At 48.7% G+C, this 270,880-nt stretch overlaps 39 protein-coding genes, 2 long non-coding RNA genes, 2 other non-coding genes and 5 pseudogenes across 69 annotated transcripts in view; 21 read left to right on the top strand and 27 right to left on the bottom strand.

Moving 5' to 3' along the window:
• Positions 1–2,221: 2,221 nt before the first annotated feature.
• LOC112897061 (WD repeat-containing protein DWA2) lies at positions 2,222–6,088 on the bottom strand. 3 transcript variants are annotated; one of them, XM_025965252.1, is made up of 14 exons: positions 5,934–6,088; positions 5,769–5,852; positions 5,500–5,632; positions 5,265–5,376; positions 4,982–5,081; positions 4,537–4,664; positions 4,359–4,428; positions 3,819–3,907; positions 3,419–3,464; positions 3,257–3,327; positions 3,108–3,178; positions 2,974–3,032; positions 2,802–2,867; positions 2,222–2,685 (listed from the first exon to the last, which is right to left on the bottom strand). In XM_025965252.1, the coding sequence occupies exons 1-13, from the start codon at positions 5,979–5,981 to the stop codon at positions 2,826–2,828; spliced, it is 1,053 nt and encodes a 350-aa protein (XP_025821037.1). In that variant the 5' UTR covers positions 5,982–6,088; the 3' UTR covers positions 2,222–2,685; positions 2,802–2,825. The 3 variants fall into 3 exon arrangements, with proteins under 3 accessions (XP_025821037.1, XP_025821036.1, XP_025821034.1); XM_025965251.1 differs by having other exon boundaries at positions 2,222–2,618; positions 5,934–6,087; XM_025965249.1 differs by having other exon boundaries at positions 2,224–2,867; positions 5,934–6,087.
• Positions 6,089–6,275: 187 nt separating this feature from the next.
• Positions 6,276–8,724, top strand: LOC112897060 (uncharacterized protein ycf39). Its single transcript, XM_025965248.1, has 8 exons — positions 6,276–6,465; positions 6,566–6,801; positions 6,927–7,025; positions 7,190–7,384; positions 7,644–7,736; positions 7,834–7,929; positions 8,110–8,250; positions 8,339–8,724. The coding sequence occupies exons 1-8, from the start codon at positions 6,336–6,338 to the stop codon at positions 8,513–8,515; spliced, it is 1,167 nt and encodes a 388-aa protein (XP_025821033.1). The 5' UTR covers positions 6,276–6,335; the 3' UTR covers positions 8,516–8,724.
• Positions 8,725–9,728: 1,004 nt separating this feature from the next.
• On the bottom strand, positions 9,729–11,099 carry LOC112897062 (annotated as a pseudogene).
• Positions 11,100–11,307: 208 nt separating this feature from the next.
• LOC112897676 lies at positions 11,308–12,755 on the bottom strand. The gene has a single exon (XM_025966028.1). The coding sequence runs from the start codon at positions 12,251–12,253 to the stop codon at positions 11,408–11,410; it is 846 nt and encodes a 281-aa protein (XP_025821813.1). The 5' UTR covers positions 12,254–12,755; the 3' UTR covers positions 11,308–11,407.
• Positions 12,756–13,801: 1,046 nt separating this feature from the next.
• Positions 13,802–24,585, bottom strand: LOC112898008. 4 transcript variants are annotated; one of them, XM_025966418.1, is made up of 4 exons: positions 19,519–19,850; positions 15,218–15,317; positions 15,013–15,127; positions 13,802–14,927 (listed from the first exon to the last, which is right to left on the bottom strand). In XM_025966418.1, the coding sequence occupies exon 4, from the start codon at positions 14,659–14,661 to the stop codon at positions 13,948–13,950; it is 714 nt and encodes a 237-aa protein (XP_025822203.1). In that variant the 5' UTR covers positions 14,662–14,927; positions 15,013–15,127; positions 15,218–15,317; positions 19,519–19,850; the 3' UTR covers positions 13,802–13,947. The 4 variants fall into 4 exon arrangements, with proteins under 4 accessions (XP_025822203.1, XP_025822201.1, XP_025822202.1 ...); XM_025966416.1 differs by lacking the exon at positions 19,519–19,850 and adding an exon at positions 15,728–15,843; XM_025966417.1 differs by adding an exon at positions 15,728–15,928 and having other exon boundaries at positions 13,802–15,317.
• Positions 16,320–17,077, top strand: LOC112898007 (annotated as a pseudogene).
• On the top strand, positions 17,906–18,670 carry LOC112898010. Its single transcript, XM_025966419.1, has one exon. It carries the CDS (start codon positions 17,935–17,937, stop codon positions 18,646–18,648), a length of 714 nt encoding a protein of 237 aa, XP_025822204.1. The 5' UTR covers positions 17,906–17,934; the 3' UTR covers positions 18,649–18,670.
• Positions 21,240–23,204, top strand: LOC112898009 (annotated as a pseudogene).
• Positions 24,586–29,109: 4,524 nt separating the features above from the next.
• Positions 29,110–29,970, bottom strand: LOC112896187. Its single transcript, XM_025964106.1, has one exon. It carries the CDS (start codon positions 29,922–29,924, stop codon positions 29,217–29,219), a length of 708 nt encoding a protein of 235 aa, XP_025819891.1. The 5' UTR covers positions 29,925–29,970; the 3' UTR covers positions 29,110–29,216.
• A 1,279-nt stretch (positions 29,971–31,249) lies between these two features.
• Positions 31,250–32,011, bottom strand: LOC112898397. Its single transcript, XM_025966720.1, has one exon. The coding sequence runs from the start codon at positions 32,009–32,011 to the stop codon at positions 31,250–31,252; it is 762 nt and encodes a 253-aa protein (XP_025822505.1).
• A 1,885-nt stretch (positions 32,012–33,896) lies between these two features.
• Positions 33,897–40,133, bottom strand: LOC112898396 (trithorax group protein osa-like). The gene is made up of 6 exons (XM_025966719.1): positions 38,600–40,133; positions 38,341–38,486; positions 37,139–37,362; positions 36,557–36,976; positions 35,290–35,429; positions 33,897–34,105 (listed from the first exon to the last, which is right to left on the bottom strand). Exons 1-6 carry the CDS (start codon positions 40,131–40,133, stop codon positions 33,897–33,899), a joined length of 2,673 nt encoding a protein of 890 aa, XP_025822504.1.
• A 2,903-nt stretch (positions 40,134–43,036) lies between these two features.
• On the bottom strand, positions 43,037–55,210 carry LOC112897607. 3 transcript variants are annotated; one of them, XR_003229685.1, is made up of 5 exons: positions 53,572–55,210; positions 48,579–48,635; positions 46,900–46,981; positions 44,859–44,978; positions 43,037–43,337 (listed from the first exon to the last, which is right to left on the bottom strand). It is a non-coding gene; the product is annotated as an uncharacterized LOC112897607 (long non-coding RNA). The 3 variants fall into 3 exon arrangements; XR_003229686.1 differs by lacking the exon at positions 53,572–55,210 and adding an exon at positions 50,244–51,485; XR_003229684.1 differs by lacking the exons at positions 46,900–46,981; positions 48,579–48,635.
• On the top strand, positions 45,608–46,833 carry LOC112897605 (auxin-responsive protein SAUR36-like). The gene has a single exon (XM_025965952.1). It carries the CDS (start codon positions 45,818–45,820, stop codon positions 46,253–46,255), a length of 438 nt encoding a protein of 145 aa, XP_025821737.1. The 5' UTR covers positions 45,608–45,817; the 3' UTR covers positions 46,256–46,833.
• Positions 48,722–49,988, top strand: LOC112897604 (auxin-responsive protein SAUR36-like). Its single transcript, XM_025965951.1, has one exon. The coding sequence runs from the start codon at positions 49,336–49,338 to the stop codon at positions 49,771–49,773; it is 438 nt and encodes a 145-aa protein (XP_025821736.1). The 5' UTR covers positions 48,722–49,335; the 3' UTR covers positions 49,774–49,988.
• LOC112897606 lies at positions 51,939–53,278 on the top strand. The gene is made up of 2 exons (XR_003229683.1): positions 51,939–52,473; positions 52,557–53,278. It is a non-coding gene; the product is annotated as an uncharacterized LOC112897606 (long non-coding RNA).
• Positions 55,211–55,231: 21 nt separating the features above from the next.
• On the bottom strand, positions 55,232–58,020 carry LOC112898395 (cation/H(+) antiporter 2-like). The gene is made up of 3 exons (XM_025966717.1): positions 57,838–58,020; positions 56,724–57,737; positions 55,232–56,630 (listed from the first exon to the last, which is right to left on the bottom strand). Exons 1-3 carry the CDS (start codon positions 58,018–58,020, stop codon positions 55,389–55,391), a joined length of 2,439 nt encoding a protein of 812 aa, XP_025822502.1. The 3' UTR covers positions 55,232–55,388.
• Positions 58,021–65,608: 7,588 nt separating this feature from the next.
• On the top strand, positions 65,609–67,454 carry LOC112897147 (NEP1-interacting protein-like 1). The gene is made up of 4 exons (XM_025965360.1): positions 65,609–66,270; positions 66,369–66,547; positions 66,645–66,728; positions 66,817–67,454. Exons 1-4 carry the CDS (start codon positions 66,075–66,077, stop codon positions 67,183–67,185), a joined length of 828 nt encoding a protein of 275 aa, XP_025821145.1. The 5' UTR covers positions 65,609–66,074; the 3' UTR covers positions 67,186–67,454.
• A 20,605-nt stretch (positions 67,455–88,059) lies between these two features.
• Positions 88,060–90,560, top strand: LOC112897191 (protein DETOXIFICATION 33-like). The gene is made up of 4 exons (XM_025965436.1): positions 88,060–88,534; positions 88,876–89,417; positions 89,522–89,608; positions 89,733–90,560. Exons 1-4 carry the CDS (start codon positions 88,199–88,201, stop codon positions 90,301–90,303), a joined length of 1,536 nt encoding a protein of 511 aa, XP_025821221.1. The 5' UTR covers positions 88,060–88,198; the 3' UTR covers positions 90,304–90,560.
• A 579-nt stretch (positions 90,561–91,139) lies between these two features.
• Positions 91,140–94,505, top strand: LOC112897192 (probable 26S proteasome non-ATPase regulatory subunit 3). The gene is made up of 8 exons (XM_025965437.1): positions 91,140–91,344; positions 91,443–91,633; positions 92,465–92,602; positions 92,679–92,815; positions 92,946–93,000; positions 93,092–93,202; positions 93,418–93,657; positions 93,734–94,505. The coding sequence occupies exons 1-8, from the start codon at positions 91,242–91,244 to the stop codon at positions 94,244–94,246; spliced, it is 1,488 nt and encodes a 495-aa protein (XP_025821222.1). The 5' UTR covers positions 91,140–91,241; the 3' UTR covers positions 94,247–94,505.
• Positions 94,506–94,845: 340 nt separating this feature from the next.
• On the top strand, positions 94,846–94,918 carry TRNAA-AGC. The gene has a single exon. It is a non-coding gene; the product is annotated as a tRNA-Ala (tRNA).
• Positions 94,919–97,346: 2,428 nt separating this feature from the next.
• LOC112897758 (atherin-like) lies at positions 97,347–98,189 on the bottom strand. The gene has a single exon (XM_025966147.1). The coding sequence runs from the start codon at positions 98,058–98,060 to the stop codon at positions 97,584–97,586; it is 477 nt and encodes a 158-aa protein (XP_025821932.1). The 5' UTR covers positions 98,061–98,189; the 3' UTR covers positions 97,347–97,583.
• Positions 98,190–99,930: 1,741 nt separating this feature from the next.
• LOC112897678 lies at positions 99,931–100,630 on the bottom strand. Its single transcript, XM_025966031.1, has one exon. The coding sequence runs from the start codon at positions 100,509–100,511 to the stop codon at positions 100,095–100,097; it is 417 nt and encodes a 138-aa protein (XP_025821816.1). The 5' UTR covers positions 100,512–100,630; the 3' UTR covers positions 99,931–100,094.
• Positions 100,631–105,277: 4,647 nt separating this feature from the next.
• Positions 105,278–106,279, bottom strand: LOC112896535 (protein FD-like). 2 transcript variants are annotated; one of them, XM_025964547.1, is made up of 2 exons: positions 105,824–106,279; positions 105,278–105,764 (listed from the first exon to the last, which is right to left on the bottom strand). In XM_025964547.1, the coding sequence occupies exons 1-2, from the start codon at positions 106,190–106,192 to the stop codon at positions 105,687–105,689; spliced, it is 447 nt and encodes a 148-aa protein (XP_025820332.1). In that variant the 5' UTR covers positions 106,193–106,279; the 3' UTR covers positions 105,278–105,686. The 2 variants fall into 2 exon arrangements, with proteins under 2 accessions (XP_025820332.1, XP_025820333.1); XM_025964548.1 differs by having other exon boundaries at positions 105,860–106,276.
• A 3,136-nt stretch (positions 106,280–109,415) lies between these two features.
• Positions 109,416–111,659, top strand: LOC112896536 (acyl carrier protein 3, chloroplastic-like). Its single transcript, XM_025964549.1, has 4 exons — positions 109,416–109,573; positions 110,304–110,402; positions 110,729–110,851; positions 111,251–111,659. Exons 1-4 carry the CDS (start codon positions 109,526–109,528, stop codon positions 111,377–111,379), a joined length of 399 nt encoding a protein of 132 aa, XP_025820334.1. The 5' UTR covers positions 109,416–109,525; the 3' UTR covers positions 111,380–111,659.
• Positions 111,660–112,288: 629 nt separating this feature from the next.
• TRNAP-UGG lies at positions 112,289–112,360 on the top strand. The gene has a single exon. It is a non-coding gene; the product is annotated as a tRNA-Pro (tRNA).
• A 456-nt stretch (positions 112,361–112,816) lies between these two features.
• Positions 112,817–117,423, bottom strand: LOC112896533 (beta-galactosidase 11-like). The gene is made up of 15 exons (XM_025964544.1): positions 117,139–117,423; positions 116,943–117,055; positions 116,746–116,812; positions 116,500–116,592; positions 116,250–116,393; positions 115,982–116,076; positions 115,747–115,852; positions 115,515–115,599; positions 115,076–115,362; positions 114,782–114,966; positions 114,575–114,684; positions 114,348–114,457; positions 114,015–114,224; positions 113,777–113,922; positions 112,817–113,669 (listed from the first exon to the last, which is right to left on the bottom strand). Exons 1-15 carry the CDS (start codon positions 117,421–117,423, stop codon positions 113,156–113,158), a joined length of 2,550 nt encoding a protein of 849 aa, XP_025820329.1. The 3' UTR covers positions 112,817–113,155.
• A 468-nt stretch (positions 117,424–117,891) lies between these two features.
• Positions 117,892–121,791, top strand: LOC112896534 (probable L-ascorbate peroxidase 4, peroxisomal). The gene is made up of 9 exons (XM_025964545.1): positions 117,892–118,110; positions 118,973–119,097; positions 119,837–119,886; positions 120,000–120,065; positions 120,151–120,199; positions 120,812–120,894; positions 120,970–121,049; positions 121,140–121,242; positions 121,366–121,791. The coding sequence occupies exons 1-9, from the start codon at positions 117,998–118,000 to the stop codon at positions 121,564–121,566; spliced, it is 870 nt and encodes a 289-aa protein (XP_025820330.1). The 5' UTR covers positions 117,892–117,997; the 3' UTR covers positions 121,567–121,791.
• A 2,766-nt stretch (positions 121,792–124,557) lies between these two features.
• On the top strand, positions 124,558–125,689 carry LOC112897860 (myb-related protein Zm38-like). Its single transcript, XM_025966250.1, has 2 exons — positions 124,558–124,960; positions 125,068–125,689. The coding sequence occupies exons 1-2, from the start codon at positions 124,698–124,700 to the stop codon at positions 125,543–125,545; spliced, it is 741 nt and encodes a 246-aa protein (XP_025822035.1). The 5' UTR covers positions 124,558–124,697; the 3' UTR covers positions 125,546–125,689.
• A 4,824-nt stretch (positions 125,690–130,513) lies between these two features.
• LOC112898563 (proteasome subunit alpha type-7-A) lies at positions 130,514–133,165 on the bottom strand. The gene is made up of 3 exons (XM_025966901.1): positions 132,858–133,165; positions 132,332–132,746; positions 130,514–130,957 (listed from the first exon to the last, which is right to left on the bottom strand). Exons 1-3 carry the CDS (start codon positions 133,028–133,030, stop codon positions 130,796–130,798), a joined length of 750 nt encoding a protein of 249 aa, XP_025822686.1. The 5' UTR covers positions 133,031–133,165; the 3' UTR covers positions 130,514–130,795.
• Positions 133,166–135,966: 2,801 nt separating this feature from the next.
• Positions 135,967–137,380, bottom strand: LOC112898394 (putative F-box protein At4g10190). Its single transcript, XM_025966716.1, has 2 exons — positions 136,326–137,380; positions 135,967–136,192 (listed from the first exon to the last, which is right to left on the bottom strand). The coding sequence occupies exons 1-2, from the start codon at positions 137,378–137,380 to the stop codon at positions 135,967–135,969; spliced, it is 1,281 nt and encodes a 426-aa protein (XP_025822501.1).
• Positions 137,381–141,167: 3,787 nt separating this feature from the next.
• Positions 141,168–142,845, bottom strand: LOC112898393 (F-box/LRR-repeat protein At3g03360-like). The gene is made up of 4 exons (XM_025966715.1): positions 142,479–142,845; positions 141,760–142,382; positions 141,451–141,588; positions 141,168–141,176 (listed from the first exon to the last, which is right to left on the bottom strand). The coding sequence occupies exons 1-4, from the start codon at positions 142,843–142,845 to the stop codon at positions 141,168–141,170; spliced, it is 1,137 nt and encodes a 378-aa protein (XP_025822500.1).
• A 3,308-nt stretch (positions 142,846–146,153) lies between these two features.
• On the bottom strand, positions 146,154–147,194 carry LOC112898391. Its single transcript, XM_025966714.1, has one exon. The coding sequence runs from the start codon at positions 147,192–147,194 to the stop codon at positions 146,664–146,666; it is 531 nt and encodes a 176-aa protein (XP_025822499.1). The 3' UTR covers positions 146,154–146,663.
• Positions 147,195–163,659: 16,465 nt separating this feature from the next.
• LOC112897627 lies at positions 163,660–164,656 on the bottom strand. Its single transcript, XM_025965975.1, has one exon. It carries the CDS (start codon positions 164,605–164,607, stop codon positions 164,071–164,073), a length of 537 nt encoding a protein of 178 aa, XP_025821760.1. The 5' UTR covers positions 164,608–164,656; the 3' UTR covers positions 163,660–164,070.
• A 4,678-nt stretch (positions 164,657–169,334) lies between these two features.
• LOC112898507 (thaumatin-like protein 1) lies at positions 169,335–171,547 on the bottom strand. Of its 2 annotated transcripts, none has more exons than XM_025966844.1 (3): positions 171,036–171,535; positions 170,217–170,892; positions 169,335–169,751 (listed from the first exon to the last, which is right to left on the bottom strand). In XM_025966844.1, the coding sequence occupies exons 1-3, from the start codon at positions 171,106–171,108 to the stop codon at positions 169,550–169,552; spliced, it is 951 nt and encodes a 316-aa protein (XP_025822629.1). In that variant the 5' UTR covers positions 171,109–171,535; the 3' UTR covers positions 169,335–169,549. The 2 variants fall into 2 exon arrangements, with proteins under 2 accessions (XP_025822629.1, XP_025822630.1); XM_025966845.1 differs by having other exon boundaries at positions 169,366–169,751; positions 170,095–170,892; positions 171,036–171,547.
• Positions 171,548–179,590: 8,043 nt separating this feature from the next.
• On the bottom strand, positions 179,591–182,551 carry LOC112897639. The gene is made up of 2 exons (XM_025965990.1): positions 180,050–182,551; positions 179,591–179,928 (listed from the first exon to the last, which is right to left on the bottom strand). Exon 1 carries the CDS (start codon positions 182,035–182,037, stop codon positions 180,148–180,150), a length of 1,890 nt encoding a protein of 629 aa, XP_025821775.1. The 5' UTR covers positions 182,038–182,551; the 3' UTR covers positions 179,591–179,928; positions 180,050–180,147.
• Positions 182,552–183,730: 1,179 nt separating this feature from the next.
• Positions 183,731–184,790, bottom strand: LOC112897386 (chaperone protein dnaJ 11, chloroplastic-like). The gene has a single exon (XM_025965674.1). It carries the CDS (start codon positions 184,477–184,479, stop codon positions 184,027–184,029), a length of 453 nt encoding a protein of 150 aa, XP_025821459.1. The 5' UTR covers positions 184,480–184,790; the 3' UTR covers positions 183,731–184,026.
• An 835-nt stretch (positions 184,791–185,625) lies between these two features.
• Positions 185,626–188,488, bottom strand: LOC112897019 (E3 ubiquitin ligase BIG BROTHER-related-like). 2 transcript variants are annotated; one of them, XM_025965181.1, is made up of 7 exons: positions 188,082–188,485; positions 187,653–187,941; positions 187,505–187,569; positions 186,938–186,979; positions 186,696–186,817; positions 186,494–186,602; positions 185,626–186,007 (listed from the first exon to the last, which is right to left on the bottom strand). In XM_025965181.1, the coding sequence occupies exons 1-7, from the start codon at positions 188,298–188,300 to the stop codon at positions 185,954–185,956; spliced, it is 900 nt and encodes a 299-aa protein (XP_025820966.1). In that variant the 5' UTR covers positions 188,301–188,485; the 3' UTR covers positions 185,626–185,953. The 2 variants fall into 2 exon arrangements, with proteins under 2 accessions (XP_025820966.1, XP_025820967.1); XM_025965182.1 differs by having other exon boundaries at positions 185,997–186,138; positions 188,082–188,488.
• An 848-nt stretch (positions 188,489–189,336) lies between these two features.
• LOC112897956 (putative ER lumen protein-retaining receptor C28H8.4) lies at positions 189,337–193,094 on the bottom strand. The gene is made up of 6 exons (XM_025966362.1): positions 192,745–193,094; positions 191,292–191,491; positions 190,783–190,923; positions 190,617–190,697; positions 189,826–189,950; positions 189,337–189,736 (listed from the first exon to the last, which is right to left on the bottom strand). Exons 1-6 carry the CDS (start codon positions 192,968–192,970, stop codon positions 189,688–189,690), a joined length of 822 nt encoding a protein of 273 aa, XP_025822147.1. The 5' UTR covers positions 192,971–193,094; the 3' UTR covers positions 189,337–189,687.
• A 3,448-nt stretch (positions 193,095–196,542) lies between these two features.
• LOC112896671 (protein ODORANT1-like) lies at positions 196,543–203,335 on the top strand. Of its 13 annotated transcripts, none has more exons than XM_025964732.1 (5): positions 196,544–196,750; positions 199,655–199,747; positions 199,895–199,945; positions 200,024–201,291; positions 202,534–203,335. In XM_025964732.1, exons 4-5 carry the CDS (start codon positions 201,029–201,031, stop codon positions 203,054–203,056), a joined length of 786 nt encoding a protein of 261 aa, XP_025820517.1. In that variant the 5' UTR covers positions 196,544–196,750; positions 199,655–199,747; positions 199,895–199,945; positions 200,024–201,028; the 3' UTR covers positions 203,057–203,335. The 13 variants fall into 13 exon arrangements, with proteins under 13 accessions (XP_025820523.1, XP_025820517.1, XP_025820519.1 ...); XM_025964736.1 differs by lacking the exon at positions 196,544–196,750 and having other exon boundaries at positions 196,765–199,945; positions 200,024–200,242; positions 200,315–200,367; positions 201,011–201,291; XM_025964734.1 differs by lacking the exon at positions 199,655–199,747.
• Positions 203,336–205,732: 2,397 nt separating this feature from the next.
• LOC112897857 (geraniol 8-hydroxylase-like) lies at positions 205,733–207,633 on the top strand. Its single transcript, XM_025966247.1, has one exon. The coding sequence runs from the start codon at positions 205,864–205,866 to the stop codon at positions 207,409–207,411; it is 1,548 nt and encodes a 515-aa protein (XP_025822032.1). The 5' UTR covers positions 205,733–205,863; the 3' UTR covers positions 207,412–207,633.
• Positions 207,634–209,351: 1,718 nt separating this feature from the next.
• Positions 209,352–210,397, top strand: LOC112897596 (annotated as a pseudogene).
• Positions 210,398–211,617: 1,220 nt separating this feature from the next.
• On the top strand, positions 211,618–212,962 carry LOC112897195 (probable carboxylesterase 8). Its single transcript, XM_025965440.1, has one exon. It carries the CDS (start codon positions 211,707–211,709, stop codon positions 212,685–212,687), a length of 981 nt encoding a protein of 326 aa, XP_025821225.1. The 5' UTR covers positions 211,618–211,706; the 3' UTR covers positions 212,688–212,962.
• A 6,888-nt stretch (positions 212,963–219,850) lies between these two features.
• Positions 219,851–221,627, top strand: LOC112897808 (protein SHI RELATED SEQUENCE 1-like). The gene is made up of 2 exons (XM_025966199.1): positions 219,851–220,659; positions 220,784–221,627. The coding sequence occupies exons 1-2, from the start codon at positions 220,095–220,097 to the stop codon at positions 221,146–221,148; spliced, it is 930 nt and encodes a 309-aa protein (XP_025821984.1). The 5' UTR covers positions 219,851–220,094; the 3' UTR covers positions 221,149–221,627.
• A 15,096-nt stretch (positions 221,628–236,723) lies between these two features.
• On the top strand, positions 236,724–242,555 carry LOC112897029 (kinesin-like protein KIN-7H). 3 transcript variants are annotated; one of them, XM_025965196.1, is made up of 14 exons: positions 236,724–236,897; positions 237,554–237,765; positions 237,960–238,049; positions 238,139–238,239; positions 238,346–238,459; positions 238,559–238,640; positions 238,730–238,797; positions 238,875–238,940; positions 239,023–239,147; positions 239,365–239,698; positions 239,800–239,916; positions 240,000–241,211; positions 241,487–241,800; positions 241,932–242,555. In XM_025965196.1, the coding sequence occupies exons 2-14, from the start codon at positions 237,576–237,578 to the stop codon at positions 242,248–242,250; spliced, it is 3,132 nt and encodes a 1,043-aa protein (XP_025820981.1). In that variant the 5' UTR covers positions 236,724–236,897; positions 237,554–237,575; the 3' UTR covers positions 242,251–242,555. The 3 variants fall into 3 exon arrangements, with proteins under 3 accessions (XP_025820981.1, XP_025820980.1, XP_025820982.1); XM_025965195.1 differs by lacking the exon at positions 236,724–236,897 and having other exon boundaries at positions 237,454–237,765; XM_025965197.1 differs by lacking the exon at positions 236,724–236,897 and having other exon boundaries at positions 237,457–237,765; positions 241,490–241,800.
• A 518-nt stretch (positions 242,556–243,073) lies between these two features.
• On the bottom strand, positions 243,074–246,812 carry LOC112897127 (angio-associated migratory cell protein). The gene is made up of 11 exons (XM_025965331.1): positions 246,529–246,812; positions 246,404–246,451; positions 245,519–245,569; positions 245,147–245,266; positions 244,564–244,709; positions 244,299–244,446; positions 244,113–244,196; positions 243,896–244,011; positions 243,751–243,809; positions 243,598–243,688; positions 243,074–243,504 (listed from the first exon to the last, which is right to left on the bottom strand). The coding sequence occupies exons 1-11, from the start codon at positions 246,629–246,631 to the stop codon at positions 243,277–243,279; spliced, it is 1,194 nt and encodes a 397-aa protein (XP_025821116.1). The 5' UTR covers positions 246,632–246,812; the 3' UTR covers positions 243,074–243,276.
• A 226-nt stretch (positions 246,813–247,038) lies between these two features.
• Positions 247,039–251,195, bottom strand: LOC112897126. Of its 3 annotated transcripts, none has more exons than XM_025965329.1 (10): positions 251,038–251,195; positions 250,693–250,912; positions 250,458–250,583; positions 250,223–250,378; positions 249,889–250,018; positions 249,741–249,782; positions 248,589–248,927; positions 248,405–248,456; positions 248,181–248,258; positions 247,039–247,423 (listed from the first exon to the last, which is right to left on the bottom strand). In XM_025965329.1, the coding sequence occupies exons 1-10, from the start codon at positions 251,103–251,105 to the stop codon at positions 247,327–247,329; spliced, it is 1,308 nt and encodes a 435-aa protein (XP_025821114.1). In that variant the 5' UTR covers positions 251,106–251,195; the 3' UTR covers positions 247,039–247,326. The 3 variants fall into 3 exon arrangements, with proteins under 3 accessions (XP_025821114.1, XP_025821115.1, XP_025821113.1); XM_025965330.1 differs by having other exon boundaries at positions 248,580–248,927; positions 250,693–250,950; positions 251,038–251,174; XM_025965328.1 differs by having other exon boundaries at positions 248,580–248,927; positions 251,038–251,105.
• Positions 251,196–253,441: 2,246 nt separating this feature from the next.
• LOC112897504 lies at positions 253,442–257,916 on the bottom strand (annotated as a pseudogene).
• Positions 257,917–264,257: 6,341 nt separating this feature from the next.
• Positions 264,258–270,880, bottom strand: part of LOC112898390 (calcium-dependent protein kinase 27-like) — a 9,179-nt gene continuing 2,556 nt past the window's right edge. The window contains exon 3 of the mRNA XM_025966713.1: positions 264,258–264,393. Within this exon, the coding sequence (XP_025822498.1) occupies positions 264,258–264,393 (136 nt within the window). The remainder of the gene's footprint in view (positions 264,394–270,880) is intronic.

Genomic DNA, 270,880 nt, shown 5'->3' with positions numbered 1-270,880 from the left:
TGATGCCAAAGGGGGAGAGGGAGTCAGGGGGAGGGGAGCTTTAGAGAGAGCTCGATCTGACTTTTGATGTTTCTTATTGTATTATATTTGATGTTAGTTCATGGATATGTACATTTGTCATTTGAGCATGCTGAGCTTTTGAGACATATCTATGGATTTCGTTTGGTTCCTTTCTTTTCGAGTTTGCTTGTGTTTATTCGTGCCTTATCTTTCTCGCTCTCTCGATATCTATGTTTATGTTGTCATCAATCACCAAAAAGGGGGAGATTGTAAGCATCTAGGCCCTTAAGGTATGTTTCGGTGATTAATGACAACCATTATTGTAACTAATGAGTTTGTGCAGCTTTATAAATCATTATTGCTCATTTGGTTATATGTCAAAAGAGGTCCCTAACTTTCATTATTCAAAAAGGCGATCTCGGCATTCAACTCTATAACATGTCAAGACTAAGGATCTTTCTAGTCCTAAGTATCATAAGGTTGAGAAGGACACTTAGGTTAGTATAGGTTTTATAGTTTTGTAGTGATCGCACTATTAAGAGGGGTTTAGGCTTAGTAACTTGAGCATGGACATGGTCATTTGAAAATGGATGCACACAATGGTCACTCAGGTTTCTAGAAGCTCAAATAAGTGGTTCTCAACTTATATCTCAAAAATATTTGGATTTCATTCAAGACTCAAGTCAGAAAAGACAAAACCAGAAAAATCCTTATCACCGGATTAACCGACGCCTCAAGTTTTCTATACGTCGGTTAAACGAGGTCAGCTGGTCTGGACAAGTCAATACACCGGTTAAACCGACGTTATTTGAAATTGGACGTCGGTGCAGTTGTCCAGAGACTCGGTTTTCAGTTGATCATTGGACAAATAGACTCACCGGTTAAACCGACGCTATTTGAAATTTGACGTCGGTGCAGTTGTCCAGTGACTTGGTATTTCTGTTGATCAATGGATGATTACACTCACCGGTTAAACCGATGCAACGACGGTTAATCTTCCCAAACAGTAACGGCTAGTTTTTCAAAAGGGGAGTTTTACATTCACCGGTTAAACCGACGATGACTATTGGAGGGACGTCGGATTAACCGGCGCTACGCAGTTTTTCTGGCAGCTTTTTCTCCAACGGCTCTATTCGTGTGAGCTGCCTATATATACCCCTCCAATGGGTCATTCTACTACTCTTGACACTAGGCAACATCCAAACACACATACTATAGTCAAGAGCCACCTTGAGCTTCAACATTTCATACACTTGTTCATTCAATCATTCAAGAAGCAAGATTAAGGACTTGAGTAGAGAGAAGCTTGTGTGCATCCATTCTTGGTGATTGGGTTCTTGCTCAAGTGAAGGCCTTAGCTTGTTACTCTTGATGATTGGCATCACCTAGGCGATCTTGGTGATCGAGGTGATTCTCGCGGAGCTTGCCAAGGATTGTGGAAGCCCGGAGATAAGATTTGTACGTGGCTTGATCTCCACCACACCGGGATGGTGAACGGAGACTCTTAGTGAGCGCCCTCGTCTTGGTGACTTGGGAGGTGACAATACTCTTTGAGAGTGTCACAACGTGGATTAGGGGTGTGTGCCAACACATCGATACCACGGGAAAAATCCGGTTGTCCCTTGTCCACTTTACCTTTTCAAGCATTATCTTTCATGCAATTCGTTCATGTGCTTGATTTAGGGATCACTAGTTAGCTCTACCTTGCTAGGCTTTATCTCTTTTCATCTTATCTAGCTTGTGTAGGTTGTTTAGTTATCCGGTTGGTGAATTGGTGCCTTTCTAGTTTTGCATAGGTTAAGATTGCTTTATCTTGTTTTAGAAATTGAAAAAGGCCCAATTCACCCCCCCCTCTTGGTCCATCGATCCTTTCACTTGTGCAAATGACATTCCCGACGTGTGGATAAATGACTCAAAATCAATTTCAACACGTGCTCATGCCTCAATGTACGCACACGAAATTAACACCCGTTGGAAAGAATAAATTTTGGTAAAACGATTCAGGAGGGAACCAAACGGTTTCAACTTTCATGCGAATCGTGCCAAAATTTCTTGAAATTTTGCATGAACTTTTTTGCATTCGAAATATGACCTATTCTCATTGCTGGCTTGTAGCCTGCAAGGATCAATACATACAGCTCCCAATAATATCTTTTTCTTATATACAGGAAATATTACGATTATAAGATATCTAAGCTTGAGGCAAAAATGGAACATGAAATAGAAGAGTTAATAGAATAGCTGACTCTGTTCATCTCAATGATTTTACAAAGTCAGTTCACCTCTACTTCATTGCATAAAGCAGCATTCCTATAATGGGCTTTTTTTCAAATATACAAAATCCAAAGAATCAACATTCTGGCAAACTGAAAATCATTACTAACGTAACTGATCAGATCTTCACAGCCAAGTTTCTAGCAACTGAAAAGGAAATCCCAGGACAAAACTTGAAGATACACGAAAGAAATGCTGATAATCAAGACCATGCTGTACTCTTTCCAACTGAAGCTACATCAGACATTTTTGCAACCACTGCTTGCATCACCCGAGAGGGAGAGAACAGATATCAGCCAAGATGATTTCTGCAACATTCTTGGCTATCAATTGTACCAGCGTTGCTGCAGTCAATACAAATGGATCATCACATCAATGCTTGTTAACAGCGCACAGAATGGCAAGGCAAAGCTCCGTGCAGCACCAATTATACAAACAACAAACAAGTTTGCCAGGGGAAAAACAGTTTATTAGATCACGAGGTAATTTTAATCATAAGGATGATATAAGGAGGAGCCAGTTTTTACAATGCAGAAGAGGACCGGCAAGCTTCATTTTCTCTGCAAGTAGGGCTTGACTGATTCCAAAACAACCTGACCATCAGATAATCTCATGAATGGTTAAGAGGAGATTCACTCATAAATGTTTAGGACGCATAGAGCAAAGTTCCATGAAGCAACAAGTGGTGCATGTACTTACCCTTCCATCGTAAGACAAAGAAGCGAATAATGATGGGTCATGGGAGCTCCATGCAATACCTACAATTTTAGTTAACTCTCTGATGTCATATTGAAATTCTAACGTATAAAAGATATCTAAAGATTCAAGATTACCATAGATGCTATCTTCATAGTCAGTATATGAATTGAGTAATGATTCTTCTTGCCTCTTCGTTGAACCAGGGCTGAGAAAACAAGATTCAGACATCAATATAACAAATTTAAACAAAGCAACCTAATTAGAACCGATTAAGAATAGAGACCTGTCAGGTCCAGAATCATTGCTGCTAACTTGAGCCAACCATAAATTTACGGTTGAATCTGTTCCAGCACTCTACAAAAGCATAAATGTAATAAGTACTCAATGAAATTAATATATCATGAAATTACAAAACATTTGCATGTGGATGGATGTTGAGACAGACCAGAAGCAGCTCGTCATACTCAAGATTGTGCCGAACAGTCCATGTCCTGTAAAAATAATTAGATCATGTAAAAATCCTGGATATTAGCTGGTAAATAAAGGCAAAAGGAGGTTGGTACAATCACAAATATTAGAGATTGAACCACATTTACTGTCAGAAAAAGAGACTGAACCACATCTCCCATAAAGGGGCAGGTACTACTCTACTAGACTAACAAAAATAGAAACCCAACTTATAGCTGAATGAAAATTGCACTTGTTTGAAGGAAGTGAAGAATCAAACAGTATACATTCAAAGCACATAAATATACTGCATAGAATAAATTGAGACAAATGATGTTCACGATGGAAAGATTAAAGATATGGTCTGACCGTATTACACTATATTACACAGTACATACCAATGCGAGTGTCCAGGGAGATCTTTCAGAGGATGTTTCAGCATTCTGAGATCCCACAAGCGAATTCCAAATTCATCTTCTGCTGTTGCCTACAATGTATAAAATATTGAGAATCAGAAAAATAGATGACCTTTCTTGGGGAAAAGCTGTATTAATAAGTATATAATTTAATGAATCAGTAGTATATATCACTATTACTGGGCGTCCAATTGGCACACTACAAAACTTGATTGGAGATCCAGCTATATTGAATTATATTTATAAAACAGTAAAATTTCAAATTTGTAGCCACAACATAATCAAGAGTTCTGACCATTTATTTAGCAATAATGAATCATGTCAGACCCTGAGTGAACATGAACTATGATACTTAACTACTAATGCAAGAACATAGACAAAATAAAATTGAAAGGTAACAAAGAAAAATAAAGTACTACAGAATTGTCCTATTCAATGTTACTGCAAAAAGGTGATCTTTGTGTAAAAATATAAGAACATATGAGCTACCACTTGAGACAAGAAAATATGTATCATACTCACAATTATGTTTTGCTTCTTGGGGTTATAATCCACATCCCGTATATGTGCATGTTCAATTGCAGTTGATTTGCTGAGAATAATGCGTTCACAAATAAAGATAAATATACAATGGAAACATTTCAGCAACTGAATTACAGATAGAAGCATATAAAATCAAAGGTCAAGGTAAAGTATTAACTCCATAGAGCGGAGATCCCATAAGTTAAGTGATGAATCAGATATTGCAGCAATTGAATTGTGATTGTGTGGATCCCAAGCTCCACCACGTAAATTTGGAAGCATGTCAGCTGACCCCTGTGATATCACCTGTAATATACGAAGTCAAATTAGGACCATGGTGAAGTATCTAAACAGATTTGGCATTTTGATATTTCAAAACCTAGTACTAAAGTTAACATTTGAAAAGAATGAAATCAATAGGGTGTATCTGAAATTCTAAACAGTAGGCTCACATATACATATACTAAAGTTAACACTTCACTTGTTGGCTGAATTTTTCTGTATATATTCTCTCTTTTCTTAGCCCATCTTTCGGCTGTCGTAAGGCTTTTTAAACGCGATGAAAACAAAACAATGTAAGTATGCTGATGACATATTGGTAAACAAAAGGATAGTGGTCACACCTTAGCTGATTTATTTGACGTGTCTATGTTCCAAAGAAAAATATTTCTGTCATCAATGCTAATTAGCTTATCATGCTTTCCAACTGGCCACCAGAGCACACTGCAAGAATAACAAACTTATAGGTGTCAAGAACCAATGAAGATGATAGGTGCCTATGCTTAATGGCCAATACACCAAAGTTGGACATATGACTGAAATTCAAAGCATAGGCAAACAAACTTGTGCATTGGGAAGAACAAACAGCTGTAGCGCAACCAAATATCAGCAGAAACAGAAGCGCACCGTCTGATCTTGCCCGTATGCCCAGTGAGCTCGAAGAGCTGCTCAAGCTGCGGCGAGTTTGACTGCCCATGCTGCTCTGGGATCTTCCAGACAGCAGCGCCATAACCCTCACCTGTCGTTCACGTCACAACACTACCATTAACAAAAAAATTCACATGACAACACAAATACATGCTTCGGATTTGCAAATTGGAATGCTCACGGACAAAGAGAGGCGATTTTATCTATTCATTACCAGAGGTGTAGACGGTGGAGAAGACCCTGTGATCGAAGGGGCACGATTTGAGGTCCCAGATCTCGTTGGGGTGGTAGAAGAGACCGTCGCACACCAGCTCGCTCTCCGCCGGCGACAGCCGGATCAGGTGCACCTACTTGGACACAAACAGACAGTTCGAGATCCAAATCAAATCTCACGCCATTTCCTCTGACATGGAAAAAAAAGGACTACTCGAATCGCGATCCCCGCAATAGCGGCGCGCCCCCATGGACGCGCAAGAGACGCACCTCGTTCTCCTCCTTGAGACTGAGGGTCCCGGCGAGGAAGGTGGTGGAGCCGGCGTCCGCGCGCACGTCCGCGATGCACCGCGCCTGCAACGACGACAGGGGACGAAGGGGGTTAAGGGAGGCTGTTCTAGAAGGTTCCAGAAGGCACCGCCAGCTGCTGCTTGCCTGGTACTTGAGGCCGCCGTAGACGATGCCGCTGGATCCGCCCTGCATTCTCGCGCGCTTCGGCGGATCCCCCTCCCCCACGGCTGATCGCTCGCTCGGAGTCGGAGACGGAAGAGACCGCAAGCAGCCAGCCGCCTTCCACACTCCTTTAGGCCAGTAAAATTTACGCTTTGGTGGCCGGAAAACGTATTCCACAGGAGGCGTCTTCCGAGCGGCAGGTGGCGTAACGGCGGAGGAAGAAGAAGCGGACGGTGACGTGGCCCGGGGAAGGAAACGGATGACGGGGCGGCGGTGGACGTGGCGCGACGGGCATCGGCGGCTCGGCATCCCCTCTCCACCACTCCTCCCCACGCCAAAACCCCCGCGGCGAGCCGCGCCACCAACCCGCCCCCCGCCCACACCATGGCGTCGACCAGCCTCGCCGCGCTGCCCTCGCAGCTCGCCTCCCCGGGCCGCCTCCGCCTCCGCCGCGGCCGCGCCGGGCTCCCCTCCACCTCCCGCCCGCAGTCTCTCCTCCACCGCGCGCCGAAAGGTACCCGCCCCGGCCTTCTCGATCGCATGCCGCGAGTAAGCTTGTCGCGCTGCGTCCCAAGTGACTGACAGGGCGCGTCGCGTGCGTGCTGCTGCTGCAGGCGGATCGCGGTGCCGGCTGGCGGTGACCTGCAACGCGCAGGCGGTGGCGCCCACCAGCATTGCGCAGGGGACGCCCGTCCGGCCGACGAGCATACTGGTGGTCGGCGCCACGGGGACACTGGGGCGGCAGGTGGTCCGCAGGGCGCTGGACGAGGGCTACGACGTCAGGTGCCTCGTCAGGCCACGCCCCGCGCCGGCCGATTTCCTCCGGGACTGGGGCGCCACCGTTGTCAATGTAGGGTTACGTTGCGCTGCCGTTGCCACTGCACCGTTCAATTCACACTTGCTTATGCAATTGATGTGCCACATTGCGAATTCTTGGGGTGGTAATTTTGTGTGCTTTGGATTGGAACCTTTTAGGCTGATCTCAGCAAGCCAGAGACCATACCTGCGACGCTTGTTGGTATTCATACAGTCATTGACTGTGCGACAGGACGGCCAGAAGAGCCAATCCGGACGGTATGTTATGACCATCTCTGTGAATACATTACAAATGACTGTCCTCCGCTGTTGTCCTGAATGTTATTGTTGAAGCTTGTCATAAGGATGACGTACCATTGTATTGTACTAATATATATTCCATAAATCATTCAATCAGTTGTGCTGATGGTTATTCCATTTAGGTAGATTGGGAAGGAAAAGTTGCTCTAATACAGTGTGCAAAGGCTATGGGAATTCAAAAGTACGTGTTTTATTCCATCCACAACTGTGACAAGCATCCCGAGGTTCCCTTGATGGAAATCAAGCATTGTACAGAGAAGTTTATTCAGGACAGTGGTCTGGATTATATCATCATCCGTTTGTGTGGTTTCATGCAGGTAGATTTGATCCTCTCTCTGTGATTAAGTGTTTGGTCAGAAAGCTGCTTTTAGTGATTCTAGTGAAGTATAATGATGTTAGATTATGAAAGACAGTTCCTTGTTAGTGTAACTGACTAACTGTTCTATTAATAAATCACAATAATATACCTAATCGAGTAAAAGATCAAGCGGTGATATGACTTGGTGTTGATACATCCTGTTCTAGTAATGTTTGCCTATCCAGAAATGAATTCCAGTCTAACGTTAGTTGCAATAGGGCCTTATTGGGCAATATGCTGTGCCTATACTAGAAGAGAAGTCTGTCTGGGGAACTGATGCTCCAACTCGGATTGCTTACATGGATACCCAGGTTTATCTTTCCTCGTCCAAATAAACTTGAGACTATTTATCTCTCTATGCTTGTCCTTCAGCTTTCAATTGACACATTCTTAATGGTAAAATTATAGGACGTAGCTCGACTGACATTTATAGCAATGCGGAACGAGAAGGCTGCTAAGAAACTCTTGACATTTGCTGGACCACGTGCTTGGACAACTCAAGAGGTAATGAACTGGTTCCTACTACCTTTTTGAAGGAAATTAATTACATACGATGTTCAGAAAGTCTGTAGATCAATTAAATCTATCTCCATTGGGTATGCATCGTTGCTGCGTTTCAATCTATGATACAGTTCATTACTTCATTCTGATGTTGGATATTTTAAATGTTTATTTATCCTTCAGGTAATTACGTTGTGTGAGAGGTTGGCAGGGCAAGATGCCAATGTAACAACTGTCCCTGTTGCAGTCTTGAGATTTACTCGTCAGTTGACACGGTTTTTCCAATGGACAAATGATGTGGCTGACAGACTGGCATTTTCAGAGGTTACCAGCTTGTCCTTTCTGTTTAGTCTACATACTGGTAACTTGTATCAGACCTTGTGAAACCTAATAGAACATTTCTGTAAAACAGGTGCTGTCAAGCGACACAGTTTTCTCTGCTCCAATGAACGAGACCTACCAGCTTCTTGGGGTGGATGCAAATGACATCCTCAGCTTAGAGAAGTATTTACAAGATTATTTCACCAACATATTGAAGAAATTGAAGGATATCAAGGCGCAATCCAAGCAAACTGATATATTCTTTTGACAAGATGGATTTCATTGAACCTATGGAAATAATTTACAAATCTTGCCTCAAAAGATAGATGAGTGAGCATAATTTTTCCCTGTATATTTGCATTTGGAATGTGCAAGAATGCTGTGTTATTAGGTTATGTGTATAGAATCTCAACATTTTGGGCTATCAAAGTTCCGAAGTTTGTGCAAAATGCACAAAGCCTATGATTTCATTGTCAACTTAAATTATTCTAAAACCATGGGTCATAGCCTCATGGGTTATAGAATGACTAATCAACGGAAAAAGAGATTAATTTAGAAGCGGTTGAAGAAGAATAAAATTCTTATCAATGGTTACGTTATTGACTGAAACAAGAATAAATTTCTTACTAATGGTTATTTATTAAAAAATCAACCAAAAACCTACTATAAATAAGAATGAAAGAAGCAACTTTTGTTGGGCCATTGAGAAGGCCTACCTATGATGAAATATGCCTGGGGTGTGTATGTGATATTGTACATCTGCGTACTGTACTCCTTTCTTCTTTAATAAAATGACACACAGCTCTTTCTACGCGTTCGAGGAAAAAAAAGAATGAGGCTTTCATAGCAAGTTTCCTATGGCAAAAGAATCTTGCTATTTTGATTTCCCATATTTTGCCTCTTCAGGTCCCAGATGGTGTTGCAACTGATTAATTGAAATATTGAAACAAGCCATGAGCTCCATATGTTTCTTCGTTTTCTTCTCTCCATTTTTGGAGTTTAAGTTTGTTAATCACTCTTGTCATGGTCCAATTATTTGTAGCAACAATCCTAATAATTATTTTGCTTATTGTTTGGGGAGATTTTTATTGAATCTTTTTTCCTTTGTGATACAGATCAAGTATGCAGATATTCTTTTCATGAATACAGATATTCTGATACATGTGATTGAAAAAAATGGCATACTTGATCTGTATTCATGAAAAGAATATCTGCATACTAACCATTCTGAATGACATGCCTGGAAAAAAAATCGAACAATTGGCCAAGAAGTTTGATTGTGACTGAAATATATGCATCCACTTCATGTCTGTATATCAGCATGTTCAAATTTATGAATAATCATTGTATTATCTGGAAGGTGTTAGCCATGAAACATATAGAACCACATTGTTATGATATTGCTAATATTGAAAGTATGCCAGAAGAACCAGATGGACACCATGAAGTGAATCTAAAGTTTTTTCTTTTCCCATTGGGCAACTATCTGTACAACTGTACTATACATATGTTGAAGTATACAGCGATTGATGGATCCTATAAAAGGCGGATGTCAATCGCAGGTGTCAACAGTAACAAATCTAGAGGAGTATCTATTGGCTAAGAATGTTCAGGAGAGTAACCCTGCTCTGGACCAATCTCCTGAACAGATGCCCTGCTCCAACCTCCAGATCTCTGATGTTGCACTCTAACACCTGCAACTGTTCCTCCTTGCAAACAACTGAAGTTTTCTTCTGGAATGCCTTCAAGATGTTGGACGACTTGGGCATCGCAATTTGCTTCGCCAGGAGCTGCACTGTTGACTCAAGAAGAGAGGTAGTGATCGCTCTAGCCTCGCTCAACAGTCTCAGGATCCTGCAATCCTCCTTGTCTGAGATAACCTTCTTTGAAGCCTTCTTGAAGTTTTTCTTCGCCTTCTTAACCAAGCGGAAGTAAGACTGGATCTTGGCTTGAACCGCTGCATCGTCTCCTTTTCTGAGAGACACTTGCAGATCTTGGACGATGGCCTTCAACTCGGCGAAGTCCTCATGCATGGCGTTGCAGAGATCCAACAGCTCAAGAGAGCATTCCATCTCTGCATCCAGCATTTTTCTTTGCTGGGAGGAGCAACCTTGGTTGCTAGGCAGGCACATGACCTCCTCGATGGAGCTGTAGATGTCTCCAAGCCGCCTCAGACCATCGCAGGTTGTCTGGATGGTCATCGAGGGGGAAGAGGTACATGCCTCAAGGATTTGCAGCTCCTCCTCAACTTTGGAGGCAGGCCTAGAAGGCAGACTGATCGATCTTTGGTGGTAAGCCATGACTTTGGTTGAGGAGATGAGTAGCTGAGAGAGCAGATGTTGGTTTGAATGTGGCTGGCCTTCAGGAGGGGCCTATTTATACTGATGGCACCATGTTGATGGTGGACAGCGGACACATCACACACAGAGTTCTGCCAGTTCAATTGCCCAGCATATGGAATCTGTTCCTTCTTCTCTCATGTGTCGTTCAATTTTATTAGTGCATCATCTATCCTACCAATGAGCTACCACATTGTCATGTTCCTGCTACTGCAGCAAGAATCAACACGTTAGTTCACTCCACTGGTGGATCCTTACATGATTGCATGCTCTAAAGGTTATTTTAGTGGATTGCTAACCAATTATTTTTGGTGAAAAGCGTGTTATCGTGCTGCAGCGCTATTCTTAATTTGAATAGAACCCCTGTTAAGCGCAATTGGTGCTAGTTCCACGTTCAACCTCGTGTGTTGGAGCTGACTTGTTTTAGATATGGGAAGCAAGATCCACTGCACGAGGATTGTTTGCTTGTTGCTGGGGAACACATGGCATCTGCATACACATGCCTATCTGACAGTGAAGCATTTCAAAGGTCAACTTCAACAATGAACTGCTCCTTTGAACATAAATAATGATGAGCATTTTTAGGCATTATTTGGTTAAAAAATCAAGATAACTTTTCTGTCAAAAATTCTCAACATAACAACGGGAGATAAACAGTGAAGTTGACTGAAGGAAATTGACCAAAAACTCTTGATTTTCTTTTCAGTAATTTTCTGTACAATTGCTCATTTACTGCTACACTACAAAATTGTATGTTGATCAGCAGATCCTCTAAAAGGCGGATGCCAATCTCAAGGAATCGGGGTTGGTGCACCGTCTATCTACAAACTGAGAGTGTTGAGGAGAGAAACTCTGCTCTGGATCAATTTCCTGAACAAAGTCTCAACTCCGCTCTCAAGATCAACAATGACCAACTCCATCTGCTGCAATTGCTCCTCCTCGCATGTTAATCTTCTTTTGTGGAAAGTCTTGGAGACAATGGACCATCTGCTAGAGCTTGGTGTCGCAATTTGCTTCGATAGGAGAAGCGTCAAGGATTCAAGCATGGAGATTGCAATCTCTCTGGCTTCAGCCAATTGCTTGACAACCCTGCAGCTGCTCAGGTCAACTGAAGTAGGCTTCTTGCTGATCTTCTTGAACTGTTTCTGCACCTTCTTAGCCAAGCGGATGTAAGATTGGAACTTGGCTTGAAGAGCGGAGTCACCTCCTCTCTTGATGACCAGCTGCATCTCTTGGATGCTTGTCTTGAGCTCGGAAATGTTCTCTTGGATGGCTTTGCAGAGGTCAAGCAAGATGAGGGACTTCTCAAGCTCTTGCTCCACCGATTTCCTCAGCTTCGGCTGGCAAAGGCTGAGTTGGCCACTTGGTGAGCACATCATCTCCTCGATGGTGGTGTACACTCCTCCAAGCCTCGTGATACCATTGGTAATTGTCTCAATGGTAGCGGAGGAGATGGTTGCCTTGAGGCTCTGCAGATGTTCTTCGATGTTGATTTTGTCAGAGCGAAGGCTGGAAGGCAAACTTTCAGATCTGAGAATGGAAGCCATGGCTGGAACTGGAGATGACAAGAATACTGGAGGGAAACTGAGATGCAATGGTGTCGACCAGGCTATGGTTTGCCTGGTATATATAACCAAATAAGCTGAAGCAATGGCGTCGCTGACCATCCCGACAAGAAGAATCTCGCTGACAACGAAGCGCTCTACTATTGCGACATAGCCTCGGATCTCCACGGGAAGATGATGCTTTCTGTATGTTCGTCCAGAGCAAGAGGAATCTCTGAATGTGGCCTGATGAAGCTTGCATAATGCTATGTCCCGGCTATCAGCAGCAACTCGTCTGCACGAGTGTGTTGTTTATGTTGAGATCTAGATCGTGAGATCAGTGAGCTTGCATTGAGACAAGGGAAAGAGACGTGGCTTCGTCGGAAGGAACGGTTGACTTGCTTCGCCCTCAGACTGGCAAAGCTGCCTTGTCTGGTTGTTTCTCATGTTGGCAGCAGGAGTCGGCAAGGCAGCTTACTCTAGTGCTGGACCTTGCCCTGTAGTATTAGCCTTAACCTACTAGTTATGTGTGTTAGCAATTGGCTGGAGCTGGCATGCATGCTAGTGGTTTTGGAGAGCAGGATCAACTCTGCAAGCATCCTTTGCTCGTTGTTCAGCAGGCACATCTCATGTGATTATACCGTCCTTGTGCGTTGCAAAGAGAAACTATATTGTGCCTGCTTTTGAGCTACATCTCCTGTGCAGTTCTTAACCGTGATGGAACCATTGACAATTCTTTGGTGACATAAGAAAAAATGAAGTTTAGCGTCTTTTTTTGGGACAAGAAAAAGGAAACAACAGAAAAAATGACAGCATAAAGTGGACCAAAACTTACGCCTTTTCTCAACGCGTATATTACGTACATTTTCCATCAAAATTTTGTTTAGATGCTTAGCGAATCCTCTAAGAGGCGGACGCTAATCATGAGGAACCTTCTGAGTTGGTGTATGATCTACAAGGTAAGAGCACTCGGAAGAGAAATCCTGCTCGATGATGAGGTGCTAATGCTGCAGCGACAAAGCCAGCTACCCCCCCCCCCCCCTTTTTTTTTTCTTTGTTCAGCTTTAGAGGCATCTCTAACCCTACTTGAGACCTTGCACAGGGTGGGATGTTTCGATAACCGATAGCACAATCATCTGCACGGGTGCCTGGTTTTATGTTAGAAGAGGTACCTCCTGTCGAATACTAGTCGACTTCAGCGTTCATGATTCTTCATGTCGCAGTGTGCTGCCTGCTGTGCTTCCAGCATTTAGAATCAGAAATTTGCAATTCCGAGGTGATCCACATGCCGTCCAAATTTCTTGACCTTGGATCTACCGGCAGAAAGAATCAGTATGGCAGCTTACTTTAGATCTAATCATCAATTGTGAGCTCAAATCTCGTGGCTGGAGCTGGCATGGTAGCAGTTAAGCAGAGCAAGATCCACTTTGCAAGGATCTTGTGCCTGTTGTTGAGCCACATCACATGTGAATATTAACAGTGGCCATCTCATCAAACAACTAATTATTTCTATTATAATAAGGAATTAGGATAATTATAGGGCATTTTTTTCAATACAAATTCATCAGAAGCTCCTGATTTCAGGTTATTCCCTTTAGCAATTTAACTGTATTCCGTGTCAAATTTGGATGACAAAATGAAACGATAAGACAAAATTGATAACAAGAAATGGTCAAAACTTTGCTCTTTCATCGAGTATTTTTTTTTCTGTACACTTTGTCTCATATATACATCAAAATCGTTTTGATGATCAGCCAATCCTCTAAAAGGCGGGATGCTAATCACAGGGAATCAGAGTTGGTTGGTGTATGATCTTTCTACAGGCTAAGAGTATTCAGAATGGAGACCCTGCATTGGATCAGTCTCCTAAAAACAATCTGAACTTGGCTTTCAAGGTCAACAATCTCCAACTCCAACACCTGCAATTGCCCCTCCTCGCATGTAACTCGCTTCTTCTGGAATGCCTTGGAGACAAGAGACCACTTGCTAGCACTCGGCATCGTGATCTCCTTTGAGAGGAGGTCCAATGTCGATTCCAGCATCGATAGAGCGATCTCTCTTGCTTCAGACAACAACTTGATCATCCTGCAGCTTTCATTGTCAAGAGCAACCTTCTTGTTGATCTTCTTGATTTGCTTCTGCGCCTTCTTGGCCAAGCGGGAGTAAGACTTAGCCTTGGCCTGAACAGCCACATCGTCTCCTCTCTTGAGAGCCAAATGAATCTCTTGGATGCTCGCCCTGAGCTCCGCAAAGCTCTCTTGCATGGCACTGCAGAGGTCAAGCACGATGAGAGAGCACTCAAGCTCTTCCTCCACTACCTTCCTCTGCTGAGGCTGGCTGCTGGGAAAGCATATGAGCTCATCAATGCAGCTGTAGATGCTCCCGAGCTTGGATAGACCATCAACTATTGTTTCGATGGTTGAAGAGGGCGCAGAGATGGTTGCCTTCAGGTTCTGGAGCTGCTCCTCAACATCGGTTTGGTTGGAGCGAGGGCTTGAGGGCACACTCGCGGATCTCAGATGGCAGGCCATGATTCGAATGGAAAAGAAGCTATGAAGCCTCTTTCGCTGGAGATGAAAGAGAAGTGAAGCTGCTGAAACTGTCTTCCCAGCCCTGGCTTCCCTGTTTATATAGCGAAAGAGGTTGAAGCAACTGCACTGCTGAACCAGCAGACAACAAGAATCATTCTCATGTGCAATCGTGGTTAGTTGCAACAGAAGCCACTCAACCCAAGAGGCATCGCTAGTAGAGCTTGATTAAGAGGCTGTCATGTCTGCATTGTGGGTGGCAAACTGGCCTGCACGGATGAAGTGCTGTCGAGTTTAGTATCAGATTCAGATCGTGTGATCCATTAATTAACATGCAAGTTGACTTCACCTCACCTCCAGACTCCCAGACACGTTTAACCATCTGATCATAGCATTACCCAACGGATCAATGATAACCCCTGTCCTCATGTTTGAGCTCTCCATTGTCTGCTTGTTCACAACATATTGCCTGCACGGTTGAAGGGCGGTGAGATGAGCATCTGATCCAGATCATGAGATGATTGATTAAGAGGCAAGTTGTCGTTAGAGGAAGGAACACCTAGTTGACTTTGCTCACCCCAGCTCCAGGTTCCCAAGCATTGGAAATCACACTGCATCTTGTGCCCAGCGAATTTGGATATCAAGTACTGGAAAGTGGCCTGTCGGATTTGAACAAAATTATTGCTTCCTCTGGGAAGATCAATAAGGTGGACAATAGTTGTATGGAACAATAGGAAACTACAGTTTAGAGCGTGGTGTCGAAAGCCTATTCAGAAAATTGAGATCCAGAATAGACTCTCTTCTACCCATCGCTGCCTTTATGTGGTCCACATCCACATTTTAAAGGATTCACTGATCATCCAAATAGATTTCGACACGCAGAAAAAGGAAATGTGTATCAAATACAACTACTTTAGATGTCCACAGAAGTTCATGTGTATTACCCATACCATAGTTTTTCTTTTCCTGCATGTGTCAGTGTGTGCCATTACAGTTGTCTTGATTTTCTGGGACAATCCATTCACTCATGGAACAAGAAAAGATGATTCAGCAAGAGTTTGAAATGGACCTTGGTGGAAACACAGCAACAGAGGGACAATAACAGATGGGACACTATTTTCTTCACATCTCATTCTCTTCATTTCAAGCATAGGGCCTGGACAGTGCTTGCACCTTGTCCTCCTGTCAGGCCAAGTCATGTTGTGAAATGCCAATGTTGGTCCAACATTAGCTCGACATAAAATATGCCCCGGCCTACTGAAAGATGCAGCTGAAACATGACAACAAAATTGCCTGAGGAGGTTGGTTAGTCATCCTGTAATGTTGAAGTACCATGTGCATGATCTAGATCTTAACACAAAACTAGATTCTTGTGTACATGTTTGCCTCAAACAATTGAGACATGACAGGCTCATACACTTATTTAGTTGCCTGAGTTAATAAATTATCTAAAAGAAAAGCATCAACCTGCCTTAGAGATGGGCGACAAACTCACAAGCAACTCAATTGGAACGATTCTTCTTGTCTGCTGATTCGAGTGTGTGATGCTTCTACTTCTTTCATTATATATAGAGAACCGCAAGGAGGATAGAAACCATTAGAGCACCATTCCTCTTCCCTTCTCTAGAGAGCAAGATAGCGCTGCAGTTTTGACTTCAAGCATGGCTTGCCATTGCAGATCCCTGAGTGCGCCTTCTAGCCCTCGCTCCAACAAAACCAGCGTTGAGGATTAGTTGCAGATCGTTAAGGAAACCATCTCTTCAGCCTCTGCATCCATTGAAACAATGTCTGGTGTTTTGAGGAGGCTTGGAAGTGTGTACAACGTCATCGAGGAGATCATGTGCATGCCTAGAAACCAAGTCAGCCTGTGTCAGCCTAAGCAGAGGAAAGCAGTGGAGGATGAGCTCGAGGGCTCTCTTCTGGTGCTTGATCTCTGCAGTGCCATGCAAGAGAGTTTCTCAGATATTAAGGCGAGAGTTCAGGAGATGCAATTGATTACCAAAAGAGACGTTGCAGCAGTTGAAGGCAAGATTCAGTTTCAGTCCTATATCTGCTTTGCAAAGAAGGCCCAGAAGCAGTTCAAGAAAATCAACGAGTCTACTTCAGCTAACCAGGAGAGCTGCAGGGTGGTGAAGCTGTTGTCTGAAGCTAGAGATATTGCTGTCTCGATTCTTGGGTCCTTGTTGCACATCATGTCGAAGCGGATTGCAACGCAAAGTTCTAGCAAGTGGTCTCTCATTCACAAGACATTCCAGAAGAGAAGAGTTGTCTGCGAACTGGAGCAATTACAAATCTTGGAGTTGGAGATTGCTGATATAGAGGGCGGAGTCGAGACTCTGTTCAAAAAATTGATCCAAAGCAGAGTTTCCCTTCTCAACACTCTCAGCTTGTAGATAGATGTACCAGAGATCCCCTATGATTAGCGTCCGCCTTTTAGAGGCTCAGCTGATCACTGTATATGATAAGAATTGTACAGTAAATTACCCAGTTGAAAATAAAACACAATTTTGGTTCACTTCATTGTTTTACTGTTATAAATCATATGATACAATGACCCAAGTTTGGAGCATCCGTTCAAAAGACTTTTTCTGTTAATATTGATGATTGTTTTTTGAAGTAGTTAGAGCACATTGTTCAAGATTTTTTAGGAAAAGAAAATCTTTGCATGACTTTATTATGAGATGGCCATGTTGCTCAGATGCAATATGTTGCATCAGCAACAAGCAGCAGATCCTTTTTCAGTGGATCTTGTTATCTACATCTAAGGCAAGCCAGCTCCAACACACGAGGTAGAGCGTGTAAGTTGCATGAGTTGTGCAGAGAATAAAATAGCTACTGACATTGACAACTGTGCAACTACTACATAACACGCATTTCACCAATAGTACTTGGTTAATGATCACTAAACAAATCTCTTAAGCATGCAATTATGTCAAGATCGGCCAGTAGAGTAACTAAAATGTTGATTCTTGTTGGCAATAATTGGAACACGAAATGTGATAGGTCATTGGGAAATGCACTAAAAAATTAAAAAAACACGTGATGAAGGGGAACAGATTCCATATGCTGCTGCCAGATCTCAAACCTTGATAGACAACATTGAGGAGATGAAATGGCAAGATTCTGTTTGCCTACCTTCAAATGATGCTATCTCATACCCTTCCTGCGTATAAATAGGCCTCAGCAGAGGACTTGACTCATCAAAAAAACTTCGTTCTTTGCTTCTCATCTCTTCCACCTCAATACAGAAAGAAGTTTCAGCTACATCTTACAGATATGGCTTGCCATCTAAGATCGATAAGCTTGCCATCCAGGCCTCACTCCAGCGAAGCTGAAGTACAACAAGAGCTGGACATTCTAGAGGCAATCATCTCCTCACCATCCACATGTATTGTCACAATGTGTGATGGTTTGAGGAGGCTTGGAGACATCTACAGCAGTGTCGAGGAGATGATTCACTTGCCAAGCAACCAAGTTTGCTTTTCCCAGCAAAGGAAGATGTTGGATGGAGAAATCGAGTCTTCTCTTGAGCTGCTGGATCTCTGCAACACCATGCAAGAGATCTTTGTTGAGTTGAAGGCCATCATCCAGGAGCTTCAAATGGCTCTGAGAAAAGGAGATGATGCAACTGTTCAATCCAGGATCCACTCCTATAGCCGCCTGGTGAAGAAGGCTAAACAACATTTCAAGAAGGCAAGCAAGGTCACTTCTGACAAGACAGATTGCGCGATGATCATGCTGCTGACCAAGGCTAGGGAGATCACCATCTCTTTACTTGAGTCTACAATGCAGCTCTTGTCGAAGCAAATCGAAATGCCTAAGCAGTCTCTTGTCTCAAAGGCATTTTACAAGAGAAAAGCAGTTGTTTGCGAGGAGGACCAATTGCAGGCGTTGGAGTGCAACATTGGAGATCTTGAGAGCGGAGCAGGACATCTGTTCAGGATATTGGTCCAGAGCAGAGTTTCTCTCCTAAACATCCTTAGCTCATAGATACTCCTTGCGCTCTCGACATCCTGTGATTGGCATCCGCATATTTGAGGATTTGCCGACCTCTATACAATTTTCCATATGTATATATATAGTACAAATGTACAGAAAGTTTCAGAGAGGAAAAGAAGGCAAAGTTTTGATCCATTTCTTGTTTCATGATGTGATTGTGTGCAGTCAGAATAAGATCCACATTTAGCGGATCTTGCTATGTGTACACTAAACATGCCAGATCAAAGCCACATGGGTTAAGCTGTGGTTAGCATGATAAGTTAATCAGCCAGATTCCCCCTAGCATGTTTGTGCAGTACATCACTACCATTAAATATTACCTGTACAGAATGGATATAAATTTCCATGCCATGTATTGCAAAACTAAAAGCTTTAGCATCTGCAACATTTTGTTAGCATTTTACTGTGTAAAGTACTTTATGCTTCCTTCTCAAATCTCAAGGTTAAAGCACTGGATGCATTCTATTGTGCGACTAGCAAAATATCTAGATGATTAGTCAATTACAATAAGCCTTGAGCTCCCAAGAAAAACCAAAATCATGCCTTTACATTGTTACAAGAGGATTCCTACCAAAATTGCAGTGGGGCATGAAAACTTTTCTGGGGCTTTGGGCTGCAAATCGGTTCCTTTTTACATTCTTAACAAACGAGCACCAATACAATCAAACAAAATTACTTTATTTTTGCAACTGCTAAGCATCCTATCTAATCTAGAATCATAGCTAATGTATGCCGGTTGCTGCAATGTTCCAAACAACTAACAACTGAATCATTTCACATCCGGATCCAAGCAATTTCAGGCGTCCTACACCAACGGGATTGGCCAAATCGAATGCAAATGAAGGTCAATGTACCCCTTACTGTTGATCATGGAGGAGCTCCATGGCGTAGTCCCCGACGGCGGCACTTTGGGGTCGGAGACAGTTCCCGCCCTCTTCCTCGTCGTCGTCAACCTCGCCCTCTTCTTTCGAGATGGCGGCGGACTGGGGCCTCACGTTGGCTCAGGCCTTCTCCTCCTCCCAGTCGAGGTCGTGGATCCGGCTACTCAGCACTTGTGGCGGAGTCCACTGGACTCTGGCTTGGAGCTCCATCTCCATCCGCCGGAGCGGACCTTTTCTTCGCGGAGCTCGGCGTCGCCGGCCGCCCGTCAGACGCGCACCGCACAGTCTGGTCTAACTAGGAATCAGGGAGGTTTTCTGAAAATAGATAGGAGTGTTTTTGCAAAATATTGGATTGTGATTAATAATCGCGATCCAATTTAGGGTGTTTTATGCAATATTGTGGATCCCGATTAATAGTCTCCATTCTATGGAGGGGTTTTATGAAAAATTTTGGATCGCGATTAATAATAGCGATCCAAATGAGGGGGTTATGTGCAAAATAGATTGTCCACAGCCAGCTCCGCCTTCGTTCGTACGCGCGGGGGGAGAGAAGACGGCGGCGGCGGCCATGGATTCCGGGCACGCGCGGAGCTCCTAGGCACTGAGAAGCGCAACGGATTTCGTGTTGAGACTCTCCATTTTCTCCCCTTGGTGATCGGGATCGACGAGATCGTGAGGACCCCGAGCTTGGCGCCGGCGTCTGAGATGAAGGGCGGAGCAAAAGCACAGAGGAGGTGTGTCCACCGGCGAGGAGGTCCCGTCCGTGAGGCCTTGCCAACCATGGCCATGGAGGAGGTGAGCGAAATTCTGCAGAGAGGTTGAAGATCTCTCTCAGAAGATGGCTTCACTGACTGAAGAAAGTGATATCTCTCACCTCCAAATTTTTTGAAGGAAATCTCTCGCCTCCAATCAATCTCATCTCTTCCACCACATCTTGGCGATGGAGCCATGGAGGAGAAATTCAGGTATGCTAAAACTGAGAGCAACAGGCCCCCAATCTCTGGAACTAGTATTCTGCTGCTTAAACTGAAGCTTGTCAGTTGTCTGGACGAAGCATTGTCAGCTGACAAGCTGGCTGTGCTTAGTAGTCCTGAGATTCAGTTGTGCAACTATTCAGCTTGGCTCCACTTGCTAGTGATCCCAATTGTACGGGATTATCCTGCAAAGTTCAGGTTTGGATAAAGCCAACAAGCGTCCACTATATAGTCTAGATTTATTTGTAGTTTGGGATGGAACGAATTTTTACAGTCAAGTTGCCCCGCTGTATTGAAATGCTAAGACGTTTCAGCGAGTCCTGGTATTCAAAACTTCTAACCTACGGATTGAAGGTTAATTGTTGCAGGCAAGAGGGGAGGACATAGCCAAGCTGGCAAAATCAACTACAACACCTGATTATCATTACTTAGTGCAAGTCTCAGTTCTCAGTTCCCACATTATTTCAATTTCAGATATTAAGATGCTGCTCGAAAGCTCTCACTGGTTTCTGAATATTTTTGGCAGGAAGTGGTTTCTGAATATTAAGTTATTAACTCATGGGCTATTGAGCTTGCAGTTGCAGAGAGCAATGACCCATTTGTACGAGACACAGAACGCAGCGAGTCCTTGTGATCTGATAGACAATTCCATGGCATAGTCAACATCTGACTTTCACAGGCTTGCAACGCGTGCACGTACAACATGTTGCACGCTCGAGCGGATTCTCTGCTGTCAGTTATCAGAGCATGACAGCTTGTCAGCTCGATGGAATGCTGTTCATTCAGGAGCTGCGTCTAATGCCATCTAGAAATTTGCTGGTACACGTGCATCCTCTAAACAGATGAGGAGATTACACTGATGATAAGAAGCAGCCAATGCAGAGCTGAAACATGGTGCGAGGACTATCATTAACCCACCGTGTAATGCCGTGATCAGATCGGCCAGATAACTGAACGCGCCTTGGGAGCCTGGAGCTAGCCCTGGAGGTGAGCAAAGTCAACCAGCCGCTTGTTCCTCCACCGGCAACTTGCTAGCTAATTAGTCCATCTCAAGATCTCGACCTGAGGCTAGCTGATCTCACCGCCCTTCACCCGTGCAGGCGAGTTTGTCATCCATAATGCAGACATGACAGCCTCGTCATTAAGCTTAACTAGCGATGCCTCTTGATTACACATGGCAATGATTCTTTCTGTCTGCTGGTTCAGGGTTCAGACTTACAGTTGCTTCATCATCCTTCGGTATATAAAGAGGGAAGCCAGTGCTGGGTGCAGACACCATTGCAGCAGCTTTCCATCTCTTCCATTTCCACTGGAAAGAGGATTCCCAGCTTCCATTACGGTCCAACTTCCAAGCATGGCTTGCCACCTGAGATCCACGAGCGTGCCCTCAAGCCCTCGCTCCAACAAAGCCAGCGTCGAGGAACAGCTGCAGAGCCTGAAGGCGACAGTCTCCTCACCTTCGGCCACCGTTGAGACCATGGTTGGTGGTCTGGCCAAGCTCGGGAGCATCTACGGCCTCATCGATGAGCTCACTTGCTTGCCCAGCAGCCAGCGTCAGCAGAGGGAGGCAGTAGAGGAGGAGCTGGAGCGCTGTCTCGTCTTGCTTGACCTCTGCAACGCCATGCAAGAGAGCTTCTTGGAGCTCAAGGCCACTGTCTAGGAGACGCAGCTGGTTCTCAGGAGAGGAGACAATGCAGCTGTTCAGGCCAAGGTTCAGTCCTATGCCCGCTCAGCTAAGAAGGCTCAGAAGCAGTTCAAGAAGATCAACAGCAAAGCTGCCTCTGACATGGAAGGGTGCAGGGTGGTCAAGCTTTTGGTTGAAGCAAGAGAGATCGCCATGTATATGCTCGAGTCGACATTGCATCTCCTGTCATAGCAGATCACGACGCCGAGTGGCAGCAAGTGGTCTCTTGTCTCCAAGGCGTTCCAGAAGAAGAAAGTCGTGTGCGAGGAGGAGCAGTTGCAGATGTTGGAGTCTGACATTTCTGATCTCGAGAACATAGTTGAGACTTTGTTCAGGACACTGATCCAGAGCAGAGTTTCTCTTCTGAACACTCTCACCTTGTAGACAGATCACACGACTCTGACTCCCTGCGAAGTTCATCACAGTACTTGGCATAATCTTCATCAGTTTCATAGTCACTCAAAATTAAGCGGTACTGATCCCAATTCTTGTAATCAGAAGTATGCTGCCACCCAAAAAAGAGACACATTACATTACATGACTAGAGAAATAAGACTAGAACCACACTATTTGTGGTAGTGCTTAAACGCACATATAAGAAAGTAAACATTGAAGGTCCATTTGGATGTCGATATTGAAGGGCTTGGCATTAAATTGGGTTCGATACCAAATCAGACTAGCTTTGGAAATGGATAATAACACCAAAGCTATTGTTTGGAGGTAGATGAAATTGATCAATGGAATTCAACTGGTAGGCAAATACCAATTCGCGTTTGGATGTGCATACCTTAAAATTGGAATTCAAAGCTATTGTTTGGCTCACGCCTACACAATACTTAAAGAGATGTTAAGATATGTACAATCTCGCTTTCTAGGTCCACCTACACGATATGTGTCGCCTGTATGGAATTGTGTCCCTGTGTTTCCATACATTACAGTTTCCGTTTCCTATTTTTAGCAATGGACTAGCATGACGGGATTGTACGCACTATGTTGCCTGATATATGGCTAAATATACATTTCGCATAAACTCTAGAACCAGATATAAGGCATACTAGTATCAGCAAAATCATTCAGAAATCACAGCCAGCGCCTCTATAAAGAAACACTCCATCCTACATATGAACACTACAGGGATGGGAAAAAAGAAAGAAAATTATTGTCCATTGCTGAAACATTTTTCTTCAAAAGAAAGCTTTTGTCCTGTCTATTAAAATAATTGAGAAGATAAGGCTGCCGGTTGCTTGACAACTTGTAAGGGCAGGCACAACTACATGCGGAGGCATTCTAGCGAAGTGACTTTTGAGCTTGCCTAAACGGCATGCATTTCAGAATTTTGAGCCACTATTTTTCTCTCCTAGAAAGGGCAAGTGTTGTAGACTTGTCAGCAATTTGTTTTTGAACCTGAAACCTTATGGAGTATGCAATGCTGTTGTCTAAGGAAAATCAATTAATAAGGAGCCATCCTTTCAGAAGAAAAGTTAACAAAAAAAACAAATTAAGAAAAGGTACCAAAGGACCACCAGATTAAGGAGAACATCATAGAACTATACCAATTGACGGAAGGCATAAATGTGCACATAAGACTGTTAGCGATGATGCAGTTACATGGTTGTAAGAAAATTTTGGAGAAAGCATTGTTAACATGATCAAATGTTAAAGCAAGGCAAAATCACACACCGATGTTATAGGGATTATGCGCTGATAGTCACTCAATCCAGCGACGTTGAAGATTTCATCGTTCATGGCCCAACCAATGAAGGGAGAGTGACACCAATGGTGAAAGTGATCAAGAGGGTAGATGCCTGCTGTTGGTGCATTGGTGTCAGCCAAGTTTTTGAACTGCAGAAAAGGCAAGAGGACATAAGTGGAATCGAGTTAGATACAATTGAGTGATGATGGTGGTGTGATCCATGGATATGCAGTTAGTTTGAGGCAGCAGGAATAATTACTGTAACCCAGGCCAGCACATAATACCTTGGAATACTCTTCCATGCGAAGCTGATGGAAGCGCTGATGCAGCTCTTCTATCTTTCGCAGATTGTTTATCATAGTAGCGGTTGGAAGAAAGATAGTTGGTTTGCGCGATTTGACCTTGCGCAAGCAGAGATTTAGCTCCTCGTCACCGATCTCGTTGTCCTCCGGTGGATGGCGTTGGCCTCCCCCCCTGCCGCCGCCTTGCCCCTCCTGGAGTTGGATGTCCATCATGTCCGTGGCATCGTCGGGTGAGCCAAGAGGAGATGGGCAGGTGGTCTTGCGCCTTTTCTCTCCCGTCCACGCCGTCGCGCTTTCACACTCGCCGGAGCCGCCGGCCGGAACTGATCGGACGGCGGGCAGCATCTCGACGAAGGAAACGCTAGTTTGGTACAGTACGTGAGGAGGAAGCCGACTCTTTCCAAAGTCCGCTGTCTACACACTACACCATCAACAGGTAGATAGCTAAACTCGAGCTCATCATACCTGAGCATTCAGGGACACCGAGAGGGGTCCACGAAGCAGTGCCTAGGTGGATCCCTCCACCAGCGAACATGCAACGCCACTGGATGTTGCTTGGGGTTGGGGCCGACCTTCGCTGGCGGCCTCCCAGCCGTCCCTATCTTGCGGCGGCGCGAAATTATTACCCGGAGCCGAAGCACACGAATCTAGCTAAAGAAAGGCTGTTACTATTTGGACTCGCTTTCAATTTATGTGTTGCGAGGGGTGTGAATTCATTGATTAAACTGAATCTAGCTAGATCCTGCTTGCTCACGCTCTTAGTTTAATTTGCTGACTCTACGAACGTTTGGATTCATTTGCATACGATCGAGTGCTTCTTAATTGATTATGTTTCCTTCTCTTAAATGAAGGCCCTGTTCATAGGATTCACCAATTCCGAGATTCTGCAAGTGCCGAATTAAACAGACAGAATTGTATTGATGCTACTCCCTTGGGTGTGCCATCGTTCTACTTTCAGTTTTTCCTTTTTATGGAACAATTACAACACGACAGTTGTCTATTTGGTACTCCCTCCATTCTAAATCGTAGATCGTTTTGATAAATTTAGATGCGTAATTTTTGCTATGTATCTAGACATAATATCTATCTAGCTGCATAACAAAAGCTATGTATCTAGATTTGCCAAAATGACCTACAATTTGAAACGGAGGGAGCAGCACATTTCTATTGAAAGATGCACAACTAATTCGGTTAAAGAATCTGCAGTTGGATTTATTTTAAGGCATCATATACCATGTTTTCCTCCTCTCTCTTTCGCTTTATGTTGAGCCAATATTATACAATCCAAAGATTGACCACTTCTGTTTAGTTTTTACAACTGCAAGAATATATTGTCTCAACAAGTCCCAATATTTATTTTTAAGAGAATTATGCTTTGAATTGCCATGGCAGATATGGACAACAAAATATACCATGAATCTTTCCAAAAGTTGGACAAAGGATGCAGCTGTGAAGCTTTGCTTCTCGAACAAGCTCACATGCTTACTGATTTTGATGGTTCTAAACTGGACTTGCGCCCTCACTTCTATCAGATGGGCGACCTCCCTCCTCTTCCAGTGTTGGTTAAAAGGGGTGTCAAAGAAGGTTTAATTTCTCCTACCGCATATAAGTTGCTTCGTTCTTTTAGATACCCCAACATACTTCCAGCAGAGAATTACTACCCGAAGGGTTATGGTTGGATGGTTGTGCTTCTCGTGGATGGAACTTTTTTTGGGATGGATGAGGAGTGCTCGCTGCGGTTCAATGTTCCAAGGAGATGGCGTAGAGCGAGGGATGGCGCCACAATTCCGGACCATGATTATGTGAGTATCTATCTACCTGTTCCCTTTTGTTTCATTTGTGTTTACGTTCTGCACATTGTATGTTTGCCACCTTATTGACTACTCTTCCTTTAAAATATGCATCATTTTAGTAGAGTTGTCATAAAGCAAGAGTTTAGTTATTGCTACTTTACTATGCACTACCCCTACTTTGATTATGTGAAAAGAGTTAGGCGATTATAACGTGGTAGCTCATACTCTTGTAAAATTCGTACATTGTAAATGAGAGGGACCACGCAGCCTTATTTATTTGTATTCTGCATCTCCCCCCCCCCCCTCTAAAAAAAAATCTCACATATCTATCTCTTTTGCAATTATATTTCTAACTTTTTTACATTTATAGTGATATGTGCAGCCTTTTGGATAAATTATCTGCCAAAAAGATATTTCCTAGAAAATTTGGAATTGAGGACATCTTTATCAAGCTTGAGAATGACGTGCCAAAAATTAAGCTGCTACTTGACCAAGGTATGTTAGAAAACCAAATTACTGTCACTCTTAGCTAGTAATTTACACTAATGTATGATATGTTTGCTACAGTTGAAAGCAGGAACTTTTCTCCATTTACTGCAGGTTTCGGGGGAAGATACGGGATATAATCAGGCAGTGCTGCCGGGTTCAAGGTGTCCAGCTTAATCATCCGTCAGCATCATTCATGAGCTTCATTTACCAGTCCCCTAACCACCTTAGGCCTAACAAGCATCATGCAACGCTGAAAAGCTATCCAGACATCTGGACAACTAGCGACAAAGAGTGCTATTTGATCAATATTGTCTCAGGTGGACACCTGCCTTGGCACGCTGTTCGCTCAAGGATCAACGGCAGCGGAGTGATTGATTGGCCTCGCAACAGTGATAAGACTGTTATTCCAGCAATGCAGAACATAGTTTCACTAGGGGGCAAATGGTGGAAAGACACAAGTTATAGCTTTGACTATATTCATGAGTGCCGAAACTGCTACAAACATTTTTATGAGTTACCAATTGAGGTTTAGGTAACTCAACCATTCACTCCACCTTCCACTCAACTGGCATTAACTCGATCTACCTTCTACTTAAATTACCATCTTAATTGGTTTGGTTTTTAATTCGACTTGCACATATCATAATTATATATATCCCATTCAATGCATTCAGGGAGACATTGGGGGAAGCCTCAGGGATTGATAAAAAAGATGGAAGAATGGATGTCTTACATGTTGCCAATGTTCAACTTGCAGGTCCATTAGTTTCCACATAAGTTCAAGAAGCGGACACTCAATTTGTTATCCTGCGGGTGCTACAACGAGTTAACTTCAATCTGCAGGTCCTTTTTTTGGGTTGGGAAATTTTGGGACCTGGGTTGCTGAAAAGTAAACCATTTCATTTCTTGTCTTTATTTATGGCCGGAAGGCTATGCAAGCCTGTAAGGTCAAGGGGGCAGCTTTCACGCTGATCCGTTGCTTGAACTTTGACATAGATTAACAGTGCACTCCAGCGTTCATGATTCTTCATGTGGGCATTGCTGCCATGTTCCAGCGTGAATAATCTGAATTTTGCAGCTTGAGGATGATGAAACACACGCTGTACAAACTTTTTGCACACTGGACTAAATCATATATCACCAGCTGCTTCTCTTGTGTTTCCTCTAAAATGTTGCTGAAGATCCTGTAATGAGCATTCTCCATGAATGAAAATTCTGGTGGAGGAGTATGTCCAGAAGATTAAAAACTGTGCTTGATCAACATTCCTGATCAGCTGCAGTGGACTCTTGCTGATTTTCTTGAACCATTTTTGCATCATCTTTCTTTATCTTTGACAGAATTTTTGCATCTTACTGACGACGTGGATATAGGACTGGATCTTGGCTTGGACAGCTGTATGATTCCTCTCCTGGGGATCAACTGTGCGCCGAGTCTTTGAGCTTGCAGGAGCTCTCTTACATTTTTTTTTTGTGGAACAATGGCTGGTGTTATGCCTGTTCATTTAGGAAGGAGCAAATAATTACAGTACTGGAAAAATGCCTGTTAAGAGTGCAGGCAAGTCGAACAAAACAACCACAGCAAAATATGTACAACGGCCGCAAGGCTCATCTTTTTGCTAATACTGTGGCTGATCTCTGGCTGATAGGAGCAACGTGGTAATTTGTAAGGTCCTGCTGAATCTGTGATAGGACATTTTCAGTCATAGTTTCGTTGCCAGACACACGCCTGTTTCTTTCCTTCCAGAAATTCCACGCAGTTTAGACTAATATAATCTCACCGTTTCCTTTTTCTCTTCTGCTCTTGCCGATTGTAACGTTACCTTCCTCCAAATTTCGTTTGCAAAGGAGCAATTTGTGGTGATGTGAAGTGTGGACTCCTCCCTGTCACACAGTCTGCAGATGGGACTGGTGTCCATTCCTCGCGCGATTAACTTGTCTGCTGAGTAAACGATGTTCTAGTGTTAACCACATGTGAACTTGCATTTCATTTCTATTTTTGCCTGCCATAGTGAGATCCAGTTCAAAGTCGCAAAGGACCCCACAGATTGAGCTTCATAAGCACTCTTGGTTGAGTACGGACCATCTGCCGCCCGTTTCCAGATTAATTCATCCAGTTGCTGTGAAAGTTGGATTTCTTATGAATGCAGCAGAAATGTAAATGAGATGAAGTGGTAACTCTGACAGTGAACTTCTACAGCAGTAGCATATGAATGCAGAGAGTTGCAAGATATTTGAACTGTTAAGGTCCACGAATATATATGGTTTCACTACTAAGGTAAATTTATTTGGTGGTTTCAGTTTGGATATGTTATGATTGTACATATTACATAGAGACAGAACTGGTTTTTCCAAATGGGGCCACTAGTACGCATACAAGCAGATACCCAATGGATAGTTGTGGGCCATTCCCTTCATTCATTTTTGTTACACTTTTCTTGCTTTGAATTCCAGATTTGTTTCTTTGGTTGAGTTTTGGGTCGCTGCAGTGACCTAGAGAAGACCAAACTTGCGTCCCTAGACGCTAGGCTAATTAATATTAAAAACGAAGTCCATTAAACCGATTGGCAGCAAAAGTGAGTGATAGATAACACATGAACTATGCGATTTCTATTTCCAGATAATAGAACCATGTTTAATCTACTGCTGTATCTTTAGAGCTGTATACATTTGATGTACAAAATTTCATGCCGATTGACAGGTCCTTTAAAATTCGGATGCCAATCGCAGTGCACCAGTGGAGAATCTACGAGCTGAGAGTGTTCAGAAGAGAGACCCTGGTTTGGATCAAATTTCTGAAAAGGTTCTCAACTGATCTCTCAAGGCCTACAATACCCAACTCTAGTGCCTGCAATTGCACCTCCTCGCATGAAACTCTCCTCTTTTGGATTGATTTGGTGATAAGAGACCACTTGCTCGCGCTGCAGGTAGCCATTTGCTTCGACAAGAGCTCCACTGCAGATTTGAGGGCCGAGACAGCAATTCCTCTTGCTGTGGTCAATAAACTGACCAACCACGCATCATCATCGGAGGTAGACTTGCTGACAGCTTTCTTCAGGTGACGCTTGGCCTTCTTCACCAACCGGGCGTAGGATTGAGCCTTAACTTGAGCTACTGGGAGGTCTCCTCTGTTGAGAACCATTTGCAGCTCCTGGATGGTCATCTTCAGGTCAGTGAAGCTTTCTTGCATGGTGTTACAGAGATCCAGCACCTGAAGCGACCTCTCCATTTCTTCCTCCAGCCTCTTCCCATGTACCTGGTTGCTATGCAAGCATATGGCCTCGTTGATGCTGCTGTAGACATCTCCAAGCCTCCTCAGACCATCGCATACCCCTTCGATGGTGGACGATGGCGCAGAGATGAGCAAGCTTATGCTGTGCAGAGCTTCTTGAATCTCAATCTTGTTGGGATGAGCCATAGACGGCCAGCTTGTTGATCGTTGATGGCCGGCCATGTTTGGGATGAAGTGCTGTGCAATCTTTCAGTGTTGAGATGGGAGATAAGATAGGCAAAGGGAGCAAACGATGAACTGATCATGTTGGTATTCGTAGTCCCCTACTTATAATCAGGAGGTTGAGAAGATGTGGGTACACTGGAAGGACAGCAGGAACCTCCATGACCACCACCCCATCTACTCCTGATTGCAGGGCACAGACAAGTTGATGCCCTTCACTTGTTGTCTAACCCACCACGTACCGCTGACTAACATGGCTGGGCTGTCATGTTGGATGCGTTGCCAGCAGAGTACAGTGCACGCGCGAGGGCTTGATGTGCTGTTTGGCCGTTCGGGTTCAGTGGACGGCCTGGAGTCTGAAAGGAACAGGAACAGCAGAGGTTCACGGAAGGTTCATCAGTGCTGGCGCATGTTTGCGCAATCCGAAGCAGGATCTGCCTTTTGTACTCACCTGGTAAAGGGCGTGTTCCAGGAATGTCTGGGTTTCTTGCTCGTCGTTCAGCAGGCAGCATCAAAATCAGTAGCCGTGAAAGTACCTGCATGAACATGATTCCCTGGTGATTAATTCCTTGTACCGTAAATGATAGCTAAATTTTCTAGTAACCTCCATGGGTGCAGTGGCATCAAGGGTGAACCGGTGAAGAACTGAAGATATTACAGGAAGCTCCATGCTCCAGTTTGATTCAATTTCAGCCAAACATGCTGCTGTGCATTTTGTCTGGTAAAGGGGGAAAATAACCGAGCTGGAATGATGTCTGCAGGAATGCCTCTAGTCTGTTCAATATACTTTCACCCTCTTTAGTTCGTCTCGTATCAATGCAGATAGGGTTTTTTTTTTCATATTGATGCACATCTTTATCTTGCTTGGTGTCATGGTGACCGAAGCATGAGTTGTGTGTTTCTTCAGTTAGAATTTCTTTCGATTGAAGTTTGAAGTCTCTCACACCATATCAAGTGTGAAAATGCATAAAAAACGCATGCATGCATCAGCAGCATATATGAAGGCAGAAAAGACATGAAAAGAGAAGCTAAATTCCGTCCAGTGGCATGTTGTCATGTACAGGTTTGAATTTTGATTTTGTTTTTGTTTTTGAAAAAAAATAATTCTTTGCCTGCGCCGTTGTGGTATATGTTCCATGATGCATCGGAGATTGAGCTGTTTAAGCAATAGCATTCTGAAGAACGCATCAATGCATCGACTTTCTAATAGTGCTAATTTTATCCCTGATGGAGCACTCAAGGGTCAAAATTTTACATGCAGATCATGTGTCCTATCTGATCTACAGGCACAGCTATGCTACGTTTTAACCTCTGATGAAATGAAACTAACAGCTGCGCATGTTGAGCAAGAACACCCTGCACTGCACCAGCCGCCTGAACAGCAGCTCCAGTCCGTCCTCCAGCTGCTGGATCGTGTCGCCCAGTGCCCGAAGCTCTCGCTGCACCCGAAGCGCCGCCTCGCCATCGTGCGGGTCCTTGGACGGCAAGGAGGCGGTGGTCTCGTCGGCGTCCTCGCACGCCACCCGGGCGCTCTTCCGGAACGCCCTCGCCACGCACGTGGACCAGCTGTTCGCCGGCCGACGGGGCCCTGCCGCGGCCACACGCCGGGACAGCGCCGTCACGACGCGCTCCAGCACGGCCACGGTGAGCTGCCGCGCCTCCAGCAGCGCGTGGACGCCGTCCCCCGCAGCCCGCTCGGACGGCCTCAAGCCGGCCCGGCGGCGCTGCCTCCTGGCGTCCGCGCACGCCCGCTCCGCCAGGCGCGCGTACGCGCGCGCGGCGCGGTCGGCCGCCGCGCCGTCCCGGCGCCGCACGGCCGCCTCGACCTCGAGCGCGCACCCGCGCATGACGCCGAGCGCGTCCCGCGCCGCGGCGCACGCGTCGAGCAGCGCCACGGAGGCCTCCAGCTCGCCCTCCACCTGGTCGGCGCGCGCGGACCGCGCGAGCTGCTCGGCGTGCTCGTACACGCGCGCCACGCCCTCCAGGGCGCCGGCCATCGCCGCCGGCGAGGCGCAGGGCGCGACCAGGACGTGCTGCCTAAGCCTGCACAGCTGCTGCTCCGCCGCCGCGCAGTACTCCATGTCCATGACGCGCCGACCGATCACTTCACTGCCGGCGTAGTCCGTACGTTCGTGATGGATTCGCAGCACACTTGTCAAGCTGCTCGATCCATCGCCGGCCTGGCCGTGCGATCGCATATATACCCTGGACACGCACGCAGCTAAACACGGCAGGTTTCCCGTGCGCTGTCATGTCGGCGGCGGAGGGCCGGCCGGCAACGGCCTGGCTGGCATGCCACCCGAGGCCGGAGCAGCCCAAGACGCACGACGGAGGCACGTACTAGGAAGCAGCGTCGCCCGAGTACGCGGCGGTTGAAGTGGTTGGGCGTGCATGAACGTACGCGCAGGGTACGTGGCGTCTCCATGGCCGGCCCGAAGCTGCCGCGGCGTTGCGCCAAGCACAGGCGCAAATCATTGGCGGCGCGCCAGACTACCGGATCACGTACGGGATTATCCGTAGGAGATCGACCGGGCCCGTACAAGCCTGCGATTCTGCCGGGAGGTTTCAGGGTTTCAGATGGACAGATGGACATGCTTGGATTGTTAAATGGAGGAGGAGATCCTTGGGATCCTCTGCAGGGTCTAAAGGAGGACGACGACGAGATCAGTCTTGTACTCTTGTGCTGGCCTGATACGGTGATCAGCCCTAATCATGAGAGGTTAGTGTGTCTGCCTGTCTGAATCCCCTGCATTATGAGAGAGGATCAGAGTACGTGTCAGTTCCTGTGGAGTAGAGTACTAGAGTACATGTCTGGATTATTGTTAATCTGAGCGATGCAGCAGCAGCAACCTTATTACAACCTCATTCAGTTGTGAGCAAACTGAACAAATAGCCCGTCAGTTGTGCTGCACGTTGGCCGGGGAACCAGCGAACATCCACAACGAAGTAGTCAGTCGCCCACAGACTAACTCACCGAGCTACCCAGCATCCCATTGCTACTAAACCTGCCTAATCCACAAGAGTTCTTGTCACGAAAAACTAGGAGATCGTACGGATTGGAAACTGATCATCAAGTGCAAAACACAGTCGTGATGTCCACGGTAAAAGAAAAGGCCCAACGCCAATACCGTGCTTGGCAGATGCTTTTTAGGGAATTTCAGTGTTTGTTCCAACATAGTCTGCCGCGGCGACAAGATCATCTACGCTCTAGATCAGCGGTAACTTTATTTTTTTCTGGGAGGATTCCGGGTAGATGTTTTTTTCTTACGGTAAAAATCAACTGTATGTCTGTCTGAACGTCATTACCGGACGCACGGTTCGTTTTCAATCCTTCCTCACCCTGCCCTGCAAAGGGTACTATGTCAAGCATTAGCTATCCAATAGGCATGCGCAAAGGTTATTAATTATAACAAAGTGGCTCGGGAATACTGGGAATCAAGAAAGAGCATATCTGTATGAAGAGGTTTTCTAGAGCAACATATTTTGATACTACTATGGGCTCTTTTAGGAGTAATCCGACCTTATCATTTCTATGTTACAGGACTACTACACAAAATTATGCATCGGACTACATAGCTAGAAATTTTATCGATCTACTTCCTCCATTTCAAAATGCGGTTCGTTTTAGTTTTGTCCTAAGTCAATTTCTCTAACTTTTATCAAATTTACTAAAAACATATAAAGTAAAAAGATAAAGAATTGAAGTACTTCAGATCAGGAGAACATACAACTGCTGCTATCAATATGAAGCCAATAAACTAGCAAAATGCATATGGTCTCTTCTCGCGAACATGCACGAGAGCACGGTACCTATCATTCCATTCAACAAAACAAAATAAAGAATGAAACACACACACACACACAAATGTGATCTGCATTATTGTTTTGTCTAAGCCTAGATACCTCGAGCCCTGGTAAACCCGCATATACCACTACACCACTACTTATGCATTCCCTGCATATGCTCTTAGCCTAGTTGCCCTCTGTGCCAGTAGCTATGTCTGCAACTGGAACTCTACCATTCTCTTGATCTTCAAGTCGAGCTCCCTCTTCTTCAGCGCGAAGCTGCAGATCCTTATAGGCATTCTCACAGGCAGCAGCGAAGCTCTCCATTGCTTTGAAAACTTCACTCATGCACGACTCTAGACCAGCTTCAGCAGCCTGTGCAGATGAAGATATGCCTCTTTAGTTGGAAAGGAGCGCTTCTTGTTCTGCGCCTCTACCGCATTGCGCATCACCTGGTCATCCATGTATATTGGCCTATGATGCTTCCAGAGGCTCGTAATATTGGCGGCCAAAGCTTGCATTGCGCCTACTACCTCGGCCTCCTATATTCTCTCCATGCTGACTGCCCAATTATTATATACTGTGAAAATAGGGGGTGCTCCTAAGCGTCTAGTAAAAATAGAGTAACCCCATCATCAGTCACTTCAGGCTCATACTCAATTCCCTTCTTGAGTCATCCATTCATGGAGAGGTAGCATAGCTCTTCTGGGCATTTAACCATCGAGGGCCATCATTATCCAGCAATTGGAGCTCCATTTGCTTGACTAAATTAATATGATCATCATTGAATCTTGCACAGCTCTAGTCGAGTATATGTTCTTAGCTTGGGACAATGCATGGTATTCTAACAAGGTGTGCTACATTTGCATGAAAAACACACGCGCGCGCGCCCACACACACTAGCGAAGCTCTCCATTGCTTCAAAAACTTTACTCAGGCACGACTATAGACCAGCTTCAGCAGCCTGTGCAGATGAAGATATGCCTCTCTAGTTGGAAAGGTGCGCCAGCTTCTTGTTTCGCGCCTCTACCACCTTGCGCATCACCCTGGTCATCCATGTCCATTGACCTGTGATGCTCCCAGAGGCTCATAATATTAGCGGTCAAAGCCTGCATTGCGCCTACTAATTTGGTCTCCAATATTCTCTCCATGCTGACTGCCCAATTTTTATAAATTGTAAAAATTGGGGGGTGCTCAAAGCGTCGGTGAAACCAGAGGAACCCCATCATCAGTCACTTCAGACTCATACTCCATTCCCTTCTGAGCCATTCATTCAAATAGTAGCGTAACTCTTCTACGCATTTAGCCACTTGGCAAAGTTTGCAATCATGTCCAGCAGTTGGAGCTCCAAATGCTTGATTAGATCAATATGATCTTCGCTGAATCTTGCAGCTGCCATGTTTGAGTCCATGTTCTTAGCTTGGGACAAGGCATGATACTCTAACAAGGTGTGCTACATTTGTATGAACCACACACACACACACACACACACACACAAACACACACATAGAGAGAGAGAGAGACGCGCGCACACGCATGCAGCAGCAGCAGCAGCCGCCGCCTGTGCATATGAATATGCCTCTCTGGTTGGAAAGGAGCACCAGCTTCTTGTTTCTCGCATCTACCGCCTTGCGCATCGCCAAGTCATCCATATCCATCGACCTAAGGTCTTTCTCCAAGTTTTTACTATTATCCAAAACTAGCTTCCTCCACTCTGACCTTTGATGCTCCCCGAGGCTCATAACATTGGCGGCAAAAGCCTGCATTGCGCCTACTACTTCGGCTTCCGATATTCTCTCCATGCGGACTGCCCAATTATTATAAATTGTGAAACTAGGGGGTGCTCCTATGTATCCAGGTGAAAATGGAGGAACCACATCATCAGTCACTTCAAGCTCATACTCAATTCCCTTCTTGAGCCATTCATTCAAATAGGTAGCGTAGCTCTTCTACGCATTTAACCATTGAGCAAAGTTTACAATCAGATCCAGCAATTGGAGCTCTAGATGCTTGACTAGATCAATATGATCTTTACTGAACCTTGTAGCTACCATGTTTGAGTCCATGTTCTTAGCATGGGACAAGGCATGCCATTGCATCTGATGGTACTCTGACGTGGTATGCCACATTTGCATACTCCTATAGGTAACAGTATCATAGCCAGAGCCCCACACGAGCATAATGTGCATGGCACTTGATAACCACACACACGCGCGCGCACGCACATACTGGAGCATGACGCCACACTTTGGCTTGATTCCTAACTGGAGTTTGAGGTGACGGACACATCACACTCACACGTACTACATTTGAAGTGTTGGAAACGTACCATACTCGGAGTCGTTTGGTCTCCTTGTTGACACGGATCGGCGTTGATATGTATCATACCCAAGAAAGAAGAGAGAGACAGAAAACAAAGGATAGTTGATAACACGACAATCTACAATGTGTGCAACGGTGTCAGGATCTTGCATTGTTTTTATCTAAGCCTAGATACCTCGAGCTCTGATAAACCCATATATGTTGCTTCACCACTACTTATGCATTCCCCGCATATGCTCTCAGCCTAGTTGCCCTCCACACCAGCTATGTCTGCAACTGGAGCTCTACCATTCTCTTGATCTTCAACTCGAGCTCTCTCTTCTTCAGCGCGATGATGCAGATCCTTGTAGGCATTCTCACAAGCAGCTGCAAAGCTCTCCATTGCTTCAAAAACTTTACTCATGCACAACTGAAGACCAGCTTCAGCAGCCTGTGCAGATGAAGATATGCCTCTCAGCAACGCCAGCTTCTTCTTCCGCGCCTCTACCGCCTTGCGTATCACCTGGTCATCCATGTCCATTGACATGTGATGCTCCCAGATGCTCATAACATTGGAGGCCAAAGCATGCATTGCGCCTACTACTTCGGCCTCCGATATCCTCTCCATGCTGACTGCCCAATTATTATATATTGTGAAAATTTGGGGTGCTCCTAAGCGTCCTGGTGAAAATGGAGGCACCCCATCATCGGTTACTTCAGGCTCATACTCAATTCCCTTCTTGAGCCATTCATTCAAATAGGCAGCATAGCTCTTTTGTGCATTTAACCACTGAGCCAAATTTGCAGTCATGTCCAGCAATTGGAGCTCCAGATGCTTGAATAGATCAATATGATCTTCACTGAATCCTTCAGCTACCATGATTGAGTCCATGTTCTTAGCATGAGACAAGGCACGCCATTGCATCTGATGGCACTCTGACATGGTATGCCACATTTGCATAAACCTGAGAAGTAGTTCCCAATTAGAAGAATAGTCTATTTTAAGTATAAAATCAGCATCCAAATAATAAAGTAGGTGTTAATGTAATGGTGCACAAGAACAATTGCATACTGATATGAACCTATTATTGAGTTGGGAAAGTGAGTAATTCAGTAATTCTACATACCCCCTGATCAGCTCATGTGTTTGAAACCAAAGCTCTTCATCCCTCAGCTTGTTGATCTTTTTGGAAGTAGCATTGACAATGTGAATGGCAATATTTAACTTTGTTGATAGCTTCTTCACACAAATTTCAATGGCCTTGAGCTTATGAGCCTCAGCACCGCCGTAATACAATTTTTTTTGCTCTTTATGCTTCTGTTCATAAAGCACCCTTATCTTCTCCGCAGCCTGTGATAAACAGTAGATAAATAGAGATAGCTGAGTTTAACTGACATGAAATTGAAGAAGATGGAAATTAAGTTTAAACAGAAATAATTTCAGGAATACACAAAGTCTGATAAAATTGGATCATGGTATACATGTCAAAAGGAAAGCCGGAATAATAGCAAAGCCAAAGTGTAAGAAACATTCAAACCCATCGGCTAAGTCATATCATTCTTTAAAGAAACTGATATATGATATCTATGGGGAAATGTATAACACACATCATCCAAAGAAAATGAAAAACCAAAAGAAATAATATGAAACTCTAACTAAAGTGCTAGATTGGGCTTATCCATAGTACAAACTTCCAAACTGTCTATATATAGTTAGATACCTTGGAGCATACTCAGCATGTGTAAACAGTTGTTATTTGAGTTCATTTACGTTACTCGTAAACATAATACATTACTACTTGACAAGTATTCATTTGATGAAAGAAAGATAAGTATGATCAGCAACATAATATATTTTTAGTGAACGTGCCTGGGCACGTATTTCATTAAGAGGAAAGCAAAAGTACAAGGATCCAAATGCTATGAACCACAAGCAACATAATACATTATCCAAGTGCAAGCAACATAATACATTACTACTCGTAAACTGATGATCAGCAAGTGTAAGTAGCTAAGACACTCATTATCCAAAAGTAGTACGTTACACGTAAACATAGGACATTACTATCCGAAAAGTATTCATCGAAAGAAAAAGGGAGCATATGAATCAGCAAGCAGGAGTAGCTGAAATCAGTTTGTTATCCAGATATAGTACGTTATGTGTAAACATAGTACGTTACTCAAAACTTCCAATTAGTAAATCATCTTTGACAATATTAAGCAATTAGCAAAGTATTTAATCATACCAAATAGCGAAGTTTCATAGCAAAGCTAGAAATTGCGACCACCACACATTTAAGGCAAAGCTAGAAATTCGAAATAGCAATACCTTGACTTCCTTAAGAAGCTTCTTTTCCCATATGTAGAGCTTCTGCAATGAAGATGAAAGGTTGCCACATTCCATAGCCTTTTCCTCCTCAAACTGCATGATCGCCTTGCCCTTTGAAGGTTGTCCGCAAATCATCATTGAGGGCACTGCAACAGCAATTGTGTTAGATAAAAAGTTTCCATCTCTATCATATCAACATTAACTGAAAAAAACAAATAAAGACTGAATTTTTGGACTGTAGATGGAGTAATGGACCAACCTTTTAATCCTGAGTTCTTCTTCTGGTTGTAAGGCATCTTGTCAACCTCAAGCATCTTGCCGACATCAGCGGCTGACTTTGAGGCACTGTCAAACTGCAACTTGATCTCCTGTACCACCTCGACGTCACTGCTGTACGTCTTCTCAGGCACCGCAGGCGGCTCAGCGACGCCTGGATCATTCAGCTGTTCTTCCACCACACTCTCCACTCCATCGACAATGCTGCTAATGGCATCCGATGGTCTGAACTCGATATGCCCCTCAGCCTCCTCCTCCTCGCAGCTGCTATTGCCATCGGACTTCTTGTCCAGCTCCTCACTGGAACTGGTCTCGTCCAGCTCCTCACTGGAACTGGTCTCGTGCAGCTCCTCACTAACACTGTTCACGCAGGTGCACTCCTCCCCGGCGTGAGCCTCCCTGACGACCACTCCCGATTCCTCGTCCTCCAGCTCGGGAATGTCCTCATCCTCCCCGATGTCATCCGAGCTCAGGCTAGGAGAATGGATCGCCGGGGGAGCAGCCGGGTGATCTTGGTTGTAGCTTTCGACTGCCTGGAACGGATCCAGGAAGTCCCAGGCCGACACCCGCGGCGGCGACGGCGTAGGCAGCGGCGCAGCCAGCTGCCAAGAAGAGGCTGCTGCCGCCGGAGTCAAACCGCCGCCTTGCGGGTACGGGTAGGGGTAGGAATTGTATCCGCCATAGTGGGAATGGGAGCTCGGGGTGGCCTCACCCTGGTAGTGGTAGTACTGGACGGTGGCATCGGTTGCTTGGGAGTGCTGCTCGATGGCCACATACGGCGGCGGGGGCTGGCTCTGGGCGTAGCTGGTGTTGTAGTTGTAGAAACTCTGGCCGTAGCCGCCCATGTCGGCGCCGTAGCCCCCACCGTATCCATACGCCGGGCCGGGGACAGGGCCATAGCTGTAAGGCGGCGGAGGATGGCCAGAACCGAACTGTGGGGGATAACCAGGATCGTACGGCGGAGGGTAGGCAGAGACGTACGGCGGGACCATCTGCAGCGGCTGGGGCGCCGGCTGGGGTGGCCGTGGCGCCGGCGAGACGGGCCTGGGGAGAGGCGTCTCGGCCTCGGCGGCCTCATCATCGGACGGGGACTTGGCAATCCCGCCGCCATCACCAGAGGCTTCGTCCTCGTCCTCGTCCTCGGGCGAGGGCGAAAGCATGTCGCCCCCGTCAGCAACGTAGTCCTCCTCCTCCTCTGAGGCGTCAGGCGATGCCGGGACCGGCGGCGGCACCGTCGCGGCGGGAGGGACCGCGTCGGCATCTTCCCCGCTCCGCGACGCGTCGCCGGCACCGGCACCGGGCCCGGCTGGCGGCGGGGTCGCGTCCTGGACGGCGCGGAGGAAGTCGTGCAGCGCCGCGCCGGTGGCGCTCAGCGAGCCCGCATACGCGCGGTGGGCGTTCGCGAGCGCGTAGCGCCGGGCGATGGCCTCGGCCAGCAGCGCGGAGCGGCCGCGGCAGAGCGCGACGGCCGCCGAGGAGCTGCCGCGGCGCGGCAGCTTGGAGTGGCCGCACCCCATCGGTGGTGGTCAGGTCACCTCTCCCCCTCCCCACCCGGCAGATAACGAACCCACCGATCACACGACAGCGATGTCGCCACCGGAGGGCAGAGCGGCCGGCGTCGCCGAGCGGAGCGGAGCGCAGCCGGCGGCGAAGTTTCTGAGCGGAGCGGGGGCAAGCGGGTCCTCGGAGCTAGCTAATGGCGAACGCCGCGGCGGGGTCCCGTCTCTCTTAAGGACGGACGGGGGCGGGCGGCGTCGGAGTGGCCGGCGTGAATGGCAGCGGTTTCCCCTTGGTTTCGGCTTGGCTTTTGCGGGGGCGGCCACGGCAAGGCACGCCACGACACGGAGGACCCGCGCCGGGCGCTCCCGCTTTGCCCTCATCTCGCCTCGTCACCGCGCCGGTCACACGCCGCGCGACGAGGGTTAGGTGGCGGCCGCGCTCCTCCGCCCGGTCGCGTGACAGGTGGTGGTCGCCGTGGGGCGGGGGGGGGGGGGGGGGGGGGGTGGGGGAGGGTGATCGCGTGTAGCTGGCGGGCCACTTGCCCTGGCGGCGAAGGGGGCAGCGCGCGAGGCTGCCGCCAGCCCAGAGGCGTTTCAGTTCGGCGGCCGGCCAGGGTTTAATGAGGCGCACCAGCACCCAAAGCAACGGCCAGTTGGACATGCTTGCGCTACGATGCATATTTGGCATCTTTCTTTGGTTTCTCACGCGCCAAGCTTTTCAAGGAATTGGAACGGAGCAATGGGTCCCGTTTGTACCGGCAATGAAGCTTGGGGATGGGTTAGCACGGCGGAGGCGGCGATGGCTGAGCTGGCAACAAAGATGCTACCGCCGCAGCCAGAGGAGAGCTAGAGTTTGGAGAGCGGGCGAGCTCAAATCGAACAAAGAGCAGGAGCGGCGAGGAAGACGAAGGGAGCTGGAGGAGGAAGAAAGGGCATGCGCCGTTGGATCCCGCTCATGCGATTCTAGACATAGATCGAGAAACCGTCGGATTTGATGGCAAATAGTAGTTGCTTTTTTTAAGTGGCACGTGTTTGAATCGCACATTTGGACCGTCACGCTTGGCGGGAACTTACATATTTCTTTGTACCGGATGTTTCTAGTCGTCCGATCTGAATACGCCGACGGATGACATTTGTTTTGGTGGTGAAGCTTTTGGAGGGATTAGTATGGCGGAGGCGGCAATGGCTGAGTTGGCAACAAAGATGCCACTCAGACTGTTAGGAGGCCTAGAGGCGGGAGAGCGGGCGCCGTCAAATCAAACAGAGAGCAGAGCCATGAGGAAGATAAAGGAAGTTGAGGAGGAAGAAAGAATGTGCATCACTGGATCCAAATCGTGTGATTCTAGATGAAGATTGAGAATTGTTGGATTTGAAAATGGCATATAGCAATTACCTTTGTTTTTGAAGGGATATGTGTTCAAATGTGCACATTTTGCTTGTCATGCTTGGTAGAACTTACACATTTTCTCAACAATGAAAAATATCCCATCCAAAAAATGAACAATCTCTCCAACAAAGTCCTATGGATGTGGATTATAAATTTAACACATTTCAACCAGAGAGTAGAGCCAAGAGGAAGATAAAGGAAGTCGGAGGAGGAAGAAAGAACGTGCGTCATTGGATCCAAATCGCGCGAGTCTAGATGAAGATCGAGAATTATTGGATTTGAAAATGGTGTATAGCAATTACCTTTGCTTTTGAAGGGATACGTGTTCGAATTTACACATGTTGCATGTTATGCGTGGCTCGAACTTACACATTTTCTCAACATCCGAAAATATCATCACCTATATACCATCCAAAAATGAACAATTTCTCCAACAAAGATGCTATGGATGTAGATTATGAATTTAACACATTTCAGACGACATTTTGCATTTAAAACAAAGGGGGTCACCCCTTTATACTATCTCCTCTAGGAAATGTGTTTTGTTTCCTTAGCCTAGTATTTCAGATGGAGAAAACTCAGAAAAGGGCCCCGAGACGAAAAATGTTGCTTCTCTCAAAATGTAATGGGAAAGATGTAGGTATGACATTGATAACCAATAAGCCTTGCCAACACTATCATAGCAGCGACCATAAACGAGGAGTACCGTACATGTAGAGTTTGAAGAGGGTTTCCATAAAAAGGGTAGAGCATAAAATTGCATGAAAGAGACGCAAGGTTAGTGGTTTTCTACAACTGTAGCCCACCCAGCAATTGCATGGTAGCACGAGGTGTTTGGTTGATAAAAAAATAACAATACAATGAGAAATGGTAAAATAAAATATATGTGCTGACTTACTTATATCATTACATAAATTATGGTTGAGCCCATGATATGTGGGCCCCACTTCTTCTTGGTTAAATAAACCCCAGATTAAGCTGTTGGGTGGCTTACGGGAGGAGAGCATGAATTACATGCTAGATGGATTCTAGAAGGCTGGTGGAGATTCGTTTAAAGGTGCCAGTTAGAGATGAGGATAAACACGTTGGAAATAGATCCGATTAGTTTGCATAGGCACCCGCATACAGCTCTATCTCAACAAATACCGAGAGTCCGGCTGCTTCCTGATATGCTGGTCCACCTGTCAGTTCCTAGATGAATTTCATATGGTTGGGATTCTGAACTCACCGTCGTCAACGAAGGAAGCAAGTGCTGCGCCAACGAGCTGCAGCCACCGACGCGAACAAGCAAGCAACAATCTGCAACACACGCCAGCCGACGGCTCCATCGCCAACACTCGTCTCGCCGCCAAGCCTTTCAGCCTCAGCACACGCCAACCGACGGCGTTACCATATTCCACGGCTATATTCAGATTGCATAGCGACGGTATCCTTAGAAGAAATCGGCTACGGCTCATACGACCGATTTTTCCGAGGTGACAAGGCTATATTCAGATTGCATAGTGATAGTGTTCTCGGAAAGAAACGGCTACACCTCGTACGCCGATTTCCCAAGGTGACACGGCTATAATTATTCCATAAAGGGCAAGACTATCTTTGGACTCTAAGCTATTTTCTCATTGATGAAGAACAACAGAAGATTGCTAATTGTACGGCTTGTCCCAGATTGCTAATTGTACGGCTTGTCCCATTACACAGCAGCGAGAAAAGCAAAAAAAATACTTGCGCTTGACATCATTGCAAGCTGTACAGAGAAGTTAATTGAGCTCCAGCGGAGCGGCACCTCCACGCATACTGAGCGTTTGCTCTCTGATTATTTTGGCTAAGGCCTGAAACTACATGAGAAAAGTTCAGCTGAAATAAATAAAAGAAAAGAGAATTTGAGATGCCGGAAGGCTATTCAAATAAATTCATCTTGCAAGGATCGTCCAAACATGATACTAACACCGCGATTGCGGTAGAGTTCTATACATATCTAGTACCGACGAGGTCAGAAGAATCTTTTGGCTAAGTGCCGACGAGGTGAGGCCACGATTCCATCGACACATCCTAAATAACAGGATTGGATACTATTTTGCTAGGTACCGACAAGGCAAAAGCAACACACATGTCCATATTGAATGAAGTTGGGCTATAGGACTGGGCACCAATGAGGCGAAAGTCACCCTTTCATCAACATTTTCCATTTACTATTGATGTGGCGACATTACTGTCGTGATTTCGGCGAAAACAAAGCCACCCGTATCTCACGCGTGCTTCACGCATGTTATTTCCGCGCCATAATTGCATATGAACGATGAGCAGATGACTTGATGACGACCATAAAACCGCAGCTTAATCGGACGTGTTCCGTAGACTCGCTCTACAGATATAATTAACCGGACGCGCCTAATAGACCTCGGGGATCAGCAAACTACGCAATCTCTACAGGTTAGACTTCTCCTTAAGCATCGATGCAGAAGACAGAAGAAGATGAGCTGTCGCGAGTGATGTATTCATAAATTTTGTAAAAGATCGAAATTAGTGAAATATATGTTCTCGCAAATGTGCGCATGTTCTCCTTATGTGCAATCTATTATTTCCCTCGTCCTCGTTTTTGTTTTCACGGACACGAGGTTCGGCTGCAGGTTAGTCAGGCAGTTCTGCAAGTCGTGCTCGATGATGGAAACGATCAAGTTGGCTCGCGTCCATTGCTTTATTACCACATTTGCCTGTCTGCATCAGCTGCAGCCACCAAGTCTTGATCTCTCTTGACAGCGTCGGTGGTCGTGACGAGTTCAGGATGGTGTTCAAGACCACCTTGGCCATCATAGGGTCAGTGTTTTCTGTTCTGGAACGGCAAAGTGTGCATCACTCTTGTAAACTAAAAGAAAAATCATAATAGAACAAGCCAGGAGTTGCGGTGGAAGCTAGAGACGGCAAGAGTTCAGTAGTCAGTACAGCTTCTTCGACTGTTCTGGTACTCTACGCTGTTCTGTGAGTTTACTACTGCAGCTGCTGCAGAGCGTCATCTGGTAGCACAACTAGTTCACTGCCTGTGGCTGTGCCTCTCTCGGGTCGACGACCACAGATCAACCTGACGGGCTGAGCCGCTAATTACTTGTGGCCTTGTTGGCCCAGCCCTACTACAGCCCGAGGCAAAACAGCTGCTGGACCGTATCAGGCCCAAGGCAGGGGAGGCATTGCTTATTTGGCCTGGCCCATAATCTATATTCACTATAGCAACCCTATCCAGTGAAATACATATTACTTTTCCTCCAAAAAAAACAAAAGATTGCTTGGTGCACAGTTTCTGCAAAGACAGATTTTTTTTGAAATCAACTGTTTCAAAAATATAATATTTGTAAGCAAGTTACCATGCAGTTGGTAGGTCTCCTGTGTTCTTGTGCTGACCATTCTAGCATATGCCCAGAGCAACTGGCCATCTTGATCCCCAGATCATACTATTCCACTTCTGACTTTGAGAAAAGAAACGCCTGAAATTTTGGACAAAAGAAGTGCACATTACACAGTTATAAAGCTTGCTATCAAGCATCTTCTGAAAGTAACACAGAATATGCCTCGTTCTCCTTCTTTCTGGACACATAAAGAGTTTGCGCGTTGGATTGTGTAACTGATCTGATGCAAATATGCATAAGGTCGGATACACATCACATGACAGTCACCTGCAAAAGGAATTAACCCGACCACAGTGACATCAGTATGTCTCTTCAGAAAAGGGTATGGCTGAGTTGGGAGCATGATATCCCCATTCTGCAGAATGCCAGGATGAGTGGAATCAGATATGCACATGAGACGATCTTATTTCAACACCAAAAATATGGCCTTAAGGTTCTCCATACAAAACATTGGTCACAGTACAACAATTTCTGTAAGAAATTGCCAAAATGGTATTCAGATAGCTCATAGGTGCAGGCTTTGGTGTAGAGACCTACCAGGAATGACCAGGAAGAACTGAACCCAGAAATTTGTACTATTGTGTCAAACTCAAGCCCCACTGGTTGCAATCACATACCAAGCCAGTGCAGATGGCTCCACCATGTGAGACCCAATGGTCCTGTCCTGTGCATTGAATCTCCCAACCATAGATAGGAACATCGCACCAAGGAAGCTCATGGCCTTGTCTCTTGCCAGCTTGCTGTTTATGATAAGCCAAGAACAAGATGCAAACCGTCCCAAGTCCTACCACATATGTTCCGTATAAATACATGATCGCCGGCACAAACCATGGCCACACACGAATTGAATTGTTTCTAACCATTTCATCTCAAAGGCAAGAGTCCATTTGCTTGAAAGCCAAAGGCAGGTAGCTACAATGATCAGCTCCAAGAAGCTAGCTCAGCTGTCCAAGAAGTGGCAGGGAATGGGCGCAATTGAGCGAAGAAGGATCACAAATGTAGACAAAGAGATCAACCCATCTTGCAGCAGCATGGTTGCAGGGAAGGGCAACTGCATTGTCCACTCTTCCGATGGGAAGCAGTTTGAGATCCCCCTCATGTACCTCCACACGACAGTCTTTGTGGAGCTCCTGAAGTTGTCACAGGAAGAATTTGGGTTCACAAGTGACGGGAGAATAACACTGCCTTGCGATACAGCAGTGATGGAGTATGTGATGTGTTTACTGAGGAGAGAGGCCTCTGAAGATGTTGAGAAGGCACTCCTCAGTTCCATAGTGATGCCTTGCCACCACCAAAGCAGAATGGTGCAACCATCCAGTGGATTGAACCAGCAATTTGCTGTCTGCAGCTCCTGAAGATGAAGATATCAGGGATTTGAGCTTGTTTTCTCTCTTTCTCCCCCTTCCATCTTTTTTCCCAGCTGTACCTTGGAGCACAGTTTTTGTGCAACGTTTTTCCAATGGTACACTGTGGTTGTACAGATGGATGAATGTAAAATAATCACATTGTGATTAGAAAAGAAGGAATCAAGCTTGCCATTGAAACAATAAAGTGTAAGACCGACTCCAGTTAACCAATGGTCTAGTGAATCTCCTTTTTCTTGACTCTAGTTGTTAAATTAACCAGACCACATGCTAACCAAAATTATGTTTACTGTAACAAAAAATAAAACGAAGTTGGTCCAGCGAGGCTCCATTTTTCTTGACTCAAGTTATTTGAACCAAACAGCGACGTCCTATTGTCCTAAAAAAATTGACATTTTCTGTAATAAATGTAAATCAGAGTTGACCAATGGTTTAGGAAGTCTCCTTTTTGTTACTACTCCGTACATCCTAATGGATATAACAATATGTAGTATTGGACTGGACTATAGTAATGGCTTAGTTGCCTTATTGCACAGTTGCAGACATAGTGAAATCAACCGCATCATCATATAAATGAAGATTTGCATGCAAATCGCAGAGCATCTAAGTTGGTAGGTTCCCTGTGTTGTACTGACCTCTCTAACATATGATCCAGAGCAGCTGACTATCCTGATCCCAAGATCACATTATTCCACTTGAGACTTATGGAAAAAACACCTGAATTGTTGAACAGAAGAAGTATACATTACACAAGTAAAATATGTAATCAAGTATCCCCTGAAGACTGTAAATAAAGAATATAGCTTCACATCACAAGAAGAGCATGGATGAGTTGGGAGCCTGAAATGCCCACCTGGACTGGAGTCAGATATGCACGTAGAATAAGCTTATTTCAACACAAAAACATGATCATAAGATTTTTCATACAACACTGGTCAAAATACCAACAATTTTAAAAAATAAATGGCCAAAACTGTATTCAGAAGGGTTTCAACTCCTTGGTGATCCTCATAGCTTGGTCTATTTGGAAGTGCCGTAACCGTTGTGTGTTTGACAGCGGTCAACCAAGGACTCAGTTGGCGCTGCAGGAAGTCACCGAGCAAGCGGGCCTCTGGGGTTTGGCGGGAGCAAGGGGGCTGGGTTCTTTGTTGAGTTGAGGTAGACTGGCAGGGTTGTCTTTCTTGTTTCTAGGCGCGAATGTAACAAAAAACTAGCCCAAGCCGTGGATTCGACATGTATTCGGACCCTTTTTTCTACCTATTAATGAAATGACGCGCAGCTCTCCTGCGTGTTCGAGAAAAAAAAATGTATTCAGATAACTGCGATCTTATTGCAGGGGTCTATAAGGAATGGCAGGAAGAAACAAGGAAATGGAAAGCATATGAGATGCTGGGGACAGGTTGGGCCACAGCGCAGAATGGTGATATTAAGAGATTGTCGGGCAAGTTATCTGAACCAACCAGCACCGGCCTAACAGAACTGATGTTGGCAAAGCATGTAGCCTATTGGCATGTCCAGTTCTCACACAACTAACAAAGGAGGCTACTTCTTAAAACTCAGGACCCTACATGCTTCCCTCATGTCTCTTGGCCGCTTTACGGCTCTCTTCTCATCAACTAAGGAAGGACTCCTGAAGCATCCTAGATAGTCTTTTTGATGGTCTCTCTCAAAAGGATTTTTTATGTCTGTCCTTATGTTCACAAGAGGGACTAAGATGGTTGCTGAGTGCTTATATCAAACGCGGAGCCACTACTACAGAATACAGCTCCAATTATTCAACTACCAAGTCCCTACTATGGCATTTGCAAGGACTGCGGTGCACCAAACTTTGGCCCAGCAACATCAGATTCATAATCACACTGTCTTCATTGTAGCAAACATTGCCTTGACAGGTTCGTGGCCTTGCAGCTCGCCAACTAGGCACATCAATAATGCAAAAGCTTATTTATTTTATTGAAACCATATCGACCATTTCTTTTGTTACCTATACATATAACTCAACATAGAACAGATATCCTCAGATCCCAACTTCACCCACAGACTACCATGCCATCTAGGCAGAAAAGTAGCAAAAGATATGCTCCATCCTGAGAAGGAACCTTAATGCAAGAAGTTTATAAAGTTAGGTGGCAGATACTGGCTGGAAAATTTCTATGTTAGATGTAAACAACTTTCAAGAGAATGCCTTGGCTGATTCGCAACCATGTTATCTTGTTTCCATCACATGGTAATTGCTAGAAAAGAGACCGGAAAATTCAGCAAGTGTAAAATGAAATTGCCTCTGCAAATAATATCATAAGGGCAACAAATGTACCTCATCTAATAATGTGTTCCTCATTGAACAATTAACATAGGATGGGGTGAATTGAACCTATATAACAAGGGACAGACAAGACAGTTATCACGTTTAATATCTCAGAAAAACAAACTGAAAGAACTGGACATAACAATTTGTACCGTTTGTTATGAATAGAGCTTGCATTGAATAATAGATATAAGAGTACATGAGTGCAGGAGAGAAGCTAGAACTGAAATCATAGTGGTGCCATCAAAGTGACATTATGCTGTATAGTGAATATTTTTAACTAAAAACAGGTGCACCTATGGTCAAACTAAGACAATTAGCATGCCTCTGCACCAGGCTAATTGTACCTAGCTTTGCCCCTGCATGAGCGCGTATAGAAAAGGACCCTAATGTATAAATGAAGGACACCATACTCCTAAGTCCTAACACCATTGAGTCAAAATTAGGCCCACTCTGGTAGGCAGAAGCAATCACAAACCAAGCCAGTAAAGATGGCTCCACCATGTGAGAAACAATGGTCCTGTGCAATGAATCTCCCAACCATAGATAGGAACATCTCACCAAGGAAGCTCGTGGGCTTGTCCCTTGCCAGCTTGCCATTTGTAATAGCCAAGACCAAGATGCAGATCCTTCCAACTCCAACCACATATGTGCCCTATAAATACACGATCACTGACGCAAACCATCATCACACAGAAATTGAATCATTTCTGATCATTTCATCTCAAAGACAAGAGTCTATTTCCTTGAAAGGCAGGTAGCCACCATGATCAGTTCCAAGAAGCTAGCTCAACTGTCCAAGAAGTGGCAGGGAATGGGTGCAATTGGGCGAAGAAGGGTCACAACTGTGGATAAGGAGATCAACCCATCTTGCAGCAGCATAGTTGCAGGGAAGGGCAACTGCATTGTCTACTCTTCCGATGGGAAGCGGTTTGAGATCCCCCTCGCTTACCTCCACACGACAGTCTTTGCAGAGCTTCTGAAGCTGTCGCAGGAAGAGTTTGGGTTCACAAGTGATGGGAGGATCACACTGCCTTGCGATACAGCAGTGATGGAGTATGTGATGTGTTTGCTAAGGAGAGAAGCCTCCGAAGATGTTGAGAAGGCGCTCCTCAGTTCCATATTGATGCCTTGCCGCCACCCGAGCAGGATGGCGCAGCCACCCAGTGGAATGAACCAGCAATTTGCCGTGTGCAGCTCCTGAAGATGAAGACGTCCAGGGCTTCGAGCCTGTTTCCTCTCTTTTTTTCACCTTCCATCTTTTTTTCCCAGCTGTACCTTGGAGCACGGTTTTTGTGCAATGTTTTTCCAATGGTACACTGCGGATGTGCAGATGGATGCATGTATAAAAAATCACACTGTGATTAGAAAAGAAGGAATCAAGCTCCCCCTTGAAACAACAAAGTATTGTTTTATTTAGATCGTGTAAAAGATGTTTAATGATGTTGGCAAAATCAGATTTGACTGATGCTGCGCTCTAGCACATCAGCGCGTTCATAAATGAATTTATGTTCTTTTCAGCTACCAAATCAAAAATCAGGGGAATCAAAAATAAAAAATCGGCTACAAAGAACTAGCGATGGAGTTAATGGCAACAGAAGGCAGAGTCATGCTTCAGATTGGAGTACAGAGGTCAGACCAAAGGCAAAATGGAGTTCAGAATATGATGAATACCTAGAGGCGGAGGTGTGCAGGGCGCAGCCTGTTCCTGCGGTACCCGAGGAGCAGAGCCGTCCGCGCACGGCGGCGGCGGCGGCGGCTCATCGGACTGTCCATGTGGGTGGGTGGCATTGAGCTCCCTTGCCGTCCCAATCCATCCGTGGCAATGGAGCTAGGGCCTGGAGCGGCCCGTCCGCCCGTGCGCTAGGCCGGGAACAGCAGCTGGGGCGTTACTCTGAGGGAAGAAAGCCCGGATGCCTGTCGCCGGGGCAGTCACAGGTCGCCGCCGGCCTCGCCGGGTGCCCTGACGCCGGGCCGTGGATATTTGCAAAATGCCCCCTGATTCGGATCAATCGCGATCCGAAGTTTTACATATAACCCCTGATTCGGATCGCGATTATTAACCGCGATCCGAATTTTTATATATAGACCCCTGGTTCGGATCGCGATTACTAATCGCGATCCTATTATTTGCATTTAGACCCATGGTTTGGATAGGAAATAACCAAATTGGCCCCTGGTTTGGTTCTCTTCCCCTTCGTCGGTTCCTTCTCCGGCTCTAGCGCCGCCGCCGCCAGTTTCCATCCCGAGCGGAAACGCGAAGCCTCAACCCACTCATCGCCCCGCTCAGACTATAGCAGCAAAGTTCCTTTCTCTCCCGCTCAGAGCACAGCGCCAGTACTCCACTCCATCAGCTGCAGAAATGGTGGATGCTCCATCGCCTTCCGAGCATCCCCGCATCCATCTCCACCCCCACCTCCCCGTCCTTCCCCGCCGGCGCGTCGAGCATTCCCGCGCCCTCCCGATGAAGGCATGGAGCCAGCCGCCGCAGCTGCAGCGGCGACGGCCGGCGGGGCATCTCATCTGAGGCTTGAAGTCAAACGGAAATTCAAGTTGACTAAGATGCTTGCTGAGGAACCGAGGACGAGCTCTGACTTGGAACAGGCAAACTCCATTCACGTCGCAGGCTCATTAGCTAAGTTGTAGAGCAGACTACTAGTGTCAGATGTGTTCAGTCTCTAGGCGGCTGCAGCGGTGATCATTGTTTCAACCCTGCGATTCAGAGTTTGGAGTTGAGGTTCACGGCGGCAATTGAACCTTTTTACATGTACGCACGGCTCCATTGCCGGTTCCTTCCCTGGGTGTTCAGGGCTTTTTTCCAACTGAAGATTGTGCGATGCCTATTGGGTTCAGCTCAGTGTTCAGAGAGCTGGCTGTTTGTTTTCAGAATTTGCATCAGAGTTCTGTTGAATCGTTCTTGAGACTGAACTGAACCAATGATCACCTCTGTATTCAGCTGTGGTTTGTCAATTGTCAGTGTTGGCCCCCGGATTAGTCTGCGCTCGCGCTGTTATCAACGCGGTTGGTTGGAATAAAATTTGACTACCGGTTGGAATAAGCTGTGGCTTTGTTGTGGAAGCAATGCCAGTTGCGTGGATGTTTCTGATGCAAAGGGTTTTCTCAACTCAGCATTCAGGGGCTTCAGAGTTCAGCCGCAGACGGAAAAGTGCTTGATGCTTATCTGGTTCAGCGTGCCGGGGCTTCAGAGTGAAGAAAGATGCAGAGGGAATTTTCTACTGAAAACAGATGGTGAAATGTCTTTCTCCACGAATGCCCTGCTGAGGAGTCGATTAGTCGTTGTTCTTGCGTAGTTTAAGAGGAGGCTACAGACACCAAACTACTCTGACCACACAGCCAGTAGGGCCTCTGACGGCACACACATCTTGGCCGCGCAAGCAACTCCACTTTTCTCCCCCAACCACCCCGGCAGGTGAGGACTGAGGAGGCGATCTCATTTGCTGCAGATTTTCCTGCATCCGGAGTTGTTGAGGGGGCCCTCTTTACATATTTTAGGTCGCCAAAATCTTCTAATTAGTCGAGTCACAGGCCAAATCAATCTTATATATTACACTCCAAGGCCATAGGCCAAGCTCGGTACAAGCAGCTGGACTTGGTGTAGGTCTACTGTATCAAAGAGAAGTTATTGGCATGGAAGAGAAGCTGATCCTCCTAAGAAATATAGGTGAGCTCTGGAACTCGGTCAGGTATTTGCATATACTCCGTCCATTTTTTTTATGTCGTATAATCCTCTGGTGCACAGACCAAGAAGATGGTTAATTGTGAGTCCAAGTGCTCCGCGCTTTTCTTGCTCTGTACTAACTATTGTGCTGAAGCCTCTTGGCTTTCACTCTTCTTATTAATACAATGGGCAGCTCTCCTGCCGGTTCCATTTCAAAAAGAAAAGGTGGTTAAGCACCCCTTAATTTCTCGGTAACCACTCTCCGGTGATCAATCAATGAGTGCAGCGGTTTCTCCCTTTTCATGCAGGCGCAGGCATGCAGCCCGTCCGTTAACCTCCGCATGCCGCGCGCTCCTTCCGCTCCGCCGCCGGCGCGCACGACGCCGCAGCGCTTGCTGTCGGCGGAGTCGTCGTACTCCCGGTGCCATGCTCCTCGCTCTCGAAAGAATCCGGCACATAGTCCACGCCATGCACGAGCTTGCTTCCTCCTTCCGCTCCACCGCCGGCACGCACGACGCCACCGCGCCCGCACTCGCCATCGAGCTCCGCTGTGTTTCGAATTGAGAAATCTGCCATCGCTAGTTTGCGGGCAGGATGCAAATTGCACGTAGTTTGCTGCTCAGCCCCGCACTCGCCATTGATTCAATTTGCATTCCATGCCGATTCATTTCTCCGCAGAATCGAGGCTTGTACATGCAGTGCTTAACTGCATCGGTTTTAATTTTCTCCAAGATCAAAGAGCGGACCAATTTATGACATGTTTTCCGTCGTTTTTAGAAAAATTATATGACACCTGAGGGAGTAGAAAGTAGCATACTTATATTTTGGTATTTTACCAAAAAGTGGCACCTCCCATGTACTCTCTAGATGGATAGGAAAAATTGTTCTTTCAGTGTCCAGTTATGGTTGAGTTAGGACATGTATATTGCCTTGAACCTCTACGCTATGTTTTTTGTCCACGAACATAACACTCCCCAAGGGCCAAGGCTCCTTGGTTAAACATTCAACTTCGAGTAACTGCTGCTACCAATGCAAAGAATGACACACATGGTTACTGAAATCTAACCCATTGTAATGAACATATATTTTCGTCAGATCCCAGTGCACCAAGATGCTAACTAACTACCACACGTTGGTTAGATAAATTTGGAACGAGATAGCTCGCCCCAGATCCTAACGCACGTGCCAGTTTGCAGTCTTCTAGATGCTCAGAAAGTACAACAGACCCGGATCTGCAGGAAGTCAGTTCATCGTCCTACATCCGTACATGCTGAGACGAAACAGGGGACTCGTAGCCGCGGAGATGTGGGATGGGATCCGTACCAGGAACATTGGTGGCGTGGTCGATCGAGACGCTTCGTTCCTCCCCGTCGCGGGGCCGCCAATCGGTGGAGTCTGGGGACACCATCGCCTTCCGAGCATCCCCGCATCCATCCAGCGCTGGAGCTAGGTAGTGCCTGGAGCGCCCCGCGCGCTAGGCCGGGGACAACAGCTGGGGCGTTACTCTGGGGAAGAAAGCCCGGATGCATATCGCCGGGGCAGGTAGAGGTCGCCGAGGCCCGAGGACCTAGCCGGGTGCCCTGTCGCCGGCCATCGATATTTACAACGTGCCCCCTAATTCGGGTCGCGATTACATATAGCCCCTTGGTTTGGATCGCGATTCATAATCGCGATCCGATTATTTACATATAGCCCCTCGTTTTGGATAGGAAATAACCAAATTGCCCCCTGGTTTGGTTCTCTTCCCCCTCGTCGGTTCCTTCTCCGGCTCTAGCGCCGCCGCTGCCGCCACCAGCTTCCGTCACGAGCGGAAACACGAAGCCCCACCCCACTCATCGCCCCGCTCAGACTGTAGCAGAAGAGTTCCTTTCGCTCCCGCTCAAAGCACAGCTCAAGCACTCCATTCCATCAGCTGCAGCAATGGTGGATGCTCCATTACCATCCGAGCATCCCTGCAATCCTGCATCCCTTTCCGCCCCTCCTTCCCCGCGGGCGCGTCGAGCATTCCCGCGCCCTCCAAATGGTGGCATGGAGCCAGCCGCCGCAGCTGCAGCGGCGACGGCCGAAAGGGCATCTCATCTGAGACTCGGAAATTCAAGTTGACTAAGATACTTGCTGAGGAACCGGGAAGCTTGATCGGACGGTCAGCTGAAAGCCCCCGAGGACGAGCTCTGACTTGGAACAGGCAAACTCCACTCCCACTGCGGTCTCATTAGGCAAGTTGTAGAGCAGATTAGTGGCAGATGTGTTCGTTGCTTCAGTACGTCATGCAATTCAGAGTTTGGAGTTCAAGGTCACAGCAGGAATGAGATCTTCTTCCAAGTACGCACGGCTCCATTGCTGGTTCCTTCCTTGGGTGTTCAGGGACTGTCCCAACTGAAGATTGTGTGATGCCCTATTGGGTTAAGTTCAGTGTTCAGAGAGTAGGCTATTTGTTTTCAGAATTTGCATCAGAGTTCGGTTGAATCGTTCTAGAGACTGAACCAGTGATCACCTCTGTATTCAGCTGTGGTTTGTCAGTGTTGGTCACCGGATAATACTTGATTAGTTCTGCGCTGTTATGAACTTAGTATGATGCAGAGAGAGAACGCTAGGTTTTCAACTGAAAATTGATTGATGCTTGTCTGCTTCACCGTTCAGTGCTTCAGAGTTCAGATGCTGGGGTTTTTTCTACTGAAAACAGATTGATTTGCTTATCTGGTTCAGCGTTCAGGGGCTTCAGAGTTCAATTGGATCGCTGTTCAATTCAGTCTTTCTGTGTTCAATTGTGGTTTGTGATTGCAAGGACATATATGCCTCAACGCCTGCATGTTTTAGAGAAGGGCGTGCCGATTTCGATTAATACAAAGTTTGAAACCAAAGACTGCTATTAGAATCAGATTACCAGAGTTGGTGGCCTGAACCTTTACTCTGTACTGACACCCCATTTTTCAGTTCAAACATTGGATAACTGTTTTTTTGTTGAAACAAGGCTTCAAGTAACTGTTGCTATCAAAGAAAGAGAGGAGAAGTGATACAAGTCTTACAAATGTCCACACTGCAAAGGTCGCATGGTTCTCCATGATCTGCTTGCTACTCTGAAACTAAGTATACACAAGCTGTTCTGCGCTGTCCTGTGTGATCGTACACTGGTATGCTGATCATCGGCTCGTCGGCGTGAGCGCCACCGTGTGCTGCTGCATGACGAGCACGGAGCCCATCTCCAGCGACTCGTTGGACGCCAGGATCTCCGCCACGGGCCCAATCTCGCTGCCGGCCTCCGCCCACCGCTCCAGCCCGGCCATCAGCTCCACCGGCTGCCGGCCGCCGCGCCCCGCAACCACCAGCGAGAACATCCCGGCCATCCCTTCCAGCGTCTCCACCACGTCCGCGGGGCTCTCCACCACCTTCTCCACGTACATGGCCAGCTCCCGCGACGCGTAGTTCTCGTAGAACCGCCACAGGAAGCGCTCGTCCACGTCGCCCTCCTGGAACTCCACGTCCAGCTCGTCGCCGCCGGCGGCGTACGCCCGGGAGGCGGAGGATGTGACGGTGTCGTACGTGCTGCGCTTCACGAACCGGAACACCGTGAGCCCGATGGCCGGGTGCTCCGCGAGGCGGCACGCGAATGACACGGCCTCCCGGTCGTCGGGCCCGCCCAGGAACACCGCCGCGATAACGTGGGTCACCGTCCGGTCGCTGCACGGGTGCACCAGCGTCCTGCCGCTCTCCGGCGCGACGCTGATGGGCGTCTGGAAGCTGGTGCCGCTGTGGCGGTACGGGCGGTCGACGAGGAGCCCCACGGTGCACGGCGCCCGCGCCAGCACCTCCGCGTTGAGCTTCCACCGCTCCTCGAGGCGGCACGCCATCTTGCCGTCGAACCGCTGCTCCTTGTAGCAGGGAACGAGCACCAGGCCGGCGTGCGCGTCCTCCGCGCCGCGGCAGGCGACGGCGGCGTCCCTGGTGGCGCCGAGGCTCACCACGTCGACCTGCCGGAAGTAGACGCCCGTCGCGCGGGAGAACACGTCCACCACCCTGTTCATCTGGGTCACGGCGTCGGGCCCGCCCTTGTCCTCGTCGTCCCGCGTCTGCTGGTGGTACGGCGTCCGGGCGGAGCGGTCGCGGGGGACCTCGAAGAAGTGGAACAACGGGACGGCGGGCTGCTCATGGGGCGCGCTCACCAGGAGCTCCACCAGGCTGAGGATGCCCGGCGCGGCGTGCGCGCCGTGAGCGCAGGCGAGCATGCGGAGCTCCTGCTCCGGGCCCAGCGATTCCACGGCCTGGTGCCTGGTCCGGTACTCCTCCTTCTCCCTGCGCAAAACGGCGGCGGCGGCCGGCCCGGCGATGACGGTGCTGATCAGATTGCCGATGATCATCGCGTACAGCGCCTGCTCCGCCCACACCTGCACCGCCCGCCGACCAACACGCGCAGTTAACAACGACGACCGTGACGGCGATAGATGATGTGCATACTACTATACTAGTTTGCTACCGACCCCTTCCGATTTGGCGAACTTCATGTTCATGGTATCGACGTGGCCCTTGACGTTGAGCAGGACGCTGTAGCGGAGCGCCTCGGAGACGGGGATGTTGAGGTAGCTCGAGGCGGCGGCGGCGCCGACGGCCTTCCCCACCAGGCCGAGAAGCGTCAGGAGCATGCCGGGCACGATGATGGCGCCGGACATGGAGTTGTAGTCCAGCCTCATCCCGATGGTGGCGAAGTAGAAGGGCAGGACGATGCCGTTGATGGGGGGCACGAGCGCGTCGGCAACGGTGCGCGCGGCGGGGCCCTCCCTCGGGAACGCCATCCCCAGCGCGAGGCTCGTGGGCATTCCGTCGAACCCCAGCAGCTGCTGGAAGCTGCTGATGAACCAGATGGTGAGGAGGATGGTGACGAGGTCGCGGCCCCTGACGTGGTGCTGCCCGGCGTTGCGCTTGTTGATGCGCGTCACCATGGGGCGCACCCGCCACACGGCGACGCCCGCCACGGCGAGCGCCAGGAAGCCCTTCTTGATCTGGGGCGAGCCGCGGTACATGTCCTCGCTCTTCTCCCTGGCCAGCGTCGTGGACGACAGGAGGCCGTCGCCGACGACGCAGATGAGGTTGGTGATGATGGCGGCGGCGACGACGAGCCGCCCGTTCTCGCTGACGGTGAGGTTGAGCTCGCCGGCGACCCGCGCAACGGTGATGGAGGAGGTGTTGGTGAGCGCGAGCATGAGCGTGGCGGCGAGCAGCTCGGGCGTCTTCACCGGGGAGTGCATCATGCTGCCGTACATGCCGCTGGACACGATGGCGGCCACGAGCAGGCTGGCGGCGACGGTGGCGTAGGCGAGGGCGACGCAGCGGCGCGTGGCGTTCCGCAGCGCCCCGAGGTCCAGGTTCAGGCCGACGAGGAACATGTAGACGACGCGCGCCGCGGAGATGTAGCCGCCGTACATGTCCTCGACGTCGTCCACGTCCACGTGCACGATGGCGTTGCGCAGGCCCATGCCGCCCACGGCGACGCCGGCCTGGAATTGATTGATTAATTAATTATTTTTCCGACGAACAAATTAATTAAGGGAAGTCCTCAGCTCGATCGAGCATCATGCCGGATCGATCGATACTTACAAGGATCTGGGAGACGGCGCTGGGCTGGTTGTAGCGGCGGAGGAAGAGGTGCAGGAACCTGGCGAGGAAGATGACGGCGAGCGCCTGGATGACGACGAGGAACAGCATGTCCAGGGAGACGCCGGGGACGCGCGTGAGCACCGCCGTGTCGATCTGCGGGCAGATGGGTAAGGATCTAGCCATCGTGCAGCCCCGGCAGTCGCTCGGCCGCCGCCGACGACAAGGGCCCTCCAACCCCGATCGAGTGCTAGATAGCCAAGCTCCCGGAACTTGGCCGCGGAAGTGCGGCAAGGCTCGCTCGTCTCCTGCAAGCAGATGTCTGAGCGGATTCAACTCCGGGAGTAGTGTGGCGAGCATGCAGATCTTGCATGCGTAGCTTGGTTCTCGACCTTTCCGTCCATATTGGAGGGACGGCCATGACTTTCGTGGCCGGGAAGACGCCCCAGAATAGGCATTTGCGGCGTGTCAGCTGAATTATGCACACGATCTTAAAATCACATTGGGGTTGCAATTTTGGCTTCATTTCATGACTTCGTAGAAAAAGTTTTTTTTTTCTCTACACGCTTCCTACCAAATACAATTTTTTTACACGCTCGCAAAGTGTGCATCAATCGCACGTCTACAAATACAAATTAAACCACTAAAAATTTGAAGTTACATCCTTATGTCTCCACTACCACACTGAAGAGGTGTTTATCTTTTATTTTGAGAAATCGGGTTTATATTTTATATAAAAATATTTGTGGTTACAGCTCAGATCTTATAAGAACCCCTCGAAAGGAAAGAGAGATACAAACTAGTCCCTATAAACTTCTCCAGGTCTTCATCGCCACCGGTGGCCGGAGCTTGAAGCTTGAAGCTGACCTCGTCCCTGGTAATGGAAAGTAGATTTTTATTGACATCTTGAGGAACACATCGATTTCGGTATGCCTTGAAAACATTGAACGATCCAGCCAAATCACACCGCCAAGCACTCAGAAATCCGACGCTTCTGCCAAGAACTCCAGCTTGCCAGACGACGAATCACCTCAAAGGAAAGCTCAACCACCCTAGCAAGTGGGAACGGAGAACCAACCCAATTCCTCGTGTTGGGACACACACCTCTCAAGGCAGTCGGGGAAGACGATGTCAGCACAGCCACCTCGGAGGAAAAAAAATCATCCCCGTCTCAACGATGCCAGAAGCACCGCCGTCAGCAGTGAGAAGTACCCGCCGTCTCGCAGCAGAGACGCGGCGGAGAAACATTGTGACGAAGCCGGACCCACCATCGCCGTTGAAGTTATTCGCGACCACAACAGCACGCTCACCACCGTCGCACAACTTGGCTCCGCCGCCATATATGCCGGCAAGCAAACCAAAAGAGCTAGGAAACTACCTACTATATACATACTCACCCGAAGAAGGTCGGGGGATCGCGACCCGCCGGAATCATCAGGGACGATGGGACCAGGCGGAATCTCCGGTGAGAAACGAGTCGCCTGCTTTTCGCCCTCTCTCTACTGTAGCACGGGATAAGGACGGAAGAGTCTAGCAGACGCCAGTATGATTGGATTTAAAGAGGTTTTTATCTTTTTTTTAGAAACCAGGTTGTATTTCACATATAGTTCTGACAGTTTAGATTCCAAATCTTACAAAGACACCTTTGAAAGAAAGGAAAATTACATCCATCCAGATCCTTGCAACACTCTTCCAGTCGTCCTCGTCACCAATAGTCAGAATAGTCTCCTTGAAGGCGACCACCTTCCTGACGAAGGAACATCAAAAGTTTTCAGTGGCACCAAGAGTAGCACATCAGGAATACCAACATGATTTGTAGTCGTTGAATGTCCAAGCCGAGCAAGATGGCCAGTGGCCATCAGGGGCGGGCCCACCTTAAATCAAGGGTATTCGGTTGAATACCCATCATTTTTAACAAAAAATTTTTGTATATGTAGTATTTTTCAAATATATGAAGGAAAAAATAAAAAATAAACAACAAATACGATAACGGCTCGAAAATAGCCCAACTTTCTCTCCCCACCGAACGGCCCACATTCCCCTTCCCCCTCCCCCGCGGCCCACGAGCCCCCACCGGCCCACCTGACTCGCAAGCCCCTGCCAGGCTGCCCCAGTGCCCTCCCCGTTCCCCCACCCCCCCGGCCCACACGCCCACACCTGCCCTGCCCTCCAGCTCGGCAGCTCCCCAGGCCGGCAACCCTAGGCAGCGGTGGTGGTGACGGCGGTGCGTGGCACGGCGGGTTGGCGGCCGGCGGAGAGGGTGCCAGGGCGGCAAGCCAGTAGCTGAGCGGCAGGCCGGCAGGAGCAGAGCCGCGCCGCCACGGGGCGTCGGCAACGGTAGTTGCGGGTTGCCTGCTGCCAGGGCCAGGCTCTGGCTCGCCTGCTTGGCGCGCGTCATGGCAGCGCCTCGGCCTCGACGACCAGGGAGGCAGTGAGCGGCGCAGGTGCGCCTGGCGCGCCACATCCAGCAAGGGGCAAGGGCAACCGAGCCCTTAACCTTGAAAGGTTTGTGAAAATTCATCCATATTTTGTGAAAACTATCATTGCAATTTACGAAATTAATAATAAATTCGCAACAATGTAGTATTATAATGAGGAAAACATTTATGAAACTCGATTACTTGTAATATGTAGGTTTGAATTATGAAAAGGAGGAAGAGTAGCGGTGCCGCTAATGATTTGAGATCTTTTGGAAATAAGTGCTGCAAAAAAGAGACAATCTGAGCTAGAGCTTGTTTCTCCATCTTCCAATGAAAACCAGCTGGAAATGGTGTTATTTCAAGAACCGAGTAGCAGTGGGGCGAACACAGTGCCTCCTGAACCAGTTAGAGTTGAGCAGCGGCAACTAGTTCAGCCTCCAATAATCGAAGATGATGAATCCATGCCTGTCGATAAATCTGAATCCAATGGCAATGAGAATGATGATTATAACATAGAGTATGATCCTGGGTTGAGGGCTCCTATTTCTAGCTATCCTGTCAATGACCAAGATTCAGTTAGAAGGGTGTACATCGCATTGGGGCCATGTCGACCAAACATGAAAATGGACAACTTTCCGCAACATGATTGTGGAGGAATGCACCGATTCCAACCAAAGTGGTTCGATGAATTCAAGTGGCTAGAGTATAGTGTGCATAAAGATACCACATATTGCTTTATTTGCTATTTGTTCAAAGACAGTAGTAAATTTCCTAGTGCAGATGCTTTTGTTGAGTAAGGGTTTCGGAATTGGAAGATGAAAGCTAGATTTCTTAAGCATGCGGGTGCTATTGATAGTGCTTATTGTGAAGCTGAAGAGAAGTATGATATGTTTAGAAGATCTCGTACATCCATCCGCGAGTCTTGTGCCTCAAATACTGTAGAGTTTATGGCTAGACGTCTTGCTCACTTCACGTGGTCACTTAAGTGCATAAGATATCTTTTGCGTCAGGGGTTGGCTTTTCATGGTCATGATGAGGGAAAGAATTCGCAAAATCAAGCGAATTTCAGGGAACTTTTGGCATGGCTTGCAGGTAATTTTGAAGAAGTTAATAGGATGGTTCTTGGAAATGCTCCACTTAATTGTCAGATGATTGACCATAAGATTCAGAAACAACTTATTGTTTCTTGTGCTCATGAAACAACCAAATTTATTATAGAGAAAGTTGGTGATGAATGCTTTGCTATTCTTGCTGATGAGTCTAACGATGCATACCATCAGGAACAATTGGCTCTTTGCTTGCGTTATGTCAATAAAAAAGGAGAACCTGTTGAGCGGTTTCTTAGTCTTGTGCACGTCGAAAATATACATCATTAACTCTTAAAGAAGATATTCAGTCCTTACTTCTCAAGTATTAACTGCCTTTATCCAAGGTGCATGGTCAAGGGTATGACGGAGCTAGTAATATGAAAGGTCATGTTAATGGTTTGAAGAAATTAATTATGGAAGAGTTCCCTTCTGCATATTATGTTCATTGCTTCGCCCATCAACTTCAGTTAACCCTTGTAGCTGTTGTTAAAGAGAATATTGATTGTTAATAGTTTTTTGGGCAATTTGCATATTTGTTAAATGTTCTAGAGATGTCATGCAAGAAGATCCGCATGCTTCATATAGCTCAAGCTGAATACATGATTGAAGCATTGAAATTGGGTGAAATTGAAACTGGCCAAGGATTGAATCAAGAGATGGGTATGGGTTTAGCAAGACTAGGTGATACATGTTGGGGATCTCATTACAAAACTGTTATGCATGTGATGCATTTGTATCCTTCAATCAAGAAAGTTATTTTTAGAGTTGGAAAAGAAGGTAAAGGGGCTGAGGCATTAGGAGCTCAAACTATACTCAGAGTATTTAACTCATTTGAGTTCGTTTTTCTACTCCATTTGATGAATCAAATATTTGGATACATAAATGACTCATGCAATACTTTGCAAAAGAGAGAGCAAGATATTATAAATGCAATGGATCTTCTTGAGTTCACAAAAGTAGAATTGGATGTTTTGAGACAAGATGTTGGATGGGAAGAATTTCTTAAGATGGTCATTTCTTTTTGTGAGAAGCATAAAGTTAAAGTTGTTGGCATGGATGGAAAGTATGTTCCTATATAAAGATCAGCTAAGTTCTATAGAGGTGCCACTAATTACCACCCAGTTTCATGCTGACATGCTTTTGGGTATCATTGATAGGCAACTTCACGAGCTTAATAGTAGATTTGATGAGGTAAACATAGAACTATTTAGATGCATGGCATCATTCAGTCCAGCTAACTCCTTTTCTACCTTTAATGTTGAGAAGTTGGTTAAGCTTGCGGAGTTCTATTCTCATGACTTTGTATTTGAAGAAATAAATCAACTTTGTTTTCAACTAACTCGCTATATTGCTGATGTGAGGAATGATGACAACTTCAAAAATTTGAGGAATCTATCGGAGTTATCTATAATACTAGTTAAAACAAATAAGATAGTTCGGTACGATATTGTATATAAACTTCTCAAGTTGATGCTAGTTCTTCTTGTTGCAACCGGTGATGTTGAGAGGATCTTTTCTGCAACGAGCACTATCAAAAACAAGCTAAGAAGCAAGATAGGGCAGAAATTTTTGAATAATTGTTTGGTCACATTCATGGAAAGTGAATTCTTCTTGCAAGCAAATGATGAGAACATCATCAAGTATTTTCAAGCCATGAATGATCGTAAAGTTATCTTGTAATCTGTAAGCATTTTTATCAATATCATTTGCTATTTTAGAATTTATCCTATATTTATTTTAGATGTTCCCACTATGATATGTTGATCATTTAGTGTTCTATTATCTATATGTTAAACAAATTCAAATTATGAATGATATATGTTGTTGATACTCCATTATATGCTATTAATATATAGTATGGATCAGAGGTTGAGCTGTCAAAAAAAATTACACCATTTGAAATTTTGAATACCCACCTCCCAAATTCTAGGCTTGCCCCTGGTGGCCATCGCCTCGTCGAAGCCTCGTCGGAGAACAAGGGATCTAGCGCCTCAACCACCGACAACCTCGACCCGCCAGACAATGATATACCCAGAAGGGGAAGCAAACCACCAGAAGAGGTGGGAACTGAAAACCAACCTGATCTCACAAGTTGGTAGAAAGAGACGCTGGTTAACAAATTAGCATTGTCGTTAGTATGAGTACCAAGCCACCTCTTATTAGGAGCCACCATATTGTTGATAGTGAAATTGATGCCACCGATGACGGCATGGGCATCGAAGGCACAACATGGCACATAGAAGGCGAAGACACCGACACAAAAGATGACTTCACCGCTGAAAACATCATCAATGTCAAAACCTCCATAGCAAACGCCTTTGCTATGCACCATGCACCTATCGGACTCTGCCAAGATCAAACCACCAACAAAGACGGTAACAAAGGAGCTTGGAAACAAACTTCCAGACCGTTCAGAGATGCCACCATCGCTGGAAACAAACTGGAAGTCCAAAATCTTCATCTCACGGTCAATGCAAGGACATACCAGCACGGATGGTGGATGAACCAAACTCCCCAAGCAGAAAAGCGGATCTTGGAATCCTTATTTTGTCACTAATATCATACCTACAACAATACATATATACAGTTCCCTCGCTGAGATTCACATCACAAAGCTCACACGCAAGCACCGGATCCACGCACTGCCGCCAGGCTCGCTCCACAGGAGGCCGCAGGAGGGTCGCGGCACTGCCAAGCACGCCCCGCGGGGCCGCCCGCCACCGACAGGCTCGCTCTACGCGTGCCTCGGTGAGGGAGAGGAAGATCTGGAAATCGTCTGGAGATCGCCTTCCGGATTGTAGCAAGTCGAGAAAGGTCGAGAGATTTTTAAAGAGGTGTTTATCTAGAAATATTTTTCTTCGGAGCTCGTGTAAGAAGCTCAGCTAAAAGGCCCAAAAGATTTTTCGGCCCATGGTTCCCCTGCATCCCAGCGTCACTGCCAAACTACCCGTCAAAGTATCCAAATTCCAAACACTTGATATATTACATTAGAGTTCCCTCTTTATCTACAAATACAAGGACTTTTGTATTTATCCTAAATTAAACTATTTTAAGTTTAACCAAGATTATTGAAAAAGTTGAATGATATCTACAGTATGAAATGAGCATTACTATGGTATATATTAATGCATTTCTTTATAAACTTGACCAAATTTAGTATGGTTTGAACAAACTTGCAAGTCTTTATATCCGTGGAAGAGGACGTACGTGAAGACATGGTTAGGGGATGTTTGGTTCCTTGAAATTTATTTTAAGCTATGTCAGATCGAATGTTTCGATACCAATTAGAAATACTAAATATAAGCTAATTATAAAACTAACTGCATAAGTCTAGACTTATTCACAAGATGAATCTATTAAGTCTAATTAATTCATAATTAGCACATGTTTATTGTAGCATCGTACGGGCTAATCACAGACTAATTAGGCTTAATAGATTCATCTCACGAATAAGCCTAGGGTTTTGGAATTTATTTTATCATTAATCTATATTTAATATTTCTAATTAGAGTCCAAGCATCCAATATAACAGGCTTAAAATAAACTTCAAACAACCAAACATCCCCAAAGCAATTAAATTATTGGAGCCACTCCAATCCGTAAAAGAAAACAATAAGAAACAGAGTTGCCTGAATGACATGAGACGTACTAACAGAAGTAGACTGATCATTCGTCAGCACGGTCATTTTCACCCGCGCTGCGTTGGGAGCAGACCACTGACCACAGGCAGAGGGAGAGCACAAGTCGGATGTCGCAGGCAAAGCTTTAAATTCCCGTAGAATTTAGTTAACCTGGCGGTCTCCAAATCAAAGTATCAAAGCCTCCGTTGAAACACCTGTTTTCCTTCCTCTTGTCACCTCACCTCATCTCACGCGCGGTCAGTCAGTCAGCAGCCCACGGAAATTGACGGGCGAGCTAGCGAGCTGTGTGCTTTGTCCACGTCGTCCACTGTTCCTCCCCCTACAGCCGGTGAGCCGGCGAGATGCTTCGGAACTCCCTTTCAAGGAGCCACGGGTGAAGGTGAGACGAGGTGACGGACACCGACGAGCGCAGGGGCAGCAGGGATCGCGTCATCGTCGCCGTGGTTGGTCGTGGTGTACGGGAAGAGGGAAAGCTTAGCCGTTAAGAGACCGAGCGGGGCAAGGAAGCGAAGCGCGTCGAGGCGCCAAGTCAACCACCCGGGGGGGCGCCGTCGCCGTCAGCCGCGTGCCGGGATGGTTGGCATTTATGCGCCCGGCACAACGTTGCGCGGGTACGAAGCTCTAGCCAGGCGCCCAGGCGGCCGGCGCTGCTGCCTGGATGCCGCCGTGCCCTCCCTGACGGACGCGTTCCACCGGCAGCGGGCTCGCCACGTCAGACCCACCGCCGGAGCAGCAGCCACGGGTGCACGGCTGACCTGCCGGGCCGGGCGCAGCCGGCGCGAGGGAGGAGGACGCGTTCAGCCAGAGCAAGCCACGGCCCCGCAACCCCCGGGGGCACACCCACAAGTCTTCAACCAGAACCACGCGCTGCTCGAACCGTAGAGACAGCATCGCGCAGAACCACATGAAGAACTTATAAATTTCCACACGCGCTACGAGTCTGCAAAGCCCCCTTCGATCGGAGTCAGTCTCGTCTCTGTACGAAGATATTATTGAGCTCGGCCGCAAGGTTCTTCTTCCACCTTTCTCCTGTCGTGTCTCTATCTCCTCTCCTGCGAGCGGCAGCGTCCGTACAGAGCGAGCGAGCGATCATGGAGGTGGAGGTGGAGGCGGCAGCGGTCTCCTTCGCCAGCACATCGTTCTCTCCCAGCACGCCGTCCACGCGCCACGACACGCCGGCGGCGCCGATCGGCGGCGCGGGAGGCAGAGCCAGGAGCGTCTCCCGCCTGCCGGCGCGCGTCGCCGGGGCGGTGGCCCGGGGCATCGTCACCTTCGTCTTCGCGGCAGGTAATATTTGTTTGCCTTGATTCGATCCAAGTGTCGCGTCTTCCATCTTCGTCGACCGCCCGGGCTCGTGGATTCTCACGGCGTTTAATGTTTTGCAGTGGGCATGGTTCTCGGGGCCGTGACCGGCGCGCTGATCGGGCTGGCCACGGAGAGCGGCCTGGTGCGCGGCGCCGGCATCGGGGCCATCTCCGGCGCCGTCGTGTCCATGGAGGTCGTCGACTCCTCCGTCGCCATCTGGCGCTCCCACGACTCGGGGATCTGGAGCGTCCTCTACGTGGTAATTGCATTGCTTTGGATGCCCACCTTATCATCATTCAATCCAATACAACTCGCTCAGAAATTAAACCAATAATTTGGGCTACTTGCTTCATCAGCTCGACGTGATCTGGAGCCTCCTGACCGGGCGCCTGGTGCGCGAGAAGGTTGACCCCGCCGTGCAGAGCGCCGTCGACAGCCAGGTACGCGATGCGCTAATGACCTCTCTGTTCATCCTGATTGATCGATCAAGCAGTTTCAAACTAACGCGCTTCTGTTCCGGTCGCGCAGATGAACGCGGTGGACTCGCCGTTCGGCGAGATGGCGCCGACATTGGCGGACATGTTCGAGACGGGCGCCGCCGCCGCCGCGAAGGGCATGCCGGCCGCCGCCATCGAGGCGCTCCCGTCCGTGACCTTCACCGAGCGCACCCCCCTGGACGCCGCCACCGGCGACCGGACCGGCTGCTCCGTCTGCCTCCAGGACTTCGAGGCCGGCGAGACGGCGCGGAGCCTGCCGGAGTGCGGGCACACGTTCCACCTGCCGTGCATCGACGCCTGGCTGCTCCGGCACGCGTCGTGCCCGCTGTGCCGCCGCGCGGTCGAGGCCGTGGCCGCGCGAGCAGAGCACGCAGCAGGGCACGCAGTGTACATTGGCTAGCTGATTAGCTCCATCGGGATGGCATCTAGTAGACGCTTGCATTCTTTCGTGCCTTCGAGTACTCATCATTTCTTCGTCGCTTTGAGGACGTATGTACAGTGTACAGATACAGATACTTCAGCTCCATGTGGGCTGTGGCTGGTACATGTGTACGGTATATATACACGCCCTGTTTGTAAATATGTATAGAGGTGAGTGTAGTAGAGGATTCTTGTAGAATCGAGTTTTCTCACTGTTTTTTCTCTAGTAAAATTATTTTTCACTGTTCACTAGTGTGTACATACTACTACTATGCTCCATCGACGGTTACAGAGAGATGCATGTTTTCTTTTTCTTTTTGACAAGGAACAGAGAGATGCGTTGGTTGAACTGAACATCGACACGTGTGCTACAAGATGCAAAATCTACTATACTACAGACTCTCAGTGCTAACAAAATCTCTGTATCCTCCTCCCGTTCCCTTCAAAAGGAAAAAAAAACTCTCTGCACGGCGCGGGACAATGATGCGTCCGTCGTCTGACACCCGAGCCAGCAGAAACCAATTGGGCAATTACTACCGCACGACGATAGCACGGAAGGCCCAACCAGCCTCGCTCTCTGGATTCGACACAGCGGCCCAACAATAGTGCAGCACCAAATGGGTCATGCCAAGTTATATGGGGGCCAGGCCCAGGCGCGGGTGCGGGCGTGCCAGGTCGTCCGGATGCGAATTTTTTTAAAAAAAAAGATTAAAAAATTAAATTCGAAAAAGGTGCCGATTTGGAAAATTTTAAAAAAGAGGTACGTCCGCCCATCCAACGGGCGGGAGGTGCCAAATCTTTTTCTAGGCACCGGGGCCACCGGGCTGGGCACGTTACGAAGTTTAAGAGATTGAGCCCGTCTTATCTCTTATTCATTTTGTTTATCTCTTGTTTATCCCGTTTAAATAGGAGGTAGAGCTAACCAACACGGAGAGGATCTACTCGAGATGTGTTCTGGTGTGATCCCTCGACGGGAGTTGGTTAGTATCTTTGTAACTCTGACCTCTCGGATATATAAGAGAGGTCAGGGACCCCCCTCAAAACAGAAGATCATTAGGTCATTCTACATAAAAGGTAATACAAACCATACAGGACGTAGGTGTTACGCTCCGTGCGGTCCGAACCTGTCTAAATCTTGTGTGCCTTGCACCTTCGAGTTCCTGATCTCGGCGTCTCCTCACCCAAAACTTACCACCTTGGACATATCGCTCGGTGGGCAGCCGGTTAAACACCGACAGCTGGCGCGCCAGGTAGGGGAGCGCGTCGAAGATCCATCGGCGAGCTCGATGGCATCGTTCAAATTCATCAGGTCAGTTCCCTCTCAGGGCACGACATTCGTTTTTGGTTCATGGGTCTGCGTCGCAGATGGTGCGGGCAGTTTCCGGCGATTCCTCGTCGACATGAAGCCAAAAACCCCCGTTGCGGATCTCCGCAGCGACCTCGACAAGTTCGTCGACGGGCTCGACAACTTGCCGCTCCACACCTCCGCAGCACAGATCGAGATGGAGCCCGCTCCAGCCTCGACTTCTTCTGGTGTTGCGGCAATTCCCCCTGGTTTGGACTCGTTCCAATCTAGGGATCTGCTTAGCCGATCTCAACTCGGCTTGTGCGAATCGGCCACTGACCTTCAGGAGGCCAACGCCTCTGGGTCCCTCTCCATGTTAGAGAAGGACCTGGACTTGCTACTCCAGGTCGGAAAGTTTGAAGCCACCGCGTGTCGGGGGGCTTCGGGTTGTTCCGGTACCGATGATTTGGTGGTCACCTCTCTGTCGGAGGGGCACGTGGTGCACTGGAGGTGGAGGGGCATGCCGCTCCCCAATCTACTCGAGGCAGAGGGTCGACTCGTGGCCCACCTTAAGCCCTTGCCTTTTCAAGAGGGCAGGCCTTTGGCCACCGTGGCGGAGGGTTCGACTGAACTAGTCGACGAAAGTTCTCTTGAGCTCTCCTCCCGCCAGGTGCTGATGGCCGAAGAAGGCGAGGGCGACGAGGATCTCCTCATCGTCAACTTTGAAGCGATCTCTGAGGATGAGATCACAGCCGACACCGCTGACGAGAACGATGCCGATCGCGAAGCGCGGAGGGCCAGGAACAGGGCCCGCGCGATCCGGCGGAGGAGGGCCAACGAGCGAAGGCGATCTATGCATCGCGAGCTCGACCCTGAGTTTGCCGCCGTAAGCGAGCGGGGTTTCCGGACCCCGGTGGCCAACATCGCCAGGGTAACGGCCATCCTTGAGCGCAGCCATGATCCGGAAGTGCGTCAAGCGCTCCTTTATGCACAGAGGGCCTGGATCCAGTTGGATCAGCACAACCCGGCGCCCACCATCAGGGAGGAGCGCATGGGTGAAAGCCGGAGCCAGGCTCACAGCCGAACGGCTGGCGGCCGTCCTCGACACCAGCCCAGCAACGACAACGCTCGCGGGAGCCAGACCCCTGGCGGGAGGCAGCAGCCACCGCAAGGGGGTCAGCCATGACAAGCCAATCATCGACTTCTTCCGGAGGATCTGCGCCAGCACATCAATGAAGGCCGCGATGCGCGGACCGTAATTTCTTCCAGGCGCAAGACCCGCGAAGAAGTCGAAAATGAAGGTACTAACTGTAGTGATCGATTTCCTGCTTTCTCTACACGTTTCAGCAGCTACAAGTACCCAGAGGGTTTCAAACCCATTGGCATCACCAAGTACGACGGCAAGCAGGCTCCTCAGCAGTGGCTCTATTGTTACTCCACGGCTATCAAGGTAGCAGGGGGCTCTAACGTTACCAAAGTCGTCTACTTCCCAATGGCTTTGGACCCTGCGCCGCTCACTTGGCTGGAGAGCCTCGGCAGCAACTCCATCGACTCCTGGGAACGACTTAAAAAGGTCTTCATCGACAATTTCCAGGGAGCGATTGCTCGTGCAGGTACTCGACATGATCTTGCCCAGTGCAAGCAAGAACGCAACGAGCTCTTGCGGTCCTACACGCGTCGCTTCTTCGACGTCCGCGCCACCATCGTGAACATCTCGGAGGAGGACATCATCGACTGTTTCTACAACGGCATCACCGACCCGAGCATATACAGGGACTTCGGGCGGAACAGGCCGAAAACTGTTGCGGGCCTTCGTGATATGATGCATGATTGGTCCGAACAGGAGGAGAAGATGCGGGAGCGGTTCCCGCGGCGCCACGATAGCAGTCTGCGGCGCCCAAACGACAACCGCAGCGACAAAGGCCAACGGGACTTTTCCGGGCCACCCCAGAAACGAAAGCCAGATGATGTCATCGCGGCTCTCGATCGTCCTTCGCGGAGCAAGAAGTCGACAACTCAGGAGGAGTTCGAGAAGCTCCTGCAGAAGAAGTGCCCGTGGCACCCGGGCGCTAGCCATGCCGCCATTGACTGCTACCACCTTCGGAGGACGTTCAGCAACACCGGTGGTGGAAAGAAGAATAAGAAGCCTGCTGACAAAGAACCCGAGGATGACGACCACGATGACTAGGGGCGCAATCCGAAGTTCCAGGATGCCTCAAAGGTCGTCAACGTTATCTTCGGAAGAGATGAGGATTTCGGTTCCAGGTGGGACCAGAAGCTGCTTCTTCGGGAGATCTTGTCCATTGAGCCGGCGGTACCACGACCACTCCGTTGGTCGGAGGTCCCCATCTCGTTCTCTCGTGATGACCAGTGGACGAGCTTTTCCGAGCCCGGTAAATTTCCCCTGGTCCTGGATCCTGTGGTGGCGGAGGTCAAGCTTACCAAGGTCCTGATCGATGGCGGAAGTGGGCTCAATCTCATCTTCGTCAGCACTTTAAAGAAGATGGGTCTGGATTTCAAGGATATGCTGGTTCCCAGCAAGTCCCCCTTCTACGGCATCGTCCCAGGTAATGCGGCGCACTCGCTTGGTACGGTGGTCCTCCCAGTCACCTTCGGCACGCGGGAGAATTATCGTACTGAATTCATCAAGTTCGAAGTGGCTAATTTTGACTCTTTTTACCATGCAATACTGGGTCGACCGGCACTTGCCAAGTTCATGGCAGTGCCGCATTATGTCTATCTGCTTCTTAAGATGCTAGGACTCGGTGGAGTGCTCACCCTCCGCGGCGACTTGAAGAAGTCGTACGATTGCAATCAGGAGGCGATCCAGTACGCTTCGACTACTCGCGTGCCAGATGCTTCGGGAGAAGTACTCGCGGCCGCGCAGCAGCTCTCCCAGACCGGGCTGGAGATTCCTTCCAAGAAGGCCAACAAGTCGAGCATCCAGTCGACTGATGATGTGGCCCTCAAGACGATCCAGCTCCAGGAGGGAGATTCATCCAAGACCGCCATCATCGGTGCGGGCTTGGGTAACAAATAGGAACTCGCGCTCGTCAGCTTTCTTCGGGCTAACCGAGACATATTCGCATGGAAACTAGCAGATATGCCAGGGGTGCCCAGGGAGTTGATTGAGCATGCTTTGAATGTACACCCGAAGGCCACGCCTAAGAAGCAACGCCTGCGGAGGTTTGCCCACGACAAGCGTGAGGCCATTAAACGGGAGATCGCTAAACTTCTCGCGGCTGGATTCATTAAAGAAGTAATCCATCCAGAGTGGGCAGCGAATCCCGTCCTTGTAAAGAAAAAAAACAATGAATGGAGAATGTGTGTCGACTACACCGATCTCAACAAGCATTGCCCAAAAGATCATTTTGGGCTGCCGCGCATTGACCAAGTCATCGATTCGACAGCTGGATGTGTCCTTCTTTGTTTTCTTGATTGTTACTCAGGGTATCATCAGATTGCGCTCAAGGAGGAGGACCAAATCAAGACTGCATTCATCACGCCGTACGGGACTTATGCTTACAAAACAATATCCTTCGGGTTGAAGAATGCAGGAGCAATATATCAGCGCGCGATCCAGATGTGTTTCGCGGATCAGCTGCACCGGAATGTTGAGGCCTATGTGGATGATGTGGTCGTCAAGACCAGGGATTCCGATAACTTGATCGTAGATTTGGAGGAAACATTTAGCAGTCTACGCAGATATCGGTGGAAACTCAATCCCACCAAGTGCGTTTTTGGAGTACCTTCAGGAAAATTGCTCGGGTTCATCGTCAGCAACCGGGGCATCGAAGCCAACCCTGTAAAGATCACTGCCATTACTGATATGGAGGCTCCGGCCACAATCAAGGATGTGCAGAAGCTGACAGGTTGTATGGCGGCCCTGAACAGGTTCATCTCCCAACTCGGGGAGAGAGGACTACCTTTTTTCAAGCTCCTAAAACGCCAAGACAAGTTTCAATGGACGGAGGAGGCCGAGCGAGCTCTGCAAGACTTGAAAATTCACCTCCAGTCCCCTCCGATCCTTACAGCTCCGCTACCGGAAGAGGATCTACTACTCTACATCGCGGCGACAACCCACGTTGTCAGCAGTGCTATTGTAGTCGAGCGAGGCGAAGAGGGCCATGCGTTTGGAGTGCAGAGGCCTGTCTACTTCGTCAGCGAGGTCATCTCCGAATCAAAGGTACGGTACCCAGCTGTTCAAAAGCTGTTATATGCAATTCTAATTACATCAAGAAAGTTGCGCCATTACTTCGACGAGTACAAGATCACTGTGATTACGGATTTCCCGCTGGCGGATATTCTCCATAATCAAGATGCCACGGGACGCATATCTAAGTGGGCAGTGGAACTTGGGGCTTTGTCAATCAACTTCAAGCCACGCACTGCAATCAAGTCACAGGCTCTAGTCGACTTCATGGCTGAATGGAGGGAGAATCAAGTTCCAACCCCAGTGGACAAGCCAGAGCACTGGACCATGTATTTTGATGGGTCCCTCAAGCTCGACGGCGGGGGCGCTGGTGTTTTGCTTATCTCCTCACGTGGCGAACAACTGAAGTACGTCCTTCAGATCCTATGGAAGGTATCCAATAATGAAGCCGAGTATGAAGCCTTGCTTCACGGGCTTCGTTTGGCGATATCACTAGGGATCAAGCGACTACTCGTATATGGCGATTCTCTTCTTGTTGTTCAGCAGGTCAATAAGGAATGGGACTGCAACAAGAAGACAATGGATGCATACGTACAGGAAGTGCGCAAGCTGGAAAGCAAGTTTTCCGGCTTGGAGGTTCACCATGTGTTACGGGAGCACAATGTTGGCGCAGATATCCTGTCCAAGTTGGGGTCAACGCGCGCTCAAGTCCTGCCGGGGGTTTTCGTCCAGGAGCTCGATCAGCCATCCATCAAGCCTTCTCCGCAGGTAACCATCGACTCGGGTTCCCAACAACCCGATCGAGAGGTTATGGTGCTGGGGGAGGACTGGCGAGCGGCCTTTATCGACTTCATTCAAGACCAACCGCTACCAGCGGGAATTGACGCCAAGAGTGCAGAAGCGGTACGCGTCTTGCAAAGAAGCAAGGGCTTCACCCTGGTCAACGGCAAGCTCTACCGACGTGGCGCTCGTTCTGGAGTTCTCATGAAGTGTGTCACGAAGGAAGATGGTTACGACATACTGCGGGAGATCCACGAAGGCGTCTGCGGCAACCATGCGGCTTCAAGAACGCTGGTTGGGAAAGCATACAGGGCCGGCTTCTGGTGGCCTACTACAGTCACCAACGCGGAGGATCTCGTGCGCAGGTGCCAAAATTGTCAATTCTTCGGCAAACAGACGCATGTCTGTAGAATCGAGATGGCGGACTAGAGGGGGGGTGAATAGTCCTTTCTAAAACTAATTGCGCCGGCTAACCGAAACTTATGCGGAATTGAAACTATTCGCTTAGCCAAGACTTCACCCCTCTAACTATGACTCTAAGGCACTTCCAAAAAGATCCTACACAAAGCAAATGGAGTGCCAAGCTAGTAAGAGCTCTCCTAACAATTCTAATGCCAAACCACACAAGTCTAAGCACTAGTACTTTACAAACAAGTGCAGCTCCTACACAATTCTAATGGGCAATAGCACAAAGCCAAACCTAAGCTCACTAGATGCTCAAGGACAAGGATACACAATACAAACTCAAGAGCTCAACTTGCTTAGCTACACAATCTAAGCAAGATCAACTAATTAAACTACACAAGCTAACTAGTTACACTATGATCTTTACTTCTAGCTACACAAGCAAGAAGATGATTAGCAAGCTACACAAACTAACTAAACACTAGAGAGCAACTACACAAGCACAAGATATATATGAATGTAAATACAAGACTTGTGATTTGGAGAATGCAAACCACCGAGAAGAGTAGACAAGATTGACACGGTGATTTTTATCCCGAGGTTCACTTGGTTGCCGCCAAGCTAATCCCCGTTGAGACAAGGTCCAAGGTTGCCGCCGATCCTCTTGCTAGTGGTGACTCTCAAGTCACACTCTCCCACGTGGAGTGCTCACACCGAGCTCTAGCACATGATCCGGACGAACCACTTGTTGCTCTTCACGTCTCGCTCAACTAGAGTTGCTCTTCGCGGCTCCCGCGGGGTGAGCACAATACCCCTCACAATCTCTTCTCCGGAGCACCACACAATCTTCTTGCGGGCTTCAACGGAGCCTCTTCCCACCAAGCCGTCTAGGAGGTGGCAACCTTCAAGAGTAACAAGCACACCGGCTTGCAACACGATCACCTAGTGCCACTCGATGCAATCTCTCAAAGCAATCGCACTAGAATCGCTCTCTCACTCAATTGGATGATCACTATCAAGTTAGAGTGAGTAGAGGGCTCTCAAGCACTCTCACACATGGACACCAAGTCCCCAAGGTGCTCAGCACCCTCAAATGGCCGGCCACACCCTCTATTTATAGAGGGAGGCCCCAAACTAGCCGTTACACTCAAATCCCGAGAAAACAGAGATTTCGCGGACTGTCCGCCTCACAGAAACCGGACCGTCCGCCATTCAAAACCAACGGCTAGAACAGCAATTATTATGTGTCAGAGTCGACCGTTAGAGCCCCGGCGGACTGTCCGCGCCCCTGGGGCGGACTGTCCGCGGTTCAAAACTTCGAACCAACCGATTTGCAAACATCTCTAACTAAATCTGGAAGTCACCGGCGGACTGTCCGCACCCCATGGGCGGACTGTCCGCAGTTCAAAAAGTGAGCACACACAGAAACCGTAGTGTTTCTGTCCTAGAATTTTCAGTAGGAGGCAGACCGTCCGCCCCCAAGGACCGGACGGTCCGCAGTTCATTTTGGACACCCAAGATAGAACTACCAAGAATCTGCGCCCGTTTCAGCTTTTAATGGCGGACCGTCCGCCCCCATGGACCGGACGGTCCGCAGTTCATTTTGGACCACCAACAGAGCCAAAAATGGCTCTGTTAGAGCTCATCCGGGATAACGGCGGACCGTCCGCCCCCCATGGGCGGACCGTCCGCAGGTCTATTTTCAGCAGAAATGTACCTCGGTAAAACGGCCATAACTCTTAGCTCCGATGTCCAAATTAGGTGATCTTGGACTCTATGGAAAGCTAATTCAGAGGGCAACATAACCCAACTGAATACTTGGTCCAAAACATAATGGATCAAAGCAGTATTCCACTCCAAGAGACAACCTAATTTCCGGAGAAAACCGAAAAACCTTTCTTGCTTTCCAAAGTTGATCAACATCAACTCCAACTCTTTCTCCTTTGCAAATGTGCCAACACCACCACGTGAACAACACCATGTGCATGTGTGTTAGCATTTCACAATCATTTTCAAAGGATTTTCACTTGATCTCACCACGCCACTCGATCCTAGCAACATCGCAATGTTAGATCGCTCAAGTGGCACTAGATGACCGATATGTAAACAAGTTTGCCCCTCTTGATAGTACGGCCATCTATCCTAAATCCGGTCATGCACTTCTCTACACAACCTTTGACCGGTGAAATGAAATGCCCTACAAGTCATACCTTTGCCTTGCGCATTTCATTTCATTTTCCCAAATGTTGATGCCACACAAGCACCAAATTCCATCAAGCCTTTTGATCATCTTTATAAGTTAACACTTGGCTTGATCTTCCTTGAATGATATGATCCACTCCATATCATCACATAACCTCTTTGGTCCATCGATCTTGACCTTGCTCGCTCTTCACCGTTGCCTCGGTCCATCGGCGCCAAATCTTGTCCAAGCTTCACCGCCTCGCGGTCCCTCGCTTCAAAGCCTTGACTTGCCCTTCTCCATTGCAACCGGTCCATCAAGCCAAGCCTTGTCTTGATCTTCTCCATTTTGGTCACATAACTCCATGTTATGTCTCATATGCAATGAGCTCCTCGATCACACTATATGAGCATAGCATCAACCCTTAGCCATTTCTCCTCCATGGCACATGTTGCTCATACTAGTGTCTTTGTGTGGACTAATCTCCTGTGTATCTCAACATAAACACTTATTAGTCCACCTAAGTTGTCCATCAATTACCAAAACCAAACAAGGGCCTTTCAATGTCCCAGCTCATAGCCTCATCACCATACCGCCATCCTGGCCTTTTGCCTGTTGGAGCCTTGACATGATCGGGCCCTTCACGACGGCACCAGGCGGCTTCACCCATGTCCTGGTGGCTATCGACAAGTTTACTAAGTGGATCGAGTACAAGCCGATAGCCAAGCTCACGCCAGACCGGGTCGTCGACTTCATCTCAGATATTATGCATCGCTTCGGCTTCCCCAACTCCATCATCACGGACTTGGGGTCAAACTTCACGGCGAACCAGTTCTGGGAGTTCTGCGAGAATGCTTGCATTGAAGTTAAATATGTCTCGGTTGCACACCCCAGGGCTAATGGACAAGTCGAAAGGGCGAATGGCTTGATCATTGACGGCCTCAAGAAGAGACTTTATGATGAAAACAGCAAGAAGGGAGGCAAATGGGTGCACGAGTTGCCGCATGTCGTCTGGGGGCTTCGGACTCAGCCGTCCAAAGCCACAGGACAAACACCTTTTTTCCTCGTGTATGGATCCGAAGCCATTCTACCAGCCGATATCATGTGGAAGTCGCCAAGGGTCGAAATGTACAGTGAAGGTGAGGCGGACGAGGCGCGGCAGCTAGAGCTTGATTCTGTGGAAGACGCTCGCTGCACCGCCCTTGTTCAGTCAGCCCGGTACCTGCAGGGGATCCGGCGATACCATGATCGCAACATCAGGGAGCAGTCATTCAGCGTCGGTGATTTGGTCTTGCGCCGTATTCAGGACGAGTCCGGCCTCCACAAGCTCAATTCAAGGTGGGAAGGCCCGTTCGTCGTCAAGCAGGTCACAAGGCCAGGGTCTTGTCGACTACAATTCCCCGAGGGTCGTGAAGTCCCGAACTCCTGGAACGTTCAGAACCTGCGCAAGTTCTACCCTTAAGTCGAGGCCCGGTGATCGCTAATTCCCCGGGGGCTCAGAAGATCTCCTTCTCCCGAATCACTTCGGGGGCCGTGAGCCACACGACTCGGGTTGTACATGCCTTCTTACTTCCACGATGGCCAGTGTCACGTGCAAACATATATATATATCTCGACTTCTTGTCGCGCATGACGCGGAGGCTACGGCCACGGTCATCCCCCTTCGACTTTCGTTTCCGACAGAGCCCTCGGCTCCGGCTAACTCCTCGGCACATCGAGTTCCGCCGCGACCTTCGATGGTCACATGCGACAGCAGTCGCACTTTTTCCAACACAGTCGATCCGCTCGACTGGCTTACACCTAGTATGTTGGAAAGGCTCGCATAAAGAGCCACATCGACTACATCCTGAGTGGCTGCACTCAGAACAGTCTTGTTTTTGCCAAAAGGAATGGCAAGCTCGCGGCGCTACCCGCACTCGCTCCTTGCAAGCTTGATCCGTCCGTCCGGGTCTTCTCCAGCTTACGGAGCACGCTCACAGCAGGAGCGACCTTCAACTACACCCCGGCCGCCGCGCTCGGGACAGTCTTATTTTTAAGCCCTACGCACGGCAAACCCGCGACGATGCTCGCGTTCTTTCCTAACAAGTTTAGACCCGCTCGATCGAGTTGTGGCTATTCTGTTAAACGAGTACTAGCTGCCCTTCGGGTCGTTGCACCCAGGGAGGCGTCCACTACTTGAGTCTCGTAAGCCTGGATCCCAATTCAGCTAGGACACGCAAACAAGTAGAGATGTCGAGTAAAGCATTACATAAGAGAATGATTAATTGTTTCATACACCCTAATCCTGCAGTACATTGTGTACAATTTGCTCCGCTACAGGTTGGGCCTCTTGCAAGTACTGTCAGACCCGGGGCCACCGGGCTGGGCACGTTACGAAGTTTAAGAGATTAAGCCCGTCTTGTCTCTTATTTGTTTTATTTATCTCTTGTTTATCCCGTTTAAATAGGAGATAGAGCTAACCAACACGGAGAGGATCTACTCGAGATCAGTTTGGGTGTGATCCCTCGGAGGGGGTTGGTTAGCATCTTTGTAACCCTAGCCTCTCGGATATATAAGGGAGGTCAGGGACCCCCCTAAAAACAGAAGATCATTAGGTCATTCTATACAGAAGGCAATACAAGCCATACAGGACGTAGGGTGTTACGCTCCGCGCGGCCCGAACCTGTCTAAGTCTTGTGTTCCTTGCACCTTCGAGTTCCTGATCTCGGCGTCTCCTCACCCAAAACTTACCACCTTGGGTATATCCCACGGTGGGCAGCCGGTTAAACACCGACAAGTACTCTTCGAATCGCTCGTCTGTGCAGTCCGCCGCCATCCCTTGCGCAAAGATGCTCAGCTGTGCATTTGGCACGAAGGACTTTACATAGGCGAGGGCATTACTCACGCACGCAACTGGAGCTTCGGACAGGAACTTCAGCATTTTCTTCGGGGCCTCGCGGAGCCGCTCCAGCAGGGGCCGCGGGCCTGCTTCGCCTTCTTCTGGCGGATCCACCATTTCCACCAGCTCCTGGGCGGCCCCCCGGAGGTCTTCCAGCTCCTTGCGCAGCTGCTCGCCCTTCTCGCCCAGCGTCTTGACTTGCTGAAGGCAGTCGATGAACTGACGTTCAGTGTCGCCGATCACCTTCTGCAGCCTTTCGACGTCATCTGTACGACGATACAGCATATTCTTCACGTCAGTAAGCAGCTCCTCTTTGTGTTTCGTTATTTTTCTAAGCTCTGTGGTAAGGGTACTTCAGCATCTAAGGGAAGTAACTAAGGAAAAGTACTCGAAGGGAGCGAGGGCCTACCTTGGTGCGCCTTTTTCTCTGCCTTGAGCTGCTCTTGGTACTCTGCTTGTTGCTCCTTGAGCTGTTGTTGGAGCTCGGAGTTGGCCTTCTCCATGTTTTTCAGGTCATTCTTGAGCAGCCAGGTCTCTCGAGTCCTTTCTTGCTTCAGTATATCAAGCTCTCGCTGCAGATAGCAATTCTTCGTGATTTCCTCGGAGATGCGCTTGTCCAGGGCAGCTAGCTCTCGCGCGTCACTCACGACCGCGCGGAGTTTCTCCGACTTCTTCTGGGATTTGGTGATCACATGCTGCGCAAAAGGGGGAGAATGAGTCCTCAACAACTCTCTAACGTGCACATCTGGAACATTACCTGAGTATTACCATGGAGAAGTCGTACAACTCCTTGAAGGTGCTCTTGAAGGTCTTCAGGTTCTCTGCCGACAGCAGGAGGTCATCCACCAGGTCGGTGGTGATGACGTTCTGGTGCCCTGGCCCGGCCCTCAACACCTCACGGGGCCCCCCGAGGGTCCGGCGGCATCCCCGGACGGCGGCGGCTGGACACCTGCAAGCATACAAAGTGGTCAACACATTATGCCCAGACCTCGGCAGCCAGTCACGGGCGGGTAAGCGCATACCTGTGCCATCGGTATGAGCGGCGTCAGGGATCTCGACTTGTTCTCCGCCACTGGGTCCAGCTCCCTCTTGCCGGGGCTCGGGGGGCGGCAAGTCGGGGAGCGCCGCATCCGCCTCAGGGGCCACCTCCGCGGGTACTGGCCCCCCAGGCGCCGAGGGCGGGGAGGCTGCAGCAGTCGAGGCAGGCTCCGCACCGGAGGGATCAGCGCGGGTCGATGGCTCTGGGGCCGCCACAGCCGCGCCCGGCTCCAGCTGCAGTTGTACGGCGCTCGCCGCCCTGATGACATCAAAGACATTGTTATCCAAGTGGGCAAAAGCAAGATCTTCAAGCGACAGGAGGACAACTCACAGCGTCGACTTCTTTTTGGCGGCCTTCTTCACTCGCCAGGCCCGTCGAGGAACGCCCGTTGCTGACGGCGAGGCCTGGCCGGCCGATGGTGGGGTCCCCGCCACGGCAATTGTCACCGCAGCGGCGGCGGTGGGGCCTGTTTCCACCCCTTCGGGTTCAGTCCCGGGTGGCGGAGCAGGAAGACTGCAAGTGGATACTGCCAGTATTCAGCACCATTGATACCTGGCAACTAGCCAAAACAACAACTCAGTACCTGGAGGACTCGACTTCTTGGGCCTTGCGTTTGCGCACTTGCCGCTGGCCCTTTGGCACCGGAGGTAGAGCGCCGGCCAACTCCACGCTCTGGTCGGAGGAGTTGTCCTGGTGCGGTTCGCCTTCGGCTCCTCCTTCCGCATGCGAGTCCACGCATTCGGCGGACTCGCTGCTGCCTTGAGCTGCAGCAAGGCGAGCTTCCTGGACAGCAGAAGGGAGGAGATGATATGCTCGGGGGAGGTCAGGCTGCGGCGGGTAGCTGCAATATAGCTCCGTGTGCCCCTGCAGAAAGTCCTTCAGTTCAGCGCCGGTGCAGTAGCAGATTTCTTCAGTGAAAGAAGTCGAATACTTACCGGCGGGGGCGGATTTCGGGCGGAGAACAAGGTGGGCACATACGGTACGGTGTTCACGTCCAGCAGCACCCGCTGAACTCGCTGAAGCGCGACTTCGTCTGGCACCTCCTCTGTGCACATGCGAGAAGGGTCAGCGGGGCCGGTGTACTCGAAGCCTAGGCAACAGCGCTGTTGGATGGGTTGGACGCGGTGCTTGTAAAATGAGAATATGACGGAGGCACCGGTCACCCCCTCCTTCTTTAGTGCCTCGATGGCCTCCAGCAGCTCTCTGACTTGTATCATCTCCATGCCGGAGGGTTCAAGGTTCCATTCCCCCCTCACCACTGGCGGTCTGCTCGACTTCGTTGGCAAGTGGGGAGCATGGTTTTCGATGTAAAACCATAGGTTTTTCCATCCAGGAAGGTTTGAGGGGAATTTATATGAAAGATAGTTATCGCCGGCCTGCTGTCGCAGTTGGATGCCGGCGCCCCCCACCACGGCTAGTTTCTTTGTGGTAGACTGGGGTTTGACGCGGAAGAGGAAGCGGAACAGATCCCAGTGGGGTTCAATTCCGAGAAATGCTTCGCAGAAATGGATGAAAATAGAAATATGGCAAACGGAATTCGGGTTGAGGTGATGGAGCTCAAGCCCGTAGTAGTAAAGAAGGCCATGAAAGAAGGAACAAGTGGGGAGGGCCAATCCCCATTCGGCAAAATGGAAGAATGTGACGATTTCGTCAACATTCTCCATGGGGAAGGGCTCACGGAACGAGGGGCGCCAGTTGACAAGGTTCTTCTCTTGCAGCAATCCCTCGGAAACCAATTTTTTCAGATTGTTGAGGGAGCACTTACTGTGTGTCCACCCCGTCGTCAATGGCTCCGCATCCTTCTTCATTTCTTCGATCTCTGATTTCTTGGACGTCATCTCCGACGCGCCGGCCACGAGATGCTCGGGGGCTGCGGGGAGAGGGGCAGGGAGGTCGGAGTGGGAGGTTTTCTTGGGGGGAAGGCGGCGGCGTTTGGCTCAGATTGGGGTTTTGGTGGTTTTTGGCGGAATGCGGATTGAAAGCACAATTTTCCCTCCTATTGCCGCGGGGTTAAGTAACCAGCGGGAGGGGGAAAAGTTACTATTCTGAAGTCCAAGAGTCGTTTTGTGGAATATTCCGAAGGTGAGGGGTCATTTGGTGACCTGATTGGATTAAATATTCGATTAATCATTTTTTCAGGGCTAATTAGCCCAAAAAAAGGGGGGGTTTTCGAATCTTTGGTCTAATTACATCATTTGTACCATCACTTTGGTCTCCCTTTAACGTGTCATTGTTTAGCCTGTATGCCACGATTTTTGGACCCTTATCTCCAATTTTGTAGGATTTGGATTCAAGGCTCGGGGGCTGCGGGGTACGTGGCATCGACTACTTATTTTTCAAATTTCTTTGAAGGATAAGGAGGATTACAGATTAATGGGACCCTCAACCTGATTCTCCGATTCAACCTAAGGCTCGGGGGCTACTCCATATTGAGTGCGATTTTTAAATCGCACACCATAACAAAAATTCGGGGCATGAGCACCTCATAGCTTCGATGCAGCCAGGCAAGTACTCGAAGAAGGACTTCAAGACGAAGCTTTGGAAGAAGTCGAAGACTGCTTCGAAAGTACTCGATAAGCCTGCAATACTCAGCTACGAAGAGCTCGGGGGCTTGTCAGACCCGGAGCCACCGGGCTGGGCACGTTACGAAGTTTAAAAGATTGAGCCCGTCTTATCTCTTATTCATTTTGTTTATCTCCTGTTTATCCCGTTTAAATAGGAGGTAGAGCTAACCAACACGGAGAGGATCTACTCGAGATGTGTTCTGGTGTGATCCCTCGACGGGAGTTGGTTAGCATCTTTGTAACTCTGACCTCTCGGATATATAAGGGAGGTCAGGGACCCCCCTCAAAACAGAAGATCATTAGGTCATTCTACATAAAAGGCAATACAAACCATACAGGACGTAGGGTGTTACGCTCCGTGCGGCCCGAACCTGTCTAAATCTTGTGTGCCTTGCACCTTCGAGTTCCTGATCTCGGCGTCTCCTCACCTAAAACTTACCACCTTGGGCATATCCCTCGGTGGGCAGCCGGTTAAACACCGACACAAGGGTCTCTTCGCGAATAAGAAACTTTTCTTATTCACGAAGAGACCCCTGACGCGGCCGCGGGGGCATCCCGCCCGCCCAACAGGCGGGAGGTGCGGGACCCCTACAGTGCGGAGGGGCATCCCGCCCGTTGGGCGGGCGGGAGGTTCCCCTCCCCCTATATAAGCCTCCACCCGCCCCCTAAATTCCTATTATATTCAGCAAAAATCAAGAAAAAAAAGAAAGGGGAGAGAGGAAGAGAGGAGAGGAAGCGGCAAACCCCTGTTCACACGTCGGTTTGGAGGTATATTCTCGTTCTAGTCGTATAATTACTTGAAAATAACTATAATCTAGGAAATATTTCTTAGGGTAGTTATATTTTGAATAGTTTTTAGTATTTTCAATTGTTTTTAGTATAATTTATATTCTGAATAGTTTAGAATCTGGAAAATATAATCTGGGAATCGCTGAAACTTAAGGTCGTTGTGTATTAATATGTAGTATAACTAGTTTATTAATAATGGACAGATATGTCTTTCGAGAAGGATACTTTTAGTATATATAACGGAGAAGGAAATGTGATTTATAGACCGAATGGGGTAGATTTAAGTGAATTCAACTGTGCGGTCAAAGGAATTAACAGACCGCACGAGAGAACATTTGAATCCCTATGCAACTAGTTAATAAGCGAATTAAGGATTAATCAGGAGACATACACTGTGAGTGTTCAGTGCGTCATAAATCGTACCACTCACGCTTTGATCTGGGAGTTGATGCTACTTGCAAGCACGATGATTGGTTAAGTTATCTGCAAAATATAAGTCATTGGCAATAGCCACTGGTACTCCTTGTCAGTGTGTATCAGAAGCCTTTGATAAATATCGAAGCAGCTGCGGGGGATGAAGATGTTGATGAAGAAGTTGAGGAGCCAAATATTGAGCAGGTGGCACCGCAGCACCTCAATGCGTGGCTGATGAGGGGGAGAACATACCCCGTATTGTTGAATAGCTGTGAGACGAAGATCGTGAGTTGGATGAAGCAATGAATGCCGATTCGTCTGATGATGCCGAGGATGTGCCTGAAGAATGGGTGAGCAGCGACTTCAGTCATCTTGTCATAGATGAGGGACCCAGCGTGCCTTGGGATTGCAGGGAGAATAAAGTTGTCCAGGGTGCGAGGTACCACTTAATTGATGAGGTGAAGGAAGCTGTTAAGTGTTGGTCGCTCTCTCTTATGCGAGAGTTCAAAACAGTCGAGTGCAAGTCTCATAATTACGATGTGGTATGTGTGAAGGAGGGTTGTTCGTGGTGGGTGCATGCCAATAAGGACAAATGGAAAGATTATTGGGAATGCTCAATTGTCACTCAGCACATTTGTCATTTGCCATACGTGCAGACGTCCCATCGTAACCTTACATCGCAATACATTGCAAACGAGATGTACGGGATCATAGTCCGCCGACCATCTCGGACACGTATCTATTGTACCGTGATCAGGCGCAGCGTGGCACGGTACGTCTTTCACAACTTCAATTATTAATTTTTTTAAAAAAAAATCGATAACAATATTACTCTGCTTCCCATTACTCATGCAGATCGATCTGATCCACTGCGCGGAGGTCGAAGCTGCATCTCAGATCACGTTATTTGACCGTGGAGTACGTGTACCGGAGGCACAGTACAAAGAGAGCTTTCGTCGGATTCATGACAACTTAACACGAGCGTTATGTGCACTGACGTGTTGCAGCAGAGATGACGTGGGGGCCTCCAGTTCATCTCATGCGTCCGCCCACGTGTACACAGCTGGTCCATCGACCTCTGCAGCACCGCACGCAGCGTCCAGCGGTACTGCCGCCAGTTCGAGCTGTAAGTCCTTTATAATTACCATTTCGATCAACTTTGATTTACACGACTAATTTCGTTTATTTTTATAGTCATGCACTCGACGGCAATGGAGCCTCCTCCTGCAAGAATGGAGCCTCAGACGTTTGGCGCCTATGCTCCAGGAACGTCTCTCCCGTCGCGTTCGACGCCAGCTGCTCCATATTCTCAGGGCTTTACTCAGCATGCATGGTCAATGGGAGCTCCTACACACGGTGGTCCGTTTGGTGTGCCGGACTGGGACGGCGGCTCCGTCAGTTTGTCGGAGTTGGACTAGACATCATTGGCCCCTCCCAGACGTATGACGCTCCACCTCTACAGTCCCAGGATGACCCGTTCACGCCGGCGCCTCCTCCGCCTCGTCCTCACCGTGCTCCAGATGCACTCACGTACTCGGAGGGGCACGTACGCCGATGGCTTAGGACTAGGGGGGAGGAACAAGAGAGTGCGAGGACTGGGATAGGCGGAGTAGATACTCCTGATTTGATGGACTCTGTATATTTAAACTGTTTTTTGTATTATACTATTTTATTTTTAATGGCTTGATGTATCGTATTATTGTAATATTTGGATTCTATGTTGCAAAACGTTATCGCTTAACCATCTTCATACGAGTTTTAGATACCGTAATCTTCTTCGTAAAATTGAACTAAAATTTTATATGTATACAAAAGAGTATGGTGAATAAATCTTGTATTTCAAAAAAGTATGAATTTTAAATAGTTTGTAAAATATAAATTCGAATAAAAATAAGAAAGAGGGCACCTCCCGCCCGTTGGGCGGGCGGGATGCCTTTGCCGCCGCGGGAGGGGCCTCTTCGCGAATAAAAAGAGGCCCTTGGGAGGGGCCTAGGAAAAGATTTGGTACCTCCCGCCCGTTGGATGGGCGGGAGGTGTCCGGCCCCACGCCTCCCGCCCGTTGATCGGGCGGAGGTACCTATTTTTGAAAATTTTCCAAATCAGCACCCCTTTTTCAAATATAAATTTTTTTAACTTTTTTTAAGAAAATTCGTCCGGATGCCGCGTGGCGCGAGGCGACTAGCCCGAGTCCTGGCTCCCTGCGAGGCCACGACGAGGAGCAGATCGGCCTTTATCGTCATGCATCTTCCGTCCGCATGCTAATCCATATGCAGAGGCGCTATTAGTTGGTAAATTTCTTTTTGATCTGTTGGAATGTTGTTCAAATATTTGATGTCAAACAGAGGTAAAATCACTAAGTTCTCATAAAAGTAGGGGGGCAAACTTGTCTTCTCTTAGCTTATTTGACACTGTTACGTTCTGTTCTTCGATTTTGAAAAATAGGGGTAAAATCATAAAGCAGCTAAAAATGAGGGTAAAATTACAATTGCGGTTCAGAGTGAGAGCAAGAACGCAATAACCCCAAATAATATAAAAAAACATTAAACAAACCTTGTTTTAATGTTACGATTAACTTTGTGAGAGAGAAATCTTTGGTGCATAATCTGACTCTCTCGAAAACAAGATGTCCTGCGCGCTGAGGAAGAAGAGTAAATTTCATCGTCCCTCAAATTTACAGTTTTGACAAGTCTTTGCTTGTGTCGCGTTTTTGTTCAGAGCTAGATGATGTACACGTACTCTGCAGCATCAATCAAATTTTCAAAGAGTTGATCATGAATATTGTAGGTGGTTGTGCTTTGAAGGCTGAGAGCGTAGGAACACATTATTTGTGTGATCTCGCCTGAGAAGGGGCTATTTTGTCAGATAGAACCGCCCGTCTAGTTCAAAACGCTGTTCTTATGATCATAACCAACAATAATGAGAGTATATTTTATGAAAAGTATTTCTAAAACTCGCATCTAGAGTGGCATCACCATCACGCTCCATTATCCAATAAATGGCCAGGACGGAATGTACTGTAGATCGAGAAGAACAATGCATTCGACGAATTAATTAACATTAATAGCGCGCGCAGCATCGATCTAGTACAAATAACAGTACTAGCTGTTCCACTTTCACCCTGTGATGGTTCCGCATAAAATTACCGCACCAACAATAGATATGAATAACCCTGCGGTGCCTTCCCCGGGGGATTATTGACCGGCGCGTCCCTGTCCGCAAGCGAGCTGCCTCTGACGACGACGACACGAGGTGGCACACTTGGCAGTGGGATTCATTCGTGGTTCAAGCTGGCGATGATTAGTTCGGCCACGAGGATCGCGCCCTGAATAAACAACACAAACATGGCCAGTAGTTGGCCTTGCTTGTGTTTTTCTAGTCGCGCATTTAACAACTGCTAAACAAGACCCGAGTGCAACTTGCAGATGAGCTTCATCAGATTAAACATGGATGGAAATGGCAGGTGAAACCACGACACATCATCGATCGACCCACCCGCGCGCGTTTACCTGCCAATCACAACGACGTGTCACGAGTAGCGATCGAGTATATATAAATTAAAACGGGCAAAATAATCGCCTTGGGTGATCGGTCGTCGATCACCGCATTCACATAATCACATGGAATTATGTATGGAGCTTGACTTTTTGTGTGCTTACATGATGAACTGCCAGGACTAAAACAGTATGGCGGCATCTTGCTTCCAACTGATCAATGTGAAAGCTAGGGGCTTTCAGCAAACTAGATCATGTTATGATTTCTTAGATGTTTTGAATATATTTCAACTTTTCTTACAATGAGTTAGGCCCTGTTTGTTTACAAGCAAGATTATATGAGCTATTTGGCGACATAGATTATTAATTCTTACGGTGAGATTATTTTTCAGATTTTAAGCTAGATTATATAATCTCATGGACAAACAAACAGGACCCGAGTTACTTGTTACCATCTTTCTTATGGCGACTATCTTTATGAATACCTTATGTCGTCATCCGATGCTTTGCATTTGAAGAAATCAATATTTATGTCTTGTTCTGTCGGCTCTGCTTCCTTTGCGTTATTTTCTGATATTAAGAATGTATTCTGAAGCTGTTTTGGTGGGGATGAACTGTCAGACACTGGTGACTATTGGAGAGTTTGTTTCTTAGCTCGTATTTTTTTTTCCTTTGGGTATTCTCAGGCTAGAAATTGAAGGAAGCGGAAAAGTATGGAAAAGGGATAAAAAGTATGGAAAAGTATCGGCTATGTATAGGTAGGAGTAGTAGCTGGTGATCGCCAACAGTTGAGTTGGGGTCCAACTCGCGACACGACGACCCAGCTGCCCATTTAAGTCTCCTCAGCCTCCTTACCTCCACCCTTCATCGAGGTTTGAGGTTTCTAGTAGAGTATCACAGCGCCATCAGAGACGCTGAGAGCTTTATTTATAGGGAGCTAGAGAGACAGACACAGAGAGAGAGAGAGATTTGTTCATTCAAGATTCATACCGGATCGAGCTAGAAGAAGAGAGATGGCGTCGAGCGGCGGCGGCGGCAACAACGGAGGAGGAGGAGACGAGAGGCTGAGGGAGGCGCTGCTGGCGCCGGCCGGCGACGGCAACGGCAACGGCGGCAAGGTGGGGGAGGGGAACCTGGAGGAGATCAGGAGCGTGCGGGCGTTCCTGCGGCACGCGGCGGAGGAGAACCGGCGGCTCTGGTACCTGGCGGGCCCCGCCATCTTCACGTCCATCGCGCAGTACTCGCTCGGCGCCGTCACGCTCGTCTTCGCCGGCCACCTCACAACGCTCGAGCTCGACGCCGTCTCCACCGAGAACAACGTCATCGCCGGCCTCGCACTCGGCATCACGGTACGGTTGATCCTGCGAGCATCGAGATGCATGCTTCGGTTGATCCTCGGCGTGGTCATCAATGCCGTCAATGCTTGCCGTAAAAAATACTGGACTAGTTGGTCAAGTCAACGAAACGAGATCAGTAACCTAGAGCAGGCCAGCCACATACACAAGGATTGCATAAAAAAAGATCATACTTTTAGTTCTTAGATTTTCTTCTCTGGAAACATAATAATGAAAACTTGAAATTTAAGTTCTTGGATGAGATTTTTTTCAGTCACGCGAAACGAGATTTTGCTCGACACAGACAGAGCTGATCGGTGGAGCATGCTGGGGCTGGGTGCGTGTGTTGCATGCAGCTGGGCATGGGGAGCGCGCTGGAGACGCTGTGCGGGCAGGCGTACGGCGCGAAGCAGCTGCACATGCTGGGCGTGTACCTGCAGCGCTCGTGGATCATCCTCACCGGCATGGCCGTGCTCATGCTCCCGCTCTACCTCTTTGCCACCCCGATCCTGCGCCTCTTCCACCAGGACGCCGACATCGCCGCCCTCGCGGGGAGGCTCGCGCTCTACATGATCCCGCAGCTCTTCGCCTACGCCCTCAACTTCCCCATCCAGAAGTTCCTGCAGGCGCAGAGCAAGGTCGTGGCCATGGCGGCCGTCTCCGCCGCCGGGCTGGCGTTCCACGTCGCGCTCAGCTGGCTCCTCGTGGGGCCCATGCGGATGGGGCTCGTCGGACTCGCCGTCGCGCTCAACGCGTCCTGGTGGTTCGTCGTGCTCGGCCAGCTCGCCTACATCCTCATGGGGTACTGCCCCGGCGCGTGGAACGGATTCGACTGGCTCGCCTTCTCCGACCTCGTCGGCTTCGCGCGACTCTCCCTCGGCTCCGCCGTCATGCTCTGGTACCGTTATTACTTGGATCGGAGCATCGAGATTCGTGTCTCGTGTTTGACCTTGCATTATTAGATTGTTGAATGATGAGACGTACGTCATCTTGTCCGTGCAGCCTGGAGTTCTGGTTCTACATGTTCCTCATCGTCATCGTCGGCAACCTGGAGAACGCTCAGGTCGCTGTTGCGGCAGTCTCCATCTGGTGAGCAGTGAGTAGTGGTGTCGCGTGTTCCAGATGAAATGCATGGTTGCTGCTGCTGTTTCAGCAAGTTCTCTAACCCCTGATTGATTGGCTTGATCGATCGCCGCGTGTTACATATATACAGCACGAACCTGTTCGGGTGGGAGATCATGGTGTTCTTCGGGTTCAACGCCGCCATCAGTGTGCGGGTGTCGAACGAGCTGGGCGCCGGGCGGCCCCGCGCGGCCAAGTTCGCGATCCTGGTGGTGCTCATGTCGTCGGTGGCCATCGGGCTGGCCTTCTTCGCCGCCGTGCTGGCCCTCCGCGACGTGTACGGCGCGCCCTTCACGGGGAGCCCCGCGGTGGTGCGCGAGGTGGCGAGCCTCGGCGTGGTGTTCGCCCTCTCACTGCTGCTCAACAGCGTGCAGCCGGTGCTGTCGGGCGTCGCCGTCGGCGCCGGGTGGCAGTGGCTGGTGGCCTACGTCAACCTCGGCTGCTACTACCTCGTCGGCATCCCCGTCGGGTACCTCATCGCCTTCCCGCTGCGCGGCGGGGTGCGGGGGATGTGGGGCGGCATGCTCACCGGCGTCGGCCTGCAGACCGTGGTCCTGGTGGCCATCACGCTGCGCACCGATTGGGACAGGGAGGCCAGGGAGGCGAGCTCCAGGATACGGAAATGGGGCGGGTCGGCCGCGGACAAGGCTCTGGATCACTGAACTGAAACTGGGCTCTTCATCTTGTGTGCTTGTGAGGTCCTCCGGCGGCACCCGCTGCTTGGGTTGTCTCCTGCAGGTCGTGTTTGTGCTGCTCTGCTTATTGCCTTATTGGATTATTGGAGGTGGTCTTGTATGTTAGTACTGTTCATAGGAAAACAAGCATAGTTTTTCAAAATCAAAGCACGCCCGGGGGGCCTCTCGTTATTCCCCCATTTGGCATGGATTCGTTTCCTCAAAAAAACATCTCTTGGTACAAACAGATTCCGGTTTTCCGCTCTTTCTCCTAAAAAAAGAGATGTATGGTATGTTTGATTCCCTACTTCAATTGACACAGTTTGCCACGCCTAAGGTTAGACAGGTTTTATCGAGTTAGTCGTGCGTTTGGTTTGTATCCATATTTATGGTAAGATTTTTTTTTTCTACCGTGTAGATCCTACTCGTCAATGACTTGTAAAAGTGTTGCAAGATTCGCTTAGACATGCCAAGATGTGGCGTAGAATTTTAGCGTAGAATTTTAGCGCCTAACCTTAGCCAAGTGTGGCAGAAAATATATAGTAATTTTTGACACTTTAGTCATGCAACCAAACATGCCCGTATTCCTGTGTTCGGTAGGGCTTCCCCCTCTAGAGAGAAAATGTTAAAAAAAGAGAAAGAAAAAAAAAATCTGAGACGGCACAGAAAAGCCCATAGAGCACGGGCTCAAACGACGCGTCGGGCCTGCCGCCCACCAGATCCTCCGTCCCAACTCCCAAGCCCAACAACGCCGAATAGCAGGCGGCCCACCCGCGCGCGACGAAACGGCGGCGGGGCGTTGCCGGAGAGCAGCGCAGCACAGAGGTAACCCAACCCGGAAGCGAGGAGGACCTTCTTGAGCCGGAAGAAAGCACTCGCACTCACCGATCCGCCACCACATCCTCCTCCTCCTCGCCGCCGCCACGATGCCGGAAGACGTGCAGATGAACGACTCGGAGCCCCACCCGGCGGCCCCTCCTCCCGCCGCGGCCCCCGCTGCCGCAGCGCCGGCGCTCTCCACACTCCACCGTAAGCTTCCCCACTCCATCCTCCCCCTCCCCAGAACCCTAGCTCTCCCTCCGCGGAATTCCCCAGATTTGGCGTGGCTGACGCGGCGCTTGTGCCAGATCTGAAGGAGATCGCGTCCGTGATCGAGGCCGGCTCCCTGTCCAAGGAGGTCCGCCGGATCTCCCGCGCCGTCCGCCTCACCGTCGCGCTCCGCCGCCGCCTCGCCGCGCGGGACGTCTCCACCTTCCTCGCCTTCGCGCTCCCCGCGTCCTCTGAGGCCTACGCTCGCCTCACCGCCCTGGTGCCCAAGGTAAAAAAACAAAAGGCATGGGCTCTTTTTTCCGCTCGAGTTCGTCTCTAGCATCACCATAGAGTAAATTAGACCAAACTGGGCTCTGATTCTCACCAGTAGTGCTGCAATTACCGTCATGAAACGAGTTGCTGCTGTTTCTAAGATATCGCTCTGTCACAGTAATTCTCTATTGTCAACGGTATCAAAGTGCTCCCTGTGGATATTTGATTTGTCACTGCACGATTGGCCACTCTACTCTACAGCTCATGAGGGGAATAGATATTTTCTTCTACTAGGTTTTCTCTTGAGTAAGCTAATCATGCTGGGCTAGTAGGTTCTTAGACCTGCTGTTACTGAGCAGTATGTATCTCTTACAGATCATTTGGATTTCTTTCATGCTGTGCTTTGAGCATAAAAAATGCCGTTTTCCCAGTATCATGTGTTTGCAAATATGTTCACTGTCTATCAGTACCTAGATGCTCCATCTAGTTTAGGACGAGTTGAAGAGTCATTTGTTGAATTGCATCTTCAGGGCTTAGTTTTGCTGCTCTGTGTGACTATATTGCCTCGGCAGTCGGCACCAATAAATTTGGATGACTGTACGATGAATTGCTTACATTTGGTAGATTCTTAACTGGTCTGATTTTCTATATGTGAAGGATTGAAGAAGCTCTTCATTCCCTGTTAATATAGATTCCGCTGCGTCTGCTGCTTGTGTTATAGTGTGTAGTTAGAGCCTGTCACACTAATACTCCGTTTTGTATAATAGAGTAAAAGAAGAAAGAGTCTTGAGGTTTATTTCTTTTATCACATTCAGGACCTCTAATGTTCATCTGTAATCTCCTTCAGGAAGATGATACTGAGATGGATGTTGATGCTGCGGCTCCAACAGCTCAGATTTCAATCAAGCATGGTCTCCCTGAAATTGAAATTTTTTGCTACTTGCTTGTCCTGATTTTCCTTATTGATCAAAAGAAATATGATGAGGTAAATCTGGGACTGCTGATTTTCCATATGTTTGATCTGTGAAACATAATAATTGAAGTTCTGCATTTGTATAAAGGCTAAAGCATGCGCAACTGCGAGCATTGCTCGTCTGAAGAACTTGAACCGGAGAACTGTTGATGTTTTGGCTTCTCGTCTGTACTTTTATTACTCCTATGTGTATGAGCTTACCAACAGCCTTGCTGAAATCCGTGGGTAAGTCAAATGTTTCATTCATGCTTACTGTTCACCGTCAGTACCAACCTTAGTAGTTACCTGGTTCCGTCAGTTTCCACTTAACCTAACATTCATCTCTCCTATATTTGTTTTTTACTTTCTCTTTCAGGAATCTGCTCGCATTGCACAGGATGGCAACTTTGCACCGTGATGAGCTTGGCCAGGTAATTCTAATTTTCTGGTTCCTGCTAACCTGTTGTTATGTTTTGGAGTTGCCAATTGATCTGGTTGTATGTATTTTGTTCTAAATTGCAGGAAACTCTGCTCAATCTCCTCCTCCGCAATTACCTCCACTACAACTTGTATGACCAGGCAGAAAAGCTTAGATCAAAGGCGCCTCGTTTTGAAGCGCATTCCAACCAACAAGTAATTCATCTGCTTATTCCATTCATTGTGATACAACCTTTTGATTTACTATATGTTTTAGATGTAGCATGTGTATGCACTGTTTGTAAATATTCTGCCAAGATACCTTTAGTGGTATACTGTTGGTGATTTAAATATGAGATCTTTCTTCAGCAAATTGTTTTTGTAGGGAAGATTTCTAAACAAACGCTAACAAACAATTCCTTTCGTTGCAGTTCTGCCGATACCTGTTCTACTTGGGTAAAATTAGGACAATTCAGTTGGAGTACACTGATGCTAAAGAAAGCCTCCTGCAAGCTGCTCGGAAGGCACCCACAACAGCTCGTGGTTTTCGTATTCAGTGCAACAAATGGGCTATCATCGTGAGGCTACTTCTTGGAGAGATTCCGGAGAGAACTGTTTTCATGCAGAAAGGAATGAAGAAAGCTTTGACGCCTTATTTTGAGCTCACAAATGTAAGTAACTTGTCATTGTTTAAACTACGTGTTACAAATAGGCGAAAAACTCTAAAACTTGTATTGTTACCTCTAGGCTGTCAGGGTGGGGGACCTGGAACTGTTCAGGGCTGTTGCAGACAAATTTGCAAGCACATTCAGTGCAGACAGGACTCGCAACCTGATCGTGAGGCTGCGCCACAATGTCATTCGAACTGGACTGCGCAATATCAGCATTTCATACTCAAGGATCTCCCTTGCTGACATTGCCAAGAAGCTCAGACTAGACTCCGAGAATCCTGTTGCCGATGCCGAGAGCATTGTAGCCAAGGCCATAAGAGATGGTGCAATTGACGCCACCATAGATCATGCGAATGGCTGGATGGTGTCGAAGGAAACTGGCGATGTCTACTCGACGAATGAGCCGCAGATCGCATTCAACTCCAGGATTGCTTTCTGCCTGAACATGCACAATGAGGCGGTCAAGGCGATGAGGTTCCCCCCTAATTCTCACAAGGAAAAGGAGAGCGCGGAGAAGCGCCGCGAGAGGCTTCAGCAGGAGGAAGAATTGGCAAAACACATGGCCGAAGAGGACGATGATGATTTCTAAATTAGCTGCCTTTGAGCAGACACTTGCAATGTGTAGTTGCTCGATTTGGGATGGCCAAGGTTGAAAGCATTTCCTCCGGCTCGAGTCATGCAGACATTAAAGTTTGAATTCATCTGCTGTAACTTTTATGTTGATCAGATTTTGTATTAATTCCATGAGTGCCTGGTACACCACTTACGTTTCGCCCTTCCTGAACTGTTGGAATGGAGAATTTGCCTACAATGCAAGGATGTTTATTCTTGTTCTTTTTTCAGCTTCATGACTAGTGAGTGTTGTATTTTGAGTACCTTATCTCTGACTCACTGTCTGTCTGTCTCGTCTTGTGGTTCTTTATGGTAGGACTCGCGTGTTGGAGCTCCCCATCCATTTGTTTCTCTGCTGATGATTTTAGCATGAGTTTGTCACCTTAGCGCACGCACAGAATATCCATACCTGCGAGGTCCTGGGCCTGTCTCTGAGGCAGTTTGTATGCAGTGTATGACACTGTTTACTTGCTTCCGAGGCAATCAACAGATCAAGCAACGCATGTCGATCCCCGAACGGTACTGAAGAAGCGATGGAAGTGCTGGTGTGTAATCCTATTAATGATGTAATTCAATGGGGATGTAGCTCAGATGGTAGAGCGCTCGCTTAGCATGCGAGAGGTACGGGGATCGATACCCCGCATCTCCATGTTCCATTTTTGGTTCCTCTCGTTTTGCGTGAGCTGTTTGTGCAGTTGGGCTTTTGGCGACCGATGCAAACTGCAAATGCGCGCGGCGGCAGGTTTGAGAAGCATCTAGAAGATACCAGCTGGTTCCCCCGCTGGCCCCAGAAAGTACTAGCCAGGTACTACGTTCCTCTAGCTAGAAGCTGCAGAAGTGCACATAACGATCGAGTTCCACGAGATTCTGAGGGGCTTTTTGGAATCACGCCATGTTAGCAGGTTGCCACACATGTGGCGTGCCTAAGCTGCCTCACCTTAGCTTTGTGTTTGGTTCGTTGTCACGTCTAACGTTAGGCGTACGTGAAAAAAGTGTGGCAGCCGTTTGGATTGCTACCACAACTCAAGTTAGGCAAATCAGTACATATGTGGTAGCTGTTTGATTCACTGCCTAACTTTATTCGCGCCGGGCGGTGGTGGATCCCTGGGGGGAGGGGGTGCGCGGCCTCTGCCCCAGGGAGGGGGGCGCGCCGGGCGGCGGCCTGGCGGCGACCTTCCGCGGGGGGGTGAGGGGGGAGGGTGGGTGGTGCGCGGGCTCTGCCCCAGGGAGGGGGCGCGGCCGGCGGCGGCCTTCCGCCGGGGGGGTGAGGGGGGAGGGGGTGCGCGGGCTCTGCCCCAGGAAGAGGGGCGCGGCGGGCGGCGACCTTCCGCCGGGGGGCGTGAGGGGGGAGGGGGGTGCGCGGGCTCTGCCCTAGGGAGGGGGGCGCGGTCGGCGGCGGCCTGGCGGCGACCTTCCGCCGGGGTGGGGGGGAGGGGGGTGGGGGGCGGCCATCGCGTTGGATCCCGGGAGGGGCGGGGCGGTGGCGGCCTTCCGCCGGCGGGGTGTGGGCTCGGCCCCAGGGGGTGGGGGGGTGGCGGGCTCTGCCCGGGCGGGGTGGGGGGCGGCCTTCCGCCGGGGGTGGCGGGCGCGTAGTCCCACGCGGTGGATCCCGGGGGAGGGGGCGCAGCGGGCGGTGGCCCGGCGCCAGCCTTCCGCCGGGGGGGGGGTGGGGTGGGGTGGGGGGAGGAGGGGCGGTGGGGAGAGTACCTGGCGGCGCGGACGGGAGGAAGGAGGAGAGCGTGTGGCGCGTTTTTTGGGTGCGGCGGTCAAATCGAGTGCCGCACCTGTGGCGATATTACCCTGTGGCGAGCCGTTGGCACCGCGCCTAAGAAACTATGGCGCGCTAACGTTAGTACAACATCCAAACGCTTGTCTAACATGGTGTGACACGTCTAAGATTAGGCTGTGGTGCCTTAGGCGCGTCGTTCCAAACAGCCCCTGGTATCTGCGGGCTGCCGCCTTCTTGCATGCATTGGCCCTGTTCTCGAGAAGCTGTGCCTTGGCAACTAGCAGCGCTTCTACAATACCCTGTCGTGTCGTGTGTAGAGGTGCTGCTTCCGTCGGCAACGGCTACCGTACCGGAGTGTTCTAAGCTCCGCAGCGCCATCTTCGTCCTTTCGATGTATTTATTGATCAGGCCTGTTCATGATCGACTAATAAAGAAAGTATAGCAGCAGCTCAGCACTAAGGTACCTTGGCTCTCAGGCTCGAGATGGAATTAATTAATCTTCAGTTATATTAGTTGTAACTCGATTAATTATTCATGCTATATATAGCTAGGTAGATCGGCGCATGCATGGAGGCACGAACACTTCTGGATCATCTTTCTCTGATACGACGGTCCTATTTGTTTCAGCTTATGGCCGATTTTGAAGGCTCGATTTTAGAAAATTCACAAGTCGTATGACTCCCAGAATCGAGAATCGAGGACTCCAGCTGATTATGGATTCTCGATTCTGGATTATGGGAGTCATCCGACTTTTGGATTTTCTAAAATTGAGATTTCAAAATCGGCCATAAGCTGAAACAAACAGAGCCAGCCATGTATGAGATCGAGGGAGGGATGATCTCATATGTAGAGATGATTGACTGACCGATTGTTGGATCTAGATCGCTCGATATCACCAATGGTGGCGCGCGGAACAAACGACATGGATATAGATCTAGACTGACCATTAGCTAAGTAGCTATACATTAACCCAGCAGCTGCCAGTCACTATCGACCACTGAAACCTGAGGTTATGATCAATGGCAGTTCATCAGTAAGTCGAATATCATCACTTCCATCCAATTTGTAATATATATATATATATATAAAAGCGCTTCCAGGACCGTTCAGAGTTTCGACCTATGCATGCATCCAGAATAACTGCATATATAGAGCCTGATTCAGGATTTTTTTTTTTCGTTCTTGGTATAGATTAATTGCATGAGCACCAGCTCAAGATAATGTATTCCGGGATGATCGTCCTACGCCTAGTTAATTACACCGCGAAATAAAGGCCAATTCAAGGAACAAGGAGCTAGGATGCTCATGGATCATGCATGTAATCCATCCATCCATATATACATGTAAAGCAAACTGTGACAGTTGATAGATCGTGGATATTACCGGCGGATACAGCAGTATAATTTACAGTTAATAATATTCCAGCATCTATCTGATCCTCTACTAGTAGCTAGGTATCCCCAAGCTAGCTCCCGATCATACTACAGCCCTACATCAAGCTCACACCATTCTCCTACTTATAGTATATCAAGCTAGCTAGTCCCTACTAATTATCCATAATTACAAACAAGTCCAGCTTCTCTCTCTACTCGGTCGCCCCTAGCTCCTTGGCCTTGGCGGGGGCGGGGGCGGCCGGCCTGGGCCTGTCCTCGGCCTTCCTGCGGCGCGGCCCGATCGGCTTGGGGTCAGTGGCCGCGTAGATCTCCGCGATCGGGCGGTAGCGCTTGTTCCTGCGCCGCCTCCCACCCACCTCCTGCTCGTCGTCGTCCTCCTCGTCCTCCGCCACAGCAGCAGGCGGCGCCGCGGGCGGGGGGGCGTTGTTCACGGAGCGCGGGGAGGTCGAGGACGACGCGGCGGACGCGGCGGAGGCCGGGAGCAGCAGGCCCCCACCGCGCGGGGTCGGGGCCGCGGCGCCGGAGGAGCAGCTGCTCTCGCTGAGGTGGATGAGCTGCTCCGCCGCGGCCAGCTCCAGCGCCGTGAACCGCGGCGGGGACCGGGATCGGGACGGCCCGGCGGCCCCCGCGGGCGCGCCGCGCAGGGCGGTGGCGGCCTCGCCGGCCATGGCGCTCGATGGATAGCCGGGGTGGTCGATTCGATCGATCGGGGGCGGAGGGGGCTCCGGCTGATTTCGCGTGCCCTCCCTCCCTCCCTCTCTTGGTCTCACGCTCTAATTTCTCTGGGGTTTTTTTTTCCCGGGGGGGCCTTTGGTTGATTTGATTTTTGGGGGTTATTTACAAGGTTAATCGATATTGGTGTGTCGTTGGTTGCTGCGGCGTGCCTGGCCGCAACGCAAACCGACCTGGATCGCGAAAACGGAGAAGTGGAGGGGGTTTTCCGGAAAAAAGGTTTGCCTCCTCGCCGTCGCCGCGGTTGCGGAACCAAAACCATGGCTAGCCTATCGTGCGGACCAAGGCCACGGATTCCCTGCGCGGCGACACCTGGACCGACCCCGGGCCGTTTGTATGATTCCTGCAGAGGGCCGGGGCGTTTGCGTGAAATTAAATACGGGGGGATTCGCGTGGACTTTGGGATTGTGTGGGGGAAGGAGATCAACGGTCGCGGGCTCCAGCCAGTTACTGTCACCGCCGGCCACGTCCTCGCCGCGCACTTCACGTGGTGCGCAACCGGCCGGCCGGGTCGTGTCGCGCCGTCACCCCGTGCCCGGCTACTGCCGGTCGCCACGTAGTATTCGTCAATCTGAGAGATATATACACAGTACACTGGAGAGGTAGATATATGATATAAATATAGCAATGTTTTAAATAGCCGACCAAAATATTTAGCTATCTATATCAAAAACGGATTATTACCGGTTATATCATGCTACAGCAGCAGCTAAAAGCTAAGTTGTACATGAAATAATTTAACTAAACCTCTCTCGAAAAGGTATAGCCGGAGATTTTGGTATAGATCTTAATATATATCCGTATGATATATTTATAACTTCCACACGCTTGTAGGACGGATAATCCCTACCTGTTTCTCATGGCTCCGTGAGCCGCGAGAACTATTTAGTATTGGTAGTAAAATCTCCGTTAGTATGGGCCTTTGGACGTAGTATAAAGAACCACATGACTGATTCCTTTTGCCACATTTTCCTTTTTGGGCAAATATTTTATCTGAAAAATATATGTCTGGTGTTACTTGCTGTTATCTGTCGAAGTGGCTTTCTTCTTGACCCGGAAAAGTCAGATCTACAGCACTTTGTGTACGCACGAGTGGGGGCTCGTGCGCACGAATCTTTATGTAGGTACACGCACTCTCTGTGCATGGCACTGTAAGGCTAAATATAATGGAGATTTCATGACGAGTTTTATAGCATTAATTAACATAATACATCAGCATTTTTGATGATGTGGCACTAATTTAATGAGCGAAGAGAAAGAACTAGTTTTATCCCCCTAACACTCTGCTAACTCGTTTTCAAGATGTTGAAAATATCGTGAAACGACCACTGTGATCGCCGTCGTTTCACGGGGGATCCCGTACGCCGATGATCAACTAGCATTTAATTACACTGGTTAGCTTTGAAAATGGTGAAATAAAACTCTCTATTAAAGCATAGTATTTCATTCACATGTGACTTCTTAAAAGCAGGACATGAAACTCCATTACGATTAGCCTAAAGGCATTTGCCCGTAGAAACAGCCGCATATCGACCAACGGGTACATGCATGCGGCGTTGCTTGCAAACGAAGCTTAGTATGGATAGCTTGCATTCGCAAGCCAAACGGCGTCATTTGCTAGGCTAGCCACCACCAAGAAGCAGCCACCCGCGCGGAAGGTTCCAGAAGCAACCGCGCGTTAATTACCACTAGCCGTAGTAGGATTGAGAAAGAAAACGGATAGGAGGCTGGGTACTAAATTTACAGTTGAAGGCTACTAAATCTGGATTTGAACGCTTGCCATAGTTCAAATTCCGATCTCAGAACTTCCAAAAACGTTTGCTTTTTAGGGAAAAACAAGACAAAACTCTGTCTCACAAGTCACAACTGCTTGCAAGAAAAAGGAAATTATCTACACGCGGGGCCAAGCCCAAGCCCAAGCCCAACCCAGCCAGCAAGCCTCTGCATTCCGGCGCCCCAATCTCCAGCGCTCAGTTCCGGGGTATCCCGTCCGTGCTGCTATTCCGCTTGCTCTTGCCGCGGGCGCCGGCGCCGGCCTTGACCTGCCTGGTGGCGGCGTAGAGCTCCGCCACCAGCCGGTACCGCTTCCTGACCCTCCGGTCCACCACCCCGGAATCCTCCTCATCTTCCACCTCGCCCCGCGCCGCGTTGTTCACCGACCGAGGAGACGACGACGACGAGAACGCCTCGTGCTGGTTGTCCTCCTCGTCGTCGTCCCCGCCGCCGCTGACGCTGAGCTGCACCAGCTGGTCCGCCGCCGCGAGGTCGTCCGCCGTGAACTCCCCGCCGGCGCCCGCGGGCCCGGCAGCAGAGGCCGACGGCGACACCGACGACATGGACACGGACACGGACGCCACCGGCGGCGGCTTGACGACCTCCGCCTCCATGCAGCTAGCGCGCGCCGCCTCTCTCGGCTCTCGCTGCTGCTTCAGATTGGTCGGAGGAGGAGGCTGGCACGCTTTGAGTTGGATTTGAGTTGAACAAATGACGCCGTGGAATGGAAGACACGAGAGAAGCGTATGGTATATATACGGAGAGGAAACCGACTTACCCCGCTGCCGCGTGGGGCCGGCTGGCGGACCAGCGAATGGTCGCTGTCGTGTGGGACTGGGAGGAAGACCGCCAATGGGGCCCGCGTGTCGGCTAAGCGAGGGCCTGCGGCGGCGGTGAAGGGATGGAGCGCGCGCACCGGCCAACGCGACGGCGACGCGTGGGCGGAGCAGGGTGGTGTGGCTGTCCATCGTGTCGTGCGCCGGATGGAGGGAGGGTGCCGGGTCCTGGATCTTCTGTGGACTTGAGATGTAAAAGTCACGTCTTAAGTTCATGGAGGTGACGGCACTTCCTACTTTCATGTTTTGACATGTGAGTTGTTATAGTTTTATCTTAAATTCAAAATGTAATCAACTCTATGAAAAAAATTAACATTTGGGTGTGCAGTACTAAGATATGTTTTATGATGGATCTAATGGAATTAGTTTGATGTTTAGATGTGCCCTATAAAATTTGATTAGAGAAATTCAATTTAGGACAAAATTAGAACGGTTTAACAGTCTGTATATTTTACAATATGCCTATTTTCCTCATGTGTTGGTCGATGCAAATAACGAAGCACTTGTGATAGCATTTTGTTAATCTTAACATCCGCCCGCTCTTCCTACTAACAAGCCGAGGAGAGGAAGAGGGGGAAGGTTACCAATTCAGTGCCGCACCGGATCCAGACCGGGAAAGAGGTGTCTCCGCAAGTTTTCAAGCTTTTGGACGTGTGATTATAATGCTGGGGAATCGAAGATATTTTCAGTGCCCGGCAGCTTTGAGTCCATAGACAGAGAGCCCACACACAGGAGTTGGACGGAGCCGGCCGGCCACACCACGTTCTGGATCCTTCCTTACTTTCCCAACGGGCCGTACATGCATCGAGCCCAACAGCGATTCTGAAAGGCTTGAAAGGCAGACTAGGCAGTGCCCAGCCCACTTATTCCCGTGTTCGGGTGTTTAGGGCCTGCTGAACACGAATTCCTCCTCTACGAGGAGCCGAGAAGGTGGTTGTGTCGCTGGAAGACTCGCAGCCTTGCAGGGCCGGCCTGCGCTGCACAGAAAATGAAAGAACCGAAAAAGAAGGGCGGGAAAAATTGGGCTGGCAGCGTTCACCATGGCAACAGGGAAAGCGATGGTGACAGAAGATCGACGGTGCCCCGCGCCCGATGCGCACGAGGAGGAACCGTCCCTATGGCACAAAGTACAGTGAGCATATGGTACGAGGACTCCAAAGACAGCGGCGTCAAAGGCCAATGGCATGCCGAAGAGACAGAGACAATGAAGCAGCAAACGAGCTCTCGCTCTCTCTCTCCCTCTCTCTCTCCCTTGTTTGGTAATAAGGCTGGTACCAATGGAGGGCGGTACCGCCCTTCTATCGGCGCGGCGCAGGTGGGAGGCGGATGGGAGGGGGTCGACTGGGAGAGAGAGGGCGGAATGGATCCCGCCGGGCGGGAGCGGGCGCTATCGCTCCGCTTTCGCCCGCGTTGGCAGCCGCGCGGGGGCAGGAGGTGGGCGGAAGCGAGACGGCGCGCTAGCGTTGGCGTGCGCGGGCGAGAGGGGTGGGGCGGGAGTGACGTGGCGCGTTTCGATTGGTCCACGCAGATTATCCGTTGAACTAGCCGTTATTTGACCGTTTGAATTCCAAAAAATTCAAAAAAAATTGCAAAAAATCCCAAATTTCATCCCCAACCCCCCTATAAATACCCCACCTGGTTTTCACTCCTTCCACACCCTATTTGAGCTCATTTCTCTCCTCTACAATCCGAAATCTCTTCCACCATGACCGGTTGGTCTCCAGATTTCCATACCTTCACCGATTTCTTGCAGTCCGACGGGTCACAAGCATCTCCCCAAGATGAGTCTTCTCCGATGCATTGCCGCTCCGATGTCAATTCTTTGCCGCAACCCCGGGCATTGTTCCCCCTGCTGCACCTCCGGCTCCGGGGGCACCTCCACCGCCATATCATTATCCGTACGGTCCGTACTCATACCCACCACCTCCATATGCTCCACCTCCATATGCTCCACCTCCAGGCACAAGGAGCGGGACTGAAGGTCCGTACCCACCACTATACGCTCCACTTCATATGCTCCACCTCCATACGCTCCACCTCTACATGGTCCATACCCACCACCTCCACACGCGGCACCCACGGTTCCAAGCCCCGTCTCCGTTGAGTCTCAAAGGGAAGAAGCGGGAGTGACCGAACCAAAGCGTCCAAAGAGACTTGACTGGACGATTGCGAAGGAGGAAAAACAGATAATTTAATTAGTGTTCATCTATTTAAATATCGTGTTTTTTTCAAATAACTAACAATATGTTCGGGCTAGGTACATACTTAGGTTTATCACTCGAATGACTCTATCACCAGCAACAACCAGACCGGTTTGAGTTTTTGGGGCCAAATAGCGGAGACCTTCAACTCTACCGTGGAGCCGTCCCGTCGTCGCACCGCGAAGCAACTGAAGGATCATTGGAACATGTACAACCGCAAGGTGACCCTGTTTAATGGATACTACATCCAAGAAGAAAGAGTACGTCAGAGTGGAGCAGACGATGCAATGGTCATGAAGGGGGCAATGGCGAGGTACGAGAACGACCCGAAAGTGACGACAGCATTCAAGCGCCATCATTGGTGGAGAGCTGTTCGCCACGAACCCAAGTGGGCAGCGAAACATGGTCCTGGCAGTGGATCTGATGTGAGTAGCAAGAGAACCCACCTCGAAGTTTCGGGTGAGTACAGCTCCGGCGGAACAGAAGACACCGAGGAGGACAATGAGACTCGTCCAATAGGCCGTGATAGGGCCAAGGCGGCTAAGTGGAAGGAGAAGGCTACGGGGAAGGAGAAGGGGAAGGAATCCTCATCAAGCAGTGCGGTAGTAACTAAAGCATTTGCAATGAAGAACATGTGAGGTGGCTTAGTGAAGGCTAAACTATTCAAATAATGGAACATAATGAAGTCCCGATCAACTGCGGATATGGACGAAGTAAAAAAACATACTCATTTCAAGGCTGTCAAGATGGTGGAAAAAGAGCTTGGACTAGATGAGGATTCGGAGGAGGATTAGAATTTTCTTTTAGTTATTATGTATTTTTTCTATTTTTAATTTCAATATAATTTCCTTTTTTAATTATGATGTAATCGGTAATTTTTTAGTTAAATAAAATTAGTTTATTGAATTATTTTGCGTACGCGAACAAAAGAGAGTGAAATAATTAAATCTGAAAAAGAAAAGCTGACGTGAAGGAGAGAGAAGTGAGAGCTGGCACTACAGCCTGTGCATTGGAGGGGTGGGGTGAGAGGGAGGGTAAGAGCTGACTTGCCCCGCCACTGGACTCAGCCTAAGGGTATGTTTGGTTCAGCTGTGGATTCCTGAGAATCTGATTTCTGGAATCAGCTGTGGGAAAGCTGCTGTGAGCTGACAGCTGTGGGAAAACTGAAAGCTGTTTGGCTGAAACAACTCTCAGCTGTGGATTTCTGTAAGAAATGTCTGTTATGCCCCTGGGATCCCATAAGGCTCTTATATGCTAATTAATCGCATGGATACATAGATGACCGATTTGGAAAGAAAATATTCATGTTTGTTAATATTTGACATATATAATAATTTATACAAAATATATATCCACATTATAAAAATAATTGAACAATTTCTTTTTTCTTTCATTTTTTCTCTGTATTTCTTTCCTCTTTTTTTCTTTCTATTTTTTCCTTTCTTCTTTCTTTTTTTCCCTTTTCCCTTCTCCTTTTTCCCGTTCCTTCTCTCTTTCTCCTCTGTTTTTCGGGGACAGCACGGGGGGCGGGCGGCGGGGGCGGCGGGAGGCGCGTCGGGGGGCGGCGGGCGGCGGCGTGGGGCGCGGCAGGGAGGCGCGGCGGGGGGCGGCCCGGGGGACGGCGGGCGGCGGGGGCGCGGCGGGGGGCGCGGCGGGGCCGGCCCCGGGGGCGGCGGGCGGCGGCGAGGGCGCGTCGGGGGCAGGGGGAGAGGGCAGGGGAGGAGGCGCACGAGAGATGAATTGGAAAGGATCGCTCGGAAAGAAAAGAAGCGAATCGGTACGACTAACCAGTGGCAACGCGGGTAATTTCACTGCAGGAATCGGTAGAATCTGCCCTCCTACCCGCTGCGTCGTTACACTGCGGGAATCGGTCGATTCCAAAAAATCGCTACAGCCCTCCGAGCCCTTTGTTGTCGAAGCTGATTTTTTGGAAGCGAATCTGCTGCCGGAATCGGAACGCGTAAGGCACCATGATGGGTTGCCGTGCTTGCCGGAAGAAATGCGCTAGAGTCGGCTACCAGCACAGACAGAACTTTAGTTAAGTTTCAGAAAAGTGTTCCTCGCAAAAAAAAGAAATTATAATCTAGCTAGTAACGGAGAGAGCTCGGCTCATGGTAGGCCATCTGCAAGTACTAGCCATCATCTTTCACGCGAAGCAAGGGCCAGCGGCGAGGACGGGAACGAAATCTTTCGAGGACCTCGCCATTGCACGTATCTGAGCTGAACGCCATCGGCGTCGGCGAGCAGCTACGCCGGCGCGCGCGCCGTGCCACGCGTGGGGACGAAGACAGCAGCAAGCAAACGTGGAGAAACAAAGAGAAGGGGGCAAAAAGGACACGAAAAGGAGACAAGCAGGCACAAGGGGCAGCATCATTTCATCTTTTTTTTCATTCCACAGTGGCCCAGTGCGCCGGCCGGGTGGCCTAACCCTACCATCACATCAATCGTCGGAAACGTGGTGTGTTGTAGGAACCGGCATTTACCATTTCTGTCCAGGCAGGCAGGCAGGCAGGCACAGATCATCCCTGCACTGTGCCCTGCCCATCTCCGCCGCAGGGGAACGCACCGGCGACGCAACAAAGAGCGAGCAGCTCGCCGGCCACTCCGAACTAGCTGGCTGCTGCTGCAGCGCACTGACTACTACCAACACTCGATGAATCTCTTGCTCATCGACGAACAAAAGAACAGGACCGTCAGATTCACACTGCACCAAAAAAGCCTTCTCTGCCCGGCTGGTAGATCGATGCGGGGGCTAGAACGGCGCGGAGGACGTCCTCTGCAGCCGCTGATGGGGGCCCCTCTTCGCCGGCGCCTCCGCCGCCTCCTTCAGCTGCACGCGCACATCACAATCACATGCTGGTGACATCTGCAAAGCAAATGAGCTCCTACCTGAAAGCAATGCGGCAGAAGCATGCCGCTACCGACCTCCTCGCAGAGCCTCCTGAGCTCCTCTTTCTCGGCGCGGAGAAGGCTCACCTCCTTCTCCAGCTCGTTCACGTACGCCAGCCTGCGCGCGCGGGACCGCGCCGCCGACTCGCGGTTCTTCATCTTCCGCTCCCTCCGCCGGTCGCCCCCGCCGCCGCCCTGCAGCTGCAGCTCGGCGCGGCGCAGCATCTCCTGCTCCAGCGCCTGGCGGGGGAACACGTTACCTGCGGGTGCGCCCGCGGCTGACGATGCCACGGCGGCGGGGCAGAGGCAGGGCGAGGCGGCGCCCGTCGCCCCCCACGCGAGCTGCTCCCCTCCTCGCTGCGGCTCCATGCTCAGTCACCGTGGCCTGAGGTGCTCGGTTTCTCTTGTCTCGAAAGCTAAAGCCATTCGATTTTTTTGAGCAGCCTGATGATGTTAACGGGTGCTCGCTGAGCACCGCTTATAGTATCTGCGAATGCGATGCGAGCATACGTTATCATCACAGGCACACAGTGTTTCTTTTCCTCAGCAGCAGCAGCATACAGTTCTGCCGTCTTCAGGAAGAAAAAGTTTATGGCCGTCACCGGCAAAGTGCCAAGCGACATTTATGGCACGTCCTTTTATGCAGGTCCACACGTGGTTAAAGATTTTAAATTTTAGCTTAAATAATATAAGATTAGGGTCTGAGAATCTTATATAACTTTAAACTACAAATATATAAACACTAAATTAAAATTTCTGAAGAGAATACTGTAACCATGATCTATTACACGTATTCCTCTTCTTGTTTCAACCTTCTTGATATTAGTAGTAGACTAAAATACTTGTATATAAATACACAAACAAGTACTAAAAGGAGACGTAAATATTAATACTAGTACTCCTTCCATCCAAAAGGAATATAACTGAATTAAACAATTTTAAATTTAATTGATTTGTTAATAAAAATTACTAACATTTATATTTTCAAATAGAATTAGTATAAAAATATATTACATAATTAATCTAATTATACTTATTTTACACTATAAATATTAATATTATATTATATAAATTTGATTAGATTTGAAACGGATCGACGAAAAATGAGAGTTGCATCAAAATTAAAAATACTTGATTGATGTAGCTGAAACATCTTATCAATCTGTCATGTTTTCAGAACGGGAGGAGCAGAAGGCCCAGTGAGGAGGCGGCCCGATGCGGGGTGCCGTGGTGCGGTTCCTGGCACATGGACGCATGTCTCCGCCGTCTGGCCCCCCGGCGTCGACGGCGCTGCGCCGCCGTGCCGAGCCCGGCGCCACGTCGTCGTACGCGACGTGCCCCACCGCCACAGCGCAGCGGAAGACTCCGTCAAAGCGCCGCTGAACCGGCAGGCTGCGGGCCGGGGGCCAGGCGCAACGGAGCAGAGGCAGAGCAGGGGCTGCCGCGGCTGCAGCTGGGCCAGGTGGCGCGGCGCGCGGGATACGATTCGAAGCCGAGTTAGCAGCAAGCAAGCGACCCTTGAGCTCACGAACAGCCGGCCGAGAGCACTTGGTTGGGCTTGGCCCGTAGCTATACGTCACTTTTGGTTTCCGAGGGCAAACTATTATTATTTAAAATACTAAATAAAATCTAATTATAAAAATAATTGCAAAACTCCTGAATTAATTCGTAAAACGGATCTAACAACGTATATTAATTCATAATTAATAAATGGTTAATGTAGAATTACTGTAGCAAATTATAATTAATTAGGTTTATTAAATTCGTCTCACGAATCAGCATCCATCTATGGAAAAAAAATTATAAATAAATTTTATTTAATACTCTAAATGTTAGGATTCTTATCTGATGTGATAGGTCTAAATTTTAATCCTAGTAAACAAACAGGCCGTATGCTACAACTCTATACACAATTCATGCACCAAAATCTAGCGCGGTCATTTTGCCAAAAAAATGCATTCACACTTTAGATAAATCAACAAACATGTAGCCTCCTCTCTCTCTCTCTCAGAGGTAATTTTACCAAAAAATTCATAACTTTTCTTAAAATAACCTACAGTCCAACATTCCCGATTCAAAGAAATAATAGATTACACCCCTCCTTTCATTAGAATAAATTCAGAAAAAATGTTATAGTTCCATTTTGATACCTAAAATAATAAATTATTCAAATAATAGCGTCATGATAGAGTGCCCAGAACGAGCCGCGGCCCATGACGCCTGCGCGAAATGACAAAGCGACGGATCTCTCTTACCTACGTTGCTTAAAAAATTATTCATTTGCCTACATACATAATTACTGCTCTCCGAATAAAAACAACGACAATACTGCAACACGAAATATAGGTACCTGCACGGCAAAGCCGCGCGTCTTTCCAGTATTCACGGTCCATCGTCTGAAGCCGTAAAGGCAGGCCGCCGGAGATAATCGGCCCAATATAGTCCTGGTTGGGGGCAGCGCAATAGCCAACGTGGGCCAACAACAGCGAATGGACCCCATGTCCAAGTATCTCAAGCGGGTGGGAGCAGGCCAGTTTTTTTTACTTTGTAGCAGTTCAATTAAAAGACCAAGCTGGTATCTTCACCCGTGCGTGAGAGAGCAAGCGGCAGGCAGCTCCATTAAGCGGGTGGATCATATTGAAGGATGATCCATACTCAGTGCATACTGATTTTTTTTATAATGTTAAATTATTTTTTGAATTATAGACTAAATTGTTCGTTTGTAAAATTATCTGTTCATGATGTGGACGTATTTGTTCACCATGTATAATAATTTGTTCGCCTGTGTAGTTATTTTGTTCACTCGGTAGCTTAATTTGTTGGTAATGCTAAAATTATCTGTTTGCATTGTAGACTAAATTGGGAATGTTGATTTTGTTTTTTTAGTTAGGAATTTCGCCTAAACAAAAGAAATGTGATATGGACTCATTTGCTCACGATATTTATTTTTTGTAGTACACTATTATTTGAGTGTTATGTTATTTATGTTTAAACCTAATATAATGGGAAATATAATGGTGCAATCAAATGAGCGATCTAAAATTTACGTTTGTTTAATTTGAAGCTGCATGCAAAGCATGTAGTATGGCATTATGAGTTTTATTTATCCTCATTGAATGCATGCATGTATTCTCTCATCTGTACGTATGTGCTCACACAGGCTGGCTGGCTGAACGGTCCGAGAATCACTGGCGCGCGAACAGTAGCGTAGTACAGCACAGCGCACCGGCATGTGCGCCATCAAAGGCCATGGGCAGGTATATGGGCCTGTGAAATCAAGTAAATAGACGGGCCGCGACGCGTGTCCTCTGGTCTGGTGCTGCCCGTACAGTACTCTCCGCGGCGGCCTCATTAAACCGCCCCAGTGGATGGGCCCAGCCCGTCTGCTCTCCGAGATTCCCACCCCTTAATTACCCTCCCACGGGCCCCCACCCGCCCAACTGCGCCTCGCAAAAATAAAAGGAAATAAAAACTTCCTGGCTGCGTGGCGGGGCCCCCGCCCGGCCTCGTGGACCCCGCCGCCGGTCGATACTTCCGATGCCCGCGGCCGCCTCGCCACCCCGCCGCGTATAAAACCCTCGCTCCGGTCAGGGCCGCTGCTCCGTTCCGACCTAGCCAGCAGCCAGCGCCCACCCCCCCTTGTCGCTCTCACGCGCTTCGTGCTCGCCGCCTCCCACAGTTCCGCATCGCGCCCCGCCCCCCATGGCCACCATCGCCGGATCCGCCCTCTCCTTCGCCAGGCCCGTCAAGGTAACCAGATCCTCCGCCGCCGCTGGTTCCTCCAGATCCGTCGCCCTCGGGGTTTAATAGGGGTTACCTTTACCTGCCTGGGATCTGGGTCTCGTGGCTCGCTCCCTCTGTATGCGCGCGCGCGATCTGGGGCCTGATGAAGAACACCCCCCCTCGCCGTGTTCAATCAACTTGTGGATTTGCACTCGTAGAACTGTAGAGAGTTTGTTACGGCGAAAGCGTGTGTCTGCTTGCACGGTTCAGTAAGGCCTCGACGTCCTTTTTCGTTCCACGGGGAAAGCTACCTTCATGGCTTTAATATGTGAGCTTGTGGCTTCAGGGAGCCGTTTCCAGAGTGGATTTGGACAGATCTGCTCTCATGCAAAGTTGGCATCTTTTCATGAGGGCTTTTGCGATGTAAATACTAACATGTTTTGCAAATAAATGACCAGGAATTAGGACTTAATATTTACGCGCGTCTCAGTTTTGTTACCTGGCTAGTTCGTTCATTTTCTGCCGAGTAATTTGGTACTGGAATTATCTGGTGATAAGCTGTCAACCGACAGGGATGGTCTTGGAATTCTAGCAATCTAGCACTGGATTCTGTATCTGGGATTTTAATTATATTTTCTCTTCATGTGTGCTTGCTTTATTTATTTATTTTTGACCGGAATTTGTTTCTGTTGAGTAGATGCCGCATGAATGTACTTTTGTTCTGTTGTCTCAAGATGCTTGTTTCCGTGAATTGCAGGCCGTCAACACTAGCTCACTCTCTTTCTCTGCTTCGAGGAAGGGCAATGCATTCCTCCGCCTGCAGCCAGTGCAGAAGAGATTCGCTGTTTCCTATGCTGTGAGTTCCATCCTCTTCCCTGACCCATGATATACATACATATTTCAAAGTGTTGTTTTACTGTGACATAGATAGCCGTTTACTGATAAACTGTTTCTGTGGGTGTCAACGGAACTAGTAGTGCCCGAGTAGCATTAAGGAGTTACTGTACCCTCTGAGATTTAAGACATGATTGGCCTTTCTTTCATCAGTTCCTAGTGTGGGAGGATGACAGTTTTAGGCAGATAATCGTATCCTCCACTGATACAATACAGTGCTTGTTTGCACCCAATATTTTCTTACCATGCAGTATCTGATAAGGTGTTTTCAAATATGCATCCTGACAGGCCAAAAAGGATACAGTGGACAAGGTTTGTGAAATTGTGAAGAAGCAGCTTGCTGTTCCAGAGGGCACTGAAGTTTGTGGTGCCTCTAAGTTCTCTGATCTTGGCGCAGATTCACTTGATACGGTAAATCTACACCCCTAATGTTTAGCTGATGCCATGTTTTCAGACTGTTTTGAATCATGAAGCTGTGTAGAAACTTTGACCAATTATCTCAGGGGCTATAAGTAGTCATATAATCATGTTCTATAGATTTTGGAGGGTATTAGGCGGTTGTGCCAGCCTTGTTAAGTTTATGTTTGATACAGTCAGTAGTTAGACTTTATTTTTCGCTTCATATCTCTACTGGACTTTGTCTGATATTGAATCTAAGCATGAAACAAGGAAATAAGGTCTTTTGGTACCGTGAATGATGCGTCTGCAATGATGTGATAGACATGTGGCACTTAATTTGTTTTGGCAAATGAGTAATGCTCTGTTCTCTAGTTGTTCTTAAAATAACACTTTTCCCTGTATCTGTTGCAGGTTGAGATCGTGATGGGCCTTGAGGAGGAGTTTGGGATCAGCGTCGAGGAATCAAGCGCTCAGTCAATTGCGACAGTTGAGGATGCTGCCGAGCTCATCGACAAGCTTGTCTCTGCGAAATCGCCCTAAAGTCACAAGGCGTGATGTTGAGAACTCGTAAACTAGTTCTACCTTGTTCCTGCCCTGCCCACTCTCCCCTTATCTAGGTTTCTGTGCTCTGAAGGCTTGGCGATTTTCTCAGCATTGTTGTCCACTGTGTCTGTAATAATACCGAGATGATTTTAAGCTGTTGAACCTTATGGTGGTGCGTATTCTGTCAGTTCATTGTTGTATGAATGGTTCTTCCTGGAAGAAAATGGAATCCTGGGAGCATGTAGCAAAGATTGCCAAATTGGTCGTGTTCGCGTTGCTATAGTGAGCAATGCTGTGTATATATAAGTTCATCTGCGACGTTCTGTGAACAGAAGCATTATTAGCATTATTGACCACCGCGACCAACTGATGAAGCCGATTAATTCTTAAAACTCTGTTGGTCCGTTCCGTTCCATGGATTGTTGGGCTGCTGTCGTCAGTAATTTGTTGGTTGCCTTATGCTTTTCTATGAACTTAGCTGCTATGTCTACACTATTCGTTGAACAAACTGATTTTTCCTTTTTAATATCAGATGGCTTAGTGCATGTCTTACGTACTATAGGACAGGGATAAATGCTACTTACTTTCTAAATCATAATTTTACCCCTTCGTCTCGTCATGCCATTTGAAGTGCCATGCGACATCTCTAACGCAAGTGCTTGTTGCCCATGTCACCAGTTCCAGTGGACAAACAAGTAACATCTTCTCTGTAACATGTGGTTACAAATAACAAGCATATCTCCACCATGGATAAAATGTTTGTCTACAAGAGTTTTCTTTACTGCACCCAAAATCCCAAACCGTTTGTTAGTCATTAGATGACATCTTTATCTTTTCCTAAAAAATCGTAAATATTATCTCTTTCATAATGTTAATATAATTGTAACAAAAATAAAAATCAAAACAGGGCGTTTGGTCTAGTGGTATGATTCTCGCTTTGGGTGCGAGAGGTCGCGAGTTCGATTCTCGCAACGCCCCTTTTTATTCTTTATTTGTGCTTTTTTTGGGGCCAAAAAGATATTTCTATGTATTTTTTTACATGATCGTCAATCAAAGCAAACCATAGGCATAACATTCCAATGATATTTCTCTGTGTGTTTTTTGCAAGGAAATTTCTGTGTTTTTTTGCATGATCTTCAATCAAAGCTAGCCATAAGCATAGGATTCCAATGATATTTCTTCCCGCGCGTGTGTGTTTATTTGTGCAATGGCATTTCTATGGGTTCTTTCCGCATGATCGTCGACCAAAGCTAACCATAGGCATAAGAGATCATGTTATTATATGGTTCTTTTTTAGCGACCGTGCCTAAGCACGTGATCATGTTATGGTTTATCAACAAATTAAATACACTACTACTCTTTTCTTCTCTGTTTACTTAACTAATCTAAGAATCAAAACATAGGATCGATGTTCAGCTACAGGACTGCATGATCTGTAAGTCAGTGCACTAGGCTGTCCATTATTGCCATTATTAATCACCAAATTGATCAACGACCATCTGCATACATGTTTTGCTCATCATCCAATTAACACACTCTAATCCTACATGTATGTCAAGCTTATACAACAATAATACCGACAATATGCATGCAATCCACTCCCCAACCTCCCACGCATGGATGTTCCGATCAACGTCTCGGGCCAGGTCATCAGCCACGTCTACGAAGCAAGCAAGCCGTGTTTACAGCAGCATCTCAAGAAATAATGGGACATCATCGATCATCATCAGATCACCAAGAGCTACTACCAGCTAGCCGACTTGGTTGAGTTGATCATTGCGCGGCGGCGGCGGGGGCGCCGGGTGCTCCGGGCGCCCTCTTGGAGCACTTGGCCTGCACGGCGAGCGTGGCGGTGGTGCCGGGGCACTTAAGGTCGCCGCCGTACGCGTCGGCCGACACGGGGAGCGTGCAGGTCCGCTGGCCAAGGCAGGCCTTCTCCGCCACCTCGTGGGCGCGCGGCGTGTGGCAGTTGCCCAAGGTGTAGTTGCCGCAGATGCCCTGCGGGTTGCCGAAGCTCGCGAACACCACCTGCTGGATCACCTTCTTGGGCGGGCACGACAGCGTCGCCTGGGGCTTGAGGTCGCCGCCGCCGCCGCCCTTCGCCGTGATCTGGCTGTCCTCGCGCTGCCAGTTCTTGATGTGCGCCGGGTTCTTCTCCGACATGAAGGTGCAGATGTTGTCGCGCTTCACCGTCAGGATCATGATCGCTTCCGGGTGCCCGCCTTCCTCCTCGAACAGCACCAGCACGTTGTTCTTCTCGCGCAAGAAGGATCTCGGCACGTGGTACCTGCGGGCACAGACGACGTCATAGGGTCGATCAGCAGCAGCTAGCTAGCAGGCCCCTGTTGGATCGATCACCATGGCAGACAAGCAACCAACCAAGAGCTAGCTTACAGCTGCTGCGATGGCCGGCCGAGGGCGTGCTTGTAGGAGATCCAGTAGCGGCCGATGCCCTCGCCGTTGACGAACATCATGCCCTTGCCCATTGGGCTCAGGTCGAGCACCACCGGGTCATCTCCCGACGGCATGTCGAAGTTCCTCTGAAGAAACGCGCATGCGGACACAAGTTAAGTTAGCACAACACGACTGTTGCAAGCTGCTGCTAGTGATGCAACCTTTTCAAGGCAATTACCTTGTACCATGTGAGCGGCTTGTCGTTCACGGCGGGCTTCCAGGCGACGGTGCCCATGCCCTTCTCGGTGTAGATCTCCTTCTGCTCGCCGACGAGGCTGACGATGTGGCCCCAGCCGTTATTCGTCAGGTCCAGCGTGCCGGCGTTGAGCCCCGTGATCTGCACCCTGTCGATGCCGGCCTCTCGGTGCTCCAGGTAAGCGCCACTGTCCTGAAACAACCCATTATATCATATTCATACATGTTTTCTGAATGAGCTGAATGAACAACAATGTTCTGACTTCTGACTCATGCTTGGATCGATCTATGAATCTACGTATAGTTCTATACTCACCATCATTCCCAGTGTTGATGCCAAGACGGCGATGTGGTTGACGCCCTTTTTCAGGTCCATGGGCTTCTGGAGCATGAACGCCTTGTTCATCTTGGTCCCGTGCCCGCATCCTGTGCAAACATACACGATGGAGTTTTGACCTTGTTTCTACTCTCCCCAATGCAACTTCCAGAATGGAAACCATGGAAAGGAGAAAGGAAACAATGGAGGTGCTAGCTCCAAGTTACCTACGAAGGCGTTGTTGACAAACGCCACCGAGGCGTGGCCATGGCTGTTGACCTCGAGCACAGGGCGGATGTCACGGCGGAACGGCATGTCATCAGACTCCAACTTGAAGCTGCAGCACATCCATTCATTCACCGGCACTAGCTCAGAACTGACACGACACCATTGAATCGAGCAGGAGCTTCATTTGCCAAGCAAAGCAACCGTACCTGGAGGTGTACCAGACGTAGTCGGTCTTGTCCTTGGTAAGGTTGTAGAGTTCCTCCGGCTTCCGCGTCCTGATCTTGGCCTGCTTGTACTTGGGGATCTTCTCCTCGTCGTACATCTGCCACACGTTGTTCTGCACCGTCTGGTCCGTGAAATGGAACGTCCTCTGGTTGTGCTGGGAGTTCACCTGCAAGCATTCACGGGCTCCCGTCAGTGGCCGGCCGCCACCGCATCGGTTCGTTCTTCCATGCCCGACCGATGCAGGAACATCAGAGCTCCGGGCGGCGATCGCTTACGTGCTGGGTGCTGAAGACGACTGTCTTGCAGTCGGCGAGGATGCTGATGGAGTGGCGCGGAACGAAGTAGGGCTGTCCTCGGAAGGTCAGGGTCACGTCGTCCTTGGTGTTGTGGTTGGAGAGGAACGCCACGCACACGTTCTGATCCTTTACCTCGAACACCCTCGCCTCGAGTTGCTTGCCCAGCGGCTGCGTCGACATCGTCCCCCACAGCAGGGCCTTCTTGCACAGCTTCAGCGCCTGGTGCAGGTCCCTCAGATGGCCCCATTTAGGCTCCTTGTACAGGCCTGAACAAGCATTACGTGCCACCATTGTTGCAAGGCATGCATCACTGTATATTAGTCCATCGACACAACTAATGGGACTCTTCAGAGTTGATAAAAAGGAAATTAGCAATGTGATTGATCGCTATCGACTGCTATATATGTGTGTGTCTTACCAAATTCGTCAAGAGGTGCCTCATCGTAGTATTTTGGCATCACAAAGGCGGCAGCCGTCCTTCCGAAGTTTGTCCCTCCATGGTACTATTCAGAGTTTCAAACAAATGTGATGGTAAAATTCAGCATCAGAACATAGTCTCATATCCTAATGAATAATTGGGCGATTTTCTTTTTGCTATTTGTTTGAACCCCTATGTATGATGTGAAGAAGATCATACTACTGTTGAGTACCATGTAATAGTTTGTCATAGTACCGCCCACAGAGAAGAAGCGTGCCACGGCGAACGCAATGTCCTCGGCCGAACGCTGGGATGGTGGATCACCGAATACCCTGTACCTGTTTGTTCACAACAAGAAGACAGGAGTTGATTTTGCAATGAGAACTGCAGTGATCAATTGATATATTGACAGAGATCTACCTTGTTGAACATGGACAAGTTAATGGATTATTGATGGAATAACTTACTGCGCTGTCCAGTTTTCAGTCCACAAGAGAGGCTTGGTCTTGTTGGTTGGACCTGGCCATGTATCTCCACAGTTCCTCCCGTTGCAGGTAGGGATCTATTGGGGGGGGGGGGGGAGCTGTCAGATTATTGCTGCTGTTCTTTCCAAAGCACAAGCTTTTGCTGAACATGCTATCATATTGACGGTTTCGGCCAGTAATATGCCCAATTATCAGCTGCTGAAGTTGTTATGATGAAATTCTGAAAATGTTTTGACAACGATAAAGTTACCACTTCACCAGGAGCTTTTGTCTGCTTGCACATGATCCAGGGCACGCCGGTGCTGGTAGCTTCGGCCATCTTCGCTGCCCAGTTGATGTACTTGGTGCCTTCCTCTTTGAACGCCGCCTCCAGGTGCTGGTACTCATTCTCAATCTGCCAGGCAGATTCGGGCATAAACATTTCATCAGAAAGGAGCGTACAAATTTATTTATAGCTTGATTCGAAGGGCTGAAGCAACAATTCTGAATGATCAATGAACCTGTGCTAGAATGATGGGACCTCCTTGCGATGCAAACAGGTTGGCGTCCTTGAGCTTTTTCACTATGAGGTTCACAAACTTCTCCATGTGCGACTGCAAAGAGGAAACCAAAATTCTCACCGCCGAGCGCGCTAAACACGCTTACTGCAAAATTTCCATCCATTTCTCCTCAAATGACATCTGATTGCGGTTATTTGCACAATCGACAGTTTTTCAGAAACTGCAACAATGAATCGGATTCGTCACCTTGAATGGCTCGTTGTTCGTCCGGAACACAATGTCAGGGATCTCCCTCAGCCAGTAGGGCAGCCCTCTGAAAAAAGAATCGGCACAGAGCAGAAGGAAATAGAAAAAAAAAGGTGCAGATTATTAGACATGACTTGTGAAGATCGATCGGAATGCGGTGAGCGACTGAATGAGATGAGGAAGCCACACAAACTAACCCATGATTCCATTCTGCCTGGATGAAGGGCCCGATCCGGACGATGGCGTACATGTCGTTGTCCTGGATCATCTTGAAGAACTTGACCATGTCGTACCTCCCCTCGAAGTTGAGCTGCAAGGAAGGAACCGATCGATCTCGCTCGTGTAAGTGATCAACATCGCCATGATGAGCATCCTCACTATTCTGCTGCTTACCACGCCTTTCTCCGGCTCGTGGATGTTCCAGAAGACGTAGCTCTCGATGACGTTGAGCCCGCCCTCCTTGGCCTTGGCGATGAGGTCGGGCCACATGTCCGACGGACTCCGCGGGTAGTGGATGGAGCCGGAGAAGAAGATCTCCCGGCGGCCGTCGACCATGAGCGAGCGGCGGTCGTAGGAGATGACGGTGCCCTTCTTGGTGAGCTCCCACGCCGCCGCGGCGCCGGAGGCCATCATCAGCGCGACCGCCAGCGCGGCGAGGCGGGCGCGGTGGCCGGACATGCTGTCGCGCATGCGGTGGTGCGGGGGCAGGGAACGGGCGGGCGGGCGGGGGCGCGGCGCGGCCGGGCGTGGGGGAGAAAGAGAGAGGGGCTAGGGGCTGGGGGTCCGCGGGCTAGCGATCCTGAAATAGGAAGGGCGCGGGAAGGGAGGGGCGCGGAGGCCGCCGCGGGGGGCGAGCGGCCACCCGGGAACGCCGGGCGCCGCGCGCGGGTCCGGGAGGAGACCGGCGTGTGTGCATGGTGGGCAATCTGTCGACAAAGCCCGGTTGCATTTGATTGGGCCATAACTAGGCCCGTGGTCTTGACACACAACAGACGGCACCGAAAAATCGAAATGGGCTGGGCTGAGCGGAGAAAACAAGGACGACGAACCTGACTGGCATTTGGCCCATCACGTTCGTTGGTTCGTTGGCGCCGGCAATTGATTCAGGGCCAATCGAATCCGCTCGCGTTATCTTCCTCGGCCTTGTCAGTTGTCGCCTCCCCATCCCGCAGCCTTGTCTTCCCCCGCACGCCTCCTCCCCTTCGCCTCCCCCGGTCTCCGATCTCTAGGTCCCGCGGCGGCGGCGGCAGAGATGGCGGCTCCGGTGGTGGACGCCGAGTACCTGCGCCAGGTCGACAGGGCGCGCCGCCAGCTCCGCGCCCTCATCTCCAACAAGGGATGCGCCCCAATCATGCTCCGCCTCGCGTACGTGGCTCCCGCTCACCGCTCACCCTGCTCCCTGGCTCCCCACGCCCCCTGCTCGCGCTTGCTTCTGCTTGCCGCGGGGAGTAAGCTGTGTCCGCCTGTCTGGTTGGACTCTGGCTGGGTGCTCTAGTGCTTTCGTGTCTGTGCCGCGCTTGCTTGCTGGTCCTATGCGTCACCGTTGACCTTACTGGCGTGTGAGATTTGCGCGCCTGGTTCCGTGCTGCCGGCAGCGTGCGTGGTTTGTGCTGGTTTGGTTCGGGGTTTGGGCGAGGCAATTTATCCAACACCTTGCGTGCGTCCCCCAGCTCTGAAGAGTGAAGAGCAAGGGGCGATGGATTCGATGTTTTCAATTCACATATGGTTCGTTTGATTGGTAATCTTAGAATCCTTAAAATAGTCCTCAGTCAAATCACAACCATAACCCACTCTGTATATTTACAGTAGCGATGCAACTGTCACAACCGTTGTTTCTTAATCCCACTTGCAAGCACCGTTGAGGGATTGGAGAAAACTCACACGCGATACTGTTCTAGCTTACTCTTAGGACTTGGGATAAAATGTTTGACCCACTAATTACTGAACATACTTGATGCTCACTTAATAACAGCTTATTATAAGCTTGAAGACAAGCATAATTTTGTAGAGGATGACCACTTCAACCGATGCTGGAGTTCCCACTTTATGCTTTTAGATATATTGGGTTCCTCTCTATGGTGTTGATATGATAGCTAGTTAAATTTGCATTTTGACCACCATTATCTGCATGATTAATCCAGGGATACATTCTGCTTCATGGATTGCCTTAGACCATTATGCATTTCTTGGAACACTAAAAACTCAGCTCCTTTGCTGTCCTTTGCAGATGGCATGATGCTGGAACTTATGATGTGAACACAAAAACTGGTGGCGCAAATGGTTCGATTAGATTTGAGGAAGAGTACACCCATGGTTCTAATGCTGGTTTAAAGATTGCTATCGATCTCCTTGGTATGCATTTTTAGTGCTCAATATGATAGTGGAAACCTATTAAACAATATTCTTCCTTGTGAGAATATCTGAACGGCATCCTTTAAACCTAACAAGTATGAGCTACATGAATGATGACTTTGAAGAAATCAATCTACACCCTTTTCTTTCTCATAAATTGAAACTCCTTTTCTTTGGCCATGGGTTTCTTCAATATTGTCAAGGCCAGGCTACAAAATATTTGATTTTCATGTCTGTAATGTTGGGATGCTAAGTTGGGAAACTATGGTGTGCGTTTAGCTACTCAAGAAACAGATCCTTCCCATAAATATCTGCTTGGTTAGAACATTTGTTTCTAGAACCCACCCGTATAATTAATACATAGAGCGATGCAGCTTTCACAACCGCTGTTTCTCAATCCCACATGCAAGCACAATAGAGTGGTTGGAGAAAACTCATACAAGTTACCTATTCTAGCTGAACTGGGATCAGCTTTGCTTTACTTAGGTCTTTTCTCTGTCATGCAGTTAGATTATATACTCATAACAATGGTTACATGTATACCATAAAGCCTTAAATGTAAAATCAAAAGGTGTCTTAGAGTAACTGCAACTTATGGTATCGCTCCGTTTGTGCGTAAATTGTTCTCCATGTGAGATGATGGTGATTTGCATGCTTATTGTTTTGTTGTTTCTTTTCTCTGCTGTAATAAAGGAAAACACTGGTATTGCTTATCCAATTGTGTTTTGTGTTCTACTAGAGCCAATCAAAGCCAAGAACCCAAAGATAACATACGCAGACCTTTATCAGGTAATTTGGGATGCTTGAGTTTTCTCTTCTATTGGTTAAGATATCTGCCTTTTACCTTTCTTTTTTTGATTTGAGTTTTTTCTATTAACTAACATGATAGAGTTTACTTGCAGCTTGCTGGAGTGGTTGCAGTTGAAGTGACTGGTGGGCCAACTGTTGAGTTTGTACCTGGCAGACGCGTATGTGACATAGCATTAACATTCTTTTTAATAAATGGATGCATCTTTCTTGATGCTCACTGTTTAACTTTTTGGCATGAATCAGGATTCATCAGTGTGCCCCCGTGAAGGGCGTCTACCAGATGCTAAGAAAGGTATGTTCTAGTATTATTTCTTGTTCTTTAAATTGTTTTTCGATCATTTGGTTCGGAGGCTATTGGCAAGTATCAGTTGCGGAATTTCAAGTTTTTTACTGCACTGCTCATGTTTGTGTCTGCAATGCGCATTTTGGTTCTGTTTCAGATGGCCCATTTGATGCAATACAGTTGCAGTGTCCTAGTTTTCTTTTATTTTCACATGGGCAGAATTTTTCATTTATAATTATTCTTTTGCACAAAAATCTCTGCACATGTGTGCCTGTGCAAGCTTCATGTGTGTGTAGGTGAGGGTAGGAAGTTGGCTGTTGTGTTATTAATGCATAAAAATCTTCTTCCTGCTTCTCAGAACCAAACTGTTGCATTTATCTATGCTCCATGTTAGCTGCATGATTTGTTGCCTGAAGCTTTATTAAGCAACATAAATAACATTTTCTACTCAGGAAATGTTCTTTTGTTTCCATATAACTAATATTGGATACAGCAGGCATGAGGATCTAGCTTTGATATTTTTGTCTTGGTTCATGCTTGTTATTAAATACTTGTTATAGAACATATCTGTTCTGATGTACATCTCTTGCTCTTGGATTTTGTACTTCTTTTCATGAATAGGTGCACCACATCTGAGGGACATCTTTTATCGGATGGGCTTAACAGACAAAGACATTGTAGCTCTATCTGGTGGCCACACTCTGGTAATTGTTATACTGTCTGAAGAGATATTCATTTGTTGAAAAAGCCCACTTTAATACCCTTGTTTGTTCTTTTAGGGAAAGGCTCATCCTGAGAGGTCTGGATTCGAAGGTGCCTGGACACAAGAGCCTCTAAAGTTTGATAACTCATACTTTCTGTAAGTTGAATATTTCTAGTCGTTTTGTAGACTACATTTGATACAGAAAACCAGTGCTATGTAGATCACTTATCTTTTATATTATCGCAGTGAGCTGTTGAAGGGGGAATCTGAGGGGCTTCTTCAGCTCCCTACTGACAAGGCACTATTGTCGGATCCTGAATTTAGGCACTATGTTGAGCTTTATGCAAAGGTACGCCGGACTTTCAATATTCTTCAGTACAGTGGCCGACTTCGTTATTATGTTTGCATCTTGTCTCATCATACAAGATTCAGATCCACTGATTTGGAACCAAGTCCTTGTTTCTTGCCCCAGGATGAAGATGCCTTCTTCAAAGACTACGCTGAATCCCACAAGAAACTCTCAGAGCTTGGCTTCGCTCCTCGCGGTGCAGCATCTGCAAAAACAGATCTTCCAACCGGTGCCGTGCTTGCACAGGGTGCCTTTGGGGTAGCAGTTGCTGCGGCTGTAGTTGTTGCTGGCTACTTATACGAGGCTTCCAGGAAGGCCAAGTAGATGGCAAAGTTCTCTGCCGCACCGCTTCGCTTAGTAAGTATGAAGACCGAATAACAGGATCATAGGAATAAGGAACCGCAGCATTGCGTCTGAAAATATTTTGAAATTCTTACGAACAGAAACATTGCCTTCATGTTTACATTGTACTAATGAATCTTTCAATGAGAATGATATGGAGGTGGCATAGCCTGCTATCGAACGTATCTGCAGACTGTGTAATCTTTACTACCATTGCACTTGGAACTTCTGTGAGGAACTGGGACTCTGGGAGTAATGTTGCGTTCTCATAATTTTTTGTGTGTCGTGTTTTCATGATCATGGGCATAATCTGTTTTCTCGAATACAACGTTTGAACCTCGCCAGGGAGGTTGAACAGATCTCGTGCATTCAAAGAGTGAAGTTGTTGGAAGCAAACGTTGACCGTAATCTTTTACAATCTGTGATTCTCCGTCCGAACTGAACTCAGTTTGTTGTTTACAAGTCCTGGGAACATGCAATTTACGGATCATATAAAAAGGAAGATCTGAAAGGCAGTCTAGAAGCGCTGCAGGCCGCGGCTACCTGTCTAATTAAAACCTGCAAACCGTGCAAGTTGCTGCAGGCGGCCGTTGCGTAGAGCAGTGCTGCACCAGGCTGTTAATGGTAAAACCTGATGCCTGAAGATGATTCTCAGCCTAAACAACCCAAACTGTAACTGTCAGGACGTAACATGCCGAGAGGCTTCCTTCCTCTCTCTTTTTTTTTTCCTATACACCCGAAGCAAGTACCAGTCGTGTATGATGCAGCTGAAAGGGAATACGCCCCCTGATAACACAAAGAAAGGATCTTGTGTTCCTTGCTCCGTAAAGCAACAGCAGATGCAGGGGTTGGTCTGGACTCTGGGGTGGTTGCACCAACGACACCCGACACGTGCGTTGGATAGCTTCTCGGTAGTTTTTTTTTACATTAATAATAATAAATTATCATCCAAATTTACATCATGAACACGTGACGCGAGGAGGTGGTTTGCAGTTCGCATCTGGATTGGATCTCCTGGTCGACCAAACAAACAAAGCAAGCCAGCAGCAGCTCGGCTCACCAACCTGGGCGATCGAGTACCATTCCAAGCAGCATGCGGCCGTAGCGCGCTAGATAAACTCGGAACTGGCGGCTTGGGTGTACCTACCGAGTCAAAATTAAGCAGGTGCCGATTAGCAGCACAGGATCTTCTAGTAGGAGTACGCGACTGACAGCGCCCTTAACCACCACGTTTGTGTTGACTTCCGGATTGGGCCCTACACTAGCGCCTAATGGTGGAAGTCAACACCCCCCGAACAGTGGCGGCACGTTTATGGCGAGGAGGATGGCACGGGCACCCGGTGCTCGTTCGTCATCAACTTTGTTCGCAGCACGGGCAGCGTAGCGGGGCCTAACTCTCGGACCGGAGCTTCACGGATCGCGCGCGATCGAGGCTGGATTCAAGGTCATGGTTTGGGTTGGAACGTGCGGATGAAACAGTGGGGGGGAGGTCTGAGAGCTCTGGAGGTCATGGCGGCGAGGACCAGACCCCAAACCTACCTACGACACGATCAGCGGCCTGAATTGAAGGCTGTTGCAATGCGGCCCTGGGAGAATGTGGTTGGTAGAGGCAGGATGAAGCTTTGCGCGTTCCGCCGCCGGCCGGGGCTCCGGGCGCCGGAGCGGTGCGGCAGCAGCTAGCGCCGGCGCTCGAGGCCGTGGCGCCGCCACGATCTGATTCGTCGGGGCCTCGCGGCGCCTTTGTCGCGGCGTCCCTGACGACGGTGCAATGCACCCGTGGCCATGGCACGTTGGTAACGACGACATTCAGCAGACTGGATAAAGTGATGTTGAATTAACGGCCGGGTTTGGTGAAACCCCGTACGTAGCGAGAAGGAAGGTGGTTTGGTGGTGCGCGGGGGGTTTTTTTTTAAAAAAAAAATTAACGCTGACCGAAAATTCACCGTGAATTCTATCCCAACCTGAGAAATCTATCTAACCTGATCCGTGTAACACGTGGCGTGGTGTGCTGATGCGGCGTCGTCGTCACGGTCACAGCATGCCAACGTTCCAACGCCTCCGAGATGCATGATCCCGGAAAAAGAGAGGGTATGTATGTCGTTTTGATAAAATTAGATATATAATTTCGCTATGTATCTATACATAAATTTAAATTTGTCAAAACGATCTATAATTTAGAACGGAGGGATTAGCAGTCGGCCCGTAGGGTCAACGACTAAGTATCAAAGTCACGTGCCATTAGTGAAACCGTGCTAAATACGCACAATATTATATATATTACTAATCCCCCCCTAACATGGATTTGCGTTCGTACGTTCGGCGGCGCACCCACCGGAATGTGCATACCTACATCGCTGCACGTCTCGTGGTTTTTACCAGGACGGGATGGAATTGAAGCGTACGCGCTACGCGGCGCGAGCCGGACCGAGAAAGGAGTAAGACGACGACGACGACGTCGTCAGATCATCGGATGGACCATGGATGGATGGACTTCAAAACGAAGGTTGGGGTGGAGGGAGAGCGGCGAGACGGTGCGCCGCAGTGCAGTCCACAGCCTCGGTGGACGGCGAAGAAGCTAGAGCCTAGAGAGAGAGAGAGAGATACTGGTAGTAGTTGGAGATCGGCATGCGTCACCGCCTCCGTCCATGGCTTGCCTTTGCGCCTAGCCGCATCGCCGCCCGCCCGTCATGGGCTTGCTTACCAGTCGACGTGGCCGCACGAAACGCGCGCGCTAGAAGAATACCAGGCAGGCCGCGGCCGGGTCGATCGTGCCGCGCCGCCGTCACGTCACCCTCTCGTCCCCCCCGCGGCGGCGCGCTGGCCTACCACCACCAGCGACCCAACCCAATCCCGCCCACGCCCACGGCCCACCCACCAACTCGTCATCCCCTCTCCCTCCTCGCTCCCAACCCCAACCAAACCAACCAATCAAACCCTCCCTCCCTTCTGCTATAAAACCCGCGCCCCCCCTTCCCCATCCCCGCTTCCTTCTCCACGGATACCCACCCAATCGACGCCGAATCGCCCTCCGCCGCCGCCGCCAGCACCACCAGCAGCGCCCGACCACACCCCAAACACCCGACCAAGCACGATACAGACAGACGGACGGAGCGATGGGGCGGTCGCCGTGCTGCGAGAAGGCGCATACCAACAAGGGCGCCTGGACCAAGGAGGAGGACGACCGCCTGGTCGCCTACATCCGGGCGCACGGCGAGGGCTGCTGGCGCTCCCTCCCCAAGGCCGCGGGCCTCCTGCGCTGCGGCAAGAGCTGCCGCCTGCGCTGGATCAACTACCTCCGCCCGGACCTCAAGCGCGGCAACTTCACCGCCGACGAGGACGACCTCATCATCAAGCTCCACAGCCTCCTCGGAAACAAGTACGCACGCAGGCCCTCTGTCCTCGCTGCTGCTGCTGCTCTCGCTGATCGCCTTCGTCGTCGACGCCGAGCCGACCGACCAAGCGACTGATCCCATGGCTTTGCAGGTGGTCGCTGATCGCCGCGCGCCTCCCCGGCCGCACCGACAACGAGATCAAGAACTACTGGAACACGCACATCCGCCGGAAGCTCATCGGCAGGGGCATCGACCCCGTCACGCACCGCCCCCTCGCCGACGCCGCCAGCAACGTCACCATCTCCTTCCAGCCCGACGCTCATCCGCCGCCACCGCAGCAGCAGCTCAGTGAGGCCGCCGAGGCGCCGCAGCAGCAGCTCAAGCCACCCAGGTGCCCCGACCTCAACCTCGACCTCTGCATCAGCCCGCCCTGCCACCAGGAAGAGGACCAGGAGCTCAAGCCCGTCGTCGTCAAGCGCGAGGTGCTCCAGGCCGGCCACGGCGGAGGGCTCTGCTTCGGCTGCAGCCTGGGCCTCCAGAAGGGCGCCGCCGGGTGCAGCTGCAGCAACAGCCACTTCCTGGGGCTCAGGGTCGGCATGCTCGACTTCAGAGGCCTCGAGATGAAGTGAAACAGCCCAACGGAATGAGCAATCTTTTTTTTCTCTTCTCTTGTGTTCTTCTTCTCGTTTGTTGGTTGGGTTGTTCTTTCTTCTTTGATAGGCAGGCAGTTTGTAGGAGGGTTAGTGCAGCAGAGGATGAGAAGCAGAGCGAAGACGGGGTGTGAGGAGGATTCGTGGCTCGTGTCCTCCCTGCTCTCTTCTCGTTCCATTTTGTGTAAATTACTGGCAGGCTCAAGGCCAGGAATAATTATATGATATACTCTGATGCTAGGTAACCTTAGGTCCATGTAAATGTTCAGTCCCAAGGTTGTTTCTCAGTTTCTCCGAAGAGCAAAGACTAGATTCTCTGTTTTGTCAAGGCTCAACTCCTGTGTTGGTGATTAGATTATTTGTGATTGATTTGATGAGATTGCTCTGTTTCAGCTTTTCAAGAAAAACAGAGACATTGCTCTGTTTCGGATAATGGTGTTCTCTGTTTTAGCTCGGTCCATGTCTCCTCAACTCTGTTTTCTGAACATCACTAGAAACTCTTTCTCCATGGCCTTTGTTGTGCTCTGAGAAAGTGCTGGTGCCTTTCTTTCAATCGAGCCGCTGCCATCGCCTATTGGTCACGAGAGAGAGGGAGGACGAACGAGCATAAGCAACGCGACGCAACAGTGTTCCCGGCCAGTCAGGTAAAGCTCATCTTCCCTTTCTGACGTCGCCATCGTTTCCTTTGAGCCGCAGGCCGCAGTAGAGGCGTTGCGTCCTGGCCATCCATGGCGGGCGGCGGCAAGTTGCAGACTTGCAGTGCTCCAGCCTCCAGATGCTGCGGACCCAAGTTGGCCGGCAGCCGCGGCGCCGCTTTGCGTCGCCGTCACCGCCATGAATGTTACCGGTGCGCAGCAGGACTCAACTGGTCACTGAGCGAATGGAATGGAATCCGTGGGTTCCTGCTAAGGCTGGTGCCGTCACGACAGGAATGGCAAGATGCCAAGAACTCCGTCGCACCGAACGTCCGAACAGTAGTACTACGAGTTAGATTCCTGTAGCAGCAGCAGCAGCAGCACGGCGTATTGATAAGCTCCTGCAATTTTTATCCTTTCTTTCTTTTCCTACTCCCTTTTCTTTTTTGTTGCAGGCGAGTTCCGAGCGTGAGACTGTTGCCATGGTGGCAGGATGGATGGGGAGGTCGTGGCGGCCGGACCATGACGACCGGGATCGGGTAGGCACACCCAGCGGACTGGATGGACCGACACCTGTCCCTGATTCAGATCGGTTGCCGACATGAAACACTGACGCGCACCTTCCAGTCCGGTCCTGTGGAAGTGGAAGGGCATGTGAACTTGGCCTTGATCCCTTGGGAGTTGGAGCATGCGGGAACCAATCAGAAGCTCAGAACAGATTGCTTGCTCTGCTCGCTCCTTCTCTTCGATCTCACTGTTCACAGCTCTCATGCCCATGCTCCATCGTCCATGGTGGTTCAGCTTCAGTCACACTGATCTCATCATGGCCTTCATCGGCTGCAATTTTGACGCGCCGAGTCTTTTCACGATGGGGATTAAGATAAACAATAATATAATATTAGGTCGAAAGGAGGTAGTCTGAAAATGATCCGGTGGTCCATGTCGACCCCGGCTTTCAGAGCTTCTGTTCTGCGTGCCGCTAGCTAGGGGAAGGAAAACCTAGGGACCAAACCAACCAACAATCCAACATGCTCCTGCCAGTCTGCCAGCCCCGGATTTGTAGGTGGTGGTTTCCACTTCCGTCCGCTGGCCCTGGATTCCGCTACTCCGAACCTGCCCAGCTCCTTTCCCAAACCGGTGAGCAACTTTCACCTCCCGATCATTGGCTAAACCCCGGGGCTGATGGAGACCCTCCTACCATAGTTTATGCGGAGGGGACGGGTTACCCATCTCGGCCGCTGACGAACGTAACGCAACGCCGCCGCTGTTTCTTTCGGCACCACTTGCTCGTTGTTGCTGCAGTAGGCTGCGTTGCCTAGTCGGGATCATTCCTAATTGGAACCACATGATGGTGCGAACGAACCCGCCTGGGTTATTCAAAGGGCAAGGGGGGCCTGGATGCTGCTGGAACGGGCGGCCTGCAGGGGCTAGCTGACGGTGAAAGCTCAAGGCCTAGCGCAACCGCAACATGGAGGGTTAAAGAAATCTGACGGGCAAGGTGATCGATCCATCTTGTGCGGCGTAGGTGTTAGAGTAGCCCACCGATGGGTATCGATCGGAGACCACCAGTTTGGTTTTCAGCTAGCTGCTCACTGTTGCTTGGCATGCAGTAGCAGCCATTGGTTTGGTTTTCAGCTAGCCGCTCACTGTTGCCAGCTCTTCCACGGATGAAACCTGTGCAGGCAGGAGGGCATGCTGGTACAGTATTCTGACAGGCGATCGGCATGGCTGGACGCTGGAGAGAGCGATGGGTGATGATGGTCCGTCGGAGATGAGTGCACTGGAAACTTGGAAATCAAAAGGGGGGCGTGCGCCTTCTCTCTCGTCTTGACAAGATCAACGGTCTGGTCGCCATGACTCGATTGATTCGTCCGGCGAGGTTGCTAGGTGGCAGAAGCTTCCACGTCCTCACTCACCCAGTGCTTGTAGCGGTTCAGATTAGCATCATATCACTCGCGGTTTATCGCTAAGCTGTAGCGGTGCGTTCCTGTTTCGGTTTGGTAGAGCATATTATTAGCACGCTCGATCGAGATGGCAACTGGGACGGGGACAGGGAGGGAGCCTTCTTGACGCCATCGTGATCTTGGTGGAATGGTAGGTACGAGCAAGAGGACGAACAAGCCCGGGGCAGTACGGCGCCACCGCCATTGGATGATATGCTCAAGCTGCTGCTGCATCGCGTCTCTTCTCCATGGAGTCTTGTGGCCGTTGCGCGTTCTCTCTCTCTCTCTCTCTCTCTCTCTCTCTCTCTGTGTGTGTGCGCGCGCGCGCGCGCGCGCGTCCTGCAAAAGCATACTGATTGCTGAAACAAAGGCACTACTCATACGGAAAACGGATACCAGACAGAGTACGAAATGCATGCAACTGCCAGCTGATTCCGGAAACCTGCCTGCTTCAGAGTTCAGACAGAATAAATACGGTGTGTCAATTGTGGCGGTTTGGTGGTGCTGGGATTCATGAATTCGATTGGACTGCTCAACTGCTTGTTGACACCCCCAAATCTGTGATCAGAAACCGTACTAGCCGCAGCTGATGGCTGATGGTAGTAGCTAACAGCGATCGTCTTGATTGCATGAAAAAGGTGAGAGGGTGAATGGGTGATGCGGCAGCCATCAGCTCAGAAGTAGAGGATAGCCAGCAGAGTGGGCTCCGTTGGTTGGGCCATACACATGAGCCTCAGTTTCTGAAGCGACAGGGACATTCCCCAGTGCTGTCGCTGACCGTTCGTCAGGCGGCTTCTTCCTCTGCTCAAAGCCTGGGACACAAAAAGAATCGGGCCTGCCACCTCTTGAAACCATTCATCATACTGTTTTGTATCTTTCCGTCCATGGCCTAGTCCAATCCATATGCGGTAAGAACTAAAAATCAGGGGAAAAAACCTACCGGATGTTGCCAAGTTCAGTGGAACTCTGATGCATCTCTCTGCATCTGAAACAAGTCGGGTATCCACCAACCAGGAGCACGGCTCTGGTCGGATCCCCGATCCATTGGCGATGCCGACGCGGACGTGCGCTTTACCACGATGGCAACCGCTTGGCCGGATCCCCGGGCACAGGCAGGCAGGCATCATCCGATCTGGATGGAGTTGGAACAGGCCCCGCTCACACACACACACACACACACACACACACACACACTGGTAGGTGTGGTTGCTCCTCCTCCTTATCCTCTTTGGCTGGAGTGATCAGTAACCGGCAGGCGGTAGGGAGATTGGAGAGGAAAGCGACCGGCGAGCTTATCTCCGCCTAGCTCGCCGCCGCCGTAAAGCTGCCTGCTTGCCTCCTCCGGTCGCCTCCATTTCTCACCCCAGACGATGCTCCAATCCATCCATCTATGATCTATCTGCATCCGGTGGTGGTCAGAAACATGTTTGGTTGATTGTCTCGTTGCAGATGGGTCTTAGCGTTAATCCGGGGGGCATCGATCTGATGTGATCCCTGACGTGTCTACCTGACAAGATGGAGCCCTGCTCTGCGTGCTTGTGTTTATGACAGGAAAAAAAAAACTAGATTATTTGACCAGTGAGATGAGAATAACCTAATCCTATCATGCTAAACTTTTGGATCAGGAAGGCAGGACTTGTTGGCGACTGAGGCTGACAGGGTTGTTTTGTTTGCTACCATGTGGCCAATCACACAAGGCAGACGAGACGACGAGCTGGACCTGGATGAGGTAGCTTGCCTGCTGCACTTTCCCTTTCTGTTCCTTGTCCCCACCGTCGCGGGCCTCGGGCCCAGGCGGTGACCGTTCGTTCGTGGCTGTTGTTGGTTGGGCACCGTGGGCCCATTCGGCCACACCTGGCCCACCGGAACCTGAGCCGTGAGAACTCCACCACCTGACGTGGAGGGAGCCTGACTGAGGTAGCCAGCGCATTTTGCTCGCATCATCACGCCATGACGAGTTCGTTAGCTGATTGGCCAGATCTGGCTAGTTGCTTCCGTGCGGGTGGTTGCTCTGTCTGCTGTTGTTTTGATCCATCCATCCCCTTCGCCATGCACCCGTTTGGTGCTGTCCTGGTGGCAACAGCACCGGCCACGTCAGACCGACGATGTGACGGACTCCAACAGTTGCATGCGAGATCCACGGAAAACAACTTCTGGGTTCCAAAAGGAATCGATGTCCCGGCCCGCTTCTCCCACTACTCGGCGGGATATAAATTGGGCCTGGCCCATAATCAAGTGGGCCAAGACCACTCTTTCTCGGCGGCGACAGCTGGGCTGACTAAGCTTTGGCCCACCAAATCCCGCGGCTCCGGCACCGCATACAGCCAGGGAAGCAGCACCAGCACACAACCAACCAGTTAAGTGCACCATTCCTCGAAACAAAAAAAAGTTAAGTGCACCAGGACACCACGGTTCACGGTCTTATGCTACCATTGTCAGGAATATACTGTAAGACCAACACGGCGACAACAATTACTAGTTCACCAGCATGGCGGATGCAGCAGTGTGCATCCACATAGCACGAGCGTTTCAACCAAGCAGCTTCATCAGAAATAAAAATCCCTTTACCCAAACAACCAGGCATCCGTCTGAAAGATGTGAATCATAAGGCATGCTGTGGAACAAGAGTTGTCTAGAGTTGATGTGCTGGATCATGTTTCCTTCGGTGCCCCCTTCTTTGCAGCCTCGGCGGCGGCCTTCTCTGCCTCGATCTCAGCGACATATTCATCAATCTCCGCCTCTTCAAGCTCGCGAAGGCCATCCTTGTGTGTCATCACTGCAACCTCAATGTTCTTGCCGCCACTCTCAACAACCTAGAGATTATGAAGTGTCAATCAGTGCCACCAAAGACATTTAACCAGACACAATGTGCTGAATAAGGTGATTTAAGTAAAACAATTGTGCTGAAGATAGGTAGCCACCTCTTCCTGGCAATAAGAACTAGCTAACTTCTTTTGTTGAAAGGGCTTTGACATAAAAGCTTTAGGCTTGTACATGCATTCACATTTTTTTACATTTACCAAGGGTTTCCGAGGGGGGAAAAGAGGACAGACAAACAGCAACTACCATATTCATTATGGATATTGTGATAAAATAATGCAACCTAACTTAAAGTTTGGCTACCAACAATGAAGTTGACAAAGCCCTGTTTTCAACAATTGCAGAGGAATACAGAAGACAACTAGAAACGCAAACTCTCCATGTCAATGACACGATTTCCAAAATAGAAAGCAGAAACCAAGAAAAAAAACTGAACTTACATAAGAATGCCTTTTAACAACTATTGGGGCAATGGTTACACTACAAGATAAATCAGAGCTCACCAACCAGACAAAGGGTGTAGAATAAAAACAATATGCCATAGCTATGTGCATGTACTCTGTGGTCTACAGAACAATAAGGCACTAAGTGCCATAGCTATGTTCATGTATTCTGTTTCTGTACTCTACAGAAAAACAAGGCACTAAGTATAATCCCTGAGGGGGTGTTTGGATGAGGGCATTTCATTGAAAAATTTTAGTTATTAGTTCAGATTAACTATAGATCTGACTTCCCAGCGAAATAGTTCCAATCCAAACAGGTTCTAAGGGGATGGACCCACGTTGAGGCTAGTGAGGGCCCAGGCCCTCACTCAAATCCAAGTCCATACTAGAAGTCTGCAATTTTTCACCATATTATGTATGCCTATTTTTTGTGTTCTTGTTTTATGTGCCCTCACTCAGAATTCATTGTGGATCCGCCCCTTATAAGATGAAGCAAATGCAATGCAACAAAAATAATTCCACCTAACAAAACAGCACACCTGACCACAGAAGATTCCATAGAATTCAATCCAATTTTCAGTCAAACTGGGGTATATATAGTAGGAGTTGATTGTAAAACTATCTATAAACAATCAACCATGATATATATGAAACAAACTCAGCATACACAAAGTCTGAACTGCAACATTCCGCTGGTACATTGGATTGGGCAGTGTAAGCTTATATCTAAGTCCAGCACCACACGGTACATCATTCGGATCAGTTAATTGAGAAATTATCGCTAATACTAAGTAATTGATCTCTGTTCCCCTATGCTAGTTTCTCCAATTGACAATCTATATTTCTCTGAATAATCAGTGCTTGTGGTCTATAAATCTAACTGGGGAGCGAGAGGTAGGGCATAATTGAGTGGCAAGTACATACCTCAAGGAGTGCTCTGATGGCGAGCTTGATGGTCTCCTTGCCTGACGTCTCCTTGTAGTTCTTCTCGAGGAACTCGCGCATGGAGTTGGAGTTGCGGCCGGTGGCGTTGGCCTTCCAGGCGGAGAAGGTCCCCGATGGGTCGGTCTGGTACAGGGCGGGCTTCTTGGTGTAGGGGTCGAACCCGACGATGAGGGTGGAGAGGCCGAAGGGGCGGACCCCTCCGCTCTGCGTGTACTTCTGCTGCAGGCCGGCGATGAAGCGCGTGATGTACTCGACGGTGACGGGGTCCTCGACGGTGAGGCGGTGGCTCTGGCACTCGACGCGGGCGCGGTTGATGAGCACGCGCGCGTCGGCCTTGAGCCCCGCGCACGCCAGCGCGATGTGGGTGTCCAGGCTCGCGATCTTGCGCACGGACCTGCGGAGATTTGGGGCGGGGGGGGGGGGGGGGGGGGGGATTCGGGTGAGGCGGCGGGGATGGAGAGATCTGGTGAGCGGGAGGGGAAGAGAGAGTCAGGTGGGTACCGACCTGGAGTCCTGGAGCTTGGGGGTGGACTTCTTCTCGACGCCGAGGACGACGGTGTCGACGCCGCGGACGCCGACGGCGGCGTTGCCCTTGCGGACGGCCTCGAGGGCGTACTCGACCTGGAAGAGGTGGCCGTCGGGGGAGAAGACGGTGATCGCGCGGTCGTAGCGGGCCATCCTGAGCGCCTGATTTAGTCGCCGGCGGCGAGAGCGGGCGTCCGGCGAGAGAGGCTTTTGGGAGGGCGTTCGGGTGCGCGTCTGTGACTTGTGAAATCTTCGAGTTCAGGGAGAAGGCGTTGGCTTTGTTGCGGGCGGCCGGGTCGGCGGTGGCTTTTCTTGGGAGAGAAGAAGAAACGAGCTGGTCGTGCCGCCTCGGTAAAATTTGATTTGATGGCAAATTTATCGAGCTGGAATTTGCCAAACATCGCATGACGAACTCTTTCAAATGATCTTTCACGCGGAAAGGTTTGGGATCTTAAACAAAAAAATAATAATTGTTGAAGATCAAGTAAGCAAAGCCAAAAATCACTCTGCAGAGTTGTTCGTCGGAAAAGTAGAATCTGAGTGCTGGCAATGCTGTTCGTTGGAAGAAAACATGCTCGACAAAGGATTTGGGTTTGCCATGTGCTTATCCGAGCGAGTTCGAACCGCAAACCCTATTATAGAAAGGGATTACGACGAATATTTCGATTTGGGCCTTCAACTTTGGTCACAGGATCAATTTCGTCCCTTATCTTCCAAATAGGCCAATTAAATCCTTCAATTTTTACTTCTTGGGTCAATCTGACCCCTCTGTCCTACATAGCTTCCACATAGACATGCCAAGTAAGCATGGTGATTGGAGTGATTTGAGCGAGGAGGAAAAGAGCAATATAAGGTCTTTTATCGGACTATAACAACATATGGAGGTGAAGGCAATGACTATTTTTTGTCCAGATTAAGGGTAAGAGGGAACAATCATTGCATATTAAATTGGTTAGTTTATCTTATGATCTATTGAATTCATATCAGTCTTGATTATTTTTAATCCCTCATCATCAAATGCAAGTGAAAGATTGGCATCCTATGTGGAATTATGGCTGATTTGACACGTCTACATGGAAGTCAGGTATGATCAGGGACTGGATTGATCCAAGAATCAAAAGTTGAGGGATTTAATTGAAGTTTTTGAAAGATGAGGGATGAAAGTTGAGGGCCTTGGATAGAAATTGAAGGACTAATTCGACTATGCACAACACCCACAGAAAACTTCCTTGGAGGAAAAACTGGAACAAATGCAGAAAGCTCTCTCTCTCTCTCTCTTTTGAGATTAACAAAGCTCTCTTTTCTGAAACACGTACTTGCAGGGTTGCTCCCTTTATCATCAGAAAGTGAAAAAAAAACAATGTGCTTGATTCGTTCGACATGGGCCATCTCTACTTCTCTAGTGTGAACTGGGGACTTCTCTAGTGTGAACTGGGGGGGGGGGGGGGTTTGAATCGGTGACGTGTGCGCTGAATCAAGGATAACCTTACCGGCGATGCAGCATTTATCAGTCCAAAACCGATCGGTAAAGAGACCTAAATTCAAAAAAATGAAAATCAACAATTTATCATCGATAATCGATGCAAACTGAACGATTTATCGCTTCACCTACTGAAAATATGTTTTGGCAGTGGAAAAAAATAAAGGTTTGATAGCATTTAATTTTTTAGGTTATATATTATATTATATTAAATAAATTACACATACATGCACAATTTTGCATATAGAATTGCCTAAGAAATAAACATGTTTACATATTTTGCCCATAAAATTGTATAAATTGCATAAAGCACATGAATTTGCACAAATATACAAACCACGAAGTGCACAGTTCATATAAACAAACAAGTGCATAGTCCATACGAACTTCATAGTTCACAGAAACAAAAGAGTGCATAGTTCATACAAACCTTATAGTGCATAGAAACAAGAGTACGTAGTCTCAAACTGAACTGAAAATCGTCCGATACAAATCGATAATCAACAATTTACCTCGATTATCGATGCCAGGATCACAGCTCCCTCGCTCCCAGCTGCAGCATCATCGCATATATATTGATTATCGGCCTTAATCGCACAAAAATCGGTGAACGGAGCTGAAACCGCCCACTCTCTTGCTTTGTGCTTGCGCGCGTGTGAGGAAAGTGACAGGCAGGTTGGGGAAAGTGAGCTGGAACTTAAGGAAAGGGACAGGAGGTTGCTGGGAGAGAGAGTGATTGTGGTCCTCATGAGGCTACAGCGTGGTGGAAGAGTTAACGGGTTAACGGGTTAGTGGATGGTAATGGGTAGTTAGATAATATCCTAAGCAAACAATTATTGCTTTTAACATGTGACAACATTCTGGAATCAAGAGAAGGTCTAGTTTTTTATAAAAATAAGTTCTCTACTTTTTTATGAATTTTTTTAAATTTTTGAATTTTCCATTGAAATCCAGCAAAATTTCAGTCGGTTTACGTTTTCAGTTAGCATCGGTAACGATAAATTTCACCGATAATTGTGATTATCGAGCGGTTTTGTATTCCATGCGCTGAACAGGCCGGCCCAAGCAGTAGTCGCGCGGCGCATTGAAACCGTCCGCAACGAAAACAAACCCCCCGCCGCGCCGTCCGCCGGCTACCGCAACAGACTCAGCTGCGAGCTGTGGGGCCTGTGGCATGCAGATCGCTGACCGTGAGCGGCACGCCTACGACCCGCGCGCGCCGCAGAGCGGGCGCGCCACGCCTACGAGCTACGACCGCGTCCGCCGCCCTCACGCGCGCCGGCGGGCGGCGATTCCGCTCGCGTACGCCGCCTCGCCGCCGTATAAGCAGTTCGATCGGCCTCCTGGCCTCGACGGCGGATACGCCTATAGGACGGAGTACGTTGGTTGCAAGTCTAACTGAATTGTCAGGACCAACGCATTTAACTCCAGTAACAATCTCAATCCCCGTTTCAAAAAAAAAAGTAACAATCTCAATCACATTCGTCTCTGATTTCACCGAGCAACGAATACATACGATCAATGAATGAATGGTATGACAAGAGCACCTGATCGAACACCTATCTAGCTAGAGGCGGGGGCAAAATGATCAGGGAGCTGTTCGTCCGGATTAATTTGTCGGCATCATCGTGAGAGGATTGAAGTTCATCAGAGCATGCATGCAGTTGCAGTCTCCTCTCTGCGCCTCCTTGGACGACGGCGCGCGAGCTGGAAGAGGAGGATGGCGTGCTTTGCCCAACTCGCAGGGGATCAGGTCGGATTCGTACTTGAAGACCTGCTGTATGCAGACGTGGTTCACTTCCACCTCTGCCATCTTCCCTCTCAAGAAATCATACCTGCGATGATATCGGACAAAATGCAAGTTTAATTCTGTAACTAGTAATTCATGTAGTATATGCAAGAAGATGATCGCACGCATAACGCAGAAGCTAGCAGTCATGAGTAGTGGCAAGTTTTTCTAGCTCTTACCACATGACTCTGCAGAAAGTGTCCAGGAAGGCGACGTCCGAGGAGAAGAAGTCTTGGAGGATCATGGCGTTCCCTTCCTGCGCTTGGAGGCTCTTCAAGCTCACCGCCATCTTCTTCTCCCACCTCCCCTCCGCGTACCCGGCCATCTCCCACACCTCCAACACCTCCTCGTCCACGGCGGCGGCCTCCGTGGTCACCATCAGGCACAGCCTCCCCTCCACGGCCGATATCTGCTTGCGCGCCCAGGGGTCGTCCCTCTCGTCTACCTCCCGCGGCAGCGGGACGAGCCGCCACGCCTCGGTCCTGAGGTCGAACGCGAACACGTCCTGCGCGCCCGTCAGCTGGTCGGGCCACCGGAGCCAGTGCACGGCGCCGTGGGCGCGCACGGCGGGCGCCGACGGGTCGAGCGAATCCGGGCACAGCGGCACGTCCCCGGCGCGGCGCCACGCGAACCGCCGCGAGTCGAACACCTCGCAGCGGAGGCGGTCGCGCAGCGCCGGGACGGAGAAGCGGGCGACCTTGAACTCGGCGGCCGCGGAGCCGCCCGACGAGGGCCGCGCCACCATGGCCGTGGCGGCCGTGCGGAACCGCACCCGCGGGTTGGGCAGCGCCCGCCACTGCCGCGTGGCCGGCTTGCACACGTAGTAGCAGGGCCGCCGCCGCGTGTCGGCCTCGACGCAGCAGGCGAGGCCGCGGTGCGCCGCCACGGCCTCCAGACGAACGTGCGCGGACGGCAGGAAGTCCAGCGAGACCGCCGGCGCCGGGGAGGCGTGCATGGAGACGAAGTCGGCGCGGTAGCGGTGGCGCGCCATGCTCTGGACGAAGTAGCCCGAGACGGCGGCGGCGCGGCGGCAGTGCAGCGGCGCGAACGCCGGCTCGTAGGTGATGCGCCGCCAGCGGGTGGACACCACGCGGCACGCGGCGAGGTCGTCGAGCGGCACGCGGGTGAGCAGCTCGAACACCTGGTCCTCGGGCAAGGCGGCGGCGCCCTTGATCTCCTCGTCGTTGTTGGTGATGGTGTTGCCCCGCTGCTTCTCCGGCGTTGTCAGCGACATCGCCGGAGGTAACAACGACCTGCTGCAAGATCTCCTCAGTCGTAACGAACTACTACCGTTAGAGATTAACCGAGCGAGCTCCGGTCAACCCTATAGGCAGCTAGTTTATTAATTTACCTGGAGGTCGACGAGGAACTGTGGCGTATATATACTACCATGGAGCGCGAAAATTAAACGAGGTCGATCTAGTCCGTCCGGGAAGGATTAGGAATCGGGCGGGAGGTGGACGACGACAGCCCGATCAGTAATCACGCCGCCGCCGCGAAGGAATCGCAGTAAAAACTTGGCATAATTAACAGGGATGGTGCACGTTTATACACAAGAAGAGATGTGCAAGCAAGTAATCCATGGACGGCAGTTAACCCTCGACCAAGTTTCCGTAGCAGCCAAGTATGGGTATGGCTATGGTCTCCCTCCCGTTTCTTTCCATTCATGCAGGGACTGAGCCGGCCGTTGGCAGGCAGGCTACCTGGCTGCAACCGCACTGGGTTCTCACCAGCCTCTCATCGATAGGGTAGATCGTGCATGCTGGGATGACGGCCTGCTTTGACCAGATCGGTTTCTGAATTTTTTTTTTAATTTTTTGAGGGGAGATCGGTTTCTAATGAACACTGGAGAACCCTCTAGCCTCTTCCGGGCCGGGGAGAAGAAGATAGCTTGGAGCCGAAGAAGCCCCAACGGCGTGGCCAACGAGTCGCTGCTAGCTACTACTTCAAATCTAGGCTGAGTAGCCACCTGTAAGGCTGTAACAAGGAAGGATGGGAGCAATTTGCGTTGCAGTTCACATTTAGAACGAGTGTGCAAAGTACAGTGGCGGCCAAGCAACTGACAGAGCCGGACGACAGTCAATTGAACCCTGCACTCTTGCAGGTTCCCAAGAAGCCGTGTGCAGGCTTCAGTCACACAAAGTCACAGTGAAGTAGACACAAATTGTACATAGCAGAACTGGCTTTACGATAAGCATAAACACATCCATTTCGTGAAAATGGTACTTGACAGGAGATTAACGCATACAGAAAGAGATTCTTCATAAACATTTGAAGGTGACTACTTGAGAAAAGGATTCGAATCCATTTGCTTTAGAAGAAGCTAATAAACTTGCAGAGGCGCTTGACGTTGGACTACTTCACAATAAAGCTGTTCATGGACACCAATATAATTATGTTACACTGATTGGCAGATACATTCAGATAAGAGCTTGCATTGGTTTTGGTTTTCACTTCCGTATACATACAGGCTACAGCCTACAGTCAGATGGAAGGCATAGCAAGCTAGCTGTTGCGATTGCTGTGGCAAATAAAACATTGCCAGCGACTGGTTGATGGCAAAAGAGAACAGGTTACATTGCAGGGAATGATGTACCTGCATGCAGGAACCAAACCAAGTAATGCAAGCGAGAACTATTTTTTTTTTCAAAAAGCACGTACTACCCACAAACATGTTCATGCACATCCACATTGCAATGATGTATTTTAATTTCTTGACCCGGAGGCAGTATTTCAACTAGATTTCGATTCTTTGTTTTCAATCAGCTAGCACATCCACATTATATATTTAACCACTCTTTCATCTACTGAGTGCTAGAAACCATCCAAGTGAAGACTTCTTTCGCAAAACGCCAACACCCCCGATCCGTGCTGGGGATCTTCATCAGTTGCTCTCCGATTGTGGTTGTGTCAGCGTCATCACCACCACCACCGCCTCCTTCTTCTGCCCTCTTCCGTTTCAACGAAATAGTTTTGGGCATCCTTTTGGTGCCACCACGCAGAGTCATGCGCTTGACTGAATCGGAGCTCTGAAACAACAAGCTCTACAGTTGCATCTCCTCGGCTGCCCCTGTGAAGCCGGATATGTCCACCTCCTCTAGGGTTTCCAGCCTTACCTTCACATTAATACTGCACTTATCTGCAAGGGCATCACAAAAACACTTCCGCCGCCAAGTGCCCTAAAGTTCAGAGGCGAGAGAGAGAGAGAGAGAGAGAGAGAGAGAGAGAGAGAGAGAGAGAGAGAGAGAGAGAGAGAGAAAGGCAAAGCAAACAATCAGCATATGCATTTAGATATTGTATGCATACTATATCATCAACCTTTAATTTAGAATATAACTATTTTTTAGTCCTTTTCAAGCCTTTTAAACTTTGATCACAAATAGTAAAAAAAACTATAAAGATTGACAACGTAAAAATAATACTAGTATATTCATAATAAAATCTTTTCTATTCAAAAATAAATATGTTTTAAAGATATTATTGATTAAAGATGAAAATATTTGATTTGGACCAAGTCTAAAAATTGCTATATTTTAAAACGGATGTAATATTTTTTTTTTACTATGGAACTACATACAGTACTTACACGCACGGTATAATCAACCTCGGCACGCAAAGATCTCAAGCGAGGGCACCTCATCAGCAAGGACGATACACTTGCCACAAGGTCACACGCCGGGAACTTCCATGCACTGATGTCCATGCTCCGAACATTGGCAAACGGCGGCGCGCCTTCCGCCGCGGCGAGATCCAGGAGCTCGCCGTCGGCGGCGACGCCCTCGTTGTGGACAAGCCACAAGCTGACGTGCTCGGCGCGAGGGCACTTCGCTAGGAACCCCAAGCCGACGTCAGTGTCGCGGCAGTACTTGCCGTGCATGCTTAGCCAAACCCTTGCCAGGCGGCGGACGCTGGTCAGGCCACGAATGTCCAGTTCCGGCGGCCGCGCGTGGGTGAAGAAGTGCACGCCGATCTCCTCCAGCCTCGGCGCTGCGATCCTGGCCAACTTGTTGCCGGCGATGTCCTCGTCGTCGCGCGACCGTGGTTCGTGGAAGCACAGGGAGAGACTGACGGCGCGCAGGTTGGGGGCCGTCATCTCCAGCGTCCGCAGATCGAACGTGTTAAGACCATTAGGATCAACTAGGAGTTAATCAGCCGGGTCTTCCATTAATCTTGTGAATAAAAGTATAGTTTACATCTGGGGTACACATGAACGGAAGAGGGAGAGATCGATCTTCGAGCTTGGTGGAGGAGCTCGACATGATGGTAGCAGTGAAGTAGTCGATGGTGGGTCGGTGTAGTCGCAGAAGAGGTAACGGCGTCGACGGCGTGGATGTCAGCGACGTGGTGAAGAGGTGGCGGCGCGGCGTCGACGGCGTGGATGTCAGCGACGTGGTGAAGAGGTGGCGGTGCGGCGTCGACGGCGTGGATGTCAGCGACGTAGTGAAGAGGTGGCGGCGCTTCCCGTCGCTTCGGCGCTCCCGTGGATCGGATCGGGACTTAGGGTTTTCGGTGGCGTGTTGGTGGCGCACGGTGAACCTTGTACCGTGTGCCGTCGGCCCCCACCTCTATATGTAGCGCTCCGCGACGGGAGCCCACCAACCATGCTTAGGTTGGACGCCTCCAATCAGAGCGCAAGATTGAGTCCGGTTCGGTCGTTGGACCGATCCGGATGGGGATCAGCCTAACAGAACGCACACGTCACCTCAAGCTTCTCGAGCGACTCGGAACGGAGCACCAGCTGCGGCAGCCCTGTGGCATGCTTGCTCTACTAAGTCAATTCCATCTGGCAGGCAGCTGTATTTTTCTAGCGGTGTTTAGTGTTTACAATCAACTCTCTCCGGGGGAGTTGGAATATATGGCTGATAGACTCAGCCACTCATATTGACCTGCTCTATATTGTTACCAAATCATCAGAATCTTTTTTAAGCACAAGGAATGTGCATGCACTATTAATTACTTCTCGATAAATCCAACAAAATACTAGAGAAATCTTGCAGAGTGCTGCAGGTCACTAACCTTTTTTACAGGTTCTACATCAAAAACCCTCAAATTATGAGATGATATTGGGTTTGCGTAGCATAACATGTGAATGAACAAATAGCTAGCATTAATTTATTGGATACATGTAGAATTCTATGCTGATGGATCGCATCTAGTCGACCAATTGAGCACTTGTTCCGCCAAATTCCAACATCCTCGGTCACTGCTAGTGCTAGGGACCTTCATCAGGTGCCGACGACCAATCGCGTCACCACGTGGAGCCAGGTGCTTGATTGAGTTGGAGCTCTGAAATAGCATGCTCACCAGCTTCATCTCCTCGTCTGCTCCTGTGAAGCCGGTTATTTCCACCTCTTCAAGCAACTCCAACGCTTCCTTTCTATGAATCTCACACTTATCTGAGTAGGCAACAGCATCACAGAAACACTTCGGCCGCACGGTGCCCTAAAGGTTACAGAATTGAAGAAAATATAAAATAAGTCAGTAGCTTTAGCTAAGTGTATGAATGCCTTAAAATTGTTGTTTCTTTTTGCGAAACACAGTACATACAAATACCTTAGAATCGTTACACGATGAAGATGGAATTTTTGTTTTGTTATGGAAAAGAAACCTTACCCATTTTGTGCCATAGATCTTGACGCTCAACGATCTCAAGCAAGGGAACCTCATGAGCAGGGCTGATACGCTTGCCACAAGGTAACGATCGGGGACCTCGATTGGTCTCACCACCATGCTCGTAACATTCACAATCGGTGCCGCGGCTTCCGAGGTCAGATCGAGGAGCTCATCCCCATGGTAATCGTCCCCATGGCGGAGCCTCACACTGACGTGCTCGAGGCCATGGCAGTTCTCCATGAGCCACAGGCCGACGTATGTGGCTCGGTGGTACTTGCCGTGCATGTCCACGCTGATGCCCTTGAGGCGCCGGACACTAGCCAAGCAGTCTTGTGGAATGTCTAGGGCCGGCAGGGTGAGGCGGCGGCAGATGGACATGAAGATCTCCTCAAGCCTCGGGGCCACGATCCTGACCACGTCGGTAGCGCAGCGCTTGACCTTGAGGAGGCGCAGGTTGGGAGCCGTCACGTCCAGCGCCCGCAGGCACCATGCGAAGGAGACCTCGAGCTCCTCCAGCGCCTCGGCACGGAGCACCAGGTAGGGCAGCCCCGCGGCGACCACGACGCGGAGCGTGCGCAGGCGGGGGCAGGAGGACGTGACGAGGTCGCCGAGGGCGCGCCGTCCTCATCATCGTCGGCGAAGTTCACCGAGAAGAGCAGGGAGCTCAGTCAGCGAGTCGTACGTCGCCGCCGCGGAGGCCGGCGGGAGCCGGAGCGTGCGGTTAGACAGATCCATGTCGATGGACGTCGCCCTGACGGGGTCGGCGGGCAGCTCGACGGCCAGCGGCGCGCCGGAGTCGCGGAAGCGAAGAGCGAAGGACCCGTTGGCCTGCTCCGGCGAGGTGCGGCGGCCCTGCGGGGAGATACGGATCTGGAGGGATCCCATGTCCTCATCGGCACGCCGAGCGAGCACCCAGTCCACGAACCGGCCCGGCGCGGCGGCGTCGATGGTGAGGCTCTTGGCGTGGACCCAGACGTGCCGCCATCGCCGCGAGAGCGCGGCCGTGCGGGTGACGGCGAGCGCGTCGCCCACGAAGCCGAGGATGACGTGCAGCAACTCGTCGGGGAGGGCGCTGATCCGATCCATGCTACACGTAAACGACTGCAGGCCCCTTCCTTCATTCGACGTGTATATATAGCTAGTATTTAGGTATCTACTAGATTCATGCACTTCCCTTTTGAACTCGAAAAAAAAGGTGTGAAATAACACTTAGACGTAATTAAAATTATAAGCTGAATCAACAGATTTGCATGCCAATTCTATCTTTACAAAAATGTACTGCCCTCAAAACCAATAACCTAATTAGTGAACAGGTAAGTCCTGCATAGCTTCTTTGGTATGCATAGCACCAACTTGTGCCAAGGATTCTTGGTATATATATAACCGAATAAGGAGGAGAGATATTCAAAGCCGTGAGGAACATTTCTGCAATGAAAAATTTAGGCAATGCACAGGTATCTAATAACCGTGAGCAGGATAATGAGCGATAAAGAATTCTACAAGCATCCTCCCTGAATTCTCAACTTCATAAGTAGTAGTCGATTAGAAAATATCCTGATAGATACGAACAAGCCAGCGGTGTTGCAAATAATCATCAATAAAAACACAGCACATCAGAATGTTTCAGTTGATTCCCCAATGATTCTGAACCTCTGAGACTGAAAAATCAAAGTTCACAGCCGAGGTTATCAGGTCCGAGACACAACTGCAATCTAGATGGCAGTTGCATAAACATCTACCTCACACACGACCAAAAACAAGCAAAGGCACGTAACACAGGAATCTGCCACAGTGCCATCTCTGCTCCACAAGGTTCATTCTCATTCACCACTGGTGCTTAGAACCATTTCCGTGCTGAAGCTCTTGGTGAACTTGGCCCACATGTATCGGACCGGCATTATGTATAGAGAGCCATAGAGGGCGACAGGTGCAATCCAGAGGTCATAACACATTCCGTTGCCAAACATAGCCATGAAGTCACTGGAGGCAAATAAAAGAGAACGGTGCCTGGAACGAGGCCAAGTAACATAAGGATCATTCAAGAAAAACACTTTGCACAACCCTGTCAATGCATCATTTCAACTTCCACATGTCTGAAAATTGCTAACATGTAAAATAGACTAGTAATGTATCAGGTATGAAACAACCCATCAGGTGGGCTAAATCATCAAGATACCGCTTATGCCGATCCTCATAATCAATCGTTCGTAAGAAATGAATTCAGTAGTTTCTAGACAGGAAAATTAGATATGATGTTACCAAACAGTATTGAGATAATTTTCAGCATTTTAATCATTTTATATATGCTCCAACTCCAATCATGAACTTGAATGGCATAGTAGTCTATATTGAAAAGGAAATTGCAGCAACATTTAGTTCACATGAAAACATTAGCTTGTATAATTTGCGTGGTAGCAGTAGCGTTTTTTTCCTTGCCAAAAATATGTTGATACTAGTGATTGGCGCGCGCCTTTGCGCGCGAAGAAAACAACGGTGATTAAAGTGCATCATAAACGTGATTGTACATATATTAGAGTGCATGATGGCATACATTAAATTTACACACACTGGGATACAATAGTAAGCTAGCTAGCAGTTATTTAAAAAACTGCGGAGAGAAATACATCGGTAGAGAGATCCAGACGATTCTTGTTCATACTATGGCTAATGAGCTGCGCAGACTTTACAAGAGCACAATGCTACCACTATCTGTGTAGTGGTATCTGTATAGTGGTAGCATTGCGGATAAATCTTAATTTTCCGCACAACGTCCCTCCATTATTAAGTATGCTACCAAGAGGACCCGTAATGCTTCAGTGCGTTAGAGAGCACTCTTTTTTCTTTCTTTTCTTTAAAAAAAGCACCAGCATTAGTAAGCATGAAACCGACATCTAAAATATTCTAGCCCTGGCCAAACAGCTTGGCTATACCAAAAAAAACTACCATTGTAGAACCCTATAGAACCCCAGATTCTTAGTTACTCGACCAAAGAAAGCAACAAATAGGACGCGAGTAGGTGGTACCAAAAGTGGTTTCATCATTTTAGCATTTTTGAGCTATTCACTATGCTGTTTACCATTTTTAGACAGCAAACAATCATTTAAATTGAAACAGAGACAGGGACCTGCAATCTTTGATCTTAAGCTACAGATCTAGCAATTACTTAAAGCTGAGGAATCAAACAAAATCAGATCTAGCATTTTTAGAGCAATATATTAATTAATATTCGTTTAACATGGCCCTATCGGTTGGCCTCGCCGGCGCGTGTAGTGTCTATATTATCGTACTACATGTGTCTCTTTATCTTATTTTGTGAAAATTAAAATAATTGTAAATGTAGAGATTCGCTACGATCAAGGTGGCTACGAGGATCGCTGAGAACCGAGCTAAAACGTAAGAGATCCAATACTTTGAAGGTTGCAAGAATTTGAACGTAATTAGTATATTTGAGTTATAGGATCGATAAGAACTATTCCTTGGAGGCGAAGTGCTTTAAGTTAATTTATGTAAAAGTTAGGGTTTGTTTTGAGAGGCGAAGTGCTTTAAGTTAATTTATGTAAAAGTTAGGGTTTGTTTTGAGAAACATACATGGTTGTTATTGGTGGACTGCGGGTTGATTATTAAAACGTTTGAGGGCTCTCCTGAAAAAATGTGGGACGCACGCGGGGACTGCATGTTTTTTTATAAAGTTTGAGGGGGTTTTTTGGAAAAAATCCACGAACGTGGACTGCGGGTTGGTTCTTATGAAGTTCAGGGGGTTCTTTTGCAAAGTGTCAGAAACAAGCTTTTCCGGCTGTCGGATTGGGCGATCAGACGGCCGGGGATTTTTGGCCGACCCGGCGTGTCTGGTCAGGCCACCCTGTTTCGTAAGTTTAAATATGTTACATGGTAGTATAAGATTATACAGGCTTAGCAGATTGCAGGCAACAAGGACTGAATTTTTATTTATTATGAATTCCATCCAGGAGTACCTGTATGCTCAATCAATGATTAACAAATTGTATGCAGGAAAATAGGTAAATGTTCTCCATATTTTCTTATATACGTTTTCTCCTTGAAAATAATTTAACAAATAACCAGGTTACCTTTAGTTGTGCATATAAGTACTACTAATAGCTGCAAACATGTTAGCAGAAGCTGCATATATAGAGGAGCGAAAAATGCTTAAGGTCAATATCCAGATCTTGAGAACTATTGATGTCGTTAACACTTCAATAGGGAAGGAATTGAGTATGAAGGCCACTCATTTCATATGCAGGTTCCATGACATGTGCGGTATGTACTGCTAATGTGATACTTGCACAAATGTAAGACTAAGAAATAATATAATATAACAAGGGGGCCTGAATGCTGAATGTACCTTTATTTGGACAAAAACTTCTATGCAGCTCCGATCTCGTGTCAGTGCATCAACACATGCTCGGAAAGACCCAAACAGATTGACAAAATTCCATAGGTTCTTTACCGATTGGGTAGTTAATAATGCGTTCAGTAACAGATTCATCAACCAAAGAATGCACTCGCAGAAGCCCTGGGATCGTGTAGTATATGCAGTCGCCTCGAATCCCCTGATGATCAGGGCCCAGGCACCCAGCAAAACGATAATTTGCAAGAAACAGGGTGCATCCACCAAGGCTAGTGATTCTCTCCCACTCCTGCTCCCCAGATTGCCACCGGAAAACATGGAACGTCCGTCGATCCTGCGGTTTCGGTCTGGTAACAAGTACCAGCTCACACAACACTCTGCAAGACAGAACACTGAAATGTGACGAAGGGTCTCTGCATCCAATTCACCTCCAAGAAACTCGAATTCCACTGAACCGCTGTTGTCCGACAGCTTGACAGCAGCAAGGCAGTAACCAGGGGTCACCAGCGCGTAGAGAGTGCCGTTCACGAAGATCAAATCATGGAAGCGATAGGGATCGCGGATAAGGATTCCCCAGGCGGCATTGCTGGAGGTTCAGACGGTGCCACGCGACGACGAGATCGTCGGAGAGTAGGAGGCCGGAGAAGGGGCTCGGGGGGCTGGGGAGGCGGGTCCGCTCGCCGGTGAGTACGTGGACAACGCGGAGCTGGCAGCGGCCCCGCAGGTCCACGGCGACGCGGTAGCCGAGGGAGTGGATGTCGGCCGTCTCGCCGGTGAGGTGCGAGCGGGTGAAGCGGAAGCGGAGGAAGCCGCGGCGGATGTCGAGGAGGGCGTGGGACGCGGCAGCCGCGTCGGGGACGAGGAGGAGCGGCGCCTGGGAAGCGAGGTTGGGCGGGGTCACCGGGAGCGCGGCGCGGCAGAGGGCGAAGAACTCCTGGAGGCTCGTCAGGCGCCTCGCGATCTCGCGGAGCAGGTCAGGTGGGAAGTTCAGCGACGGCGCGGCGGCTACGGGGTCCCGGGACGTGGATGCGGTGGCCGGAGGCGAACGGCCACGCCGGCGATTGGCCATCGCCATGATCTGTGCTCCCGACCTAGACCAGCCGCCCCCCGCCGGGCGAGGAATTTTTTTAAAAAAGTTTTAAAAAATAAATTCGAAAAAGATACCTCCCGCCCGATCAACGGGCGGAAGGCGTGGGGTCGGAAACCTCCCGCCCATCCAACGGGTTTTTGGGTACCTCCCGCCCGATCAACGGGCCGGAGGCGTGGGGCCGGAAACCTCCCGCCCATCCAACGGGCGGGAGGTGCCACTAAACTTTTCTTATTCGGGAAGAGGCCCCTCCCGCGGCGGCAAAGGCATCCCGCCCGCCCAACGATGTGCCCTTTTTCTTATTTTTTGTTCGAATTTATATTTTACAAACTATTAAAAATTCATACTTTTTTCAAATATAAGATTTATTCGCCATACTCTTTTGTATACGTATAAAATTTTAGTCCAATTTTACGAAGAAGATTACGGTATCTAAAACTCGTAGGAAGATGGTTAAGCGATTGTCGGTGTTTAACCGGCTGCCCACCGAGGGGTATACCCAAGGTGGTAAGTTTTGGGTGAGAACACGCCGAGATCAGGAACTCGAAGGTGCAAGGAACGCAAGACTTTTAGACAGGTTCGGGCCGCACGGAGCGTAACACCCTACGTCCTGTATGGTGGTTTGTATTCCCTTTGGTGTAGAATGACCTAATCATCTTCTGTTTCTAGGGGGTCCTTAACCTCCCTTATATATCTGAGAGGTCAGAGTTACAAAGATGCTAACCAACCTCCGTCGAGGGATCATACCAGAGCATATCTCGAGTAGATCCTCCCCGTGTTGGTTAGCTCTATCTCTTATTTAAACGGGATAAACAAGAGATAAAGAAAATGAATAAGACGGGCTTAATCTCTTAGACTTCGTAATGTGCCCAGCCCGGTAGCCTCGGGTCTGACAAGCCCCCGAGCTCTTCGTAGCTGAGTTCCGCAGGCTTATCGAGTACTTTCGAAGCAGTCTTCGGTTTCTTCTGAAGCTTCGCCTTGAAGCCCTTTTTCGAGTACTTGCTTGGCTGCATCGAAGCTATGAGGTGCTCATGCCCCGAATTTTTGTTATGGTGTGCGATTTAAAAATCGCACTCCATATGGAGTAGCCCCCGAGCCTTAGGTTGAATCGGAGAATCAGGCTGAGGGTCCCATTTGTCTGTAACCCTACTTATCTTTCAAAAAATTTAAAAAATAAATAGTCGATGCCACGTATCCCACAGCCCCCGAGCCTTGAATCCAAATCCCACAAAATTTGGAGATAAGGATCCAACAACCGTGGCATGCAGGCTAAAAATGACAACTTGCAAAATTATCAAAACGATGGTACAGATGATAGGTATTAGATTATTAATTCGAAAAATCGCTTTTTTCAGGCAAACAAACCCTGAAAAAATGATAAATCGAATATCCAATCCAAATAATCCATCAAACGACCCCTCAGATTCGGAATATTCTCGGAAGTGACTCCTGAACTTCAGAACAGTAACTTTTCCCCACCCCGCTGGTTATTTAACCCCGCGTTAATGGTAGGAAAAAACCACGCTTTCAATCTGCATTCCATCAAAAGCCACCGAAATCCCCAATCCAAGCCAAGCACCGCCGCCATCCCCCCAAGGAGATTCTCCCGCACCGACCTCCCCGCCGCTCTCCCCGCAGCCCCCGAGCATCTCGTGGCTAGCGCATCGGAGATGACGCCCAAGAAGTCAGAGATCGAGGAAAGGAAGAAGGATGCGGAGCCATCGACCGCGGAGTGGACACACAGTAAGTGCTCCCTCAACAATTTGAACAAACTAGTCTCCGAGGGGTTGCTGCAAGACAAGAACCTTGTCAACTGGCGCCCCTCTTATCGTGAACCTTTCCCCATGGAGAATGTCGACGAAATCGTCACATTCTTCCATTTTGCCGAACGGTAATTGGCCCTCCCCACTTGTTCCTTCTTTCATGGCCTTTTTTATTATTACGGGCTTCAGCTTCATCACCTCAACCCTAATTCCATTTGCTATATTTCCATTTTCATCCACCTCTGCGAAGCATTTCTCGGAATCGAACCCCACTGGGATCTATTCCGCTTCCTCTTCCGCGTCAAACCCCAGCCTACCACAAAGAAACTTTCTGTAGTAGGGGGCGCCGGCATCCAACTGTGACAGCAGGCCGGTGAAAAATACCTTTCGTACAAATTCCCCTCAAACCTTCCTGGGTGGAAAAACCAGTGGTTTTACATCGAAAACCATACTCCCCATCTTCCGACGAAGTCGAACAGACCACCAGTGGTGAGGGGGGAATGGAACCTTGAACCCTCCGGCATGGAGATGATTCAAATCAGAGAGCTGCTGGAGACCATCGAGGCACAGAAGAAGAAGGGAGTGACCGGCGCCTCCGTCATGTTCTCATTTTACAAACGCCGCGTCCAACCCATCCAGCAGCGCCATTGCCTGGGCTTCGACTACACAGGCCCCGCTGATCCTTCTCGCATGTGCGCAGAGGAGTTGCCAGACGAAGTCGCGCTCTAGCGAGTTCAGCGGGTGCTGCTAGACGTGAACGCGGTGCCGTACGTGCCCACATTGTTCTCCGCACAAAATCCGCCCAAACCGGTAAGTATTCGACTTCTTCACTGAAGATACCTGCTATTGTACCGTTACTTGACTGAAAAACTTTCTGCAGGGACACACGGAGCTGTACTGCAGCTACCCGCCGCAACCTGACCTCCCCCGACCATATCATCTCCTCCCTTCTGCCGCCACTGCGGCCAAGAAGGCTCACCTTGCTGCGGCTCAAGGCAGCAGCGAGTCCGCCGAATGCGTGGACTCGCAGGCGGGAGAAGGAGCCAAAGGAGGACCGCGCCCTTCTGCTGCCACTGCAACCAAGAAGGCTCGCCTTGCTGCAGCTCAAGGCAGCAGCGAGTCCACCGACTGCGTGGACTCGCAGGCGGGAGAAGGAGCCGAAGGAGAACCACGCCGGGACAACTCCTCCGACCAGAGCGTGGAGTTGGCCGGCGCTCTACCGCCGGTGCCAAAGGGCCAACGACAAGTGCGCAAACGCAAGGCGCAAGAAGTCGAGTCCTCCAGGTACTGAGTTGCTATTTTGGCGAGTTGTTAAGTATCAATGGTGCTGAACAATGACAGTATCCACTTGCAGTCTCCCTACTCTGCCACCCGGGACCGAGCCCGAAAGGGTGGAAACAGGCCTGTCCGCCGTCGCTGCAGTGACTATTGCCGTGGCGGGGACCCCTCAATCGGCCGACCAAGTCTCGCCGCCAGCAACAGATATTCCTCGACGGGCCTGGCGGGTGAAGAAGGCCGCCAAAAAGAAGTCGACGCTGTGAGTTTTCCTCCGGTCCTTGAAGATCTTGCTCTTGCCCACTTGGATAACAGTGTCTTCGATATCATTAGGGCTGCAAGCGCAGTACAACTCCAGATGGACCCAGGCACGGCTACTGCGGCCCCAGAGCCATCGACCCGGGCTGATCCCTCCAGTGCAGAGCCTGCCCCGGCTGCTGCAGCTTCCGAGCCCCCGGCGCCTGGAGGGCCAGTACTCACGGAGGTGGCCCCTGAGGCAGATGCGGCGCTTCCCGACTTGCCACCTCCCGAGCCCCGACAAGAAGGAACCGGACCTGGTGGCGGAGAACAAGTCGTGACCCCTGATGCCGCTCCTACCGATGGCACAGGTACGCGCTTACCTGCCCGCGACTGGTTACCGAGGTCTAAGCACAATGTATTGACTACATTGTATACTTGCAGGTGTCCAGCAGCCGCCGTCCGGGGATATCGCCGGGTCCTCGGGGAATCCCCGTGAGATGCTGAGGGCCGGGCCGGGGTACCAGAACGTCATCACCACCGACCTGGTGGATGACCTCCTGCTGACGGCAGAAAATCTGAAGACCTTCAAGAGCACCTTCAAGGAGTTATACGATTTTTCCATGGTAATACTTGGGTAATGTTCCAGTTGTGCACATTGGTGAGTTGTTTATGACTCAATCTCCACCTTTTGCGTAGCATGTAATCACGAAGTCCCAGAAGAAGTCGAAGAAACTCCGCGCGGTTGTGAGTGATGCGCGAGAGTTAGCTGCCCTGGACAAGCGCGTCTCCGAGGAAATTACCAAGAATTGCTATCTGTAGCGAGAACTGGACATACTGAAGCAAGAAAGAACTCGAGAGACTTGGCTGCTCAAGAATGACCTGAAGAACCTCGAGAAGGCCAACTCCGAGCTCCAACAACAGCTCAAGGAGCAACAAGCAGAGTACCAGGAGCAACTCAAGGCAGAGAAGAAAGTGCACCAAGGTAGGCCCTCGCTTCCCTCGAGTACGCTTCCTTAGTAACTCCCCTTAGATGCTGAAGTACCCTTACCACAGAGCTTAGGAAAATAACGAAACACAAAAAAGAGTTGCTTACTGACGTGAAGAATATGCTGTATCATCGTACAGATGATGTCAAAAGGCTGCAGAAGGTGATTGGCGATACTGAACATCAGTTCGTCGACTGCCTTCAGCAAGTCAAGACGCTGGGCGAGAAGGACGAGCAGCTGCGCAAGGAGCTGGAGGACCTCCGGGGGGCCGCCCAGGAGCTGGTGGACATGGTGGATCCCCCAGAAGAAGGCGAAGCGGGCCCGCGGGCCCTGCTGGAGCGACTCCGCGAAGCCCTGAAGAAAGTGCTCAAGTTCTTATCTGAGGCTCCAATCGCATGCGTGAGCAATGCCCTTGCGTATGTAAAGTCCTTCGTGCCAAATGTGCAGCTGAGCATTTTTGCACAAGGGATGGCGGCGAACTGCACGGACGAGCGATTCGAAGAGTACCTGCGAGAGGCCCAACCTGTAGCAGAACAAATTGTACACAGTGTACTGCAGGATTAGGGTGTGAGAAACAAGTAATCATTCTCTTATGTAAATACTTCACTCGATATCTCTACTTGTTTGTGTGCCTTAGCTGAATTGGGATCTAGGCTTACAAGGCTCAAGTAGTAGACGCTTCCCTGGGTGCAACGACCCGAAGGGTAGCTAATACTCGTCTAACAGATTAGCCACAACTCGATCGAGCGGGTCTAAACTTATTAGGAAAGAACGCGAACCTCGTCGCGGGGTTGCCGTGCATAGGGCAAAAAAGGGACTATCCCGAGTGCGGCGACTCGGAGTGTAGTCGAAGGTCGCTCCTGCTGTGAGCGTGCTCCGTAAGCTAGGTAAGACCCGGACGGTCGGATCAAGCTTGCAAGGAGCAGGTGCGGGCGGTGCCGCGAGTTTGCCATTCTTTTCTAGCAGAAACAAGACTGTTCTGAGTGCAGCCACTCAGGATGTAGTCGAGATAGCTCTTTATGCGAGCCTTTTCCAGCGTACTGCTGTTAAGCTAGTCGAGCGGATCGACTGCGTTGGAAAAAATGCGGCTGCTGTCGCGTGCGAGCATCCGAGGTCGCGGCGGAACTCGATATGTAGAGGAGTTAGACGGAGCCGAGGGTTCCGTCAGGAACTGAAATCGAAGGGGGATGAACGTGGCCGTAGCCCCCGCATTATTCACGACGAGAAGTCAATTTTTATATAAGTGCTTGCACGTGACCATGGCCGTCGTGCAAGTAGGAAGGAATGTGCAACCCGAGTCATGTGGCTCGTAGCCTCCAAATTGATTCGGGGAAAAGAGATCTTCTCAGCCCCCGAGGATTCAGCTATCACCGGGCCTCGTCTTAAGGGTAGAACTTGCGCAGGTTCTGAATGTTCCAGAAGTTCCGGACATCCTGACTCTCAGGATATTGTAGTAGATAAGACCCGGGCCTTGTAACCTGCCTGATGACGAACGGGCCCTCCCACCTTGAATTGAGCTTGTGTAGGCCGGATTCGTCCTGAATACGACGCAAGACCAAATCACCAACACTGAATGACCGCTCCCTGATGTTGCGATCATGATATCGCCGGATCCCCTGCAGGTACTGAGCTGACTGAACAAGAGCGGTGCAGCGAGCTTCTTCCACAGAATCGAGCTCTAACTGCCGCGCCTCGTCCGCCTCGCCTTCATTGTACATTTCGATCCTTGGAGACTTCCACATGATATCGGCTGGTAGAATAGCTTCAGATCCATATACAAGGAAGAAAGGTGTTTGTCCTGTGGCTTTGGACGGCTGAGTCCGAAGCCCCCAGACGACATGTGGCAGCTCATGCACCCATTTGCCTCCCTTCTTACTATTTTCATCACAAAGTCTCTTCTTGAGTCCGTCAATGATCAAGCCGTTCGCCCTTTCGACTTGTCCGTTGGCCCTTGGGTGTGCGACCGAGACGTATGCAAGCATTCTCGCAGAACTCCCCGAACTGGTTCGCCGTGAAGTTTGACCCCAAGTCTGTGATGATGGAGTTGGGGAAGCCGAAACGATGCAGAATATCTGAGATGAAGTCGACGACCCGATCTGGCGTGAGCTTGGCTATCGGCTTGTACTCGATCCACTTAGTAAACTTGTCGATAGCCACCAGAACATGGGTAAAACCGCCGGGCGCCGTCGTGAAGGGCCCGATCATGTCAAGACTCCAGCAGGCAAAAGGCCAGGATGGCGGTATGGTGATGAGGCTGTGCGCTGGAACACGCGTCTGTTTGCCGAAGAATTGACAATTTTGGCACCTACGCACGAGATCCTCCGCGTCGGTCACTGCGGTGGGCCACCAGAAATCGGCTCTGTATGCTTTCCCCACTAGCGTTCTTGAAGCCGCATGGTTGCCGCAGACGCCGTCGTGGATCTCCCGCAGTATGTCGTAACCATCTTCCTTTGTGACGCACTTCATGAGAACTCCCGACCGAGCGCCTCGCCGATAGAGCTTGCCGTCGACCAGGACGAAACCCTTGCTTCTTCGTAAGACGCGAGCTGCTTCTGCGCTCCTGGCGTCGATTCCTGCTGGTAATCGTTGATCTCGAATGAAGTCGATAAAAGCCCCCCGCCAGTCCTCTTCCAGCACCATAACCTCTCGATCGGGTTGTTGGGGACCCACGTCGATGGCTACCTGCGGAGAAGACTTGATGGATGGCTGTTTGAACTCCTGGACGAAGACTCCCGACGGGACCTGGGCACGCGTGGACCCCAGTTTGGACAGGGTGTCCGCACCAACATTGTGCTCCCGCAATACATGACGAACCTCCAGGCCGGAGAATTTGCTTTCCAATTTGCGCACTTCCTGTACATAAGCATCCATTATCTCCTTGTTGCAGTCCCATTCCTTGTTGACCTGCTGAACAACAAGGAGAGAGTCGCCATATACAAGTAGTCGCTTGATCCCTAGTAATATCGCCAAACGAAGCCTGTGAAGCAAAACTTCATACTCGGCTTCATTGTTGGATACCGCCCACAGGATCTGAAGGACATATTTCAATTGTTCACCTCGCGGAGAAATAAGTAGAACACCAGCGCCGCCGCCGTCGAGCTTGAGGGACCCATCAAAATACATGGTCCAGTGCTCTAGCTTGTCCACTAGGGTTGGGACTTGATTCTCCCTCCATTCAGCCATGAAGTCGACGAGAGCCTGTGACTTGATTGCAGTGCATGGCTTGAAGTCTATTGACAAAGCCCCCAGTTCCACTGCCCACTTGGATATGTGACCCGTGGCATCTTGATTATGAAGAATATCCGCAGCGGGAAGTCCGTGATCACAGTGATCTTGTACTCGTCAAAGTAATGGCGTAGCTTTCTTGATGTGATTAAGATTGCATACAAGAGCTTTTGAACAGCTGGATACCGTACCTTGGATTCGGAGAGGACTTCGCTGACGAAGTAGACAGGCCTCTGCACTCCAAACGTATGGCCTTCTTCGCCTCGCTCGACTACAATAGCACTGCTGACAACATGAGTTGTTGCCGCGATGTAAAGTAGTAGATCCTCCCCGGGCAATGGTGCCGAGAGGATTGGAGGTGACTGAAGATGATGTTTCAGATCCTGCAATGCCCGCTCGGCCTCCTCCGTCCATTGGAACTTATCTTGGCATTTCAGAAGCTTGAAAAAAGGTAGTCCTCTCTCCCCGAGCCGGGAGATGAACCTGTTCAGAGCCGCGATACAACCTGTTAACTTTTGCACATCCTTGATTGTGGCCGGAGCCTCCATATCAGTGATGGCCGTGATCTTTACAGGGTTGGCTTCAATGCCCCGATTGCTGACGATGAACCCGAGCAATTTTCCTGAAGGTACTCCAAAGACGCACTTGGTGGGATTGAGTTTCCACCAAAATCTGCGCAGACTGCTAAATGTTTCTTCCAAATCTGCGATCAAGTTATCAGAATCCCTAGTCTTGATGACCACGTCATCCACATAGGCGTCAACATTCCGGTGCAGCTGATCCGCGAAACACATCTGGATCGCACGCTGGTATGCTGCGCCTGCGTTTTTCAACCCGAATGACATTGTTTTGTAGGCGTAAGTCCCGTACGGGGTGATGAAAGCAGTCTTGATTTGGTCCTCCTCCTTGAGCGTGATCTGATGATATCCTGAGTAACAATCAAGAAAACAAAAAAGGACACAATCAGCCGTCGAATCGACAACTTGGTCAATGCGCGGCAGCCCAAAATGATCTTTTAGGCAATGCTTGTTGAGATCAGTGTAGTCGACACACATTCTCCATTCATTATTCTTTTTCTTTACAAGAATAGGATTCGCTACCCACTCTGGATGGATTACTTCTTAATGAATCCAGCCGCGAGAAGTTTAGCGATCTCCCGTTTAATGGCCTCACGCTTGTCGTGGGCAAACCTCCGCAGGCGTTGCTTCTTAGGCGTAGCTTTCGGGTGTACATTCAAAGCATGCTCGATCAACTCCCTGGGCACCCCTGGCATATCCGCTGGTTTCCATGCGAATATGTCTCGGTTAGCCCGAAGAAAGCTGACGAGCGCGAGTTCCTATTTGTCACCCAAGCCCGCACCGATGACGGCAGAGGGCCCTCCTGAAGCTGGATCGTCTTGAGGGCCACATCATCAGTCGACTGGATGCTCGACTTGTTGGCCTTCTTGGAAGGAATCTCCAGCCCGGTCTGGGAGAGCTTGCTGCGCGGCCGCGAGTACTTCTCCCGAAGCATCTGGCACGCGAGTAGTCGAAGCGTATTGGATCGCCTCCTGATTGCAGTCGTATGACTTCTTCAAGTCGCTACGGAGGGTGAGCACTCCACCGAGTCCTGGCATCTTAAGAAGCAGATAGACATAATGCGGCACTGCCATGAACTTGGCAAGTGCCGGACGACCCAGTATTGCATGGTAAGAAGAGTCAAAAGTAGCCACTTCGAATTTGATGAACTCAGTACGATAATTCTCCCGCGTGCCGAAGGTAACTGGGAGGACCACCGTACCAAGCGGGTGTGCCGCATTACCTGGGACGATGCTGTAAAAGGGGGACTTGCTGGGAACCAGCATATCCTTAAAAATCCAGGCCCATTTTCTTCAAAATGCTGACGAAGATGAGATTGAGCCCGCTCCCGCCATCGATGAGGACCTTGGTAAGCTTGACCTCCGCCACCACAGGATCTAGGACCAAGGGGAACTTGCCAGGCTCGGAAAAGCTCGTCCACTGGTCATCACGAGAGAACGAGATGGGGACCTCCGACCAACGGAGTGGTCGTGGTACCGCCGGCTCGATGGACAAAATCTCCCGGAGGAGCAGCTTCTGATCCCGCGTGGAACAAAAATCCTCGTCTCCCCCGAAGATGACGTTGACAACCTTTGACGCGTCTTAAAACTTCGGGTTGCGCCCGTGATCCTCTTGATCATCATCCTCGGACTCTTTGTCAGCAGGCTTCTTGTTCTTCTTTCCGCCACCGGAGTTGCTGAACGTCCTCCGAAGGTGATAGCAGTCGATGGCAGCATGGCTGGCGCACGGATGCCATGGGCACTTCTTTTGCAGGAGCTTCTCAAACTCCTCCTGCGTCGTCGACTTCTTGCCCCGCGAAGGACGATCGATAGCCGCGATGACCTCATCTGGCTTTCGTTTCCGGGGTGGCCTCGAAAAGTCCCGCTGGTCCTTGTCGCTGCGGTTGTCGTTTGGGCGCCGCAGATTGTTGTCTTGACGCCGCGGGAACCGCTCCCGCATCTTCTCCTCCTGCTCGGACCAATCGTGCATTATATCACGAAGGCCCGCAACAGTTTTCGGCCTATTCCGCCCGAAATCTCTGTATATGCCCGGGTCGGTGATGCCGTTGTAGAAGCAGTCGATGATGTCGTCCTCCGAGATGTTCGCGATGGTGGCGCGGACATCGAAGAAGCGACGCGTGTAGGACCGCAGAGGCTCGTTACGTTCTTGTTTGCACTGGGCAAGATCGTGTCGAGTACCTGCACGGGTAATCGCTCCCTGGAAATTGTCGATGAAGACCTTCTTAAGTCGTTCCCAGGAGTCGATGGAGTTGCTGCCGAGGCTCTCCAGCCAAGTGAGCGGTGCAGGATCCAAAGCCATCGGGAAGTAGACGACTTTGGTGATATTTGAGCCCCCTGCGACCTCAATGGCCATGGAGTAGCAACGGAGCCACTGCTGGAGAGCCCGCTTGCCATCGTACTTGGTGATACCGATCGGCTTGAAGCCCTCTGGGTACTTGTAGCTGCTGAAACGAGCAGAGAAAGCAAGGAATCGATCGCTACAGTCAGTACCTTCAGTTTTGACTTCTTCGCGGGTCTTGCGCCTGGAGGAGATCACGGTGCGCGCGTCGCGACCTTCATTGATGTGCTGGCGCAGGTCCTCCGGGAGAGATCATCGATTGGCCTGTCGCAGATGACCCCCTTGCGGTGGTTGTTGCCTCCCGACAGGGGCCTGGCTCCCACTTGCGTTGTCGTTGCTGATCTGGTGTTGAGGACGGCCACCAGCCGTTCGACTGCGAGCCTGACTTCGACTCTCGTCCACGCATTCTTCCCGGATGATGGACGCCGGATTGTGTTGATCCAGCTGGATCCAAGCCCTCTGCGCGTAGAGGAGTGCTTGACGTACTTCCGGATCGTGGCTGCGCTCGAGGATGGCCGTCACCCTGGCGATGTTGGCCACCGGAGTCCTAAAACCCCGCTCGCTTACGGCAGCAAACTCAGGGTCGAGCTCACGATGCATAGATCGCCTTCGCTCGTTAGCCCTCCTCCGCCGGATTGTGCGGGCCCTGTTCCTGGCCCTCCGCGCCTCACGATCGGCGTCGTTCTCGTTACCGGCGTTGGCCGTGATCTCATCTTCGGAGATCGCTTCAAAGTTGTCGATGGGAAAGTCCCCACCGTCCTCGTCTTCGTCGGCCATCAGCACCTGGCAGGAGGAAAGGTCATGAGAATTTTCATCGACTAGTTCAGTCGACCCCTCCGCCACCGCAGCCAATGGCCTGCCTTCTTGAAAGGGCAATGGCTCGAGGTGAGCCACAAGCCGGCCCTCTGCCTCGGGTAGATCGGAGAGTATCATGCCCCTTTAATGCACAATGCGCCCCTTCGGCAAAGAGGTAATTACCAAATCAGCCGGACCAGAACAACCCGAAGCCCCCCGACACGCGGTGGCTTCAAGCTTTCCATCTTGGAGCAGCAAGTCCACATCCTTCTCTAACATGGAGAGGGACCCAGATGCGTTGGCCTCCTGAAGATCAGTGGCCGGTTTGCATGAGCCGAGTTGAGTCCGTCCATGCGAATCCCTAGATTGGAACAAGTCCAAACTAGGGGAAGTTGTCGCAACATCAGTAGAAGTCGAGCCTGGAGCAGGCTCCATCTCAACCTGTACTGCGGAAGCATGGAGCGTCAAGTTGTCGAGCTCGTCGACGAACTTGTCGAGGCTGTACTGCGAGGATCCGCAGCGAGGGTCTTTGGCTTCATGTCGACGAGGAATCGCCGAAAATTATCCGCACCATCTGCGATGCAGACCCATGAGCCAAAAACAAACGTCGTACCCTGTGAGGGAACTGACCTGATGAAATTGAAAGACGCCATCGAGCTCGCCGGTGGATCTTCGACGCGCTCCCCTACCTGGCGCGCCAGCTGTCGGTGTTTAATCGGCTGCCCACCGAGGAGTATACCTAAGGTGGTAAGTTTTGGGTGAGGACACGCCGAGATCAGGAACTCGAAGGTGCAAGGAACACAAGACTTTTAGACAGGTTCGGGCCGCACGGAGTGTAACACCCTACGTCCTGTATGGTGGTTTGTATTCCCTTTGGTGTAGAATGACCTAATCATCTTCTGTTTCTAGGGTGGTCCTTGACCTCACTTATATATCCGAGAGGTCAGAGTTACAAAGATGCTAACCAACCTCCATCGAGAGATCATACCAGAGCATATCTCGAGTAGATCCTCCCCGTGTTGGTTAGCTCTATCTCTTATTTAAACGGGATAAACAAGAGATAAAGAAAATGAATAAGACGGGCTTAATCTCTTAGACTACGTAATGTGCCCAGCCCGGTGGCCCCGGGTCTGACAGCGATAACATTTTGCAACGTAGAATACAAATATTACGATAGTAAGATACATCAAGCCATTAAAAATAAAATAGTATAATATAAAAAATAGTTCAAATATACAGAGTCAACCGAATCAGGAGTATCTACTCCACCTGTCCCGGTCCTCACGCCCTCTTGGTCCTCCCCCCTGTCCTAGGCCGTCGGCGTATATGCCCCTCCGAGTATGTGAATGCATCTGGAGCACGGTGAGGTCGATAGGCCAGCTGTGTACACGTGGGCGGACGCATGAGATGAACCGGAGGCCCCCACGTTGTCTCTGCTGCAACACGTCAGTGCACGTAACGCTCGCGTCAAGTTGTCATGAATCCGACGAAAACTCTTTTTTTAGTGTGCCTTCGGTACACGTACTCCACGGTCAAACAACGTGATCTGAGATGCAGCTTCGACCTCCGCGCAGTGGATCAGATCGATCTGCATGAGTAATGGGAAGCAAAGTAATATTGTTATCGTTTTTTTAAAATAAATTATATATATACAAGAGTATGGTGAATAAATCTTATATTTGAAAAGGTATAAATTTTAAATAGTTTGTAAAATATAAATTTGAATAAAAATAAGAAAAAGGGCACATCCCACCCGTTGGGCGAGCGGGATGCCTTTGCCGCCGCGGGAGGGGCCTCTTCGCGAATAAGAAAAATTTCTTATTCACCAAGAGGCACCTCCCGCCCGTTGGATGGGCAGGCGGTCTCCGGCCCACGCCTCTCACCTGTTGATCAGGCGGGAGGTACCATTTTTAAAAATTTTCCAAATCGTCAGCCTTTTTCGAATTTAATTTTTTAACCTTTTAAAAAAATTCCCGGGCGAGTCTCTAGCATTTAAGCCTGCTTGGTGGGCTGGGAACTCACGGTGGGCTGTAGTTGGGCTTGAGGCCAGTTATGTGGGACGACGGGCTGAGAGCTCAGTATGGGCCACTATTAGGCTGGACGGGCTTGCCACGTGCGTTCACTGGCTCTTCGAAAAAATGTGCATGGTTGGAGGTTGTCACTTGAGGCAGGGAATGTGCATGGTTCATCAGAACCCTGTAGGCTGTAGCAGATTGAGAAAACAGTCAGAGGTTGTCCATCGGAGCACGAGAATGAGCACACGAATTCGAGAAGCTTGTTGCTTGGCTCAGTTGCTCTCCGTCAAGTCTGAGCCTGTGCTCGGAAAATTTGTTTGGAGAGTGCCAGAGCAAGCTTCCACAGAACCGGCAATGGCGCCTGCCGCAAGATACAAACAAGCCAGAACTCTGGAGGGCTTCAGTTCGTCACCCTGCGTAGCAAGCAATCGTCAGCAACTCGCAGTACAGAAGGATCTCTCATCTGCACGGCACCATGAGTCTAAGACTCCCAAGTGCGGGACTGAAATCCCAAAGGCTACCGAACCGCAAGACGCTTCTGGGACGGCCATCGATCTGCCCAACAACCTGTCGAGCTAACTATTCGCATCGGGAGGGCTTAGCGCCGCTTGAATTATGTGTTCTGAAATCACCATGAGCAGTGCAAGTGCTTTCAATTTCTTGCCACAGGAGCGATCAGTAACACAAACTGCAGTATTCAGAACAACAGTGCATCCAAGCAAAGCTCATGTGAATTTGAGTTGGGACATGTCCTCCAGTCACAGAGCCAGATTGCAATATCACAGTCCGAAAATAAAAAATAGCGATGAAGAATATACGAGGCAGATAACACAGGAATTCTACTTCCAGTGCATGCCAGCATTACAAGCATCACAGCAGGTCCTTCGTGTGCACTTATAAATAGATGCTTAGCAAAAAGCATTCAAATCCATCATCTGTGTCAGCATCGCGCACACACAGAGGTCCCTACAATACTTCCAAAATAAAGTTCACGGTCGCCTTTGCCTTGGCTACATGCTTGTGATAACACCAAGCAATACAAGAGAGCAGCACACCCATCAAGATCATGAACCTGTAATAACACCAAGCGAACTCAACACGGCAGGGCTGCATGCTTGGATGCGGACTGAGGGTCATAACATGCCATTGCCACAGCTGTGCTGGACACCATCAGGGACTAGTTGAAACACAAAAGAGAGCACCAGTAAGATCATGAACCTGTAATAACAACACCAGACAAGAAAGTCAAGAGTCATTTTTTATTGGAAAAATTCTGTGAGGGCATGAGTAGCTATCAATTTCCATGGAAATTGCTGTGCTCTTGAATCAGACATTATCGTGCAGAAGTCCATAAAATATAAACTATTGAGTACATACTATAATACAATTCCTTACTACAAGATAACACATTCAGAGCTTAATAATATTGAATTATACGCAATGGATGAACCAAAGAATTGTAAGATGGCAATCACCAGATGGGAAGACAAAAGGCAGTATCATTGTTGGAACATATACATTTTGGAAATCAAATGGAAACTAGCCGATGTGCCCAGTACCCGTGCGTTGCTACGGATCTTAAATTAAGGAAAAATACGCGTTTTAGTCCCTCAACTTTGATCCGAGGTTCAAGTTCATCCCTCAGCTTTCAAATCGGCCAATATAGTCCCTCAATTTTTATTTTTGGGTCAAACTCATCCTTATGCTGATATTATACTCCATAATAACATAAGATTTTTGAAAAAGTCCTCTTTGCCCTTGGCTCGTTCCCCATCTAATGAACATCAGAAGTGTTTAATTTGGAACTAGAATTTTATTTACACATGCATCGTATTGTATTGCAGACGCATGTAGAGTAAAATTTAAATCTACTTATTGCATAACTACGCACTACCATATAAAATGTTGTGAAAAGTTGAATGAACGGTGACACTAAATTGAGGAGGGGAAAAAGAAACCAAAGGTAAAAATGACCTTTTGCATTTATCTCATGTTATTATGGAGTATAATATCAGCATAAGGACGAGTTTGACCTCAAAACAAAAGTTGAGGGACTATATTGGCCAATTTAAAAGTTGAGGGATGAACTTGACCCTCGGGATAAAGTTGAGGGACCAAAATACCTATTTTGCCTTAAATTAATGATTGTAAATTCCAAAATCAAATCATTCATGGGCCTGATGTGCCAATGGGATTGTGTGGAGAGTTACCATTTTCTATTTATACAGATATTTGTGCTGCATATAAATATTCCATAGTGGTATATTTCAATGCTACCTTTACAAGAAAGTAAACAAAATCATTAATCATTTCCCTAGGTACAAGAGAATCACAAACACACACATAAGTTACATTTTCTAGAGGAATGGTTTTCTTCATGTTTCTAACAGGTAAACAAAAATTCTAGGTGAATAAATTAAAAAGAGGCTGAAAAATCACTTCATGAAGGAGGATCTAGAATTCTAGATAGGAAAAAAGTTTCAGAAATTGATGAAGGTCGTTGAAGCAAAACGGAGGCCATAACTGAAGTGTTTTAGTTCAGAAATTGATGAAGGTTCACATGGAGGAGGATATAGAATTCTAGATAGGTTATCATAGGTGCTGTGGAGCTTTATATATTAGCATTTGACACTGTCATCTATGATATAAATAACTAGCTTCCACAGTAAGTAAAAGAATTAAATAAAAGTCTATATTGGAAAAGGAAATTTGTCATGAAGCCATCAACTTATAATCTTACACCAGTAAGTAGCTGTATTTGTTTTCCTTATGCCAGAACATGTATATATGCCACGTACCATTTGGGAGAGCAGGATCATTCAAGCCTACCAAATTGGGTATAAAACAGATGCATTTGTTGCTGCATTGTGAATTCCCATACTGGGTAATCATGTCACATTTATGTGCATGTGAGTATTACTAGTAGCTGCAATGCATATGAAGCAGTTTCACAATGGAAGAAGCGAAAATTGCTTTAGAGGTAAGAGTAAGACAGATCTTCATAACCTACAAATTGTTCATTTCAATACTTCGATCACATAGGAGACTGCCTACGTATATACAAGTTGAAACAGCATGCTCATACAAACACAAGATTAATCAATAACGCCAAGTAAATAAAGGGAAAAGTGTACCTAAACTCATATGAGTGCATCAAGACATGCTTGGAAGGACCCAAAACAGTGGATAGATAACCAATGGTACTGCTCTTCCTGGGTACTCAGTGACAAATCTGTTGAAAGATCCATCAATCAAAGAATATTCATACCAATTCCCATCGGTATATTCTGTTATGTACATGGAGTCCCCTCGAATGCCCTTATGATCAGGACCGAGGCATCCTACAACGCGACCATCTGTGAGAAACAGGGTGCACCCACCAAGGCTAGTAATCCTCTCCCACTTTGCCTCCCCAAACTTCCACCGGAAGAAATGGTAAACCCGTGGATCCAGATCCATGGTCCTAATCAGTATCAGCTCACCACAGCACTCTGCAAGGTGCAACCGTGGGGGGAATTCCCCGTGCATGTCGAAATTGCCTCCAAGAAGCACCAATTCCACCGAATTCTTGTCTTCTGACAGTTCCACAGCTGCGAGACGGTAACCTAGGATAACAAGTGCGTAGAGGATGCCATTCACACAGATCAAATCCTGAAGCTTGTAGGGTCCGCGGCCTCAAGGTGACAGTACTGGATAGCACGCTCCATGTACTTCCAGGTGAGGACGAGATCGCCGTAGAGGAGGACGCGGGAGATGCGCTCCAGGAGACCGAAGAGGCAGGTTCGCTCGCCTGTGAGGAGGTTGACGATGCTGAGGCTGCAGCGGCTGGGCTGGCCCACTTTCCCCCTGATTTCGCATATGGCAAGGCGGCACGGGCAGCCGAGTGGGTGGAATTCGGTGACTGCCCAATCCCTGCTGGTGAGGGGCAGGTGCATGCGGTGGAGGCGAAAGAGGTAGATCTGGCGGAGGGTGGGGTGGAAGAGGGCGTTGGACTCATCCTCGAAGGGTACAAGGAGGAGCGGCGCCTGGGAGGCGAGGTTGGATGAGGTCAGCGGGAGTAGGGCGCGGTAGGCGCGGTAGGTGAGGCGCCTTGCAACCTCGGGGATCAGCTCCGGCGGGAAGTGCGGCGAGGATGCGGTGGCCGGAGGAGAGCAGCTCCGCCGGCGATTGGACAACACCATTGTTTGCTCACCGCTAACCCTAACCGGCCCGGTGTGAGTTCGCCTCCGACTCCGACTCGAACAGGACTTTTTTAAAAAAGGATAAAAAAATAAAATTCGAAAAAGGGAGCCGGATGGGATAAATTTGAGAAATGGATACCTCCTGCCGTTGATCGGGCGGGATGAGTGGGGCCCGGGACATCCCGCACATCCAGCGGGCGGGAGGTTCCCCAAGGGCCTCTTCATAAATAAGAAAGTTTTCTTATTCGCGAAGAGGTCCCCCCCGCGCGGCTATATAAGCCCCCACCTACCCCTAAATTTTTATTTTATTCAGCAAAAACCCGAAAAAAAGAAAGGGAGGAGAGGAAGAGAGAAGAGGAAGCGGCGAAGCCCTGTTCACATGTCGATTTAGAGTTATATTCTCATTCTAGTCGTATAATTACTTAAAAATAACTATAATCTAGGAATCGCTGAAATATTCTAGTCGTATATTCTCATTCTAGTCGTATGTTTTGAATAGGTTTTAGTATTTTCAATTGTTTGTAGTATAATTTATATTCTGAATAGTTAAGATTCTGGAAAATATAATCTGGGAATCGCTGAAATTTAGGGTTGTTGTGTATTAATATGTAGTATCACTAGTTTTTAAATGATTGACAGATATATCTTCCGAGAAGGGTATTTTCAGTATATATTACGGAGAAGGAAATATGATTTATGGGCCGAATGGGGTAGATTCAAGTGAATTCAACTGTGCGGTCAGAGGAATTACCAGACCGCACAAGAAGATATTTGAATCCCTATGCAACTGGTTAATGAGGGGATTAAGGATTAATCAGGAGACACACAGTGTGAGTGTTCAGTGCGTCATAAATCGTACCACTCACGCTTTGATCTGGAAGCTGATGCCACTTGCAAGCAACAAGGACTGGTTAACCTATCTGCAAAATGCAAGTCATTGGCAATGGCCACTAGTACTCCTTGTCAGTGTGCACCAGAACCCTTTAATAAACATTGAAGCTGCTCCGGGGGATGAAAATATTGATGAAGAAGTTGAGGAGGTAAATATTGAGGCAGGTGGCACCGCAGCACCTCAATGAGTGGCTGATGAGGGGGAGAACATACCCTTTATTGTTGAACAGCTGCAAGACGAAGAACGTGAATTGGATGAAGCAATGAATACCGATTCGTCTGATGATGATGATGATGTGCCTGAAGAATGGGTAAACAGCGACTTCAGTCATCTTGTCGTAGATGAGGGATCTAGCGTGCCTTCAGATTGCAGGGAGAACGAAATTGTCCAGGGTGCGAGGTACAGCTCAATTGAAGAGGTGAAGGAAGCTGTTAAGTGTTGGTCTCTCTCTTATGCGAGAGTTCAAAACAGTCGAGTGCAAATCTCGTAAGTACGATGTGGTATGTGTGAAGGAGGGCTGTCCGTGGCGGGGCATGACTATAAGGGTAAATGGAAAGATTATTGGGAATGCTCAATTGTCACTCAGCACACTTGTCGTTTGCCGGGGGTGCAGAAGACCCATCGGAACCTTACATCACAATACATCGCAAATGGGATGTACAGGATGATAGTTGAGAACATGTCATTTGAACCAAAATCTATTATCAGGCATATTCAGGAAAAGTACAAGTATACCATCTCGTACAGTAAGGCGTGGAGTGCAAAACAGAAGGTGTTGGAGATGAGGTTTGGGACGTTCGAGGCTGCATATGATAATATTCCTCGATTGCTGGCCGTCCTATGTCAAAAAAATTCTGGAAGCTATTATGACCTGAAAAGTCTAGACAGAGGAGAAGGTCCGCCCTACATATTGCAGCGGTTCTTTTTCAGTTTGGGTCCATGCATTAACGCATTCCAACACTGCCGGCCTCTCCTGTGCATCGATGGGACCTTTCTCACAGGAAAGTATAGATTGCAAATGCTGACAGCTATTGGAGTGGATGGAAACAATCAATTGCTTCGTGTTGCTTTTGCTTTTGTTGAGAGTGAGAACACAGACAGTAGGTAATGGTTCCTGCAACGGGTTAAGCTTGCAGTCGTTCGGGATAGGAAAGATATCTGCCTAATTCATGATCGTCACGCCGGCATACTGAGGGTAATACTAGATCTGCAGGAGGGGTGTGCAGAAACCGAAGAGCCGCCCAAGTGGCGTGATGTTCGCAGTAGGTGGTGCATGAGATACATCGGTGCAAACTTTTTCAGACAATTCAAGAACAAGCACCTTATGAATATGTTCAAGAGGCTATGCAAGGAAACAATTCAGCGAAAATTTAACAAGCAGTGGACGAAATTTGATGAACTGACCGGGAAGAAAAGAAGCGAGGACGCAGCAAAAAACAGAACTGCACAGGATGAAGCAGAGGCTTTGTGTCCTTTGCCAACAGATACTGCACATACTCGCAGAAGGTCTGGATCAGCGGTGAAAATCTTTTCTGAATGGATTGAGAATGAACCGAAGGAGAAGTGGGAGTTACTTTACGATAGCGATGGTGCAAGGTACGGCATAATGACCACCAACTTCGCCGAGGTTTACAATTGGGTGCTGCAAGGTGTTCGTGGGCTTCCACTAGTTGCAATTATGGAATTCATCGTCCTTGGGTGTACCGATTACTTTAGGGATCGGTTCACTAAAAATCCGGCATTAATGCAAGATCCTGACAGATATTTGGGGAAAATAATGACAGAATATATGACTAAGAAGGCAACTAGCGCCCAGCTACACCACGTACGGCAATGTGGTACACAGAAGCTCAAGTTTGAGGTAGTTCCCAAAGACAGAGCACGACGTGGCATGAGACGTCAAACTCCTGTGAAGGAGTGCATTCTGAAACTTGATGGAACTTGTTGTTGCTCATGTATAAGGCCAAAGTTACTACACGTACCTTGTTCTCATGTAATGGCTGCTTGTACGGATATTCGACGTCCTGTCAATATATATATTTCCCATTACTTCAGAAAGGAGATAATTGCCAGCACGTGGCAGTACGAGGTCTATGGGTTCCGTATGGTTGGATCGTTCACTGAGACAGCGAATCCTGTGATATATATTCCAGACGCAAGATCAGCTCGGGTTAAGAGAGGGCGCCGTTAGACACGGCGTATTCGTAATGATATGGATGAGTCAGAGCTCCGTCCGAGGATACAGCGCTGCAGTGCATGTAATCAAAGTGGACACACGTATAAACATTGTCCAAACAATGATGCTGGCCCCAGTTCTGCTGAAGCTGGCCCTATGGGTGATGCTACGGATGGAAGACCTCCGGTTGCATCAAGGAGTGGGAGACGTCGCCGATCGAGTGCTACTACGTCATCAGGCATCATTTAGTTGTAATTTTATTTGAACGTTGTTTGCTCATGTGTAATATTTGCCGCGTTGAGTTTGTATCAGACCTGGATGTGTATTTGTAATATTTGCCGCTTTGACTAAAGACAGATCATTATTTGTGTTTGTAATTATAACTATGACTTGGCATTTTGTATATTTAAACTTGTTTGTTATCAGACTATTTTATTTTTAATGGTTTCATGTATCGTACTATCATGTATCGTACTATCGTAATATTTGGATTCTACGTTGCAAAACGTTATCGCTTAACCATCTTCGTACGAGTTTTAGATACCGTAATCTTCTTCGTAAAATTGAACTAGAGTATGGCGAATAAATTTTATATTTAAAAAAGTCTGAATTTTAAATAGTTTGTGAAATATAAATTTCAACAAAAAATAAGCAGGGCAACCTCCCGCCCACTGGCCGGGCGGGATGCCTGCCTCAAGGATCTCTTCGCGAATAAGAAACTTTTCTTATTCGCGAAGAGACTCTCGGGAGGGGCCTCGAAATATTTTTGGAACCTCCCGCCCGCTGGATGGGCGGGAGGTCCCCGGCCCCACGCCTCCCTCCCGCCCGCACCCATTTTTCGAATTTTTCAATTCCGGCTCTTTTTTCGAATTTTATTTTTTTATCTTTTTTTTTTAAAAAAAAACTCCCCGACCAGCGACCTCTGTGTGACTGTGTAGTGGAGCAGTGCACCGCAGGCTGCCTATTGGGCTTCGAAGATTGTGGTCCGAGCCGGGATGTCAATATGGGCTACTATTGGGCCGAATGAGACTCTCGTTCGAAATGCGAATCAAGAAGACTGCCGGTTGAAACTTGGCCATTTGTTTCATCTTTATTTAATTTTGTTTTTCTCATACTGACAGGAGAATGTGTAGGAGTAATCTACCACACCACACGTATTCTGTCAAATTCTGGTTGCTTTGCTTCAGTGTGATGTCAATTCATTAATTTAATATATTATCACAGCCGGCCATTGTTCAGCACTACCAACGACTTTGCCTAATTGCCTTCCTATCTTCCACCGTTCGTCCTTTTCAAAAAGAAAAAAGAAAAGGGTCATCTGTTTCCTTTTTCTTTCAGATAAGTGCTCACTCCTGATCAGAAAGAACATGGGAGTGAATCTCAAACTTTTTTCCTCTGGATGAGATGTCACTAACACGCTTATCATTCAACTTGCAATTTGCTACATCAGAGGAGAAAGCAAAGTGGCACCTCTGCAAACCAAATGGTGTAATATCTATTTGCGATATTTTTTTATGCGCCTTGCTGAACAAACTAGAGAGAAAGGGACCTGATGACAACAGAGTATCAGATCTCATATTCTTCTCGTTCCAAGGTGCGGCCGGATCAACATGCAACATCGGTCGTGCCCCAAAGAAAAACAGTTGATGCACAAAAAGAATATAATGCAATGAGCGATGTTTCTGTAGGGTAATGAACCAATGCAATGCATTTATGGAACTGCAATTGCCAACTTGTAACTCATAATTCCTTCTCTAGCACCTATCCACAAACAAAAAGCCTACACAATATTCTCTCCCCATTGCTCATCACTACTCTCTAATCCACTTTCAGTCTGAAAAAAAGCTTGGATCAAGAACTGCAACCTTGCAGAATCATAGCAAGCTGAACAGAGGTTGCTCCAATGCAACAAGTGTGATCACCACAGCAATTGCCAGGGCGGATTGGATCACAATGGACGCCGACCATGAAGCCACTGCCAGAGCACCGGCGTCACTTTTTTTCAGGGAAGCAAGCCAAACCGAATCTTCAAGCTGCTCATGGCTCGGCCTCCGCGATGAGTGTTTGGATTTATCGCTGCAAAAATGTCAAAAACAAACGATTGCTCGCATAAGATCAGGTTTGCACAGCATATTTTGTATGCAGTCAAAAGGTTAATACCATGAACTTGTGAAGTTAATTTAAGCAACTGACGTGAGACCCAGTGTCAGTGTGATGTGTTTTTTGCAGTTGCAAAGTTCCAACAAGGCAATTGCAACTTCCTAGTCAGACCCAACACACAAAGATGGCGAGAAAGGTGCTGTGTGGGACAGAAGAAAGGCAAAGATGGCAAGAGAAGAAGAGTACAAATCAAAGCTTCTTTGCTTTGCTCCAAGCCTAACTCTTTCCCCCAATTCCACATTCCGAATCACGATCTCACCTTTCTCAAGTAAGCAATCTATCTCATACAAGCATAATGTTGAAATCTGAAGCTCGAAGTTGCAGTTGAAAGTGAACACTGAACGAGCTGGATGATTGAAAATTTGGGCAAGAGGTGAGCACCTGGACGGAGTGGATTTGGGGCAGAAGGTGATGGTGTAGTCGGTGTGGTTGCAGGTGAAGGTGGAGGTGGCGTCGTCGTAGGCGTAGCTGTAGGACTTGGGGCACGCCGACTTGAAGAGCTGCGAGTACTGGGAGGGGTGGCAGGTGTTGGGGTTGCCGTAGGCGCCGTTGCAGCAGTACTCGGGGCTCCCGAACGCCTCGCAGGCGCTGCGGCACGCGCGCCCGTCGTCGGCGCGGAGCTCGTCGGGGCACCGCTCATTGAGGTCGACGAGGCAGCCGGTGTCGGGGCAGTCCGGCGCGGCGGCCTGGACGAGCATGGGCAGGTTGTACCCGTCGACGAGGCTGACGTCGTAGAAGTCCTTGCCGCCGGCGCCGTCGAGGGTGAACTCGGCGAGCGTGGCGGGCGGGGACGCCCCCGCCCCGCGGCACTCGACCTCGCCGGAGCCGCAGTCGCCCGTGGCGCAGGAGCCCTTGCCGGAGGCGTCGAAGTCGCAGCCGGAGCGGCCCCAGAAGCGGCCCGACCACCCCTGCGGCGCGGGCAGCGAGCGCGACTGCCCCGGCGCGAGCGCGAAGCCCGTGGTCTCGAGTGGCGGCGTCCCCGAGCCCGACAGCAGGCCCGGCCACACCGTGTCGGGGCACCGGTTGGTGAAGGTGAAGGTGATGCCGCACACCGACCCTGCGCGAGAGGAGAGCGCCCGCGATTCAAATCCAAATCCCGAAAGCTCGCAGCTTTGCCACCCAAATCCAAAGCAATCCGAGGCGACTAACCCCTGCAGCATTAAACGGCGGCGCACCGCCGACGAATCAGCCACCACGTACCTTGGAAGAAGGAAAGGATGAGGACCGCGATCGAGGCCGGCGAGCCGAGCAGGCGCGACCGCGAACAAGCCATTGAAGCCGCGCTCTTTGGAGAGGAAGGCGTGCCGGTGGTTGGGGAGCTCGATTGTCGGACTGGACGAACGATTGGTGCCGGCTAGAGGGAGGAGGAGTCGGGGCGGGGGCGGCCGGGTAATAAGGCGGCGGCGGTTGAGGAGTGGAGGAGGAGGGGGAGGTGGGCGCGACCCATAACCCCACCTCGCCTCGCTAAGGGAGCGGGGGAGTGGGGTGGGGCTGCGGGGAGGCGTGCCGTGCGTGGGCGGGGTGCGCGGCGCGGCCGTGTAGGAAGGAAAAGCCTTCCCCCGCTGGCGCTCGCCGGCTTTATAACCGCCGGGCCGGCCGGCCGGCGAGATCATCAGGACCGGCCGCGGGCCGCCAACCAGAGCAGTCAGCTGAGCGGTGGGTTCTCATTCGTCGCTCGCATCGCATGGGTCAAGCTACAGGGCATCAGCAATTTGGAACGGTCCTCTCGAAGGGACAAATACGATTTTTTTCAAGATTAAATTGCAGATTCGTTTCGGATCAAATTTTTCTACAGACTAAAAACTTCAGATTTGTTCATTGGTGGCTGGCCGATGCGATGATTGGTGTGTAGTTTGCTTGGTGAGCGGCTTGATCACGACATTGTTGCTTCATTTCCTCTGCCTGGTTTTGCTCTTGTCCTTTTGCTTGTGTGTGTTATCAGCGTCGTGAGCTTACGCCACTGGTCGGTTTGCTTTGTGCGCGAATGGAAACTCCGGGACCCATGTATTAGTTTGACACGTTTCGGGCGGGCCCCATGTACTCGTGTGCCAGCATATGAATCCCACGTCTAAAAACTGAGTGCAGGAGGTGTTCACAGCTCACCTAGCAGATTGGAGTTGCCTACTCGGCTACTCCCTCCGTTCATTTTGAAACCTAGAAAAACCAAAACAAATTATATTGTAGAATGAAAGGAGTACTTCAGATAGATAGATGCTTGGTAAATACTTCCTCCCCTAGCGACTTTGTGTTATCTCATGATAAGTTGTTTTAGTCTTTCATGTGTTCTAAGGGTGTAAAGAGAGTGTATATATGTATGTATTTATGCAAGCGATTGCACTCGTACCATGTAGCAGCAAAAAGAAAAGAAAAATTCTGGTAAGAGCGGCTTCAATAGATTCTCATATCTTATGTATTTTTTCTCTCCATTGTTAATAGCATTTTTATATTTTTGTAGCAAGTGACATAGCAGATTACTTAATAGATAGGGTGCAGGGAGGAATCTCCAGGAGATATGTTTTGGCGACCACTCAAAACTAAAATTTTTATATTAGCGATAATAATCTGCTAGAGCACCTTCTATTACCAAAAGAATAAAAGAACAGTTTTTTTTATATTGGAGAGACAAATGAATAATCTGCTGACTATCCCAAGAAAACGATCTCATGAGGTGCGCCGTGACTGAATGTTCGAAGTGGCGCGCGGTGGTTCGCTCCGCTACGAGCCGTCCGATCGGCGATCCGAGGGCCAGGCGCGCGCCAGCAGGAAAAGATTGGGGACCACGTGCGATCGACGACGATTCTTCGCACGTAAGCAAACGAACAAAGCGAGCGGCCGGTCATGGTCACGGCGTCGTCCATGATCGCCAAAAGCTTCTTGGCCGCCGTTCCCCGGTCAGGTGGCGGACACGGGCGCGAGGCTGCCGTCGAAAGCCGCACACGGGCGCACGGCGCCCTGATCCTTTGCCCTGCTCCGCTCCTCCCTCTCTGGAAAGAGAAGAAGCCGCGTGGAAAAGGGAAGAAAGCATCGCGCCGCAGCGCAAGCTCCTGGGCAAAGTGCGCTCGGGACGCGTCGTTCCCCACCACTGCCTGTTTGCCGTCGACGATTGCTGCCGGACCTGGAAACCTGCCGGCCGTCGAGCCCCCCGCGCGCACCGGCGCCGGCACCCCGGCCCGCGACGATGGACGCCTTCTGTTCCGGTGTTTCTGGTAGGGGTCGCTGCATCAAGCCGCCAAGGCAGGCTGGTGGCTGTACGTCTCGACCTGAGGCGGCGCCTACGCGCGCCGACGTGACCCGCGACGGGAGCGGCGATCAGCCATCGTCATCGGCAGGCGTGGCGGCGCGTGCGTCGTCTGGCGGTTGAAGAACAGCACGAACAGAAGGAAAAAAAACGCGGCCTGCGTCGTGTGTGTCAGCGCCACGTCCGCACTGTCGGCCGAGCCGGCCGGCCCTGACGCTGTTTGCGCCTTTTCTTGTTGGGTGAGCAGTGACCGGTCGTCATCAGGATTAGAGGGCGTCGTCGTGGCTGGTCGCAGCTTTTGCAGGTCATCCTGCTACTACCAAAGGCGGGAGATCCTGCGCCTACTAGTCGCGATGGGCTCCCTGCATCTCAAGGATCTGTCATCTTGGATGTCAGTCAGAGCTTTTTCAGTAAAGCATACACGCATACCTCCCTCTTATTGGCTGTCATATGATGATGGATCGAATCACCTGGTTCCATCTTGTGGAGCATACCTACCTGTCTTTAGATTCAGGCACAGATTCTGTTCATCTGGACGAGATGCAAGTTGCAATACGGGTAAGATTCGTCTGCAGCGCATAACAAGATCACATACGGCTAAGTGGATCTCCTGGCAAGGGAACAGAGATGATCGAGCACCTTTTTGTTCGCGAGATCTGAATAAAATCCACTCGAGATCTGAACTTTGGTGATCATAAACTCGAAATGGGCGATGACAACATCAAACAAACATCGAGCAACTGCACCACCACCAATCCGATTCATCGCAACAATTGTCTACTGCTGAGAATTGACTGAATCCGACGGTGTACATGACGATAAGATGTTGATGGCATGTCTGAATCGGATCCCGATAGGACACACACACCAGCAAGAACGATCTGGGTCAGAGCACGAGAGAGCGACAGGTTTTTATGTGTCCTTTTCCTTCTCGCCGAGATCCTACTGTGCGTGCAAAGATGGGCGTCTGCAATGACGGCCGGCCCGGCCACGACCCTTTCCCTGCTGGATGAGCACTGATGGGTCAACGTCAGATCACTGATCAGGCTGCGTCCTCGTGGCTCCACGTCACTTTGCAGCTCATCTTGATGGAAAGCTAATGCAGCCTACCTCAAATACCTATCGAGCTCGAGATACTGCATGCTTCTCTCTCTTTCCGGCAAGAATCTCAGATTTTTTCTGAGGAAGGGTTGGCAACGGCCAACAGATTATGATGATCGCTACTGCAACCAAGAAGGAAACTTGAAACCTTCTGCCTTTCTGAGCTGAGAGATGGTTAGTTTCTTCTAGGACTAGCAAAAGGGGAAGCATCCAGATAAAAGGCATGAAGCCTTCTTTCTCCAATGTTTTATTCAGAACATGGTGGGCTATACCTTAGGCGGGTGCCAATGGGGGGCGATACCGCCCCTCTGTCGCCCCAGCCCAGGCGAGAGTGAGGCGAGAGGCAGAGAGAAGGCGGTAGCACTACCGCCCCGCTCTCGCCCGCGTTGGCAGGCGCGCGGGGGCGATATGTGGCAGAACGAACCAGAATTATACCGGCTCAAGTACGCGAGTCCTCTCCGAAGGGCTACCTCGTACTTCAAACGGTATAAAACTATTGGTCTGTCGGGTAACGTCCCGATAAACCACCGAACGCAGGATCCAACAAGGTACCTCACACGAAGGTGAGTCCAGAGATACAATGCCAAAATATCTTACACCACAGTCAGTTATATTAAAAAATGTACAAAGCATCATTAGCTCCCACGGAGGAGAGATTATTACAAGACAGGTTTTAGTTTTCAGTCAAAGCAGCGGAGTTTGAAAAGCGTAAATATTGTACACGTCGTATTACAGGTATCATGCTAGCCCTGGCATGATATCACTCGGCGGAATCTGTGTTGGTCGGGGACGGATCCCATTCCACGGACCAACCATCAGGCAAAGGGTAGGGCCATGGTGTAATGAATGCTGGCTCATCAGGAGGATTACCTGAAGTAAATCAACAAAAGCAAGGCTGAGTATACTAATACTCAGCAAGACTTACCCGGAATCGGGTATACCTTAGCCCATAACTAGACTCATGAAGGCTTTTAGCTGTGGGTAGAGTTTTCAGCTGAAAAGCAACAAAGAGTAGATCCTTATTTTCAATTTTTAGCTTTCCAGTTCTAGTTAATTTAGTCATTCTAGATAAGCACTTATAACTACTCAAAATATGGTAGAATTCTTAATCAAACATCATCTTTCATAATCACAAAGTTACTCTTGTTACTCTATGTGATAAAGGGAATAAGCAGTCTCATACATCGTGAGAGGCGGACGATTCTGAATCGAGATTCAACCCTTGCAAGGTAAACCTAACACACACGCTTGGAACACCACAGGGTTGTTCCGAAGCAACCGTTTGCCTTTCATTCCGACTCGTGGATCAGGGCCACCACAAGCGACTGCAGGTTATACGCACTTCCAAAGTGCAGGACGTACGTCTGTAGCGCGACTACAAAACCCGTACTCCTGGTTGCCCAGCAACACGTATGCCTACACGTCGAATAAAGTAACCAAAAGAAGCAAATACATGTGGTGGGGGGTATGTCCACTCCTCGGGCCGATCGGTTACTAGGCTTACCGCTTACCATATTTCACGGCATGTGGCTAGTACTTTCAAACGCTTAACCACCGCTACCACACACTGCGACCTTATCAAATTCCATCAATACAGACAGGGTATCATCTCAACCATGATACCTCACAATTCCCGTCCGTCATCCTTATAGTGATAACAGGAATGTAAACACTACAACTCCTATATCGCGCGAGTGATAGGAAATCACTCGACTTCTACCGGTCCTAATAGCATAGCAGCTAGTCGTACTCAAGTTCTAGTGTTCAATACATTGGTTCCTGGAACAATGCAACTAAGGTTTCCAAACAACTCCTAAGAACCTAATGCATAAAGATATATATAAATAATATAGGTTGCAGTGTAGTAAAGTAGGGGTTATGTCCGGGGCTTGCCTTCGCTGGTAGGGTTGGGGTTAGTCATATTATTTGCTTTCGAACCTTGATTCGGGGCTTCAGAGAAATCCGCGACGAGATTCCCGGGGTCTTCAGAATAAATTTCTTCTTGTTCTGGAATCAGTTGATAATCCCCGTCAGGTAGAGTGGTCGAGTCTACATGATATGCAAGATGAAGTTTAATGGATGCATACATTTGTATTTCAATTCACGATAAAGTTGCAATTCAATGTATAGGATATTATATTTCGATAATCAACTTAATTACCCTGTACTGGGCAGTCATTTATCGGGCATTATATGTTTTATCTAAACCCATTCAACAACAGGGTTAGCTATACTAATTACCTAACTAGTGGTATGGAACAACAGGTGGGGTAGTTCCTAACATTTATATTAAAAAGCTTTATATATTGACCTCACTAATTTATATGAACTTTAAGTTACCATTACATTACAAATCAATTATATTATATCCAAATTATTTAATACCTAATTCTTAGTTAAAAACTTAATAACATGTTATAATATTACAAAACAGAACTCTCATATACTTTTCATGATTTTTGAACCTTTAAAAGTATAATTAGTAATTATATAAAGGAAACTACACATTATTTCTAATAAAACTTGTACACTAAGGGAATAATACTAGAATACTAGGATAATTATTTTTCTTAAATTTTACATGTTAAAAGAAAATTATCATCACTGGTTTTAACATTTATCATTTTTCTATGAATTACTATGCACTTTCAAAGCCTACAAGCAATTAAATTTGATATTTAAATTAGATCATCAAACATTCAGAAACTGAAGTTAATCCTTTAAGTAAAGTTGTAGATCTTTATCTAAGGATTCCAACAAAATTTAGTTTACAATTTTATGACTTTTCCTCGGAAAGATATAGCATTTCTAAGTTGACAGCAACATTTACATAAGGAGGTCCCTAGTTACTATTCAACTGAGTCTTAGGCTATGCACTTAACCCCCTGAGTTTCTTTTCCTTCTAACCTGAGGTCCTTGGCCGTGAACCCGAACAGAGCAAGGTGGAGGCGACCGTGTTCCGGCGACGGTGGTCACCGGCGGCGAGGTTCAAGGGCAGGGAAAGGCTCAGGGTCTTACTGTGGTTTAGTTGCACTACTTGTCGTGGACGGGGATGGCCGGAATGGTGGAGTTCGACTTGAGCCCGAGGGAACGGCGGAGAGGTCACCGTCGACGGCGGAGCTCCGGTGGTGAACGTTGGCAACCAACCTGTGCATAAGCTTCAGTGAGACACGGGGAACGTGTAGGTACCATCAATTGGAAGAAGACGTGCTGGATTAAAGGAGACCGACGGAGACAGAGGCGGCGGCGACGAGGAAGAACGCCGGCGAGCGTCGGGGAGGCGCAGTTGTGGACTAGAAGGCCAAAGGATGGGTCGGGGAGCTTCACAGAGATGATGTGGTGCTGGCTAGGGGGTCGTGGTGGCGTGAGAGTGCCCGGAGCGAGCTGCCCACGGTGGAGGCCGAAGGCGGCGGCGGCGGCGCTCGTCGGGGACAAAACTTCAGTGGAAATTGGGGAAGAATAGTGGGTCGTTGAGCACGAGCAAGTCACGGGGAAGCTTGTGCAGGTGTTGATTGGGGCGGGGGTAAGCTGGTGAGAGCTGCCCACGAGCGTGCCGTGCACGGCCGGAGCGGAGGAAGACGACGGCGAGGAAATGCGGCTCGGATGCTGGGAAATGGGCGCTGGGAGTAGCAGAACAGCACGTAGGTGTTGAAGTGGTGCTGCTGCGCGCGAGAGGGAGGAGGTTAAGGCGCTGCAGTGAGCTGTCCACGACGACGAGGAGGTGGCGGCCGGAGATGGCTCGGGGTGTCGTGGCGCGCGCGCGTGAGGCCAGGAAGGGAGAGGAAAGAGGCCGGGATCGAGAGGAGATGACGCGTGGACGGTGTAGCAGCTGGAGGTGGAGCTCGGGAGGTCTGCGCCGGCGGTGAGCGGCGGTAGCAGGGCGGAGCAGAAGGGGGAAGCGGCGTGGTCAGAGGAAGACGAAGCAGGCTGGAGTCAGAAGGACTAGTTTGTGATTTCTAAAAAGTTCAGGGACTCCTCTGCAAACTAAAATTTTCCACTACTACAAAATCCTAATGAGGAAACTGTCTAAAGCAAAGTTGTAGAGAATTTTAAATTCTACAAGAATGCTTTAGAGCTCGAGTTCAAAATCTCAAAGGGTACGGTTTTATTTTGAACTTTTGAACACAACTCAAATTATAAACTTTGTGTTATAATTCAAACAAATTGTCTTAATGTTTGGGGTCTTTTTGTAAGATTGCCTGCAGTAATCATGACTAGCCCTTTTTACACTTTAACCCTTAAGTAAATTTGAGTTTTACTTTTACCATTTTAACTATTTCATATGTAAATCCTTATACATTTGTTAATTACACATAGATCCTTAGTTTCTTTCAAAGTCTATTTCTCTTAGGTTTTATTTGACTTTTGCACTGTTCTTATGTACAATGATTTAGGTTTACCACTTAAGAGTACTTTTACACCCTTATACTCAAATAATCACACAACTCCTAAATTACAATTATACCCCTAATGTTTTGTACAACTTGTATACACTATAACATGCTTACATATAATACATCCAATATAATATCTAGTTGGCTAACTACCTAGATATTACACGGTAGGCGGGCGGTAGCGAGGCGGTGCGTTGGCGTCGGTGTACGCGGGCGAGAGGACGTGACGTGGCGCGTTTTGATTGGTCCACGCGGACTATCCGTTGAACTAGCCGTTATTTGACCGTTTGAACTCCAAAAAATTTGAAAAAAATTGCAAAAGATTTCAAATTTCATCTCCGACCCCCTATAAATACCCCACCCGGTTTTCACTCCTTCCACACCCCATTTGAGCTCATTTCTCTCCTCTACAATTCGAAATCTCTTCCACCATGTCCGGTTGGTCTCCAGATTTCCATACCTTCACCGATTTTTTAATTATTATATATTTTTGCTATTTTTAATTGCGATGTAATTTTCTTTTTTAATTATGATGTAATCGGTAATTTTTTAGTTGAATAAAATTAGTTTATTGAATTATTTTGCGTACGCGAATAAAAGAGAGTGAAATAATTAAATCTGAAAAAGAAAAGCTGACGTGGAGGAGAGAGAAGTGAGAGCGGTCACTGTAGCCCTGCATTGGAGGGGTGGGGTAAGAGTGGGGTGAGAGTGGGGGCGAGAGGTGACGTGGCGGGGCGATATCTCCCCAGCCTTAATTACTCCTTGCAAGATGAACTTCGTGGAAACGGGAGCTAGATTCTTCTGAATTCCAAAATTCATCATGTGGATGCATAGTAACAAACAGGGGCGCTGCTGCTATTATCTGTTCAAATTAACAAATGAAGATCCAATTTCCTTTTGGCTCACATAGTTCGTCAGGAAAAAGTTCAGCATATTTAATGGTAGAAGTTCCTGAATTAGCACGGTATATGGATGGATTTCATACAGTCAGAAAAGAATCCACATTATTCGAGTCAAATAAATTCTTCTCAGTAAATGAAGACCTAATATACATCAAGTCAGAGTACAATTATGCTAATCTCCCCCCTGAAAGGGGCTGTACTTCTGTTCATCACCAAAAGAGATACAGTAAAAACTTAAGGGCAAACATCAAATTAAGCCTACAAAACTTCTGATATCCTCTAACAAAAGTTTACTGACTGACTCCAGTATCAAGGGCTAATGATCCCCCTAAAAAGGGCTAGCTATGCACTGTTCACCACCAAATGAGATACAGGTTGAGAATGAGCATAAAGAACCAACCTACAAAACAAAACTTTCTGATATCCTCAAAAAAAAATGTACCAATCGGCGATCGCATCTGGTATCCCAGCCAAACATGAAAAACACACAGATCACTTCAGAATTAGTTCACCTATATATGTTTGTCTCATATATGTTTATCTCAAAGAAAAGGTTAATCAAACGGTGAATGAAGTTACCTGAATCTATATACAGTAGTCAGCTGATGTGATCAGGAGTAAGCAGCAATTCCGTTGTCTTGGTAACACTGCCTCCTCTCTGCAACAAAACTGTTTGATCAATAGTACCCTGCTTTTGCCACTCTGGACTGGTAGAGCTCCAGCCTAATCTTGGCCTCGGGCAGTAAGCTCTCGATCAACGGATCCTGCGACATGTACCCTTGCTTCAACCCCCAATCGAGCACCGTCAGGATCTCGGCCTGCGCGAGCTCGTCGCTGTCTGGGACGTTGTGCGCGAGGAAGCAGACGAGGATGAGCGCCGCCGTCTGGACCCCCTGCTCGCCGAAGTAGACGTGCTGGACCAGGTGCTTGGCGCCGCCGTGGGCGATGATCGACTTGCAGTGGTCGACGTGCAGGTAGTTCTCCGTGGACGCGAACTTGGTCAGCGCCGACGCCGCCTCCAGGGTCACCTCGGATTCCCGCTCGTCGAGGAGCCTCACGAGCGGCCCGATGACCCTCTTCTCCGTCGCGCGGAACGTTCTCGACAGGCATCCCAGGCACGTGATGCAGGGGACGAGGAGGTCGTCGTAGTCGGCCTTCTCCACGACGCGGACGAGCTGGTCCACCACAGCGCGGGCCGACGGGGACGTCGGCTTGAACGCCGACCGCCGGAGCTCGGGGTGCTGCTCGGCGACGCGGCAGATCTCCACAAGCGCCATCGCCGAGTTGTACTGCACGTCGCCCGCGGCTTTCTCGAGGAGGATCGAGAAGCAGAGCAGCGCCCTCGACTCCGTGATGTTCTTGCAGATGGCGGGGTTGCCCGTGGCGAGCGTGCCCAGCGCCCTGGCGGCGTGGGACTTGAGGTAGGCCTTGATCTCCGGGATCTCGTACTCCCTCCCCCGCGTGCTCGTCGCCGACATGGACGCGTTGTGCATCCTCGTCCCGGCGATGCCGGCGGGTCTGGCGCTGGGACCGGGAGCTGCCGCGCTCGAGCTGGCGCCTGTCACGCCACCGCCCACGATGGGTTTCGCCGCGCTGGTGGTGGCTTGCGCCCCGGCGTCCGACGGCTCCTGCGAGGTGTCATTTGTCTTCTTGTCCATGACCACGGAGTGGATGGACATCTTGGAGGCGACGGCGTACTTGGAGTGCTCCTGCACCGTCTCGAACGCGAGGTGGGAGACGAGGAGGCGGATGACGTTGTGCTGGAGGAAGGCGTCCTGGCATTTGGGGTGGTTGGCGGCGAGCTCGGAGACGGCCCACGCCACCATCCCCTGCACCTTCATGGGCGCGTCCTTGAGGATCTTGACGAACGAGGTGCACACGCCGGCGAGGATCATGAGGTCGACGCACTCGGGGTCGCGGCCGAGGAGCCCGATGGCGAGCGCGGCGCTCTCCTGCGCGTCGGCGCGTCCCTCCTTGATGAGCCGCAGCAGCGGCGGGACGCCGTCCTCCTCGATGATGAGCTTGCCGTAGCGGTCGTTGTCGCGCGCGAGGGAGACGACGCTGGCGGCGGCGTCGGCGCGGGCCTCGAGGCCGCCGTACTGCAGCACGGCGATCTGCTCCCAGATGAGGAAGAGGATGGGCTCGTTCTGCGCGATGGGGGGCAGGCCGATGTGGTCGTCCTCCTCGTCCTCGTCGGAGGCGGCGTAGTTGGAGACGCGGAGGATCCAGGTGAGGTCGCCGAGCGAGTTGTCGAGCAGGTAGCCAGCCTTCTTGAAGGAGCCCGCGGGGATGATGGTGAAGACGCGGTGGAGGATGCCGCGGCCGCAGCAGCGCTCGAGGAGCGCGGCGGCCTTGTCGAGCGCTCTGTCCGTGTCCCCGAGGATGCGGCGCGCGGGGCGCTCGTAGAGCTCGGCGCGCGCCGCCTGGCGGAGCAGCGTGGAGAGGCGCTCGATCCAGGACCCGAGGTCCTGGCACTCGGACCGGCACGCCTGCGCCTCGTCCGCCCACTTGATCAGCTGCTCCGCGAGCTGGATCGACCGCGCCAGGCTCGCCCTCAGGTCGTCCATCCCCGCGGCGGTGGCCCTGCGAGACAGCTCCGGTCGATCGGCCGGCGGGATCGATCAATGCCGCCGCGCGCGATGAGCTAGCTGATCGTGGAACCCTCCGATCCGGGTCGCGGCCGGCCGGCCGGCCGGCTGCTGTCCGGCGGCTGGGACGAAGGTGGGACGCGAGCGAGCGCGGTGATGCCGGAGGCGAGGAGCTAAATTTGGAAGGGGAGAGGAAGGGTGGAGGCGAGCCGGGTGGCCTGCCCTAGATGGCGAGATCGTGCCATGCGATCGTGGCATGGAGGGGAAGAGGCCGGGGGAAGGGGACGAGGCGCGTGCAGTTCTCCTTTCGAGTTCTCCGATGCCGTGTCGGGTCTGAGGCCGTTGGATCAAGGATTGACGGCCAGGATGGAGCGCCACGAGACCCTGGGCTTCTTGAATTCGTGGAACACGTAGCTCACTCACCCGTGCCAAAACAGCGGACGGTCACTGTAGCAACGGGCAGGTGCAACTTTGTTACCGTTAGAGCAACTTGAGCAAGACTCTCGATATCTTTTCTAATTGTTAGGAATAGAGATTTTAATAGAAAAAATACCCTACAATGGTTTCTCTAAGTGGTTATTCAAATATAGCCATCTTTCATTCCGCATTTCTCGCTAACCAAAAATAGATAAGGAAAAAAACTTTCTAGAGTATATATAAGATGTAGAAAAACTGTTGGAGAATAAAAATATATAGAAAGCAATGTTTATGTAAAAGACTCTCCCAATGATAATTTAGAAAGACTCTTCGAGATGCTCTTGCACATGCTCTTGCACGGCACATGCATCCTTGGTTGACCAAAAATCCTCTTTTTTCTCGCACGAGAAAGCGCCAAACGTTCTTTGTGTCTTTCAGCCGTCTGACCAAGCTGTATCTCGTGGCACTCGAAAGTTTAGCCTCGTCGAGCTGCAATTTGGCACTCGAAGCTGCCCAGCATAGTATATTGATAGAGTAGAGAGTTTCAAAACTGTACAAGAAAAAGTCAGAGGCAAGGAGAAAAAAAGAGAAATGAACTCAGGCTAAAGCTCCAGGGATTGCACCCTCTCCATTGTTTTCTCTCTCTTTCTAGCACCCTCAAAAAACGCACACCGGAGCTGCCCTAAGCCGTTTGGCTCTTGCAGCACACCATGTGAGCGCCCCCTCCTTTATCTTTTGCGATCAGCCTATCCGTTGATGTGATTCCCACCCCCCCCCCCCCTAAAAATCCTCGTTCGTTCCGGACCGCCCGAATTGGTAGGCTGGCGGCCTCGCATGAAACCAAGCTTTGAAGGATCCAACAAAACAGGAGGAAAGAAGTTTTGTTCAATTGCTCTGAAACGTCCTCCTCCGGCGGGGAAAAAGATAACAGCTTGATGGTAGAAGAACCGGCGCTTCCGTCACATGTCGTCGTCAGGAGGGGGCTGCAGAGCAAGAGCAGAGCCGCCGGTGCCGGCTGCCAATTGGCATGCTTTGACCTTGGCGACAAGAGGAAAGGTCGGCACCCGGCAGCCAGGCGGCACTCCCTGTTCCAAGGCGTGGCATGGAATATTCCCTCCCTGTGGACTGTTCCCTTGGGTATCGCTGGCATCATCAGAGGAACGACGTTTCCTTGGTTCTTGTTCCGATTCAAGAAAGAAGAGAGCTCGCCGGAATTGTGATGTGAAACCGCACGGCATATTGGAATCAACAAGACTAGTACAAGAGAAGAACATCTCATTAGATTCAACGGAGGAGGCAGGGCTACTTCCTTCAAACCTCGCAGTCACCTTACATAGGTCAATTTGTTCGCAATCGCTTCTCAAGATTACATTACACTTACACAGACACAGCAGTGCAAGAAGAAGGACGGAAACGAGATGGAGTCACATGGATGGCCACCGGTACTAAAAATCCAAGGTGAGCCGCCATGGCCGCATGGCGGCAGGAGGTGCTTTGTAGCTAACACTATTCACAAATCACAAGCACGGCACGGTCCAGGTCCTACTGCTACTACCAGCACTGGTCCGTCTCCCAGGTGCGGCGTGGCCGGCCGTAGCCGGCGCCGGCGGCCCAGCGCGGGTACGGGCGCCGCGCCACGGCCACGGCCACCGCGACGGCGCCGTCGTATCGCGCGCGGCTGTCCGGGTCGGATAGCGTGGCGTAGGCGTCGTGGAGGCGGACGAACTCCGCGGCGGCCCCCGGCGCGGCGCCCGCCACGTCCGGGTGCCGCTCCCGCGCCAGGCGCCGGTACGCCGCCTTGATCTCCCGCACCGTGGCGCCGGCGCGCAGGCCCAGCACCTCGTACAGCGTGGGCGCGCCCCTCCCCGCCGGCCGTGCGGCCGCGGCGGCGCACCGGATCCTGCCGAGCTTGGGCGCGGAGGAAGCCGAGGCGGACCGGAACGGCGGCGTCCCGATCCCGGCGCCGGCCCTCGGCGCCGGCACACGCAGAGGCGCGGAGATCATCAGACGAACGAAGGGGGGATCAGAATCGAGCAGCCGCGGATCTGAGAAGGGGGGGGGGGGGGGAAGCCAAGGTGGGTGAGGCGTTGCCGTCCGCGGTCGTCTTATAGCGGGTTGGGGGTGTGGGGGCGGCGCTGGCGCTCCGCTATTTTTCTAGGCGCGGACGGGGCGGAGGCTTGGCGATAAGACGGAGACAGGGAGGCAGGGAGGAGGTGGGTGCGCGTCAGCGTCGGCCTTGTGCTTGGGGGACACGCGCACGCACCCCCGGGGGCCGCCGGATTCTGGGCGGCCGGCGCCCCCTGGTCGACGGGAGGGCGGCGGTGCTGTGGGCTGTGGCGGATTCAGATTCCTCTTGCGTCCTGCCGGTGCCGGGTTTTGGCTGGACGTTGGGCGCCGCACGCTGATTCTGGTGGCTACTTGGCCTGGCTGTTGGCGTGGCTGCCGGACGCCACGGTTGAGATCTCCACTGGTTTCTGGCTCCTGCGCAGCCCAGCAGGCCGCTCTCGAGCCACACCGGTCACCGGCAGCCTACCAGGTACCAGCGCAACCAATTAAATTAGAAGGTCACGCTGGGAACGCCCGTGTTCGCCGGCGGCGGCCCAAGGCAGCACCGGACGCCAGCCCAAAAAGTTCACTTTTGTCCAGCCGCAGCCGCGTCGTAGCGTGTGCAGTTTCTGTGTTCGGTGTAGAGCCTCGTCGAAAAGTGCCGTGCGCCGACACCGGCACGCTGCTGCCGGACCCAACCCGCGAGGCTTGTAGAGAGCACACCTTCTAGAATCTAGAGAGTGTTTCCTTGTTCATTTGACCTTTTGGTCTTCGGAGAGCAAATCTTCTAGAATCTTCAGAGGACGCATTTTGGAAGTACCGTTCAAACCAGGCCCAACGGTCACTGGCCTGCATGAACATAAAGCCCAGATAGTGCCTGTCCATTAAGGAAATCGAGTACTTGGGCACCGCACCACTACCAGCGTCTCCGGCTCAAGCACGAATCTACATACCAATACACGGCCCATTACCCGGTAGATACTCTTCGGCAAGCAACGGTATACAGAGTCCTGTTTCTTCCGACTCATGGTCATTCTTAAATCTTAATGGATGGCAACTCATCATCTCGAGGAACAAAAGTGACACCACTCAAACACGAAAAGATCAGACTAAGATTTAAAAGAATGGCTATTGGCTATTGATATGATTGTCATTTTACATCTACAAACAACGAATCATGCACGAATCATCAGCAGTCTAATGCAATGCATAAATAACCAGCGGCATGGCCACGAAAGTCAGCAGCAGGAGCAGTTACAGCCGCACAGGGGGCGACTAAACCTGTTGAATTGAACTGAAGAAAACAGGGAGACAGACACGGCCATTTCCCTTGTTTCCCTGAACAACTCAACAGTTGACCACTGCTTTCGTTTCACTAATGGCAGATAAATATCAGGCTGCTGGCTGCCGCTATTCCTTCCCAGCAAAGCAGCTATGGCTTCTTACTCACTGAGGTGGGAACTTCAACGCTGCACATCGGGCAAACCTGAAAACAATCGAAGGATATATGTCACTTCGTATAATTCAGATGTTGGTTTGGTATTTACCTTTCGTGCAATGAGCTGTTCTTGTTTGTTGTAGCAATTTAGCATGTCACATGGTGTATCTTGGAATGAACTGCAGCATTATGCAGTCTGAGGGTTGTGAAAAAAAAATCCCCCTAATAATACACTTGCAACGAATTACTATCACTGTTGTTTTACTTGTTGTTTAGGGCATCGACCTTAATAGAGATTGTTGAAAATATTACCAAATACCAAGGAAAGATGATTCATGGCAAATTCACACATGATTTTCATGTGTCAAATACTAACTGTTTTGTGTTTATTGATGGTCAAAGTTCAAAGTAGGATTGCACACATTCTAAAATGATATCTATTTAAGAACAGATGTAGTGTTCACTGGAACATCCTTTGAAAATCGTACATTGCGGGGGAATTAAGAAGGTAGGTGGTGGTGCTGATGGTTATACCTTGTTTAATTGCAGCCACTGGTTTATGCACTCAGAATGGTATGGATGTTTGCAAGGAAGTGCAACCAATGTTTCACCTTCATCAAACTCCACACGGCAAATAACACATCTGCAGATTAAATTAGATCGATCAGTATATCACTCTGCACACAGAAAACTTTTTGTGGAGGGGGGATAAGGCATAACAAAACATAGTCCATACTGTTCCATGTTGCCTTCTTGCTTGTCTTGTGCCTGGTAAGTTACTGAAGGTAGCGAGGCAATAGTATCAGCAGATAGGCCTTTGCTTTCCGTACCGACAACTTCACCCAATGCAATTAATTCCTGAGATCACCACAACCATGAATGTTTAATAATGCATCTTCCAGCTTCACACACAGTAGTGTAGATTAAAAATCTAAAATGCAGAGGACATCAAATTCTTTTTCAGAAATAATAACTTACCTCATAAGAGTATTCATCTGGGTCAACATCTTCCCATGCATCCTAAAATTTGAATAAATGTCAGATACTAGCTTCATTCACAGGAGATTTTTCAACGACTATACAAAGACAATAAGGAGTGTTTCCAAATAGATGAATTTGCATTGAATATGCAATTTTAAATGGAAGCAGCAACACAAATATTGCTTGACAGTCAACTCAATCAAGAGGAACATGCAAATTCGACTTCAAATTCTACTTATTCTAGCCAATTCCACTAACATTCCATTTCTTACCAATAAGCAGCACAATTCTCACCACCAGCTCATGAATCTAAAATATTAGTACCTACTATTACCGTATCAATCCTAGAGCAATGAGAAATGATGTGGTAAAACATTTCATTACTAATGGCTAGTACTGGAGAAACAAACTAGTGCCTGTGTTTTGCATCGTTACCAACATTAAGCTTGGAAATCTTTGTGAGACTATTTAAAGGTGCATCACATAATCCAATCCAGGCAGTTCATGATTGCCTGAGCATGCCCATATCAATCGAGCAACGGAGGGAACAGAAAGAAATATCACCTGTGGATCATCCCCACCATCTTCTTCCTCAACCTCCTCGTCATCATCCTGCTCCATCGCTCGCCCTGGTCCACAACGGCAGACTAAGCAGCATACCCAGAAAGGGGAAAAGAAAATCTGAATTTTGGCATCCGTTTTGTGCACTCACAATCACCGATCCCGGCAAGCGCCATGAGCCTGCCGGCGACGTCGCGCTCCTCGGCGTCCTGCAGGGCGCGGGCGAACCCCTCGTCGTCCTCGTACCCCCGCGCGGGGCCCGCCGCGGTCCCCTCCGCGCCGGCGACCGCCTCGTCCTCGTCGATCGGGTCCCCACCTCCCTCCTCCTCCTCCTCCTCGTAGTCGCTCCCCTCGTCCTCGTCGTAGTCATAGCTCCCGGCGTCCGAGCTCGCGTACTCGCCGCCGCCGTACTGCGCGGTCAGCATCATGTACGCGCGCTCCTGCGGCACAACCCAGCAGAACGCACCACGAATCAGAATGGCGGCAAAGCCTCAGATCACTCCCCATGCTGACCCCATCCCATGGGATGATGGGATCCCGGGCCGGGCGCGACCAACCCCGCGAGATCTCGATCGCTTACCTGCTCCTGGAGGACGCGGGCGAGGGCGAGGTCCGCCTCCTCCTGGCTGAGGCTGGTGAACGGCCGCCTCCCCTCCGTCCCCGCCGCGGCGGCGGCGGCCGAGGCGCCGTCGTCTCCTGCGGCTGCGAGCGCCGGGACGTTGGGGCTAGCGTTCTGGTCGTGGTCGGGGCTGGGCTTGTCGGCGGCGGCGCCGCCGATCCCCTTGGAGGAGCCGTCCATCGCGGCGCGCACGGAGGGATTCGAGAGGGACGGGGACCGGTGGGGGTCGGTGGCGTGCGTAGGCTAACGTTGTGACTCGGGAAAGCGAGCGCGCCCGGGTTATGAGGCGGCGGGCGGGCGGCGAACAAACAGCGGTGGGGGGAGGCGGGCGGCGGCGTGGCGTGGGTGCGGTTGCGATGGCCCGGACTCGGAAGCCGTCGCGTTCCCATTTAAACCGGGGATCCTGTTGCGAGCCGAGCTGAAGGCTAACGGCACGCGAGCTCTGGATCGAGTGGGACACGTCGCACGCGCAGGGGCTCCTGTGTTGGGCCGCGGCCCATGACAGGTCGGTTCCGCTATAACCGGTGGGCAGTGGGCCCCACGTGTCGGCCACAGAGGCTTCGCCTCGTTTCGTCAAGTAATCTCGTTGGGGACTTGGAGAAAAGATGGCATCACATGACACGTGCGGCCAAACGTGGCGTTGCAGGATGATCTTCGCGGTCAAAGGCTCGAAAGGCCTCGTTAAAGGCGCAGGTGTTTACCGTGATAAGATAAAACTCGCAAGGTTGGGGAAATAGCCGACGGAACGGGGGAGAAGCATGATGAAACGTGTGGCCGACCTCTACCTTGCCGGCGAAGTTAGCGAGGAGCAGCAGGCCGCCGGTTCACGGCACGGCAAGTAGGATCATGCCAGCACCCGGGCATGGGGATTGGGGGAGGCTGGGCTAACGCTTTGCCGGCGGGCGGGTGCCAGCTCGTTCCGTGCACGGCTGCGCCATGGATATTCTACGGGTGTTTCCCGGGGCTGGGCTGCTGCTGACCTCTGCACACATGCTGTGCCCGTGCATGGCAAGTTTGCTTTGGACAGAAACCACACCAGCCAGGTGCTCGATGAGGATTGAGGAAGCAGCACATGTCGAGTTTGTTTGACAGAAAGTTAGCTAATCTGTCAGGCCCAAATGGTAAGCAGCCTTGATGAACTAACCAAATCTGGGACATCATCACATTCACAGCCAACTGACTAGAAGGGGCTCACAAAGCCGTCAGTCCAGAGCGATGCCAAAGCAAAGCATCCTTCACTATTCTTAACACAGCGGTAAGACAGGATCAGCGACAACGAAAGAGGAACACAACAGTCATTGAAATGGGGAAATCCCGTCTGTCTCTATTCTGGAACTGCAACAACTCTAGCCTGGACGAAGAAGTCAGATGGACAACCTACGTTTCACGGTATTTGGTACAGGTTTCACGTAAACAGTTTACAGATGAAAAGAAAAAAAAATAGAGCGAACGAGGCTCTGCTATCCACTCCACTGCTAAAGTTTGGGCACAAGGAGCATAATGACTGTTGCGTTGTATGATGAGCAGAGAAGAAACCAACAGTATGCTTTGTATCCTGCTGCAGTTTCTAGACCACCCCCGAGGGGAGCCGCAGCACCAGTTGCCCACCAAAAACACTGCGTGCGCCATCAGAAATGACTCGTTATTCAATGCCCAGGGCCTTGCCTGAGTGATAAGATTATGAGAAATGACTGATCGCATGTACCTCTTCACATAGTAGTAGCAGAAATCTGCGAGGATGAAAGTCTGAACGATTTCGGAGAGAAGCACCATTGATGGCCACAGACCATAGCCCAGAGCAGTCAACAAACGGCCGCGGGTATCCAAAACCTACAGAACAGAGTAATTGAAGCTTATGTTAGATGGACTAATCCAGAAAAAAACTTGGATTCTGCAAAACACAAACTCAAACTTTCATCCTTCCAAAACCTCATATATTCCCACACAACCTAAGATTGGGGATACTGTACAGATATAATTACAAGGCAAACATTAACAAAGTTGTTTTCAAACAAACTTGACATGTAAAGGAGAACACAAGGACCACTAAATAAACTAACAAATTTCAGCTGGGACTGCAGATATCAAGATACCATACATCAGGGAACGAGGTAAAACAGACTACTTTCCAGTATATTCTGCATCGACACGAGCACAGAGGATGATAATAACAGGTAAAACACGTCTATTTTATTTTAGAAAAAGGCGCTTTGCTGTTTCATTAATCACTGACCATCTATACTCAATGATGTATTGAATTATTCTGCTCAACTCTGTTTCCAGTGTTCTTTTTCAGCCTGGGGTATCTTGGAAGTCCAGACCTTTGCTATGATTGTTTCACACTGTGACTGACAGGGAAGGCATTTGTCCCTACTAAAATTTGGGGGCCCAGAACCAGATGACCAGTTCACTCTTTGGTGAAAAGGAGGACACTAAACTAGCACGGTAGTTCTTTTAAAAGAAAACAAAAGGGAAAGGAGACAGAAAGACAAGAACCTGAAGGACCCAGTGTGCACAGCTCAGAAACCTTGCAACACCCAGTGCAAACACATAATGAGCTGTGAATGGCTCAACAATCTGCAAAATCGCATAGAAAGAAAAGTTCATTGAAATAAGAGTAATTAACTACTGATTCAAGGGCCATGTATGTTTAAAGATTCACCTTGGTATTTTGCATCAAACGCAACTGAGGCAGCACTGAAACAGCTTCCAAATAAACACAAAAGGCCCAGCAAAGTCTGTTCACTATGTTGTGCGATGTTGTAGGATGGGCAAAAAATGTTAGCACAGCACAAGGCACTACCTGGAAAGGAAGTCTCGTAAGATACTACAGTATCTGAATAAGAAGTGGGCTAATAAAACAAATGATAGATGGGCAGAAATAGCCAGCAACATAGGTGCAATTCATTAGCTAAGGTAAAATCCATTCTACAAGTGATGTCATCAAAGTGTGATAGTGATTATGGGGGCTAAAGTATACAACCAGAAATGCTCTTGTTTGTGGTCAGCAGGGAACTCAAGAGGTCCCAGGCACTTGACCTTTTGAAAAGTCCCGGTCAAGCAACATGTGAAACAACAACGTACACATCTTGAAAATACATAATACTAACACCATTATGTTGAATAGCCTAGATGCTAGCTTTGCAGTCAAGAATCTAATATTGTTCTTACCACATAATACAATTTGAAGTTGTCTTTGTCCAGCATATATGTTGACCTCAGTTTGAACCGAATCATATAAATAACAAAAAGAGTAGCTGCTAGTGTAGCTGTATCCAGAACTGTATGGATGTCATACTCCATAACAAAGCTGCAGTACAACCTAACAGCCAGAAATAATGCTGTCAAATCCTGAGACTTGAGTGACAGTCCTGCAAGAAAGAGAAAAAAAATTGGATAAAATTAGAACATGAGTATAGATTTATACATCCTGAACCATGAAAAAAAAAATGTCAAACTTATCTTAGTTTTTAATATGAAATTGATATACCAGTCTAGTAGCACTTAAATCTAGTGACATGTTAGAGATCATGTACAAGACAGATTCACACACCATACTCATATCGGCATATGATCCCAGCAGGGTGACCATAATATACAACAATTTAAAAATGATGATGCTGTGTATAAACCATGCCATTAATATTGTCCATTGCCTATTCTTTTAATGCCAAGATGTCCAGAGTTATACCCCTCAATAAATCCTTTATTTGCATTAACAAAGCATCTAGGCACACAATTGTTTTGAAAGGTGAATCAGGAAAGATGCTGAAAGCAAAGGCAGCAAGTCCATAAATGAGAAAGGTGTCGTCGTACGGATGAAATAAAACTAAAACCACCACCATCTCTGCACCAGAGTGAGTGATGTCATTCTCCCAGCAAACACGTCTTCCCAATTTCGCATAAACCAGGCATCTCCCAGACTACCTACCCTTATAATCTAAGAACAGCACTGCATTTCTATAACTGGAACAAAGTGCAAATTGCCTGGAATCTGCTATTGTAACTCTAAATGGACGAAAGCATGTTGACTTTCTAAGGAAGGAAGCCATCGAATCGAACAGGCGCAAGCTTTGTATACTTCTCTTGGGCTCACCCAGTGATATCACCACAGAAAACTTTGACTGGAGGCTAACCCAGTGATACAACCATGGAACAATTTGAGACTCCTTCCTCAAATAGCAGGCACACATTAACATCCCACTTCCATTGCGGTATCAAACACCGCACGAGTTGCATGCAGTATTCAGTATAGCAATCACCTCACTCCTAAATCCAACCTGTCGATTCATACAACCTAACCGAAACAGCAAAAACCTAACTGAAACAGCAAAAAAAAATTACCTACTTCCTTGGTCGAATTAGGCGGACAGGCGACGCAAAATCCACCGAAGCAGGCAACACGATTCGCACTAAATACGAGACTAAGCTTCTATAGTATAAACGGAGGACCACCCGATGCTTCGAGGGGGGAAAATTAACAGCAGACGCGGGGAAAGTTAAAAACAAACGCATGGGTTCCCGCAATCTGGATCGAGAACCAGCGAGCCCGACGGATCGAGCGGATAGCAGCGCGGGGGCGCAACAGCGGCAACAAGGGGAGAGGCTGGTCTGGGGGACGAACCGGCGCAGGTCTTCTCCTTGGTGAGCTTGTAGATGAGCACGGCGATCCCGAGCGCGTGCGCGGCCTCGGCGGCGACGAAGAGGTTGTCGTGGTCGTGGACGATGAAGCGGATAAAGACGAGCGCGGCCATCCCGGCGACGACGGCGAGGAAGGCCTTGACCTTGGGCGGCTGGCGCCGCACCCAGGCCATGACCGCGGCCAGCGGCCTCCGCGAGGAACCTCTCATCCCGCCGATCGGTGGAGGCGCGGGCAGAGGCAGGCGAGCTCCGGCTCCGGATTCCGGCCCGTGTGCGGCGCGAGGGGACTGGGACGGGCGGGGCCGGGGGAGGGACGGCGGAGTTAATGGGGACGGGTCGGGTCGGGCTGGTTGTTGCAGCTGTTTCGATTCGTGGCATTCATGGACAGCGCCTGTGGGCCCGGGCCCCCTCGAGCAAGCAAATCTTTTTGAAATCTTTTTTAAGTTTAAACAAACATTTTCTTTGTGTTTGGTCCATTGGTGGACCAATTTCCTTGAAAATGCCACATCTACTTGGAAAAAAGATACATTCGAATCTTTTTGCGAATTTTTTCTCCTTGTTTAAGGCTGTATCTTTATTCTGGTTCAGCTTTCTCGGAGGAAAAAATGCTTGCTGAGTAAAAAAAAAACAAGGATTGCCTGTTTATGCAGGCAGTCACGCGTGTCAGGTTAAAAATAGGCGGCCAATTATCACCAACCCCACCTAAATGACCTCCGTGGAAGCTGTGGGACAGGCGCCGCGCAGCGTTAGGGTTTGGTTCGAGGTGGTGGGGTTAGGGGATCCGAAGTGAACGTCCACCCGGTGTTTGACCCGGCACGAGAGCTGTTAATGCGCCTCGTGGAGCACGACGGCGACTCGCTGGTAGTCGTCACTTGTACGTATAGCTCGCAGTCTCGGAGCACGGAAAGGGAGAAGCAACCCACGTTCCACGCCGCTCCTGGGCTGGCCGGGCCCGTCGCGCACGGCGCGGAGAATCCTCCATGCAAAGTGTACGGCACGGCGGACCGGACCGGTCGCCCCTGCCGTGCCGCTCCGGGCGGGCGGTGGGCGCGGCGCCGGCACGGAGTAGTTGCCTTTCGGTCTACCCGGCCGGGCCCGTCTCACCCTGGGCTAGATGCGATCGAGTTTTTTTGAAAAAGGATAAAAAAATTAAATTCGAAAAAGAGTGCCGATTGCCAAAATTTCGGAGAATGGGTACCTACCGCCCGATGAACGGGCGGGAGGCGTGGGGCCGGGCACCTCCCGCCCATCCAACGGGCGGGAGGTCCCAAAATTATTTCCAGACCCCTCCCAAGAGCCTCTTCGCGAATAAGAAATTTTTCTTATTCACGAAGAGACCCCTGATGCGGGCGCAGGGCATCCCGCCCGCCTAACGGACGGGTGGTCCGGGACCCGTAGACTGCGGAGCTCCGAAAAGGCTTCCGGTGCAGTATTTGCTCATGCGACTGCACCGTAGCATGTCCCAGCAGCATGCGGATGAAGGAAGGGGAAAAGGGACGACCCCTCCGGCAACCCGTAAATCCACACCCTCTCTCTCCAAACTCCGATCACTTCCCACCTATTCTCGGCTGACGCGTGGCGATGGGTCACGAGCAAAGGAAAAGCGGGTGAGTGGAGGTGGGCCAGCAGGGTGGCAGATGCGGTGCCGCATCCGCATGCTGCTGGAAGCAGCCACTGCCAATCACGCGGGCCCCACATACAGCTTGCCCCTGTTTCCCGATGGGGAGGGACGCACTGTTGGGAACAGCCTGGGGCCGCGGGAACGGGGGAATTGGCCCGGTCTCCAACGAGTAATCACTGGGCTGTGGAGTGCGGTATACTCAATGACACGTGGGTCCATACTGGATTTGAAAAAAGTTGTAACGTTGATAATTGAACTAAATTTAAAATTTATGTATAGAAAAGAGTATGACGAATAAATTTGTATTTGAAAAAAGTATGAATTTTAAATAGTTTGTAAAACATAAATTCTAACGAAAAATAATAAAAAATTAAAATTTATGTATACAAAAAAGTATGGCGAATAAATCTTGTATTTGAAAAAAGTATAAATTTTAAATAGTTTGTAAAATATAAATTCTAACAAAAAATAATAAAAAATAAGCGAGGTGGGCACCTCCCGCACGTTGGGCGGACGGGATGTCTCAGAGGCCTCTTCACGAATAAGAATTTTTTTATTCGCAAAGAGGCCCTCGGGAGGGGCTTGGAAATAATTTTGGGACCTCCCACCCGTTGGAAGGGCGGGAGGTCCCCGGCCCCATGCCTCCCGCCCGTTCATCGGGCGGGAGGTACCCATTTTCCGAAATTTTACCAATCGGCACCCCTTTTTCGAATTTAAATTTTTTTATCCCTTTTTCAAGAAAAACTCAGATGCGATCTATATAAACAAATGGGCTGGGACCTGGTCTGGACTCATAGGCCGATAACTGAGGTCCACTTAGGAAACTTGACAAGGCCCATGTCGCCACTGGTTAGACTGGGCCGTGGTCGGTCGATTCGTCCATCGCGCGAATGAGGTGGGACGGGGAGGTACTAAATTTGGAGAGTCATTTACAAAGTCTGTTGGAGACTTTTTTCTTTAATAATAGCTAAACTTATTTTTAGAAAATAATTTAGCTAATTTCTTGAAGATGCTCTCATAGAATGGAAGGGAAGGATTCTTATATCTATATCAAATTCGTAGACGTGGCAGGTCACATTGGAGGACGGGCAGTGTAAACATGCCATGCAAAATGACCCATTTACCCATGCTAACCCACTCTATATGCTATCTTCCTTCCCTATGACAGTCGGGTCCCACTCGTCATCCCTAACATCCCTCCCCCAATCTGTTTCATCAAGCTTCTAGGAATCAACTCTGTCCGAGCTGATGGCTCTGGTAGTTGCGGTGTTCCATTTGCTCCCGTACACGGTCGTGGTTGGAGGCGTCGATCTGGGTGAGGAGGTCGTCGACAATGTTGTTGGCGCGCTCGAGGACGCCGAATGCCGTACACGAGGGCCCGGGCGGCGTCCTGCCTGCTGCCGGCGATGATTTTGCTTTGAAAGAGAGAAAACAAAATAGTGATGTCTAAGCTCAGTAAAGCTCCACGAGCCCGCTCGATCAGTTACATGCAGAAACCATAGCTGACTGATGGCAAGCAAAACATGAAAAATTAACGGAGGCTAGGAGCCTGCAGCGTGGAGAGGGAGCCGGCAGAGGCCGCGGACTAGGCATGGAGCGCGGTATGGATCCGCCGCCGCGGCAACTAGCCGCCCCGCTCCTCCTCCTCCTCCCGAGCTTTCCCACCCGCGGGCCCTCGTGCTCCCGAACTTTGAGGCCCGCACGTCCACCTCCCCGAGCCCAAGACCGTCGGCGGCGTTGGACAGGATGGCGGCCGCCGCGCCGCGCCGACGTCACCGTGGTGGAGGAGGCCGGCGCACGCGAGCACGAGCCCTCTCGGCGAGGAGGTGCCGGCGGGGTCCTGCCTCCTGTTCGTGCGCGTCGCGGCGTCGCTGTCGTGGCGTGGTGCACGGCCCCCGAGCATGAAAATCGGTCGCGGATTTAGCGGCACGGCGTCGGGCCCGGAGGTGGTGGTCCGGAGGCATGGAAGAAGAAAGGGGGAGGGGTATATTTGTATTTTCACGTCCATACGATACGCTGGAGGTCCCTGTGTCGTGCCACGTACACGATTTTGGCAAATCTATAAAAAATCATCTCTCTCCTGTGGCAAAATTATTAGAGTATTTTTACAACTAGCATTTGAATGCTAGACGTTTGTAGGGATGAAAAAAAACTAAATATCCCTCACCGCCGCGGCCCGCCATGGGACCCACGCGATCCTCTCCCCCCCCGCCCTTTCGCTCTCCGGGCGTCGCCGTCGGCGGGAAGCAGGAGCTAGGGAGGAGAGGGGGGTCGGTAGGGTACGCGCGGTCGGCCGGGTGCCACTCCCGCGGCCGCGCGGGGTGCGAGGTCCCCGTCCGTCACCGCGCCGTTTCGTCAGCGTGACAGGGTGAGTCCCTCCCAAAGGTTCCTGCTTCCCCTCGCTCGGTTTATCTGCGGCCACGCGTTGCGGGTTTCGAGCCTAGCCTTTTTCCAGTCCCTGCGATCTCCGGTGGGGGCGAGCGGGGCCTGGTGGTTCTCTGCCTAGGAGCACGATGCCTCAAAAAATTTACTTTTGAGAAGATGCGGAGAGGTTTCCATTCCCCCATTTTTTTTTTCTGATACGGCCGACAAGGTAATCTCTGGGAATTGAAGTCATGTGTGGATCTTCTCGCTAATTTTGATTAGAAAACCAGCGCAATGCATAACTAGATGGCAACCCTAATTATACTCAGAGGTGTCAAGGCCTATAACGTCGTGATTCGTCAGGCACTTGGTTCTGCAGAAAGGGTTGTAGCACGTTTCCGAATGAGAGTTTGTTTGGAACAGCTTGCTCAAAGTCATGGCATTTGGTCAGGGAGAGTGATCAAAGTAGGTGCTAGCATGGTCCTGTCCTTTTTGGTAGTATCGTTGCTTCCTTGGAAAGCTTGTACCTCTGTTCTCATATAATTTAGCATGCGCTGCGCTGCATTCAGAGGGGGAGATTCAACCAAGGCATGTAATGCCACGACGCTGCCCCGCGGCTCATATTCCTGGAAGCTCAGCAAATGAATGCATGAGAGGAACATTCCAACTCAAATATCGTGACTAGATGTTGTCGGTATGAATTCGTCATGAACATGTCAGTACAGTCTGCTCCATCGAATTCTTCAAACGGGTTGACTTACCTGCTAATTGTGTGCCAAATAGAGTAAGCAGTATTCAGGAATTTTGGTCAGTCAGAAGCTACATTTACTAGTGAGTTTCAAAATTGGCTTCTCTTTGAAGAGATAAGTAATATTTGTGGAAGCCTACTCATCTTTTTCAACCTTTTCAGAAAGTCCTTGTGCTATGTGTAGTGGGATGTGGTACTGAGGACGTCTTCATTCAAAATCAAAGTGGCTAAGAGATCAAAAGTTTCAAGGCCTAAATATGTAGAGATGAAGAGTCCTTCCCCTTAATCAATTGTTCCTTCTTGTCAATCTACATCAGTTGCAGCGTTTCTTAGCTGGAAGGTTGGTAATCCAGGTTGTTATTCAGTGAATTTAGGCTGACGGGACATGGCGATACGCAACCCATTCTCTTTAACAGTATCCCATAAAGGTAGTATTCTTCATAACATGAGCAGTAATCATATCCACAAAAGATTCAGGAAGACCAAGTATTGTCTTGTAAGATGTTACACTGCACCGCGGTTTTGACTGTTAGTAATGCTCAAGCATGAGACTGTCAATTTATAGTTGCTTCTGTGCGTCTTCTCTGTCATTGGCCAGAGCTGTCCAGCTCGATCATTGGTGAGTCGCAATCCTTACTTGAAAGTGATAGGCTAAGACTTCCAAGTTGGGACTTAGATAGTTTGATTTATCTGGTAAAATTAGTTGAAAAATTAAAACATGGTATAATATTTATACATTTATAAGATAAATTTCACTTGTTTATATACCTTTTTTATTTTACTGACTAGGCACATTTATGAGATAATATCATTTGATCATATAAATACATTTTCACAAGTAAATTATCCAAGTTAAATTATTTCTAATGTCTCTTCCCACGAGTCGTGATGGAGAAAGTGCCAATTCAAATGGAATAGCTCCAACATGATGTTTGTCAAAATTCGAGATCCTTTTATTTTCGTCTATTAAAGAGTATTTTAAGTCCTTGAAGTACATGGAAGGTTTGTTTCAAAATATACAAACTGCCCACCAAACGATATTCAGCCAGCAAGTGTGTTAGTGAATTAATCACTGTCGATTGATGAACTCCAGGGGGACAATTATGAAAGAAAGAAATAAAAGTGTTCGAAGAAAGAAAGAACTAATTCTTTTAAAAAAATAAAAACGGAAGTCATGATTCACGCAGTTTTCTCCCTTCAGGTTTTCTCTAGGTCCATGGATTTCAGTGTCAGAGTGAGAATTTATATGATGCCAGATCCTTGAGTACTACCTCTAAAGTTGTTTTGGAAGTTTTCATATTATGTTTTGATAACAAAGCAATAGTGTTATCATGATAGCAGTATAACACCTATTGTGTGATCTGCATTGGATGTCTCCTAGAAATGCACATCACAAGTTATAGCTTCTTGCGTACACATTGGAAGGCAGGACGGAATAGACCTGACATAGGAAAACATGATTTTTATTATGCCATTAGTAATCTTCAAAAAGCAAATTTCTGTTTACTGCTTTTACTTTTGGCACAGAAACACACATCAGTACCTGGGCATAAAAACAGTACACCGAGAGTAACAATTTAACAGATGCAATTGTTGTGCTGAGGCCATTTTCTTTTTCCTAGATTTTTCCTCTTATTTCATCCAAAATGTTTATATTTCTAGATTCAATGAGATAATTGTTTATTCAACCAAAATTATGTCTCTTATTGTTGCAGTATACCTGAGATAGTACACAGCGTTTTACCTATTGGATTGCATTCATCTAGAAATAGTAATCTGCTCAAGTTTCATCATTCTATGCTATGATTGTCTATAAGTAATAAGATGCTCAAGTTTTGGCGCACATCCTTTAGGCTTTAGCAGATTAAAGTTTCTATGCAGATTCAGTGAAGGCCGGATCAATGGCATGTTCTGTTCTTATGGATGGGTTAGCATTGTATTCCGGAAGATTGTTGCTATTCTATCAGCAGTTGCCAGCATTATGCTTTTAGACACAGCGTAAATTAGCTCCCGTAGGCTGTAGTTGTGCAAAATATACTTCCATTGCTGGCTAGCACAGTACATGAATAATTCATGGACAAGTTTGGCTATTGATTGATAGGTGGTGCCCTTCTTATATTAGCATGTATCCCTGAATTGACATTACTTTTCTGGTTACAGAGCACATTCATTTCTCCCTCGTGTCGGCAGATGTCTTGAAACCCACAGATTTTTAAGCTGTCCTTTCCTGTCATTTCTGAGTAAAAGTAACTGGTAGATGGTCTTATTTCCCCTTTTTTTACTGAATATGTTCTTTAGAGATTGGTGGATTAAGAAAGTCTAGTTCTTATCCGTTCTTTGCATCGAGTTACAGAATAACTGTTTACTGACACATGATTCAGTTGTATGTTGTTTTTTTAGCAAACATGAACATGCACTGCACGCTTTTGCATTGAGGAGAAAAGAACTGAGGTGATGTACCACTTCCGCATATGTAATCAATTAGTTACTGTTTTTCTTATCTGGTGTACTAACTTGATATGTAAATAGAACTCTGCAGAGGCTAAGCTTACCTGGTCAGTTGTATGGTGATGCCTACCAGTCTTGGAGAGCTACAAGCCTAGGATGCTGACTGCCTGAATGTTCCAACTTTCTCAACACGTTTTGATGCAACATTAACATCATGGTGCTCAATAACATCATATTGGTTCATAATCCATACATCCATAAACATATGGTAGGCATGCAGCTTGCAGAGGACACATGAAGGTCAGGTTGTTTCTCGTCCTCTCATCTGCCATGCTATAGTGCACCAGATGATGAAATGTTGTTGAAATATAGTTTCTTAAGATGGCACGAGGTCGACACACATATAAAAGCTGCGGTTACACCAGGTGCTCTGCAGATTCTATACTCAGGAGATGTCATAGTTTTGGTTCTTGTGGCATCATTTGCAATCAAATTATCGTTTTAGAACAGGATAGCTAACTAGGGAATTGAGCTAATCTATCTGCAAGTTGAGAATTGTTCGTTTCATTATGCTAATTAATTAAGATCATACCAAGTTACCAAACCCTTGTACCATATTGAATATTGAAGTACAAGAATCGACTTGGTCACCGAGCTTGACACATTTTTGTTTGAGTGAGCATTATCATCAACTATAGTAGTTGTACTTCGTGATGCTGCAGTACATTCAGTAACTGCTTTTTTAACAAAAACTTAAACACAACACCGTTTATCATGGGTCAGACTGGACTCTTGCTTCCAGATCACACTAAGTTAACCAAATCACCATCACTATCTCCATCAGTGAATAGAAAAGCATGAAAATTGAAAAGGACAAGACAATTTTTTCTAGTGAAATTGCACGGAGCTATACATATATGCGGGCAGACATCCATTGCAGTTGCAACAGAGCTTTCATGACCCTTTTGTCTGATGCTTGTCTGCAGAGTTTGGTGGCTCGCAACATGTATAAAATGCAATAGAAGCTTAATGACAGCCTTGTTAACTCAGTACTTAATCTGGTGCCAGCTAATAGTAAATTGATCGATGGGGAGGCAGCCATGCTGTGACAAGCAGGGGGTGAAGAGGGGGCCGTGGACAGCAGAGGAGGACAAGAAGCTCATCAGCTTCATCCTGACACACGGCCGATGCTGCTGGCGAGCAGTGCCTAAACTGGCAGGGCTGCTGCGCTGCGGCAAGAGCTGCCGGTTGCGGTGGACTAACTACCTCCGCCCTGATCTCAAGCGTGGCCTCCTCAGCACTGCCGAGGAGCAGCTCGTCATTGATCTCCATGCCAAGCTCGGCAATAGGTATACTAGCTTGCATAGTATATATATAATACGAGTGCATGGGTGCATATACAACATTTTGCATGTTCATCCATCTTCTTCATTTGCTATGGTACACATCTGTTCCAACCGAATGAGTGAATTCCCTTGGTTAAGTTTAGAAGTGCACAGGAAACCACAGAACATATTGATCAAGGAATACCTTTTGTTTTGAAACGTTGATCAAGGAATACTTGCTTTATACTCGGTTAAGACTTAGGGGAGTCAAGAGCAGCTAGCATGTACGTCGTAAGTGTCTATATGAAGCATAGCAGCACTACTGTAAAATAATGGTGCAATTTTAAAGCCAGCTGAATTCATGAACATCAATTACTATTAGCAAAGTCATATCTGTGTGGTATTGTTGTCAAAACCCCTAGTGTGCCATGGGTATCCATTGAGACAAAGTTCTCTAGTGAGAAAGAAATTAAATAAGTCCTCCAATACCGGGATCTGTTAATCAGGTTTACCTAACAATATCTGCTATAATTTGAAGAAAAGCGATTTTCATGGTTATTGAGCTTTCTTGCATAGTATAGCCCTATAGTTGGGACAGAGTTTTCTTTATTTTTTACTTATTTTTGTTCTTCTCCCTAGTTTAACAGTAACCTCTTGGAGTCTTGGTTGTTTCAAGGCATTTGATGCTCTTGTTAATGCCAAGTTATCTAAAAAAACACTAAATGTTGTCCCTGTTTGGCATAACTCCAGCTCCAAGAAATCTTGGGTTTGGAGCTGGAGCCTGGAGGTACGCGGAGAGCATTTAGATGAATCATTATTTCTACAGTTTAGACAATTAGACTAAATATAAATATTTATCCCACTTCTATTTAGTCTACAAACTGCGGATCCAACCTGAATCTCAGAGCTGGAGCTGTGCCAAATAGGCCCGTAATTGCTATCTTTTCTTAGTTGTTGCACTTTGAATCGATAGTTAATGATATGCTGATGTAGACTACATACCTGAATGTGAGTTGAAGGGCGCTCCAAAATTGGAGGGCAATACTAATTGCACTGGCCGGGTCATTCTCAAGCTCTTCACGTGTAAGCACAAACTCCACTTCTGAACCATGAGGCACATATAAACGATGGAAAATTGCAAATTAATACGTTGCTTCGAATTCAGGAGTCTGCAAAATGAATGAAAAGGGCTGATCAGCTGGTCTTTTTCAAAAAAAAAATATTAGCAGCCTTTCCTTCACTCCTAATTGGCTTAAATCTGTGCAGATGGTCCAAGATTGCCGCCAAGTTACCTGGGAGAACAGACAACGAGATCAAGAACCACTGGAACACACACATCAAGAAGAAGCTCATCAAGATGGGCATCGACCCAGCCACGCACCAGCCTCTGGCCAACTCCAAGGCGGCTACTTCACAATCCACGGATACTGCCGAATCAACAAAATCCAGTGACACTAGAGACGAGCAGGGCGTGAAGGAAGGTAGCCGTAGGGACATGGCACTGCACACTGACTCGTCGGAGCAGTCCAGCTGGCTTGAGTCAGGAAACAATGCCGGTGGTCAGGACCAGGAGCAGCTGGTGAAGTGGCTGTCAGAGACGGATCTGCCCGTGGATGAGCCGTGGCTGAATTTTACGAGCACCAACGGTGATGCGCTTGGCATCGTGGAGGAGCCATTGCCATGGGACGGAGCAACAGATTGGCTGCTTGACTACCAAGATTTCGGCATGTGCAGCTCGGACTTGATCAACAGTACAACACTTCCAAGCTCAGATGGATCAAACTTCTGAAGATCAGAGAAGACAGGCTGCGGGTGTGCGTGCACCGCGGTGTTCCTAGTAATAAGACTGAAAAAATACAGGCTTGAGGCGTATTTAGGCCATAGAATAGTGATATCTTGCCCTTAAACTTAAGGGTTCTGTGTTGGTAGAACCAAATGTTTCTCAGTATGAGAAGTTGTAGGAGTACAGAGTCCATTGCTCCAGACATGCAATACATCCTATGAGCCACTTTACTGTGATTTGTGCAAGTTGAGGCTGTGCTTTGAAGCGACAGTGAGGTTTATCTGATATCTTATTCGAGAAAAAAGGTTTATCTGGTATCTCCCTGTAGCAATCCATGGCAATTTCAGAATTGAGAACAAGTTAGAAAGTGGTCATCCTCCCAATACCAACAGTCATGCACATGCTTGTGATATACACATACATGTACAGTTTCGACTGATTCTTGCTGCCAATTTAAAACTTCTTTATGGGGTAAAAGCAGCATGAGCACACCAGAAATGAGAAGAATGTCGTGCGATGCCGTACATGAGACTAGCAAGAGTTTGATAAGGATTCTGCAACGGTAGCAGCCGCGTCATGGTGACGTGATCCTTCCAACCCCACACAGAAGACTCTCTTCGTTCATAGACTACTGTGCAACGCTAGCCGCTCGGATAGAGCGAGAGGTGATCCTCCCTGAAGATTTCTTCGGAGACCGTCGTGCGAGAGAGAGAGAGAGAGAGAGAGAGAGAGAGAGAGAGAGAGAGAGAGAGAGAGAGAGAGAGAGAGAGAGAGAGAGAGAGGGCCAGTTTGCTGCTCTCAAAAGCAAGGCCTCTGAAATCGAATGCCTTGAAAAGCTGGGGGGTTTGTTGAGTGATCCCAGTCGCTTGCTTGCTTGTTTCCGGCACCACCTGCACCGACCACAGAGGTGACGATGGGATGTTGGGAGCTCCTCCTCCCTGAAGAATTCAGAGACTTGTGCCGCCCGTTCAAAGTCTGAAGCTCAGTTACTGCTGGCGATGCTAAATCCATGGACAGGGTCGCTGCGCTTGGTCCGGATGATGATGAATTGATGAGGATTTGGTTTGGGTTTCCTGCAGCGCGTACAGTGCCCCAGATCTGCAAAGGGAGACATGACGAGCACACGGCACAGGGTGTGGATATGATGGGGACTGGAACAGGCGGCAGGTTGCTGTCGACCCCCGGGCTCTGGATGCACACAGAGTTGTTGCTATCTGCGGGTAGAGTGTGACCCGGCTAGTAATGCTCGTGTCGCGTTGATCCTGCCCTCCGATCCCGGCTCATCCTTGGCATGATTGGTCCAGGATTTTGGCTGTGCTGTCGTGGTAAGGCTGGCTGCGCAGGTGGGCGGGCGGCGGTCAGGACGTGACGACGGGAGACGTGCTGGATCGAAACGACGAGCATGGTGAGCGCAGGAGCGGCCAGCACCAACGCCGGCGCGTATGAGAAAATGGAAAGGCCGGCCCAATCGCCAGAGGCTGGTTGGTGACTGGGGAAACTGCGTGTGTTGCGTCAGGAAGTTGGGCTTGAATAAAAAAAGTCATTTCTACCTGCTTGGGCTATAGGCCGAGTTCACGTTTCGTGGGTGTCGTGGCCTCATCACCCGTGGCCGGAGGCCCGGAGCTGGGCTTCATCTGGACGGCAATGGAGTGGTGTAAAGTGGAAACACGGATCCGAATTCGAGGAGAATTTGAAGAGATACTCTTGATCGATTTCCATCTGTGGAGCTAGCTCGAGATCGGGAGCATCTTTTTTTTTTGGAGAGAGAAAGAGGAGATCAGGAGCATCCGGCCGGCGACTGGTGCAGGCTCGACATCCCGCCGCCGCCGCTCGGCTGCAGCCTCCCGCTCGCCGATGAGGGGGCAGGGGCCGCATCGATTGCCTCGGCGAGCCTCTGCGCGCACTTCTCCAGCGCGTGGATTTCCTTGAGCAGGCCGCACGAATTGCGGCGGTCCTTGCGCATGCCCTCCTCGGTGAGGCGTTCCTGGAGCGCGAGGAGCGGCGGTGCCCAGGGGAACGCCGCGTGGGGCAACGCGGACGGGAGGTGGTTCGCCTGGAGCGCGCCGCCACGGTCCGGGCAGGGGAGGAGGCGAGGGATGCGGCGTGGTTGCGGTGGGAGGCGAGGAACGAGGCGACCCCACCGCCGCCGCGTCGTCGATGAGGAGCGGACGGCGGCGGCGCAATTTTTTTTGCCCAAACTGCCCGAGAGGCCGAGACAATGACATGTGGGTCCCAGCGACACGTTGTCGGACCACGGACACATCGGCATGGTGACCTGGCGCCACGTAGGATAAAACCGGGTGGAATGGCCTCGGGGAGGTCACGTGGCTGGTTTTCGTAGCCCGAGTAACCGGTTTTCGAATCCAGGGTGCAAATGTGAAACCCGGCGAGGCGATTTTTGGTGCCGCGGTGCCAAAGATCTTGCGGGGTCCCCGCGGCGGCACCAGCGGCACGGGCGGCGCCGTCCACTTATCCGGGGGAGGACAGCGATGCCGGGGTTCCGGAGCCCAGAAGCCTCCGTCGCCTTTGATCGACCTCTTCCCGCCGTGGCCGAGACTGCTCCAGCTAGCGCGTGCTGCGTCCACCGGCTGCCCCTTGTCGTTTCGCGGCGGGTCGGCCTGCCGGGGACGCGACAAACGCCGCACCTCCACCTCTAGGTGCTCCCGCCCACACGCCCAGATGCCTTTGCCACATCTTGCCTGGCCGCCCGGTATAACTGGAGGGTGGAGGCTGCCGCCGCCGGCCGCCCCATCAATCACCCACCTTGGTCGCATCGCATCCCTCCCACTCCCAGCCCCTGTCTCTCCCAGGCCATGGACTCCGCCGCCGCACTCCTCTACGCCGCGCTCCTCCTGGCCGCCGCCGCGGCGTACCTCTACCTCGCCGCCTCGCGCCGCGGCAACCACAACCTGCCGCCGGGGCCGAGGGGCCTGCCGCTCGTGGGCAGCCTGCCGTCGCTGGATCCGCAGCTGCACGCCTACTTCGCGCGCCTCGCGGGGCGCTACGGCCCCATCTTCTCCATCCGCCTGGGCTCCAAGCTCGGCGTCGTCGTCACCTCCCCCGCCCTCGCGCGGGACGTGCTCCGCGACCAGGACCTGCTCTTCTCCGGCCGCGACGTCCCCGACGCGGCGCGCTCCATCTCCTACGGCGGCGGGCAGAACATCGTGTGGAACCCCGTCGGCCCCACGTGGCGCCTCCTCCGCCGGGTCTGCGTCCGGGAGATGCTCAGCCCCGCGGGGCTCGAAAACGTGCGGGGGCTCCGGGACCGGGAGTTCCGGGCCACGCTCCGCCACCTCCACGCGCAGGCGGCCGCCGCCGCGCCCATCGACGTCGGCGCGCAGATGTTCCTCACCACCATGAACGTCATCACGGGCACGCTCTGGGGGAGCAGCATCGGCAGCGACGCCGAGCGCGCGACGGTGGGCAAGGAGTTCCGGCACCTCGTCGCCGAGATCACCGAGATGCTCGGCGCGCCCAACGTGTCCGACTTCTTCCCGGCGCTCGCGCGCTTCGACCTGCAGGGCATCCGGAGGAAGTCCGACGTGCTCAAGGAGCGGTTCAACCAGATGTTCGCCAGGATCATCGAGCAGAGGGTCAGGGCCGACCAGGCCGGCGCCGAGCCCCCCGCGCCGGACTTCTTGGAGTACATGCTCAAGCTCGAGAAGGAAGGCGGCGACGGGAAGACCGCCTTCACCATGACCAACGTCAAGGCCCTGCTCATGGACATGGTGGTCGGGGGCACGGAGACCACGTCCAACACCGTGGAGTGGGCCATGGCGGAGCTGATGACGAAGCCGCGGCTGCTGGCCAAGGTGCGGGAGGAGCTGGACGCGGTGGTGGGCAGGGACGCCGTGGTGGAGGAGGCGCACCTCCCGCAGCTGCCCTACCTGCATGCGGTGCTCAAGGAGACGCTCCGGCTGCACCCGGCGCTGCCGCTGATGGTGCCGCACTGCCCCGACGCGGACGCCACCGTCGCCGGCTACCGCGTCCCGGCGGGCAGCCGCGTGTTCGTCAACGTGTGGGCCATCATGAGGGACCCCACGGTGTGGGAGGACCCGGCGGAGTTCGTCCCTGAGCGGTTCCTGCCCGGCGGCGGAGAAGGGCGGAAGCTGGACTTCACCGGCAGCGAGATGGACTACCTGCCGTTCGGGTCCGGGCGCAGGATCTGCGCGGGCATCGCCATGGCCGACCGCATGACGGCCTACTCGCTGGCGATGCTGCTGCAGGCGTTTGACTGGGAGCTGCCGGCCGGCGCGCGGCTGGACCTGGAGGAGAGGTTCGCGATCGTGATGAAGAAGGCCACGCCGCTGGTGGCCGTGCCGACGCCGAGGCTGTCCAGGCCGGAGCTCTACTCCGCCTAGTCCATCCACCCACACTGAATAGTGAATGCGCTGTTGCGTGTTGACACGACACGACGCCATTGCCATTGGCCAGCTTCTAAATATTTAATTGAAAGCTCCATTTTCCTATTAAGTTATCCGATCAATCTTCTCTGATAACAAGTCGAGTGGACCTTTTGTGCATCTCGAGCTCTCACGCGCAAGTGATGGGCAAGTTGCAAACTTGCAAGAGATTTGTTAGTTCTTCTGAGTGTTAAAAATTATATGGCACCGATACCAAGGGATTCAGGTTGTTACCTTAGGATAAATTAGTTTATCATTAGGAGTAGGACTGCCTCCGAAAGAGGATCCGATCTGTCCTCTAGTCAGGGGCGGATCCAGCTCACAGCCAAGGGGGCTAAAGCCTTCTTCTTTCTCCTCTTATCTTCTTTCTTTTCTTCTACAACTTTCGCTTTTTCCATTTTTAGCTTCTCTTGTTCTAAATGGAGGCGGCAGCTAGCAGGGGGCTACGAGAAGGCCCTCCGTAGTGTATAATAGGTGCCAGGCCCACCTATTTTTTACACTTCAAATTGGCCAATCTCGGAACAGGCTGCGCATCGTGTTTGCTGGGATGCTTGCTGGGCCCGCTGAGGTCGTTGCTTCGTGCCTTTGTTGGGCTGTCCTCGTTCTTTTGTTGCCCACGTAGAAACCATCGCTCCCAGGAAACCTCTACGGATGGAAGCGGCTCTGCGGAAGGAAACACGAGAGAGAGAGAGATCGCGCGACGGTTGGAATCGAGGATATGGGATGGAGAGATATGCGGGATGCTTCTAGGCAGAGCCCCTTTTGCATTACGTGTTGCACAGTCTGCTGGGCCTTGAATAGTGACATTAGCCTTCAAGACGAGATGCGACCTCTCTCCCTACCACTAGAGCTAGCTACAACCCGTAGACCGTAATGTAGGAACCCTACAGTAAGGTTAATGCCATCGATATAATCACGTGTGGTAGGGAGAGAGGAAGCTTCGATGAAAGAAAATATTTCACATAAACATGTACTAATTTGTTTCAGAAAAATATGATCTAAGCAAAAGCAAAGTCTAGGGGTGGCGTTAAAATAAAAAAGGATAGAGTTGGGCGGTTAGATACGTATAATAGCTCAAAAGCTTGAATCAGACATAAAAATTTAATCTAGAATATCTTAGACAGAGACAGACCAAATTTTACAAAACTTCTTTTTGAATGGGAGTTTTGTAGGACTTTCTCTAAGGATTGACTTTACATTTTTTTCCGGAATCCCTCACCAATCCACTTTGTCCGCTTTTTGTCAGCTTAACCTCCCGAGGAAAATTTAGGCTCAATTTACTCCCTGAATAATTTAATTAGTCTAACCTATCCCTAATTGATATTTCTCTTTTTTCGCATGCAAATTGAGTTTTAAGTTCAAATTTTGTGAGTGGATGGAGAACATGATGCCTTATGTTAAAAGAATATATTAAGAATTTTTCATGGTTATTTTCATAGGTTAGGAAAGTTTAACATGAAATTGATCATGAAGATACAATTATGCATGAAAATTAATTATAAAAATTTATAATATATTTTTCTAGCGTAGGGCATCATATTATAGGAACCAATGCAAAATTTGAAGTTAAAATTCCACTTGTATGTGGAGAAACAAAAAAGAGAAATCTCAGTAGAGAGTAGATTGGACCAATTGAAATAGTTGGGGATGTAAATTGAGTCTAAATTTTATTCAGGGTGTTAATTGGACAAAGTGGATTGGTGAAGGGAGTAAAGTGTTTTTTTTCTTTAGAAAACCCAGAATGGCCAGTAAACTGGGCCTCCGTTCGGTCTTTCGGCCCAAATACCCACGACATGTACACGGTACCGGCGGCCTACGCGTCCTGGGCCAGGCCTTCTGGGAGACACAAGCAAGCACCCAACCAAGCCCAAAATCTCGCGCCGCCACCAAAAGGAAAAAGATCTTCGGGGGGCGAAACGAAGCGGCGGCGCCGGCGGCGAGAGGAAAGATGCTCAAGTTCCTGTCCAAGGTGGTGGTGGAATACTGCCCGCTGGACCCGCGGAAGGCCGCGGCGGTGGAGCTCCTGGCGCAGTGCAACGGCCGCAAGGCCAAGGACTCCAACGGTCCAACCAGGCCTGCTCCGTCGAGCTCCGCCGCCTCCCCACCCCGCCTGCGTCCGCGGACCCCAAGCCGCAGCCGCCGCGGGTCCTCGTGACCTACCTCAACGGCGCCTAGGAGGCCATCGTCGCCGCGGAGGGCGCCACCGCGCACGGCATCCGGGACCAGATCCTCGCCCGGGGCCGGCTCATCGACACCGAGCAGATGTTCCACGACGGCGGGGAGAAGTGGCCCGTCGTCATCCCCGAGGAGGAGCTCGGGATGTCGTTCCCTGGCATCAAGGTGCGGCCTTTCTTTCGTTTCGTGTTTTTATTTCCATTTTGTCGAACGCCCTGCCGCTGCGTGCGTGGGTGTTTGTTGCTGCTCTGCGTTGAACGCTAGATAAATTCAGTGTCACCTTGCTACCTGTTCAGTCACTATTAGGCATTCACAGAATTGGAAAATTTTATGTAGAAAGTTTAAGGTTAAGTTAGGACTGAAAGGATTTGTTTTGATGTTTTGATTTATCGTTCTTGATGGTTTGTTTTGATTTATCATTCTTGAATGATTTGTTTTGATGTTTTGATTTGATGGAAGGTGCCACAGTATTATGTTTCGTATTTCTACCTGGCCCTCTCTGCTGCTTGACCTTTCCTTTTCTGTTTCATATTTGAAGGCAAGTAGTGCAAAACTCTTATATGTGATTTCTAAATTGGATGTATCTTATACCCAGCTTGATCCTTTTCCAGGAAATTGTATGAGTGTTGTAGGAGATCTGTGCTGCTATAATGCTAGTGGCCAATTAGTTGAAATCTGATCAGATCTATGATATTCTTTAATTGAGCTTGTTATGGCCTATAAAAGTGAATACATACTGTTTTGATCAATCATGTTTTATCTGACCCCAATATATCCAATTCATGCTGCTCCTATAACCAATCTACTCCATCTCGTTACGATGAAACTTCTGTTATTATGTTGAAGTCTGTGTTATGTGCTGTGGATGACGTGCCTACTGGAAATGGCTTGCTTCGTGTTCTGATGAAAAATGAAACCCGCATCATTTGTCGCCGGAGCGCAGAGATCGTTCCTTGTCAGAAAAATGAAACCCGCTGCGTGTCCCGTCTCCTTCTGGCGATGGCTACTCCCAGCTGTCCACATGCCGTGTTCAACGATACGGTCCTTTTCACTCCGATCCTTTTTCCTTTAAGCACCGTTCACCATCTCTAATACTTTTTCAGAACAGGTTTTCTTTTAAAAGGCAAACAAAAAAAAAACGAGTTTTTCCCGCGTGGGCGATTAGGCAAATGCCAACGGAGCCTCAAGGGTCAAGTCAAGAAATAATAAAGCAGAGGAAGGCTTGGTGACGCCCTGACGCTAGCCTACTCTTTTCCTTTGGCGAAAGCGGTCAGGGCTGGCTGTCGAGGGGAGCGAATGGCGCGACCACTTCCTGTCTTCCTCCTACTCTAGAAGCACATCTCCGCCTGATCGGAAACGGCCCGGCTGCGAGCGGATTGGCGCGGCAGCCAGGTCGTGCGCACGGCACGGCACCTTGGCAAATCAGAGGACTGATCAAGATCAACGGAGAAACCTTCTGTCCGGTTGGGCACGTGCACGCGCATTGGAGCACCTCCAACTTTTTCTCGAGTACTTGCGTAGTAGGAGAGCTAGCTAGCTAGCGCCTTCGACCTTCGCCATGGCGGGCGGCATGGAAAAGCCACGGGTCGGCCCGTCCGTCCGGGCTCCAAAGTCTGTCGAGGGGAGCGCGGCAGCGGCAGGTGCACGCCATGGCCACCTCCGTTCCTGTCCTCCGCCTGCCCGTGCGGCTCCGAAGCCGGAACAGATTCGGCGGCAGCCTTGTGCACGACTACTCTCTCGTCTCGTGCGGTGCCGGCACCTGGGATCGGGTGCGCCTCCGTCCGGGCATGCAGAGGACGCGGGGGTTGTCTGGCATCGCGCGTCACCGAGCGTCAGCTGCCGACCCAAACGCCTGCCCCTGCACAATGTTCTACGGCGGTTGGCACGGGGCCGGCCACGTCTTCCACCGCCCGGCCGATCGAGCCCGAAACGCCCTCTCGTTTTCATGCCCCTTCTGCACGGGCACCCGCGACCCGCCTTATAAACGCAGGCCCCGTCCACCTCCAGCGCACCGCACACCCACCACAAGTCCACAGCACGAGGCAGAGCAAAAGCCCAGAGGGATCGGAGGAGGAGCCATGGGCGACATCATCGCCGCCGCCTGCGACGCCCCGGCCCCGCAGATGACCAAGGAGAACAACCTCTTCATGCAGATCGCCGTCCACCCGGACGGCACCGTCACGCGCCCCGAGGTCCCGCTCCTCCCGCCCTCCGCCCCCGGCGCCGCCGTCGCCTCCCGCGACGTGCCGCTCGACGCCTCGCTCGGCACGTACCTCCGCCTGTTCCTCCCGGACCCCGCGCCGCGCTCCCCCGCCAGGCTCCCCGTCGTGCTCTTCTTCCACGGCGGCGGCTTCGTCCTCTTCTCCCCCGCCACCGCCTTCTACCACGCCCACTGCGAGGCCATGGCCGCCGCGGTGCCCTGCCTCGTCGCGTCCCTCGAGTACCGCCTGGCCCCCGAGCGCCGCCTGCCCGCCGCCTACGAGGACGCCGCGTCCGCCATCGCGTGGCTCCGCACCACCGCGGACCCCTGGGTCGCCGCGCACGGGGACCTCTCCCGCTGCTACGTCATGGGCAGCAGCTCGGGCGGGAACATGGCCTTTTTCGCGGGGCTCCGGACCAGGGCCCTCGACCTGGTGCGGGGGCTCCTGCTGCACCAGCCCTACTTCGGCGGCGTGGAGCGCACGCCCTCCGAGGCCCGCTCCGAGGACGACGCCATGCTGCCGCTGGAGGCCAACGACAGGCTGTGGAGCCTCGCGCTGCCCCCGGGCGCCGACCGGGACCACGAGTTCTGCAACCCGGCCAGGGCCGTGGCGCCGGAGGCCCTCGCCGGCCTGCCGCGGTGCCTGGTGACCGGGAACCGCGACGACCCGCTGATCGACAGGCAGCGGGAGTTCGCGCGGTGGCTGCGGGACCAGGGCGGCGTGGAGGTCGTCGTCAGGACGGACCACGCGGGGTCCCACGCCTCGGAGCTCTTCGTGCCGGAGAGGGCCGAGGAGCTGTTCGCCGCCATGCGCGAGTTCGTGTCCGCCGACGGCGCGCGCGGGGCGGCGTCGTGTTGACCTGGTGGCTCCGTTTCCGTTGGATGGATCCGAGTGGGCTGGGCTGGAGTGGAGTTGTCCTCATTGTCATTGATTGCTGCCTTTCATGGGTCGGATCGTGCTGGAGATATCGTGTCATTATTACCTGTAAACGGAGAACCGATGCTTGTGGCAACTCTTGGTCAGGAGTGCAGTCTTCATACTGAATCTTGTTTCTATTTTCCACTGAATTCTGTTGGTGGTTCACTAAGCATATTGTATACATGTTTGAAGAGGAGAGAACACTTATTTTGGTACGGAAGGGAATAGCACCATCCATTGGATGATGCAGTGGCTAAGATCACTCGGATGAATGAAAGTTTCATATGTAAAAAGAAATACACTCACGGTTGACATCGCTAAGACAGAGGCAGAGGCAGAGGCAGGATTGGATTGGTGCTCTCTCTTTATTCATTAGAATCATTAGCCCACGAAATTACTGCTCAGAGTTCCTGATCTTGCATTGATTGGTCGCTTAGTGTTGACCACTGGCTTAGTGGGCCCCCTACACGGAGAACACATGGCGACGCGGCTGCAGACAAGGAGCGAGTCAAAAGATGAAGATGAAGATGAGGAGGAAAAGTAAGGAGATGTTAGCAGGCCACGCCTCACCCGCGATCTCCAGATCATTATCTTCAGGTCTGGCTACGATCTTGAATCAGCTTGTTTTTTTTTTCTGCCATGCATGCGTCACCAGTGCCGCTGTCCTGGTCCGGGACAAGTTGGCACTCGTTAATCTATGGCTGGACGTCCCGTCTCCCGGTCCCAGCAGCGTCACCACTCACCACCATGGCTGAGCCAAGAAGCTAAAAGGTCCTCGAGTTCCTTGGGTATGTGATCGCTGATCAACCAGCAAGTTGTTTTGTTTTGCTCTTTATTAATCCATTAGGCTTCGTTCGGCAGCGGCCAGATTTCGATCCTGGCCAGAACACTCCGGTTTTCAATACAGGCTGCTCCGTTCCACCCGGAACGGCCCCCGAAAACGACCCGTTCCGACAAAACCGAACGACGCCTTAGTCAGCTGAGTCCCGTCCTGAACCCTGAATCAGTCAGCACGGCAGCGCGCAGCTCAGTCAGCGGATGGTCCAACCAGCCAGCCAAGGAGGAAAACCGTGACGGGCTTTGAACGAGAGATGGGCTGGTGGGGCTTCTCTGAACGGCCCATTCAGTTGTTAACGGGCCGTTCGCGATACATGGACGAGACCGAGCCAGCGGTTGCAATGTTGGGCCGTGTCCCCTGTCACGTGTGCGTGGGGGTGGCCGTACCCACCGCTCCCTACAACAGCCCAAAATTCTCTTTTGATAAAGGAACTACGAATATTTATATATACAAAGTTTTGATCCCAAAATATGCAGCGTTGATCGGGAGAGATACGGGGCCTCCGCTCCGCTGCGCCGCCATGCCAACACTGCTGCTGCTGCTCACGACACTCCTAGGGTGATAACGTGATATGGATGTATCCTGTATCGACCCCGTCGCGCAGCCGAGCCGCACCGGCCGCCGGCGCAGTACAGCATGAAGCCGCGCGCTTGCCTTTGCCTGCCTGCCAGATGAGATGACAAAATGTCGTCCACGTCGCGCGTTCCGTGCACGGCCTGCCTGCGCCGGCAGCTAGCTGCAGGAAGCGGGGCTCGCGGCGGGTGGCAAGGCGACGGACGGGACGGGGACCTGCTCGTGACCTCGGGGTGGCGGGTTCGTTAGGCGTCGGGATCCGCGCGCGCCGCCCGCCGGATTTGGAAAAGACAAAAGCCCCTCCCTCCCGACCTCTACCAGCGACTGTTCCCCTGCGGCGCGGCCGATCCAATCCCCCGCCTCGTATTCCTCGCCCCGGGCCTGGCCGCCGCTGGTGGATGCCATTGGGCGGCGCCGGTGGGGTGCAGGCTGCTGGCCTGCAAGTGCAGAGCACAGCCATTGCCGGCCGGCGGGGTAGGGTTGGGTCGCCCTTCCCTTTCGGGCTGGAGGGGAGGAGGGAGGATCGGTCAGGTCAGGTCAACCGTGTGGTACAGCGCGCAGGGCTCGAGGCGGGCGGCCATAGGACGCGCCATTATTGGGGCCCGGACTTTTCTGCGCCTTAATTCGCTAGCTTTAACGCCTTCCCATACCATATGCGCTGCCTGCCTGCCTGCCTGCCCATCGCCCCCCGCTGCATCTCCATGCATGAATGTACCTAGTAGTAGTAGGCAGACTAGGAGTATGTACGTATACGAGTGCAGGTACAGTACAGTATGACGGCCAATGCGTACGTATTCCAGGAGTAGCAGTAGGCGTGTACGTGTTGCAAATACACATACGCTTGCGCACGAACAAGTTTGAGGGGTTTCATGCGCATGCGTGGTGGTCATACACCTATGTACAGGCTATGCCACGTGGACCACGATGTACCCTGAAAATCCGGCCAACGGAGGCTGCCCATGTTTCTTCCATTGCCGAGACCCCGAGGGGCGATTCAATCCTTTCCACGGTTCTACTAATCCCACCTCCGTCTTCCGGCTAATGTCTAGTTCTACTCGAGACTGCAGGCTACCTTAGCTTAACTTGTCTAGCAACTTCTGATCTTCGTTGACCAATATGGTATAGGTACTCATAGTCCCGCATATTTATGTGGTTGTCATGTCCGCCAGGTCTTTAATTTAGGACAAACTTTTGATCGCGTGATCCAAATCCAAATACTCATCTGCTCAGTCATCTTCAACACAATCTTTCATAGTTTGATCAAATCACTTGTTCCCACACTCCAAAGTGTCCCGCTTCAATTCATATTTACGACGACCTGATGTCCATGCTAGCCTGGCTCCTCTAAGCTCTAGCCAACAAGCGCCTCGCACCATTATCACAAAAAAAAAAGAAACGCACCATGCAGTGTTGTAAGATATTAAAAGAAATGCACTGTAATGCTTAGCAAAATTCTTTTATCCAATCGTTCTCTGGATCTTACATAATTATACATTGCCTATTCGAGTATTGATCCGGCTACCCTAAGCTAAAATTTCTAGATCCGCCCCTGCGGCCTATGTGCACCACGCCGTCCTATGCATGCATCAAGTAGCTGGTACACCCGGTACAGAGCCACTCATACAACTTCTGTCATTGAGCTAGCTACTCTTCTTCATCTACTTGCATGGCATCCATCTTTACTGTTTCTTATATATACTCTTTGTATTATTGTATATATGGTGTAAAAATAATGTATGTTGGGTTTGAAATGGTTGCATTGTTGGTTGGAGATGCCGGTCTGACTGAGATATAGCGTAAAAGCAGAGGTCGATGATAAAGGCTGGATTTACATCCATTTGAGCTAACTGTGGCCAATATAAGTTAGGGATAACCAGTTAACAAATATTAACCTTAAGAGAGTGTAAGATTACCACATCTAGGGACCCCAACAGTGCCTTATTAGCCCATTCTTTCTTCATCTGCTGAAGACTGCCGGCCGGGAGCTAGAGACCACTCACAAATCCACAAGCAGAGCCAAACAATGCTCCTCCAATGTTCGCTCGGTGCCGCTCTAAAGCAAGACAAGAATGGGCATTAAACCCCGGCACATGCCTGATCAGCAGATCATCAGAGCCGCCCCATGTTTAACCCGGTGCAGGCATGCAGGTCCTACAAGTACGTACTCGATCCACACACAACAAGCGGCACAGTACTGGCAGCATGCATGTTTGCGCGGGCAGGCCTTTGCCGTACTTCAAACATATATGCTGGCATTATTCACCAAGGTAATAAGGTACCATACTATGACGCACGCATCCATCTGACTGACGATCTCTCCCTCCCTCTCTCTCTCTCATCAGACTGCATCAGACCAGACTAGTAATAGTATCTTGCTAGCTTCTATATCTGAATCAGAACAGCCTCCTGCCCCTGCAGGCCGACCTTGCGGCAGCAGACGTAAGCCAACCCCACGTCCTGCACACTGTCAGTTTATGGAATTCTTGCTTAATACAGCTTGTAAATTATCCATATGCGTAGGAGCTAGCAGCACTAGTCAACTAATATAATGCAACCTTTGTACTTCTAGGAAAGGCAACATTAACTACTAACGCTTTGTTTGGAATTTTCAAAAAAAAAAAGAGGAGAGAATGAATTCATATATAGAGCTCGACCTCCTCTACCTGCACTTTTATCTTCTTCCATTTAATTTCTACCCTCTGAAATTGCACTGTGTGGTACAACACTCTGCACTGTGGGCAACGTTTATATTGTCTTATGTGTGCGCATAAGGACGACTGCATTGCACGCATGCCCTAGCTACCGCTGTCATGGGGCCGGCCATAAACTGGGATCGATCGGAGTGCGCTGGAGTTGTACGAGTTCTCTGGCGTGTGGAATGAATGTTTATAGGACGACATACATGGCTCCCACGCCAACCCAATAAAGTTCCCTGCAGTGCATAAGTAAGTACCTCTAACTCGCTCCATGCAGGGGTGGAATCCAGTGGAGGCGAAACTGGATTCCGGACCCCGCTACAAGGTTGATCTAATGCCAAAAATATATCATTCATCATCTAATTAAAATTCCTAGTTTCTGATGAAATTTTTTGTGCTCCTTATTTTGAAGCATGGAATAATATTAATTGATTCATCTGAAAACTAAAAAAACTTGCATTTTCACTTGTGCATTATATGGTCGGATCAAAAAGGGATTTACGCTCGCTAATTCTTAATACTAATTCCAAGCTAATTGCATGTCAAGCTAATTCTTAATACTAACTCCAAGCTAATCACATCATTATTTACCTCTTTATTAGTTCAGTTAGAGGCAGCTCCTATCCCGAACTCCAATAAGCTAGCACTCCCTCCATTTGACAATTTTGTTTGATCCGCTCGGCAGCATATTGGCTCCGTTTGTTTTAGTTTATGGCTGATTTTGAAGGTTCAATTTTGGAAAATAAAAAAAATCAGATGACCCTGAAATCGAGAATCGAGAATCCGGCTGATTATGGATTATGGATTCTGGATTCTATGAGTCATCTGACTTTTGAATTTCTCAAAATTAAGCCTTCAAAATCGGCCATAAGCTGAAATAAATAGAACCATTAACTAATAAATAGAATGAATCATGCATGTCGAAAAAATTGTATTAGATGGATAAATTGATAGCTCACCTGTATCACTGTTGTAAAGGGAACGAGTGGAATTCTTGGCCTGTGAATCTACCCCGCAACAACTTTTGTCTGCTTCCGGAGCAAACATTGCTGCCCGTGCCACTGTTGAGTTCTACTGTTTGGCGGGGGGGAAAACCCAAGTGGTTGTGTGAAACTCGCAGCCAAAAGCGAGCAACAGTCTTGTTCGGCGGCATGCAGTAGAAGAATCTACCTTGTGCGCGGTTGTTGGCTAGCGCTAGCGTCGAGCTAGCTGCATCATGCAGATCTCCCAGAATTCACTCCGGGCTCGATTCAGAGATGGAGTAAACAAATCCAGGTAGCGTACACATGCGTGTAAAAAAAAATAGAGGAAATCATCAGGAACCGAGGTGCTATACTATCTCTGTTTGATCTCAGGGAGCATGTCAGCTTGTGGCAGAAGTAAAAAACTCTGGCATGGACATGATGATTAGTTCCCTTTATTTTTGACCCCTGCTCTCCCCTGTCAAAAGTCAAAACCACCAAAATTCACAAGATTCAATTAAATACACCTATCAAATGTTTGGACTTTGGAAGAAGAGAGATGATATTTTTTTCTGTGTAAACGGCTGTTCCATATGAACAGGGCTCGAGAACTCTTCTTTAGAGGATCATCATCAGTTCCGTTATTCCCTCATCAGAAACGGAGTTAAATAGAAAAAAAGAATATATTCCGTCGTAATGTTTTCTTGAGTTTGAGGTCAACTGCGAGAGTCGAGCGGTGGCGCTCGCCCTACGAACCGGGGCGGGCGACTTCCTGCTTCCGGGCGCAGGCAACCGGGGCAGGAAATCAAGGGCCGGGCCCCCTGTCACGTACGACGTCACGCAGATCTCCGCTAGATCGCCTGCCCTGTCCCGCCGATATGATTCATTCTTTAATCCAACTTGCCCTCCCTTCTTGGCTGCTTGCTCGTCCGATCCTCGATCATGGCCACCGAAAAGTGGAGGGAGGCAGGCCCCCTGCCGCGCATTTCCTTTTCGTTTTCTTTTTCTATCGGCGGGCGGAGCACGAGCACGATCCGCGTCCGGCGGCGATGATAGGAGGGCAGATCGGCCGGCCGGGCGCCGCGAGGAGATGGAGACAGCCGCCGTACAGTGCCGGCGGCGGTGGCGGCCATGCGCGTCCGTTCAGAGGTCAGGAGCACCGCCCGTTACGCGGCGCCTGCAGGTTTAGTTAATAATAATGGCCAGACCGTTGGGCTTGAAAAGGCTTTGAAAAGACCCGCCGGCCGGCCGGAAAGAAGAAGGGCGAGCGGCCAATCATCGCGGCATATATTTTCTTATCAGATGTCTTGATATCCTTCAAAAAAAAGCGAGGATCTTGATGAGTGGTTTCTGGTAGCACACAGGAATAACGAACATCTCGCCGCCGGCGAGATCGATCGAGCTTCCGGCCGCCGCCGGCCGACCACGCGGCGTTGCTTCTTCCAGGAATGAGCCGCAGCCTGCGGGCGTGATGATTGGTTGCCTAGGGCGACGGATCACCACTCATCCGACGGTTGCGCGTGGTCGAACGGCCATCGGACGTCCGGGCGCCGCGTTTTACAGTCACTGTAGCTCTTGGCCGGGTTCTCCAGTCCATGTGCAACTCTCTCTCTCTCTCTCTGTAGAGAGAGAGGGAGACGGCGACGAGAGAGAGCAGTTCGTTTCGTACACTCGTGAGGAAATACGAGTACGATGTCGTAGTCTCGTAGAGAGTATAGAGAGAGAGAGAGAGAGAGAGAGAGAGAGAGAGAGAGAGAGAGGAGTATTAAATGGGGCGTTTTTGGGAGCGTGCAGGATCGTTGGCGGCGTGGCAGGCCCTCCCCTGTCGCCTCCATCACTCGCCTCACCACACAAAAATTAAAGCTCACCTCAGCTGCTGCCTGCTGGGCTGCTCTCCTCGCGGCCTCCCCTCCCCTCCCACCCTCCGTCCCTCCCCGTCTCCCTCTCCCTCTCCTCTACCCTCCTTTCGTCCTCGCCTCCTCACGCGCAGACACGCCAAAATTCTAGGGAACCCCCACTACGCGCACCGCCGCAACCTAGCTACCGCTCGCCCTAGCTAGATCGATCGATACAGCTCGCGGCAGCGCCAGCTCCTGCGGTTGCCGACCCAGCAGCGAGCCGGGCCGCTCAAAATTCGCGCGCACCGCCACGCGGCGTCTCGTGCCCATGCGGCGGACCACGCCGGCTCGGCGGCGGAGAGCGGCAGCGGCGCGTCACCAGTAGCCTGCCGGACACGGGCGATCCGCCGCTGCCCGCGCGGGCCTATGGATCTGGCCGCATGGCGGGCTTCCCTCTAGGCGGAGGAGGAGGAGGTGGAGGAGGGCACCACGGCCGCGGCGGCGGCGGCGACCACCACCACCACCACCCCCACGTCAGCCCTTCCTCCGGCTCCGACTCCGCGACCGCCGCCGCCGCGGCCGCCGCGGCTTACCTCTACACGACGGCCGCCGCCGCGCCCCGGGGCGGCGGCTTCCAGCTGTGGCCGCACCACCCGGCGCAGGAGCACCACTTCTACGCGCCCAACATCATCCGCTTCGCCGATGACCCCGCCGCGGGCTCCTCGCGGGGCGGGAGGGGCTCCGCCTCCGGCGCCGGCGCGGGCACCATCAGCTGCCAGGACTGCGGCAACCAGGCCAAGAAGGACTGCGCCCACATGCGCTGCCGCACCTGCTGCAAAAGCCGGGGCTTCGACTGCCCCACGCACGTCAAGTCCACCTGGGTGCCCGCGGCCAAGCGCCGCGAGCGCCAGCAGCACCTTGCCACCGGCGCCGCCGAGCCATCCAAGCGACCGCGCGACGCCGGCGCCCAGCCTTCGTCCACCACAGCCACAACCACTTCCTCGGGTATGCACTCCTCATCATCCACTAGCCAACCAATTCACAAGCTCAGAGCTAGTTAGTTGCAGCTTACGACCAACCAGCTGATACTAAGCAGCATGTTCATGTCTGATGCTGCATGATTGATCAGGAGAGCAGCAGCAGCAGATGGCCATGGTGGGCGAGCGCTTCCCGCGGGAGGTGAGCTCGGAGGCGGTGTTCCGCTGCGTGCGCCTGGGCCCCGTCGACGAGGCCGACGCCGAGGTGGCGTACCAGACCACCGTCAGCATCGCCGGCCACGTCTTCAAGGGCATCCTGCACGACGTCGGCCCGGACCCGTCCGTCGCGGCGGGCGGCGGCTTCCGCCACGCCGCCGAGGGGTCCTCCCCGAGCACGGCCGCGGCGGGCGAAGGCAGCGTTGCGGGGCCCGTGTCGTCATCGGCTGTGGTCATGGACCCGTATCCGACGCCCGGCCCCTACGGCGGCGCGCCCTTCTTCCACGGCCATCCGAGGTGATCAAACGGCCACCTCGATTGACGGATAGCTCTTAGCTTGCTTCATTCCCTTTAGACATGCTGATCGCCTTCCAATCCATGTCTTGATATTTGCTTATTTTTACTAGAAGTACTATCATCATCGATCATTCCCTCTAAATCATCATACTACTGTAGTAGCTAGGCCATCAGGTTACTTGAAGTATAAAGCTTTGGACTAGCTAGGGAGCAGTGTTCGTGATTGAAAATTTAAAATCTGATATGATCGACAGTTAGGTAATATGGTGCCTTTGCATTGGGAGAATGGCTATCTTGATTGACACTACTCTTTCCTCTTGCCATTGTCTCTCTTCCTGCTGCTTTCATCTGGTTCCATGGTGGTGATGATGCTGTCCCCTGGTGGTGTCTTGCAAACATACTTGGATCGAGTACGGGAAGTTAAGGTTGTTTTGCATATATATTTGCTGAAGAATATACACAGTACCATCTGATTTCTACTCCTGTGTGGCAGTGTCTATTCCATAAGGTGTCATACCTTTGCTTTAGCTTTTTCTCTTCAAAAGCTGAGCCCTAGCTTCCTAGCTAGTAGCTACTGCTGATTCTTAGTTGGAAATTTGGTGTGAATGATTGCTGTGTTATATATGCTCGTTAGAGAGAGAGAGAGAGGAAAGGAGAGGAGAGAGATTTCTTCCAGTCATCATATGCTCAAAGAAGGCTGCAGGCAGCGCCAGAATGTCAGATATCTATGTCTTGGGAAGAATCAAATGACGAGATGATTGGAAGGAGATGCTGCTAGTTACAATGTGCTTCCCAATGTTTCCAAGTCTGGTAATCGCAAACAGGGTTCCTGACTACTGTCGGATCCCATCCGATTCCAGTCATATCGCATCACATCATATAATTCCGTGTTGTCATCTCAAGCAAATTATTTTGACATGCATCCTAATTTAATTGTCATTTCAACAATGATAGCAAAAACAGTTGCATTGGCTGAATGACAGCATATATATAGAGAGAGAGTAATTAGCAAAATCCACATTGTGATCTGGACCTAGCTAGCAAAACAAAGGGCGTCTGTAGACCCTTTTCTATTTTCTTCCCAAATAATGGGAGAGTTTATTTATGAGTTTTTTTATAATGGGAGAGTTTATTTATGAGTTTTTTTTCTATCGCAATTAATTATACAAAATAAGGGGTGTATCAAAGTCGAGCACTTTTAACATACCACCACTCAAGATCAAAAATATGCACCGCTTCCATAGGGCGATATAATTGTATCCTACATTTCTTGAGCAACACACTCATTGTCTATGGAACAATGAACAATGAGAGGAATTTAATTAGGAAAGCAACTATTATTGGTCAGTCATGCTCATTTGTGTGTAACATAACACTGGGCATCTCTGGAGGCTCAATCAAATGAGGATTTACTACCAACCTTCAAATTACATGCATGCATTTTGTTTCAGATAGTTTAAGTTATGGTTAATCTATTTGCACGTACAATAATATTAATGGATGCTGCCGTTTTAACCTTCATTGAGGATAAATTGTGTTATATGCTTGATCTAGGACCATGTTCTTGTCTACCTGTGCCAAAATCAAAGTGAACTAGCGTGAATCCTATCTGTATTGATTGATGCTAGTGCACTTTGAATGCTTCAAATTTTGTTCTCTGTGCTGTCCCTATTTCCCTTTATTTAGTTGATGATGCATATATCGTGCTGTACGTGGGGTAACATGTATATTTGTGAAGGTGCTAATCTGATTTATTTGACACATATGATTGAATTATATTGTATATAACTAGCATTGTCCCATTCTTCCCAGCTTCACTGGAAAGAATACTAATTTCAAAATGCTTGGAAATTCGTCCAGTGAGATTTTTTTTTAATTATGGTTGCCCTTCAGTTCACTTCCAGATTTACCTGGAATAACTTGATACAATGGTTGTATTATTTCGACAATTTTTTTTGACAAATACTTCGTATACATTATGAGTGCACATTAATCTCCTGCTGGTAGCACAGAATATATCTTAAATTTGCTGGGGCTATAGAAGGTTAGAACCTGACGTGTTTTAAGTTTGGAATGTCATGTACTCCATGACACACACAATAAATTAACCCCATGATTTCCCCAGTAGTGTGCTTATGCATACATTTCTGTCAAATCAACTATTGACGTACTGCTGGTGGTGTATTTAAAAAAATGATAAATTCTGTTGGAACATGAAGCAATCGCTTAGGACAAGACATTTGACCTAAGGTAGATCTGGAATCATTTGGCTACTGTTATGTCGACGACATTATTACCAAATCTGGAAATCGAGAATGTTATCTGAAGTAAACCTGATATAATCACCCTATCTACATAATTGCTTTACCTGTTTACCTATAGGATGCTGATTATAATATATTGATGCATGTTGCCTCTATGAAAGAGGAGCTAATAATAAGCTACCAGCCTACTTGTAATTTTTCTCAAACAAGAGAAGGTAGTACTAGTCAGATCACAAGTCTAATTTGTTCTGTAAATACTATATGTTTTTAATCAAACTATACATTACTATTTTCAAACTCTCCCGTACTTGTGCAAGGATTAATTAAATAGGTGAATTAATTGGTAGTCTAAGCATTGTTCATCAATTCTTTACCTAGATAGAAGTCACCGTCATTATTTAATAATGTATTTGTCACGCAACTCCAAAGATGCACGATGATTTGGCCTCATCTTCTCTTTGGCTTTGATCTGTTCCTTTCAATGGAAAGGCTAGCTGGAACAATAATCGGTAACCCCTTTGGAACCTTGCTAGAGAAATTTCATGCATACGTTTCCGGTTCTGGATCATGCATATACTAAAGTCAAAGCTGTTAATAATTTTTAAGTTCACTGTGTAGTATTTTGGCATTATCTTTTGAATCTTTTAAAGACTTCGATAGGGACTGGTTGGACCTACCACTCTATTGGCATTTCCAATCAAATATAGTTAATGGTAGTTAACAGTTAAGTATGCTATCTATATCTTTTTACAAGCTCTAAACATTCCAGATCGATCATAATCTACCTGTATCTTCCAAATAATTTACCCTTAACACATTAAGATGGAATTTTAGAAGCGTATGACATTGCCAGAAATAATTATAATATGCTAATTCATGGACGTCACTCTGAGTTGTATTTCTTCTTTGTAGTTTCTTTTTGAAAGAATGCATATGCATCAGTACTGAAAGTCGCTAAATATTTACTATTTGAATCCTGTCACTAAGCGTGTGTGCCTCCACCACTTACACGCAATCTGACATAAGATTAAAAAGTATGTTACAGCTAGGTCGTCCAAGCAAATAATAACTTATCCAGGCCACAACTATGTAGGCCGTGGTTATTTATCTATAGTACCGGGTATCTTGTTCTAGTATGTCCCACATATCTTAGAAAGCAGCAAACCACTACTGTTTAATAAGACTTCTTTTCGTAGCGTATCGTATTTGCGACTTTGACATTTAAGTATTATTACTTAGCATCTCATTCGCACTTCACTTTTTCATTAATTTTCTCCCCTTTTCTTTTCCAAGCTTATATGTATGTCCCATTTGTGCAACCTATTATTTTACAGCCAGGAAATCAGTTAAATCAAATGGATCCAGTGAGACAGGTTACTGTATAAATATCGGTGCTTATTATAAATAATTGTGCCTATATATCTCCTTAAATTAGAAGTATTTTTAGTGAAAATTAAAACATGTGGGGGAACTGTGAGGGAATTACATTGACCCCGTCCCACATGTCACTGTGTAGGGCCGCTTTATTTGTACAAGCAGACAGATGACGACGGAATAATAGCACGCATGGTACCTTCAAAAAAAAAGCATGCATGGGTGTGCAAATATATGCTGTGTTGTCAAGAACAGTTGCAGCATGCATGTACTGGAGGGAGGGGGGGTGACACTGCTAGCCACCCCTTTTCGCCGTTCCCCTTTGCGCCTCTAAAAGGAGGAAATAAGGAGGCAAGGATGCGACGGATGATGCAGGCGAGCGGCGGCACTGTTCATCATGCCCTTTTCCAGCAGAGAGCAAGCAGTGTGTGTGCTCCGACTCCGATCCTTTCCCGGTAGAGCTAGCATGCAGTGCCGGATCGGAAAAAATGGGGATTTTACTCCTACATTGCATGTGTGTGTGTTGTATTTCGATCGCCGCACCGCACACATTCTTCTGGAGAGAACGAAATGGCTCGCACAACAGTACACGAGCGTATTGATGATACGTAGCAATGCAAGCTAGAGGATGGCAGACGCAGAAACTGCAAATGCATGCATCCAGCGGTGTACTACCGTCTCATCTTTATCGCCGTCGCTACAGTAATGCATGCTCCCCCTAGCTCATCTTCTCTCTCTCTCTCCTCTTTTTTACCTGCTGGTTGCTGCTTCTCTGATTTTCTCCACTCATGAGAGAGAGAGAGAGAGGCTAGCTGCTAGTGTCCTACGAGAGAGCTGGCCGGCTAGAGGAGGTAGTAGGGTTGTTCATGATGGGGAAGGGAATCCTTATAGCTAGGGTAGGGTGGGGAGGAGGAGGAAGGGCCATCCATCGGCCATAATATGTTTGTTGTTGTTGCCGCGCCCGGCATGGCATGGTCCCAGAAAGGACGTCTACCGGGGAGCTAGTAGTCACGTGCCTCATCAAACACCCACCCAAAAACCACCACCGCAAAGCTCGCCCGCTCCAGGATTTACAGGGCAGGACCCCTGCCTGCCTGCCTGTAATCCATCAGTGCCATCTGCATGCCAGCATCCTTGCAGTTGCAGGGAGCTTTCGCTTTCGCCTCCGGCAACCCGACCTTGGCCATTGGAGCATTATTCTTCCCCTAGTAGCGGTGGATAGGGGATCGGCAGAACTCCTGGTCAGATCGGTGTTCCCCTCACCTGCAACAACCAGCTGATCGAGTTGTTCAATTCATAAGCGTCGAGATCGACGCCTGCTGCCGGCATGGTCACCATCATCTATGATCTCTATCCCTTCTTCTGGTCCTGGACTGGACTGGATCACCATTATAATGCTAGCTCCCAGTGCACGCGGAGCTCAGTAATTGTTCTTAATCTTCATGGCAGACAATTGCGCCTTCTGATCTGTTCTGCTCGAGCTTCATTGCCGCAAGGCATTATTTAGTGCAACCGTGCTATACGTACGACCGGGGGAGCCGACTCCCGTACACCGACGTTTTCTTTACACGGTGTCATTAAGCTAAGCGGCTGGCTCCTACCTTTTGCCGTGCTAGTCTCGTAGCAGGTCTGATGCCAAGCCGCGCAGGTCCAGTGTGGTACCAGGCCCGAGGTCACATCTGTCTACTGTATACTTGACTCATTCAGGCTGTCTACTATTTCTATTGAATGAAACAACAAATTCAGCAATAATTTGGCACCAAGATCATAGCGAAACACTTGTTCAGAATTCTTTCACATGAGAATTGCATACAAAAAATAAAGATACAATTATGTCCTAAGCTAGAAGCAAATTGTTTGATCGATGAGAGAAATTAACAAGTATTAGTTCCAAGCCAGTATGAAATGAATTACCTTCCGGGTTACGAATTCCTGCTTGGTCATTTAACTCTAGTCTTCTCTTGGCATGAACATCTAGCTTCTTGTGGCATCGGAGAAATCTTGCTTTGTTTGGACTCACAGCATGATTATGGTCGAGTGTAACACTGCTAATACAAAACTCCTCACCCTGAAGATAGAATTTTACTTTAGCTGGACACTGCATTCTTGTCGATGGGTTGGGTTTGAATGTATCCTTTGAGGTATTGTGAGCCTTGCCTTGTCTACTGCAAGCAAGTGTGAAATATCGCACCTTGCCATCTTCATTCTTTTTACATCTTCTTTTGGTCACACCAAATCTTGTCTTTTTTGCATAATTTTTGTAGAAGCTAATAGCATCATCTTCGCTGTCAAATAGCATTCCCTTCGTAGGCTGTAACAGGATCTATTTCTCTGTTAATTGATTAGCTGAATCACCCTCAACCTCCTCAGCAATAAAATCATCTTCATCTGACACTTCTTGTTGCACGTCATTATCTGAAGACAAATGAGCTTCCATTGCCTACAATAGGTGAGAAAAATATTCTATTTTACAGTTTTATAATCAACTCATACAACTTGCTATGGCATTACTGGAAACTCAAATAGAAAATAAAAGAACCAGAGCACGCAGTAATTTGGTGGTAGAAAGATCAATAAAAAGGCATCGGCGTGTGCGGTGACAAATCTATTTGCTTCCTGCACGTACGTCCTGCTTTTCGTGGTACAAAGATGATCAAGGCAGCCGCAAGAACCTGTTTGTGTCGGCGTGTATTGCTGCCGCGAAGGTCTTCTGTGGTCAAGATTGATATTAGGGTTAGAATACTCAGGCGTTGTGCGTCAGATACAGCTAATGATGGACCTGGGCCTGTGCTTCTTAGTATCGGGCCCATGTAAGAGGTTAAGAGCTGGCCGCTTTGCTTAATGACACTGTGAAAAGAAGACATCGGTCGTACGTGAGTTGGTTTTCCCAGTCGTACGTATAGCATTTTTGTATTTAGTGCGAGATCGAGCTAGTAGTATATATGAAGAACCTGCTGATACCACGAGCAGAAAGGGAAATAAATGTCTCAGCAGCTGATGGTTTTTGTGATTTAATCCATACGTGTTACATTAGCGGCTAGAAAACTCAAAACGACTAATAATGTGGGACCTAGCTAGGGACGATCATGCTGATGAGGAAGGTTAGAGATGATATTATTGTGATGATTCGCGAGTGTACTCCACTGAGATCCTGTGTACTACATGTTATGTATTAGATGATCGAGAGCATGAGTTCCTGCACTTTCTGCAACAGGCCGGATATGGATCATATATATATATATATATATATATGTGTGTGTGTGTGTGTGTGTGCGCGCGCGCGCGCGCGCGCGCGTGCGCGCTGGAGTAGTAGTTATTTAATGGTGCGTGGACTGTAGATTTTACTTCCACAATACATTGTTAAATCCTGTTTTGAAAAACAGAAAAAAAAATGGTAATACTAGACCAACAGCCAGATAGTAAATAGTGGCATGTGTGACCAAAAAACTTGAAACCTATGCAATTTACAGTTTAATTATTTTTTTAATAAACACTCTAGGTTTTATAACCAAAGTAGCATGTGCGACCAGGAAAAACTTCAATTCTATGCTCGACGTTGCTTGGCCATCCTGGGTGCCGTCCATTGTAAAAAAAATGACAGCATCCAGATGAAATAGGTGAAGAGAGCTCCCTTCTGTGGTTTAGTTCGTCGCAGGACATGACTCGCCGTCCAGCCACCAGACGTAAACCTTGGTCCTCTGGTTTGTATGATCTGCATATATTAGAGAATATGGATTTTAACTAATCCGTCAAATAAAGGACAGTATGATCTGGCTCAGTATACGTATTAATCCACATCCACGCTAGCAGTTCGGCACGTATCTATCTCATCGGAGGCTTCGCAAAATAGCGCTGGCCGCACGGCTCTCCAGGCATCACAACAACGCCATCCAATCAATAAATAAATCTATTGGGAAGCTCAGGAACATATAGAAAAAAACCATTGCTAAACGTAAGATTTGGTTGCCAAACAATGATTAGATCTGCACGCAGGAGCATATAAATTAGAATTGGAAATAGGGTTAAAATACTGCACAAAAGTCACAGTCAAGATCCATTGCATCGGAAGAATTTCGAGACCTCATCCACAGCTACTGAGACGGCCGGAGGCGGGTACCTCGAGGATGCGGCGCCGCGGCGGTAGACTCTCATTGGGATGGCAGGAGGGGGGCGTCAGCGCCCGACGCGACCGTTTGCAGCTCGCCGGGGCGGCACGCGTCGACAGGAGGATCGCCGGCGGCGCAGGGTCTCGGCAGGGAAGGAGGCGGGGGTACCTCTGAAACGGCGCCCGATGCGGACGTCTGCAGGTAGCAGCTCGCCGGCGGCACGAGGGGGAGAGCAGGAGCACCTCGCCGGGCGCGGCATGGGAATCGCCGAGTCGGCAGGGGGATAGGCGCGTTGACGGGGAGGCTGTGCGACAAATTGGGACCGAATCCGCGCCACGATCTATTCAGCAGCTAGAAACCGAAACGTCGCCCATGGATAAGCAAAACCGGATGGACGATAGGAGGGGAACCGTCAGAGGAAAAAAAAACCGAATGCGGAGCATCGATTCAGCTTTCCGGCCGGACGCAAATATGATATTATTGGATTCCCGGCCCATGCATTTTCAGTTCTTCAACGATAATCACAACGAGCGGTTTCATATCCCTCTTTTCAAGAACGCCACATTAGCTTGCGAAATGAATGAAACACTATGTCTCAATGGAGAGTTTTATTTCACTGTTTTCAAAGCTAACCAGTGTAATTAAATGCTAGTTGATCTATTGGCGCACGGGATCCCCTATGAAACAGCGGCGGTCACAGTGATCGTTTCACGCCATTTCCAACCTCTTGGAAACGAGTTAGCAGAGTGTCATGGGGATGAAATTGGTTCCTTCTCTTTCCTCATTAAATCAGTGCCATATCGTCAAAATGCTGACGTATCATGGTAATTAATGCCATGAAACTCGCCATAAAACTCCATTGTGATTAGTATAATATATTAGCCGGTGAGGAGCGAGCAGGCTACAAATTAGAGCAAGTCAGCGTAGTAGCTTATAGTATTTCCTACTTTTCCTGTCTAAAATATGCATGCATGTGCAGTGTGCTTGTCGTTGCACAGGAAAGTTCATACACGCATGCACATGCAGCATTCATCTTTTCCTTTAATTTGCACACATGTAACTAATAACCGAATCCCAGGCACCCCGTCGCTGCATGCTACACCTAATTAAAAATTGCACTGGGTTCCCCCCGTCCATTAATTAATAATGTAAGACACGTTTGGGTTGAAGCATTTAGAGTTTGTAAGTTTTGGTCAACAATTATGTTGATTTTATGATACAAAAGGTAAGTCTTAGCTTGCATCGTCAGTTGATGACGGAGAGATTGAGAGGAACCGGTGCGCGTACAGGCGAGGAGGGGTAAATTAGATAAACTTAAAAATTTAATTTGTAGCTTTAACTAGTTTGCACAAAATATAAACTAAAATATAGTATCTAGATGTGCAACTAGGGTTCTTTTAGTATTCCAACCCAACCCAAATTTTTTTTACAATCTATAATCAATCATAGCTTGGAACTAATCTAAAGAAGAATCTAAGAAAGTAAAGGCATATAAGTTGTAAGAATGAAATACGGAAACGTAAAGGAGTGAGTTTGGAGGATGCAAACTCAGCATTTCGATTTTTTTCCGAGGTATCGGTGAGCTAAAGCTACCTCTAATCCACGTTGGAACTCCACCAAGATACGCCCCCAGTCACCGAGTCTCTTCCGGTTAAGAGCTTGGTCTCGCTACCAAGGCTCGTACCAAGTAGGTGAAATTCTTGCCAAAGGCAATACTCACCACCTCTTGTCCCGGTCACCTTGACGCCATTTCCACTACGGAGCTTCCCACGAATGAGGGGTCTCCTCGTCCCCCGTATAAGATCGTCGACGCCGCTCCACACTTGACCCGAGGATCGAAGACTTTCACCAAGACTCCAAATAGCCGGTACACAAAGATTACACCAAGGAGCCGCTCCACTCTAATAGGGCCATGTTTCTTACAGAAATAAAGCACCCTAGTAGTGTTCATTTGTAATAATTCTAGCTAGCTACATGAACGAATTTCTTGATTGACTCGGCTGGTTTGCATCTTGCTTGAAGCACCCTGGTGTTCAATTGCTTGAAGCGTCCATGTGATGGTTTGCGTGATTCAGGAATGAATGATCCTGTATTCCGGAGGGCGTGGTGTGGAGCCAAACCACTATGGCCTCTAGGCATAATTAAGCTAATGAATAATTTGTACCACGTGTGGAATGCATGCATGTCCCCTTGATTAGCTAGCTCCTCCTCCCCGGTCGCCTCCGGCCGCCGTACGTGTCTCGAGCCGTCGAGCGTGCGGCGGGTACTCCGGCCGGCCGGCCGGCCACCTGCTGCACTGCACACGTGGTTGTTCCGGTGGAGATCGATCGAATGATGGATGGATAGATGGATGCAATCGTGTGTACGGGAGCAGACATCTATCTTGCGGCGCATGCATGCAGAGCTCCGGCCGTGTTTCCAGCGGTGGCCGGCCGGGCTGCGGGCTCCATCGTCTCGATCGTCTGCGGCCGCTGCCGGTGCCGGTGCCGGTGCGGGGAGAAGAATCCAAGGATTTGGCCGCCGCTGGCTACCCCCCCACTCCCCCAGCTAGGACGACCGAGCCAACTAGCACGCACGCAGCAGTTAGGTAGGTACAACAAGCCAACGGCCTTGACACAAAAGCTATCATGCAACACTGCTAGCTATCTAGTATCTACTGTAGTCAGTAGAGACTACTGCATACCTAATAACTAGCTACTACCTGCTACTAGCTATAGATACGTATATATGCACAGTGGAATGTTTAGAAGAGATGCTTAGGAAAAAGGCCGTTTTCTTTACTAGCACGTTACTGTCTCGTTGTAGATGTCGCCGGCCGACGGTAGGTGTCGGCTTTTCGCCGCTGCTCTGCTCTGAAATCTCTGCAATCAGCTGCAGCCTGTCGCGTGCGTGCCTCATCCGATCCGCCGCTTTGTACCGCGCTGTACCAACACGCCGCAGTCGATCCGCTGTACCAGCAGCAACTGTCTGCATGCAATGAATAAGAGGGTGTTTGGTATTCCGTACTAAAGTACTATACCTACCTTGTATTGGCTAATAATTGGTCGGTGGGCGTAGCAAATTAGCAATACTAGCATAGGGAAGAACCTAGGAATGAAATTCTGGACGGAGGAATATCGCCGGTTAGAAAGCGTCCTACCTCACCGTCTGTTTGCCTACAAAAGAAAAGAGATCAAGGTAAGCGTCGTCATTTTATGCTGCTAGAGTAGTGTGATACTACTATACTATTTTTATAGGGCGGATTAGATTAGAGACTCCGGAGATGGAGTTGGCGGGCAGCACGGGGGCGAAGGGTAGGGTCACAGCAGACGAAGTTGAAGATTAAATGGGCTCTGGTGATGCACTGCTGCAGTGCAGGTAGATTAAATGGGCTGGGCCACTCATTAGTCAGGGCCGCAGGGGTGGGCCTTGTGTTGTCTATGGGCCGGCCTGAATAGAGCAGACAATGCTTGGCCCGACGACACGCACCAGGCAGTATGGTCCAGGGCTCGTTGCTGGGGCTTCCAATTATCGCCTTCTCCGGTGGACGCAATCCCGGCCACAGCCGTACGTGCGAGATCGAGTTTAATTTCTCGGCTGCGATATCGTATTCGTATTCGTACCGTGTGCCCATCCCATCCTGGTCTGCACGCTAGCTGTGCGTGCGTACGTATCAGCTGTACACAGTACACTGCCGGCCCGGACGGAAATTTCCATCCGCCGCCGACCGCCGTGAATGTGGCTCGTCGTCGTCGGGGACAGAAACAGAAACAGACAGCGCTCCCTTCAGGCGGTTCTTCCGGGATGGAGGCCGCCGGCTAGCTGGAACATGCGAGAGAGAGAGAGAGAGAGAGAGAGTCATGCTCTGTCCTCGACTTTCCCGTGGCCTTGCAATTGCAAGATACACGGATCGGAGTAGTCTACTGCCTTTGGCATGTTGCCACAACCACCGTACCCGGAAGCTCAACCCGTGCCGACCACATGGCTGGAGGCTGGTACAGATACATCAGCTCGGAGTCTGAAACGCGTGCTTGGATATCGATGGATTCGATTACTACGTGCAAAAACCATTGCAGCACTTGCTTCGGGCCGGTCTCAACTCTGAAATTCTGAATCGACACCAAAATCGTTGCAATCTTCTTCAGGCTTCCTTGGATATCGATCGATTCGCTTTTCAAAACAAAATATCGAACGATTCGATTCGATTACTACGTGCAGACAGAAGCAAGATGGCAGACTGGGAGTGTCTCTTGTCGTCAGGCCTTTTGTTAACCAGAAAGCAAAAGAAAAGAACCTAGGACGGATCCCATCGACCTCGCACCGACTGTCAGATGGCCGTGTTAAAAGCTGGAGCCGAAATCTCCGCAGACGAATCACCACATAACCACTATTCATAACATAATTCAGGGTTAAGACGCGATGATCGATGGTGCTCGTGTTGTGTGGCCCGCAGTTGCTGGTGCGTGCCACAGCTTCTTCTTCTTCTTCTCCATCACCTGTGGCTGTTGCCACCCGATACGAGCGAAGATGGTCCAGGTTCTTGTTGGCAGCAGAGGCGTTACATTAATTCAGAGTTTCAGACAGGAAACATCCCAGTCTACGCACGGCCGTACCCTGCATGTGCTGCAACTGCTGGAATGGAGGACCGGCAAGTTCACCGTTGCCCTACTGCTGGGTGAATGCTCAATGACCTAACTCTGCAACTGCAAAGCTCACCATTACGTACGTTGTCCTGCTCCTTTGAGTTTGAGTGACCAGGTACCAGTTTTACCTAACTGCGCTGCATCTTTCCCCAATTTTCAACTTTTCTTTAGAGGACAAAAAAAAAGAATCTCTGAGTCAAACTCCATTGCCATTTGCCACCGACTAATTTGAGATCGATGTATGCTGTTGCTTTCTGACGACAGCTGGGTTCCAAACAGACTGCAATACCCTCATTTGTGTAGCGCACACAGCACTGAACCAATCAGCATACGCTACCTCACCAGTCACCAAGAATGGACTAGTCCTTTGCCACCAAGTAAAACCGCCCATGCTGCGTGAATGTTTCTTATTTTTTAAAAAAATTAGTACAGTGTTACTCTTACAAAATTTAAAATTTTGATCTCTTGATCTAATCATGACTTTCATGCAATCTAATGCCACTAGATTACATGTCATCATAATAGTCGGAAAAACTTCTAAGCAAAGGCTTAAACACGGGTGCGTCATCGTCTCATCATCAGGCCCAGCTCGCGCCTGTGTCTGATCGACCATGATTACATGCAGATGGGGATTGGATCAAAAGGTCAAGGAGACACAGGGCCAACAAATCTGAAAGGGTCGCCTCCTCCTGTAGTCTCCGGTCTCTTCCCTGACGTGCCGGGCAGTCCCCTACCTCGACGGAGACTACGGCAGCGTCCGTCCATTGAAACGCCGGCTAAAGCAGCGTCACCGACACTTGTTCCCCCTGCCAGGCTGCCACCACATCCAACACACTGAAATTTGGGGCACAGCATCAGCCAGCCTCTTGCCTAATCCTTCCTGTTGACCAAAATCTAGTATTTTATTCATGTGTTTCTCTCTTGCAATTTCCATAACCGCACAAGCTTAAGCTTAATGATTGATCACACGCACATGATGTATTGATGTTAGAAATTTGTTGTCATGGATGCATGATGGTACTTGCATTGCACTCCCAGCTCTGGATCATTAGCGGATAATGATCGATCCATCGAGCTGCCGGTTCATGCATGCATGGATTGGGTAGTAGCTCTGCACATGGCGAGAGATTAGAATGGCGAGGCATGATTGTCCTTGGGAGCCAGCAGCCGCGGCAGTTGGGGTTGGGCAGGTCTCGAGCTCCAAACCCCACGGCTACCAGACCACACAAGCGCAAGGGGATCATGCATGGATGGGTTCAGCTCTTTCAGTTGCAGCAGCTGCACTGTACGAGCAGACCAGCAATGGCGCCGCCAGTGCTGCTGCAGGGCCAAGAAGAACAGTCCGGCCGTTTTGGGGAATCATGGCATGTGGAGTACCATCCACGAGTCGTGTTGCCCTGGAATATAGCAAGCAAGAGGGCCACTGCCATAACCGCACTCACTAACTACGCTTAACAACAGTGCTGATTGCCAGGACAAGGTGACCCACGAGCAGGCAAGGATGCCAGTGACACAGCACCTGATCGATGGATGCTCCGACCAGACGTCATCGTCCATCAGCTAAAGTGTTTACTGACTGAAAGAAATGTTGGAACTGATGGACCAAAAGTTTCAGATAAATATATAAAAATGCCGTAAAAACAAAATTCAGAACCAGGGCAGCAAGACCCTGAATTTTCTTCAGATAACATTGTTTACTCCAGCCTAGGAGGAAGCAGGAGGGATCACTCACATCTCGATGGCCTCCTCGTTGCCGCCTTGCTACTCGATCGATCGATCTCCAATTTCAGCAGCAGAGACATGTTAGATGTACTCAGAAGCTCTTTTGTGCTGGAAATCCAGGACAGGGGTTAAACTAACCGGCCACCAACAGTGCCATTACTTTGGGAGGGTGATGCTTTTGAGCTTTACGCAGATCTGAAGCTTTATTAACTCTGCAGCTGATCAACGCCCTTTGTTTAGGGCCTAAGCAAAGCTTTATTTGCACAGTGCCTGCTTGGCTGCTTGGCACATCTAACAATGTCATTTTCTCTTCTTAAAAATGTTGGAAGAGAGAAGATGACTTTGCTGATTCAGCTTAGTAATATGAAAAACAATGGACAGTGCCAAAGTCCGTGACCAAATAAAAAAAACATGGTGGCAAGTCGAAAACTAGAATTAATTGTGGTGATGTTTGATGGTCGGCCTTGTTTTTTAATTTCCTTTTTTCCTCAGATCTGGAACTGGTGTGCATTGGATTTCTTTAATTCTTTAATATAGAAAAAAACAATTTCTGGGGATGTTTTTTTGATGGTCTGACAGTGATGAGAATGTTTTGTTTTAACGACCAGGAAAGTGACACTGACCAAGAGGATCCATTATATTATTGCTTCTGGGAAATGTTTAAGGAGCGGGGGAATAGTCCATGCTCCGCGCCAGGAAGCTTCCTTATCATGCCTGTTCTTTTCTTTGGTAATGACGGCAAGCAAAAACAGAAGACATGATCATCACATGCATAGACTGTGTGCTAATGTCCAAGGTGTTGTGCTAATAAGCAAGCTAATCTTGAATAGCTGCTGCGTCAAAATCAAACCAAGATTGTGTGGTGTTTATTGTCAAAATCGCCGTATTAACGGCCTTTTGTGTGGTGTGTGTCTAGGGCTTGAAATCCTCCTCCTCTTCGTTCTTTGGAATTTTTTTATAGCCCAACGGTAGTTAGCTTGTTCTAAACATTATTATACATATATTTAAAACAGAGGGTATTAACTTACTCAGGTGTCATTACAATATTTGTTTTTTTTCCGCAAAGCAAACGGCCATACCTTGGATGGTTGCGGTTCTAGGATTTACCACTCAAAAGTGGAGCGATTCGAAGCTTTGCCATCCGAGGCCAACCAGCCAGAAGTGGCCCTGCAATGAACTGGCTCTGCAAAGACGACGACTCGACCGCTGCCGTACGTTCAACGGGGAGAGACACCAGCACATGACAGACAGACAGACAGACAGGTGGTCCCACTTTGAACTTTCGACGGGCCCACGCGCGCCCATTGACCGCGATTGGCCGATGGCGCGTCCTCTCCGTTCCGGGTAGAAAAGGCCCCGTAACCCGCAGCACAACAGAAATCCATTTCTTTAATCTAAAAAAAAGGAAATACATTTCTTTTGTTTTTTCACCAAACCTCCCTCTCCCCTCCGCCTGACCGCCTCCCACCACGCGGCCACCATTACCACTCCCCCCTCCCCCTCTCCTCGCCCCCATTGCAGCAGCCACACAGAGAAGAGAGGGAGAGATGAGCCGACGAGGAGACGACCATCTCGCCGCTCACTAGCTAGCCGGCCGGCCGCATTGCTACCCCCGTCAACCTCCCGCGCCTAGCTTCCGCGGGCGCGCCCCCGCCGTCGCAGCAGGTAACACATGCTGCTTCTTGCTCCCCCTTGGTTTCCTTTTTCTGCTGCAAAACCCCGCGCGGATGCTAGTAGTTGGTGAGCATTAAAGAAAAATCACGGCTTTGGCCTGGTTATCATCAGGTCTTCCTCTCGCTCCCGTGTCCGGCGCCGGCCTCCCCCCATGTGAGGTGCATAGAGAAAAATGATTAGTTTTTTTAGGAAGCGGCCAGAGGCGTGGCGGGGACCATGGTCCGTCGCGGCAAGCACCGCGGGGCTCCAGCGCGGTCCGCGGCGCCGGCGCCGGCGTCGACCCGATGTAATGCGCTCGCGGAAACTCAGCCAGCTGGTCAAAAAGCAGTAGTAATGCCGGTGCATGTGCGGGCAAGAGCCCTATCGCGTAGTAATTTGTCCTTGTTGCTTGTGTGGCCTCTCGCCGGATCGCCGTCCACTTCCATCCAGCGCCCGGTGGCACGCCGCTTTCGGCCGCGGGCACCTACCGCACGCGTCCGAAAGTTGCCGTTTTCCCAGCCGCGGGGGAGCGTCGTTGTCGCGCAATGCCAATGTTGTTTGGTCCGGGGGGAGGGGAGGACGGGGTTGCTGGTTGCCGCTGAAATTGGCATGAGGACAGGGGGGATGTTTTGATATTGATACTGCTCTTGGCTGGCGAGGGTGTGCAGGGGGAGGGGGCTGAGCTGAGCCATGGGGGCGGCGGGCGAGGAGATGGTGGCGGAGGCCAAGGAGGAGAGGATACTGGTGTCAGTGCGCCTCAGGCCGCTCAACGGCAGGGAGGCCGGGGACAGCTCCGACTGGGAGTGCATCAGCCCCACCACCATCATGTTCCGGAGCACCGTCCCCGAGCGCGCCATGTTCCCCACCGCCTACACCTACGGTGAGTAGCAGCAGGAGAACTCGCCTTTGTTGCAATTTTTTTTGAAAGACTACCTTGGTTGCAAAATTGGGGATACCACTGGTGGTTACCCAAATTTCTTGGTGTTTTGTAGCTGAAAGAATTTTCCTGGTGTTCTTGGGCACTTTTATTGGCAGTTGATTGCTCACATTGTGCTTCTTTCCTGTCCCCATCAGATAGGGTGTTTGGCCCCAGTTGCTCTACACGGCAAGTCTATGAGGAAGGAGCAAAAGAAGTTGCTCTATCAGTTGTCAGTGGAATTAACTGTACGCACAGGAGAAATGAAGCAATTATGTTCTGCCACTTCTATTTCCAATGAACTGTGTGAGCTAACACATGCGTTTGTTCTTGACAGCAAGCATATTTGCCTATGGGCAAACAAGCAGTGGAAAGACTTACACAATGACGGGAATTACTGAGTATAGCATGCTGGACATCTATGATTACATTGATAAGGTGCGTGCACACTACTCACATTGTTCACTTTTATTTTCTTGTTGTGAACCATTATTGTTGTATTGGTTGTGTTTCTTTGCAATTGAATCCTTTCTGCATACTGCAGCATCCTGAAAGAGAGTTCATTTTGAAATTCTCGGCCATAGAGATATACAATGAAGCTGTGAGGGACCTTTTGAGCCATGACTCCACACCTCTTAGACTTCTAGATGATCCAGAGGTACTCTATTCTCCTTGGTTCGAACTCACCATAAGTTATTCTACTTTTTCATCATCCTATTTACAGTTCTCAATATTATTCATGCTGTTATTTGAATAGAAAGGGACTACTGTAGAAAGACTCACTGAGGAAACTTTAAGGGACTACAATCATCTTAGGGATCTTCTAACAGTATGTGAAGGTATGGAACTGAACTTGCTGGAAACAAAAGAGGTGTCATACTTTTTGTGTTTTTCCACCTCATCTGATTCATTTGGTTTTGTGCTCCAGCTCAAAGGCAGATCGGAGAAACTGCTTTGAATGAAACAAGTTCCAGATCCCATCAAATACTCAGATTGGTTGGTGCCCCTCTTATACTGTATGTTCAACATTATTATTTTAATAAATGCCTTTTGACATATGCTGTTAATTTCAGACAATTGAAAGTTCAACTAGGCAGTATTTAGGAAGAGGCAACTCGAGCACCCTTGTGGCTTGTGTGGTATGAAATATCCTTCTACATTTATAATTCTTTTGTATGGAAAGTTGTGTGGCTTATAATTTTTTGTTTCTTTTTTGGACAGAACTTTGTTGATTTAGCAGGAAGTGAGCGTGCATCTCAGACCGCCTCGGCTGGTATGAGGCTAAAAGAAGGCAGCCATATCAACCGAAGTCTGCTTACACTGGGAAAGGTCGTCCGTCAACTCAGGTTTGTTTCCTCTAGTAAGAACTCCATAACTACAGTGAGTTGTATTTTTTTTGAAGAATTTCCGCTCGAGTTTTTAGAGTTTGAATTTGCCATGCATATATCCTTTCCACTTGCACTATTCATTAAAAAAGCTAATTTTGAAATATTTAATCTTACTACTTGATTTGGCAGCATTATTTTCATCTACTTTAGTCTGAACTGTATGTTCCTTCTGCAGCAAGGGAAGAAATGGTCACATCCCTTACAGAGATTCAAAGCTGACCCGTATCTTACAGTCCTCTCTTGGTGGCAATGCAAGAACAGCCATTATCTGCACAATGAGCCCTGCGCATACTCATATTGAGCAATCCAGGAACACTCTTCTGTTTGCGACCTGTGCAAAGGAGGTTATTACAAATGCACATGTCAATGTGGTGATGTCTGACAAAGCACTTGTGAAGCATCTACAGAGAGAACTTGCGAGATTAGAAAATGAGCTGAAGTTTCCTGGGTCAGCTTCTTGCACTACTCACACTGAGGCATTGAGAGAGAAGGATGCACAGATTAAGAAGGTTCATTTTTTCACTTATAAGATTTGTAGTCCTTGGTACACTGTTAGTTGCATTATCCTGTCTCTTATGCACTGCACGCTCTTCTCTATTTTTGTTTCCAGCTTGAAAAGCAGCTGAAAGAATTGATGGAGGAAAGGGACACAGTTCAGTCTCAACTTAACTGTTTACTAAAAGGTGATGGCGATGACCATGGCTATGAGCACACTGCAAAGCGATGGGTATTTGTTCTCTCACATATACCTACTTCCCTTTAGAATCATTGTACTGTGCAATATTTAATGAATTTACCTACTCATTATAGGATGAGCATAGTCGGTCATCGGAGTCCCTTGCACAAAATGTGTCTGAAGAGGCACTTTCAGTTGCTGATGCTTATGGGGTTGCTCATCAAGATCAAGATTATGCATCGTTTAATGGATCCTATGTCTGCAGTAGTGATCATAATGACTCAGCATTCCTCGGTGAAACAAGGGAGCTTCCTCGGCAAACATGGGAGCAAAAGTTGGTTTCACCTTGGCATCCTCCCAGCAACCATAGTTCTGACGGTATAGAGCCATATCATATGAAGGAAGCAGCTTCAACAACTGCATCTGAAGTATCTGAAGATCATTGCAGGGAAGTGCAGTGCATAGAGATACATGAGCATGTAAGAAGCAGAAGCCAGGAATTCAGCCAATTACTCCCTGAGGACACCATGATCCAAACACCTGTTGTAGAGGTGATCTCCAAAGATGCAGTCCCGCAATCTGATGAACAGCAAGGGCTTGAAAGCGTAAAAGGGAAAATAGAAGATCATGTCAAATCATATCCCATCAACTATGAGCAACAAGCTGAGAATATAACAAATATAGAGGAAGATTCTGTCAAAATGAATCGATGTGAATCTGAAAGAATTAAAGAAAATGCTGTCAAACTATATACATGTGATTCTAACCATTCTTTCAACATTGGCAAACCTTACCCTTATGAATGTTTGAGTCTGAAGAGGTGCATAATGAGCTCAAAAGATCGTGCACTGGCTAGAAGTAACAGCTGTAGGGCTAGCTTTATGGTGATTCCAAATAGTTGGTTTGATGATTCTGATAATACCAGCAGGACACCACCTGACGAAATCTTTAGGTATGCTCCCAGAAGGCTTGATAAGGTCAGGAGAAGCCTGTATGCCGAGAATGATGATTGCCAAAATGAAGACCCTTTACTGGACTGCTCCGTTGTTTCCAGTGAAGTAGCATCTGATGAAGTTGTCAAGGACATGAGCACCAGTGATGAAGTAGCCAAGGAAATGAGCACCAGTGATGAAGTACCCAAGGAAATGAGCACCATTGATGATGTAGCCAAGGAAATGAGCACCATTGATGACGTAGCCAAGGAAATGAGCATCATTGATGATGTAACCAATGAAATGAACACCAGCGATGAAGAACAAGAAACTCATGTCAATGACATCAGTTGTGTCAACACAAAAATTTTCCGTGAAGACCAATGTGAGGAATTTCAGGCACAAGTAATCATGGTAAGAGTGGTTTGTTCACTTTTCCTTGCATTAACAATAGCTCCAGGATCACTTACAATATTGCTTAACAATGCACTAGAAACTAGGTATTGGCATCCTGTTGTATACTTTTCTGCTATTTTTTTTAATATTATGTTCACAATGGAAGCCTGACAACATGGAGTTAGTTGTCACACCAGCTTGAAGATCATAATTTGCAAATACTTGTTCCTAACATATCGATATGTTGTAGCTTTCCAAGCTGACTTTTCGTGACTCAATATGTTTGATCCAAGCAGCAGGCCATTAGAGATGACTCGACAACCATGAGAACAGTCAAAGACGTCGGTGTAGATATAGCACTGAGTCCCATCCATTCTCCTTCCCATCCGACAGTTGATTTTGAGAAAAAACAGCAACAAATTATCGAGTTGTGGCACGAATGCAATGTCTCTATCGTGCACAGAACCTACTTCTTCCTCCTCTTCAGGGGAGATCCAGCAGATAACATATACATGGAAGTGGAGCACAGGAGACTGTCCTTCATTAAGAGTTCGTTCACTGCAGAACCCGTGGCACAAGGGGAACTTAATCCTGCCATTGCATCAAGGTACATTATTTCTTGCATGTATTACAATTATTTCTTGTATGTATTACAACTAGCAACTCAGTGCTTAGTAGCTTTTGCATTGCATTTAAACCCTATATGTGATGGAACACTGGCACTTGTTCTCCTGACAGCTTAAAGAATCTTCGCCGAGAAAGGGATATGCTCTACAAGCAGATGCTGAAGAAGCTCTCCAATGGGGAGAAAGAGAGTATCTACAGCAAATGGGGCATCGATCTGAGCACGAAACAACGAAGGTTACAGCTCTCCCGCCTCATCTGGACACAGACTGACATGGAGCATATCAGAGAGAGCGCCTCTCTTGTCGCGAGGCTGATCGACCTTCTAGAGCCTGGGCAAGCGCTCAAGGAGATGTTTGGGATGAACTTCAGTCTGGCTCCACGAACTGACCGGAGATCGTTTGGCCTGCTAGGTTCTTACTCCATGAAGTGAGCGTCATGACAGATATGGTACGGCGACAATGACATGGACACATGGTGGTGGTAGAAGAATACGTAGTGCAGAGTTTGACTTGATTGGACAAGAATTGCTCCCCATGGTTGATCGATTTCACTGATGCCCTTATCTGTTTCGATGCTTGTCCACGTGTGTGCGTGCGTGTGGTTGATCTTTTTTTTTTCATGTGTAATTTCACAGAAGTGGATAAAAAACATCACCAGTTCTGACTCTCTGAATGTGTAACAGTGTTTGTAACCTCGATTGTTAATATGGATATTCGGAAGGCTTGGCTCAATGCATCCGAGAATTCTCCAAACAAGCGTGTTGTTTGATCTGCTCACAGGTTTATTGGCCGTGTCTCCTAGATTCATTTGGCGTCTATGAAATTTGTGGACGACCACTTAAGAACTGGTTGTTGTGTCATTATCTTAACTTAGTACGACCTGCATCTCGTGCTGTGTTTTTTTTCACCTTAGGGTCTGTTTCGGAGCACTTCACTAAAAAAAAAGCACCCAAGGTAGAGCTGCTCCATGGAGTCGGTAGAGGAGCGATTTTTTTTTTGGAGCTAACTGCTCCCAAACAGACCCTTAGTGTGTTATGCACAGCATGACCCTTAGAAGAACCTGGAGTTCTCTAGAGGTGGTATGGTTTAAGTGTTAGGGATGACAATACAAGATTAGCTAGCACTGCAAGATTTAAGAGAATAACCTGTGACCATACATTCCCAAGGCAATGCTTCTGGAGGATGTGCCGTCAAGCAGGCATACATTCGGCCCTTTTAAGGAAAAACACAAAAATAAACCAAAAGAAAATCAAGTAGAGAAAAAAAAGGCAGGACATAAATACACTCCAAATACATTCTCTGTTCATCTATAATAACTATAGGAGTAGAATTGAGTTGTAGAATATCATTGCATAAGTTTCCCTCAACAATACCATATTACCATGCCATGCCATCATCGTACACCACAAATAAAGCCCTAGCACACACAAAAACCATCTACACCATCCCAGTTCCCTTCACTTGAACATGGAAATGCCGAACACACGAGCGGAGCCATCTGTTGAGACAGCGACCAGTGCGTTGCCGTCGGCGGTGACGGCCAGCGACTGCACCACATCTGCATGTCCGCTGAACTCCCTAGCGCAGTCACCGGAGAGGCTGTCCCAGATACGCACCTTGCCGTCAATGCATCCTGACGCAACAAACCTTGACGAACCCAGCCATGCCAGCGATGTCACGCCCTCCTGAATGAATGCACGCGCAGATGAATGATCAAATGATCACAGGTGCATCCAGAGGCGAAGAAGAAAAAGATGATGGCAAAGCAAATAACTCACGTCGTGCTCGCAAGTGCATCGGTTTGATTGATGCGCGAGGTCCCAGATGATGAGCTTTTGATCCATGCTCCCGGTGGCCGCCCAGCCATAGCTGTAGCCAAGAAAGTCACAATCTGCAATAAAACTATGTTGCCCACTTATATGAAATACTACCTTGATGAGATGCCAACACACTCAATCGAATTGGTGTGTCCGACTAATGAGCCAACGACCTGTAAAATGACCAAGCACTGACTGAAATATGGCAAAATGGTGGAGAACAAAACAAAGACTATCTTGAATAATAAGCCACGTCTACCTGGCCAGAGTTCACATTCACAATGTGCACAGAACTATCCTTGGAACCACTAACTACTGTTTGTGAGTCCAAAGTAATTGATAAGCATGTCAATCCATCAGTATGATAGCCATGGCCTACAATGAGGGAAACACAAAGATCAAATAAATTTCATGCGTAGTTGAATGAGCACATCTAAAATCATTATATGGTCACTACAACATAAATGGCAATTTACCTCGAACAACATGTCTGCTTTGTGCACTTCTTGGGTCCCATATCCTCAAAGTTGCATCATCCGACCCAGTACATATAAGTTTACCTTCAAATGGAACGGAGCATTCATATGGACATCTACATAGGCATCCTAATGCGACTTTTATAAATAAGCAAATGCATAACAATCAAGGAATCGTGATGGTACCATCTGGAGTAAAATCACCACATGTCACTGTGCTACTATGTCCAGCAAAGGTATTAAGAATGGCATTATGGTCAGCGTTCCACATCCACACATTACAGTCCTCTGATCCTGCGATTATCAAATGTCCCCGTGGATGCCATTTAAGCCACTACAAAAACGAACATGTAAGTTACCCAATGAGACTAAACATCAAATAACGATGTATTTTGTGATGAGAAAGCAAGGGTTTCACACTGGAAATCAGTTGAATGAGAGACCATCTCACCTCAAAACCAGACCCAGAACCCTCAAGGGTTCCCTGAAGAGAACGCGTAGCAGTACTCCACACATTTATCTGCCCATCAAAACTTCCACAGGCCAACAAATTCCCATCTGAACTAAAAGCTACTGTGCTGACAGTATCTCTATGTCCTGTGTTTAGAACAACGGTTCTGTAAGTTTCCTCAATGCAATACTGAGCATGCATCAACAACGTAGAAAAATACAACATGAGCAGAGATTAACTAATATATGCAAAAGGAGCAGAAACATAGAAATTATCTAAACAAATTACATCCATGGGGAAAATGTAGATGTCATGAAATTCATGCATGATGTTAAATACAGAAAACCATACATGTATGGCCACTACTGACATGTACAAGAACGAAACTAGTTTCATTTAATGTTCCGAGTAAATAATAACGAATGAAGAGAACATAAATGTTACATGAATTTAAATGAATAAAGAGTGTTTTCTTCACAGATAAACAAAATGGAAGCGTGCACAGATATCAGAGCTAGTATTGAGGTTTTCCAATGAGTAACTGTCATCCAACATATCAAAACGATAACAAAGAAAACTATACCAGTCAGCTCCAAAGCACCCTCTGCTGATCCAATCCTCCACAGAAACCCTCTATCATCTTTGCCTCCAGAAGCCACAAGAGATGCATCTGTAGGACTGCACGCAACAGTGAAGACTTCATCTGCACCCAGAAAAAGGTAAAAAAAGAATAAAAAGAGTATTAGCATAGCTATTAAGAAAATGCACTGAAATGTGTAGGATACTAGAACCAGGATAGGAAACATGGAATTTGTTATCCGAAGTATACTTGGCATGTATTACTTCGTGGGTATGAAATGAATTGCACCATATTACACATAAATATAGTACTACTACACTGATCAGCAAACCCCCAGAACCACTGTAAACTTCATTTTCTAGTGTCATAACTTGCCTTTGTGGCCTTGAAATATGTATGTAGAATCATCGACGTCTTCTGAATCATCTGAAAACGAAAAGATCAGTTGAACAGTCATGAACGAGGCATTTCAGACGACCAATGTACATGAAAAGTGAGCAACTGAAGCACATCATACAGTGCAGTTTTATATATGAAAGTTTCAGAAGGAAAGGAGCCAGGCAGAATGCAGATGGAACTGGTAGCAAGAAAATTGCAAACTATGTAACGCAAAGGAGAGCTCACAATTCTATTTAACGAGACATAGCATAAATGATTATGTACATGTAATGGGCAATCATATCTCATTCAGATATGATGCCTGCTGAACTCTATCTAGAACAGGCGAACAACCATGCTTATGATGAGCGCTTCCAAGTGTATTGATACAACAACAAAGCACAAGAATAGGAAAAATACTAAAGAGGAATGGTGTGCTTGATCAAGCATATAATAGTGTTTTCAGACCAAAGGGGCGTGGCATAGAATTACTTGATTCTGCATGCTAAGGGTGACACCACCACAAGAAGTGATGAATATCTCATGGAACTAGCACATGCTAGGGTTAAACGAGAACAGAGGCCAAATTGTGGACGATGCCTGTAGCTTCAAACAAGCCAACTGCATCGGCAAAGCAGCAAGGCTGTGTGTGACAGCCTAAGAACAAATAAATTCCAGACTTTCAATTATTAGACGGCACTTTGGAACCACTATACACAGCCCAAATACTATCTCAATCTCCTCAGGAATCTTAACAAATTGAACCTGAGAATTGGCCTCTGTAGCGTCTTAAGAGGCTAGCTAGCAAATAACGAAAAAAGCAGACAAAGAAACATGCGCACGGACTGAAAGCAGCTGATCCAAACTAAATCCGCCGCGTACCCATCCGGTCGCCGCCGTCTTCATCGTCGTCGTCGCGGTCGGGGAGATCTGAAAAGGCAAGACAAGCAAGAATAAGCAGCGGCAGCGATGGAGCAAGCAAGCCTAGCACTTTACTGCTGACCAACCTTCTTCGTCGATGGTTATCTCGTGGATGATGTCCTCCTCGTTGATGAAGACCTCCTCCTCGCCGTCGGAGCCACCGCCGGGGAGCTCGCCTGAGATACTCATCGCCGCCAACGCCGCCGCTGTGTCCTGCAACGCTTGAAGCCGCCGCCGCGCCTCGCTGGAAAGCTCCTCGCCGCCGCAGCCTCCCGCGTGTGCGACTGGGCTAGGGGTTATGTGAGGGAGGGGGAATTTTTGTGACCTGTGGTGGTGGGCTGGGCCGATGGATAGATGATTGGGCCGTAGTTGCGTGGGCCCTTGTCATGCTCTTTCTGAATTTCAGACACAGCCATGACTCGCTCTCAGGCTCTCAGTCGGCTGCCTCCGTGCCGGTCTTGCAAGTCCATCTATTCTAACCCCATCACAACTTGTCCGCTTCAGTCCACATTAGCAACAAACCATATACAACTGCGACATTTGGTTCTAATCTGGTAAGCAGTTTGACAGAGGTACGTCCAAAGTAAATGCGTAGATATATTCTGCAATGTATCCTTTCATGATACAGATCTCTACGAGAAGAACAACGGACATGTAAAATAAGCTGCAGTTACAAGAGAGAAACATTGCAACTGTCCAGTGGGTCGCCTTAGTTTACAACCTACAGTATCATCCGATTGGTTTCTCCCATAATACTATGATGCCATTCCTTCATAGCTGGCAACTGCAAAACTGAAGCTACAATTCCCTCTAAAGAACACTGGCGCATGTGAACTCTAACCTAGCTCCATAGGTGATAAGAGCAAGCAGGGCAGGCAACTAGGCTACTCCTTGATGGCATCTCCCAGCTCTTCTTTGACTACGCCAGTTTGTTCATCCTGTATTTCTTTGTATGCTCCAGTTTGCTCGTCGTATGAGTACCTGCAGGTGTTGCAGACATCAGCACAGAAACTACCCTATTGGTTGCATTTTTTCGCATGAAAAGAACAATCAACATAAGGATTGTGTCATTAGGCATGCAGAAACGACCCAGCACAGGCACAGGCATAGTATTCAGCTTCATTCGGTTATAAGAGGGCAATGCTATTTGCATGTAATGTCTGCAGAATACACAATAAACTTGTGAGCCGTATTGCCCTTGATCATCTAGACCAATTCCTCAAAACCTTTCTGGTGTAAAAAGTTTGTTGGATTAACTATGCAGTTGCATAACCACACATCAAAGGGTTTTAACAGGGACACTCATGGATACTGGGATGTTTGTACAATTTCGAAAAATATGCAGTGTTACCCTTCTGGACAGTTGGAACACAGGAGCTTGTATCTTCCTGGGCAAGAGGGTGAGTAATTGCTGTCTATCTATATCTACAAAGGCTGAACTGACAGCAGCTAGATTAGCTAACTACTAGTCCAGTTGCAAATTAATAATAAGTAATCACACAGAGAACATTGTTCCCTGCATATAATATAACTGACAATGACACAATTTATCTTCTTCCTAAAACAGTTAGTCCACAATGAGTAGTACCCTCTACAGTTCATCATGTAATTCACAACAAAGTACTAAACAAAGAGGAAACCAAGCAGCCCAAGCTATATTGAATTCAGAAGAAAATAAGTGGCGCTGAAAAAAAAGCAATAACTGCTATTGAATGTGGATGAACGGAATAGAAGTTACCAGGTTCCTGTAGATGCAGAGCCATAAAATCCAGAATTAGGATCATAGTAATAGCCTGTGCTACTGCTATAGTAGTAACTGCAAGAAAATGAAAAGAAATACAGTCAAAACACATGCAAGCTGTTTAAACATTACAACAGTCGGCGTCTCTGTTTGCTATTTTCTATTTTCAAACAGACAGTAAAAAATTGAGGAAAAGCAGCATAGAAACAACTATAACCTACCCTGAAGAAGGATCATAGACATAGTCCGAGTCCACGCTTCCATTATCAGCTTCTGCAATAACAGGGAAACAAGATTTCTGAATTAAAAAAAAAGTAACAGTTGTGAGAAAGAAGAGGAGAAATGTGTAATAGTTTGCCACAAAAAAAAGGAATTGAGCCAGAGATGAGAACTTACTCTCCACACCTGAGGTTCCCAGAGTACCCTGAGGAACTGGCCCAGGATTCGGACCTGAACCTACAGTATTGACACCCGAACTACGTTTGACATCATCGTTGTCATCATCACCAAACATGTCAAGGTTACTGTCATCATCATTAAATGCAGCAGTAGCTGTAGATATATTGGCAGTTGAAGCACCAAGGTCCATTTCCAGTATGGACGACGGTTGGTTCATCTCCAGTATGGACGACGGTTGGTTCACCTCCAGTATGGGCGATGGCGCCCGGTTATCTTTTGTGTCCGTAGAAGCATCTTCAACTTCTGGCAAACCAAGTCGAGCACGTGCCAAACGTTCATACCCCACTGCAAAAGCAAAGAAGATGGAAAAAGGTCAGACAGATTTCCTAACAAGACAATTTTAAGGTATGGCTCATGAAAAACAGTGAATAACATAACAAGATTTCATTGTTCATTGGTGTCATAGGGGTTCATGAGTGCCCAAAATATAGTTAACCGAATATGCTGTAATGCTTTTTTTTTTAAAAAAACATGTTGAGATTTAAAAATACAAGTGTTACTGTTGCCACACGATAAACAATGCCAGACTGATTGCTTGTCTATTTTGATCATTGACATCTAGGATGAAGCCACGAACTTAGAACCAAGATATTGGAGCTATGATTTATGTGTAATACATATATGATTTTTTGACAATTTTTTGAAACATTGCAACATGATATATTCTCTAATAGTGGCCCACATCCCTGGATACGAAATCAACACTAATAATAACATAATTTGCATGCTTATTAGGTAAGCCAGTATGAAAAAGTAAGCATCGATCAGGTTATTATGCATAGTGGTGCTCACTTTTGGGATACACAACAACATCAAACATGCAATCAAGTGATTGCAGTGCATATCACGTATTAGTGACAGCAACATTGTGAGTCTGTTTGCATTGAGGAAAAAACAGAGATAACCTTAATAATGCAGACCTAAGTGTTCTACATCTTTTTTAACTCAAATAATGACAAGGATCAAGGAATCAGAAAAGACAAGTTCTTCATGCATTTGTGCGAAAGATAATACTAGTAGAGAAATGTTAAAACTGAAATTGAAGTGATCAAGAAAAGGAACTTTCAACATGCTAGTAAGATAGAAAAACAAACTAACCAGCCTCACGTTCAAAGGTCTCCCGATCATCTGAATAAACATCTACAGCAAAACATACAGAGCAGGGAATAAGCAACACTGAGATTTAATAAATGACAAATGGAAGGACAAAAAGAAATACCAAAATAACTAAACAAGAAACACATACTGTAGTCGCCATTCTCCATTAGCTTCATGGCAGCTTCGGTCAACTCATCAAATATACGCTTAGTACCCTCACTCATCTTTCCACGTTTATCCGTTGATGTACCCTTCAACCTTTTCAAAGCTTGCATTATCTGGTAATTATATTGAAGAAAGGATTTAGTAAACATTCAGAGACGGATGATAAATGTTAGTTCAGCAAGTGTTGTCAAATTAGATATTTGCAGATATACGCATTTGTTGAGTAAATTAAGAATATTCCTATAGCTAACCACAAGCTAAACGTCAAGAAAGAGCAGCATGAAAATATGCACAGCAAGTTAAAAACAAAAACGCACCGTTTCTCCTGGTTCGAGCATGTTTGCTATCTGCCTTTTTATCCTACCAATGTCATCAGAGGAGAGATCTTCAAACTCCTCTACTTTCTCTTTGCCTTTTTTCTGTACCTTTGCAGCAAAGGTTGGGTCAACTTCCACACTATCCAACCAGGCATCCTACAAAGACAGGTGCTTGTGTCACCAACAGTAACTTCTCAAATGACATTAGCGGTGCTAAACACAAAATCTTCATTACCTTGATCTCGTTGCCTCTTGCATACTCCACAAAGTTCCCATTCTCATCAAAGTACCCTTCTTCCCTCTCTCGCTCCAGGTTAAAAGGCTCTATTCGGATGCCATCATCAACAAAGTTAACACCATCCTGTTGAACATCAAAACTGAGCTCAAAATCCTGTATTGCCGTGTATACCCAGTACTCACAACTGGCAATAGCAAAAGGGGGGAAATACAAGCGGAGGAGCAGAGCATACGTTGTAGTGGACTTCGAAACCCTTGATGTCAGCGGCGCCTCCCTTGGCGTCGTCCCCATCCCGGAGCTGGCCGTGGCGCTGCCGCGCGCGCCGCTCCGCCGCGAGCTCCGGGTTCAACATGCTGTCGATGTCCACGGCGGCGGAGGCGGAGGGGCCTCCCTCCGCACCGGCGGCCCGGTGCTTGGCCTTCTTCCCCTTGGGGAACCGCGGCTTGCGCTCCCTGCGAGCGCGGCGAGCGACACAAAATCAACATGAGCCCTGCTAGGGCGTGAGACCAAAACCCTAGCCAGAAGAGCTCGACGATAGGGGAAAGGAAGGGAGGGAGGTCGGGCTGGCTTAGCTTACTGGCCGGCGTCGTCGTCATCGCCGGCGAGGGGGCGCTTGGTGCCGCGCGTCGGCTCCGCGGGCTCCATGGGTCGGCGGCGGCGGCGAACGTTCTGTGACGAGGGGAAGAGGCGAGACGAGAATAATTTTGGGGTGTTTGGGCTCAATTTGATTTGATCCGGTGGTTTTGCCGGGCAGGCTCCATGATGAAATTTGGGTCCAATAAGTTCTAGCACTATTGAGAAATTTGGGAATTCTTTCATGTGTACTTGATGTCCACTAACATCTGTTCATGTAGTTGACACTTTTTCAGCTTAAAATTATGGATTCAAGTTCAAAAAGGTAAAGCTACAATAAATCGGTTGCTCTTTTAAATTGTGTTTAGAATCCAATGGCCTCCATGATCCTAGCCGCCTATAGTTGGTAACACGCCTAACCCGCCAGCGTCTAAGGTTAAGCAACTGCCACAGGTGCGGCGTGCCTAAGCAGCCATGCTTAGTTATGTGTTTGGTGTACTGCCGTGTCTAAGGTTAGGCATAATGAAGAAAAGTATGGTAAGTGTTTGATATGCTGCCACGCCTAATGTTAGGCACATGTGGCATCTGTTTGGTAACACGCCTAACTTATGCATGTGTTTAATGTATAAATATGAGTTTTCTCAAATTCAAAAGTGAACCGAACAAGCATCATACCGAAGTAGATAAATCAAGTTTCAAGGCATAAGCTTAGTCCAAGCTTGCTTATTGGATTCCGCTCATGGCATCAAAAGCTAGCATCGTAAAAATACATCAATCAGCAAGCAAGCAATACTAATTGGCATCAGATCCATGGTCTGAACACCAAGACAACATTCTTGATCCAAGGCAAAGAAAAGATGCAGAACCAAATAGCTTTAGGAAAAAAAAAAGAGTGCTAAAGCCACCAAATTCTGGACATAGCCGAAATATTACTTGAACATCGCAAGATCGATGGTTCATAACAGCTCCATAATACTTGAACATAGCAGCAATAATAGAGTATTAGCAAAATGCTCTATAATCAGCCTAGAAGAAATGCTCTACAAACAGCCCATATAATCAGTTATCAATAGTTTTCACCAGCTCCATATAATCACCGTAAGAGGTTTACAATGGTGCTGATTAACAAAATAGTAGAGCACTAGCGGTTAACAAAAGTTCCTATGGTCAGTCTCCATTTACAGCGGTCAGCCTCCATTCACAGCACCCATCTTGAGTACTCCGATGAATCTATTACAAGTGTAAAATAAATCAGCTTAACCAAATGCAAATAGTAATTGTAATGACAGCTGGAATACAACATATGTGTAATAACAACACTCAAGATATTGCTTCATTGCACCCATTTATATAGATTATACAAATATTAATAGAATGCACGCAACATATACGACAATTACCAACAAGAAGATAGTTATACCTTCGGAGCAGAGCTTGCAGCCTGTACCTCACGGACACCTAAAACAAAATGGAAACAAATCATGAGATTCCAATGCTAATTAATCAATTTTCAGTGACAAACGAACAGAGAGCCAGCAGCCATGGCGTCGGCCTCCTGGGCACCGGCCACTGGGCTTGGCGTCGGCCACCAGGGAGGCAGCCCCTAGCCATGGTAACGTTCCCCAGGGCGGCAGCTCCCTTGACCACGGCGTCGCCCTATAGATCTGCGGACAGGACGGCGGCCAGGGAGGTGCTCCGGTCACTGACCGCGCCGCGCAGGCCGACGTAGCACCCCTGGACGCGCCCCTCTCCCGTGGCCGCGCCGCACCCCTGGTCCCTGACGGCTAGATCTACCGCTCCGACGACTGCTCAAGGACAGGGAGGATGGAGGGGGCGAGTACCTGCGATTTCGGCGGCGGTGGCGATGTCTCGTCTCGGAGGAGCACGGGCGAGCACAGGACAGAGAGGCTGAGGAGTGTGGCGTGCTTAGGCGTGACTCGGGTTGTGGCGTCCAAAACGAACGCCGCAGGTGCGGCGCAATTTTATGTGGCGAGCTGATAGAAAGTTGCCTAACTTCCTGTGGCTGCCTAGCGTTAGGAAATACAGCAAACACTAGCCTAACTCGCTGTGGCACGTCTAAGCTTAGGCGGTGGCGAGTTAGGCAGGTTACCAAACATGCCCTAAGAATCTCTCTTTTAAAACCTATCTATTGTTTCACATCATTTATCAGATTATTTGGGATTTCCTCACCTATAAAATGCATTTATTTCCAGGATACTTCGCATACAAGCATATGAGTCATCCAAATGCATGGTAAAGTTACCATTCAAGTGATTTTGAACTATGAGAAGCTGTACTGAAATTGGACACAGATGGTTGTACGTGTACCAATGTTTAAGCTTAATTCTAAAAAGTACATATCAAGTGTGTACAAGATAAAAAAAAAAGAAGAAGAAGAGACAGTTGTGACACGCATGGGCGACGAGCTCAGATCTGTTCTGGCAATAAAGAACAAGACCTAGAAAGGCTTACCAAATGGCGCATTAACCAATAAACTCATAAGAATATACAGGGCAAATTTGTGTCTTGTGCAAACGTAATGGACAATTACCGTAGAAGTGGCAACCTGCAAACATCTCAATTTCTGAACACATGCCACGATTGTTAAAAACAACCTCCTAAATCTGCAAGGCTCATGACACGCATCATTACTGACCCTGTGCAAGGACTGTTTTTTCTAATAGCAGAACTACCATGTGAATGAAGAGCATCCAAAGGCTTGTTCCCTTCGACTAGAAACAGGTGTGCACGATAAATTCATCGACAATCGCCCGCAAATTGTTTCCCCCCACCAAAACAAAGCGGCACAGAATGGTAAACCATTCAGGGTGCAAGATTGAATCATTGTGCACTCCGTGTTTTGCCCGCCAAAAGATAGGTAACTGATTTCTGATTAACTGCCACGGCATTACCTTCATCGTACACTCCATGTCTTCTCGTCATTGTAACCAGCTGCCCTCCCTGTTCTACCTACCAAGATTGAATCAGGTGCTGGACCCTCATATTCTCCAGTTATACCACGGTACGAACGTGCCTTGAGGTAGTGAATTGAGGACATTGCTCTCCCTTGGTAAAGGACAGCCTCATTGTTATGGTTTTGGACGCTTAGTGCCTTTTCTGTTACCTCAGCCAGTGCGAGTGCCGTTCCTGATTGTTCCATGTTTTCTGCTGGGGCCAAACAATTGAAAAACATGTGACATGGTAAAAATTAGATCAAGCAAAAATAAAAGATAATGAGCAAGCCACAGTCAAAGCTATTAAAGTACAGAACTTGTTCACACAATGACGGATGGATGGACCAAGTGCATATGATGTACCTTGAGCACAATGATCTTCCACATGGGAACCTTTGATGAAGGAAAACCGTGCTTCTTCTGTTGTGCTTGCAACTTCCTGTTTCTCTGAAGTGATCAGATCCTTGAAATCCAAAAGATATTCTCCAGTCCACTCTCTTCCCCTGAAAAAAAAGAGTTGCTTCTGGCATCAGAACCATCGTAAAATTCTGCAAATTGATGACACATGAGGCCCTCCATATATATCTGTAATCAGGCCGTCAGAACCATAGTAAAATTCTGCAATTTGATGCCACGTGAGGCACTTCATATAGATTTGCAATCAGAGAACGAGTAACATAATGAACTCGATAGCGCTGTTTGAGTACATTATAATGTTGCATACCTGCTAAAAGCAAATACAGCTTCAAAAGGTGTAATAACTGGAGCTAAAAAATCTTTGCTATCCAGTTGAGCAGTCTGGGCACAAGAAACATAAACAAAAATTTCGCACTGCCAAAAGGAAAAATAAAAGTCATCACTTGAAATAGATAAAGAAACAGAAAACAGTTCAGAGTTAAAGTGGCACACCTGAGGAAAATTCGCAAGTTTTGCAGAATTAGGCCGGCCCATGACCAATGTGTATGATCTCTTTCCGGCAGCCTTGATCAGTTCTTTCATTTGTTCGATTATATGAAGATAACCAGCTGCATCATTAAAGAATGCAATGCACCGCATCAACAAGAAACCTATATGTTTGTGCTAAAATTCTAAGCCATCTAACCAAGAATAACTAAAAATACAACACTCAAGTGAAGTTAAAGTATTTATGACTATGGAACTGGACTAAATCAGCATATCAGTAAGGAAAAGTGAAGTGTCCTAGTGCTATCAAACCATGAAAGTATGAAACTAGATAGGGAGTTCCTGCTGTCCAACTCGAACTGCTTTCGAGCCCAACTAAACCTGTGCTAGGATGAACCAGTCAGGCTTGCATAGCCTGATATCCTTCTATGGGGCATGCTTGACCAAAATATCTAGGAAAACCTCAATGCTGAGGTCACTGTTTGAATTCTAGCAGTGCCTCAACATTCATGTAAAAGAAAGTCATGCTGCAGTATAAAATCTTTTACGTTTAAATTAGCAATGTGCATACCAACACCTAGAGTTCCGACTAAAATGCCAATAATATTTGCATCCTTTGCCTTCTCCACAAGGTAATATCACAATATGTGTTTTGTTATCAGTGCCACATGTTGTTAGGAAAAAGTATGCAAATGCTGCAAAAAAGAAAAGTACCTTCGCCTAAGAACTCTCATCAGATGAGAGGCATCTGCTGAGAGCTGATTTTCTATTGCGTCATATCTAACTGCAAAAAAAAACATCGATATTCAAATGCATAACATTATAGAAGATTCCCGTATTAGAGCAATTACATTGTGCAAAATATTATCAATTACATAAAGTAAATGTAAGTATATGGAGTTGCAAACAATATAAAGAAGGGCAGTATAATAGCTACATCACAAATACATGAGCAGAAGTTTTACTGAGGATCAAGACTCAAATTTTTAAATGTAAAACAAGCCTAGTCCAATCCAAATATCATATTGGTGTGCCGCATGTAGCATTCAATATTGTATCACTGATTACTTAATATTGTGCCACAATAACCTATCTGGATTGTAAATACATATCAAGAGAAAAGCATCTATAAGCTAAGAAACAAGACAAACACAGTAAAACAGTCCTGCTAGCCATAAAATGAGGAAGAAGAAAACAAACCTATTTCACATTTATTGAAGGTAAGCACAATGTTGGCAAATGCCGAGTTATCTTGTCCAATCCAAAATATCAATTAGTCTTCCATTTTCTCCTGAACTGAAATATTCCATGTAACACCGCCAAGGCTGTACTTATGTGTGGAACTGGAATATTCTATGCTACAACGATTATTCAATGCTGCCAGATCACTGTTTATGGATAAATCTCCGTTGCAAGATGTTCCACTTGATAGATGACAATCATTTTCCTCTGTAGTACTCGATGACGGACTCATAACTCAACACAGAACATCTGCAGACTGGACTTCAGGATTGCAAGAATTTGATTTACATGACTCATCAAAAGTTCGTCTAAGGTCAACCAATGCATACGCATACTCTAGCCCATATAAAACCTATTTGTTCAGGCATGTTAGCCAAGAATATTACAGATGATAGTTGATAGTGCAACATAGATAATATTAGATATTTAATGGTCAAACCTGCTAATTGGTGTTTTATAAAAAATGCAAATCAACAGAAATCAAAACTTGGCAGATCAATGAAAATCCTAAGCATGACTTAACATACTGATGGAACCAGCATAATGTTATGCAAATTTGCATTACCTCACTGTACCGTTACTACCACCATATCAGGAAAGGTGGAAGAGTACGAGAAACGAAAAAGGATTTTCCTCTGATCTATTTAGAGTCTAGATTACAAGCAAATATAAGAATGATGACCTAGATCAAAACATGGCTTCTGCCTGAAAGAAACGTTCTCGCTACTAATCTAACTGTATTGCTTTCAAGTTTCAAACTAACAACAATCTAAGAAATTAAATTTTCAAGCATGAAAGAAATCTGAACTCTAGGCGTGCCCTGTTTTCCTCGCTTTATGTTAGCATAGTTATGAATAGTCCTTACTTAGCATGGTGATATTATAGTGTGGTTTAGCAAAGTTGCCAACTCCAGAATTCATGAGAAGGTGCTATGCGCCATGAAAGAACATAACCTTATTTGCAACATATTTTAAGCAAAGGAAATAGTGTAGGACATACCAGAATGTATTTGTTACTTTTTCTTGAGCATTCCAGCATTGAGCGGGCACAGGCATGGACATCCAATGGTGCCTTCCCAAACACGAAGAAAGCTGGTAGATTTGATGTTCTACATTTCAAGTTGGCAGTGTAAAATATAGTGTTAGCACAAACCACTAGTAGCACACAATAACGAGTTCTCCAACAAGTTTAAAAATTGGTAGCAACAAATTCCAGCTAACCATTACAAGTCTATCTGATTTTGATCTTCTGCTAACAACAATACTTTTCTATGGCATCACACGTGCAAAAATTAGAGGAAGGCGGGCAGGGTTGCTCACGGGCTCATGCAGGCGTGGCCGTAGTGGACGACGCACTGGGCGTCAATGTGGGACGCGCCCACCTCGTCGACGCAGCAGGAGTTGTACGCCGTGTCGGCCATCACGAACACCCTGACCCCGCCGCCGCCGGAGGCGAGCTCCCGCCGCAGCGCCCTCGCCACCGCCGCGGCGTCCTTGAGCATCTCGTCGGGGAACTAAGCAAAGGCGCCAAGAGACCGGACGAGGAATCAGATGGCCGGGGGTCACCAGCAGCCGTTCGATGAATCGAGAAAGGGAGCAGCGAGTGAAAGAGAAATAGTTCGAGCTGGGTTTCCTGGAGGGCGGCCCTGGTGTAGGCGCCGGCGCGGAGGAACTCGGCGGTGCGGGTGCTGATGTCGGGCTCCATGGCTGACGCCGTTGGACGTGCTCGTCGCCGCCGGCTGCGTCCCGCGCGTGGCTCGCCTAGCTTCTCACCGTTGCAGCCCATTTATGAGATGGAAGCATTAATTCTTGGCCCATATTTGTTGTATTGCACTCTCTTCTGATTTCTGAACACTCCTATAAGCTGGGCCTTGAGAGCCCATTAAACCAGTACCTATTGGCCTCACTGGTAAAGAAAGGAAAAAGTCATTTTTACATCCCTAAACTTTGAAACCGTCCGTATTTCCTCTCTAAATAATAAAACTATCCACCTGGACTCTTTGGACTCGCAATACCAGACACATAACCTTTTCGGTTGGTTTTTTCAGTGGTTTTGCTATTTTTTCTTTTATATTTATTTTGGATGAATCTTTAAAAAATCATAGTAAATAAAAAAACTCATAAAATAAAAAAACAATTTTGTTGGACTCCACATGAGTATATCTATGCAATGAATATATGATATGATAAATTTAGTAAAAAACTTTTGTTGTACTTATAGATATATAATTTTATATAATTAATTCATAGCTACAGTTTTCGTGGTCCAATTATGGTGAAATTTTTAAGGTAGGCTAATCATTATATGCTTGAGCTATAGTAAAAATTTTATATTCATTTGATCATTTTTGCTTGAGCAATTAAATTTCAAGCTATATCAGAGATTCTTCAGTTGCTCAAGCATACACGAACCAATGAGAATGCATCTTTAACTACAGATCAAGCATATAATGCTTAGCCCATCATAAAAATTTCACCATAATTGGATTACGAAAACTGTAGTTATGAATTAATTACAGAAAAGTATATATCTAAAAGTATAACAAAATATTTTTACTAAATTATATCATATCATATGTTCACTGCATAGATCTACTCATGTGGAGTCAATAAAAAAAGTAAAATTTCTATTTTATGAATTTTTTTACGATTTACTATAATTTTCAAAGATTCAAAGATTCAGCCAAAATAAACATAAAAAATGAGCAAAACCACCGAGATAAACCAGCTAGAGAGGTCATATGTCCGATATCAGAGTTCAAAAAGTGGCAGACGATTTTATTATCCTTTCCAAAGTTGATAAAAAAGACTTTTTCCATAAAGAAATAATCTGGACCCTGCGGTAGGACACGGTGGAGGCCCACCATTTTGCCCGTTTGTGCCGGCTAGAGGCCACGTCGCCGGGGCGAGTCAGTCAGTACTAGCAGCTGCAGCAGCAGCAGCAGCTTTGTACAATGGTACTAGGCGTGGAACCAATGGCTGCAGCAGCAGTAGCATCGTCGTACAGACAGGCAGGCTGACGGCGAGCGGTGAGGCGGCCCACGGTTTTGCATTGCCTGGACGGACAGGGACCCGTCCCTAACATCGTATCGATCATTGGCAGCAAATTGGATCGGATCGGAGGAGCATCACGAAACAACCAACTTTGCTTTGCAGGTCTCGATCTTTAGCTGCCAGGACCACACATACATGTAGTACGAGCAAGAAACAAGCTGGAAGAACCTTCTCTTCTCGAGCTAGCAGTAATATTCAATGGCTAGCTGCAGGAGGAACGGGCCAAGCCAGCTGATATCTCGAATCAGCTAGCTGCCCGTCCTGATTGGCTGTTTAATTATCCACGCAGAATCTAGACATGCATGCATCCATGAAGCCGCACTCCGGCGATCGTCCGTGGCAACTTGGGGTCGAGCTGCAACCGTGCACGAAACAACTAACTCAGCAACAAGCTCGGCCTGCTTGCTTGGTCCTCCACTACTGTATGTAGTCTGCTCTGGCAATGGCGTCATCGTGGCGTAATCCATCGAGCTGGCCGCCGGCGGGTGAGCACGACCGTGGCAGAACCAACCTGAATTACACCAGCTCAAGTACGCGAGTCCACTCCTGAGGGCTCCAAAGTACCTCAAACGGTATAATCCCTTGATCTGTCGGGTAACGTCCCGATAAACCACCGATGCAGGATCAAACAAGGTACCTCGTACGAAGACGAGTCCAGAGATACAATCACCGTCATATTTTACATCACAGGTATTTATATTACACAAGTTGTCAAAAGTAGTATCAGTTCCAAATTGATAGGATTTCTTACAAACCGGTTCAAATTTTCAAGTTTACGGCAGCGGAATTTTAAACACAACCACTGTACACGTCGCCAGTTCGGATATCATGCTAAGCCCTAGCATGATATCACTTGGTAGGATCAGTGTTGACCGGGGACGGATCCCATTCCACGGACCAACCATCGGGTAGAGTGTAAGGCCATGGCACAGGCAGAGTAGAGTCCTTAGGGGGATTACCTGAATAAAAAGTCACAGTACAAGACTGAGTATTCTAATACCCAGCAAGGCTTACCCGTTTCATGGTATACTTAGCTATGTACCTAGACTTATGAAGGCTTTAATGGTGATGGGTAAAGTTTTCAGCTGAAAAGCAACAAAGAGTAGATCCTTAATTTTAAATTTTAGCTTTCGAGTTCTAGTTGATTATTCATTCTAGCTAAGCACCTATAACTACTCAAGCATGGTAGAATCTTTAGGCAAACATCATCTTTGATAATTATAAAGTTGCTCTTGTTACTCTATATGGCAAAAGGATCAAGCAGTCTCAATCTCCGCGAGAAACGGACGATTCCTGAATCGAATTTCAGAACCTTGCAAGGGTAAACCTAATTCACACGTTTGGAACGTCCAACGATTGTTCCAAAGCAACCGTTTGCCTTTCATTCCGACTCGTGGATCAGATCCACCACAAGCAACTGCAGGACCATACGCACATCCAATGTGCAAGACGTATGTCTGTAGCGCGACTACATAACCATACTCCTGGTTGCCCTGCAACACGTATTCCCACACGTCGAAGTAAGTAACCGGAAAAACCAAATACGAGTGGTGGGAGGTATGTCCACTCCTCGGGCCGATTGGTTACTAGACTTACCGCTTACCATATTTCGCGGCATGTGGCTAGTACTTTCAAACGCTTAACCACCGCTACCACACACTGCGACCTTAGCCAAATTCATTAACACAAACGGGGTATCATCTCGACCATGATACCTCACATAAATCCCGTCCGTCATCCTTATAGTGATTACAGGAATATAAACACTATAATTCCTATAAGCTTGCGAGTGACAGGCAATCACTTGACTTCTACCGGTCCTATTAGCGTAGCAGCTATTCGGACTCAAGTTCTAGTATTCAGTACATCGGCTTCTGAGAATATGCAACTAGGGTTTCCAGACAATTCCTAAGAACTTAATGCATAAGTAGATATATATAAAGGTAGATTGCAGTGTAAATAAAGTAATGGTTTATGTCCGGAGCTTGCCTTCGTGAGTGGGATTGGGGGCAGGAGTGTCAAGGTTTTCCGAACTTTGGTTTGGAGTTTCAGTTAGATTTCCGACGACGTTCCTGGGGTCTTCAGAAATTTTCGCTTCTGATTCCGGGATCAGTTCGTAGTCTCCGTCGGCGAGAGTAGTTGAGTCTATATTATATGCAAAGATGTATTTTAAGAGATGCATACACTTTCATTTTACTTCACAATAAAGTTGCAATCCAATAAAAACACAGTTCACTCATCACACATATCATTTACTCTTTTACTGGGCAGTCATTTATCGAGTATAAATTAACCTAGTTAGCTATATTAGACAACATGTTTTACTGTTATAAAAAAAACTACCATAGCACTGGGGTTGAAATTTTCACTACTTACAGATTAAGCTATGTCTAAGCCATTGTAAATTTATCAAGATTTTATTTTTACAGAAATTAGGCCACAAGGATAAATAACAATAGCACTAACATATTAAGTATTATTTATAACTGTACATACACACAAGATTTTATTCTAGATTTTGTGCACAGGTTACACTATTCAAGTCCAAGACCTCAAAATATTTTCATAATTTTTAAAAATCTAGAATTGTAGATATTAAATACACAAGATTAAACAAGCATTATCCATGATTAAACCCATACATTATAAAAATATTATATAAACAGTAGGTTAATTATTTTTCATAAATACCGCATGTCAAAGCAAAACTAACTCAATTGGTTTTACATTTTTACCATTTTTCTTCTATTTACTAAGCATTTTCATACTTTGCAACCACTTAAACTAACATTTAAATTAGAGACAAAACTATATGGAAATTGAAGATCAACCCATAAGGAAAGTTTTAGATCTTAAAACAAGGAATCCAACAAATTTTAGCTTGTATTTTTTTGATTTTTTCCTAAATTGCTATAGAATTTCAAAGTTTGCAATATAAAATAACAAAGGAGTCCTTGAAGGCACTATTCATTTGAGTCATGGGCTTCGCAGACAGCCCCCTGGGCTTTTGATTCTTTCAACCCGAGATCCTTGGCCGTGGTCAGAGGGGGGGTGCGGGTTTGACCGGCCAAATCCGGCGACGGTGATCGCCGGCAGCGAGGGTGGAGGGGCGTGGAAGCATCACCAAGCTCGTACGCACCTGCAGACGCCCGGGATTGGGGTCGGGGTGGCCTGTAGCGGCGGCGCGACGAGAGCAGGCGGCCGGCGGCGGAGGAGAACGGCGGAGGCGGCGCCCCGGTGGTCGTAAGCGGCGAGGAAGGGGTCGGAAAGCTTCAAGGCGGTGTGGGGAAGCTAGATGTGGGGTCAATTGGAGTTAAGAAGGGTTGGGAAGGGGTGCTCCACGGCGAGCAGGGGGCGGCGGCGGGTGGCGGTCGCCGGTAGTGGCGCTCCGGTCAAAATTCGATGTCGTTTAGGGGCTGGTGAGTTAGTCTGGGCATTCAGGCTACCCGAATTTTTCGGGTCGGGCTTTTCGGGCTTTTGGGGAATTCGGGTATTCGGAAATGCTACCCGAAATCGGGTTTTCAAAAGCTAAGCCCGAAATTTCGGGTACCCGAATATTTCGGGTTCGGGTAGCCCGATTTGGCCTGAAATTTGATATCAGGTTAGAAATCAGTGTTACATGTACAGATTTAAAGCATGATCAATAGTTAACAACAGCCAAACAAACGAGTATTAAAGAGCATGCAAGACTGCAAGTCAACAAAAATAAGACTAAGAGAAGTTCGTAACAAGAGTAAAGGCATAGAACAGTAGAACACAACATAAATTCGGGCTATTCGGGTAATTCGGGTACCGCGGCCTACTACCCAAACAAGCCCGAAATTAATTCGGGTTTCACGATTCAATACCCGCGGGAGCCCATTGGGTATCGGGCTTCGGGCTAAATGGGTTCGGGCTCGGGTTTTTCGGGTTTCGGGCTTCGGGCTTGGGTTTTATGCCCAGGCTAACTGGTGAGCACGAGCAGGGGTTGGGGAAGCTTGCTAGGGGGTCGGTGGGGGCAATGGGCGGTCGACAGCGGCTGTCCACGGCGGCCAGTGGCTCACCGGAAGGAGGAGCGGGCAGCGGTGGTGATCGGGGGTTCTGGGCGCTGTGCAGGAGGGGAAACGAGCACAATTGAGTCGGGCAGGAACTGAAAAAGCTCAAGAGAAGGAGATTAGAGGCCCGGAGGGGATGCTCGGCCCGTGCCATGACGGCGGCGAGGCGTCGGCCGGGCGGCGTCTGGATCGGCATGGCGCACGCGGGGGAGGGCCAGCAGGGGCGAGTTAGGGCGGCGGCCGGCGTTCAAGTGATGCGTGGGGAGGGTGGAAGCGGGAGGTGGAGCGGCAGCGAGCAGCACAGCGGCGGCCTGGGGAGCTGCACTGCGCCGGCGGCAGAGGGGGCAGAGCAGAGCGGGGCGTGCCAGAGGAAGAAGAAAGGAGGGGGGGTCCGAGGGGTCTTTTTGGAAATTTCAAAAATCTCAGGGACCCTACTATAAAGTAAGATTTCCCGCTGATCCAAAATCCTAATAAGGAAATGAACAAAATAGAAGTTGGAGAGTTTTTCAAACCCTACAACATTGCTTTAGGGTTCAAGTTCAAAAACCCAAAGTACATAGCTTTAATTTTAAATTTTGAAGAAAAGTTGTATTTAAATAAGTTTTGTCCTTAGTGAGGTAGATTTCATACAGTTTTGGACATAATTGCAAGTTTTCATGCAATGTCACGATGACTTGCATTCTTACATTTTGATCATAAGTAAACTTTGAAAGTTATTTTTATACTTCAATTATTTTGCATAAAAGGACCCATACTTTTGCATTAATCACATCTAAGTCCTTATTTGCACATAAACACCCAAATTTCATATAATTCAACATATCTATTATAATTTCTTTTCTAATGTGATACAAACTTGACACCTAAGGTGTCACAAACTTCCTATGTTGTTGATTCTACCTCCCATTCTTACCCAATTAACACTAAAGGGCCCAATTTTTTTTAAAAATTACATAAATACACTTTTTCCCTTTGCACTTAAATTTGAATACACATACATAGGATCAAACATGCACACTTTACACTAAAATTTAGGGTTTATAATTCTAAATACTTGAATGTCACAACGACGACCTCGACGTCGATGCTTGCTCGGCCGATCCCCGACCGTTTTTCCGGCGGCGACAGCGGCGGCATCCACACAGCCGAGGAGATCTCTCCGGTGGTGTCACTGCTGCATATGGTGCATGATCAGAGCATGCAAGAGGATAATGGGCACCACCAACACTCATGGTCACTACTATGCGTCTATGCCCAGTGGAGGGACAGGTGGAGCGTCAGGAGGTGATGCCATATGGTCGACATCATCGGCATGCAAGTCTTGACCTGGGCACAGCCTCCAGGCCCACGCCTGGATCCGATAAGATCGATCCCGACGACCTCTCTCTCTATGATGCACCCAGGTGGTGGTAGACATTCGGTGAGCAGCATCAGATAGCTGCCTAGCTAAGCCCACAGGATTTTTGCTTGCTGGTGGCTGCATGCTTTCAGCAGGGAGCACGTTGCCGAATTAGAGCAAAGGCTTATGGTCAGCCTCGGCTGCAAGAGTGATCACCGTGCGGTGGTGGCGGACCTCGCTAGCATTTAAGGCCTGTTTGGTATCCTGCCTAAGGTGCCATAGTTTGCCTAACTTTTCTGCCTAAGGTTAGTTCTTCAATTTGGACGACTAAGGTTAGGCAAGTTGTGGCGCCTTAGGCAGGATACCAAACAGGCCTAAATTTAATGCGCAGCAGTGAGCGCAGCAGCGTTTCCGCCCGCTCCCAGCGAGCGTTTCGCGAGCCGCCCGCTCCACTCTCTCCTGCTTTCTCTCTCTCCTTAGTTTAGCCTGGTTGCCTCATGACCATGGGTGCTTATGGCCTGGCATCGTTCTACAGTGTTGTCGCCGGACGGACGGTCGGTCAAGCCAAACTAAACTCCAGTCCGCGGAACTCGAATCCAAGATCTCTTACCTCACACACAATTTATTTACCACCCTACCTACATAGCACACGTGATTTTGAATAAGATATCTTCCTTTTAGACTAATCCGTAAATGACCCTTTAATCTCGATTGGTAACACCAACCGGAACTAAAGATACTTTTAGTCCGGGTTGGAGCTACCAACCGGAACTAAAACTAAAAGGTCATCCTTTAGTCCCTATTGGTGTTATCATCCGGGACTAAATGTTTACGACTTTTAATCCCGATTGCAGCCACCAACCGAAACTAAAAGATGTATTTTAATCTCAGTTAGTGGCTCCAAGCGGAACTAAAACTCCCCACCGCACCCTAGCCGTTGAATCCGGAACTAAAATCTTTATTAGTTCCGAGCCCAACAGTAGCCGGGACCAATGTTAAGGATTAAAGATTATTTTCGTGATTATGGTCGTATATAGTATTATATTGGCAGAGCCCGGCATATACTGGGGTCCGGGGGGCCGGGCTCCTCGTCGTCGATCGGCCGGCCGGTTGTCTCCGTTTGTTTCCTCGTCGCATGAAGGGTTTAGGGGTACCCAAATAACCACAGTGGTGCATGTAGGTCAGCTTGGTGATGAGCTACCTGTCATGTACGTGCTTATGTATGACGATATTGCTGTAAAATACAGATGATATGTGGTGCATGTTCTATGGAAGTAATTCTAGTTTGATTCCTTGAAGTGAAGTGATTGTCTGAGATAAATTAAGACGCTAGCAGCTAAAAAGATGTAACTTCTACTTATTCACTTCCAGCCCGAAATCACTTCATACTTAATTTTTAATCTAATATTTAATTTAGAGAATCACTGAGAATCGCTTTCAAACACGTAAATCACTTCTCCGAGGAAACCACTTCTCATGGTTTAATCAAAGGACCTCACCAAACATGCTCTAAAACTGTGTAATAATGTGTTTGCGAGCATGTACCTTGCTTACACACATATGTCACGTATTCTAGTGATCGAGCAGGCGTACGTTGTTTCATCAGCGAGAGCCAGTTGAAGGCATCTAATATATACTGTGTCTACATATATAGCAAAAAAATTATATATCATAATTGCCAAAACGAATTATAATTTGGAACGGAGGAAGTAGTTTGTCGGTACATACAGACAGAAGTACCTTCTACTAGAGTATCCAGCCTAAGGGGTATGAGGTTATCCATAACCTCGCACTAAACTTCTAGGCGATAGGGCGTAAGATCCGAGCCTAACAACTGGGGGCACAATCTCCGAACCTCCTCCCACGTAATAGCAGGTCCGGTGCCTCCACGTGCCCGCAAGGATGAAGAGCTCAGGAACAGCTACCACGGGTCCGGACCACCGCGGGATGGTCTTGGGCCCCCACGTGTGGAAGCCGGACCCCTAGGAGCCTGAGCGCCTGGGCCAGCCAGGGGGGCCCGGACCTCCCACCCCACCAGGGAGGAGGTCCGGTGGCGCCACGTGCCCCTGAGGAAGCGGCCGCTAAACCAGCACCGCCACGTGTCCGGTGGATACCAGCCTTCTGCGAGAAGCCAGCCCAACTACCGTATTAAATACGGGTGGTTGGGGTGCGCGCACCCAAGACAGAGCATGGGCTGCCCTCTGACACGTTGGGCAGGTATGGGTGATTGCATGGTAAGCCCGCCTGTTATCGAGGCGGCGCGTCACATCACAGCGCCGCGCGCGTGGACGAAGGACGTATGGTCACATCACAGTGCCGCGCGCGTGGGCGAAGAGTTATTATAACCTACTGCAGGAGGCCACAATGTGCGCTGCTACAGTGCGCAAAGGCTACATCACGGCAGGTTAGTATAGCCCCTTCGCCTATCAGCGGGAGCTGACTCTACATCGATAGCATGACTCCCTCTACGCATGTCAGCGGCAGCAAACCCTATGCTAGCAAGACGGCACGAGACCCTAACCAGACGGAGGATACGCACGGAGGCGGACGAGGAAGATCTCCGGATCTGAGGCATTTAAGACTCCAATGTGTACGTTATTTAATATATCGCCGGGTCCACCTGTCGGGACCCCGCTCAGTGTACGCGCTCCTCTTGAGCATATAAAAGGGAGAGAGCGCACGTTAGAAGACACACACAAAAGGGTTCACACTCACGCAGGGTCAGCAGTTCCTCCCCCAAGCTTACAAACAATACATCACACAGTGGACGTAGGGTATTACGATCAGACGGCCCGAACCACTCTAAACCCGTGTGTGCTACTCGTGTTCATACGCCTCTAGATCGAGCATTCCTTGACTACCCCCAAACTCATCCTAAGCTAGGATTAGGCGGGTGCACTCCGCCACTCGGCCGGAGAAATCCTCCGACATAGTTGTTTTAGATTTTCTAAATTCGTAGACTTTGCTACGCACCTAGATATTATATATATATTGTGTCGGTTCGGCTAAAAAAAATATATTCTCGCACTATCAGGATACGGTTCGCTTGGACCCTAAAATGGAAGCATGCATGCATGGAATTTGAACATATGCATGCACGGATCGACAAGTTTATAATCTCCTGGGGTTGCTAGCAGCTCTTTATTTGTCCCTTGGCCAGTCGGCCCCAAGAGTTGGCTAATCTGTGCATCTATGCTGCATGGCCCTTAGGAGCTTCAGAAGCGTATCCGCGGCGCTTACCGTAAAGTAGCATATGCTTGCGTCACGCATTCAGATTACTTGCTGCTGGTGCTGGCGTCGCCTTCATTTCTCTTTGCAGTGTTCTGACTTCTAACGACGACGTGTGCTCCGGCCATTCGAAGCTTTTTGTGTTTGGTGGCCTCGGCCCAATCCAAACACCAGACACAGGCGATTCTTCAATTTGTTTATAGACAGGTGAAGCATGCATGATGTGTTGTTTTTTACCCTAGGAAAAAATAGTAGTGCAAACCGTACATGAGTGGCAGCAGCTTGGCATTTATAAAGAAAGAACATGGAGGCAGCTAGCACATCTTATGGACGACCATGGAGAGATCTGCAGAATCTTGGGTGGCCACACACGTTTCCGACTTGGATCGTTCGATCTGGCCCATTATATTCTCGTAATAAGTTCCATTCTCTTATTATACACTACTCCCTCAGACAGATTATTTTTGTATCATTACTTCCTTATTGTCCCCTTGATCAAGCTAGCTCAGGCATGCTGCGGCTCTCTCTTCTTTTGTACAGATTAACACGTTTCGTAGCCTTGATCGATGTGTTCTTGCTTGGCCACAACAAAAACTAGGACTGGGTATACACTGATTATACAAAGGATCGGAAGATATAAATATATACGCATATAATGCTCGCTCATCGGTTGACTTGCAGAGCTGCTGGGACAGGTCATTCTGGAAATCCGTTGATTAGATGCCAACTTGGCCAGTTGACCATTCTTTGCGATGCTGAAACAAGCTGCAACCAAGTTGGAGCAGCTGACACAGTCTCCAGCAGTTATCTACTCCTCTCTAGCTAGTCCATACTACCCACACCAGCAGAATTTGTATATTCACAATTATTCCCACATGCCTGTTCTTCACAGCTAATCATCTACCGCCGAGGAAGACATACAATTAGTCGCGTTAAAAGAGTATTATTTCTAGAATATAATGGAAGTAAGCAACCATAGCTCGCCGATTGCATGAGGGCATCATGCCAGTGGTGTGTGTGTATATATAGACGGCGGCTGTTGTTTGTGATGCAGTTAGAATATACTTCCTCCGTTCCAAATTACAGGTCGTTTTGGTAAATTTAGATACATAGATTTTGCTATGCATCTAAATATACTTTGTGTCTACATTCGTAACAAAATTTATGTATCTTGAATGAACTACAATTTGAAACGAAAGGACTAGTCAACATATAGTAATAGACAAGCTATATATTGTGACACAATTGAGTGACACGTGGCTACAAGTAGTAACAAACGGCATCTCTACACTAGGTAAAATGTTGCCTACTCATGCAACATCTTTTAATCAAAAAGCAGCTATTTTTTTAATTGAAAAGCAGATTTTCCAGCCATTTGGGTTAAAAAAATGTTAGCAGACATATTCGTCAGAAACCACCTGTAGCTAGCGCGCTCATCACATCGGTCACGATCGAACGAAAGTTCTTCGGAACCAGCAAAGGGTCGATCGGTCCACAACAATAATATATATTATATATGCTTATTGTGGTTAGTTGTTGCTAGCTACTTGAGGCATATACTTAAGAGCAGATTAGATGAGATAGTGGTATATATATATCTATATATATAATTTTGGGTTAGATACGTTCTACGTTATAAAGAATAGCTACGAGTGCGTGTAGAATGAATTTTATATATATATATATATATATCAACAAACGAACGGGACACCTTTTCAGGCACCAACCGGCCGGTCGGCATGTGCTGCTGCTGTTTGCATTGGTCTTCTCGACAGCCAATTGGGCTGACTGTTTCACATACGATGTTACTACGCTCGATCAGTAACTTCTTATTATTAGTTCATTCGTAACAGCGATGGGGTAATATATATATATATATTGGTAGCTAATCAAATGTGGAAAGGGCGACATGTACATGAACACTGGCCTCTGCTTCAGCTAATAATCGTCGATCTCCCCCTTCTATGCCGACATGGCTGGCTGGCTGCGACTCCCATGCACCTTTTCTTTTTCTTTTTGATCGAGGACTGGCTGCATGCACATTTGGAAGGGCATATATGCAGGTGCATTCTCTCTCTTGAAGAGCAGGCGATGGATGTGCCGTTTGGTGTTCATCCTCCTCCTCGGATTAAGAGGTTAATGAGAGGTTAGGATACATACGATCGAGTTGTTTTATTATATTCAATCACCTAAAAAAGCTAGGTCGTTGTAAGGTGTTCGTGGAGCTCCACTTGCATCACATCGCCGCCATGGTTCTTAAACATCCTTTCACTTTCGATATATATGGAGCTGTTTTAATTCAGGAATGCCACTCTTTCTTTTATTTCGGAGAGCTAATCTTAACTGCACGATCATCACGTCCCTACTTTTCGTATATTCTCATGCATTCTCAAACAGCTAGCCGTGTAAACATTCTTATTATTGTTGACTCTATCAATCTCAAGATTATGTCGCTCGGTGCATGGTTTATTATATAGTTTCCAGAGATAAGAAAAGAAAAGGACCGTGTAAAATGTTAATTATATATGTTCCATTATTGAGCTGATTGTTCGCCTCAATATGTCGACATGACAGCTGAAAAGAAAAAAAAACTATGCAATATAATAGCTTTGGTCATTTTCGTGGTAGCCGGGTGCTGGTTTGTTACTTCGATTGCAACCTCTCTCTGTTGAACAGGTCGGGGAGCATCATCACGATCAGAGCACGCCCATCATATCATACAGCGTTAGCTGACAGTTTTTCTATTTAAATGTTTATTTCAATCCACAAGGCACTGCTGACACTGTTGCCTCCGCTCATTGTTAACTAGTTATTGTTATCATTTCCTGGCCCCTTCCGTCACATTTTCATCATCAGTGCTACGTTGGCGAGCTATCAAGATTATTTAGGGGTCAAGAAAACCGAATCGGTACATACTCATTCCTTCCTAAATTATATATTATTTTATTCTTTTTAAGTACATAGTAGAAATAATTATATTTAGAAAATTTTAAACAACACACTACGCCAGAAGCCCTAATCTGAGATGCGCCCTAGGCAAAATGCTAGACGCGCAGCTGTCGCGTCCCGCATTACCGCGTCGCAGATAAAAAAG

The sequence above is a fragment of the Panicum hallii genome, chromosome 6 (genome assembly GCF_002211085.1).
Source record: "Panicum hallii strain FIL2 chromosome 6, PHallii_v3.1, whole genome shotgun sequence".
In the NCBI taxonomy this organism is placed as follows: domain Eukaryota; kingdom Viridiplantae; phylum Streptophyta; class Magnoliopsida; order Poales; family Poaceae; genus Panicum; species Panicum hallii.
Note: the sequence above shows the minus strand (reverse complement) of the source record. Positions and strands in the feature narration are given on the sequence as shown.

Excerpts from the sequence above, each read along its gene's own strand:
- LOC112898393 (XM_025966715.1), bottom strand. The coding sequence starts at position 142,845 with ATGGATCGGATCAGCGCCCTCCCCGACGAGTTGCTGCACGTCATCCTC. Across the intron at positions 142,383-142,478 it reads CGACATGGATCTGTCTAACC|GACGGCGCGCCCTCGGCGAC; the intron begins GCACGCTCCGGC and ends GACGATGATGAG. Across the intron at positions 141,589-141,759 it reads AGATCTATGGCACAAAATGG|GGCACCGTGCGGCCGAAGTG; the intron begins GTAAGGTTTCTT and ends TGTAACCTTTAG.
- LOC112897605 (XM_025965952.1), top strand. The coding sequence starts at position 45,818 with ATGATCAGCTCCAAGAAGCTAGCTCAGCTGTCCAAGAAGTGGCAGGGA.
- LOC112898397 (XM_025966720.1), bottom strand. The coding sequence starts at position 32,011 with ATGGACATGGAGTACTGCGCGGCGGCGGAGCAGCAGCTGTGCAGGCTT.
- LOC112897386 (XM_025965674.1), bottom strand. The coding sequence starts at position 184,479 with ATGATCTCCGCGCCTCTGCGTGTGCCGGCGCCGAGGGCCGGCGCCGGG.
- LOC112897639 (XM_025965990.1), bottom strand. The coding sequence starts at position 182,037 with ATGGACGACCTGAGGGCGAGCCTGGCGCGGTCGATCCAGCTCGCGGAG.
- LOC112896535 (XM_025964547.1), bottom strand. The coding sequence starts at position 106,192 with ATGGAGCCGCAGCGAGGAGGGGAGCAGCTCGCGTGGGGGGCGACGGGC. Across the intron at positions 105,765-105,823 it reads TTCTGCCGCATTGCTTTCAG|CTGAAGGAGGCGGCGGAGGC; the intron begins GTAGGAGCTCAT and ends GTGCGCGTGCAG.
- LOC112897029 (XM_025965196.1), top strand. The coding sequence starts at position 237,576 with ATGGGGGCGGCGGGCGAGGAGATGGTGGCGGAGGCCAAGGAGGAGAGG. Across the intron at positions 237,766-237,959 it reads CCCCACCGCCTACACCTACG|ATAGGGTGTTTGGCCCCAGT; the intron begins GTGAGTAGCAGC and ends TGTCCCCATCAG. Across the intron at positions 239,699-239,799 it reads AGGATGCACAGATTAAGAAG|CTTGAAAAGCAGCTGAAAGA; the intron begins GTTCATTTTTTC and ends TTTTGTTTCCAG.
- LOC112897126 (XM_025965328.1), bottom strand. The coding sequence starts at position 251,105 with ATGGAGCCCGCGGAGCCGACGCGCGGCACCAAGCGCCCCCTCGCCGGC. Across the intron at positions 249,783-249,888 it reads AATGGAGAATGGCGACTACA|ATGTTTATTCAGATGATCGG; the intron begins GTATGTGTTTCT and ends GTTTTGCTGTAG. Across the intron at positions 247,424-248,180 it reads TCTGCATCTACAGGAACCTG|GTACTCATACGACGAGCAAA; the intron begins GTAACTTCTATT and ends CAACACCTGCAG.
- LOC112896187 (XM_025964106.1), bottom strand. The coding sequence starts at position 29,924 with ATGGCCGGCCATCAACGATCAACAAGCTGGCCGTCTATGGCTCATCCC.
- LOC112897758 (XM_025966147.1), bottom strand. The coding sequence starts at position 98,060 with ATGGCCGGCGAGGCCGCCACCGCCCTGCGCGGCGCGCCCGCGGGGGCC.
- LOC112896534 (XM_025964545.1), top strand. The coding sequence starts at position 117,998 with ATGGCGGCTCCGGTGGTGGACGCCGAGTACCTGCGCCAGGTCGACAGG. Across the intron at positions 119,098-119,836 it reads GATTGCTATCGATCTCCTTG|AGCCAATCAAAGCCAAGAAC; the intron begins GTATGCATTTTT and ends GTGTTCTACTAG. Across the intron at positions 120,066-120,150 it reads AGTTTGTACCTGGCAGACGC|GATTCATCAGTGTGCCCCCG; the intron begins GTATGTGACATA and ends GGCATGAATCAG.
- LOC112896536 (XM_025964549.1), top strand. The coding sequence starts at position 109,526 with ATGGCCACCATCGCCGGATCCGCCCTCTCCTTCGCCAGGCCCGTCAAG. Across the intron at positions 109,574-110,303 it reads CCTTCGCCAGGCCCGTCAAG|GCCGTCAACACTAGCTCACT; the intron begins GTAACCAGATCC and ends CGTGAATTGCAG. Across the intron at positions 110,403-110,728 it reads GATTCGCTGTTTCCTATGCT|GCCAAAAAGGATACAGTGGA; the intron begins GTGAGTTCCATC and ends GCATCCTGACAG.
- LOC112898507 (XM_025966844.1), bottom strand. The coding sequence starts at position 171,108 with ATGGCTTGTTCGCGGTCGCGCCTGCTCGGCTCGCCGGCCTCGATCGCG. Across the intron at positions 170,893-171,035 it reads CATCCTTTCCTTCTTCCAAG|GGTCGGTGTGCGGCATCACC; the intron begins GTACGTGGTGGC and ends CCTCTCGCGCAG. Across the intron at positions 169,752-170,216 it reads CCCAAATCCACTCCGTCCAG|CGATAAATCCAAACACTCAT; the intron begins GTGCTCACCTCT and ends ACATTTTTGCAG.
- LOC112897678 (XM_025966031.1), bottom strand. The coding sequence starts at position 100,511 with ATGGAGGCGGAGGTCGTCAAGCCGCCGCCGGTGGCGTCCGTGTCCGTG.
- LOC112897192 (XM_025965437.1), top strand. The coding sequence starts at position 91,242 with ATGCCGGAAGACGTGCAGATGAACGACTCGGAGCCCCACCCGGCGGCC. Across the intron at positions 91,345-91,442 it reads GGCGCTCTCCACACTCCACC|ATCTGAAGGAGATCGCGTCC; the intron begins GTAAGCTTCCCC and ends CGCTTGTGCCAG. Across the intron at positions 93,658-93,733 it reads CTTATTTTGAGCTCACAAAT|GCTGTCAGGGTGGGGGACCT; the intron begins GTAAGTAACTTG and ends TGTTACCTCTAG.
- LOC112897956 (XM_025966362.1), bottom strand. The coding sequence starts at position 192,970 with ATGAGAGGTTCCTCGCGGAGGCCGCTGGCCGCGGTCATGGCCTGGGTG. Across the intron at positions 191,492-192,744 it reads CAAGGAGAAGACCTGCGCCG|GACTGTCACTCAAGTCTCAG; the intron begins GTTCGTCCCCCA and ends TCTTTCTTGCAG. Across the intron at positions 189,737-189,825 it reads TGCTACTACTATGTGAAGAG|TGTTTTTGGTGGGCAACTGG; the intron begins GTACATGCGATC and ends TGGCGCACGCAG.
- LOC112896671 (XM_025964738.1), top strand. The coding sequence starts at position 201,029 with ATGGGGAGGCAGCCATGCTGTGACAAGCAGGGGGTGAAGAGGGGGCCG. Across the intron at positions 201,292-202,533 it reads CATGCCAAGCTCGGCAATAG|ATGGTCCAAGATTGCCGCCA; the intron begins GTATACTAGCTT and ends AAATCTGTGCAG.
- LOC112898395 (XM_025966717.1), bottom strand. The coding sequence starts at position 58,020 with ATGGCTAGATCCTTACCCATCTGCCCGCAGATCGACACGGCGGTGCTC. Across the intron at positions 57,738-57,837 it reads GCGCCGTCTCCCAGATCCTT|GCCGGCGTCGCCGTGGGCGG; the intron begins GTAAGTATCGAT and ends AATCAATTCCAG. Across the intron at positions 56,631-56,723 it reads AGTTCGCCAAATCGGAAGGG|GTGTGGGCGGAGCAGGCGCT; the intron begins GTCGGTAGCAAA and ends CGGGCGGTGCAG.
- LOC112897857 (XM_025966247.1), top strand. The coding sequence starts at position 205,864 with ATGGACTCCGCCGCCGCACTCCTCTACGCCGCGCTCCTCCTGGCCGCC.
- LOC112898394 (XM_025966716.1), bottom strand. The coding sequence starts at position 137,380 with ATGTCGCTGACAACGCCGGAGAAGCAGCGGGGCAACACCATCACCAAC. Across the intron at positions 136,193-136,325 it reads ACTTTCTGCAGAGTCATGTG|GTATGATTTCTTGAGAGGGA; the intron begins GTAAGAGCTAGA and ends ATATCATCGCAG.
- LOC112897604 (XM_025965951.1), top strand. The coding sequence starts at position 49,336 with ATGATCAGTTCCAAGAAGCTAGCTCAACTGTCCAAGAAGTGGCAGGGA.
- LOC112897019 (XM_025965181.1), bottom strand. The coding sequence starts at position 188,300 with ATGGACGGCTCCTCCAAGGGGATCGGCGGCGCCGCCGCCGACAAGCCC. Across the intron at positions 186,818-186,937 it reads CAGATGAATACTCTTATGAG|GAATTAATTGCATTGGGTGA; the intron begins GTAAGTTATTAT and ends TGGTGATCTCAG. Across the intron at positions 186,008-186,493 it reads AGTGGCTGCAATTAAACAAG|GTTTGCCCGATGTGCAGCGT; the intron begins GTATAACCATCA and ends GATTGTTTTCAG.
- LOC112897147 (XM_025965360.1), top strand. The coding sequence starts at position 66,075 with ATGGAGGTGGAGGTGGAGGCGGCAGCGGTCTCCTTCGCCAGCACATCG. Across the intron at positions 66,548-66,644 it reads TCTGGAGCGTCCTCTACGTG|CTCGACGTGATCTGGAGCCT; the intron begins GTAATTGCATTG and ends TTGCTTCATCAG. Across the intron at positions 66,729-66,816 it reads AGAGCGCCGTCGACAGCCAG|ATGAACGCGGTGGACTCGCC; the intron begins GTACGCGATGCG and ends CCGGTCGCGCAG.
- LOC112897627 (XM_025965975.1), bottom strand. The coding sequence starts at position 164,607 with ATGGTGTTGTCCAATCGCCGGCGGAGCTGCTCTCCTCCGGCCACCGCA.
- LOC112897860 (XM_025966250.1), top strand. The coding sequence starts at position 124,698 with ATGGGGCGGTCGCCGTGCTGCGAGAAGGCGCATACCAACAAGGGCGCC. Across the intron at positions 124,961-125,067 it reads CACAGCCTCCTCGGAAACAA|GTGGTCGCTGATCGCCGCGC; the intron begins GTACGCACGCAG and ends ATGGCTTTGCAG.
- LOC112898008 (XM_025966415.1), bottom strand. The coding sequence starts at position 24,536 with ATGCTGCCCGCCGTCCGATCAGTTCCGGCCGGCGGCTCCGGCGAGTGT. Across the intron at positions 24,039-24,173 it reads GCATGGAAGAGTATTCCAAG|TTCAAAAACTTGGCTGACAC; the intron begins GTATTATGTGCT and ends CCTTTTCTGCAG. Across the intron at positions 15,318-23,876 it reads GCATAATCCCTATAACATCG|GCCACTTTCCAGTACTTGAT; the intron begins GTGTGTGATTTT and ends CAAATCCGACAG.
- LOC112898563 (XM_025966901.1), bottom strand. The coding sequence starts at position 133,030 with ATGGCCCGCTACGACCGCGCGATCACCGTCTTCTCCCCCGACGGCCAC. Across the intron at positions 132,747-132,857 it reads CCCAAGCTCCAGGACTCCAG|GTCCGTGCGCAAGATCGCGA; the intron begins GTCGGTACCCAC and ends AAATCTCCGCAG. Across the intron at positions 130,958-132,331 it reads CCATCAGAGCACTCCTTGAG|GTTGTTGAGAGTGGCGGCAA; the intron begins GTATGTACTTGC and ends CATAATCTCTAG.
- LOC112897060 (XM_025965248.1), top strand. The coding sequence starts at position 6,336 with ATGGCGTCGACCAGCCTCGCCGCGCTGCCCTCGCAGCTCGCCTCCCCG. Across the intron at positions 6,802-6,926 it reads GGGGCGCCACCGTTGTCAAT|GCTGATCTCAGCAAGCCAGA; the intron begins GTAGGGTTACGT and ends GGAACCTTTTAG. Across the intron at positions 8,251-8,338 it reads ACAGACTGGCATTTTCAGAG|GTGCTGTCAAGCGACACAGT; the intron begins GTTACCAGCTTG and ends TCTGTAAAACAG.
- LOC112897808 (XM_025966199.1), top strand. The coding sequence starts at position 220,095 with ATGGCGGGCTTCCCTCTAGGCGGAGGAGGAGGAGGTGGAGGAGGGCAC. Across the intron at positions 220,660-220,783 it reads AGCCACAACCACTTCCTCGG|GAGAGCAGCAGCAGCAGATG; the intron begins GTATGCACTCCT and ends ATGATTGATCAG.
- LOC112897061 (XM_025965252.1), bottom strand. The coding sequence starts at position 5,981 with ATGCAGGGCGGATCCAGCGGCATCGTCTACGGCGGCCTCAAGTACCAG. Across the intron at positions 4,665-4,981 it reads CGTCAAATAAATCAGCTAAG|GTGATATCACAGGGGTCAGC; the intron begins GTGTGACCACTA and ends CGTATATTACAG. Across the intron at positions 3,908-4,358 it reads CCAAGAAGCAAAACATAATT|GCAACAGCAGAAGATGAATT; the intron begins GTGAGTATGATA and ends TATACATTGTAG.
- LOC112896533 (XM_025964544.1), bottom strand. The coding sequence starts at position 117,423 with ATGTCCGGCCACCGCGCCCGCCTCGCCGCGCTGGCGGTCGCGCTGATG. Across the intron at positions 116,394-116,499 it reads GTCCCATCATTCTAGCACAG|ATTGAGAATGAGTACCAGCA; the intron begins GTTCATTGATCA and ends TCTGCCTGGCAG. Across the intron at positions 116,077-116,249 it reads CAAAAGCTCCTGGTGAAGTG|ATCCCTACCTGCAACGGGAG; the intron begins GTAACTTTATCG and ends CCCCCCCAATAG.
- LOC112897191 (XM_025965436.1), top strand. The coding sequence starts at position 88,199 with ATGGCGTCGAGCGGCGGCGGCGGCAACAACGGAGGAGGAGGAGACGAG. Across the intron at positions 88,535-88,875 it reads GCCTCGCACTCGGCATCACG|CTGGGCATGGGGAGCGCGCT; the intron begins GTACGGTTGATC and ends TGTTGCATGCAG. Across the intron at positions 89,609-89,732 it reads GTTGCGGCAGTCTCCATCTG|CACGAACCTGTTCGGGTGGG; the intron begins GTGAGCAGTGAG and ends ACATATATACAG.
- LOC112898391 (XM_025966714.1), bottom strand. The coding sequence starts at position 147,194 with ATGGCCAATCGCCGGCGTGGCCGTTCGCCTCCGGCCACCGCATCCACG.
- LOC112897127 (XM_025965331.1), bottom strand. The coding sequence starts at position 246,631 with ATGAGTATCTCAGGCGAGCTCCCCGGCGGTGGCTCCGACGGCGAGGAG. Across the intron at positions 244,197-244,298 it reads TGGTGATTTTACTCCAGATG|GTAAACTTATATGTACTGGG; the intron begins GTACCATCACGA and ends TTCCATTTGAAG. Across the intron at positions 243,505-243,597 it reads GATGCACTTGCGAGCACGAC|GAGGGCGTGACATCGCTGGC; the intron begins GTGAGTTATTTG and ends GCATTCATTCAG.
- LOC112897195 (XM_025965440.1), top strand. The coding sequence starts at position 211,707 with ATGGGCGACATCATCGCCGCCGCCTGCGACGCCCCGGCCCCGCAGATG.
- LOC112897676 (XM_025966028.1), bottom strand. The coding sequence starts at position 12,253 with ATGGTCAGCGACGCCATTGCTTCAGCTTATTTGGTTATATATACCAGG.
- LOC112898010 (XM_025966419.1), top strand. The coding sequence starts at position 17,935 with ATGGCTTGCCATCTAAGATCGATAAGCTTGCCATCCAGGCCTCACTCC.
- LOC112898396 (XM_025966719.1), bottom strand. The coding sequence starts at position 40,133 with ATGGGGTGCGGCCACTCCAAGCTGCCGCGCCGCGGCAGCTCCTCGGCG. Across the intron at positions 38,487-38,599 it reads GAAGAACTCAGGATTAAAAG|TGCCCTCAATGATGATTTGC; the intron begins GTTGGTCCATTA and ends TTGCTGTTGCAG. Across the intron at positions 36,977-37,138 it reads ACACATGAGCTGATCAGGGG|GTTTATGCAAATGTGGCATA; the intron begins GTATGTAGAATT and ends ACTACTTCTCAG.